Raw genomic sequence first — 203,818 nt, 5'->3', positions numbered from 1 at the left:
CGGGTGGATCATGAGGTCAAGAGATCGAGACCATCCTGGTCAACATGGTGAAACCCCGTCTCTACTAAAAATACAAAAAAATTAGCTAGGCCTGGTGGCGCGTGCCTGTAATCCCAGCTACTCAGGAGGCTGAGGCAGGAGAATTGCCTGAACCCAGGAGGCAGAGGTTGCAGTGAGCCGAGGTTGCGCCATTGCACTCCAGCCTCGGTAACAAGATTGAAACTCCGTCTCAAAAAAAAAAAAAAAAAAAAATACAATAATACAGAACTGATACCATGTGGCTTCTGAGGCTAGATTATAAAAGTCCTTGCATCTTCTGCCTTACTCACTGCAACATTTGCTCTTGGATCCCTGGGCCAACATGTAAGAAAGCAAACCTCTGAGGCTGTCATGCTGGAGGCTGTCATCCCTCTCTACCAAGGCACCAGGCACCAGAGTACAGTTATCTTGGACCTTCCAGATAAGTTGGCAGGTGTGCCAGCTGAATACCACCAAGTAATCTCCAGTGGTGTCAGTAAAACAGAAGAATTGCCTAGCTGAGCCCTGTCTAAATTCCTGATCCATAAAATTGTGAGATATAATAAAATAATTATTGTATTAAGGCAGCAAAAGATAACTGTAACAGCACCTTTACTTGTTTGAGTAGTTGGGAGGGGCATGTGTTCTCTCTTTGCCCCATCCTACTTTTACAATGAGGAGTTCATTGCTGATGAGTGGGTATAGAGTTTTGGATTTGGACTGTAAGAAGAAGCCACAATACGTTTGTAAAGAAGAAGCAAGGTAAATTAAAATTGTCTTTTTTCACCCCAAAGGCACCTGTTTGCATGTTTTAAAAGCAGAGTATGACAAACTGGAGGGGAAAATGAGAGGAAAACTATGAGAAGGGAAGAAAATGTGAGAAATAAATCAGAAAGAAAAAAGGTTTTTGTCCAAAATAAGTAAGGACAGGTAGGGAGAGAGGACATATGACAGGACAAAGGGGCTGCTTTATTTGAGCCTGGAAGGAAGAATGACAGTATAAGCTTCAGGGATATTAATATCAGCTAGATATGGACAGTTAAGAGACTGCCAAGAGGTAGTGTGACTCTAGTGCAATGGTGACTGAGCACCTGGGATGTGATAGGCACGATACTGACTTCTAAGGCCAAAGGAGAAGCTGACATCAAAAACTTCCCACAAGGAGACCCTGAGAGGTCACAGAAGTTCAAGATTCTGAAATGGTTCTAGATTCCAAGGATCAGTCTGGCCTCACCACTTCTGAGAGGCTCTGGGAAGTAGGAGAAAGTTTGCCTCAGGTTGGAGAGAGCAGTAGGGAAGAGGGTGGTATCCCCAAAGGGTCAGATTTCTACTATTCTGGCACAAAGAAGAAGCAGAGAGGTAAAGAATAGGTCAGTGTGAGCAAAGGCAACTGACCCTTTATGACGTAGCAAGAGAATGTCAGCAAGTTCTGAATGTACCAAATTATCCTTTCCTTTTTTAAAAATTTAGAACACATTAACAAATGCACTTGATCAAACTGTGGTCAATCAGAAATTGCTGCACAAAATGTCTTTATATTAAATAAAAATTCATGCAGCGCTTTGCACTGAATAGTGTTTGATACTTTCCCATAATTCTCTCATTAGCTACCATTGGGAAATATCCTGTTATTGTTATACAGATAAATGTGTAAATGACAGAGGAACCAATTTATAAAAGAAGAAATATAAACTTTTAAAATGGGAGAAAGGATACATTTATTATCACGAATAAAGAAATGCATCTATTTCACCTAGTAAATTAATACCTGTCACTACCAAAATTATAATTACTATAACATTTATATATACTATACATTTAAATTTAATATTATAGTATTAATAAATTATGAATGTTATAATTATAAATTATGAATGTTAAAATGTAATAACCATAATATCAATACTATATTAATGATGGCATTATACATTGGCACAATTCTTTTGGAAAACAATTTGGCAGTATACATTGAGCCAAGAGATGGCTCTATTGTTTTTTATTTTTATTTTTTGAGACAGAGTCTAGCTCTGTCACCCAGGCTGGAGTGCACTGGCACAATCTCAGCTCACTGCAACCTCTGCCTCCTGGGTTCAAGAGATTCTTGTACCTCAGCCTCCTGAGTAGCTGGGCCTACAGGCATGTGTCACCATGCCTGGCTAATTTTGGTATTTTTAGTAGAGATGGGGTTTTGCCATGTTGGCCCAAGCTGATCTCGAACTCCTGGCCTCAAGTGAGCCACCTGCCTCTGCCTCCCAAAGTGCTGGGATTACAGGCTTGACCCATCACACCCAGCCAGAATGTTTATATCATTTGATTCAGTAATTCCACTTCTGGATTTCTACCCTAAAATAATTAATTAAAATTTGAAAGAGTCATATGTAGGCTAATGCTTATTATAGCTTAATATTTATAATAGCAAATTAGTGAGAGTACCAACCTCAGCTTGGGATCTAGTTGTGGGATTGTCTGAAGAGCTGTATATGATAGTGGTGCTCAAGTGTCTACCATCAGGAACTGATATACAAGTGAGAAAGGAGAGTGCTCTTAGGAACAGAGAAAGAGTGGACAGAGGACAGGATTGGGTTTTCTTGGTCCAGCCTGGCACAAAGAGATAAAGACTATCAAACTCTGTGTCAAGGAGAAAATATTCTATTTCTGTGCTGATTAAGGTGGTGTAGCATGGTGATTAAGAGACCAAGAGGCCCATGTTCAAAGTCTATCTAAGATACTGACTGACTGTGTGAGCATGGCCAAAGTACTTAACTTCTCTGAACTTCAGATTCTTTGCATATAGGAAGAATATTCCTGCATCACGAGCCTGTTCTTATTAACAAATCACTCTTTATGCTAAGCACCTGATGTACCTAATCCTCATAACAAAATGAAAGATTAATTCATGTCATGCATTTAACAAATATATAGCATTGAATAAGTGCCAGGCATTATAACGTTTTAAGCATTTTACAAAACTTAACACAGTTAGTCCTCATTGCAGCCTTTGGAGGCCTATACTATTGTTATCCCCACTTCACAGATGAGGAAACTCAGAGGCTCAGAGGAGTTAAATAACTTCTCCTAGGTCACAGAACCAGTAAATGCTACACACTCTAACTCTCACCTATAACATGATACCCCAACTGCTTTCCCAATACAATTGTGACAGGATACTTTCCTGTGATTTGAAGACACATAATGGCTCTGTATCCTTATATATTTTTTCAATAAGTCATATTAAAAGGTGAAACATCACATGCAATATATATCCTTTACTCGATTTGCATATATTACTAAGGAACTTAGAAACACAAAAGTAAACATTGCTATACTTTTGGTTTAAAAACCTTTTTTTTCATCTTCAGTAGAACCTGGTAGAAGAGATCGGAAAAGTGACCTATGAGATTTAGAAAAATAAGGTTTATGGGGATTGAAGCCACATGGCAGGGTCAGAGAATGAAAAGGAGAAAATGACTTACAGAACAAGACATTACTCTTCTCAGATACTTGAAGGCACAGCTAGTGGACAGGGGTAGATTTGTTCTGTACATAATTAAGGAAAAGAATTAGCGCCAAAGAATGGAAACTACAGGTGGACTAATTTTAGATACGTGTAAAAAGTGTTGATCCAGAGATAGAATGGGATGCTATTTGGGGTAATGAGCTCTCTATCACTGCAGGTATTTAAATTTCAGGCAGTTTGATGCAGTATTCATTCAGAGCATTAGATTTATTGTCAGAAAGGTATAGATCTGACTCCAGGCAACTTCTTTAATCTTTTAAAGCTTCTGTTTTCTTGTCTGTAAAATGGGGACAGTATTTATAGTTATAGGACATTGTGAAAATACTTTGTAAAAACACATTGTAACATTGTGAAAATCAAAGAATGCTGGTAAAGATCTTAGCATGGTAACTAGAGTGGCACTGGGAAAAATCATAGTAATTGATATTTACAATTACATTTTCAATTGATACAGTTTGGATGACCACTTTGTAGGTTGTTGCAGGGAACCAAAACATTGAACTGAGGGTTTCACTGAAAAACATGAAAGGGCCCTGTACATCCTGAGATCCAAGTCCATGATTCTGTGTCCCACCCTAGGACATAACTAAGGAAAAGAATTAGCGCCAAAGAATGGAAACTACAGGTGGACAAATTTTAGATGTGTGTAAAAAATGTTGAGGTGAGGCAGAACTGGCTCCCACATCCCTAGGAACGATCTGAGGGTGAAATGGGGACGTTCCAGCTAAGAATAAGCCTCAAGGCTCCTGATATGCAATGACTACAGGGCCCCTGTGCAGATGAGGACATGGTTGCTGGGTGAGAGGTCACAGCCTAATGACAAAACCCTCTCCTTCCATCATCCCTCCTCCTTCTAATCTCCCGGACAAATGGAAATTGCAGAGTGGCGCGTCCTGCCTGACAGAAAGGACTCGGTTAAAGGTGAAGAATTGCAGCCCTAGAGTGAATGTGAGGCAGACAGTGGGGGAAGGAGCAAAGACGAACTGAGGTTACATTGGAAGCATTCTTTGTGATGTCTGTGGTTGTCTGACTATTTCCAGCACTATGTGGAAGCCAGGGGACAAGCCAGGAGGCCTTCTCAGCCAGTGCCCTGCCTCTATGAACAAACCCCTGCAGGCCCTCCTGTGGCTGTCCATTGATCCTGAGTGTCTGGGAAAGATAAAGCTCTCACACTAGAAACAAGAAGGATTTCATTTCATCTACAGCACGATGGAACAGGGCAAAATACGGAAAAGAAATCACTACCTTTAACAGTTTTCACTTTGTTGTTTGAGCTATTATACATTAAGTGAAAGGCATTATATGGTGAGCAGGTAATGGGGAACCTCCCGCAGTGAATTCACACATCTGAGCTGCCCAGGGTGCTTCGCCTGAAGCAAAAGCAGAGGGAAAAAACATTTAGGTGTACAAATATATTTGTGTGCCTAAAATTCCATAAAAGCTCACTCTTTTTTTTTTTATTTGGACACAGGGTCTCACTCTGTTGCTCAGGAGAATGGAGTCGCACGATCAGGGCTTGTGTGTTCAAGCGATCCTCCTGCCTCAATCCCCCAGCAGCTGGGATTACAGGCACGCACCACCATGCCCAGGTAATTTTTGTATTTTTAGTAGAGACGGGGTTTTGCCATGTTGCCCAGGCAGGCTGGTCTCGAACTCCTGGCCTCAAGTGATCCACCCACCTTGGCCTCCCAAAGTGCTGGGGTTACAGGCATGAGACAATTGCCTGGCCACAAGCTCACTCTTTTACATTTACTTATGTAGTTAAAGCTATTACTTGTAAACATATATGACCGGTTTTAGAATGTTTGAATCTTACAGACAATAGAATAAAGTTTCCTTTCCATTATTTTTCTACCATTTGTAAAATGACCTTATGATCACTCTCCCAGAGCGTTTTTTTGCCCAACTGAATTTCATAATGAAGTATAATACTTGGAGCTTAGTTCACCTTAGAAGCCATCCTTTGGCATGGTCTCCACCTCAGGTTTCTGAGCCCTTGCCCTTTTGAGGTCCAACCTTTTTGTTTGCAGGGAACCAACCAAACAAAAAGGGTGCATGAGCCACCACGCCCTTTCCTAGATCCCTTGCTAGAAACACTCTTAATCAGCATTTCTTGGTAAGGTATGAAGGGCATCAGCCTTTGGAGTATCTATCCATTGGGCAGAGCTGTTCTAACAGTCTTGGAGCAGTTGTTTACTCAATGAATGTTTAATTTCATACACGTTTATTGAGTACCCACTGCATACCCTGTGCTAAAGTCTGAAAAGACTGACACATCGGTAGATGATGATGATACAACTTGGCAAGTACAATATTAAAGATGTTTCCCGGTGACTGGGGATCGGACAAGAAGAGTTCCTGGCCCTGGCTGTGGGCATTTGGGGGTCTTCCCAAACAAGGTGCGAATGGAACCAAATCTTGAAGAGTGAGTAGGAGTTACCCAGACAAGAGACAGGGGCATGGGAAGTGGGAGTGAGGTCAGGCCAGACAGATGAGACGGCCCAAGACAGGGGGTCAAGGAACACCATGGTTAGTTTGGATAAACAAAAGCTCATTGGTATTTCTGGACCACAAAAGGCAAGATAGGGGAGAGATTAGACTCGAGCCTAAGGAGGCAAGGAAAAATCCCGAGGCTTTGACCCTACTATCTCATAAACAGTGAGGAGATTTTAAATCAGGAAGTGCCAAAGGTAATTTTATGTTTTAGATAGATTCACGTGGCTTTGGGATTGAAGTCTTGAGGGCTTTGAGAAGACTCTGTTGCATGTCTCTCCCCTGGCTTCTGGTGATTTGCTGGCAAGCTTTGGAGTTCCTTGGCTAGTAGAAGCATTACTCCAGTCTCTGTTCATCTTCTTCATCTTTCCATGATGTTCTCCCTGGGTGTCTGTCTGTGACCAAACTCTCGCCCTCCTTTTTTATTAAAGAAAGAAAGAAAGAGAAAGAGAAAAGGGGGAGAGAGAACAGGAGTCTTGCTCGATTGCCTAGGCTGGAATGCAATCTAGAAATAGGTATTAAAAACCTATTTTATGCTGATGATTGTGCTTAACAGCGGAGACAGGAAGGAATAAGGAAAGAAAATAACAAACAACCAGCCAACCAATATTTCGTTTAAATCTGTGAAATGCTGTGCAAGTGCTGAAAAGTGATTTGCTTCTATTTATGTGGTCACTTTCAAAATAGGTGTAATGTGACAGTAAAAAAAAAGTATGTTCTGTGGATCTTGGGTGAAGAATTCTATAAATATTCACTGAGTTTACTTGTTCCAGGTCTGAGTTCAAATCATAAATGTCTCTGTTAATTTTCTATCTCGTTGATCCGTCAAATATTAACAATGTGGTGTCAAAGTCTCCTACTATTAGTGTGGGAGTCCAAGTCTCTATAAGTCATTGAAAACTTGTCTTATATATATGGGTGCCCCTATATTGGGTACATATATATTTATGATCATTGACTCCTATTGTTGCATTGATCTTTTTATCATTATGTAATGTCCTTCTTTGTTTCTTTTATTCTTGATTACTATTGTAGTCTATTTTGTCAGAGACGAAAGTTACAACTCCTGTTTCTTTTGTTTGTTTGTTTGTTTTGTTTTTCTTTCCTCTCCATTTGATTTGTGAGTCTTCTTCCAACCTTTTGTTTTGAGTCTTTGTGTGTCCTTGCTTATGAGATGGATCTGGATACAGAGTGCCGGTATGTTTTCACTTTGTATTCAATTTGCCTGTCTGTGTCTTTGATTGGGGCGTTTAATCCATTTAAATTCAGGATTAATATTGATATTTCTGAGTTTAATATTGTCATTTAATGCTGGCTGGCTATTTTGCCCATTAGTTGGTATAAATACTTCATTATGGAGATACTCTTTATCTTTTGGTAAGTTTTTGGGATGACTGATACTGGTTGTTCCTTTCTGTGTATAGTGCTTCTTTCAGAAGTTCTTGTAAAGCAGGCCTGGTGGTGATGAAATCTCTGAGTGCTTGCTTGTTGGTGAAAAATTTTATCTTTCCTTCATTTATAAAGCTTAGTTTGACTGGATATGAGATTCTGGGTTGAAAATTCTTTTCTATGAGGATATTGAATATTAACCCCCACTCTCTTCTAGTTTGTAGGGTTTCTGCTGAGAGATCTGCTGTTAAGTCTGATAGGCTTCCCTTTATGGGTAACCTGACCTTTCTCTCTAGCTGCCCTTAGAATATTCTCCTTTATTTCAACCCTGGTGAATCTAACAATTATGTGTCTTGCGGTTGCTCTACTTGAGGAATATTTTTGTGGTGTTCTCTGTATTACCTGGAGATGAGTATCGTCCCACTTTACTAGGTTAGGAAAGTTTTCCTGAATAATATCCTAAAGAATATTTTCCAGCTTGGATTCATTCTCTTCATGACATTCAGGTACACCTATCAAATGTAAATTAGGTCTTTTCACATAGTCAAATATTTCTTGGAGACTTTGCTAATTCCTTTTTACTTTTTCTTCTCTAATCTTGTCTTCTCATTTCATTTCATTAAGTTGGTCTTCGATCTCTGTTATCCTTTCTTCTGCTTGATCAATTCGAGTGTTAAAACCTGTGCAGACTTCTCAGAGTTCTCGTATAGTATTCTTCAGTTCCATTAATTCACTTATATTCCTCTCTAAGTTGTCTATTCTTGTTGGGATTTTGTCAAATCTTTTTTCAAAGTTCTTAGTTTCTTTACACTAGGCTAGAACATGTTCTTTTAACTCACAGAAGTTTCTTATTATCCACCTTCTGAAGCCTGATTCTGTTAATGGAATGCACTCGTTCTCCATCAGGCCTTGTTCCCCTGTTGATGAGGAACTGTGATCATCTGTAGAGGGAGAGGCATTCTGATTTTGAGTATTCTCAGCCTTTTTAAGCTGGTTTCTTCCCATCGTTGTAAATTTATCCACCTGTCATCTTTGTAATTACCAACTTTCAAATTAGGTCTCTTAGTGGACGTCCAACTTGTTAATTCCCAGGGCCAAAATCTGAGCAATCCACTGTGCCAGCTAAAACAGCGGCATCAAGATTCTTGGTGCTTTTCTGTCTGGGAGTCTCCCGTCTGGCTTCCCTCCTGAATCCCTTCTTCAATCAGCACCAAATGTTGGCCAAAAGGGGAACCAGTCCCGTTTACTCTGCACCAAGAACTGCTGCACCAGGACACGGGCAAAACCGCAGCACCGGCTGCAAGAGTCACACTGGCGACCCATGGGGCTCCTCCGCTGGGAACCTCCTGGTCCTTGAGCAACAAAAGTTCGTCTGAAAATGTGGCGTCCTCTTGGTGTCTGCGCTTCCACTGGGAGCTACAAGCCTGAGCTGCTAGTGGTCAGCCATCTTGGATCTCTCTCTCCAAATTTCCCATTTTTGTAAGGACACCAGCCATATTGGAATAGGGCCCACCCTAATGATCTCATCTTAATTATACCTGCAACAACCTTGTTCCCAAGTGAGGTCACATTCTAATGTACTGGTGGTTATGACTTCACCATATGAATTTGGGGGTAGTGGTGGGGAGATACAATTTAACCCATAGCAAGTACCAATGACAAGCTGCAGAGGCCTCTTTTGGCAAGACTTGAATCCATCACCCTTGGGTTAAGAATGAATAAGCTGGGTGTGGTGGTGCATGCCTGTTGTCCCAGCTACTCGGGAGGCTGAGGTGGGAGGATCACTTGAGCCCAGGAGTTCTGGACTGCAGTGTGCTATGCTGATCAGGTATTTGCAATATGCTGGACATCAAATGGTGACCTCCTGGGAGCATGGGAGTACCAGGGTGCCTAAGGAGGGGTGAATTGGCTCAGGTCAGACATGGAACAGGTAAAAACTCCCCCACTAATCAGTAGAGGGATCACACCTGTGCATAGTCACTGCATACCAGCCTAGGCAGCATAGCAAGACCCCATCTCTAAAACACAACCACAAAGAATGAATAAATAAAAAAAGAAACATGGTAACAAAGATGACTCCTTTTTTCAGGAGCCAGATGAAATTTTCAGAAAAATTGTGTGGTGTATTAAAAGTGATATAAAGAAGACATGATTTTTGAAAAATGGAGCAGAAAGCCCAAAGAGAAATCATGCTTCAATGAAAATTAAAAGAAGATAAGATGCAGAGAAGTTGAGAAGAAAAGGGATCTGGAAAGATAAGAAAGAAATGCAGGTAAATCAAAATTTCAGTAGCCAAATGGAAATCTGACTTGGGTTTTGGTAGAAGACATAAACAATTTGCAGAGGGCTACTTAGCATTTTGAAATATTACTTTATTCAAAAGAAATACAGTGAGAGTTTTTTCCTCCCTAATTTCCCCCTTTCCCTTTGTTTCATTCACTCAGGTAGCTAGCTTTATGCTCATTGTTTTAGGAGATATGAGATAGAGTAGAAAGGTATATTGTCCCCAAAACTCTTTCTTTTTTTTATGTCCCAAAACCTAAGTTCAGAAAGGGAAAGAGTTTCCAGGTAGGGGTAAAATGGCTTCCAAAAACGTTTAACCCAGAACAGACATGCCCTGTCCTCTTTCTCCTCCCTGCCCTCTTCCTCCTCCCTGCACCAGCCCCCCAGGTCTCCAGGAAAGAAAGGCAGCTACACAGTAGTTTTTCTGGCCCTATATGTGGCATGAAAGCAGCAGAGGCAGGCTGCTTGAATAGCCTCCTCCCACCCTTGGCACTATGTGAGATGCCTGGCCCGACCCCAGGACGCAGAAAACACAGGAACAACTAAGAATACATTTCATGCCAAACCTGCAGAAAGGCGAGTCTCTGAATCAGAAATGAAGTTGCATTCCTGAACTTGCCCATGTCTTAGAGGGACTAATGGAATTTAAATCAGTGATGAGAGAAAAGACCAGAAAACTTCCCAATTGGGGAGAACGTTGGACAAAACTGATTAGAGAGATAATAAATATGAAAAAGAGAATAGTGATCCAATTATAAGATATTGCAAAGCTTAGAACTTGGTAAAAATCACCTGAACGTGCAGGCTAGTTCACGGAGAGATGATGGATTAGAAGTAAGAGCCAAAGAGGCTGGAGGAGGCGCACTGCTGCAGGCTTGGAGCGGCTGTTCCAGCCGGCAGAGGGCTCCCCGGACCTGGGCTGGCTGCCGCAGCGGGGCTTCGGCTTGAAGGGATCCAGGGCAGGCGCGCAGGCTTCGTGGCACCACGCCGAGTCCTTCAGCGTTGGCCCCAGCTCCTGCCAAGCGCCCTGTCCCCGCGCGGTGCAGGACCAGGCGGGCGGCGCTCCCTTCCTGCCTCTATCACCTGCGGGGCAGGTGGGAGAGCAACCACCCCCTTGCGCCCCAGCTCCCGGCCTCGCTAGCTGCCGGCCACGCTGGGGACCCCCACGTGGTCTCTGCTCAGAGAAACCCTCCCCAGGTTGTTCGAGGAGAGGAGACCACTAGGTTAGGCGCCTTACCATCCGTATTAAGTGTGGCAGCGTTGAAATGTGCAGAGACAAGAGAATAAGCGGCAAAAGAACAGAAATAAAGTCATAATTAACCTAGAAATGTCATCTGTGTTCAAAATACCTGCTGGAAAAGTCAGAACAAATAAAGCAATGCAAGATTATATCCCTATGTATTTCATCAGGCCGTCTGAAATTTAACCTCAGGGGTGTGACTACCGTTTCCTGAGAGAACTATTCTTTTCAGCACCAGAGCCGTCAACCCAACCTGGCTCTGGGTGAGAGCTGCCCGGTGTTCTACAGATTATACTTGGGAAAACATAACGGAAATCTTCGTGATAGGGGCGTAAAAAAAAAAAAAAAAAAAAGCCTGTCAGAATATTATGGAATATTTTGCATTTCAATAGCATTCGTCAACATTTACCTTTTGGTAAACGTTTCAAGATTTTGTATATTTCTTCAGTGAATTATTAAATAGCTGTCTATTCAAATTATGACCTTTATTTGTGGCTTTTTACATTGGTAAACTGTTTGGCTTATTACCCAATTTACCTAAAACCCATCAAGTTTCTATATATGCATGATAGATATTTCATTTTCTTTTCTTTTTTTTTTTTGAGACAGAGTTTCGCTCTTGTTACCCAGGCTGGAGTGCAATGGCGCGATCTCGGCTCACCGCAATCTCCGCCTCCTGGGTTCAGGCAATTCTCCTGCCTCAGCCTCCCGAGCAGCTGGGATTACAGGCACGCACCACCGTGCCCAGCTAATTTTTTTGTAATTTTAGTAGAGATGGGGTTTCACCATGTTGACCAAGATGGTCTCGATCTGTTGACCTCGTGATCCACCCGCCTCGGCCTCCCAAAGTGCTGGGATTACAGGCTTGAGCCACCGCGCCCGGCCCAGATATTTCATTTTCTTACAGCAACTTTAATTTGTTTTATGATCTCCTTATTTGTTCTGGGAGATGCAGCTACATATCAAAGCCTGAATTCACAGAAGTTTTATTTTTTGCCCATAACCTTTAAAAAATTATGTAATGATTTTCGTGTGTCTGACTTTAAAAAAAGAAAAAGGGTCAAGGGTTAAACCATAGGGGTATCCAGAGTTATGGTCTTGTTGAAAAGAAATTGTTACCAGGTACAGTTGATTAGAATAGTGCTGGGTGGCTGGGCATGGTGGCTCATTCCTGTAATCCCAGCACTTTGGGAGACTTAGGTGGGCTGATCGCCTGAGGTCAGGAGCTCGAGACCAGCCTGGCCAACATGATGAAACCACACCTCTACTAAAAACACAGTTAGTACGGTGTGGTGGCACACACCTCTAGTCCCAGCTACTCGGGAAGCTGAGACAGGAGAATCGCTTGAACTGGAAATATGGAGGCTACAGTGAGCTGAGATTGTGCCACTGCACTCTAGCCTAAGTGACAGAGTGAGACTCCGTCTCAAAAAAAGAAAAGAAAAGAAAAAAGGATGGCATTGGGAAAGGTCTTGTGCATGCCACCTTTCCATTCCTGCTTAGCCATAAAGAATGGGCCTTGGGCCTGGCATACTTGCCTACCAAGAGCCCACACAGCCTGTGCTGAGCTTATCACCTTGCATGGGAATATCTTTCCCTTTTTGAGACTTAATGTGTACTCCTTTGTTCTGCATAAGCGAATGCATCAGTGACCCTTAGGCATGCCCCCAGCTTTCAGTATTTCCAGCTCCGCTGGGGAGAGGTTAGGGTCCTTCGTCTATCCCAGGAGAGGGGTGCATGTTGCCTACTACCCTACTTCAGCTGCCAGAAGAGACCCACTGGCCAAGGAAGATCATCACACCCTACTGAAGCTGATCTTGCTCTGTCTCTTCTTTAAGTAAGGCTGACTCATTGCTCCATCCAGCACTTGACTGTGTTCTGTTTCCGTTGCCTACTCTGATGTCAGTATGCAAAGGGCAGAAGTGTTTAGAGTCCTTCCCTGGAACTGGTAACCAGAGTATGATGTTTTGCTTCCCTGGGACTGATAACTGGTGCACAGTGCTCTGCTTAACAGATAGTTTTCAATGTGAGTGAGCCTATTCATCTTTTCATTTTGGATTTGATTCATTTTGGATGTGATCAGACTCTAGTTTATTATTTGTATCTTTTTGAAACTGGACACAATATTTACTATTTCAATAATAATCTTTATTTCTGGTAGTGTAGATTGCAGCCTATATTGAGATAAACATCTTTATTGATAGTTTTGTTCTTTTTAGGGTTTACTACTTAAGGTGCCACAAGCTCATTTAATGTTTTTATTTTATTTATTATTATTTTTGAGACAGAGTCTCGCTCTGTCACCCAGGCTGGAATATAGTGGTGCTATTTGGGCTCACTGCAACCTCCACCTCCCAGGTCCAAGAGATTCTCCTGCCTCAGCCTCTAGAGTAGCTGGTATTACAGGTGTGTGCCACTATGTCTGGCTTATTTTTGTATTTGTAGTAAAGATGAGGTTTCACCATGTTGCCCAGGCTGGCCTTGAACTCCCAACCTCAAGTGATTGGGAGGCCTCAGCCTCCCAAAGTGCTGGGATTACAGGCATGAGCCACCGTGCTCGGCCTACAAACTCATGTTAACAGGCAAAGTATCACTGTGAATCCACTTATCAGCTCTAAATGCAGCTTTATTTTATTTAAATTCCATGATCTTGAATAAATGGAAAAACTTAGATAAAAAATAATCTGTTGATAAATTGACATGTTAAAATGAAGTAAGAGAGTTTGTTATATCTAAATAGTTGGAGAGTAACCTTAAATATTTTGTATTCAAAGATTTTGTAAAAATCTAGACTTTCCTGGGAATGATGGTTCAAAGCATATAAAAATGCTTACTTAGATGAATCAGTTAATATTCATGGTACAGTGGCAATTGGAGTTTTTATACTTAAAATTTATGAACTAAATTTGAACTTAAGTTCCCTTTGCAATTTCCATTCTATTAAAAAATACCATTTGAGATTGTGATTTTGTTTGTAAAATAATACAAAGAAAACAAAATAATTCCAAGGGAAGTCTTACACTTGTCCAGGAAAGTTACTCACCAAAATTTGTTTTTAAGATAAACACAGAATAAAATCGAGTACATTTGGCCATATTAAGGTTTACATTAATCAAAAATTTATTGAATGCTCATTGTTTAGACTTACTAATGATTTTGAAATTATAAAAACTTAAACATTTTTGTCAAAAAAATGAAGAAGTTGAAATATGAAAGGACTGGCAGTAAGCATTGAAACCAGGTAAATAAATTTACATGTTATTATCAACATGTTTATAAAACAGCATAAACATGATACTTAAAGGGGAAAACACATGAAATGCAAAAAATATAATATTTGAAAAATAGTCAGTCCCTAAACCCCAATTTTCAGAAAGTGGAAATGGGGAGGGTCTTGGAAAGTCAATCGGTGAATGGATAAACATGATGTTGTACGTCTGTAGAATAATAAAATACTACTCAGCAATGAAAAGGAATGATATACTGACACTTGCAACATGGAGGAACCATGAAGAAACCTCAAATGAAATATGCTAAGTGGAAGAAGCAGACTCAAAAGGCTACACACTGTATGACTCCATTTGTGTAACATTTTGGAAAAGGCAATGCTATAGAGAAGGAGAATAGACCAATGGTTCTCAGGGATGTGGAATGTTTGATAAAGGGGTTGAGTTTTTGGAGGGTGATGAAACTCTACTGTATCATAATCATGGCAATGGTAGTTACAGGACTCTATACATTTGTCAACACTCATAGAACTATACACCAAAAAGACTGTGGTACTATATCTGGACACAAAAGAAATTTAAAATAATTTTTAAAAGCCCCTAAAATCTATTGCCATCAGTCTTAAAACAAAATTAAAGATCTTGATTATATCCTCTAGGACACTGTATAATTTGACTACTGTTTACTCTTAATTTCATATATGAAAAACAACGGCACTTCCAATGTGGGGGGAAATCTCTTTTAAATCTCATTCATAAAAATACATGAATTAAAGTCCTAACTATTAAAGAACAAACTATAATAAAAGTACTAGAAAAACGTACAAGATTATGTTTATTAACTTGGTATAGGGAAAGCATACTTGAATCAGACAAAGTTGTTAAGAGAAATAAAGGACACTATTGATAAATTTTATTGGATCAAAATTTAAAACTTCTGAATGAAAAGTCATGAAAGAGATAGGTAGGTAGGTAGATAGATAGACAAAGTTAAAATAAAAGAGACGGAGAGCAAAAGCAGAAACATTTTTTCTTACATTCTAGCAACACTAGACTGATTTTTATTTCTCCTAAATGTTCTCTCTTGTCTCTGCCTCACTTCTTTTGCTGTTCTCTCTGCTTGGAATGCCCCTCTCTCCTCTGGGTTTGGCCAACTCCTATTCATCCCTGAGACTCAGAGGAGGTGTTTCCTCCTGCATTCTTCCTCCTTAACCATTCCTCCATACCCTGCCCCCAGTGTGGTTGGACACTTTTTCTGTGATTCCAAATTTCCTTCATAAGTCCCTAATATTGCACTTCCCCACTGTTTTGTAATTGTTTATTTTTGCATTTATATCCTCAGATAGATTGGGAGATCTTTGAAGAGGACCAGAATGCCACATCATCATATTTCCTGTGCCTTCCACTTGTCTGACACACATAAGCACAATGCGTATTGCAAATGAACTAATTTCTGTGCATAAGTAAGTTGATTAGCCCCTTAGATCAAGTGTTCCAGGCATGTCCTTAACAATTGGCAGCCACTGTTTCAGAGATTCTTGGTTCCAATCCTCTTTACCTCATAAGTTGCTTTGGAATCCATATTGTGACTTGTACACTTTGTCATATATGGTCTTAATTTTAATCAGCTAAATAATTTAGGTCCTTAAATTTCAACCAGTCCTTTAAATACTGACCAAAACTTTTACCAGCATATAATTTTTCATGGTTTGGGGGTGCTGGCTTGGAAATGAGGCATTGCCATTGTCCATGAGAATAGTGTTTCACAGAAGCTGGAAGAAGGGTGCAAGAAGATGATTGAAATGTTTCATATCTCTGTCGGGCCGGAAAATACTCTCTTTCCTCCACAGTGTTCCTGGGATGAAAATTTAGATCACCCCGGCTGCTATTCTGTGCCCAGAGGCAGGTAAGGTGCCACTAGATTTTGGTCATTCTCTGAGGCTGGATTCTAAAACTTTACATAAAATAAACAGATATACTGACTTGAAATCAAGTCATTATATTTATCTTATATCCAGTGAATCAATCCCCTGTATAGCTTTTAAAAGAGGGACCTCTTCCATCCCTCTGTTTAGTTATGATTAGGGTTGATCTAATTTATGATTGAGTATATAATAATGTCCTCATTTATAACAGGATTTTTGTTAACTGTTTACTTCTTAAGTGTAGAAAATATGTCAAGGTGTTTATTTCATCCTTTAGCATAGTGCTTTATACATGTGAGAGCTCAATATGTGTTTCATTTGTTTAACAAATATTATTCAATACTCGCTATGCTATTGAAGCACTGTTCTAGGCTTTCATGATATGTCAGAATATTTGCTTTCATGGAATTACACTAGGGGTAGGGGAAAGGGTAAAAAAGACAATAAATAAATACATTGGTAACATTTCAGGCAATAAATGAGTCCTATGAAGAAAAATAAAGGAGACATGGAGCAATTGGGGGCTGTTGTTTTTGATGCATTACTCAGGAAGGCCTTGCTAATAAGATGACATTTGAACAGAGACTAGAAGGAAGTGAGGGAACAAGCCATGCTTATAGCTGAGAGAAGTGTAGTCCTTGCATAGGAAGCTACAATCACCAAGGCTCCATGGCAGGAATGTGCTTGAATGTCCACACAACATCAAAGACCACAGGGACAAGGGTGATGTCCTATGATGTCAGAGTAGTAAGTGACCAGTTAGAGCAGCTGCCAGGGCTAGAGCATCTGAGCCATGGTGAAGACTTTGGATTTGATTATTAGTGTGATGGGAAGCTACTGGACATTTGAGTAGAGAAGTGCATGATCTGGCTTACATTTTTCAAAAGAATAACTGTAGGCTGGGCTCAGTGGCTCACGCCTGTAATCCTAGCACTATGGGAGGCCGAGGTGGGCAGATCACTTGAGGTCAGGAGTTCAAGACCAGCCTGGCCAACATGGTGAAACCCTGCCTCTACTAAAAATACAAAAATTAGTTGGGCATGGTGGCAGGTGCCTTTAATACCAGCTACTCTGGAGGCTGAGGCATGAGAATCGCTTGAACCTGGGAGACAGAAGTTGCAGTGAGCTGAGATCGCACTGCTGCACTCCAGCCTGGGTGACAGCAAGGCTCTCTCTCCCTCAAAAAAAAAAAGTATATATATATATATATATAGTGTGTGTGTGTTGTGTATGTATGTAGTATGTGTATATATATATATACATATATATGTATATACATGTACAATAAAAAATAAAAATAACACTATCCTAGCATATAGATTAATTAGGAGGTATTCGTCAAACACAAGTAAGATTCGATGGTGGTTGGGACCAGCGGAGTAGCAGTGAAAGTGGTTAGAATAGATCAGACCTGATAGGATTCTCTGACATATTTGAAATGAAGTAGGAAAAAGAGCAGTCAAGAAGGATTCCAAGGTAATTTGACCTGAACAGAGGGAAGAATGGTGGTAGCATGGGAGGAACAGGTTTAAAGGAGTGCATGACATAAAGAATTCAGCTTTGGATACATTCGATTTACTATGTCTATTAGATGTCCAAGTCATAATTTCAATCAAGCAAGTAGGTGTGTGATTCTGGGATCAGGAGAAAGTCATCAACATACAGATAGTATTTAATTCGTGGGACTGAACTAGATCATCTAGTGAGCACAAATGGAGAAGAAAAGAGGACTAAGACCTAGACCTGGGCCACTTCAACACTGGAAATCAAGATGATGGTGAGGAATCAGTAAAGGAGGCTTGACCAGGAGTGATCAGCAAGGTCAGAGATGGGAAACATAGAACGATGTCTCTGTTGCCAAGTGCGGAAAATATGTCAAGAGATTTGTTTAAAAGAGCTGTTCATAAAGTTTTTGAGTAGTGCCTGTAAATTCAGGAGGTGATCAGAACTGTAGACCTGATCCAAAGAAACTAATTAAGAGAATAAAACAATCAAACAGGTATTCTGTGTGTGTTGCTGCACACCTGGGACCTTTGCCTTCCCAGTGTGTCAGCTCACCTGTGAGGGCCACTCCTCCTGTGGGTGAGGACTGCCCAGCTGAGCTCAGAAGTATACAGTGAAGGGTCCTTCAGCCAGCAAGCACCACCTTCACCCCAGGACAGGCAAATCCCTACAGGTCTTAGCCGTGGCCTACCAATGACATGGGAGGTGGTATGCTACAGTTGGAAGGTCTTGGGCTTTGGAGTCAAAAAAGGCTTAAATTTGAACCTTGGCTTTACTGCCTGCTTGCTCGATGAGATTGGGCAAGTTCCTTACTTTTCCCCTTTCGTCAAATGGGAATAATAAATATTTGCTTACCAGAATTGTTACAAGAATAAGAAATAAATATTGAACATAATGTTCTTGACGTACATTGTGTACGCACTGAAGGGAAGCTATTATTATTGCTATAGACAGACAGTAAGGGCCGTTATCAAATACAAATCTTTCTGCTAGAACTATGGAGGGAAATGAGCAAAGAGGTAGATAAGATCGATAGGAATGATCAGAGAAAACCATGGTAGTGAAAGATCAGGACAAACTAAAGCCCAGGACGACGCAAATACCAAAAAGATTTAGGGGATTATTGGCCCCTTACTCTTCTTAACTTCCTGGAAACCTGTAGAAGGTTTCCCCAGAGGCTTCCTAGCGGTGATCTTACTGCCTCCTGGGACTCCTGACCTTACTAGATGAGGACACTTGCCAGTGGAACTGCCTGACCTTCATAAGTGCTGGCTCTACAAGTCTGTCTCCTCAAGGCAAAGTGCTGTTCAGCTGTTTCTGAATCTCATCAGGGAGGATGGGACGTGAGAGGCCCTGATACTCGGGCTCCAAATGGTGTGGCAACTGTGGCTAAGTTTAAAAAACTCTTTTGGGATTTCTATTTGAACTTGTCAAATAAGCACCACCAATATTGACCTTGAGGGAATGAGGAAAAGTCTGTTTTCATATGGATTGACAGCACCTTTTATTCGGAAGACTGCACTTTCTCCGGTGCTCTTCATTGCTCCCTTTGTACTAAATCAAACGTTTTATGTACATGTCTGTTTCCGAACTCTTCAATATATTCTGTTGGTCTGTTTATTTCCCCTGTGCCAATTCCTCATTGTCTTAATCATTACAGCTTTAGCACAAGGTTTAGTTCTCAGTAGTTCCAGAACTCTGCTTTTTAAGACTGCCTTAGCTACTCTAGCTTATTAACCCGTTAATTTTACAACCAGGTTTATTTCCATTAAAACAAAAAAACCAGAAGTCTCTAGAAGTTTAACTGGAGTTTTGTCTATAGATTCATTTTGAGAAAATGGACATCTTTATAATATTGAGCCTTCCAATCCATGAATGTAATATATTGTCAGGTTCACGCCTATGCCAAATGTCATGTTGAGGTCCGAAGGGAGTGAGTGGATAAGCAGAAAGAACACTCAGGAGGCTGTAGGCAGGTGAAAGATGAATTTATTCAGCAGCAGCTCTCATCAACGCTTTTTCACACTTTCCATCCTGTCTCAGCTGCTTAGTCCAGCAGCTCCCACACGCAGCTGAATGGCTGGCTCTCCTTTGCCTTCAGGGCCAGCAGCTTAACTTTTTCTCTCTCTGGGCATGAGTGAGTGGAGCTGTGTTCTGGCTTCCCTCTGTCCTGCAAAGATGGACAGTTTTGGCTCTCTCTTTCTCTTGGCACCAGTGCCTGTACAGTGTCAGCAAGGCAATTATACCTTTTACAGACAATAGTGGCATAGGGCTGAAGGATGGCCTTCCCAGGTTATGGCTACACGGCTGTGGTAACAGTTGGAGTTATACACCTGTGCCCTAAACACACTGAGTCACTCTGGCCCGGATGTCCACTTCGGCCTATTTCTTGACCAAAGACCACCCATGTTCCTTACATATATTTTCTCATTTGTTTACATTTTCTTTACCTTCCTTCAAAATCATTTTGTAATTATCAGTATAGAGGTTTTCTGTTTTTGGGTTTTTTTTTTTTTTGAGATAAGGTCTCTGTCGCCCAGGTTGGTGTGTAGTGGTGATGATCACAGCTCACTGCAACCTCCACCTGCCAGCCTCAGGTGATCCTCTCAGCCTCCAAAGTAGCTGGGAATACAGGTATACACTACCAAGCTCGGCTAATTTTGCATTTTTTGTAGAGATGCCATGTTTCCCAGGCTGGTCTTGAACTGCTGGGTTCAAGTGACACTCCCAACTTGGCTGGGAGTGTCTTAACACATATTTTGTTGAATTTATTTTGAGATTTATGATGCTTTTGGATGCTACTGTAGGTGCTATGACTTTTAAAGTTTCTTTGCTAGTTTGTTAGTTTCTGGTATAAAGAAAAAAATAAATTTTTATGTATTGACTTTATTCAGCCACCGTCTAAATCCACTTATTAATTCCAATAGTTTTTTGATTATTTGGCTACACCATCATATCATCTACAAAAAATGACAGCTTTGTTTCTTCTTCTTTTCTGATCCTTACGTTGTCATTTGTTTATCTTGAATTCTTGCCCCATCTAGGACCTTTAGTAAATTGGTGCAAACGTAATTGCAGTTTTTGCATTTTTGAAAATTGCCATTTGATATTGGAATAATTTCTTAAATAAAATAAATGTAATTATGTTATATATCATTTTAATGTGCATTTCTCATTTTATGTTTTTTTGCTAATGACTTATTACTTGCTGTTTATTTTAGACTATGGAAATGATGTTATACAAAAAGCTAATTCAAGTGATTTTCTTATTTGAGCTCAAAATGGGTCATAAAGCAGCTGAGACAACTCGTAACATCGACAGTGCATTTGGCCCAGGAACTGCTAACAAACGTACAGTGCAGTGGTGGTTCCAGAAAGTTTTGCAAAGGAGACGAGAGACTTGAAGGTAGGGAGCATACCAGCCAGCCATCAGAAGTTGATAACAACCAACTGAAACATCATCAAAGCTGATCATCTTACAACCACACAAGAAGTTGCTGAAGAATGCAACATTGACCATTCTATGGTTGTTCAGCATTTGAAGCAAATTGAAAAGGTGAAAAAGCTCGATAAGTAGGTGCCTCAATGAGATGCACCAAAATCTGCAACACTTGCAGCCAGCGTTGGTCAACAGAAAGGGCCCAGTTCTTTTCCAGGACAACACCCAACTACACATTGCACAACCAGTGCTTCAAAAGTCGAATGGATGTTCCTATTTCTCCACATCCTCCCAGCATCTGTTGTCTCCAGATTTTTTAATGATCGCCATTCTAACTAGTGTGAGATGGTATCTCAATATAGTTTTGATTTGCGTTTCTCTAATGACCAGTGATCAAGAGCATTTTTTCATATGTTTGTTGGCCTCATGTATGTCTTCTTTTGTTAGGTGTCTGTTCATATCCTTCACCCACTTTTGAATGGGCTTGTTTTTTTCTTGTAAATCTGTTTTAGTTCTTTGTAGATTCTGGATATCAGCCCTTTGTCAGATGGGTAGATTGCAAAATTTTTTCCCATTCTGTTGGTTGCCGATTCACTCTAATGACTATTTCTTTTGCTATGCAGAAGCTGTGGAGTTTGATTAGGAGTGTAAATTAGTTCAACCATTCCTCAAGGACCTAGAAACAGAAATTCCATTTGATCCAGCAATCCCATTACTGGGTATATATCCAAAGGATTATAAATCGTTCTACTATAAGGACACATGCACACGAATGCTCATTGCAGCCCTGTTTACAATAGCAAAGACCTGGAACCAACCCAAATGCCCATCGAAGATAGACTGGACAGGGAAAATGTGGCACATATACACCATGGAATATTATGCAGCCATCAAAAACGATAAGTTTGAGTCCTTCGAAGGGACATGGATGAACCTGGAAACCATCATTCTCAGCAAACTGACACAAGAACAGAAAATCAAACACCGCATGTTCTCACTCATAGGCGGGTGTTGAACAATGAGAACACATGGACACAGCGAGGGGAGCATCACATGCTGGTCTGTTGGGGGGAAATAGGGGAGGGACAGCGGGGGGTGGGGAGTTGGGGAGAGATGGCATGGGGAGAAATGCCAGTTCTAGGTGATGGGGAGGAAGGCAGCAAATCACACTGCCATGTGTGTACCTATGCAACAATCTTGCATGTTCTTCACATGTACCCCCAAACCTAAAATGCAATAAAAAAATAAATAAATGGAAAAAAATGTAAAAAGCAGAAAAAAAAAGTTGAATGAATTGAACTATGAAGTTTTGCCTGATCTGCCATATTCACCTGATCTCTCTCTTCAAGCATCTCAACAACTTTTTGCAGGGAAAATGCTTCCACAACCAGCAGGATGCAGAAAATGCTTTCCAAGACTTTGCCAAATCCTGAAGCATGAATTTTTTGTGCTACAGGAATAAACAAACTTATTTCTCATGGCAAAATGTGGTTCCTATTCTGACTAATAAAGATGTGTTTGAGCCTAGTTATAAGGATTTAAAATTCACAGTCCAGAGCCGCAACTGCTTTTGCACAAACCTAATAATATTAAAGAGAAATGGTAATAGAGGTCAGTCATCCTTGTCTGTCCTGATATTAGGAGAAAGGTGTTTAATATTTCACCAGGTGTTGGAGGTGAGGTTCTACATAAGCCAACTAGGTTAAGCTTTTATTTTAATAAAAATATTTTTTGATCTCAACTTTTCAGTTGAGATCTGTACACTTCCTTAGTTATCTGTATTCCTAGGTATTGTGTGTGTGTGTAGTCTACTGTAAATGGGATTTCATTTTGATTTGACTCTCAATTTGAACATCATTGATGTATAGAAACACAACTGATTTTCGTATATTGATTTTGTATGCTAAAACTTTACTAAAGTCATTTATCAATTTTAGGACCCTTTTGGTAGTATCTTTAGGGTCTCATAGGTGTACAATCATATCATTAGCAAAGAGAAAATTGGCTTCTTCTCTTCCTATTTGAATGTCTTTTCTTTTGTTTTTTGTTTTTTCTTGCCTGATTGCTCTGGCTAGGGCTTCCAGAACTATATTGCGTAGGAGTGGAGATAGTGGGCATCCTTGTCTTGTTCCAGTTCTCGAGGAGAACTTCCAATTTTTGCTTATTCAGTATAGAGTTGGCTGTGTTGGTCATAGATGGCTCTTATTGGGTATGTTCCCTTGAATCCTAGTTTGTTGAGGTTTTTTTTTTTTAAATCCTGAATGGATGTCAGATTTTTATCAAAAGCTTTTCCTACATCTATTAAGATGATCATATGGTTTTTGTTTTAATTCTGTTTATGTGGTGAAAACACATTTATTGATTTGCACATGTCTTGAACTAACCTTGCATCCTAGGAATAAAGCCCACTTGATCGTGGCGAATTAACTTTTTGATGTGTTGCTGGATTTGGTTGAGGATTTTACATCTATGTTCAACAGGGATATTGGTCTGTATTTTTCCTTTTTAGTTGTGTCTTTGGCATATTTTAGTATCAGAGTGATGGTGGCTTTGTAGAATAAGTTGAGGAAGATTCTCTTCTCCTCAATGATTTGGCATAGTATCAGTAGGATCGGTACCAGCTCTTCATTGTATTTCTGGTAGAATTCAGCTGTGAGTTCATCTTGTCCAAGGCTCTTTTTGGTTGCTGGGTTTTTTATTTGATTCAATTTCAGAACTCAATATTGGTCTGTTCAGGGTTTTGATTTCTTTCTGATTCAGTCTTGGGAGTTTGTGTGTTTCCAGGAATTTATTCATTTCCCCTAAATTTTCTAGTTTGTGTGCAGAATGGTGGTCATAATAGTCTCTGCGTATCTTTTGTATTTCTGTGGGATCAGTCATAAGATACCGTTGTCTGTTCATATTTGGATCTTCTCTCTTTTTTGTTTGATTATATAGCTAGTGGTCTATTGATTTTGTTTATCCTTTCAAAGAACCAGCTTTTAGTTTTGTTGATCCTTTGTATAGATTTTGGGGTCTCAATTGTACTCAGTTCTGCTCTGATTTTAGTTATTTCTTTTCTTCTATTAGCTTTGGGGCCAGTTCTTATTAATTTAGTTCCTCTAGATTCAATGTTACATTGTTCATTTGAGATTTTGTAAACTTCTTTATTGCTATAAATTGTCCTTCTAACACTGCTTTTGCTGCATCACAGAGATTTTGATACGTTATGCCACTGTTTCCCTTTATTTCCAAGAATTTTTTGATTTCTACCTTAATTTCATTGTTTACCCAAAAGCCATTCATGAGTAAGTCATTTAATTTCTGTGTAACTGTGTGGTTTTGAGAGATCTTTTTGGTATTGATAGTATTATTATTCCACTATGGTCTGAAAGTATGGTTGGTATGCAACTTTTTTGAATCTGTTGAGACTTGCTTCGGCTGATCACATGGTTGATGTTGCGGTATGTTCTGTGAGCACATGAGAAGAATTTATATTCTGTGACTGATGCTTGGTGTGTTTTGCAGCTGTCTATTAAATCCTGCTGTTCAAATGTCAAATTGAAGTTTAGAATTTCTTTGTTAGTTTTCTGCCTCAATGATCTAACACTATCAGTGGGGTGTTGAAGTCCCTCACTATTATTGTGTGGCTGTCTATGTCTTTTCATAAGTCCAAAAGTACTTGTTTTATGAATCTGGGTGCTCCAATGTTGGGTGCATATATGTTTAGGATAGTTATGTCTTATTGTAGAATTGAACCCTTTATCATTATTTAGTGCCCTTTGCTGTCCTTTTTGATAATTGTTGGTTTAAAGTCTGTTTTATCAATGTAAGAATGGAAACCCTTGCTCTTTTTTGTTTTCCATTTTGTGTCATAGATCTTTCTTCAACCCTTTACTTTGAGCCTATGCATATCATTACATGTGAGATGGGTCTCTTGAAGACACATGGGCCTTGTTTATCTAACTTGCTACTCTGTTAGTGGCATTTGCATTCAAGGTTAATATTGATAAGTGAGGGGTTTCTGTTTTATTTATTTTATTTTTTGAGACGGTCTCACTCTGCTGCCCAGGCTGAAGTGCAATGGCATAATCTTAGCTCACTGCAACCTCTGCCACCCAGGTTCAAGCAAGTCTCCTCCCTCAGCCCCCCAAGTGGCTGGCATTACAGTTGCCCATCACCATGCCCAGCAAATTGTTGTATTTTTAATAGAGACGGGGTTTCACCATGTTGGCCAGGCTGGTCTCAAACTCTTGACCTCAGGTGATCCACCCACTTTAGCCTTCCAAAGTGCTGGGATTACAAGTGTGAGCCACTGTGCCAGTAAGTATGGTTTTAATCCTGTCATCATGTTGTTAGCTTGTTGTTTTGTAGATTTGATTGCGTAGTGGCCTCAGAGGTTCTGTGGTTATGTACTTGAGTGTATTTTTGTGGTAGCAAATATCATTTTTTCATTTCCATGTTTATAACTTTCTTAAGGACCTCTGATAAGGCTAGTTTAGTGTTAACAAATTTCCTTAGAGTTTACTTGTCTGGAAAGGATTTAATTCTCTTTCACTTATTAAGCTCAGTTTGGTGGAGTATGAAATTCTTGGTTGGAATGGCTTTTCTTTGAGAATGCTGAAAATAAGGCCCCCAGTCTCTTTTGGCTTGTAAGGTTTCTGCTGAGAAGTCCTTTTTTAGGTTGATGGGATTCCCATTGTATGTGATCTGATATTTTGCTCTAGCTTCCTTAAAGATTTTTTTTTTTTTTTTAGGGTTGGACTTAGTATCTGTCTGTATGCCTTGGTAATGCTCATTTTGTATATTATCTGGTAGGTATCCTCTGGATTTTTTGTTTTCGGATGTCTACCTCTCTAACAATATTAGGGACATTTTCTTGAATTATTTTCTCAAATATGTTTTCCGGGTTGTTTAATTTTTCTCCTTTTCTCATAGGAAGTCAATAATTTGCAGGTTTCATTGCTTTACATAATCCCATCTTTCTTGGAGACTTGGTTAATTTTTTAACGTTCTTTTTTCTTTATTTTTGTCCAACTAGGCTAGTTTGAAAGGCCAGTCTTCAAGCTCTGAAATTCTTTCTTCTACTTCATGTAGTCTATTGTTAATGATTTCCATTATGTTTTGAAATTCCTTAAATGAGTTTTTCAATTCCAGTAGCTCTGATTAATTTCTTTTTAATATGTTTATCTTTTCTTTCATTTCCTGCATTGCTTTTGAAGTTTGTTTGATTTTCAGCTTCATCTTGGAGCTTGTTGAGCTTCCTTGTAATCCCTACTTTGAATTCTTTATCTGTCATTTCTGAGTTTTCATTTTGGTTAGGGGCCATTGCTGGAGAGGTAGTGATACTTTGGTGGTACCACAACATTCAGATTTTTCATTGTGCCAGAATTCTTAACACTGGTTCCTTTTCATCTGGAGAGGAATGGATTGGGTAGTCTTTTGGCTTTGTTTCTATAGCCCTATGCATTTCTGTAAGCAGATTTTATCTTGGGCTGTGTGGTTTGACCTACAGGCCAGTAGATGGTGCTTGTGGGTAAGAGCCAGCTGCAGCACAAACAAGCAGGTGTGTACCTGTTCTTTGTTTACTGTAACGTGCTCTCTGTTGTTTCAGATGAAGGGCTAGACAGTGGAGTGCCTGGTGCTCCGAGCTTCCTGTTCTGTGGGAGTGGGGAAACACAGCTGGGCAGAGATAGAGGCCCTGATTTTCCCATGAATACCCCAAAGGCAAGTGCAGGCACCAGCCCTGATGAGAGTGGCTGGGAGGAGCTCCTGGTGAAGTGCCTGGAGCCTCTGAGAGGGGGTAAGGGTGGTGCACCCACTCCCCATCCTAGATAGGCAGGAATTTGATTTGTTCCATCACATCCCTGTTCCAGAGCTTCTGATTCATAGTTTATTTAGTTATATTAAAATTTTTTATTTTAATAGTTTTTGGAGAACAGATGATTTTTTATTACATGTAGAGGTTCTTAAGTGGTGATTTTGGAGACTTTGGGGCACTTGTCACCAAAACAGTGTACACTGTACCAGTGTGTAGTCTTTTATGCTTCACCCCCCTCCCACCCTTCTCCTGGAGTCTCCAAAGTTCATTCATTATATCCTTCTTATGCCTTTGCATCCTCATAGTTTAGTTCCCACTTATAAATGAGAACATATGATATTTGATTTTCCATTTTTTTATTTAGTCTACTTAGGATAATGGTCTTCAACTCCATGAAAGTTGATGCAATTGATATTATTTCTTTTTGTGGCTGAGTAGTATTTTATGATGTATATATACCACATTTTCTTTATCCACTCATTGGTTGATGGACATTTAGGTTGGTTCCATATTTTTGCAATTGCAAATTGTCCTGCTATAAATATGCGTGTGCAAGTGTCTTTTTCATATAATGACTTCTTTTCCTTGCTGGATTGAATGGTGGTTCTACTTTTAGTTTTTAAAGGAATCTCCATATTGTTTTCCCTAGTGTTGTACTAGTTTATATACCCATCGTCAGTGTAAAAGTATTCCCTTTTCACCACATCCACACCTAAATCCATTATCGTTTGATTTTCAAATTATGGTGATAATTAAATTAAGGTGATAGCTCATTGTGATTTTAATTTCCATTTCTCTGATAGTGATGTCAAGCATTTTTTTCATATATTTGTTAGCCATTTGTATATCTTCTTTTGGGAATTGTCTGTTCAAGTCCTTTGCCCACTTTTTGATGGGACTATTTGTTTGTTTCTTGCTGATTTGTTTCAGTTCCTTATAGATTCTGGATGTTAGTCTTTTGTCGAATCATTGTTTGTGAATATTTTCTTCCATTCTGTGAGTTGTCTATTTACTCTGCTGATTATTTCTTTTGCTGTGCAGAAGCTTTTTAGTTTAATTATATCCCATTTATTTATTTTTGTTTTTGTTGCATTTGCTTTTGGGTTATTTGTCATGAATTCTTTGCATAAGCCAATGTCTAGAAGAGTTTTTCTGATGTTATCTTCTATAATTTTTATAGTTTCATGTCTTAGATTTAAGTCTTTGATCAATCTCGAGTTGGTTTTTGTGTAAGATGAGAGATAAGAATTCAACTTCATTCTTCTATAAGTGGCTTGTCAATTATCCCAGCACCATTTGTTGAATGGGGGTTCCTTTTCCACTTTAGGTTCTGTATGCTTTATTGAAGAGTTGCCTATAAATATTGAGCTTTATTTCTGGGCTCTCTATTCTGTTCCATTGTCCTTTGTGCCTATCTTTATACCAGTACCATGTTTTTTTTTTTGTTAACTATAGTCTTCTAGTATAGCTTGAAAATGGGTAAGGTGATGTTTTAGATTTATTATTTTTGGTTTAGTATTGCTTTGAATTTCAGGATTTTTTTTCTAGTTTTGTGAAGAATGATGATGACATTTTAATGGTAATTGCATTGAATCTGTAGATTGCTTTTGGTGGACAAATAAACCTGGACTCTCAGCAACGTGGGTGGAAAGGATCCTCATCGACTGCAGCAACCAGGTAACTGTGCCTAGACCAAGGTAAGAACTGTCATGGGAGCAACAAAGTATTTCCTTGGTGATCAGGATATAGTGGAGGTTGAAAGTGTGTGAATGGTAACAAGCACTACTGCTGTGTGGAGGGAGTGAGTCCAGTCTGTGCTTCTGTGGTCACCTCATATGACTTATGGCGGCCCTCCTGTAAAGGAGTCTGGGTCAGGGGCTTATACTGAACCCACCAATGCCAAGAGGGACCTAAATTCCCTCTGGGGAAGTGGCCAGAGAGGATGAAGCAAAAGCCAAAACTTAGTCCATGGAGACTTGATAATCCAAGTGCTAGAGAACTTACAGCTGCCAGAAGAGATAGCAGTTGTTCACGTTCCAGGTCACTAGGAGAATCTTTCCTTCCAGAGCTGAGGGAATAATCTAACTGAGCAAGCAGCACCCATTTTCCACCTAACCCCTTGTCTGCCCCTCTAGCCGCAGTCCCTATCTTCTCCCAAAGAGAGCAAGAATAGTTAAAAGAAATAGGTGGCACCGGGTGCAGTGGCTCACGCCTATAATCCAGCACTTTGGGAGGCCGAGGCTGGTGGATCACAAAGTGAAGAGACTGAGACCATCCTGGTCAACATGGTGAAACCCCGTCTCTACTAAAAATACAAAAATTAGCTGGGCACGGTGGCACAGCCTGTAGTCCCAGCTACTCAGGAGGCCGAGGCAGGAGAACTGCTTAAATCCAGGAGGCGGAGGTTGCGGTGAGCCGAGATGGCGCCATTGCACTCCAGCCTAGGTAACAAGAGCGAAACTCCGTCTCAATAAAAAAAAAAAAAAAAAAAAAAAAAGGAGTCAAAGAAAGCCATAAGGGAAAATGGATAATACCAGACAAGAGAGAAATGCTTTCTAAGCCCCTCATGCGAGAAATATTGTCACAGCTACATCAAGGAACTCACTGGGGCCCCAAGCTATGTGTGATGCAGTCCTTAAGAGTTAATGGATGCATAGGAACTTATACCTTTGCTAGACAAGTTGCAGATAGTAGCACAGTGTGCAGAAAAAACAACAAACAAACCCTAAAGAAAATGGAAATACCACACACCATGGCATCCACCCTCATCAGGGAAAGTAGTAAGGCCTATTGCCCTGTTGAGAGTTCGAACTGCTCCCCAAAAAGACGTAGGTCTATCCTCTTATGAGATGCTTTATGGATTGCCTTATCTACATTCTACTACTGACCTTCCTACATTTGAAACAAAAGATCAGTTTCTTAGAAACTATGTACTAGGTCTATCTTCTACTCTTTCCTCACTCAGGACTCAAGACCTCGTAGCACAAGCTCTACCCCTTTAATTCCCAGTTCATCAACACCAGCCTGAAGAGCATGTCCTTATCAGAAGCTGAAAAGAGGGAAAGCTTGAACCAACTTGGGACGGAACTTACCTAGTGCTCCTCACAACTGAGACAGCGGTCGGGACCACAGAGAGAGGATGGAGCCATCATATTCAAGTCAAAAAGGTATTACCCTCTCCAAAGTCTTGGACTGTTCTTCAGGGACCTACCCCCAACCAAAGTAACCTTAAAGAGAAAAGCTTAATCTGCCTCTTCCTCCTTTTCCTCTTTCCCCCAGCTGCCCCACATCTTATTATTGATGTTATTGAGTCTAGCTCACCTCAAACTATCACTTTTGATGCTTGTCTTTTTACACCCTGTGGAGATCTGTGAGGTCAAAGGCAACTCTCTACTTCAGAAAAGCATCTTTGTCCTTCCTGGCTCTCCTCAGACTGGAAATCCACTAACCAGGATCAGTTAATCTGGGAAGATTTTAATGGATATTCTGTTAATTGGGAACTTGTCCTCCTAAAGCAGAGCATCAGCATCTCTGCTGTAGTTTGTCTAATGTTCTATAGATCACCAAAAACCAAGAACGAACTGCCCCAATGAGTAGTCGTATATTCCTAAAATCATATATTATTTCACTAAAGGGAGTACTCCTCCTAAGTGCCAATATAACCAGTGTAGTCCTGTAAAAATTTCCACTACTATCCCACTTCCCAAAGTTCTTACTCTTCCTTGAACCATTTTTATGGTATAGGAGAAGTCTCAGGGACAGACCCTGTAGGATATTTCAAAATGTGCTTCATAGCTCCTCCACTTCCTTCACTCCCTTCTCCCTCTCCTTTTAAATCATCTCCTAACCAAACCTTTTCTTGCTTCATACCCAGTGATAAAACTAAAGTAGCCATTGTAGAAGTTAAAGATTTAAAGCAAACTCTAACTATTGAAACAAGATATCAAGATTCAAATGCCTGGTTGGAATGGATTAAATAGTCCATTCCCATGTTAAATAAAAGCAATTGTTATGCTTGTGCAACAGGCAGGCCAAAACCCCAAATTGTCCCCTTCCCACTTGGATGGGTCATCTGACCAACGAGGCATGAGCTGTTTGGTAGCTCTCTTCCAGAACCCCACGGCTGGGGGTAATGAGTCATGCAAGACTCTAGTACTGCTGTTTCCTGAAGTCAAAAGCCCTGCGGGTCAGCCCCGGAGGGCCATCTGGCCTGCAGCCCCTGATGGTAACTTCACCTCATGCCTTTTTCCCATAGCAGGGGGAAAAAGTTAACATTCCTTGGAGACGTAACAGGGTGTAGTAAAACCAAGCCTTTTCAAGAGCTTACCAATAAGTCTGCCCTTGTTCAATCCTAAGCAGATGTGTGGTGGTATTGCGGGGGACTGTTGCTGGGTACTCTTCCAAGTAACTGGAGAGGTACTTGCACTCTAATTCAACTGGCTATCGCTTTTACCTGGGCATTTCATTAACTAAGAAAGTTGAAGACAGAATACTGTAAAAAGAGAGTGGCCCTCATGGATCCTTTGATCCTCATGTTTATATAGATGCTGTTGGAGTACTTCGAGGGGTAACAGATGAATTCAAATCCCGCAGGATTTAAGTCTATATTGTTCTGATGGTCCACTGTAAACAAGAATGTAGCTTGGATTAATTATATCTATTATAATCAACAATGCTTTGTTAATTTTTACTAGAGATACAATTAAAGGAATAGCTGAACAGTTAGGCCCCACCAGCCAAATGACTTGGGAAAATAGAATAGCCCTTGACATGATATTATCTGAAAAAGGCAGAGTTTGTGTCATGATTGGAGTCCAGTGTTGTACTTTTATTCCTATAACACTGTCCCCGATGGAACAATAACAAAAGCCTTACAAGGCCTTACCTCCTTATCAAATGAGTTATCTAAAAATTCTGGAATAGATGCCCCCTTTACAAGCCTCAAGGAGAACTGGTTTGGGAAATGGAAAGGAATCATGACCTCAATATTCACTTCCCTTGTAATCTTTATAGGTGTGTTCATTCTTGTAGGATGCTATATCATAACCTGTATTTGTTGTTTAGTGCAAAGACTTATAGAAATGGCTCTCACAAAAACCTCCCTTAGTTCACTCACACCTTATTCAGATAACCTCTTCCTTCTTGATGCCCAAAAACAACAGAGCCTAGATAGGCTAAGGCATTCTGCAGAGAAAAACTATAAAACCAAGAGGGGGAAATTGTCAGAGATGATAAATTTCTCTTCAAAAAACTTTAGTTCCCTGTTCTTTGCTTCTTAAGACCAACTTCCTTGTACTTCCTTGTCTCCTAGCTACCCATTCTGTAAACAACCCTCCTCGCTTTTGCTGCACACAGACAAGTCCAGATATGCCTTCCCACCTGGTAACGGATAGTCCCTCTTCTTTCCCACCTAATAGACCCTATTCAATGTTAAACCTTAACCAATTGAGTTAACTTAGATTGTGAGGTCCAACCCCAGCCAATGGGGAAAGGACACAGAAGTGCTAGGAACTGCATTAGGGATAAAAGAGACGCCCTACACTACTCGGTGTGCACTTACAATTGTGACTCCATTTGCAAGCTGCACCCTTCTGCAGAAGTAAATTGCCTTGCTGAGATAACTTTTTGCCTAAGTGCTGGTTCTTCCTTGCAGCACTGAGCATTTATTTCCAACAGGTTTGTCCTTGTATCTCTTGTTTCCTTGAGGTGTGACATTAGATTGTCTACTTGGGCTCTTTCAGACTTTTTGATGTAGGTGTTTAATGCTGTGAACTTTCATCTTAGCACTGCCTTTACTCTATCCCAGAGATTTTGATAGGTTATGTCACTATTACTGTTCAGTTCAAAGGATTTTTAGATTCCCATCTTGATTTCATTGTTAAGACCATTCAAAAGCAGGTTAATTAATTTCCATATATTTGTATAGGTTGGAAGATTCCTTTTGGAGTTAATTTCCAGTTTCATTCCACTGTGGTCTGAGATGATACTTGATATAACTTTAATTTTCTTAAATTTGTTGATACTTGTATTGTGGCCTACCATGTGGTCTGTCTTGGAGAATGTTTCATGTGCTGATGAAAAGAATGTGTATTCTGCAGTTGTTGGTTAGAATGTCCTGCAAATATCTTTTAAGTTCATTTGTTCTAGGGTAGAGTTTAAGTCCATTGTTTCTTTGTTGACTTTCTGTCTAGATGACTTCTCTGATGCTGTCAGTGGAGTATTGAAGTCCCCCACTATTATTGTGTTGCTGTCTATCTCATGTCTCAGGTCTAGTAGAAATTGTTTTATGAATTTGGGAGCTCCAGTATTAGATGCATATATATTTAGGATTGTGATATTTTTCTCTTGGATGAATCCTTTTATCATTATATAATGTCCTTCTTTGTCTTTTTTTTTACTATTGTTGCTTTAAAGTCTGTTTTGTCTGAATAAGAGAGCCATACTTACTTGCTTTTGATTTCCATTTGCATGGAATGCCTTTTTCCAGTCCTCTGCCTTAAGTTTATGTGGGTCCTCATGTGTTAGATGAGTCTGTTGAAGACAGCAGATACTTGATTGTGGTGATTTTTTATCCATTCTGCTACTCTGTATCTTTTAAGTGGAGTATTAAGGTCATTTACCTTCAACATTAGTATTGAGAGGTGAGATATTATTCTATTCATCATGTTAGTTATCGCCTAAAACACCTTTTTTCACTGTGTTATTGTTTTATAGGCCCCATGAGATTTTTGCTATAAGGAGGTTCTATTTTTGGTGTATTTCAAGGTTTTGTTTAAAGATTTAGAACTTTTTTTTTTAGCATTTCTTGTAGTGCTGATTTGGTAGTGGCAAATTCTGTCAGCAGTTGTTTGTTTGAAAAATATTTTCTCTCTCCTTTATTTATGAAGCTTAGTTTTGCTGGATACAAAATCCTTGACTGACAGTTATTTTGCTTAAGGAGTCTAAAGCTAGTGCCCCAATCCCTCCTGGCTTGTAAAGTTTCTGCTGAAAAAATCAGCTGTTAATTTGATAGGTTTTCCTTTATAGGTTACCTGATACTTTTGTCTCATAGCGCTTAATATTCTTTACTTCATCTTGACTTTAGATAACCTGATGACTGTGCATAGGTGATAATCTTTTTGCAATGAATTTCCCAGGAGTTCTTTGAACTTCTTGTATTTGGATGTATAGATCTCAAGCAAGGCCAGGAAAGTTTTCCTCAATTATTTCCCCAAATAAGTTTTCCAACACCAATAATTGGAACACCAGTTATTCATAGATTTGGCCATTTAACATAATCCCAAATTTCTTGGAGGCTTTGTTTATTTATTTTTAAATCTTTTTTTTTTGTCTTTGTCTGATTGAGTTAATTCAAAAGACTTGTCTTCAAGCTCTGAAGATCTTTATTCTACTTGTTCTAGTTTATTGTTGAAAGTTTCCACTGCATTTCATATTTCCCTAAGTGTGTCTTTCATTTCTAGAAGTTGTGATTGTTTTTCCTTTATGATATTTATTTCTCTAGAAAATTTTTCAGCCATATCTTAAATTGTTTTTTAAATTCCTTTAAGTTGTTTTTCACCTGTCTCTGGTATCTCTTTAAGAAGCTTAACAATCAACCTTCTGAATTCTTTATCTGGGAGTTCAGCAGTTTCTTCTTGGTTTGGATCCATTGCTTGGGAGATAGTGTGATATTCTGAGGGTGTTATAGAACCCCATTTTGTCATATTACCAGAATTACTTTTCTGGTTCCTTTTCATTTGGGTATAGTATTTCTTCAAATTGTTCTTGAATTTATTTTTGACTAGACCACGTTTTTTTTTTAATTTTAGATTTCTCTCTTTTTTTTCCCCACTTAAGGATCAGACTTTAGTATTTATTTTAGACTAATTTGATTTTTGGTGCTTGTAGGAATGAAGACTCCGTATGAGTTCCTTAGTTATAAAGAGTCTCTGTACCTAAGAAACTCATAGAGAGTGTGCTGGCTTTCCTTGATGCTGTTTATAGTAGTTAGGTACTTGGTGTGTGGGCAAGTTCACTGTCTCCTATGGAGTTGGAATGACAGGGATCTCCTGAAGCTTATCTCATTCTCTCATGGTGTACTATTAATTAATTTATTTAATTTTTTCCCCAGAGTTTTATTTACTGAGTTGATGGTTCAGGCTTCAGGGCAATAGGGGAGATATCCCTAGGTAGGCGCTGGTTTTGGCTGAGGCAGGTAAGTAGGTGTAATACCCAATGAGGGGCCGAGGTCCCAACCTTTATGAGGGTGGCTGGGGGAGCTCTCAATTATATGTGCTAAGGTTTTATTAGGGTGAAGCGTGGCTTCCCTGCCAGGTTAGCAGGAAAGCTATTCACCTCACAGCTTCACTCTTATCCTAGTGTTTCAGATATTCAGATTAGACAGGAACATCTTTTCATCTATAGGAATGTTGGTGTTCCAAGTAGAGAAGAATTGTGACTCTGCCTCTTATGCAGGCCTGAATCTAGGAGGTGCTCCTCCTGTGGGTCTATAATCACCCTGAATTATTCCAGGAAGGCTGTCTACAGGTGCCTCCACACTGCATCCTGTGGGGTAAGCCCCAGCTGTGCTTGTGATGAAGTGCTGAGTGGAAAAAAGAACCCCTTCTCCAAGGCCCTTTGCAATCACAAAAGTTGTCTGCCTGTTCTGGTCAAGGTGCAGACTTTCCCTACTGCACCCAGCACCGCAATTGTGTCTTCTGTGAGAAACTACCCACCAGCCAAAAGATCTGCTGTTCAGATTCTTCTGTCCCACAGGGTGATCCCTTGATGTGGTGCTCTCCCTTTTCCCCTAGGGATGGGGTTTCCTGAGAGCTGGACTGGAGTGATTGTTATTGTTATTCTGGGTCCAGCCACCCAGCAGGGCTAACAGGCACCAGGCTAGTGCTAGGGAATGTCTACAAAGAGTCCATTGATGTGACCAGGCTTCAGGTCTCCCAGCACCTGCTCTGGTGGAGGTGGCAGGGGAGTAACATAGACTCTGTGAGGATCCTTGGTTGTAGATATGTTTAGTGTGCTTTCTCGAATGCTGGTTATGCTAGCAGTGAAGCTGTCACTCAGACGGACTCAGGACCCCTGGTTAGCCCAGATGTAGGCAGTGGAATTAGCTGTTGGTTTCTTCTTCTTGGGAGCAGTGTTATTGTCATGAGTTGCTGTAATAGCCTGTGTTGGTTGGCCTCCTGCCAGGAGGTGGCGCTTGAAGGAAAACACCAGCTGCAGTAACAGCAGTGGGATATAAGCTTGCCCTATATTGGCTAAGGGACGTATTCTGATTTCTCAGGCAATGGGGGGCGGGCCATAAAGCTCCCAAGAGTTTATTTCTTTTGTGTTTGGCTACCAGAATGGGTAGAGAAATATCATTAGAAGGGGGAGGGTTAGGCAGGTCTGAGCTCAGACTCTTTTTAGGCAGGGCTTACCATGGCTACTGTAGGGGAAGGAAGGGTGGTTCTCAAGCCAATGGAGTTATGTTCCAGAGAAAAGTATGGCTGCCTCTACTTAGCTAGGGAAGTGGGGGATAGCAGGTAGCGAAAGGCCTCAGCTCCCATGCAGTCTGTGAGGCCGATCTCACTCCTGCAGTGCCCTGCTAAGGGGACTGAGTTTATATCCAGGCAGCCTGCACACAGAACTCAGACTTGTCCCAGGCCATCAGCTTCCCTGCTGAGAAAGCAAGCATGGCTTTCAGGCTTCCTTGCCCCTCCACATCCGTGTACAATGGTGGCAGCTTGCATCTGCAGTGGTTCTTGTTCACGCCCCCAGCAGTCTCCATCCTGGACTCCACTTAAGGAAGTCCATGCCCAGTAGAGATTATCACAAAATTCAGCTGGAAGCTTCTTTCACCCTGTGAACCCTCCCTAGTGCTGCTGGTTGCCTTCCCTAAGGGCCCTTGTGAATCAGAGATGGACTGAGAGTGCCTACAAGTCTCTTTCCACTGCTGTTTCTCCTTTTATATTTTGTGCAGCTCTATAAATCCATTCCAGTAGGTAAGGTTATGTCCTTACCTTACCTACTTTATAAGCTCTATGAATCACATTCCAATAGGTAAGGTTAAATCCTTCTCCCATGATCTGGGTTTTCAGATTCCCTAGTGGGGATGTGTGTTCAGAGGCATGTTTCCCCTGCTCACACTTTGGGAACTCACAGTTTTTCACCTGTGTATTAGTCTTTTCTCATGCTGCTAATAAAGACGTAACTCAACTGGGTAATTTATAAAGGAAAGAGGTTTAATTGACTCACAGCTCACCATGGCTGGGGAGTCCTCAAGAAACTTACAATCATGGCAGAGGGGAAGCAAATACATCCTTCTTCACACAGCGGCATCAAAAAGAAGTGCCCAGCAAAAAGGGGAAAAGCCCCTCATAAAACCATCAGATGCGTGAGAACTCACTATCATGAGAACAACATGAGGATAACTGCCCCCATGATTACATTACCTCCCCCTGGCTCCCTCTCATCACATGCGGGGAGTGTGGGACCTACAATTCAAGATGAGCCAAACTTATCATGCAGCCAACCATATTAACCTGTCTCCCTGAGTTTGCAGCAGTGTGCCATTTCTCTCAAAGATCTCTGAAATTTTTCAGTTTTCCTGGTACATTCCCATGTGGTTCCTGGAACAAAAGTTCACAGTGTAAATCTCCACACACTGTTCTGTCCATCCAAGTGGGAGGTACATGTTAAACCTGCCTCCTATCTGCCATCTTCCGGAGCTGTTCTCCTGACTCCTAGTTTAAATGCACATTGTACTCTATCTCCAGACCACAGTGTGGTTGAAAGCCATGGGAAATGCCTGTTTTGTGACTCTCCAAGGACTTCGTTTCAGACATAAACCCATCACTCAAACTGATACAGATATACAGATAGCTTTAGGGCTCGCCTGTTCTTTTATGTGACAGTACTGCTGCTTCTTGCAAAGCAGGGACTCCACCTTTGGGCCCGTGTGAGTGGGTGTTCATTGTGGTGGTGTTGGGGGGGGCGTGGGTTGGCCTGACCTCAGGCCCTGGAGGAAGTGGTCAAGTGCCAGCAGAGTTGGAATGGGATAGGTAGTTCCTCAGTTCCCAGGCCCCTAGATGACCTGCTGGACAGCATATATGAGTCTTGAAGGGGCTGGATCAGCATTGGGCTAGCTCAGAGTTCAGGTACTGGCTGTGATGGAGATGCATGGGCTGGTCCCTGAATCACCAAACTCCCAGGTGGAACACTTAGGTGGCGGGAGCCTGAGGAAAGATCAAAGGCCTGTGAGGGCTGGGTTCTGAGAAGGGCTTTGGGTCGCAAGTGAAATGTTCAGGTGGGGGCAGGGAAGCTGTGCTGTGGGCTTTTCACCTTTCACTGGGAAGGGCTGGACCCCTGAGCTGTGGCAATGGAGACTGGTGGCTGTTTGGTATGTGACACACTCACACTTCCCTCCCAACCAAGTAATGCTGGCGTTTGCTGCTGGGGCATGCAAAGGTGTCAAGCTTTGTCTGTTACCTGTGGGAGTTTCACCCCAGAGGAACACAGAGCAATGAACAGCCACATCATTCAGGCTGGAGCAAGGCAGCTGCACTGGGAGTCCAGGCCAGCAAGTCATGCCTAGCAAGGAGCAATGGGAATGGGCGTTTCCACGGTCTACAGTCTGGGCACTTCCCAGAGAAGTGTAGGGACCACCCACATCATTCAGACAGGGGCAGGATTGCTGTTCCAGAAGCCCAAGCTGAGCCCTGCCTTTCGAGGTGTAGGAGGGCAGTCTGGCCGCTCCTCGGCACTGTGGATGTGACCTTTACTGGGACTATGGCAGCTGGCACTGGGCTGATCCAAGGCCTGAAGGGCTCCATGTGGGCTGAAGTGGTGCCTCTGCAAAGACTCCAGGCACTTCTCTGTGTCGGTCTGGAGGTCAGGTGGGGGTCAGGGAGGCTCTCCTGTGCCCAGAATTGCAAAGTTCTATGGCAGAAGTGTGGGTCCCCAGGGACTTTCATTATTCACCCTCTCCTCACATTAGGGAGCTTCCCCTGGCTCCACTCTGGCCCTGGGTGGGGGCTGCCTGGCTTTGCTTCTCTCTGATCTCGGTGGGTCTTGTCACTTCCTTGGTGAATTCCACCGTGGTCTCTTAGATGATCTACTTGAAGAGCTAGTATTTACTTGTCACTTTGATTCCTGTCTGTGAGAGTGGGTGAGCGCTATCTCCTTCTAGTCAGCCTTCTTCAGCCTCCCTCAGTCAAGCTTTTAAATGATGATTTCCAAATTTTCTAGATACTTATGGCTGTTGTTTTCTGCTTGTTCTATTAGTAATTGAGAGAAGTTCCCAAAATATCCTCCTATGATTGTGGATTTTTCTTTTACTTCTGACAACTTTTGCTTCACATATGAAATGATTTTTATTAGGTACATATATATTTAAAATTGTTCTAAATTCTGAGGGGTTGATCATCTTTTTATTGTGAAATATGCTTCTTTACCAATGGTAATGCTTTTTGCTTTACTTGAAGTAGAATTTATTGTTACGGCCACACCAACATTTTTTGGATTATTATTTGCATGACTTATTTTTCCTCCATTAATTTATTTCAACATTTCTGGGCCTATCTATTTCAGCTGTATCTACTACAAGCAGCATGTAGTAAGATTTGTTTTTTATGTCATTTGAAAATTTTCATATTTTGGTGTTTAGTCCTTTTACCATCAATGTTATTATGAATAGATTTAGAATCATATTCCTCATTTTATGATTTATTTTCTGTTTGTCTCATCTATTCTTTGCTGCCTTTTTCTTGTTTCTTACCTTCTTTTCAGTTAATCAAGGTTTTATTATTATTATTATTGCTTATCTTTCATTTTCTGTTCGCTTATTACACATTATTTTGCTACTTTTACTACCTTTATTATATATAATGTAATTATATGTTTTATATAATATATATTACTTATATATTTTTAAATCTCATTTTTATGGAGCTTATAGCGTGCATCATTGAGTTATAAGCTTAAGAATAATAATAGTACTTTTAGCACTCTCCAAAATATGCAAGTCCCTTAGAACACTTTAACTTCATTTCCCCTCTCTTATCGTTTGTGCTATTGTGGCTATGCATTTCAACTCTGTGAACTCTGCAAGGCATTACTATAATTATTTTCTATAGTCAATATTTATTTCAATTTGGTCAAATACTTACCTTTTCTGGTATCATACCTCTCAGCATTTTCATGTTTCCATTTGAGATCATTTTTCTTCTGTTTAAAGAGTCACCTTTGGTATTTCCTTTAGCACCTGTCTGTTGGTAATTAAATATCCTGATTTTCTATTTGTCTGAAAAAAATTATAATTTCAATATTTCACCTTCATTTTTGAAAGATAATTTCATTGAGTATAGAACTTTAGTCCTTCAGTTATTTTCTTTTAGAACTTTAAAATGTTTCTTCTGCTTTTTTCTGGCTTCCATCATTACTGAAGAAAGAACTGCCAGTCTCTTTGTTGTTCCTTTGAAAAGTAATTTCCCCATTAATTTTGAGGTTTGTCTGTATCATGAGTTTTAAACAATTTTACAATGTCTAAGTGTAGTTTTCTGTCCTGCTTGGGATACCTAGCACTTCTGCAATCTGTAGCTTAATGTCTTTTGTAAACTTGTAAAATTTGCAGCCATTATCTCTTCAAACATTGCTCTGTCCATTCTCTTTCCTCTTCTCTTCTAGGAATCCAAAAATGTATTTTAGACCTTTCCCCTAAGTCCCATATTTATCTTATACTCTTTTCTATTCCATTTTTTCTCTCTCCATGCTTCTGTCTGAACATTTTCTGTTGATCTATTTTTTCAGTTCATCAATATCCTTTTTGGCTATTTCTAATCTTTTTCTGCTTTATATTTTAGCTATATCTAGTTTTCTATAGAGCTCATCCATTGAGTTTTTAACTTCAGTTATTATTTTTATCTGTAATGAAATTTTCATTCAATTTTTATTCTATTCCTCTCATGAAATTCTTCATCTTATTTATGTTCTTGTTGGAAATAAACTTTTGGTGCCACAAAAGAAATAGCACTCAAATATAAATTTTCTCAGCAAGGCAATTTACTTCTATAGAAGGGTGCATCTTGTGGATGGAGCAATGGCAAGAGCACACCTGAACAAGGTAGGGGAAGGGGTTCTTATCCCTGACGCAGATAGCTTCCATGGCTGTGTCTTTCCCCTGTTGGCTAAGGTTGAACCACACAGTCTAAGCTAATTCCAACTGGCTATCTTTTTTTTTTTTTTTTGAGATGGAGTCTTGCTCTGTCACCCAGACTGCAGTGCAGTGGCTAAATCCCAGCTCACTGTAACCTCTGCCTGCCGGATTCAAGCAATTCTCCTGCCTTAGGCTCCTGAGTAGCTGGAACTACAGGCATGCACCATCATGCCTGGCTAATCTTTTGTATTTTTTGTAGAGACAGGGTTTCACCATGCTGGCCAGGCTGGTCTCAAACACCTGACCTTGTGATCTGCCTGCCTCAGACTCCCAAAATGCCAAGATTACAGGTGTGAGCCACTGTGCCCAGCCCCAATTGACTATTTTAAAGAGAGCAGGAGTATGAGCCAGAGTGGCAGGCTGAGCAGTTTTGGCAGGAAAGAGTTATGTAACAGGTGACTAACGGTGACTTAAGTCAGAGCAGGTGACCAGGGGTGACTCAGGATGGAACAGGTGACCAGGATGAGTCAGGACTCTAAATATGTGGGTTAGAAGGGGGATGTGTGAGGGGGATGTGTGGTTTCAGTGAGAGGAATAGGTGCAGGTAACTAGGGGAACAGATGTGAACTACTGATTAGAACTGGTGGGAAGGTTGTTTTTCTGAAACTAGGGGCAAGGAGCCTAGGAAGTTAAACTTTAAAATGGAGAGCAAAGTACAAGGAAACTGACCATACTGACATACTGATTCTTTGAAGAGAAAATTAGAACTCCCTGTATTTAACATTCTTAAACAAGTTAAATGCATTCTTTTAAAAGCCTGTGTGTATCTGATAGTGCCAATGTCTGAATCATCTGTGGGTTGGATTCTGCTTCTGTTTTTTTTCTCTAGTCCCATCCCATAGTATACTTGATATTTTTAAAATTAAATTTCATACATATACATGAAAAATTATATAGGCTCTGGATGATATTATATTCATCAAGAGAGGATGTAGCTTCTTTTTGCCATGCAGTGAAAATAGGCACAGTTCTCCTTATTTTAGTGATTAAGCATGTCTCTGGGTTTCAGTTTTGATAAAGAATATTTTTTTATTCACATACACTTTTAAGATCTAGATTTTCAGAAGACCCAACTAACAGTTTGGGTCATTTTCTAGGATCTCAACTCCTTGGCAGACTGAAATAAATCAGAATATCTGAAGTTTGTTTCAGCTTCCTAACTTGTTGCTTTTTATGCTGCTTAAGAGTCAGAAAATGCCTTGAAGGGAAAGGGATACCCATACAGAGTTAGATTTCTGTATTTACAGTCTATCCAGGATTTTGCCTTCTTACATCCTTGCTGCCTTTTCCTTCTCAAACTACAACTTTTATTTCTCCAGTTTCAAGAGACTATGAAATCTCTGTTCAGCATCTTCATCTCTTTGAGACTATTTTTTGCTTGGCTTCTGAGCCTCTTTCCTGTGCACTGATGAATAGTTGAGAACTTCCTTAAGAAGAAAAGTTGAGAATGTGGCGATCACCTTTACACATATTCCTTTGTTCTAGGACCTTGGTCCTTGAAGTCCTAGCTTCCTTCGTAGCTTTCTAATGCTAGAGTTTGTTTGTTTTCTTATTTTATCCAACTTTTTCAGTTGTTCTTGCAATACTGTTAGTCTGATAAAAGATAGTTTATCATACCTGGAAGCAGAAGTACTTGATAACATATTTTTTAAGAAGTGTAAAGAGGGATGAGCTGATGCTTGATCTTTAAAGTATTGTAAATTGTTATAATAAAACTATAATAATAAAATAGACTCTTACATTTAAGCATAAATTAGTTTACTTTGATTTAAAAAATCAATTGGTACTGAAATCCCTAAGAATATCAAATGATCTGAAAAATTGAGAGATACATATCCTTTCAATATTTTTGTTTGCATATATGAGACATACTAAATCAAAATCTATGTGAAAGCAATCAGACCATACAGTGCTCTGCAGCCATAAGCTCACATTTGAATGGGATTTGTGCAAATTGAGCAATTTTTACTGCCAATTAAAAACAAACGGTGATATTTTTACTGTAAATAGTGAGAGACAGCAGAGAAGTTTGTATTTCCATTATTAAATTAATTCTGATTTTTGGTGGGGGTGAAGGATTATCTACTTTCTTCCCTCATCTTCTAGAGTGTGCTAGGGAAAAAGTACTCAGGACATAAACATCAAGGGAGGACAGGCTACCTGTGTGCCTCCTATCTGGGCTATATAGAAAAGCACTGTGAAATACTGACAGTCAGACAGGTTTGAAACTAAAGATTGCCAAATCAAAATTCACTTTTATTCCATTAAATTGAATATGGTTTAAGCATTTAGAGTCTCAATTTCTGTCTCTGTAAAATTAGAACATTTGGACTGATAATCTTCAAGATCTTTTTAAACATCAAAATGTTATTAGGTGAATGTGGGCTTTGCCATATGTGGGTCAAAGAACATTATTGTCACCATTGCCACCTGACAGCCATTCAGAATGTAGCACCCTGATCACTTTGTCTATTACTCTATCCACTTGGGCTGAAGCAAGACAGTCTGGAATTTGGGAATTCCTTTGTTGTTGTCCGCTAATATGTCTCAAGTGCCTGAGGTTGCTCATAAGGCTAAAAGAGGAGGGAGTGTACCGGCGAGGGATGCCACATGAAAGATGGGTGATGAGGCCACGCATGGTGGCTCGCGCCTGTAATCCCAGCACTTTGGGAGGCTGAGGTGGTGGTTCATGAGGTCAGGAGTTCAAGATCAGCCTGGCTAAGATGCTGAAACACCGTCTCTACTAAAAATACAAAAATGGCTGGATGTGGTGGCACTCGCCTATAGTCCCAGCTGCTTGGGAGGCTGAGGCAGGAGAATTGCTTGAACTTAAGAGGTGGAGGTTGCAGTGAGCCAAGATTGTGCCACTGCACTTCAGCCAGGGTGACAGAGCAAGACTCTGTCTCAAAGAGGCGGGGGGCGGGGGGGAAGAAAGCAAGATGGGTGATGAGGACAGAGAGCCAGGCTTCTCCTAATATATGAAGGGGTTCATGGTAAGACAATGAATGCACGACCCAAAACCATCTTCTCAACTTAGATTTCGCAGATAGGAGGTAACTCTGGTTTTCAGAAAATAAAAACCCAGTTATTTTAGTGAGAATTTTAGTCTGTATTCTAGCGTCTTTAGGATGTTTCCAGTCTAAGAAAGGATTGATCAAAGTAACACCCATAGGAAATTTTCAAGTATGTCTGTTTGACCAAGAGTGGTAAACACCTGGAACATGTGTGGGTATTTCTCTGTCCAGCTCCAATGGTGGTTCTGGCTCAGTGATCATGGCACCCTTTTTTTTGTGACTCCAGGAAATGTATTAGAATACTTACCAACAAAATACACAAGGCAGGATTGGCTTACACAGTGAAACCTGTCTCTGGCATTAGGCTTGCAATTGGGGTACTTGTCATAAGGTGAATAGTAATGTCATTCAGGGTGTCAGATCATGGCTAGAATCATTGATTAGATGTCTGCTTGTGCATGGCACTGGTATAGACCCAGTCATGTAACTCAGTGTCTTTTCTACCTCTTCTTGATCCTGCTTATTGTAAACCAAAAATGAAATTCCAGGTCCCCCATTCATCTGAATGGATCCCTTCTCTCCCAATGGCATTCCAAAGTTAACCTGAAAAACTAGTTCAGCCCTGATGGGACGGGGGTGTTAGACATGCCTCATTAAACTCTCCTCCCTTTCAGAATTACTGATAGAACAGATTCCTTAAATCTGATAAGAAACATTTACAGTCTTTTCTCTCTGAAGCCTTACTACCTGCATGATAAAACACTGGTCTCCACAGTCCCTTATCTCAACCTGGACATATCTTTCTATTGATTCGAAGTCTGTAGATAATAACCAAATGCCAATCAGAAAATCTTTGAACCTACCTATGACCTGAAAGGCCCCCACAACTCCCCATTTCCAGTTGTTCCACCTTGTCGGACTGAACCAATACACATCTTAACATGTATTGACCGATAGTTTATGTGTTCCTAAATTACATAAAACCAACCTGTAGCCCGACCACCTTGGGTTCATGTTTTCAGGATCTCCTGAGGGCTGTGTCACAGGCTATTGCTCACTTACAATTGGCTCAGAATAAATCTTTTCAAATATTTTACAGAATTTGACTCTTTTTGCTGACATTATGTATAGAGGTAGAGTCCAATGGTTCGTCTGTAAACTGATTTCATACTAATGAATTAGTATTGTAGTCCCTTTTTGAAGAAACATTGCTAGCTCAAGCTGGCCTACCCAAAGCACGTTTGGGTGAGGGAAGAGTACACATGGAGGCTCCATGTGTACTCACTCCCTACCATTCACTGTGCATGGCCTTGTGCATGAAACACCTCAGCTTATAAACCAAGGGTCTGTAAACGAGCCTCCTAACAGGCAGCTCCCAGGCACTCTTCCGCCCAGGATGCCATGCCTAGGTACATGGCTCTGCTCTCATGAGAATGGGGAGAAGACTGGGCAGGCCCTAGGAGGGTCTCAGAGCTGTTTGGGCAAGGATTAATGGGATTCTGGGTAGCAGAGCATGGTCTAGACAAGGTGAGTCGCACAGTCCCCCTGACAACAGTCTCCTTGGTCCTTCCAGAGTAGCATGTAGCAGGGCAGCATAGTCAGAGTGGGTGGGCAAGGAAGGGACCACTAGAGCCTGGGACCCAAGGCAGGACACCAACTGCCCACATCTGAGGACAGTGATCAACCCAAATGGACTCTGACTGGTGGCATTGCAGGCTGTATTATAAATAGACATTGAAAACTGCAGGCAGAGTGAAGAACAGGGAACTCAGGGTAATCTGCCCACAGGCTTAACTTCACTAAACCATTTTACTAATTTTCTTCCTTTCCTCTTCTGGGGAATCAGAGGGCTCACAGAGATCTCCAGGCTTGTTTTTTGACTCACAAGACTTTCAAAATGGCAGCTGCGTTTAGTGAGGAGGGAGGGAAAGAAGATAGAGATGGGAGTCCATTTAGGAAGGGCAGGGATTTGTGTGGGGAGAGAACATTTATGCCCAGGAGAGGGTCTGCGATCCAATTTGCTGACTCTTTTGCCTCTCTTCCCTTTCCACCCCTCTCCAGGCTCTCAAATTACAGACTTTAAACTGGGCATAATATGTCTTCCCATTTCCAAACTGTCCATCTGTAGATGGCGAAAGGAAGCCATAGAAAACATAGGTGGAAGTGGAAGTGAGTGACTGTGTTACCTGCTAATGCCTGGCTCAGGTAACTTGGCCCTGTTGCTCCTCTTGATACCTTGGAGTCAGTCAGAGCCAAAGGTGACAATAAGAAAGAATGTGTAGGCTGGGCACAGTGGCTCATGCCTGTAATCTCAGCATGTTGGGAGGCTGAGGCAGGTGGATCACTTGAGGTCAGGAGTTCAAGACCAGCCTGGCCAAGATGGTGAAACCCCGACTCTACTAAAAATACAAAACTAGCTGGGCATGGTGGGGGGAGCCTGTAAACCCAGCTACTCAGGAGCTGAGGGAAGAGAATTGTTTGAACCTGGGAGGCGGTCACAGTGAGCCAAAATCGCACCACTACACTCCAGCCTGGGAAACTAGAGCAAAACTCCATCTCAAAAAAAAAAAAAAAAAAGATATAGAATGTGTAGCTGGGTGTGGTGGCTCACATCTATAATCCCAGCTACTTAAAAGACTGAGAGTTCAAGACCATCCTGGACAACATAGCATGACCCCATCTCTAAAAATAAAAGAAAATGTAAAGAAAAAAATCAGAATGCGAAAGTCTCTAAGGGGCTTATCTTCCTTTACTCTTGATGTTCTTGAAATCTGGCGTAGCTCTTTTACTTAGTGAGCTCATTGTGTCTTTCTGCCACGTGTACAGTTTTCTCTCTCTTTCTCTCTCTTGCTCTTCCTCTTTGTCTCACCAAATCTGGGAAAGAAAATTACCCCACTTTGTGTGCTGGTGGTGTTTTCCGTGAGCTTCTTAGTGGGATACTGGAAGATTCACCCTGCTTCCATCCCTCTGACAAGGTCCAGGCTGTATTGTTTTAAAAGTAACTCCCTGGTGGTGCATGTCTGTAATCCCAGCTACTCAGGAGGCTGAGGCAGGAGAATCATTTGAACCCAGGAGGCAGAGGTTGTAGTGAGCTGAGATCATGCCATTGCACTCCAGCCTGGGCAACAAGAGTGAAACTCTGTCTCAAAAAAAAAAAAAAGTAACACCTTTGAATCCTTAAATGGTTGTCTCATTTAATTTGGATCATTTTGACCTTTAAGTTTCTTTATTCGGACTTTTAATGTTTTTAAGGGAGCTGTTAAAAGAGAAGCTGAGTTTGCTTCCTTTGCAGAGAATATTAAAAGTGTGCCATGACACTGAGTGCCCTTAGAGAGGGGGAGATCTTTGGAAGGCTTAAGGGCAATCTCACCTAGAAGGTGCTTTTGTACGTAACTGTAGACGGGGGCAGAGAAAAAATTGAGCTCCACCCATTGTGTTTCTCCATGAGCTATGACTGGGAGTGAAGCCACCGGGGAGTCCCCTGTGCCCCAGGCTGCGCTCCGATGGGAGAGTGCCAGAGTCAGGCAGGCCACGCAAGAGGGCTCTGTGACCCATGAGACACTGGCACTGGCAGGAATATGACGTTGGCAGTGTCTTGGGAAAGGATTTTGCCAGCTTAAGGCCATGAACCCAAAAGGAAATTAGATTTTAAGCAGAAATAAAATCCTGTGGAAATATTTAACGTTAGGTAATGTTTGCATTGGGACCTCACCTCTCTTCCACTGAATCTTTTCCTCTTTTCCTCCGTGGCTTCCTGTGTCTGTAATAGGATAAAGTGCATTGTCTCTGTGGAGTGCTGCCTGGAGCAGATGCTTTTGTCAAGCTCTTCTTGATAATATCTTTCAGTTACACTTGAATTCAAAGCTCTGCCCTCTTTTTTGCAGTAAATGTTTCTAGCATGAAGGGAAGAATGTATCCTTTTAGTTTTGACCACAGAAATAAAACTTTAACCAGAACCTGTTGAATGCTGGCTTCAAATTTAGTCACCAGGGTAAAATAGAATAGATAGTAATGAGGATACATAGGATGCATTTGAATGGGTGTGACTAGACAGTCTGGCTTGGGCCTACTCTGTGACAGATACAAGTGGCTGTTAAAAGTCCCATGGAAAAACGCATGTCCCCAACCCTTTGGAAAGCCACTGGCCTTCAGTGAGTGTGGAGTAATTCGCTCTGCTTGATAACCTCCTCTTTCCCTTTCATTTTATTCTCTCGTTGTCATAATGAGTGGCATTTAAGAGCTGGAGACATAAAACACAGAAGTCATATGTAAAAAGTGTAACAGATTTGATTTCATAAACAATGTGCACTATCATAAAATGCAAGACACCATAAGTTAGAAGGCAAATTCAAAAGAAACCTAAAGGAGCAATAAACATTGTTTAAAGTAACCCAAAAATATGTAAAATAATATGTATCGGTTTAAAAAATTCAACCTCTTTACTGTGAAAGGAATTTGAACTAAAATGAAATATCATCTTTTATCCATCATAGTAGCAAAAATAGGAAGAGTGTTAATTTAAACATTGCTCAAGGTTTGTAAGAAGAGAGCACTAGCTGTCGACAGGAATGGAAACAAGTGAATGACTTTGTAAGGCAATTTGTCAGGACCTGTTATGACTTTAAATGGACATATGCTTTGATTCAGCAAGTTTATCTTTTCAACTCTATCCCCCAAATATATTCTCAAATATGTCACAGATCTCTTTACAATGATATTCCTTGCCAAATGTTTATGACAAGAGAAGCCTACATATAAGTAAAAGTCCATCTACTGTGACAGAGGGTGGGGCAGCATAGATGTAATTAAATAAATTATGGAACATTTCCTTTTCACAAAATGCTGTGCTGACACTAACATAAATGGGACAGAACTCCATATACACATATGGAAAAATCTCCAGGACACTTAGGTGAGAAATGAAATCACAGAATAGCTTTTAGTTTGATTCAATTTTTGTGTGTATGTTTTAAAAATGTGTATGTGTATGTACACACACATAGAAATTTATAGAACAAATGAGACTCATTCTGTTAATAATGCTTCCCTCCGAAGAGGGAAGTAGAAGTGCAGATGTTAATAAAGGAAGACTTCCTTTCCACATAACTTCTTTTCATTCAACATAGGAATTCATTTTGCTGTATCTGTCCATTACTTGTATAAAAATAAGTAAACAAAAATAAACACTATTATGTGATATTCATACAGAGGCACTGATATGTCAATGGAGACTTCTCTACTGTAAGATAAAGAGAGTTTAAATTCAGCATAGCAGCAAGGCTAAGCCCAGTGACAAGTCCTTCATCAATTGTACTCTTTTCAAGAAACCTCAGCACATGGATAAACATTGTGCTGGAGAAATGAGTGGTTCTGTAATTTCCCAGATTGTCCGAATCGTTTTCTGGCTTCATGACTTCATCATTGCCTGAGTCAGCATTGTGTACTCAGGGCCCCTAGAGGAAGCCATGGTGGACCAGGTGGTGAGGGTTTCAGGGTTGCAGGGAATGACAGTGCAGCCTGAGGAACTCCAACACCACTATGTCTCTTCACAGCAAACACCTGGACATGGGCAAGCCACCCAAGAAACAGTTTTGCTCTAAAATGATATATTTTGCTCCTTCCCATTTGGAACAAAGATCAACTTCCAACCGGATTCTGAAATAACTATGTCAACCTGTGTATACTATTAAAGCTATTTCATCTTGCTCATTTAAAAAACTGTTTATAATTTCGTATGTTGCTTAAGTCTTTTAGAAAATCAATATATCCAGGTTAACATCAGAGCAGCACGTATTTACAAATTCTCATCTTCCTTATGAGACAAGCTGTGGAAATAACCCAGTCCCTAATCTCAAAAGACTTTGTGCTTTTATATTTTCATAGACTCTTCCAAATATCTTCTGTTTACATGAACATTTAAGAAGGATCCAGCAAGTTCAAGTGTTACTTCCTTATTTATTTCCTTGTTATTAAGTACAGTTCCTTATTTCACCCAATGAGAAGAGACATTGTGTTGTATTACACTGAAAATACTGGACAATTAAATACAAATTATAGAGATGTATTATCCAAATTCTAATGCTAAGTTTTCACTTTCGGGCTTTGAAATTTCATATTGATCACTTCTTGGTTTATACCAAACTAACTTTCACTTTGGAAATTTCAAAAGTAAATACTCTTCTCCATTTCCCACTCTTAGGTCTAAATTTGTAGGAGAAATAGGAAGGAGGGATTGAAATATTGCACCTGGCTCATAGAATTTGACAGCATGACAAAGGATGCTGTAAAATATAAACCAAACGGGGAAAATGAATATTGTAGGGCTGTGGAGGCCCCACAGGGTCGTGGGGTGTCTCTTATGCTGTGTTGAGGTGCAGAATCTAAGAGGTAAAGAGACAGGACACTGAAGAACTGGTGAAGAGCATCTGGACTTGGGGAGCCACACCACCTGTGAGTGGAGATCAACAGCGGCCCCCAAATGCCCAAGAGCATCTGTATTTATTAGGTACAAGCAGGGGGCAGGGTCATGAGTGAGGCCATCATCTATAGGCTTAGTAATAGGGCATACATAATCTCATGAGTTACAAGCGAGGGGACCACCCCATTATGTCACCTGGGCAGAGAGGTGGGCCATGCACAGCAGGGGCTGTGTTGTGCACAGTAGTAGAGGGTCATGTACAGAAAAGGGGTCCACCCCCATTAGGTCACCAAGGCAAGGAGGTGGGCTGTGTGCAGCAGGTGTCGTGCGCAACACTTCTTATCTGGGAGCTGGAGACTTCAAAGGATTTCTAACTGGAGGATGCTGTAAGCTTAATGTAGTGGGAGCTGACAGACTTGTGCTCTTCTCTTAAGATATTTATGGGAGGATTCTTTGAGCTAGCACAGAAGCGAGAAAAGACTGACAGGGTGTACAGCCGCCGTGACTGGTCACACCAGAGGGGTTCCTCTCCCTCAGTTACTTCCAGGATCTCAGGCCTGAGGCCTGCTTTCCACAGGAACTGGATGCAAGGTACTACAACTCCTTTATCAGGAGGAGAGGCACTTGCTCCAAGCCTGCCATACAGCGAATGCCCTTTCAGGCAGGACACCACCACCCGGATCTTTGGTTCTTGTCATGGTCTGGCTGTTTTCTCATGTACTGCTTCTGTTCTGTGACTGCTCTAGGCATTCCTCCTACTACAAGCTACTATATGGTTATATAGAAGTATTATATAAATTAGCAGTAAATGTGTCAGTACAGCTCCGACTGCAATACCTATATGATTCTATAGAAAGATTATATAGAACTAAGTATGCTAGATATATGTAAGCAGTAAGTTGTACTTCAAGCACTAATTCTATAAACTAATATGTGATTGGCCGGGCGCGGTGGCTCACGCCTGTAATCCCAGCACTTTGGGAGGCCGAGGCGGGTGGATCACGAGGTCAAGAGATCGAGACCATCCTGGTCAACATGGTGAAACCCCGTCTCTACTAAAAATACAAAAAATTAGCTGGGCATGGTGGCGCGTGCCTGTAATCCCAGCTACTCGGGAGGCTGAGGCAGGAGAATTGCCTGAACCCAGGAGGCGGAGGTTGCGGTGAGCCAAGATCGCGCCATTGCACTCCAGCCTGGGTGACAAGAGGGAAACTCCGTCTCAAAAAAAAACAAAAAACAAAAAACAAAAAAACTAATATGTGATTATATATGAAGGATTATATAAAGGAAACAGCTGAGCAATAACACTATAAACTAAGATATTCTTCAGGCACTAGTTGTGCCTGGGGTCTGGACAGTTCTCCTTCCTCGGTGTCCATGGGGGGTGTTGCCCTCAGAATATACTGTAATACCTTGAATATTTTTGGTTCCTTACCTGTTAGAATACCAACCAGTGTTGAGAAATAGTATATAAAGCACAGGTAGTGACTGATCATAAACTTTCTTATACGCTTGTCTATTTTCCTGTAGGAAGGTGGGATATTGAGAGGCTTGCAACAAAGGAAAACATGATTACATTAGAGTTTTCAAAAGATCACATAAGCAATAGTTGAAAAGAATAACTAGGGAGTGTGAGAGGAAGGACTAGGGGCAGAAAATAAAATGGTAACAATCCAGCAATCTTTGTTGCAATCCAAAAAGTTTGTTTCAAATGCTTGGTACAGACATGCACATATACATAGGAAAGTGTGCCATGATGAGTTTACAGACTTGACCATTTCTGTCTTGCCTGCCAACAATTGGAAGAGCAATTATATCACACACAGATTGACAAATAGCTGAAGGGCCATTTTGAATGACTGCCTTTCAGTCCATCATTGATGCAGTTAGGTTGATTCCATGTCTTTGCTATTATGAATAGACTGGATAAAGAAAATATGATACATATACATCATGGAATACTATGCAGCCATAAAAAGAATGAGATCATATCTTTGCAGGGACATGGATGGAGCCGGAGGCCATCATCCTTAGCAAAGTAACATGGGACCAGAAAGCCAAATATTGCATGTTCTCACTTACACGTGGGAGCTAACAGATGAGAACACATGGACACATACAGGGGAACAACACACACTGGGGCCTATCAGAGGGTGAAGGTTGGGAGAAAGGAGAGGGTCAGGAAAAATAATTAATGGGTACCAGGCTTAATATCTGGGTGATGAAATAACCTAAACAACAAACCTCAGTGACACAAGTTTACTTATGTAATGAACCTGCACATGTACCACTGAACTTAAAAGTTAAAAAAAAAAAAAAAGGAAAAGAGAAAATGAATGACTACCTTCTGGTTACTGAAAGCAGACTCAGTTAAGGAAATTATTAGAGTTGCCAAGGTCAGGTACTGTAAATATATATGTAAGCTTCCATCAGAACACCAAACTCTGAGTTCTCCCTGTGTCACACTTTGGGCAGTTGGATCATCAGATATTGAGAAAAGGTGTCAAGAAGCAGCAAGATGCTGAGAGCCTACAACAAGCCAAGAAATGTGTTTTTGTTTTTTTTTTAGGAAAAAGCAATCAATCTCCTTTTTGCATGTGAAGGTAATAGGATTGATACTTTTGCATAAGGATAACCTATACAAATACAGTCTGAAGTGCATAAGATAGATCAGATATTAATATATAAACCTAATAAAACCCTCCTGAACTATCACCAGATACAAAACTGGTCTAAGGCAGTATAACTGAGAATAGACCGAGGAGTAGAGATTGAATGGTGCTTATAAAAATAATGGATAGGGGCTGGGTGCAGTGGCTTGAGCCTGTAATCCCTGCACTTTGGGAGGCTGAGGTGAGTGGATCACCTGAGGTCAGGAGTTTGAGGCCAGCTGACCAACATGGTGAAACCCCATCTCTACTGAAAATGCAAAAATTAGCTAGGTGTGGTGGTGTGCACCTATAGTCCCAGCTACTCGGGAGGCTGAGGCAGGAGAATTGCTTGAACCTGGGATGCAGAGGTTGCAGTCAGCTAAGATCATACCACTGCACTCCAGCCTGGGTGACAGAGTGAGACTCCATCTCAGAAAAAAAATAGGCCTCAAAAGCAATTGGGAGGAATCAAGAATGGCATACATTTCTGGCATCGGTTACTAGATGGATATTGCTGTTATTAATTAACTAAGGAATAATAAAGGGAAATTTTATGGGGAGAGAAGAGTCCAGTTTTGAAAGTGCATATGATAAGTTCAGGAAGAGCATTGCTATGCCTCTTTTGTTCATTGCCACTGCTGTTATTAGCACATGGCACAGAGCCTGGAACACCCAAGGCACTTAATACATACGGACTAAGTGAAACAGAGAGAAGCCTGAGCTTAGTATTTGGGAGTCAATAGTAGACAGGGGTTGAAGTTATTGAAGTGGGCGCACTCATTCAGGGCAAGCAATGAGAAAGGAGCACATTGGGAAGATCCTTGTGGTGTCCATCATGTAAGAGGTGGGCAAAGGAAAGCAGCCCAGAAAATCTCATGGTGAATTTATTAGAGAAACAAAGGGTATTGTGAAGATATTGGTGTTACAGACACCCTGAAAAGGAGGACAGAATTTTAACGAGAATGTCACAAATTTAAATGTCACAGAAAGAGGAGTAAGTTAAGAATCAGGATTTGCTGGAATTAGCAATTAGGAAACCATTGTTGCCCTCAGCAAGAGCAGTTTCAGTGCAATGGTAAATCCATGCTGAAGTGCACTAAGTTAGACTGGAAGTGAAGAAACAGAGGTAGCAAGATAAGACCACTCTTTCATGTTTGGCTGTGTGTAACTAGTATGTTACAAAGTTAAAAGATTGAGTAAATATTCTTATAATCTGAGGCTATGGTGAAGATGTTGAAGATAAAAGAGGTTCAAGAGTGCTGAGTTTTTCTCCAGGATGGAGGAAGGAGAAAATAGATTGCAGGTGCAGATACATTTGCGCTTGAGGGGCTCAGAGTTGAGAGTTGCAACTGATAGTTCCAATTATTTCTGTTAACTGAGAATCAATGTTCATCTAAGAGGAAGCAGATGTGGGATTAGGGGGTTTGACAAGACTAGCAAATAATTACAATAGCTATTTGGGGGTTAGGAAGATTGGATCAGGGACATGGAACAATCATGGATTGGTAATTGGCATTCTGGACCTATCTGAAGATAAAAATCACAAAATTGGAGTAGCACAAATCTATATCATACAAATTTTTTTCTCCTCTGGCAGTGTCTGCTACTCAGCAGCCCAGGTGTGAGTGAAGAAGGCAGATGCTTATAGCGATACATGATTTAGGGTTTACAGACTAACCACTGCAGAGGGCAGATGGCAGATGCAGAGGATCCAGGCAAACTGTGTTGAGAGAGCTGAAAAGATAGTGGTGGAAGAGATGTTCACAGGATCATATCTGAAAATGAAAATCATTGTGAGATGTCATGAATTAATAGAAGAGTGGAAGGACTAAAAGTGCCATAGGCAAATGTCCTGGGAATGGCAGAGCTGAAAAGTTATGACTTCATATTTCTAAGATACAGCAGGGGATGGAAAATCACAGGAATCTGGGAAATCAAGATTAAAGTGTTGTCTGGGTTCTCAGTTTAGTTGTAGAAGTTCCTTGAATGGCAGCAAAAACTGGGGCAGAGAGGAAATTTATGAGCCAGATGCCAAAATATTTAGTGAATATCCAAGAAGGCCCGGGAAAGCCCAGAAGGATGGTTGATGTGGCAGAATAGAGGAGGGCAGCAATTCTTTGACATGTCTCTCATTGAGAAGTAGGATCCATCTCCCTTTCCGAGTCTGACCTGGCCCGTGCCTGCTTTGACCATTAGGATATGATGGATGTGCCCCTCTGCTCCTTCTAGGCCTCAGCAGTTAGGGTAGATGAAAAAGTCACCACCAACTCTTACTTGGGTTCCTGCAGTGACCTCCTAAGTGGTCGGCCTGCTTCTATCCTTGTGCTTCTACTTAGTCTCGTTATAGTGGCCAGAATTATTGTTAAAGCCTGGGTCGGGTCATGTCTCCCCTCAGCTCTGAACCCTTCAGTGGTTGCTGTCCCCCTGAGAGTTAAGAGCCATCTCGTCGTTGGTTCCTTGTTACCTCTCTACCATCACTGCCCACCACCTCCCCTCACTCGCTCTGCTCCATCCACAGCTTCCTTGATGTCCCTCAAGCCTACCAGGTGCACTCCCACCTCAGGGCCTTTGCAGTTGCAGTTTCTTCTGTCTGCAACGCTCTTCCTCCAGTCATCTCATCTGCATGGCTCCCTCCCTCCACTTTTACTAAACAGTCATCTTCCCTGTGAGGTCTTCCCTAATCACCCCATCTAAAATTTCACCACCTTCCCATGCCCAGCATTTCAAACCTTGCTTCCCCACTGTATTTTTTAATTGCATATGCCATTAACATAACAGATACGGCACTTGCCTTGCTTAGAGTCTGTCTCCCTTATGAAAACACAATTTTTTTTTTTTTTTGCAAACAGATCTTTTTTTTATTAATATACCTTGAAGCCAGCCCTTAAACTAATATTCTTTACAAAGGCAATATGATTTGCTGTGTTCATGAAGAAATCTGACAACGTATTGGCTTCGTCCAAATGTCTGTGACATATGCTGCCCATCAGACCCAGAGAAGTGCATAAATGCATCTGTTTTCACTCACAGGGATTGTTTTTGGTCATTAGCATTTGCTGCTATACTCTCAGTGTCTAAAAGAATATCTCACATAGTAGGTGGTAAATAGTCATGAAATGACTGGATTCACCAGACCTATTCTAAGACTCAAAAGATGATTTCCAGGCCAGTCCTAGGATGCAGCATGAATCTAGCTGATACTTTCTCCTTCAGGTATTCTAAGAGCTACAGGATTTAGCTTTGCAGAGTTCTTCTGGCCTCTCTGTGAAGGGTAAGGGGAGGAAGTAGTTATGAATCCAGGAACCCCTAATAATCTACAGCTTGGCCCTCTGCTGTCTGCCTCTAGCTGCTGTGCAGACCTGTCTCCTCGGCAGCCGATTATATTAGCAAAGCCCACAGAAAGAGAATCCTAGTCTTAGCCCACCCTACTCACTTGTGTCTAACGATAAATTCCTTTGTCTGACTCCCATGCTTTCCTTTTAAAAAATTAGACTGTCAAGAGCATGTTAAACAAAAGGCACAGGGCCTAAAACATTATGTAAAGAGTCATTTTAGGGCAGAAAATAGTATGAACTGCTTTGTACTCAACACATCAATTGTTATTCTTTTCAGGTTAAAAGTTGAATCTGTAACAAAAGAACCTTTTACAGGACGAATACACAACCAGAGGAGCCCTTAACCTGAGGGAGGTTGAAATAAGCCAGCTGGAAACACCTCCACTTCAGTTTCCCTGTTAGATTCAAGAAGCAGAATCTCTTTGAGTTCAGGCTCCTAGACAAACCTTCAGCTGGAGACCAGACCAATGCTACTCTACCGAGATTGGGGGGTTCCTATTGAGTCTCTGGGGCCAGGAAAGTGAGGAAGTTCCCACTACCCTCCCCAAAGAGGTTTGCCTTAAAGAGAGCAGGCTGCAGGAGCTGCCCTGTGCCCAGCAGCCAGGGTGCTCAGCCTGTCACCTTGGTGGGGTCGAGGCTGCTGTTGGGACATGAGTCTCCTCATTGCCTGTGTCTCTCTTTGTGGTACTACCACATAGCTTATTCTGCTCCTCCCTAGAATCAGCTTCAAAGTGGTGCTGAAGCAGTGATATCCTTAGATCTGTGGTTTCTCTGGCATCATCCCTTCCCTGCATCCATGCTCTGCATGATTTGCCTTGTTCCTTTTCTGTAGCAGTAGCTTTCTCTTTTGCTTGTTCTTATATGAAAGCTCCACTGAGGCCAGGACCCAGTGCTCTGGAGCAGGAAACTCACTGGGATATAGACACTGAGTGCTTCATCTGCACTGGTGTCATTATTAGTATAGGGAGGACGGACACAGCTGGGGATAAAGTGGCCAGAGAAATTGATACTGGCCAGGCGTGGTGGCTCATGTCTGCAATTCCAGCACTTCAGGAGGCCGAGGCAGGTGGATCACTTGAGGAGTTCGAGACCAGCCTGGCCAACATGGTGAAACACCATCTCTACTAAAAATACAAAAGTTAGCTGGGCATAGTGGCAGGCACCTGTAATCCCATCTATTCAGAGACAGAATTGCTTGAACTCAGAAACAGAGGTTGTAGTGAGCTGAGATCATGTCATTGCACTCCAGCCTGGGTGACAAGAGCAAAACTCCAGCTCAAAAAAAAAAAAAAAAAAAAAAAAAAACCAGGGAAGATGGTAAATCACAAGTTGAAATCAAAGAGAATAATTCATGGAGACACAAAAGTACATAACACAACCATGAACAACTAGAAATGTGCCGCCTGTCTTCTGGAAGTTGACTGAGGGTAAAATGATTCTCCCAGGCTGTCCTTCTGACATATCAAATGAGCCGACGAGCCTATTTGTCTTGCAGACTAAGCTGGAAATTTCAACTCAAGGGCTCAGGCTCCTTTATGTGCATCCTTTAGAAGTAAACACAGACTAAAACCTGCCATTATGCAGTATATTGCTGCTGTGATGAAAAGCACTATGATGTGCTTGAAAGAATAAGGACAAGATTGCAAAAATTCTCAGCATTCTAACAGAGACACAGGCTTTCAGAGAGACGAGGTACTCATTTACTGTCTCTTTCTTAATGATATGAAAAATCCTAGGCCCCTTTTCTTTATCCAGAGTTACACATTTAAGCACACTATTTCCTGCTCAATGCTGTCTTTGATTTTGGCAAAGTACAGGTGGGCAAGAGTGTTAGGTTTTGCAGTTATTACTTGAGGAATATTTAAGACATCAAAGACAAAAACACATGGAATCATGTGTAACAATCTTAGAGTCCAATAAATGACTAGTTACTTGATTAAACCAAACGGCATTATAGTGTGCTAATAAGGATTAAACAGGAATTTTCACTCATTACTTTACACAGAATGAGTCTTATTTTGTTAACATTTTAGGTTCGGAGTACATAGGAAGGTTTGTTATATAGGTAAACTATTGTCATGGGGGTTTGTTGTACAGATTTTGTCACTTGGGTACTAAAGTTGTAAACAATAGCTATTTTTTTATGCTCCTCTCCCTCCACCCACCCTCCACCCTCAAGAAGGCCCCAGTGTGTGTTGTTCCCTTCTCTGTGCCCATGTGTTCTTATCATCTAGCTCCCACTTACAAGTGAGAACATGTGGTATTTGGTTTTCTGTTCCTGCATTAGTTTGCTAAGGATGATGACCTCTAGCTCCATCCATGTTTTCGCAAAAGACATGATCTTGTTATGGCTGCATAGTATTCCATGGTGTATATATATCACATTTTCTTCATTCAGTTAGTCATTGATGGGCATTTAGATGGATTCTATGTCTTTGCTCTTGTGAACACTGGTGCAACAAACCTTCATGTGCATGTGTCTTTACAACAGAATGATTTCTATTCCTCTGTGTATATTCCCAGTAATGGCATTACTGGGTCGAATGGTAGTTCTGTTTTTAGCTCTTTCAGGAATTGCCACACTGCTTTCTATGATGGTTGGACTAATTCACACTCCCACCAACAATGTATTTGTGTTCTATTTTCTCTGCAACCTTATCAACATCTGTTATTTTTTGACTTTTTAATGATAGCCATTCTGACTGGTGTGAGCTGGCATCTCATTGTGGTTTTGAAGACAGACATGCAACCAACAAGCATATTTTAAAAAGCTCAATATATAATTCTATCAAGACAGTTGAAGGTGAGCAAAGAAAAAAAAAGCTCAATATCATTGATCATTAGGGATAAGTATTTTAAGTTAGATAATAGATAACAATTCTATTCCTTATTTTAAATATAGTCATTGATATATTGCAAATTGTATTTGTCTCTATATGTTTGCCTATAAAATTTATTTACTTAATCAAAATGGTTGCCTAATACAGTTTCCCCTGCAAAAGTTGTCAAAAGAATAATGTTATTGCCTTAGGCAGGAACTCAAGCACAAAGATAAAAATCCATATCGGAGTATTTGATGTATTTTATTTGTTCACATTTAGCCTATTTGAGGTTAGCACTACTTCATTTGACAGTTTAAAAATCATCCTGTAAACAGAATAAAAAACAGCAGCAATAGCGAAAACAAGGAGACAATGTATAATAAAATAAAGGAATGTCTTGAAAGGAATATTTGGAAGAAGCAAAGGAAATGAGACCATGATTATGAATTCAACATTCAGAAGAAAAAAAGTGTCCAACATCTGTAAAAAGCAAAATCATAACAGTATAAAAAAGCAAGAATTCAAAGTGCAGGTGCGCTAGTTTTCATTGCCACATCCATCCAGGAAATAGAGCATACTATTCTTTTATATAAAGTGACAAGTTCTGTTTTTTCAAAACATTCAGTTACATTATCTTGCAGATTTTTTTTCAGTTTACATTATCTCTACATTGATTTAATGGAAAGATGGTCATATGCAATATGCGGTATAAATTTCTTCAATCTATGGAGAATATGGAAATGGTAAAGTGTTTTAGTTTTTGCTTTATTTGTAGTAACAAGAAGCTAAACATCCAGTATCAGAAGCATCAGTACTTTTACTCTTTCAAAAACAAAAGCAAAGCAAAAACAAAAATCTATCATAAGCCCTCTGTCTTTGCTGCCACTTTCAGATTCTCTGTGACAAAAGACTGTTACTTTTTACTGAATTCTAATGAGTTGACATAAATAATCAGAACAATTTCTTAAATGCAAAATTTGTCTGGTATCTGTCTAAACTGATCAAATACAAGTGTTATTCTGGCATCATGTAAAAATCACTTACACTTTCATAACTGTTTAGAACCCCCAATGTTTTCCCTTTGAAAAGGAACATCTGTGGAATATGATTTTGAATAAAGGACTTTTATGAAATATATTTCAAATCTTAAAAATATTTTTAATACTTCCTAAAGTGGTGTAGGATTTACCGCTGCTGACAATGACTTCCACTTAAGATCAGTCTTGCATTTGTGGCTTTTCATTTTCCTTATAGCTCTAATTTTATTTAAAAAGCCTGAATACACAAATGACTGCTGCCTTACTTAGCATTAAACGGTACTATTTTTTAAACCATGTATACAGATCAACAGCAAGATTAGTAAGTTATAATACACACATATCACTGACAGATTCTTCTTTTTGTTTTTTAGAATTCACTAAATAAACTGTATTCTGGTAAATCCCCTCCCCGCAACAAGAGTGTACTGTACCTACATTGAGGTGTTTAAATATTTCTCCAACAGTTTTCATTGTATTACATTATGAAAACACTAGGCTTCAAGTCAGGTACTAATAAATATTTAATTTAAAAGGAAGAAAAAAAAAACCCAACACAGAAGAACATAAAAAAGCCCCTCCCCTCCCTCTCCTCCCGCTCCCCCGGGAAGGCGCACATGTCAGCCCGACATGGCCGAGATTTCGTAGTCACTGGCCGAGGTGAGGGGCTTGCCCATCATCCGGATGTTTTTTGCACTGGTAATCCTGGCCATCATGCACACGGGCTTGTCAAAGTACTTGACCAGGGCAGGCTCAGTTAAGAGGGAGGCCAGGAACTGCTCGAAGGTGATGGCCCAGTCCCGGTCCAGGCTGGTGCTCCGGGGCAGTGCCGCCGTGCCCTGGCCGCTGCGCACCAGGACGGTGTCCTCGCCGATGTCCTCGCAGTGCAGCTTGTCCTCCTCATGGGAGCCGGCACTCAGCACCGAGTATGAGGACATGGAGCTGTCGTCCTTTGTGTCATCGTCAGAGATCAGCATGGAGGAGCAGGCCCCGTTGTCCCGGGGCGAAGAGTCCTCCAGCTTGATGTCCTCCATCTGCCCTCCAAGAGAGTGTTCCTCGCTGTCGGCGGGCAGGCTGGCCGGCAGGGGCTCGACAGACTCCACCACGTAAGGCTGGCCCGGCCCTTTCTTGGGGAAGATCACACCTGGGATGGCCTGGTGGCAGGATGGTCCGCTGCCTCCGCTTCCGCCCTCCTTTGCAGGCTGGGGGACGAACAGCTTGCCGACCTCCCCAATCTCCAGCAGGAGGCTGGTCACCGCCGCGGTGGCATGGTATAGCTCCTGCTCATTGGGGTCTTCGCTGAACATGTTATACATTGTCTTACACAGTTCAATGAACTGCCCCTGAAGAGCGATTTGGAAAAACACAAAGAATGTGAAATCTTGAGGAAGCAGAGAGGCAGGACTGAAATGGACTGAAAAGCCATTTAAATGAGAATGCCTAAAAATCCCTAGGCTAGATGGATATGTTTAAAGTCTCTTATTGATGTTTCCATTTAAAATTTTTCTTTTGGAGACAGGGTCTCACTTTGTCTGCCAGGCTGGAGTGCAATGGTGCACTCACAGTTCACTGCAGCCTCAACCTCCTGGGCTCAGGTGATCCTCCCACCTCAGCCCCTCAGGTAGCTGGGACTACAGGGACACGCCACCATGCTCTGCTAATTTTTGTATTTTTTTTTGTAGGGAGGGTTTCGCTATGTTACCCAGGCCTAGTCTTGAACTCCTGGGCTAAGCGATCCTCTTGCCTTGGCCTCCCAAAGTGCTGGAATTATAGGCATGAGCCACCATGACCAGCTTATTTTCCCATTTTTAAAATTTGAAATATTTAAACATCTATATGAAAGTTGGAATGAAAAAGTAAACATCCATGTACAGATCACCTAGAATCAAGAAGGACTATGTCAAACATTTGTCTCAGTAACTATTTTCTTGTTCTCTTTTTCCTTTTTGAAACATCTTAAGGACATATGAGATGCATCTCTTTTCACATGTACACACTTCAGCATGTACTTCAATTTTTCCAAGGTTAGCTCCAATCCCTCCTCCCACAACACACCTCCCATCTCCCTGGACAAAAGTAATGCTTTCAGTCTCCACCCAGATGACTTCTGTTCTTTGATTATGAAACTTAGCATTTTCATCCTAGGTTATAATTATTTATATATTTTTTTCTTCCTTGTCTCACCAGCTTTTTAAGGAAAATGTGTCAAGACATCTTTGTAGCTAAGTACAGTGATGTGAAAACAGCATGTGTTAGTCTTTCAAGTATCTGAGGGTATTTTTAATGATTGGAATAAGATGCATAAATTCTCAAAACTGAATTATGTTGTGGTTCACATTTTCTCTGGGGATGTCATTTTCTCACAATGGAGCATATTTTTGATGCATAAAAACATGCACTAAATAGGTCCAAACAGATACTAATTAACTGTCCCAAAGTTATCATTATTTTTGAGGGGGATTGATTCTACATTTATTGATGACTTTTAAGTCATAGAAAAAAGAGCATCCAGGTTTGAAGTGAGAATGATTTGAACTTTAAGCACTTACCTGATTTAATTTGGGTAAATCCTTTGCATTCTTTGACTTAGATTTATTTTCTGGAGTCCAGAGTCTCAAATAATTACGATTTTCTTGGGAATTTGCTCTTTTCCCTACAACCCAAATGTTAAGAAGTTAAGCACTTACAGACCAAAACACAAGTGTGCAACCAGCAAGAAGGTAAACATATAGAAGAGACCATCCATACCTTTGTCTGGCTTTAGGCTCACCGTAACGAAGCCATCATCTGCACCCTGTTTGCTTCTGCTATCCAATCCAACAACTACCGAGAAATATTAAAAAGTAGAATGTGATATAATATGACCGTGGAGTTAGCATTTGTAGCGGAAAAGAGAAGACTATCTAAATAGGGTTGCCTAATTTAGCAAACAAATGATAAAAACTCCCAAAACAAAATAAAGCATTCAGTTAAATTTTAATTTCAGATAATTTTTTTTGGGGGGGGGATAAGTATAACCCTGACATTACAGGGAACATACTTACACTAAGAAAATTATCTTTTATCTGAGATTCAAATTTTATTGCATGTCCCATTATTTTATCTGACAACATTATCTCTAGATAAAGGACCTCCACAGAATTCTTTCTCACAGTCTGGGTTCAGTGTACAATTAAAAATTAATGGAGGGCCAAGTGCTGTGGCTCATGCCTGTAATCCCAGAACTTTGGGAGGATGAGGTGGGCAGATCAGACTTGAGGTCAGGAGTTCAAGACCATCCCGGCCAACATGGTGAAATCCTGTCTCTACCAAAAATACAAAAATTAGCTGGCCTGGGCAACTATAGAAAAACTCTGTCTCCAAAAAAAAAAAAAAAAAAATTAATGGGATGATGCCACATAGTCTTCAGTACTTAAAAAATGGTAGTACCCCAATGAACATTGATTTCTCACCTCTCTTTTCTACATTATCATTTAACTTTGCATATATGAGACTGATTTTTTTTAAATATTTTTTTTGCTAAAATATTATATGCTATAAAACTGCTTCAGATTTATAATTTGGTACTTCAAAAATATAACTTTTAAGGAAACTACTTAAAACTGTTCTGTATTCTTAAAACAAGACATTACAGAGCACATAGGGGCTTCAAAACAGGGAGATGTACGATGCTCTCAGCTTCCCATGCAGTTTGTCGGCTGTTAGAGTGCGTTCCAGTACTTCTTCAACCGCCCAAAGCTGGCTGGTCAGCCAGAGATATGGCCTTTACTGTATTATGTGTCAAATTAATCTCAGCAGCTTTTAAGACACAGTGAGGAAGGTGTACTATATATTGTTAGGAAATTTGTCTCCTCTTAATGTTGAAAATGATTTAGAAAACAAGTGGATATTTAAATATATTTAACATACTGTAAGTCCATGCAGTGGAGACTGTATAGCCATTTAAAAGCCACGTTTTCAAAGACATTTTAGTGACCAAGTAATATTCTCACTGGATTTTAAGTAAAAAAAAAAAAAAAAGCAGGATACAAAACTGTGCAGGTAGTTTGAATCCCAGTTTTACATATATCTATGGTGTGTGTGTGTATCTGTATAATTTGAATAAAAAAACTGAAATGAAATATTTCAACGTTAATTATTAGTTATCTTTTTATGGTAAGATTCTAAGACAGCTTTGGCTTAGTTAATATATTTTTCCTAAATCTTAAAAATTTCCACACAAAGCAATAGTCCCTTTGGCCTTGGGAAACCTTCTTCAAAAAGCATCTTTCAATGATATTACATGCTATTGGCATGTGACCCTTCCTTTCAATGATATCACATGCTATTGGCTTGTGACCCTTCCTGAAGCATTTCTAAAACAAGAGAATCTCTTTCTGAGATGAGTGTCTGCCAAGAAATGTGTGGTGAGCATTTTGTAGCCAGAATGTGACTGCTAATGATATTAGGTTGGTGTAAAAGTAATTGTGGTTTTTGCCATTACTTTCAATATATAATATTAAGAATATGTAGGATCACTACAGCACTAAACAAAAAGTCTTATACATTATATTATTAGGTCCTGACTATACTCTATATGATCTTTCTCCACACAAGCAAACTGAGGCTCACACAGGAATCTGCCTGCACTCACCTAGATAACAACATACATAGCTAGTGTTCTGTCCAAAGCTCCTACCCTCAACTTGTATTGCCAGTCGTAAGACTGAGCCTGGCTTACTCTCTCTACAAATATCACTTAGGTGCTTTCTGTAGAAAAAGCAGGTTTATGGTGTGCCTATTTGGAGATGGCAGATCTATAGTCTGCTAATTTGGGGACGGCAAAACTTGAGGCAAAAGAACCCAGGAGAAACCTGCATTTACTTTTGGACTTAGGTGAGTTAATAAAGTTGACTTAGTGATTTCTCTCCCCTCTTTTTAACTTGGCATATATGAGGCAAGATTTTAGTGATGAATTAGAAGTGACTTATTGCAGTAGCAAGCTAAGAGACAATGCTAGATTCATGTAAGACAAACCAGTTTGTGACTTAATATATAAAGTTGGAGACATATATGAGTTAAATCCTATCTCCGTAGATCTATCATCCACAGAGAGCAGGGGTCGGCATACTTCTTCCATAAAGGACCAAACAGTGACTATTTTGGGCTTTGTAGGCTAGACTGTCTCTGTTTTAGCCACTCAATTCTTCAGCATGGAAACAGCCATAGGCAATACATATATAAACAAGTTTGGCTGTCTTCCAACGAACCTATTTATAGGCATTGAAGTTTCAATTTCATATACTTTTCATGTGGCAAAAATATTATTTTACTTTTGACTTTTAAAAACCATTTAAAAATGTAAAAAAACATTCTCAGTTCACAGGCTGTAAAAAATAGGTGGTGGGCTAGATTTGGTCTGCAGGCCATAGTTTGCCAACTTCCGTTACAGAGCAAACACAGATATAAAGAATGCTTTCTGCTAGAAACGCTAGTTCCAATTCTGGATGGTTGCCTAATAGGATAATATTCTTAACGAGGCTAACCCTAGCAGAGGGAAGGCAGCATAGTATATAGCTCTACAGGACATGAGTTTCCTAATCTACTGGGAAACAATGTACATGGTTCCTTCAGTGGGCTGAGGTACCTGCTGACCAAAAATTGTCTAATCTTAAAAGTTGGAAAAGAAATTAACCAATTAGGAAACCATATTCACATACTTCTTTGATTGACTAGCTTTGGAGGCAAGTCTTTTTCCATTAATGGAGTGCTCCGTAGAAAACAAATATAATATCTTTGATGAGGAAAGTCACTTACCATGTGTACATTCTGGGGTGATATCTTCAAAGAAGTACTGAGTTGCTTCAAAAGCAGAATCTGGCTCATCTTGGTCAGAGGATGGCTCTAGGGAAGGGAGGAAACATAATTCTCACATTGGTAAGGCCATAGCCCAGTCAAAGTATGCTTAATTATTAAATAAAATGACATAAGGCAGGATGAGAAGCTAAAGTTACAAAGTTGGGGTGGGGCGGTAAGTGGCTGCTGTCTCTAAACCTTAGTGGAAGGGGTCACTCCCTTTCTAACTCCATCTTCCCTTTTAACAACCCCACACCAAAGTGTTCCTTTATATTTTCTGTTGCATGGAGAATTTTCCAAGTTGTATGAAATAATCCTTTGTGAACAAAATTTTAGGAAATTGTATGCTGCAAAGAGAATTCCCAAATCTAGTTTTATCCTGCCTCTATTGTTAGAGCCAATCTCATCTCATTTTTAAAAGTATTTGCTAGATAGATTCCAGCCAGTACCAACTTGTTTAAAATTGAACTCAAAACCTCACCATTTTCCCCACTTGATCCTTCAATGTTCCTACATTCCTTCTCTCTCTCTCTCTCTCTCTCTCTCTTACAATCCGTGTACCCCAGATTACAAGTGCCATTTATTCTTTCTCTTTCAGAAGGCTGACTGCTCTTTTCTGTTACAACTCATCTTCACACAGGTGAATGACCATAGAATCAAGTGCATCCTGATTCAAGAACTTACACAAATTATCTTGGTTCAGTCAGTTCTTAGTGACTCATGAATGACTGTGTATATCAAAAAGAAGACATCAGGTTACACCTATAAAAGAGACTTCAGGCCAGCTCATGGTTACAGACACATGTGCTGTTCCATGGAGCTCACTTACCAGGCAAGACGTGCATTTTGTACAGGAGTTTGAGCTTCTCTGTGAGGTCCCCATGGCATGCAGCACCTAGAAGTCATATAAGTGCCAATGTGAAATGCATCATGTGTGCCAGTCATCTCCAGGCCTAGTATTCCCCTAAAAAGTTCATTTCTTATAACTTCCTACCAAGACATTGTGTGCTGAAAGGTCTGGCCAGGATCTATTTGGTTTAAGAGCTCAGGAACCAGGATGGCTAGTTTCAAATTCTCTGAATGTACTATGTATGTGCTCTTGGGAGAGTTAAACTCTACCTTGGTTTTCCCTCTGTAAGGTGAGATGGTACTAGAAGATTCTACCAGTGACCTTGGTGTCAGGACTCCATAAAATGTCAGAACTAAAGGTGTTAAAACACAAAAAGTACCTAGAATAGTGCCTGGCACCTAACAAACTAGCCTTATTAATGAGAAAGGTCATGTGACTGGGCCACACCATGTTAAATAACTATTAGAGTTTAGAAATAATTTCAAGATGTGTTTGATAACACTTCAAATTAGTCATTTTAGAAATTTTTTAGTTGTTTTTGAGCTCCTAAGTATTTCCTTATTTTCATTTATCCTAACCTTTCTGTCATTATATCATCATAGTTTCAGTCAAAAAAATCCTATGCTGTTTTCCCCTCAAAGTCCATATTTATTGCTAGAACCAGAAAATCCTTTGTAAATACATATTCTCAGAGCACGTAAAGATAACTGAGATTTGGAAAAAGGAAAATAGGAATCATAGAATCTGGGTTGGAAAGGACCTTAGAGGTTATCTTGTCTGACCTTCCGCTTAATGTAGGATCTCCTCTCACACACCCCTGTGAGACAGGACTCCAGCATCTGCTGAAACATTCTCAAAGATGGGGAAACTCAATACAACCAGAGGCATTCCATTCCAAGCGGTGTTCTCTAAATGCTCAAAGTTCTTCTATAATTTTTACTTTGGTCTAATGACCTTTAACGGGTAGTCTCAACTTTATGAAGTCTGTGAACCCCTCAAAATGCAAAATATTATGTATGTGCATGTTACTTTGCAGAAAGAAAATGTCCATAGTCTTCATCAGATCTCAGAGTCCATGACTCAAAAATGGTTTAAACAACTCCTCTTTCTCTTACCCCACTCTGTAAAGCCAAACAGAATGGGGGTCTCTCCTCTTTCATGCAACAATCCTTCAGCGTTTAAGAACAGCTATCCTATCTTCCTCAAGATTATCTTACTGGGGCAACTTTATCTTCCCAGATGAGATCTCTCCAATATTTTCAATTTTCTCATATGATGTGATTTGTATATCTTTCCCTATTATTATCCACATCCACCTTATGTGTTAATTTCTCAATCAATATTCCTCTGGAATGAGTTCCAGAAGCCTCTTGGCCACTCCAGGGAATAGGGGAATTGTTCCTGACTCTTCCATTAGTATAGCCTAAGCATGGATTCAACTGTTCACATTCACAGTGGAGTTTATTAGTGATCGTATGGTTAACTAAACCTCCGGAAGTTTGCATGATTAATCAAACTAATCGTGAAAATGATGAGACCATCATTTATTAACCATGCACTCTGTGTTAAGCCCTGTGCCAATTACTTCACATGTATAATCTCATTTATATCTCATCATAATTCTATAAAATGGGCACAATTATGATTCCCATTTTATGGACAAGAAAAATTGGGCTTATTGAGGTTAAGTAATTTGTTCAGGGTCATAAACAAGTGACAGGTCCAGGATTTGAATCTGGATTTGTCTGACTCTCAATTCCTTGCTGGAAACCACTATTACAGTACATGCAGACATCCTAGCTAGTTCTTTAACAATTATTTCTTTAAATGTAGAACATATATTTATCCTTATCATTTTTTTGCCAATCATTTTGTAACAGTGAAACAGCAAAAGAACATAACTAACCAAATTTTGTTTAAGGAACCTTTACCTGCATGTAGGCTAGGATAATTTTAGAGCACTAAGATAATATACAAAAACAGCAATCATGTAGTTTTAAAATTTAACTCTGGAATAAAAGGAGAAGTGTGCAAAAAACTATGTTTTGCTAAAGATTCGTAGTAGCATTACAACCTGACCAAGATAAAGTAGTTCCCAACCTCCTCAGACTCCGGCTGGTGCCCAGATGTCTGCATTGTCTGTCACCTCTTGATGCCAACTGCTTCTCATCCCCCTGCCTTTAACACAAAAAGAGCCTAAAATCTGTACTGACTCAAGATGGTAGTTTAGGATGCTAGTCTGCCATTTTCTTGATGTGCTAGCTCTCAAAATAAATCTGCTTTTCTTCCCACCCAGGAAACTCTTGTCTCTTGAGTTTGTTTTTCAAAAGGTGAGCAGCCAAACCTGAGTTCAGTTACAATTTCTGTCTATCATAATTTTTAAAAACCTACTTTTGCCACCTAACATATAGGCAGTCTCTTCCACCTTCATGTGGTCCCACCTATTCAATAAGTAACTGTTCTCTGCCTTCGTGGCTCAAGGTGTCTGCTGAGTCCAGTAGAGGAGAATGAGTAGTAATCATAGTGACAATCATAACAGACATTTTTTGAGCCACTCTTCTAGGAAATTTACTTGAATTGTTTCATTTAGTTTTGATGGTAACTATCGTACAAATAAGGATGCAACAACAAAGAGTCCAAATACTGGGCCCAAGGGTACTAGTGAATACTCTCTCAGTTGAAATGAACTTATTACCCATCACTTTTGGGTGTAGTGTTCAGCCAGTTATACAATCACCAATTTCCATTGATAATAAATATTTATCCAATGACTGGCTTTATCATGGCTCATTATGCTATGTTTACAGACTCTTAAGTTTCAGCCACACTGTTGGAAAAAGAGGCACAGCTAATTTATGGCTTCTGATGGTAACCCCTCATTTCTAATTCCACAATTACTCTATCCAGTAATTTCTAGCGGGATCTCTCTGGGTATTGATATTAAAATTAATGACACGTTTTTCAGAATTTTAGTTTTGTGTCTTTTTGAGGTGGAGTCTCACTCTGTCATCCAGGCTGGAGTGCCATGGCGTGATGTTGACTCACAGAAACCTCTCCCTCCTGGGTTCAAGCGATTCTCGTGCCTCAGCCTCCAGGGTAGCTGGGATTACAGGCACCTGCCACCATGCCTGGCTAATTTTTTTATTTTTAGTAGTGACAGGGTTTCACCATGTTGGCCAGAATGGTCCTGAACTCCTGACCTCAAGTGATCTGCTCACCTTGGCCTCCCAAAGTGCTCGGATTACAGGCATGAACCATGGAGGCTGGTCCATTTTTTAAGTTTCTTTAAACACAGAATTTCTCATTTCTGCTTGACTTGCCCATCTCCATAACTATAACTGACAACAGCTCTGCAATCACAGCTGAGAGTTTTCCCAGTAAGCTGGGGTATAGTTTACTTTGCTCAGGAACTCAACTGCATTCTGAAGTCTAAATACTCTTTCCCAATGTTTTCTCTATGCTGGACTTCAAGCCCCTTTTTCCCTTCTCAAAGATTTGAAGAATCTCTTTACTGGAGTTGACTGAATTTAAGTAAATCAAAATTTTTTGTTTATTTCTGTCACTTTCTACATGTAGAACCTGTCTTTTTTTTTCCTCCGCTTTATTTTTGCCCAAAGGCATTTTAAAAAAAATCTCCTTTTTAATGGATACCTATATGACAATCAGTAATTACCTTGGAAGTAAAAAAGGTTAGCATAGGGTCAAAGAGGTCTGCCTTTTGTTATCCTCAGTATAGAGTAGTGAGAAAAGGATAAGTTTTCAGGACAGATAACCCTGGTTTGAATCCTGGGTCCGGCATGTATTAGCTATGCCTCTCAGTTCAGTAACAGATACTTACTGGTTTGCTAAAAACTAATGTTCCAGCAAGTCACTTTAACTTCTCCAAGCTTCTATTTCTTTAGCTAAACATGGGGATAACAGTAGCAAGCAGGTAGGTAATAAAGTATAATGGTAACAGCACAAATTATGCCTCTTGGGTACTTGGAATCAAACACAGAGTTTGTAGTTGCATGCCCTTAGACAAATTAAATGCACATAAAATGTGCACAGAAAAAGCATTAGGGCAGTGCCAGGCATGGAGTAAATGCTGAATAAATGTCAGTTATCACTATCATTATTACATCTAAGAGCTTTTGTTTAGATTAAGTAATATAGTAAAAGTTCTAAAGTATCACAACAGTATCTGCTCTCTAAATAAATGTGAACTCTCCCATGTTCCCTCTTCTAAGCATATAGATGACTGCTTTATACAATTTTCGTTTTAACCTCAGGACCCTACCTACATCCCTTTCCTTTTTAAAAAACCATCAGCTTCCTCTGACCTTTATGCCTTTTGGATATAACCCTAACAGATTAAGGATGTTCTTTGGAAATGTTGGCTCTATGCCTGACATTTTCTCTTTCCTTGGGTAATTCTTTTTAAAGTATATGGCCCAAGGTCATAGAGTAGCACAATTCAAATTTTAAACAAATTGTTCTTACCTCATTCTGGCATAATGCCTGCTATACTTTCTATCTCACGTCAGGTGGGCCAAGCTCCACCATCATGCAGCTTTTGTGCCCAGTTATAAAAGGAACAAGAGTCCAAAAGGCAGTCATATGTAGGGCAGTGAGCAAGTCAGACAGGGAACTGATGGGCAGCTGCCCTCATGTTGTGATGAGGTGTGGGGTGAGGCTTGGCCTGTTCCTGCTGGAAGGTCCCTCCTCCCAGGAAAAGGGAGAGAAAAAACTTCCACTGAGGCTGCAGGCTGCTATGGTGCTCCTTTATTAAGAACATTAAATAATGTTTTATGAAACTCTGAAATTACACATAATAAAATTTATTTTATTATGAAATATATGTTTTATGCAATTATATATAACAAAATATATTCAATAAAATATTCTATATAATTTTTTTTGGTCAAAGAAAAGCAATCCACCAGCCCAAACATTTGTCTCTTGTAAAACTATCTCAGTCTATGGTTTCAGTGTTTATGTTGGCATTTCACTGTCTTGTGACTTCTCTACTAATGTATTTTTAACTAGTGCTGAGGACTGTCTGATGTAGAAGGCAATGATTTACCCATATACTATGTTCATGAAAAACTCATTTTATAGTCAGTTTGCAAACCTCCACATGTGCTTCTGCGGCCCTGAGGGCAGCATAGGGAACCCTGGGGCACAGCTCCGTCATCCCATCCCAACGCATGCAACAGTACCACATCCTTACTTAGCCCAGAGACGAACTCCCGGAAGTTAATCAAAGAGTCTCCATTTTCATCTAATAACTGGAACAAGCGGGAGGCCAGAATGTCAGAGTGAGTTCCACACGCCCAAGGAAAGAGAAGAGCAAACATCCCCTTGAACTGCTCGAAGTCAATGCGATACTGTTCAAGGTACGGCAAGCTGGGGTCGTGTCGGTCCAGCGCGTTGCTGCTCCCACCCCAGTAGCAGCTGGTAAGGTGTTCTGCCTGAGAAAGAAAGAACGGATGATCACTGGGGAGTCTCTCCTGCAGCAAATGCCAGAAATAAAAGGCCTGTCCTCCAGTTTGGAAAGGGCTCAGGTCAGTCTATCAATCTGTGTGGATCCCCTGGGGCCGGGCTATGATCTCAGGGCCCCCTCAGTCTTCCAGTTCTACACAGGCCTCCATTTGACCAGCCCTTCAACGCCTCCACACCAACCATTTCTGCAGTTTACATTTGGAAGTTCGGCTTCAATTACTGGGGTAGGTGAAGAAAAAAGGGGAAGTCTCCTCCCACCACATTCTCTTCCCCCTTACCTATACACTCACGTACATTCTAGAACTAACTCCCATAAAGAGAAAGAAATTTTTTAGCTTAAATACATAGTATGCTACTTGAAAAAGACAGGAATTTAGTTAACATGAACACCTTGTTTTTTAGGTGACAATGGTAAAGTCCAGACTTTATGCGGCTCACATGAGGTCAACCAACCAATTAGTTAAAGCAGAATCATGATGAGATTTTGGGTTTCTTAACTCCCATACATACATGATTATGTATCATACATAATCCCTGCTTCCCTGCTCAACAAAAATAACATAAATAAGATCAGAGTCACACAGCATTCAACCTACAAGTGTGTGGTCATCCAATCTCACACATCCCCAAAAGCTCTAGAAAAATTATTAGCATAGGAGCCACTACAGTGAGCAGAATAGAGATCTGGACCCAACAAAGGGCTTCCTGTTCCTGGCCTTGGAAAAAATGCAGCCTCTTTGCTCATGAGGTAATAATGATTCTGGTAGAAATATCCATCCCTTTTAGGAAGACCACAAAAATAAAGCATGTGCTAGAAAGTTCTGAAAGAATGCCCTCACCCCCCCCCCCCACAGCCATTGTAGTTAACCCTGGGTGGCAGGTGGGGAAGAAAGGAGGAGCTTTTCACAATTGTTTATTGGGAATTGTACTGAAAAAGCTAAAAAGAGGAGTGGGAGTAGGGAAGAGGGGAGGAAGGAGAGGTGGAGAACAGAACCCATCAGGTTTTTTGCAAAACAATCTTGAGAGAATAAAGGAAACTGTGTCGAAGTTCCTCAGGGTTTGGGGCTGCATTCCTGGCTGTGGGGTGGAGGCAGGGTGTGTTAGAGGGAGGGGGGCAGATGCTGAGCTCGGAGTGGCCCGCTGGGTTGAGCTGTACTCTGAAAGAACATGAGTGGAGCCAGCAGCCCTCTGTGGGCAGCATGGTGTTGGTGATATACTCTGGGAAGGAGCCCCTTTATCTGAGCTACGTCAGTTGACAAAGGTTACCCAAAGCATATCCTGTTAACTAAGCACCCCATGTAGCTCTGAACCTGGCCTGAACATCAGTGCAGGCACTTGCATGGCGCTCACAACCAACAGGAGAAAACAAGCCCTTCAGGTCATCTCCCTTGTTCCTTGCTGAGAGCCCATAGGCCATCATCTGGGGACTTTGGGCACAGAGACTGAATCAGAAGGGCTAATTTGGAAAGAGTTTAAGAGAAACTAGGGCAAAGGGCCCTGAACCACATTTTCCAGGAAATATGCCTCAGGGTGCATTCTGTAACCTTTTCTCCTCAAGTTCTACCCAAAAGCCTGTGCAGTGAGCTCCTTGGGAGGAGGACTGTATCAGGCCTTTGTATCTCCAGAAAATACCCAAAAATGGGCTTTAAACAAATTTTTTTAAGAGACAGGGTCGCATTCTGTTGCCCAGGCTGGAATGCAGTGGCGTGATCCTGGCTCACTGCAGTCTCAACCTCCTGGGCTCAAGTGATCCTCCTACGTCAGCCTCTGGGCTACAGACATGCGTCACCGTGCCTGTCTAATAAAAAAAAAAAATTTTTTTAGTGATGGGTCTTGCTATGTTGCCCAGGCTAGTCTCAAACTCCTGGGCTCTAGTACTTTTCCCTCCCACCTCAGCCTCTCAAGTACCTGGGATTACAGGCATGAGCGACTACACCTGGCTCTAGAAACTGGCTTTTTAAAGTACTAAAAAGTCTGGCAGGGTGACTGACACATAGGGATGACTCAATAAATGTTTGAGAAAATGAATGAAAGCCAACTGAAGTGTTAAAATGATTCCACACAGTGTCCATAACTGAAGTTTTATCTTGGATTCTTTAGTAGAAGAGACTCTTATCCCATCCCTGACACCAACTGAGTCTCAACTCTCTTCTGGGTCCTCAATAGAGCTGGTGAACTAGTGTTGTCAACACACCCTTAGGGCAGAGTTTTGAGTATAAGAAAAGTTTGCTTTCTTCAGCATATTCTCAGGGTTCAAATGACACATCTGGTATCTGAAGATATACAGAACAGAGTACAGCAGTGCCCAGGTTAAGATGTGGCTTCAATGACTTCCAGATCTGGGACTTCTGTACAGACAGCCCTGGTCTTCCTCCTCCTGCTTTTCCCCCAGTTGGCCTCCCCTGTCCACTGTCACAGCCCTTTCTCTTACTTGTTCATGCTCTCGCTGACTCCAGCTGCTACTTCCACTTCTGTTTAGCTCCCCTGAGAATCCTGGCCCTGCGCCCATGCCCTGTGAAGATTTCTTCTGGTCCTGAGCATCCCTTAAAAACCTGATCTCAGTTACATCATTGTTTTCTTCTTCCTTAAGTATCTCCAACTTACATTACAGGAGCAATTAGCTACAGGTGCTTAACATGTATGAATAAAATATTCATGAGCTGGCACACCACAGAGACTGCACCCTCAAGTGCCGGATGCAGGGGCACTGCTGTGTCCTGTTAATAATGCTGATGCTGCACCAAGTGCACCACCAACCAGCCTGGATACCCAGAGTGCTTCCATATTTCTGGGCCTCGGCTTCCTCATCAGAAGAAGGCAAGGACTTTGTTATATTGAGAACTAATCACTAATTTATCTCTGAATTCAACATACACGTTTGGAAGACCTACGAGGGCAGAGACTCCAGTATTAGTACTATACTAGTGTATTTTACCAGGCACTAGTGACACAAGCATAAATAAAATGGTGGTGCCCTCCAGGGGCCAACAGGTAGGGGGCAACATCAGCAAGAGCAGTCCTAAGCAACCACGTTTTCTGACTGTAAGAACTAGAATACCAGTGTTCAGCTCTGGTTTTTATGTTCGTTTCTTTCTATTTTCTCCTGTACTATCTTTGCAATTCTCAAAGCAGCCAAATTTAGTTCTGACAGTAATTAGAAATTGTGATGAAATTGGCACCTGCATAAAAGGCATCTTTTAAACATTTTTTCCTGTTGATTACCACTTTTTTTGTTTTTTTTGAGACAGAGTCTCACCAGGCTGGAGTACAATGGCATGATCTCAGCTTACTGCAACCTCTGCCTCCTGGGTTCAAGTGATTCTCCTGGCTCAGCCTCCCGAGTAGCTGGGATTACAGGCACATGCCGCCACACTCAGCTAATTTTTTGTATCTTTAGTAGAGATAGGGTTTCACCATGTTGGCCAGGCTTGTCTCAAACACCTGACCTCGTGATCCACCTGCCTCACCCTCCCAAACTGCTGGCATTCTGTAATCCCAGCACTTTGGGAGGCTGAGGTGGCGGTCAGGAGTTCAAGACCAGCCTGGCCAACATAGTGATCATCATCACTACTTAAAAAAAAAAGAAGACAAATACAAAAACTAGCTGGATGTGGTGGTGCGTGTCTGTAATCCTGGCTGTACCTGGGCAACAGAGTGAGAGCAAGACTGTGTCTCAAGGAAAAAAAAAAATCAAGATTGGTAGGTGCTGAATTAAAAAAAATCACAGAAATTTAACCAATTATGCCTTTCCTTCGGTATTTAAAGAGCTTTATGTTAACCACATAAGGGTGTTTTTACAGCTTAACATAGGAAATAACAATTTGCAAGAATTCAGGCAGAACTTAAACCTGCTCACCATTGTTTGAATAAGTATTATTAAGCAGTAACCTATTTTCTTAGGTTCAAGGAAACGACTAGAATATTACATAGAGTGCAAGGGAACTAAAATGTCAATTAAATTGGTTCTAAGAGTGTTTCTTTTCATATTAAGTACTCCAGTTTTGTACTTTCAGTTCTATCTTCCTATTTATGTTATCCCTTATCAGAAAAATCCAGAACTGAATTAAAGTGAACTTCTTTACGCCTTTGAATGGACATGAATTATTTTGAAACCCACCTTGAAAAGAGCATAAAGTTCTTCCAGCTCATCCATGGTAAAGGAAGTTTCTGTCACAATGGTTCGTACCTATAAAAATATTAAGCACAATGAATTTCACAAACTCAAAAAATGTCATGCTGGGAAAATCCCTGATTTTCCCCTTTCAAATTGTTTTCCATCTGTCAGGCAGGAATTCACAGCCAGCAGGAGCGTGAGGAACGAAGAGGACGGCGAAGGCTGCCTGCTGCCTCTCAAAGGACTTACCACGTTGCGTTTCGTAGTATCCTCCAGTGTCTGGATCACTTTCAGTCTCTGTTTGAATCTCATCTGTTCAATCAAATCTGCCCGGATAGTTCCGAATTTCTGGAAAGGAGCAATATTGGTGTCTCTGAAAACACCTGTTACGGTACACAATGTCCTGTTTGCAGAATGCCTGCAACACACTCTTGACACATGAAAGAAATGACTTGTCACATGACAGGCATCTTATACTACACCTTTAGTTGCTGTTTTAAAGCCATCGAGCAACCAGAAAGAAATATCTGGAAATTCTCAGGCATCTTATTAGTTGAATTAAATTTCAGAGTCAAATGTACCTTCCTCAAGTCATCAAGTTTGTCAAGAAGAAGGGCTAAATAAGGCTACCTGTATATGAACAAACACTTCAAAGAAAGAATCTCAACTAGCAGAACGGTCTAAGGCTAATAATTAGACTAGGAGATTGGAAGAAACCTCCAACCCTGTGTGAGGCTTTCTGCTCCTGACCACTAGGTTCAAGAGCATCTGTCCATCTGGCCCAGAAATGCATGCTGTGTGTCTCCTGATGGTGGACACTGGGAGCTAGCCATCTCTTCAAGCTCCCTAGTACTCCCTAAATGTTTGTTGTCAAACGCCAAACCAGTCTGTCCATCTGAAGGCAGAGAAAGAATTTGTAAGGTTTTATATCTCTTAGTGATGCAAAAGAAAGACAAAGAAACCCTGCTTAAAGTATGAAGCTCAGCCCATGGAAGCAGTGACTGCAACAGTTAAACATATTTGGAAATCCAAAAAGGTATCTGAGACAGGTCTCAATCAGCTTAGAGGTTTATTTTGCCAAGGTTGAGGACATGCCTGGAAAAGAGAGATGCAAGTCACAGTAGAATATGTGGCTTGTACTTTTTCCAGGGAGGATCTTTAAGACTTCAGTATTTCAAGGGGGAAAAGGGGGAAAAAAAGGAGGGTATGGTCACATTCTTGGGAGGCTTTGATCACTGCTCACTGAATACACATGTTGTATGTGAAAAGATGGGGTAGATGAAACAGTCAACTGTGTATTTGTCTGGCACTCAGTAAATCTGCACTTTACATAAGATAAAGTAAACATCAGCAGAGGAAGATGTTAGACTTTAGAGGGGGGGGTGTTGGGGGAAGTAGGTGGGGGTGATTTCTAGTCTTCTATTGTCTATATGAGACAATAGAAGACTAGAAATCACCCCCACCTACTCTGTGAAGAGCTGTGAATTTACATTGTCAGGGTGAGGGAGGCCCCCTTGGGAGACATGAGGCCTTCTATCTTATAGCTATCTGACCAGGAACAAAAGGAAAGGTAGCTTTTTTGCATGACTCAGTTTCCAAGCATAACTTTTCCCTTTGGCAAAGTGAGTTTGGGGTCCTGAGATTTTGCTTTTCTTTTGCATATTTAAAGGATAAAGACAAAGTTGACAAACAGCATCAAGTGTTGGCAAAGATATGGTGCAATCAAAACTCTTACATACTGCTGGCTGGAGTATCAGTTGGTAAGACCATTCTGTCTGGCAGTATCTATTGACTAAGCCTTCTTATGGTTCTCATGTTTCACTACTAAGTATATGCCCCAAAGAAAGGCATATATGTGTGTGTGTGTGTACATATATGCCATATATATATATATATATATATATATAAACTGAAAGACATGTGTTAGAATATTAATAGTGACACTGTTAACCAAAAGCCAGTAACCACTCAAATGCCCATTCATAGATTGGATAAATGGCAGTCTAGTCACACAATTGACTATTACGCAGCAATGAAAATAATAATATGTTTAAATCTTACAATCGTAATACTAAGCAAAAACCAGAACTACAAGAGCATATTCTGTAAGATTCCATTTATATTTAGATGAAGTTGAAAAGAAATTAAACAATCTATGCTTTTAAAATCTGGAGATTTATTAAGCATAATTGGATGGGAAGTGACACAGGGGCATTCCATGCTGCTAACTTTTGATCTCGGAAAATGGTTACATGAGTGCCTAGAAACAGAGGCTTTAAAAAGACTGCCTTTATACATTCATGCCACACAAAGACCTTTAGACCTCTTTATCAACACTACTCCCCTGGAATTTGCAAGCATTTTTATCACCTGCACTTTTTTTGTTGTTGTTAAACATGAACTCGGTATGTCTAATAAAGCTTAGTGTTATCAAAGTCGCAGTACAAACATCAAGTCACATGCCCACACGATGGAATTCCATTTACAAAAAATGTTCCTCGGGAAGCCTCCACATCTACCAGGCCATGCTCAAAGTGAGTCCAATTAGATCTCTGGGTGGGCAGAAAAGGTGAGTGCGGGCGTGCGGGGAAACTTGGGGTAGCGGGAGGAGGGCAGGGAGGAGGGAAAGTAGAGAAAAATGCAGACTCAGAAGCAGTCCATATAACAGTTCAAAAAGAACTAGCCGGTGATATTATTACAATGATACAGTGCAAATCAAAGCAAAGTAGAAATAATTCGGCTGATACAGCAGACTATGCTGCCAAGAACCCAGATGGTGGCCCTCCTGCGGCCGTCAGCACACAGCCTCCTCACCCACCATCTCTCCAGAGCGTTCACTTGCTTTCCTCTCGCTCACTTACATGCACTCTCTCGCTAGGAAACACAGAAGGTATTTTGTGTTTGGAGCTAGTAACCCTGGTCAAATGAGTCCTCTGAAACATCTCTGAAGGAGGAACGTGCCTCGGCCTCTCAAAGCAGCAAACAAAATGGCTGCTTCCTGCTGGTGGCTGGCTTGGGTTTCAGAGTGGGGAGGCAGGGGGCATCAGGCCCCTCTTGGTCAGCTTGGCACTGCCAGCTGCCTTGCTGTTCTTTGCCACCATGCCACACAGGAGAGAATGCGTCAGTCTGGAGCTGGAGGTGCCTTGTGCAGGCCACTCATCCTTCAGGGATTCTTCCTCTTCCTCCGAGTCCGTATTGTAAGAGTAGCTGCTCACTTTCAAGGTGAATGGGGAATGGGCTCACCTCTGGCCTTGAACCTCACCTCCATCTTCCTGGCTTTGGTGACCCTTGTGTGTTTACCTTCTCTGAAGGATTTCAGAGACAGGCAGAAGCCTGTGGCCAGCGCCTTCCTGTCTTGCCCAGCAAGCTGTCATAAGGAGTCAAGTACCTGCCGCAGCCCCCACCAGTTTTCGATTTTTCCCCCAGCACTTCCGAAAACCTGAAGGGTAACTTCAACTTGTCCTGCTTGGTGAGGGAGAGGGCCTTGTTGAGCTTGCTTGCTAACTGCTTCTGGTCGCTGGCCATCTTCTTCTTAATCTTTAGCTGACTTAGGAAGTCAGACGAGGCCTCGTGTTCATCCCAAGTCTGGTTCCTCCCACTGGCTTTCTCCATTCCTAGGAGGGCATTGTGTTCTCCATTCCTCGGGCTCCTTGTGTCTCTTCCTTATCCCTGCTCCCAGCTCACAGGCATCTGATGTGAGCAGAGACTTGCTACTCAGCTTTCCACTACTGCTGCAGCTCTTCCGTCTCTTGCAGGAGGGCAACAGGGCTGTCAGGGCATGGGTCCATTTCCATGGCCTCCCAGGGCCTCTGTGTGCCAAGCTTCTATGGGGCTCCTCGCACGTGCTGGAGTTTCGGTGCTGCTCCTCCTTGTACTGGTGCTGGGCCTCAGCCAGCTGCATCCGGAAGTCCAGCTCCAGGGCGTCCCTTTCCTCCAGGTAGGACTTCATGGCTTACCTCTGCTCCTCCTTCTTGCACTTCCAGCTGTACTTCCTGCTGCGTTTCAGCTCCGGTGGGAGCCACGCGTTCTTGAGCAGGTCTGCCACAGGCCCATCCAGCGCCTCCCTCAGCATGTCGCTGCCAGCTGCCAGCAGGCTCTCCAGTGAGGGCCGTGCCACCAGGGCCCGCTCCACACCTCCCACTTCCTGGTTCCTCCACTCCAGCTCCTGCTTTGCGATCTCGCTCAGCAAGGTATGCTGTGAAGGAAGCTCTGCCCTAAAACCAGGCTCTCAGCTGCTTCCAGCTTCTCTAAGGCCTGGGCTCCAGCATAGCTGCGGAGGGCAAAGGCCTGGCCTGGGGAACCTCTGCAGCCACTGCCAGGGAGTTCATGCCAGCCAGTGAGTCCTCCAGGCTGGGCAGGAACTGGTCCCAGCTTGTCTCTTCCAGGGAGCAGGTGCTGCCGGGCACAGGTATGGCTCCTGGGGCTCCAAGCTCTGGCATTGTCCCTTCCTGGCAGGCACGTCACAGTCTGACACTTCTAGGCTGGGCTGGGGCTTGCTTGGAGCACTTCGTCGGGCACTGCCTCCACTACGGGCACCACCACAGGCACCCCCACCAGCTCCTCTTTGGCTTTCACGAGTGTCTCAGGTGTCAGCTGCACCCCCAGGTCCAGAGCAGCCGTGCAGAGTTCTGTCTGACCTGGGAAACCTACCCGTATTTCAGGCCCCTCTGCAACCGCCCGCAGGGCTCCACAGCATGCCATGGCAGTCGCGACTCCAGAGGTGGCAGCTCTGTGGGGCCCTCGTCCATGTCTTCCACCTCCGCCTTCACCTCCCCCTCAGCCAGCTGCTCTTCCTCCGGGCCCTCCCACAGCGGCTTTGGGATCTTGCAGGGGGTCAAGTGGATGGACTTATCTTCGGTTGAGGGTGCCAGATGCTTGGGCCCATTGGCCAGGAGCGGCACGTCAGGGGCCAGGCTGTCTGCGCCAGTAGCCACTGTGGGCTCCAGCAGGAAAGGGCGGGGCCTCCCATAGTGCAGTGACAGGGCTTGGAACTGGCACCTGGGAGGGATATCTGAGAACAAGGGCCTGGAAGTGGCTGGAGGGCTTCCTTCTCCAAGTCTTTCTTCTTGACCACATTCTCAGGGCCCTCCTCCTTGAGGATGATACCTGGGGTGGGTGGTGGGGAGGTGGGTGGTAGGGCGAGAACTGGGGTGGTGGGGTAGATGTAGGTAAGAGGCTTGGACACGGTCTCTAGCTTCTGGATGACCTTGGCCTTCATGGCAGCCATGGGGTAGGCACAGGGCTACCGCAGCAGGCTCATGGTGGACCAGGCCCAGGGGGCTTCTGAGGCAGCAGCCCGGGGCTGACGGTGGCCAGGCCAGCCTTGCCCACGGCCTTCAGGCCCCACTTGCTCCCATGCTCCATCTCCACCTGGTGGTCCTGTGCCTTCAGCCGCTCCTGCACCAGCTGGGTGCTCCTCTGCAGTTCCAGGGTTGGGGCCATCTGCTGCTGCGGTACAGGAACTCCTGTTGTCGTAGGAAGCGCTACTGTGAGAAGAGCTGCAGCTACTGGGTGCGGTGCAGAGGGCTGTGGCCCCGGCAAATACAGGGTGGGCCAGAGGGGCAGCATGGTGGCCTGCTCCATCAGCTCTGCAAACTGAGGCATGTGATCACTGGGAATGACCACCAGCTGGTGCGACTGGGGATCCCTGACAAACTGGGAGGCCAACGGCAGGGAGCCCTCTAGGCCAGGTGGGAATGCAGGGGCCATGCTCTGGTGCACAGATGGGGGGCCAAGCCGTAGGGGTGTCCGGCGAGCCACATGGACGTGCTGGCCCAGTGGGCCAACTAGGGGTGCGTGGCCAGATGGGCCAGATGGGAGCAAGCCCACCAGCACCAAGCCTCCAGTCATCTTGAGGTTGGGATTCAGGCTGTTAGCAGCGCAGCTGGTAGGGTGCAGACAGGCCAGGTCAGCCAGCGCCTTACTATCTCAGCAGCTGCTCCTGATCCTAGTCCAGCCGCACCCCCAGAAGCCATTCCTCCTGCTGTCTGGCCAGATCATCAACACAGTCCTCATCTGCTCCTCTGTGTCTTTGACATTACTTAGCAACAGAGAGAGCTCCTGGTCTGCCAGCCCAGGGCCCAGCTGGCTACTGTTGCCACTGTCCTTCTGCTGGACCATGGCCACTGTAATGCCCACAAGTGGGTGTCGCACTTCTGTCTCACCCTGGGTACCCGAGCCCTCGTGCCCGAAAGCCTTGGTGCTCTTGGACCTCTTGGGGTCCTGCTTCAGCTGCCTGCTGCTGCTGGCTGATATCACCTCCACTTTTAACTACTACTAAGCCACTATCCTCTTGCAAGAGCCTCTAAATACATCTCTATGCTTCTTCCACACAAGGCACCATTATCTTTTCCCAGTAGTAAGAGTGGTTCTTCTAAAATCAGAGTCAGACAACACTCTTCCTTTGTTTAAAATTTCAGTGGTTTTTCATCCTCTTTTAGGATAAAATTCCAAGGCCTCTAAGCCTTTCCACCTTTCACAATGCCCTCTCTGACCAGCCACCACCAACCTCTTCTTAATCCTCATCAGTTCTAGTGGCCCCTTCTTGTTCCCCAAGTGTGTCATGTAGGCTCCCTGAGCACCAGCTGCTGGCTGCCCACTCTGTGCTTCTCTCAGACAGCATTGTGTTCCATCCTCCATAGCATCTGTGTCTCTGCTAATTGTCATCTCATCAGAACAATAAACCCGCAAAGAAACAGTATGTCCCCACCCTTCACCGTGCTGTGTTCCTTCTTACTTGCACTGAGCACCGCCTTGCATCTGTTTTTTTTTTGCTTAGTAAATCTATCACCACTTACTCTATGGCAGAGACTGTGTGACTAGGACATGAGCCAAGGGCAGTGCTGATTCACATGTAAGTGCTTGACAAATATTTGCTGAACTCAGGGGGTCCTCATGATCATCACAGGAAGTAAGTGCTCTTCCTATCCCCATTTCAGCTCAAGGAAATGGGGATAGGAAGCTCAAGGAAAAAAGCTCAAGGAAATCGAAGTTTACAAAAATCACTAACTTGCCCAAGCCTACAGAGCTGGTAAGTGGCAAAGCCAAGTTTCAACCCAGGTCATCTGATTCGAGAATTCATGCTCTTGGCTCCATCCTGGGGGACTCCTTAGGACCTTATCTCTCTGACTTGCTGCTCATCACAGTGGACGCTCAATAACTGGCTAGGGATGCCAGATTCAACGAATAAAAATACAGGAAATACAGGGAGCCCAGTTAAATTTGAATTTCAGAAAAACAATGAATAGTTTTTTACTATAAGTATGTCCCAATCAATATTAAGTAATCCTGTATTTTTTTCTGACAGCGCTATAAATGGCACCTCTCTATAGACCAGGCCATGTCGAGGACTCTAAACTATCACATTTCCTAAAAGTTCTTTACTTTCTCTCTGTTTTGAAAGGACTAAGCCAGGGAATGAAGTTTTGACCCAGATATCTATTCCTTTCAGATAATCAGAGCAAAAGAGTACGCTGACATCTCTGAATCTAACCAGCCCGTCTTCCACCAGCACTGTGGTAAGTGGGTCTCAACCTTAAAAAGCAGGAATTATGAAAGAAACTTCGTATCTCCAAATTAGTTTCTTCCATAGGCCTTGCAAAGGTGGAATCAGATTCTTCTCAACAATGAAGATGCAATATTTATTTGCAATGAAAAGCTGGAATTCAAGAGTTAGGAGCTGCCATTAATGATGAAAAGCAATCATATTTAATTCACTGTGGGGTTATAACTTTGGCTAGAAAAGAAAAACTCTCAAGGAAGGTAAGTCTTTTGATCCAAACAGAAAAGCAGTGAGCTTCCATTGCAAATTGCATACCTAATGATGAAGAACTGGATTTATTATTTCAAACTGGCCATAGTATGCCTGTGATCAATAAAAAACACTAGCTGTGAAACAGACAGAGACGGTTTTATTGTACCTACAACTGTTGGGGACATTAACATGCCATTTCATTTGCACCTCACAATAACTTTAATGAGTCCAGACTGCTAACTCTGTTTTACATCTGGGCAAACCAAGGCTTGGAGAGGCTAATTAAGTCCCCCAGAGCTCCACAGTGGCTGAGCTGCAAGTAGTCTGAGACTCAGATAAATAGTTCTGTAACTCCACCAACTACCATTCTATCATAGGCAGTAAGTTCTTCCTTGTCTCTGGGTAGGAAAGAATATAAATGTTGGAGCTAGACAAAATTTGATTCAAATTCTTGTTCTAATTAGCTATGTGATTGGGCAACACAGCTGAGTCTTCTGACCCTGCTTCTTCCTCTGTAAATGAGACCTAAAGCTGTCCCTGTAAAACTGTGTTGGAGATAAATATACATTAATATAAAGTATTGATAACAGTAACTAATATTAAGCATTGGCTTGGTGATCTTTCGCAGGTTGCTAAGCAAAAGAGCTATTTCCTCCCAAGCCTGACATTCCAAGAGCCCAGTGTATCTCATATCTAATTAATATCAACTGGAAATGGATTCTGCTACTTGTGAGGCAGAGTCCCTTCCTCAGCCAGGCCTCTGCGACTTGCCAGAGACAGAATGCAATGACCCTTCCCTCTGGAGCAAATGGTCCCAATCTAAAAGGAACCATGGACTCCAAGTTCCTGCTTGGCTATTTCTGGAGGATTTGTAAAGGAATATGAGCAACTATAATGACATAGGGGTATTTCCCCCATCTCCACTTTGGGAGGGGCTCTGCTAGAAGGAAATGACAAAAACAGGACAAACAAAACTTGGTTCAGTAAATGCTGCAGCTCACGCTTCCCATTACCCAAAACAAAGACACAGGTGTGGATACAATATCTTCTCCCAGCACCGCATATTCCAGTTCCTTGAGAAGCGCTAGTTCACTAATGTAACAATAATACTTGCTCCAGCAAACAGACTTTGTGCTGGACGTGAGGGAGCCTACAATTATTTTAATTTTCTAAAATTTCCCTTCCTTAAACACTAAACAAAATTATCCATCTTTGTTTATATCTCTTCTCCAACTTAACTATTTAAAAAATTTTGTTTTGACGTAATCCAACTCAATTCTTATCTGAATGTTTCTGTGGCCTGTTTCTAATTTTTCAGTTTAATTTCTAACATCTTTATGGGAAGAAATGCTTTTTTTTTTTTTGGAGACAGGGTCTTACTCTATTGTCCAAGTGGGAGTGCAGTGGCATCACGGTTCACTGCAGCCTCAACTTCCTAGGCTCACATGATCCTCCCACCTCAGCCTCCCTACTAGCTGAGACTATAGGCATGTGCCAACATTCCTGGATAACTGTATTTTTTTGTAGAGGGGGAATCTCCCTATGTTGCCCAGGCATGTCTCAAATTCCAGGACTCAAGTGGTCTGCCCACTTTGGCCTCCCAAAGTGCTGAGATTATAGATGTGAGCCACGGCACCTGGCCAGAAAGGCAATTTTCAAACCAGACAGTACTTCTTTTTGTTGCTTTGCCCCTGTGGTTACTGATACCAACCAATGAATTGGTATGTGCCCCTTCATTTCATACCACCTTTCCCCATTCTGCAGGCAGATGTTCCCTTTCTCTCCCCCAGACTTAGAGCAAGTAGCTCAGATAAAGGAATGAGATGGAGAGGAGTCTGTCTCAAGTGTATGTTCTGTAGCCCCTCCCACCCTACCATCATTCCTGAGCAAAACAAGAGTTCCCCTAACCACGCTGGGCAGTGTTTCTGTGATTTGCTTTATCTTTCAAGGCTTACCCTGTGTTAGTAGGAAGACAAGGATGGATGAAGAACAGATACAGATTTTTAAAACAGACCAACCACAAGGTCAAGCTCAATCAAGTTCAATCAGCCCTTCCTTTCTAAATTCTACAAAGAGAACTTGAAATCTTTAAATGCTACCCAGCAAAACAAAACAACAACAAAGCTCAATTTAAGTCCCAGGGCCATGGAATGATATGAATGAGTCTGCCCACCACAGGGAAATTTACCGAAATAAAAAGAAGGCATTGTTAGTATGCAAAGTCTATGGTTTATTTCTATTTTAAAATAAAACTGGGTCATCAAATTATGCTCAAAATACCTCTTTTGTGTTTCTGAGTTTGTGGGGTTATTTTCTCAGTATGCAGAATGGGGTTCACTACTGTTAGCAGAAGGCTGAGCACCAGTGACACCTGAGAGACACTCCTGGATCAGAAACAACTCCAAATACTTAGGGTAGTAAAGGAGGCTCTGCCTTGGATGACTGGGTGAGAGAGAAGAGAAACCAATGGAATGTGAGGCTTTAGGGTATAGAAAAGCATAACACTGCAGGAGGCAGAGCCCAAGAGACAAGAGACGGATTCTCAAACACAGGGCCTGGGAAGGAGCAGCCCCCAACACTCCACCTTGACTTCTATGATGGTGGCATCTGACTGCACCTGTGAACTTGTATGTTAGTGGGGAGTAGATGTTCAGAAAGGCAGAAGAGGAGGATGAGGGGGGAAGAGGAGGCAGGAGGTGACAAGAAGAAACAAGGATATGAACTTAGGTGAAGACTCTGGTGGAGTTCCACATTTGTTGATTGGACGGCCCTCTCTGGGGTACTCTGATCTCTAAAGAGCCTCAATCCATGACTCTATTCTCATCAGGGAACATCCTCATAATTCTGCCAGAAGTGGGCCCATGCTCTGCATTTGAATACAGTATTTATATTTTACTTAAAAATATATCATTTAATATTTTATGCTCCTCTAGGTGCCATGTCTTTTGAGATCTTTTGTCTACAGAAATGGCTAGTGGAGCAGTTGTCACATAAATAGGGAAATTACAGAAACCATTTAATTTCAGTATCCCATGTGAACTATTAGCTGTAGTGTGAACATGCTGTTGATTAAATTACAAAAAAATAGCTCTAAGCACAGTGCCCATATCACTATATTTTTACCTAGAATTTATTTTGAAAGTTGCTCTCAAGCAGAAATCATGAACAGGCAGCCAGGAGGCTAGGAAGTCCACAATCAATATTGTTTGACCCATGGAATATTATAAAAGATAGGAACATTCATCACTCCTGTAATCCCAGCACTTTGGGAGGCCGAGGTAGGCAGATCACAAGGTCAGGAGTTTGAGACCAACCTGGCCAATATGGTGAAACCCAGTCTCTACTAAAAATACAAAAACTAGCCGGGGATGGTGGCACACATCTGTAGTCTCAGCTACTTGGGAGGCTGAGGCAGAAAAATTGCTTGAACCCAGGAAGAGGAGGTTGTAGTGAACCGAGGTTGCATCACTATGCTCCAGCCTGGGAGACAGAGCAAGACTCTGTCCAAAAAAAAAAAAAAAAAAAAACACCAAAAAAAAAACCGGAACATTCAAATAAAATAAAGATGATTTCCAACTTCTCTTGAAGAATTAAAAATTCTGGCAGCAATGGTTCCTTGCCTCAGGTGGTAAACAGACTGTCTACTCTAGAGGTCACAGCTATCTAGTTCCCTAAGCCCACCCTTTCCTACCACCTTCACTCCCTGCCCCATTGTTAAGTGCCTTGCTGAGTGACACCACAGTCATGTGAATTTGTAACTCTTCTCGATAGTATTTTCTTTTACTTTCTTTTTTTAAGATGGAGTTTTGCTCTTGTTGCCCAGGCTGGAGTACAGTGATGCGATCTCAGCTCACTGCAATCTCTGCCTCCCAGGTTCAAGTGATTCTCCTGCCTCTGCCTCCCGAGTAGCAAGGGTTACAGACACCTACCACCGTGCCTGGCTAATTTTTTTGTATTTTTAGTAGAGACGTGGTTTTGCCATGTTGGCCAGGCTGGCATTGAACTCCTGACCTCAAGTGATCCACCTGCTTGGCCTCCCAAAGTACTAGGATTACAGGGGTAAACCACCATGCCTGGCCTCTAGAGTATTATCTTTACATATATGCCATTAAGTAAAGTTCGGCCTCTATAAAGGAGACACGCTTTTGACAGCTGGGCATTGTAGAAAGGGCACAGTTTCATTGCCACATGTAGTAAATGGGACACATAGCAAGTCCCAGGTTTCACAGAAATTTTGTAAAAACTCATGGCCCTCATCGTCTTCATCAGCAATATAGGAAAAATAATTCCTACCTCTTTGGAATGGTGTAAGAATTTTAAGCACATATGGGTAAAGCAATTAGTATGGTAGCTTTTATTATTCCTAGTATTGTTGACAAGAGGAAGATAAAGAGGAGGGAAAAAACACACTTGAAAATCAGCAAAACCTGGCCAGGCACTGTGGCTCACACCTGTAAACCCAGCACTTTGGGAGGCCAAGGTGGGCAGATCACTTGAGCTCATGAAGATGAGCCTGGCCAACATGGTGAAACCCCATCTCCACAAAAAAGACAAAAATTAGCCAGGTGTGGTGGTGCACACCTGCAGCTACTCTGGAGGGTGAGGTGGGAGGATGGCTTGAGCCTGGGAGGTAGAAGTTGGAGTGAGCTGAGATGGTGCCACTATGCTCCAGCCTAGGTGATAGGGCACGTCCTTGTCTCAACAACAACAGATCAGCAAAACTTGTTAACGTTATAACCGAGGTTCCATTAACAACTGGTGAGAACTAACTTACGGGTCCGCATTTTCTTTTGAGGTATAAACAAACTTTTAAAAATTAAACTTAAAATTCAAAGCTATAGATAAGCAAAAAAATGCCATGCCTAAAATTCATTTTATCTGTTAGAGACACATAATGAAGAATTTATCTGTTAGAGATACATTCTTTTACAGGTAAAATAATATACTGTCTGGAGTTTAAGTTACTCCAGTGGGAAAAAAAAGGTGGAGAGGAGTAATAAAATAAAACAAAGATCAGAAAAATGCTGGTGACGGTTGGGACTGGATGATGGGTTAAAGGAAATGTATTACGTCATCCTTTTGACTTGTACTGTGCTTGAAAATATCTATATGTTAAAAAAGAGAATTAAAGCAATTCATGCCAAGTGCTGATAATGTATCCCCAGGGCTGAGCAAGATACCTGCCATAAGAAAGGTGTTTATAAAACCTTAAAGATTTTCTTGGCTGGGTGCAGTGGCTCACACCTGTAATCTTAGCACTTTGGTAGGCCCAGGTAGATGGATCACTTGAGGTGAGGAGTTCGGGACCAACCTAGCCAGCTTCGTGAAACCCCATCTCTACTAAAAACACCAAAAATTAGCCAGGTGTGGTGGTGAATGCCTGTAGTTTCAGCTACCTGGGAGGTTGAGGCATGAGAATCGCTTGAACCCAGGAGGTGGAGCTTGCAGTGAGCCAAGATCAAGACACTGCACTCCAGCCTGGGGAACAGAGGAAGACCCTGTTTCAAACTAAAAAAAAAAAAGATTTTCTTAATACAGGAAAAGACAAATGCTGTTACTTGCGTCTCTTGGGTCTTTCCCATATACAACCATACTATCTTTTTTGCTTGTCTATTCCTTCAGCTCTCCCCCTCCTCCAATTTGTTGCACAGGAAGCAGAGATAATGTACTTCAAGAAGAATGCTCTTCAGTCTCCAGTGGCTGTTGGATGCCTTCCAAGTCAATTATTCGTTTCAAGACTCCTACTAACCAGCTCCACTGGACCAGCTGATTTCATGACCATCAGTACATCCATAATTCTATCTTTCTTCGAATCCAGATAAACTCCCTTTGTTCTGGCTGTAATGCATAGGAGCTCTCACTTGGATACTGGCTGCCACTTTCTAGCTGTACAGCTTGGCAACTAGCTCAACCTCTCTTAACTTACATTTTCCTCTTAAAGTGCATTGACATTTACATGGCAGGGCTGCCTACAAGGCACCCAGCACCTTGCCCCACACATGGCAGGCTCTCGATGAATACCAGCTACTACAGTAATCATTAATAAGCCAGGGACACATTACTCTAAGATTTCAGAAATGCCTGTCTATCTTGATAAATTGTGCCTTCTGTTTTATTAGCTACATCCTTGCCCTGCTTAACACTTTCAGACTAAACACATTGGGCTGGGCCATCTCAAACATGAAGTGGCTCTGTGACAGCTGTGTACCCACTGGAAGGCCTATTCACATCCTCTTGTGCCTTCCAGAAGGGGCATCTCAGGCTATCAATCAAACTTGAAGGTTGAGACTTTTGTCTTCTACTTCTATATAACTCTGCCCAAAGTGCAGGCTTCACACAAGGGTCTACATAGAAGAAAACTGGAGTCTCATACTACCTACACAATTCCTTTCCACAGAGGCTTAGGGGAACTTATAATGAGTGAGATTTTCCCTGTGAAGTATTTATAAAGTGAAGTTACCAATATCAAACTGATTTCTGGCAACCTAGGGAGCCCTTAACCAAATCTCAAAAGATGAATGTGTTTTCAGGATTTCCTTCCTATGTTTCAATTGTCATGGCTAATTCTCCTGAAGAACAGAAAGAAATGCACTGTGTACCTTAAAACACTCAGGTGTCATGCCTGAGCCCAAACCAGATTCTTATCCACAACAGTGATTAGCCCCATTGTGCATCCAGTGCAGTGAATCCCAACCCTCACCAGACATTTGGATTCACCTGGGAAACTTTTTAAAAAGTATGTACTCTTTGGGCCTCATGCCTGAGATTCAGATTTAATTGGTCTGGGATGGAGCCTGGGAACTTACGATTTTAAAAGCTCAGCTTAAAAAAAAATTAAGTGATTTAATGCACAGGCAGGATTCAAAACCACCAATATGATAGTTAGGAGGGGAAAAAAACAATCAGCAAGAGTTTGTGGTGTTCTCTTTAAGTTGATCTACAAGGCATCAGAGAGCCATTGGAAACATGAGCAGAATAGTGACACTTAAGCAGAGAAGAGAAAACAAAACCCAGTTATCATGTGCTGAAAGACCTGGTAATATAGGCACTGATATCGATTAAAAGGATTGTCTTTCCAGGCAGAGGAAGGGAACTGAGGCTGTGTCCTGTGACAGGATGTTTGGCAGCCTGAGGGCCACCTTAGGGATCAGCTCAAGAGGAGGTAAATGGAAACGAGCCCTTGGTCTTGTCTCAATCTCTTTGCTTTCCCTTTGAAAATGGGCAAATTGCTGACTTCAGCATGAAGCTAGCTTATCTGCTGTTGAGAATAAAGCTGAGATGACACATACTAAGCTTTAATACCTTAGTCCAGAATTATTTTAACAATAAAGGTCTGAGGATTCCTTTAGAAAAGCAACCCACAGATATATAAGCTCTTGCTTACATCATACAATACTACAAAATTCCTGGGGCAATAATTTTTTTTAATGCATGTGGAAGTAGTTTTGGAGACAGTAGGTAAAACATTCATTTTTTTTATCTCTAATAGTGAAAACATAAATTGAGACATCCTTTATGGAAATTAGACAGTTTGTGCCAATAGCTTGATCATTCCTTTTTTAATCTAATGTATTTAACCTAAACTTTTTATGTAAAGTATTTTTTAGGATTCTAAGACAATAATCAGAGATGTGATATTTGTGTACAAGTTTATCTTAGATTGCTACATAATACTGAAAATTTGGAAGAAATTCAAGTAAATGTCTAACAAAAGGGAACTAGCTAAATAAATTTGTTACCTCATTAAAGCAGAAAAGAAATAATTTAGTAAAATCATGCCTTCAAATAATATTTAATATATTAGGAAATGCTCATGGTATACATAAAAAGTGACAAAGCAGTATTTAGAAGGACCTTTTTAAGTGTATGTTGTAAATACACAAACATACTTAAGGGAAATGTAAAATCCTTATAGGATACAGTTTATTTTTTCCTTCCTATTTCTCGACAATTTCTAAAACAAACATGCATTGCTTTTATGATTCTAAAACAAAGTATTCTGCTTTTAATATAAATGAAGGTTCAATGACATTAAAAAAAATAACTACCAGTCTTTCTCTTATTATAGTTAAGGACACACATTTATGAAAAGGTTTCTATATCCATAGCAATTTTTTTAAAAGCACTAAATTTTTTACTCTAAGATAGACTTTCTGATTTCACTCCATTCCTATTTCTCTCTTATCCACTTTGTTGCTAGCTGGAATACTGACAATCACCAATCACAATCCAAAAACATCTGTAGAGAGCATAGTATGCTCAGCAGAATATTAACGCTTTTTTTTTTTTTTTTTTTGAGACGGAGTCTCGATCTGTGGCCAGGCTGGAGTACAATGGTGCAATCTCGGCTCACTGCAACCTCCGCCTCCTGGGTTCAAGCAATTCTCCTGCCTCAGCCTCCCGAGCAGCTGGGACTACAGGCGCACGCCACCACGCCCAGCTAATTTTTTGTATTTTTAGTAGAGACAGGGTTTCACCATGTTGGCCAGGATGGGCTCGATATCTTGACCTCGTGATCCACTGCCTCTGCCTCCCAAAGTGCTGGGATTACAGGTGTGAACCACCGCACCTGGCCCATGCTTTCTCTTTGTTAGTGATCATTTCTATAAAAGTTTAGAGAGCCAAGGATCAGGGAGCAAAAAAAAACCATTAAGTATTATGGGTACTTGGGACCCCACAAACCACCAGTTGCTAAGGGGGCAAGTGGTACTGTGGTTCCTTTACCCCAAGAAGCATATTAGTTCTGTTGTGAGATCAAGCAGCAGATCAGGCTGATTCCAGGGACATCATGGACAAGAAAACATCCTTCCCCATCCAGGCCAAGCAATTTTAGAGAAATCCTAGGACTCTGGTCTACTCTGGGCTAGACAGGCTCTTCTAAGTGTCTGAGACTATCTACTTCAAAGAAGTCCTAACTACTTAGCATGGGAACAGAAAGCAAATTGATTTGTGAAGTTCAGCCTCCCCATGCCTCTTCTCAACAACCCCTCCTTAATCTACAAAGAGTTGATTCTGAGTTGCTACTAGATCAGATTTGAGGATGGGCATGGCAAAGAACGAGAGAGCTAGAGCTTGTTTTGCTATGTGCTACGATGGTATTAGACCCATCAGACATCCAGGCACCATTCGTTTCTATCTCTGGAGACCAAAGCTGTCAGCTGGAACATAACTGCTTACTTCTGGCCAGTAGTTCTCACAACGTAGAAGGAAGCAGAGCAGATAAGCCTGTGGTCTAAATGTTTTTATTCCCTCTAAAACTCATGTTAAAAATTTATCCCCAATGCAACGGTGTTGGAAAGTGGAGGTATTTAGTGTGGAGTGCTAATTAGGGAAAAGGAGTTAGGCTGGCGGGACCCAGGGAAGCAAGATAAACATATAAATAACCAAAAGAGATAAGCTATAAGTCTGCTGTTCTTCATGGTCCAGGACACTTAGCTCTCCTGTGCAAATAACTCATAATCTTCCTGTGCCCAGCTATCATCAGACCCTTGGCTGACAGAAAAATGCAAGTTAGCTAGTACAACCTCAGTGTTATCAATACTGTGTAATGTCCTTTCCAGCACACAGCACAAGAACCAGCCTATAAAATCCCAGCAAGCCGTTGTCTCTTTGCAGTTAACTCCTCTCTTGCTGACTTTCCCATTGTATCCTTGCAATGTAATTTCATGCTTTCCTTAATAAATTTGCTTTTCTTTACCTGCAACTGTCTTGGTAAATTCTTACCACCCACATGATACCAACCTCAATTAGCTGCCAATCACCTGCAACATTTAGATCATGAAGACTCTGCCTTCACAAATGGATTAATTCCACTATAAAAAGGTCTTATGAGCGTGGGTTCTCTCTCTTCTGCCAGTGAAGATGTGGTATTCCTTCCCTCCAGAGGACACAGCATGCAAGGTACCATCTTGGAAGCAGACAGACCAGGCCCTAACCTGCCAATGCCTTGATTTGGGGCGTCCCAAAATCTAGAACTGAGAAATAAATATCTGTTCTTTACCCAGTCTGTGGTATTCTGTTATAGCAGCACAAAACAGACAGCAATGGAAGTGTGGAACACATGGTGAAGTCCCGCTCAGCTAGGAAACAAGACCTACCTCGTAGGAAGTTCTGATGAGTCTGAAGATGTCTACCTCGGGGTAAGGTTCCACATCATCGCTGAGCAAGGAGTGGAGGTGAGGAATGGGAGGCAATGTGCTGTCTTTATTGGTCACACTGTCTAAATACCTGGAATAAAAAAGAATCAGTAGTCACAGGGAGAATCAACTGGAATTCTCCCATCATAATTCTCTAATGGTTTTCTGCAAGTTCTGTATTTTAAAACAAAGGACTAGAGTTTCTTTAAAGACAGAAAAAAAATTGTTAATATCCAAAGAAAAAGCATATGAAAATAAATTCTCAGCCAGAGGAAGAAGCGGGCATTATGATTACTATCAAATCAGTTAAGACTCACGAAACGAAGGAGAAAGGCTTAGTACAATACCTTCCCAAAACAGTCATGGCCTCCCCGTCATCCTTGCAGTTCAACAGTTTGTCCACATTTGCATCCAGCACAGCTAGGGCCAACTGGAATATCACTTTAATTCCTTCATAGAAGAAACAGTCAACAACCACAACTGCACTCTCAAAAGGCATCACACTGAGAAATAGCGTGAGGAACCAAGACAAGGAGATGGTGGAAATCACACCCAGGTCTTGCATGCAGTCGTACAGCTGTGGGACGTAGTCTCGTGCTAGCTCCTCAAAGACACCTTGGTCCACCAGCGCACCTGTTGCCATGATGTACACAAAAAGGTACAGCTTAGCCAACTACACAGTCTAAAGAATTCATTCAAACTTGACTAATAGTCCAGTTCACAATGACCGTGAGCACAGAACTCTGTTCTGCTCACTGTTCTGCTGTGACTGTTACTAGACCAAGGTGTCAACACAGCTCAGTAACCAGATTAGTTCTGGCTGTATCTTCTCTTTCTGGGCTCTTCCTGTCCAGTTTTCCCTTCCAAAAAAAGAACAGTCACATGACAATTACAAAGTGCGTTGAGAAAGTCAGTTTATAAAGTTTTCATGACATACAATTGGTTATTTTGTTGGCAACATAATGTTTTGTTTGGCACGAAATGTACATCCAAGCATCAGTTAACAATGGAGGCATAAAAAAAATCACACTTCTGGATGCATGGTGCCCACATATTAATCATTTTTTAAAACAATTACTTTTTTTAAAACTTAAAAGCATTCCTGTTGTACACATTCATGACCAACTTAAGGACATTTTTTATTTTCAATAATTTCAGTATTTTCAATAATCAAATTTATGTGCAAATGTTTAGAAATATAGAAAGAGCACAAGTGCGAAGCATAAACAATACACTGTATGACCCTAGCAACGAAAAGCTTGAAAGCTTGTCCTGCTAAAATGAATCACTGATATTTGAGAGAATTACAAGGAGTAACAGCAATAATTTTTTTAAATGCTCAAAACAGGTGTTTGCTTTGCAATAAAACCAGTCCTGAAAAATACCTTAAAAACCTGGCTTTCAATAAACCTCTATATTCTATTTTTTCACCGCAGATAGCCTTTTATTGGGAACACCTCTGCATTTCATAGGTTCCCATCCTCAAGAATTTTTTTTTTTTTGGTCAAATCTCTTTGTGTTGATAGCGTGTATACCTACTGTAGGTCTCACATGTCAGAGTGACACACATCAAATATTTTCTAAAATAATTTCTGGAACAGTGATATATGTGTAGTCCTTAAACTCCATGGGACTCCTTTGTATGCAACCTATATTGATTCAACCTCTTTCATTTCCATGTTGAAAAACTGGAGTAGTCTGAAACTCTTTTGGCTAATGGTGACTGGAAATAGTGTTCCGGCTGGTACCTCTCTAAAAACATCTTGATGAGACATAGGTTGAAATGTTAGCCACATCTCCACCTACCAACAACTCTGGTGTTGTAGTAATCTGGGAGCATGCGCTCACACAAAGCCACAAGCAGCCAGAAAGCCTCCTCCTCTTTAGCATAAAGAAGCAGCACTGAAGTGACAATATTCATGGCCTAAAAAAGTGAAAGAGGATGTCATCAAATACAGTTTAATATATAAGCAATTCTGTTAACATATTAAAATTACTCAGTCACTCTCATATGGACTGGCAAATGTTTTTGTCAAAGGCCAGATAAATATGTTTAGGCTTTGCAGGCTACACATAGACTCTGTCACATAGTCTTCTGAGTTTTTGTTTTGTTTATGATGCTTTAAAAATGTAAAAACTCTTAAGTCCTTGAACCAGTAAGTGTGCAGGGTCTTCCTTAGCAGCAATATTCACCAGACAGAGCCCTGAATGCCTACTGGCAAACCCTTCCAAAAATTTGCCCAAAGGCTATTTCACAAAGCTTTTGACCCGCTAAAATCTCTCAGTGTTCTTAATCCTTAATTCAGTGAGGTAAACACTTCCTTTGTAACTTTCCATAAAGGTTTCTATAATCAGGTACACATGGCTCCAGGCCCTCCTCAGAGAACAACAAAGCTTTCAGACTTAGAGTCCTCACCCAACATTTCCATTTGGAGAGAGATATGGCCATGATAACTGAGAGGGATATAAATTCTAAAGTAACTACTTTATTAAAAGATATTATCAAATACCTCATAACCACTCTAGGTTCAACTACTTTAATAGTCTCCTTAATTAAAAAGAGGGAGATCAAAAGATAAATATGAACTTTATTAGAGGCCAAGTACCTCCTGTACTTCTTTTGATCTCCTAGAAACCAGTAACTGTTCCTCAGGCTTCTACAATGTAATTTCAAAAAAGGTATTTTGGTCTAACAGGCTCTTTCTTGTAAGTCGTACTCATTATGTTCCCAAGTGACATCATTTTCAAATTCCACTTGAGAATTAACCTGCTGATCCTAGTATATGATGATGGTCTCTACCGGTTCCTTAGTCATTCAGAGGAGATAGGTTTTTTAGGGGTCTACTTTGTAACAGGCTCTGGATGAAGTATTGGAGGATGGGGGATACAGTGGTGACATCTTGCAGGCCCTAAATGCTGGTGTTAGATAAAACAAAGATAAAAAGGTTAACTAGTCTATGTGGGGGGTTATTTAAATTGAAAGTTATAAAAAGGCAAAATAATGCAGTACAGTGAGACTAATGTGTGTGTGAATGCGCATGACATGTTGTGTGTTGAAGCAGGAGTTCAGCCTCTTGTAGCTTTTGCTGGATGGTCATGGAAGGCCTCTATGATGATGTGGCCTTTGATTCTAAGGTCACATTATCTTGGAGGTTCCCAGATTGTGGCATCGAGAGATGACTTTTGTTGGTATGCAGGCAACTTTTCTTAATACTAAGTTAAGCACTTATTTTAATGTATATTAAGACATAACCCTAGCATATAAAAGGACGTTATTACTTAAGAGGATACAAAGTAGGAACACTGTGGCAATCCACAGTGACAGGCCCAGTGCTCAGGGATGCTACTTGTTACTCTAGGATGGGATGAGGCTTGGAGCGGAGAGTGATAAGAGGATCATCACCAGGTCACCTAGTCGGACAGTGGTGAATCCAGAAAGGGCTCCTCTGCTCAGTGCACTGGTTTTCAACCCATGCTGATTCTACCTCTCAGATATTTGGCAAAATCTAGAGACATTTTTGGGTTGTTACAACTGGAATTTCTACAGGAATCTAGTGGGTAGTGGACAGGGATGTTACTAAACGTCCTACAAAGCACAGAACGGCCCCCACAACAAAGAACCAGTCCAGAGTGTCAACAGTGCCAAGGTGGAGAGGCATGGTGAAGTGATAGTTCCGTTACCAATAAACCCTTCCTTCCCACTATTTGCTGGCAAATAAATAGAATTTTTATTTTATTTTTTAGCATAAACCACCTTTACCATTTACCTGGCAATACCCTATGTTGGGATTTCGAAAAGCATAAGCTGTTAAGACTCTCCTTAGCGCAGCAATGCCCATTTCATTCTGAAAAGCAGGGTGTTCTGGAAGGGAGCGGTGTAAATCCCTCTCAATCTCTTCCGTGGCGAGATTATACTTCCCCATGGACTTCTCCACTAGGTCTTCATAATACCCAGGATGTGTGGCCTTTTCGTTGATGGCACCTGGGTTATATCCAACAGAAAAAATATCAAAAATGTGGGAGCTTTGCCCTTTGGTTTGCAATCACAGCTTGCACTTGACCACTTTCCTACCTCTCAAAGGAAACTTGCAAGAGAAGATGAAATCACAGACGTGGTATGTTGTAATCGTGGCTAGACTGGTGAATTCGCCTGTGGCCTCCTTCCCTCTTTCAGCTCCATAGCAGGCTGGCTACTTAAAAACTTCCTAAGGCAGAGGTTCCCAAGCTACAAAAGCAGGCTCGAAGGAACTCCCAGAGACATGTGGGGCTGCTTAGGAGCACAGGTGGGGAGGTAATCACAACAAGCCAGGCTGAGGCCTCACCCTCTCACTGCTCCCTTCAACCACAGCAGCTTTGCTTTTATTTCATTGTGGTTTTCATTGAAAAGAAGGTTCTGCCTCTTAAAATAAGCCTGAAAACTGCCTGCTAACATGTTAGCTCTGAAGGGTGTAAACAGCCATATTGAAGAGAAGGTGTAGGTATGAGATACTTGGTGGAATTTTTTAAATTGCAGACAATGGTAAGAGTATCCCTAGCAGTGGTGAGTCATTAATGATGGAAGTTCCTCAGGTGGTGGGTATGGGGATGGAGAGTCATATTGAGAATCACCCATTTGAGATACTTACATTTCAGGATTCTTCAAGACAGAAAAACGCTATATGCAAGTATCTACCTCTCATTCTAATTTTTAATTATATTGCTGTTGGGAGACTGAATATTCACATACCGAAGAATGAACCTTTTTTTTTTAATACCATGTACCAAAATTAATGCAAAATGGATTAAAGTCTTAACACAGATCCTGAAAACATAAAACTAGTGGAAGAAAAATATAGAAAGAAAATGCTTCTTGACACTGGTATGGCAATTATTTTTTGGATATGATACCAATAGCACAGGCAGCAAAAGCAAAGAACAGACAAGCGGGATGGCATCAAACTAAAAAGCTCTGCACAGCAAAGGAAGCCACTCACAGGCAGCTTCATGGAAGAAATCTGCAAACCGTATGTCTGATAAGGGGTCAATATACAAAATATATAAAGAACTCACAGAACTCAATAGCCAAAACCAAACATCCTAATTTTAAAATGGGCAAAGGAAATTAATAGATAATTCTCAAAAGAAGGCATACAAATCACCAACAGGTATATTTAAAGGTGCTCAACATCACTAATCATCAGGGAAATGCAAATCAAAACTACAATGAAATACCACCTCATACCTGTCAGAATGGCTATTATCAAAAAGACAAAAGATAACAAGTGTCAGCAAGGATGTGGAGAAATGGGAACCCTTGTATACTATTAGTGGGAATGGAAATTGCTACAGCCATTATAGAAAACAGTACTGAGATTCCCTAAAAAACTACAAATAGAGCTACCTTATGATCCAGTAATCCCATTCTAAATATATATCTAAAAGAAGAGAAATCGGTATCCTGAAGAAATATCTGCATTCCCATATTTATTGAAGCATTTTTCACAATAGCCAAGATATAGAAACAATCTAAATGCCCATTAAGAGATGAATGGATAAAGAAAATGGAACATATATACAAAATGGAATCTATATTTAGCCTGTAAGAGGAGAAGTCCTGTCATTTTTGATAACATGGTTGAACCAGGAGGACATTAAGCTAAGTGAAATAAGCCAGGCACAGAAAGACAAATAAATGTCCTCAGTTATATGTGGAATCTAATATAGCCAAACTTATAGAAACAGAGAGTAGAATGGTGATTGCCAGGAGCTAGGAAAGGAGGAAACTGGAGAGATGTTGGTCAAAGGGTATAGAGCTTCAGTTATATGAGATAAAAATGTTCTGAAGATCTAATATAATACTGTATTATGTACCTGAAATTTGCTAAGAGGATAGATCTGAAGTGCTCTCTCACCGAACTCTCCCCACCAAAAAAAGAAAAAAAAACATGGTAACTATGTGAGGTAATAGATATATTAATTAGCTCAATTAATCATTTCACAATGTATATTAAATCAAATTATACACCGTAAATACACATAATTTTTACTTGTCAATTACACCTCAACAATGCAGGAAAAAATTAATGACTTCATGAAGGCTGCAGGATACAAGATCAATATACAAATATCGATTGTGAATCTAACAGGCTAGCAATGAACAATCAGAAATTGAAAGTAAGAAAATAATTCCCTTTAATATAGCATCAAAAATAATATTTAGAAATAAATACAACAAAACAAATATAGGACTTGCACACTGCAAACAACAAAATATTGCTGAAAGAAATTGACAAAGACCTAAATAAAAGAAAAGACATCCTGTGTTTACATGTTGGAAGACTTAATGTTGTTAAGATAGAAAAACTCCCAAATTGATCTACAGATTCAACACGATGACTATCAAAATCCCAGCTGTCCTTTTTGCAAAAATTGGCTAGCTGGTCCTAAAATTCATATGGAAATTTAAGAGGCTCGAAAAAGAACAAGAAAATTCTCAATTTTAAAACTTACTGCAAAGCTACAGTAAGCAAGACAATGCAGTACTGGCATAAAGATAGAAATAAAAATGAATGGAGTAGATTTAAGAGTCCAGAGATAAATCCTAACATTTAAGGTCTATTAATTTTTAACAAGGGTGCTAAGACAATTCAATGGGGGAAAGAATAGTATTTCCAACAAATGGTGCTGGGACAACTGGATATCCATATGGAAAAGAATGAATTAGACCAACACCTCTGTCTCACACCACATAAAAAATTAACTTAGAATGAATCAATGACCTAAATAGAAGAGCTAAAACCATAAACTCTTAAAAGAAAGCATAGGTGTAAATCTTCATGAGAGCAGAGTGACAAAGAAAAAAACAGACAAACTCATTTCATTAAAATTAAAAAGTTTGTGCTTCAAAGGATCCCATCAAGACAGTGAAAAGACAATGCACAGAATGGGAGCATTTTAAAAAATTCTGATAATGAACTTGTATCTCAATTATGTTTAAAAACTTTTACAACTCAGTAATTAAAAGATAACCCAATTAAAAGCAGGCAAAGGATCTGAATGCGTATTTCTACAAAGAAAATATACAAGTGGTCAGTAAGTGCATGAAAAAATGCTCAACATCATTATCCTTCAGGAGAATACAAATCAAAATTATGTTCAACCTTTAAAAGGTTAAACAGAGTTACCATATGAACCAGAAATTCCATTTCATTCATAAATTCAAGAGAAATAAAAGTACATGTCCATATAAAAACTGGTATTTAAAAAATTAACTTTCTAACTTCTAAATTTAAAATTTTTATTTTATGTTTTGAGAATGAGTCTTGCTCAGTAACCCAAGCTGGGGTGCAGAGGTCTGATCATGGTTCACTGTAGCCTCAACCTCCCAGGCTCAAGTGATCCTCCCATCTCAGCCTTCTGAGTAGCTGGGACTATATGTGTGTGCCACCACATCCAGCTAGTTTAAAAAAAAAGAAAATTGTAGAGAGGGGGTCTCACTATGTTGCTGGGTTGGTCTCACACTCCTGGGCTCAAGTGGTCCTCCCATCTTGGCCTCCCAAAGTGCTGGGATTACAGGCGTGAGCCACTGTGCCCAGCCCACAAAGAAACATGTAAATGAACATTCATAGCAGCATTATTCATAGGAACCAAAAAGAAGAAAGAACCTAAACGTTTATCAACTGAAAAACAAATAAACAGAGTGTAGCATATCCATAGAATGATATAATATCTGGCTGTATAAGGGAATGAAATGGTGATATATGCTATGACATGGTTGAACCTTGAACACATTATGTTGTTATGTGAAAGAAGTCAATCACAAAAAACTACATATTGTCTGATTCCATTTATACTAAATGTCTAGCAACAGAAAGTAGTTTGGTACTTGCCTAGGGCTGGGAGCGGGCTGGAGGGGAATGGAACTACCAGTCTGCATTTCCGAATAGTTTGTATCTGTTTTCCAAATGGATAAAAGGCACAAGGTATTTGGGGGGATGACGACAAATGTTCTTTAATTGTGATCATTGCACAATTCTGTGAATGTACTGAAAAGAAAACCACTGAATTGTACACTTTACCTGGTGAGTTGTGAATTATATCTCAATAAAGATATCATAAAAATATATAAATGATATATTTATATTGACAAGGTAAACATTCACATTTCATAATTCAGAAATTGGAGCCCCAAGATCCCTGCACTAACCCAGTCCTTGTCTCTGTTGGTCACTGAGAGAGCTGGCCTCACCACCCACACTTGCCCTGCGAAAGTCAACCCCCTGACAGCGATGTAATGCTGGCTTTTGCCCTGTTGTTGTGGGAGATGTGTTGTGATTTCTTGTCATCTGACCTGCATTTCACTTCCGTTGGTATAGAGTTCAGGTCATGATGCTGTCGCCATAAGGGTCACAGAAAATAGGTGAGACAGAAGTTGGGTTCCGGCCATTCCTGGATGTAGAAATATGGGCTCACATTCCTGGATGTGAACCCCATTCCTGGATGTGGAAATATGGGCTCAGTTATCACTCCAACAGAGGACTGTGTGGAGACCACCCTCTGGTCTCACATGGCCCATCTGCCATTAAGGGAAACAGTGGGTCTAACTCTCAACATTATCTCTGAGATAGGGCTGTGCACTGTTGTATACACTAGTTTCCCAGCACTCGTCTTGAGTTTCATTTTCATCTAAAATGCAGCTATAAATAATTTGAACAAGGAGGATGAAAATAGAACTTTGTTTACTCTGTCAGTGATCTGAATCTGGTTGTCAAGGTGACTAGTTCACCAAATACAGGGAAGACAAGAGAAGACTGGATGGTGATGATCTTCTTGGGTTTGATTTGTAATTAGAGAGGAGTTGACTAAAATTTTGGTTTCTAAATGAGGAGCTATGGCTGGTCTACTTAGTGAAAATGAGGGCAGGCACTGTGGCATGACTGTCATCCCAGCATTTTTGGGGGCTGAGGTAGGAGGATTTCTTGATCCTAGAAGTTTGGGACCAGCCTGGGCAACATAGAAAGGTCCCTATTTCTACAAAAAGAAAAAAATAAAAGAAATGAAGGAAGGAAAAAAGAAAAATAAGACATGTATTAGATAAATATAGGACAGACATGAAACAAAAAAAATTATTTTTCAGGATTATATGCCCCTATTTCTGAGACATTTGTATATCTTATTATGGGCATTTACATCTACTTTTACAATGAGCTATAGGTTTTTTTAAAGGTTTTCCTGTGAGTCTGATAATTATTAATTTTTATATCATTTTTTAAGAATAAAATTGTTTTTTCTTTTTTTGATGGAGTCTCGGTCTGTCACCAGGCTGGAGTGCAGTGGTGCAATCTTGGCTCACTGCAACCTTGACCGCCTAGGTTCAAGCAATTCTCCTGCCTCAGCCTCCTGAGTAGCTGGGACTACAGATGTGCGACAACACACCCAACTAATTTTTGTATTTTTAGTAGAGATGGGGTTTCACCATATCGGCCAGGATGGTCTCAATCTCCTGACCCCATGATCCATCTGCCTCGGCCTCCCAAAGTGCTAAGATTATAGGCGTGAGCCACTGTGCCCAATCTAAAAGCTTCTTTTTTTTTTTTTTAAGATTAAGTCTCACTCTGTCACCAGGTTGGAGGGTAGTGGTACAATCTTGGCTCAGTGCAACCTCCACCTCGTGGATTCAAGCTATTCTCCTGCCTCGGCCTCCTGAGTAGCTGGGACTACAGGCACATGCCACCACACCCAGCTAATTAAAAATATATATATTTTAGTTAAGACGGGGTTGCACCATGTTGGCCAGGATGGTCTCGATCTCTTGGCCTTATGATCCGCCCACCTGGGCCTCCCAAAGTGCTGGGATTACAGGCGTGAACCACCACACCCAGCCCTCTGAAAGCTTTTAATAATAGCATTTGTGTCAGACCATCTTAGGTTCAAATAAAAATATACACATGAGCCTACTTAGAATGATTGTATTTCAAGATTTCAGGCTTCAAACCAGATAGAGCAACTGATTTACATATGAAAATAAAGTTGGTGAAACCCAAGGAGTGCTCTGATGTCTGAGATATTAAAGATCCCAGGGATACACTCAGTGCTTTCGGATGAGAGGAAGCAGTGAGGGCTTAGCCTGAAGGATCTCTGGTTTCTTTACCAGGGTTCAAAGGTCTAATGTGACAGACCGATTGACAGGCATAAGAGTCAGGTCTATGGACCAGTAAAGACAGATGGCTCTTCACCACTGGTCCATGGACATGTCCTCCCTACAAGGTATGATCTGAGGAGGCTTTTATTTCCAGTACAGACTCTGGCCTCACCTTTATGGCTCCACTGATGACCAAAGACTTCAGGAGGTGGCAAAAATAAAAGACACTGGCCTTCTTATTCCTTTCTTTCCTCCCACTTCCCTACTTGATGACTGCTCTAAGGATGTGCCATACTTAAACATTCTCAATGAAGCTGATGGAGCTGGGAAAGGAAAAAAGAACTCCCCAGGTCACAAAGTATTCTGCTCTTTTACTTCAGGTTATCCTTACTGAAGAACCCCTGAGACATGACTGAAGACACAGGGAGGCCCTGGTGTAGAGTCCCACAGACTCTGACTGACACCAGTGCTCCCAGCCCAGGGTCACCTTACCTGATAGCAGCAGCCAGAGCTCCCCACGCATGCTCTCAGGGATGCCCTTCAACACCAGCTCCCGCGTTTTCTCTGTGCGGTACATGCAGATCCCTTGCCCGTACTCAGCAAAGTGAATCTTCCAGGCTTGCTCTTTCAGAAATTCTTTGGCCTGAAAGGGATAATGAAACATTACTACATCCAAAGTACTCTGAGGATGGTGAAGAGAAGAGTGATAAAGGTCAGAACATGTTCCTTGCTGAATGGAGTGACAAGTTCCAGAAGAACTCATGAGGAAAAGGAACTCAGCTTATCTGGAGTTCTCCAATTTTACACATCTATCATGGCCTGCAGCTCTGCCAAGAAGCTTTTGGGCCCAGAGTCAGAATCCTACTTACCTGAGACTGTATTTATGGTTTTATGTTTATACCCCCAAGTGAGAGTAAGTTAATGAAGTCACATGTACCCTCTATAACTCATCTCCTTCCATGAAGCCACTATTATTTAGACAAAAATCAGTTGAACTTATAGAAAAATCTCCATTTACAGCTAAGAACAGTGGCTCACTCCTGTAATCCTAGCACTCTGGGAAGCTGAATCACCTGAGGTCAGGAGTTTGAGACCAGCCTGACCAACATGAAGAAACCCTGTCTCTACTACAAATACAAAATTAGCCAGGTGTGGTGGTGCGTGCCTGTAATCCCAGGTACTCAGGAGACTAAGGTAGGAGAATTGCTTGAATCTGGGAGGCGGAGGTTGTGGTGAGCCAAGATCATGCCATTGCATTCCAGCCTGGGCAACAAAAGCAAAACTGTGTCTCAGAAAAAAGAAAAGAAAGGAAAAGAAAAATCTCCATTTACATAAGCATGTGTCAATTTATAGTAAAAATAAACATTTTTAATGGCATTGTTCAAATCTACAGTGTTTCAGGGAAAAGTGAAAGGCACCCACCAATTTTGGGTTGAACTCCTCGGGAGAACGCCGCCGATACATGGTCATCAGGGTTTGCGTGGCTGTGGGGACGCTGTTGCCATTTAGGTTAAACTGGCGCTCTCCATCAGCCTCAGAGCTCGTGCTTCTCTGGGGGCTGCAGGAGACAAGGCTGCTGGGTCGAGAATACACCTGTCAATGCAGAGAGGAACAAGAAATTGGGAGGACGTGGGCAATAAGAACCTACTTCTTCAGTGTCTTCTGTATGGTTATCAAAAGCTACATCATTTTTTCCCACGATGTTTCTTGCTATGTGAAGAAACAGGAGAAAAGCAGCAAGCCATTATTTTGGCAGGGATTAGACAGGTGGCTGGGTCCCAGGCCACAGCACTTAAATGCTCACAAGTTTCTGAATCTTCATGTTTTAGATGCATATTTGCAGCAAAATGCTTGGCCATTTGTCTCTCTGATTTGCATGTAGGCAAAGCATGTCATGGTTGAATCAGCAGCTATGGCTGCCTCAATGCCCCACTGAGTTTCTGGTGCCTCAGAAATGCCCACATAAGCTTGGAGCAGGTGAATGGGGACAGGGATGTTATGTGTGAGCTTACCACCTTCAAAACATGTTTCATATGCCAGTAACTTCTTCTAACTATTCAGCTAGTCTAGTTACCTACCTTTTCAGGGCTCCAGTTTACCTGAATGTTGGTCCAGGAAAGAAGTCCACAGGGACCCAATATGTGTTCTGTCATAATAAAATCATCATAATGATGTCGTATGTCAGGTTGGAGACTTTATTTAATGACCTCCCTACCACTCTCAACAATGTCACTATACGGACCTGAGTCACTTGCTATGTAACTAGAAGAGATTCCTTAAAAATCTGTTCAACTATAAAATAGAAGTGTTATTCCAGGTGATATATAAGATTCCTTCTAAATCTATGACCCCAAATACAAAGTCTTGGAGATTTAAATGAGATATTGTTCTGGGCATCAGATGCAAAGCTTAAAGATTAAACAAAATGGGCAAGGAAATGAACACACTTGGGCACAGGAACAGGATAAACCAGAAACACTTTCAGGTGTCTTCCACAGACCTCGTCATCTGAACTGTTGTAGCTTCCTGCAAACTCCTTGTCAGAATATATTTTGGAAGTCGTCTGTTGCAGAAAATCTGAGATCCTCTGCACTAGAAAGTCTCTATCCTTCAAGTTGGCAAATAGGAAGGTCATCCTGTTTCGGGTGCTGATGGATAAGGGACTGGGGAGCACACTGGAGCTGTCTGCCTTTTCCACAATTGTCACCTGAAAATAAATGGGAAACAAAGAAGATTATTTTCTAAGAATTACCCAACAGCAGCAGCCTATGAGCAGCACTAGAGAAAGAATGTGGCACTTCCGTTATTCTGTAGATGCCACCTACATTTTCTTAAGGCAAAACTGAGACTCTTACTCTGTACCAGTAAAGTAAAACAGCTCAAAACAATCAAACTGGAGCTTATACTAGAAACCGGAATCACCTTGCTGGTTTTTCTAAATCAGTGGTTCAAAATTAGGACTGTTTTTTCCTCTCAGGAGACATCTGGCAACATCTGAAGGCATTCTGGGGTCTCACAAGTGGAGGGATGCTATTGGCATCTGCTAGTAGAGTCCAGGGATGCTGCTAAACATTCTACGGTACACAGGACAGCCCCGTCATCCCATCCACGCCAACGTAAGCCTGTCCCAAAATGTCAATAGCTCCAAGGTTGAGAAACCTTGCTATGAAGGAATTATTTGATTTTCATTAAAATTTCATGGAGCCATAAGAGAGAGGGCTCCTACCTGTTTCATCAGCCATAAGAGACAGAAAACCACCCATGATACTGGTTCCTTATACCAAGCTTAATGTTGGGATGGTTTTCAAAATGCCACGAATGCTTCAAATATTTCATTTATACTCTAGGGCTTTTCAGCCTTCATCTTCTACCCCTGCAAAGTTTTAAAGGGTCTATTCCAAACAGACATGATGTAAACAGCTTAACTGAAACCCTATCTGAACTACCAGACTGTATGTGTGTGCACGTATGTGTGTGTGCTGAAGCCTACCACATTGGGGAAATGAAAGGAAAGGAAGACATCTGTTTTAGTTCTAAAATGAAGACATATACGAGTGATTTATAATAGGATTTTCATCAACTGGAAACTAAGATAAATGCATTAAAACTTTTGAGTGCATTAGAAAACAAATCTCAAGGCAAGCACTAGAAAAATGGCTTATTTGCAGCAGCTCTGACAATATCCTTAAAGCTCTTCCCTCTTCATTTCTACATGCAAGCAGTCTAGATAGGTTAAACTTTAATCTGCTCATTAGCATTTTTATGTGAAATATATTTCCTCCAAAGTAGAACTTTAGAAACGTTTTCGCTATTGAAGACTAAGTAACCTATTGAAGTGCCTAAAAACTCTTGCATGTCTCAAAAAATCAGTCTGCCTGGGGTCTATAAAGGGAAAAACTGTAGCACCTGACTTCTGTTTTCAGAATATATGTATTAGAGTATATACATAATTCCTTTAATATATATTAAATATATAAATATATGACATATATAAATGAATTATATTAAACATATATTATAGAATATTAAATATATATTTATAGGTATTAAAGGAAACTTCTAAGACACCTGAAGTTGCACATAAGGATTTTCTTTCTAATGCAATAAATGCTAAAGGAGAAAAATACCTCTTTTTCATGAAAAGAATTTTCCCATAACACTTAAGGCATGTATTAAAGAATACTTGTTTTTTTAAAATCCACAAAAGCCCCATTTCTCAGATCACATTTGGACTGGAGCTTTTGGTCATGAGGTGTCTGGGAGAAATGGGAACTGGCAAGGTTAAATTATGTGTCTAAAATGCAGATAGCTATGTGGATCTTGATAAAGTCAAAATGAAAAATTCCTTTATCTAGCTGGATCTTGTATATAGAAAGAAGAAAGCTCCCAGGTAAAACACATAAATGCTCACAAGGCTTAGAAAATGTCTCTCACTGATAAACGAGTTCTAGCAGGACTCTATCACATAAGCTCCCGCCACCAGGAAAAGAAAACAGTTACATTAGGGTCTTCTACAAAATAATGAGACATATATTCATCACCAACTCGAGTTGTAAAAGAGACTGCAACTTAATCAAGTCTTGGTGTTTAACATGAAACCCTGGAAAGTAATTTATGAATAAAAAAAAGGGCGGCACATGGCTCATCCTGTAACCCCAGCACTTTGGGAGTCCAAAGTGGTCAGATCACTTGAGCTCAGGAGTTCAAGACTGGCCTGGCCAACATGATGAAACCCCGTCTCTACTAAGAATACAAAAATTAGCCGTGTGTGGTGGCAGACGCCCATTATTCCAGCTACTTGGGTGGTTGAGGCAGGAGAATCACTTGATCCCAGGAGGTAGAAGAGGAGGCTATAGTGAACCAAGATTGAACCACTGCACTTTAGCTTGGATGACCGTGTGAGACCCTGTATCTAAAAAACAAAATAAAACTTTGTTCTCTTGCTGGCTCTGTAATTTTCTTCACAATATATAGCAACATGATCCTGGATAAATGCTTAACATCTATTGACTGGGTCTACCTTAAGTCAATATGTAGAATGTATGCTAAAACCTCCAGTCAATATTTCAGCTTATTTATAAAAAAATTAAATGAAACAATTCTTGGTCTACACAATCCTAAAAGTGGGCATTCCATATAGGATGTAATATTCCCAGGGAGGTCAAGCAGCCTGACTTGGTTCTGAAAAGTACCCAGCTCACGTGGAGGGCACTCTCCACTCAGACCCCACACGAATGGTGGAGGCAGCCCCGTTGCTTTTCTGACACTGTCATTACATAAAGGTAATAAAAATTACATTAACTCTTTTGCTTTTTCCATTAGTTGGGGTGGGGCTCTACCATTAATACGTCTCAGAGTCATCAGCTCAAAGAAAAGGCAACTGCTGTCTCACTGAATGCTTCTTTAAAGCTGCATCTTCCAACCACAAGCTTGATTTCTAAATGCTACCTCTGCAGGTTGCCTCTCTTCTGATTTACCCTGAAAAATACAGTCATATTTACTATTATCTCGGCTCTACTAGAGAAAACTAGTAAGCAAAGAGAGGCTGAGAATATTAATCATCATTCTCTCAATTCCTCCAAGATCTCAACAGTGATCTCTAAATCACACTAAAATGTAAGCAGAGCTAGCTGGCCGCAACAGCCGGAAGGTGGTAACCAGAAGGACCAGCAGGACGGCAGATGCCTTGACAGCAGCTTCCAGACCCTCTCTGCTCCTCATTTCCCTCTGGATAAACTGAGAGTGATGATTCATTCATATTCATAAATAGCATATTCATGGTATTCTTAATCCCAGAATTGGTTTCCCTAGCTGCTACAGGTAATGCTGCTTTACTACATTTGGGTAGCACTTGATGAAGAAAATTACATTAAGAATTAGGCAAAGAAAATTATATTTATTAACATCCTATAGCAAAAACTACTAAGAAGGTAAAAATTTAGTGGAAAAACTTATAAAATGCATTTCAGAGTCAAATGTAAACTGTTACATTATTCCTGTCAGAATTTACCCAAAACATATCCTGACCTCGAAATGTGTTACAACTCCAGTGAGCCAATCCTATGACAAGGAGAGCTAGGTTTGTCAGTAGCCTAACATTTTTCACTCTATTGATGCACCAGTTCGACTTCTGCTTGCAATTTACAACTTAAGGAAAATTATACATATGTTTGGGAGAAAACTAGGAGCAACAAAAAGGTCCAACCATAGGTAACTGAATGAATAAACTATGTGTATACACTTTATGGAATAAGCTGCATGTATTAAAAATTTAATTATGAGCTGGATGTGATAGTGTATGACTGTAATCCCAGCTACTAATGGAGCTAAGCGGGGAGGCTCATTTGAGCGTAGGAGTTCAGGTCTAGCCTGGGCAATAGAGCAAGACCCCTACCTCTTAAACAAAAATTACATTGTAGAAGAATATGTGTATGTGTGTGTGTGTGTATGTGTGTGTGTGTGTGTATGTGTGTGTGTGCATGTATTTAAATTTCTTTTTTAGAAATAAGGTCTTGCTCTGTCACCCAGGCTGGAGTGTAGAAGTTCAATCACAGCTCACTGTGATCTCAAAGTTTTGGTCTCAAGTGATCCTACCACTTCAGCCTCTCAAGTAGCTAAGATGACAGGCACACATCATCATGTCCAGCTAATTTTTATTTAATTTTTAATTTTTTTGTAGAGATGCGGTCTTGCTATGTTGCCTAGGCTGGTCTTTGAACTCCTGGCCTCAAGCAATCCTCCTGCCTCAGCTTCTCAAAGTTCTGGGATTACAGGTGTGAACCACCACAATAAATAGAAGAATATTTAATGATTTGAAGGACAGTTTAAGATATATTCAACTTTAAAGGAAATAAGTAAAACTAAAAATTTGCTATGAAGTGTTCTACATCTAAATTATATAAATGACATATACAGAGCAATGCAGAGAAAAAAAAAACTAGAAAGCTGTACAACAGAATGTTAATATTCTTCTGAATAGTGGAACTGGGGGGACTTTTTTCTTTTTATTTGTCTATACTTTTACAAATTCTGTGATAAAGATATATTACTCTTTTTTTTCCTCATTTAATTAAACATTTATTCAATGAAAGGATGTATAGATATATTACTCTTAAAAGAAGAAAATAAGAAGAAACTGTGTTTAAGTAATTTAAAAAAGAAAAAAGTAAGGGAGACAGAAACTTGAATCCTTTGCTAAAGGGATGTTAGCAAGGGGACAATCCGGATCAAATGTCCAAAGCTTCTGGCCACCTTAGCTTCCAGAATGGACCAGGTAGGTTAGAAGTTGTCAGGTTCAAAACTGCAGGGCTGCTGGCCCATGCATTGCCCTTTCTCTGACATCCTAACCTGGGGTCTTTGCTGACTCCCAACTTCACAACAAAGCTTCCAGACAAGTACCAGAGTAAGCTATCATCCTGGAGTTAGGATGGAACCCACCTCCACCCCAGAATAATAATAATGTTTCTTAGACTTTACTGTGCATAAGAATTGGCCTGTAAATTTATTAAAACAGAGATCTAAAACTTGGAGAGATACAGATTCAGAAGCTTTGGGATGTGCTCAAGAATCTGCCATTGTGACCAGCAGCATGATGGTTCTAATGCAGGAAATCAGCAGAGCAGAGCCAAACAAACACGTGGCTTTCTGACTCAACCTAGACTGCCTCCTTTAGAACAGGATGACCCCAGACTGTGAGCCAGGTACAATAACCATGTTTCCTAGTTTCTGTATTTGATGCTTTGACATCTTGGGGCCTTGCTGACCCTGGAGGAACTATTCTACCCAGGGCTAGCCAATTTCTAGAAAATCCTTTCAAAGCAAATCAACCAATATGAGCCCACACCCCAACCACTTCACTGAATGCTCATACTCCAGGATAATCTTTCCCTGCCCTTTTTAACCTAGGGACAATTAGGGACTACCCTATGCCCCAGAGCCCACTGAAATTGTTCAAACTATCCAAGCCTAAGTCTGTTTACTTAGTATATCCCATTTCTTCCCTTGAAATCACATAAAGGATTTTGTCCACATTTTCTTTCCCTCCTGCCTCCTCTGACCATGGTGCCTCCACATATGGTCCAGCACATAGTGTGGCATGCCCTTGCATCGCAGAGTCTGCGCATAAAACAAGCCATTTCAATAGCACTCATCCCCTGATTGCTGGCCTCATCACGCCTGAATTGTAATAAAACCTCCATTTAGGCCACATGCAGTGGCTCATGTCTATAATCTCAGCACTTTGGGAGGCCAGCATGGATGGATTACCTGAGGCCAGGAGTTTAAGACCAGCCTGGCCATCATGGTGAAATCCTATCTCTACTAAAAATACAAAAATTAGGTGGTGGGCACCTGTAATTCCAGATACTCAGGAGGCTGAGGCAGGAGAATTTCTTAAACGTGGGAGGCAGAGGTTACAGTGAGCTGAGATCATGCCACTGTACTCCAGCCTGGGTGACATAGTGAGACTGTCTCTAAAAAAAAAATAAATAAATAAAATAAAAATAAAACCTGCATTTAAAAACCCACACTGCTTCTGGAAGAAGAGATCTCATAGGTCCCAGAGTCACAGCAGTGACAACAAACGAAAGAGTATAGGTGCCACCAAAGACACATGAACCTTCATCTGTGTTCAAAAGCCAACCAACTGTTGGTAAAAAAAAAAAAAAAAATTATTCCTGGTTCACCCAGAAAAGTATTACAAATGAAACTTAAAATATCAATTTTTATCAGACACTTACCTCACGGAGTGGAATAATGAGGCTACATAAGTTCTCCTCCTTGCTGGTAAAACAGATGTAATTTGTGGACACAAACATCTGCCCCAAAATGTGCATTTTGTTAAATGGAGTCCAGAGGGTACAGTCTGTGTGGCCATCTAATTTTTCATCTTTGGGCAGCCGAAAAAGTGCACGGTATCGCTCACTCTTTGCCCTGGCATCAAGGTCACTGGAAAGCGATAATTATAATTTACATAAGAAAATGTTTCTATACCTTCTAAATTATGCAGCAATGGAAGTTGCCCCAGCCCACTTTTCCCCTCAATCTTGCTAGACTCGTCGCTGCCTTCTCAGCTTTCTTTATGCTGGAGTTAATGCCAACCTAATGATCCAAAGGCGTAATAAAATTATCTTACTATATTTCAATCCCTTGCATAGTCACTTACAGAAAATGTCTGTAAATATTAAAGAATCTTAGGAAAAATAGGCCTAAACAGGAAATTCCTCCTCTTTCTATAGAAATACAATACACTCTCAAGAGGTCATTGCATTCACTCTTATCCAAAGCCACTTTGGGGGCCTTATCTTTTAAGACCTACTGAGAACACTAACCAGCCACATGAATCCACTGAGCATCACCGTCCACCCTAAATCGACCACAAAACTGCATGAAAAGACATAGGAACAACTCACCTTTGGCAACTATGGCTTCCGACCTTAGCTGGGCTTCTATTAACTATTATCTTTTCTCTAATGAGTTATTTGTTCTTGCTCATCATGTCAGTTGTTTAAACCTCTCCCCTCAAGCTTCTACCTGACCTCAGCCTCTTGATGGCCTAGTTTCTGATGTCATAGACAAAGAAGGGCCATGATGCAGAAGCTCCCTCCAATTCCTTCCCTTCTGTCTCCAAAATCAACTCCATCCTTACCCGCTTACTTCCTCTCGATTCCAAAGGAAGAGGTATTGTATCAGGACACATTAAGCATCCTTTCCATGCTCCTCTACAAAACGTCACTTTTTAAATTATCCATTTTTCTTACAGCTTTACCTTTATGTCCCTTACTGTCCCCACAACTACCCCTCACCAAAATACTCTTTCCATCTGCCTCCTTGATTTGATACTATGTTCAAATCTTTTTCATTCTAAAAAAAAAAGCAGCAATCCCCCTCATTTGCCACAGAATTTCTTGAAAAAGAAGTCTGTATTTGACTAATTCCCTTTCCCTGTCTTTTGTTATTTGATCCACTGCAGTAGCAGCATCTATCTTACACTGCTCTTTTGAAACATGTCTCAAATCACCAAAGACATCTTAATTACAAAGACCTCTTGTCAGATTTCAACTACCAAATGTACATCAATGATTTCCAATTTCGTGTATCTCACTGGACTGGTCTCCAATTAGATGAGCCACAAGCACCTCAGTTCAACATAATCAAAACTGTGCTATCATATCCCTTGGACATGCTCTTCCTTCTCTCATTCCCCGTGTTGGTGAAGGGTAATTCCAGGCACACAGGGCATCAACTTTCCATCACCCTCTCTCTAGCTCTGCTCTCACATTCAGACTTCGAGGCTTCTCTGTAGCCTCTCCTCATCCCATGCTCTGCCACCTCCTAGCCATGCAATGAAGTTACTTCTCCCTGTGTTTTTCCTTGTGCTTCCCCCATCTTCATCTTCTCTCTGCCTGAAATATCCAGATGTGAATATGTACCTGCACAGGTAACTTCTACCACCTCTTCAGAGCCCAGCTCAAAGCAGCCTCCACTGAGAGGCATTTCTTACCTACTCACTCCCTGACCTGGGCTAAGGCTACCACTCCTGATGTGTGCACCCACAGCACTCTGTTCATAGGACCAGAAGAGCCTTGTGCTGGAGCAGATCACGTCTGTCTCACTTTCTTAACTGGTAGCGCCTCAGCAAGTCTTTTTTAGATTTGTATCTATACACAGAAAAGTGTTCAGAACCCTTGAAGTTGGTCAGAAAAGGCTACACTGAATAAATGGATGGATGAGTTTCTCATTTCTAAAGTCTAGAAGACTCAAGGTCTATTACCCACCGTTTTAGAGCAGACACTTTTTTAGGCGATTTCTTTTTGAGTTTGGGCAGGGATCTGTCTTGTTCAAATCCCTCGTTGTCTAAGAGTTGCCTCATGGCTATGTTGGCGAGCTGCTCCATTAATTTGAAGGTCTCATTGATGTTGAGGAATACAGAGAAGAAATGCTCACTAGACCGTGTGCTCACTTTAATCACATCAGGCAGAAGCAGGGTGGCATTCTTCTCCAGCTGAGTGATGTCTACCCACCGGATGACCAGTTTCGCTGAGCACAAGGAACAATGCTGGGTCAACATCTGATTCCTGAAAATCCTTTCAAGATACTGCAGGCTCACAACCCCACTCTCCCATCCTGCTGAACTCCTTTGAGTTTATAAACCATATTTGTTTTGCTTGTTTGCTTTAAGAGATAAATCTGGGCCATCTGAATTCTGAGGTCAAAATTATTATAGATTTAATGCATGTCTATTTAATTATACCTTTAGAGAGTCTTTATTACTCAGTGACTATTTTGAACTGAAAAATAATTAAATTGACTTAAGTAGTAAAAATAAAAATTACTGTTGACTTAGTTATAACTACAGATTTATTTCTGATATTCTGATGTGGTTTATGAGTTCAAGGTAAACCTCAGTAGACTTCCCAAGTTTCCTACTGAAATTTTAGATGACTTACCTTCCCTTCCCATAAGAAAAGAATAAAAGCAAAGGTGGTTAATGCTGAGGTACATCCAGCCCTGACGGGGGACCTTCCCCTTCCAGTAGCTACAAGAGTAGTAGTTGACGAGTTTCTCTTCCTCTGGCATCCCAAACAGCCTATGGAATTTCACAATGGCTTCTTTAAACTTCTCCGTGTCATCATCTTCCTTCACATCATTGATTTTGTTGTATTCTGCAATGATGCCCTAATAAAGGATAAAACACAAAGCACACAACTGGTATTAATACAACTAGAGCTGTACATATTGCCAAAGAAAAGATGTCTAAGGCTAGAATTTTTTTAAAAAAATTGATCAATGCTCCTCAATGGCAAGCCCGAAATTCTAGGCCAATTAACAAGTAGTATTTGTGTACTAAAATATTTTCAGATAACAATATAGATTTTATTTTTATTGGTGCTAATTTTATTTTAAAGTTTACTAGGAATGAAGCCCATAGTTTTACTTTACAAATGAGGAAGTACAAAGATTTTGCTAGTCCTAGTGTTTTTACTAAACTTATCATGGTAGAGTTGTCTCAAAAGCCAACTTCCACCTTTCTGCAAGATCAATAAAAATTTACCATGAATGAGCAAGAGAGGAAAGATCCAACACATGTCACTGTGTTGGCCACACACTCAGCCACACTGACACTCGGCCACGCTGACACCGACACTTGGCTACACGCTCACTGTCTCAGGGCCACGAATAACACTGGGGAGCCTACGGAAGAGGAACAAGTAGTCTTTGGAGCAGAAAAGGGGTGGATATGGGAGCAAAAATTGACACACGATTTTTGGACAGTTAGACAGGAAATGAAACTTTGCATAGCAAGTAACCAGCCTAATCTACCGTTCAATCATTATAACTTGAGAAGCCATTTCATTGTTACCCAGTTCCTCTGTAATTCCCAGAAAATTGGCTTCTACATATATCTCTTGATGAAAAATGCTCCCTTGAATTCCACCTTTGACTTTGTAATTCTCAAATCTCTCCTGCCTCATCTTCATTTTCTCTGATCTCAAGGTAGCACTGAAAATGCATGACCTTCAGAGCATGAAAGTCTTGGGTTCAGGTTCCCACCGCATCCCTGTGTGTCTGTGTAGCCTTTGTCAACTTCTCAGATTCTCATTGGCATGACTGAGAAGGGATACAACATTCTGCTCTGTATCCCAAGGACAGAAAATTGCAACTGCCTCCTCATACCTGGAATTCCTGCTTTTGGGCTCTTAAAGCTTCTAGTGCATTCTTGATGCTCCCTAAATATTTATCTTCCTAAAGTGAATTTGACCACAAAATTCTTACCAAAATCCTGAGTGGTTTCCCACCACTACCAATATAAAGTCCAAATACCTAGATCATATATACTTTAATTTTTTAATTTTAATTTGTATTGCAGACTGGCTGCTCCTTGTGAAGCAGGGTAACCCACAGGCAGTGTGCCCAGAGTAGCCCAGACCCATGCACATTTTTGGATCCAACCAATGCTGCAATGTTTTCTCACTATACTACATCTGACCCAAATGTTCCATTAGTAACTGTGCTCCAGCCAGCCTGAGGCACCCTTGGGGCCTGAACGTGTCATTTCTGTGTTTTCCCACCTTCTTGCTTTAGTCCTCCCATTCCACATGCCTAAAATCTAGAATTAGACTGTTCTGTTTCATGATTCCTACCAAGTCCCAAAGTCTGGTTTAATTCCCACCTCCTTGTGAGCCTTTTCTCAACTACGATTCTTTCCCCCCACATTAAGTAATGTTGATTCTCTCTGCATTATGTATTGAAATCATTTCCTGAATTTTATTTCCACTGCAGACCTTTCACCCTGTTGCCAGTAGTTGTGATGCTGCTGAGTGGATGGCAGGAGAAAGGGCTTCAGTATTCCATAATCTCTGTCACTGTCTAATTCTAGTTAAAAGTAAGCATGTAAACAATAACCATGACAGCAAGTGGTGGGCTTACTATGCAAACACAGCCCCAAGACAAGTCTTCATCCTATTCTTCTAACAGAAAACCACCCCACGGTCCAGGAATTACTATGTAATAGTTTCCCAATCAGCATCCTGGCAACATCCTCCATATTGCAATTTCTTTTATATGGCCACTTTCTGAAACAGATCTGACTGTAGCATTCCCACTTTAAAATCTTCCACAGGCTGTCAGTGAAAGGGAAAAGAATCTGCACTAAATCTTATCCTATAAAATTTGTTCTCAATTTTCCCAAGTCAATCGTTCCAGCTCTAGCGTAAGTACCATGTTCCCTATGAAACCAGCCCAATTCTAAATGAGTTCTAAGCATTCTCACATCTAGGTTGTCTTAATTTACATGTTGGTGGGAAATAGTGTGTTTATATGTTCTGCTACCACTAAATATGAATTCCAAAGACAAAGAGTGTCTCAAACATTTGAATCACCAATATCCAGCACTTACAAGATGTTCAACAATATTATTAAATGAATACATGTTGTTTTTCAAAATAAAAGGTATCTTAAGGGGCCATGTCTCAGTCTTTATTGTAAAATCCAGAGTTGCAGATTTCTAAATCTAAAATTGTTTCGGAGTTAGCAACGCTTGAAAAATTAGGTACCAAGTTGCTGACTTCTGTTCCTCTGTCATAATGGAGGGCATTATGGATAGCAATAGAAGTAGCAATGTGCTTCCCTGGAAACATATCTAAAAGAATATTTTCCTCTAATTACTATTGATATGACTCCACCGAGAGAACAAAGACATTAAGCTCAATGAAGGCCAGAAGGGAGCTCAATTTTGGACCCAGGATATTCTAAAGACAAGCAGGTGTTGGTGGTGTTGCTTTAAGAACTTTATCCCAGCACAGTAAAGGAAGAAAAAAATTTTAAAAATTAAGGAAAAAAATTCAAAAAAGAACTTCAGACAACTGAAGGCAGCAGGAGGACATGGGACCTGTGGGTGGGAAGGAAAAGTCAATTTAGAAAAGGAGAGGGAAGGAAAATGCCTTTCGCAGTTGGCAAATGCACCTATAACCTATGTGACATTTCAAAGTTGTCAATGCCTTTACAGGAGGATCAAAAAATGTATATGAATGAAAGATTAAATACATGAGTGAGTACATAAAAGTAACTGAACGAGAACTCACTAATAGCGGCAGCTGGGCCCCCAGGCAATCCCCAAAGGCCAAGAACTGAGAGTAAGCCTGGAGGCCCTCAATTGGGCTAGCATGCTGTTCTCCTGGGCTAGCACTACTGCAGTTGTGCTCTTATCTAAAGTCAAAATGAGGAGGAATGTGAGGATGAGTGACATATAATAAACCAAATGAAAGCTACACATTATGAGCAGAACTATGCTACCTAAAGATCTATTAGATACCACATTTCCAGAATGCTCATTGAAATTTTAAAATGAAAATGATTTTATCTATCTATCTATTTATTTATTTATTTATTTATTTTTGAGATGGAGTTTTGCTCTTGTTACCCAGGCTGGAGTGCAATGGCACGATCTTGGCTCACCACAACCTCCGCCTCCTGGGTTCAGACAATTCTCCTGCCTCAGCCTCCTGAGTAGCTGGGATTACAGGCACGCACCACCATGCCCAGCTAAAAATGCTTTTAAATATGAGAGGATTTATGAGGCTATACAGCCAAGACCATCACTCAGAAACACCCTAGGGTCTAATATACTAGTATCAATAGACAAGGCCTTGCCAACTTATTTCAACAGTAAAGCTAGTCGTTTCCATAAGGCTACAATCCTAACTTTCCCAACTCTAAGAAAATAGGTAATCTAGAATGTAGAACCTTTTCTTAGTTGGCTATACTTTTTTAGCCAGGTAGACTAGATTATGGAACAAGGGGACAGAATCGCTTCTTCCCAGGTTCTACAGGTTTGACATAATATAAAATAGGTCACTCCAGTTCTAGGCAACAGCTCCTCATGACTTTGGAAAATCATATTATATCAGATGTTCAATATACATTTAAATATGCAAAAAAACATTGACTGGTAATTTCCAAAAAGAAGAAATTTAACTTAGCAAACATGAAAAAATATTCAACCTCATAGTAGCCAAAGACAAAACCAAAACATTAAGACTTTAACTTCTACCTACTGTACTATATTTGATAAACAATTTAAACAACCAAAATGCTGAAAGCGAGCAATGGTGTAATCACACAAAGATTCTTATATACTGACAATATTTACTAAGGCCTATTAAAAATACTTAAACTACTTAACTCATTCATCCACATTTTGTAATCTATCCCAAAGGGGGAAAAGCACAGGCTGTGGATAAAGTTATACTGTTTGAACAAAAGTATTAATGGGATTTTTATTTGTGCCTGCCACCCACTAGTCTAGAAACTAAGATGACTTCTAGAAAGACAGAAATGGTAAAGTTAATTACAGAATAACTAAAAAGTATGTAATAATATTATAGATACTGGTCAAGAAAAAAAGCAGAGAACAAAATTATATGTACATGAGACTACTATTATGACAATATGCATATCAGAAATGTGGAGGCTGGCCATGATGGCTCAGGCCTGTACTTCAGCATTTTGGGAAGCTGAGGTGGGTGGATTGCTTGAGCCCAGGAGTTCAAGACCAGCCTGGGCAATGTAGTGGGACTCGGTCTCTAATAAAAAAAATTATAACAATTAAGAAAAAGGAAGTCTAGTAAGAAATACACAAAATTCTACATATGGTGCTTGGATTACGGTTGCATCTGTAGTTAACTATTACATTTATAATTTATAAAAGTTAATTAGGTCTCAAAACAAGTTTGTTGGTTCCCTTGATTATTAAACAATATGTGAAAGCTTAAATCATTCATTTGCACATGAATGACATTCTTTCACACATAACTGCATTAATAGCAAATCCCTCCTTCTAATTGGTTTCAGGGGAATTAAATCTGACATTTTTGGTATAATATAAACAGTGAGGAAAATGGCTGTTTGACATAATTGGTCTTTGTTTGTTTTACTTATTTATTTCTCCTGTTTATTGTCACTTCTAAGCTTTAGTTTCTTCCTACAGTTCTTTTTTTCTTTTTATGAGACAGAGTCTCATTCTGTTGCCCAGGCTGGAGTATAGTGATGCAATCATGGCTCACTGCAGCCTTGACCTCCTGGTCCAGGTCATCCTCCTACCTCAGCCTCCTGAACAGCTGGGACTATAGGCTTACGCCACCACACCCTGCTAATTTTTTGTATTCTTTGTAGTGACAGAGTTTCACATATTGGTCAGGCTGGTCTTGAACTCCTGACCTCAAGTGAACCACCCGCCTTGGTCTTCCAAGGTACTGGGATAACTGGCACGAGCCATCGCACCTGGGCCCTATAGCTCTTTATTTGTGCCAATTTCATAAAGATGTTAGCACGTGAGAGAAGACTGTGCAAGGAAATTGAGAACCTCAAATGGCTCCTGGATGTGTTTCTTCTCCACCAACTGGCTGAACCTTTCATCCAGCCCTCCCACATGATCAAATTACAAACCCTTAGCCCCTTTCCAGTCACATTATTTCCAGAAATTCAGATACATGACTCAGAAGTGAAATGACGATGCTATGAAATCTGGCTTTATCAATAACACAGCTTGCCATTATGCAAAACTTTCTTGTATATCTGGAAACTGCCATCACCTCCTTGGAGATGATTCTGGTAGGGTTCATCTTCAAACTGGTCCTTGCCAATGTCTCCCCAGGTTCCATTTTAATCTTTCCCACTACTTTTCTGATCTATTTACTAAGGATGCAGATGACCCTTAAATCACAAATCACGAAGCCATGATAAAACATTCACTTTGAGAGGTAACGGGTGGGAGTGGAGGAAGAGGTTGATATAATTATATGCACTTTTGGACTGCTCAGTCCTCATCAATTTTCTACAGTGCAGCTAAAATTCAGCTCTCTCTTTCAAAAATATCAGATTCTAAGAAGCAATGAGATTCTATTTGTAGTTTTTTTTTTTTAGACGGAGTTTTGCTCGTTACCCAGGCTGGAGTGCAATGGCGCAATCCCAGCTCACCGAAACCTCTGCCTTCTGGGTTCAGGCAATTCTCCTGCCTCAGCCTCCTGAGGAGCTGCAATTACAGGCACTCACCACCATGCCCAGCTAATTTTTTGTATTTTTAGTAGAGACGGGGTTTCACCATGTTGACCAGGATGATCTCGATCTGCTGACCTCGTGATCCACCCGCCTCGGCCTCCCAAAGTGTTGGGATTACAGGCTTGAGCCACTGCACCCAGCCTATTTGTAGTTTTTAAAACTTCTTTTCATGCTATAAAATTATGTGTTCACGTAAAGGTTAATGAAATGGAAAAAATAAAATTGAGCATTCTTTGGAATTTTAATGAGAAGCACGCTGTGAGACCACTTAGAATTCCTCCTTAACCTGGATGTGAAAGGTTTAACAATTACTAAAAAATCCAGATGCTATAATTCAAAGTATTGGTAATTTTGACTAAATAAAAATTTAAAACTTGGCATGGAAATAATTATCATGAACAAGTCAGAAGACAAAGGACAAGCTGCAGGAAAGTGCCTACATCACAAATCAATAAACAGCCAACAGCTTTTATATATAAAGAACTTTTAAGAACTATAGAGAAGACCAGGAGTCTTATAGAAAAATAGGCAAAAATCATGGGCAGTTTACAGATGTAAAAAATAGCCCTCAAACACATGAAAACATGTTCAACTTCTCATAGATGAGACAAGTACAAACTAAAACCACCCTCCCTGTCAGATTGGTATAAACCCAAAAGCTTGATGATTTATATCACTGGAGAAGCTGTGGGGAAGGAAGTACTCCAACATATGCCTGTGGAAAAGTAAAATGATGCAACTCCTGTGGAGGGGAATTTGGCAACATTAACAAAACAACATGTGTCCAGCAATATTGTTTCTAGTATCTGGCAATATCGCTTTTATGAGTTTACCCTAAAGATACAATCCCCACAATACAAAATACACAGGTATGAAAATATTTATGTAGCATTATTTATAGCTCTGAAATACTGGAAACTACTTAAATGTCCCCCCATAGGCAAGTGGCCTGAATTAGCTATGTTATATACACACATAATGAGCTAAAAGAAACATGGGATCCTGGACTGGATCGTGTAATGAAAATAACATGGAATTCAAAAACTGATAAAGTCTGCAGTTTAGTTAGCATTATTGTACTACTTAATATTATATTTAGCTAATATTACTATATCAATGTTAAGTTCTTGGTTTGGATAAATATACTATGGTATGTAAGAGGTTAACATTAAAGGAAGCCCAGGGTAGGGTGTATAGGGATTCTCTGCACTTTCTTTGCGGTTCTTCTATAAATCTAACAAGTATTACAAAATTAAACAAGGAACTATTAAATTTTTTTAAAATGTATAAGAATTATATGAACTGATATGAGGCATTACCTGGGAGGTATTAAATAAAAAATGCAAAATGCAGAGCAGCATATATATGTGAAACCTTATGTGTAAGGATTAAAGGGAAATAAAAATTCATATATCTGCTTACAAAAAGAAACACAGGAAAGATAAACCAATGATAAATAATGATCAAGTTGATTATGAGAAATTAAGGGAACAAGGTAGCAGGGATGCAGGAAGGAGTAACACTTTTGGACACATATCAACAGTTTCTGTATTCAAAAAAGAAAAAGAAACTAACAATGTTAGGAAGGAGAAAGAACCTAATAGCAAATTGAAACAAATGGGATGAGGAGGGTAAAAGATGAGCCCAGAACGTCTCGTTATACCGCAAATAAGGAAGTGAATTTTTAAAAAAGGAGACTGGCTGGGCACGGTGGCTCAAGCCTGTAAGCCCAGCACTTTGGGAGGTTGAGGCAAGCGGATCACCTGCAGTCAGGAGTTCAAGACCAGACTGGCCAACATGGTGAAACCCTGTCTTTACTAAAAAATACAAAGAAATAGTTGGGCGTGGTGGTGGGCACCAGTAATCTCCGCTACTTGGGAGGCTTAAATCACTTGAATCCAGGAGGCAGAGTTGCAGTGAGCTGAGATCATCCCATTTGTACTCCAGCCTGGGCAACAAGAGTGAAACTCGATCTCAACAAACAAACGAACAAACAAACAAATAAATAGATTAAGACTGTGACAAGAACAAAGGAGGCAATTTGTGGGGGTTCCCTCTAAATCTGGGATAGTGTGAGTACCAAAACAATTAAGTCTAGTAATAAAACACAAACAACTAGAAAATATAGGAATCCAGGAGTCCATATCAACAATCAATAAATAATAAATGGGGTGAAGGCTCTTGCTTATAGTGGAACAATAGTTGACGAATGGTAAATGTCAGAGAGGTCTGAAACTGGATGAGAATTATTTTATAAAAATTACCATCTTGTAAACTATCAAGTAAAGATTGGTTCAGATGAAAAATCATCAATAGATCGATCCTAAATCAAGCGGGAAATTTTGACAAGGAGTAATATATTTGTGTGGCCTGAAAATGTTTTTTTTACAGAAAACTGTTTATTATTTGCAAAGGTAAAATTAGTAACTCTACAGTTACTAATTGGATATAACAACTTGACTGAGTTTATAATGCCAATGAGGGGCAAATGAGTGTTGTGGGCCTCAAGAAATAATACCGTGAGAAGGACACAGGCTCACCTATACAGTATTCCATCCAGGAATGCAACATCTGAATCAATTCACAATATCTGACAAGACACAAAATGAAAACATTCTAGTAAAAAATCAGAATTGTATACTTTAAAAATTTCAGTGTCATAAAAGACAAGGAAAGACTCTGGAAATGTTCCAGACTGGAGGAGACTAAAGATGAAACCTAAATGCAATGTCTTCCTAGATTACACCCCGTACTGGAGTGGGGTGGGGAAGGCTGCAAAGGGCATAAGTGGGCCAGCTAATGAAATTAGAATGTGTATCAAATATTTTAGTACTAATGTGAAACTTACATATAATGTTAAATACTGCAGCTGATAAATATAGTGTTGTTATTTAATAGAGTTTCTTACATGTTCTCATTCACATGTGGGAGCTAAAAAATTTGATCTCAGAGATACAGTAGAATGGTAGATTCCAGAGGCTAGGAAAAGTTGTGAGAGTGGGAGGGGGAAATGAAAAGAGGTGGGTGAATGGTTCAGACTTACAATTAGACAGAAGAAATAAGTTATAATGTTCCATAGCCCACTAAGTGACTATAGATAGCAACAATATATCATCTATTTCAAAGCAGCTAGAAGAGAGAACTTGAAATGTTAGCAACACAGAGAAATAAATATTCCAGATGATGTATACCCCAAATACCTTGACTTGATCATTCCACATTCTATGAAGTAAGAAACATGCACATGTAACCCACAAATATGTAAAATATCATGTATTTATAAAAGAAAAAAAGAATATTTTTCTAAGAATATTTCCTATTCTTAGAAAATACACCCTGAAGTATTCAGGAGAAAATTCCTTTCAAATAGAGAGGAGGGAAACCCACACATGAGAAAGTAAATGGGGTAAAAGGTTAACAGGTGAGTTTGGGTAAAGGGATACAAGTATGTTTTATTCCATTTGTATTTTTACAACATTTCTGTAAATTTGAAATTATTTCCTATTAAAAAGGTATTTTTTCTTTTATCCCATTACCTGTATTTTTCCTCTCACAAATGTGGTGATATCATTCTCATTTTCAAAGATGGAAAGTGTCTGCAAGAGATTTTGCTCAAGCCATTCCCAGTGTTCAGTGATTTCTTTCCTGGAACCACCTGTACAAATGAAAATAACAATAGTACATGTCAGATTTCATGCCAAAGATATTTTTAAAACCAGGCTCACTTTGTCAATATATTCTATACCATCAAAGGAGACCATCGGTCCAAGAGCTCTGCCTTTAAATGCTTTCTCTCCTCCAGAGGACAGACACACACACACACACAAGACATTTAAGGATGTGGAAATGCAAGAGTTAAGTGCTGTGTTATAATCAAGTTTAATGAGGTGAGTGCAGAGGCTTTGAGGACACTGTTTCAGACCAGAAGGCAGCAACATTTCTCAAATTCACTTTTCCGGACTAGAGTTTAGCACATCCCTCCCCTTTCCTCCCTTCTAGAATTTGCACTTTACAGAGTAACATAGATCTTACGATACTAGGTTACAGTTGTTAAGTTGAAACAATATGAGAGCTTTGGTATGCCACTGGAGATCTGATGTAATCACCTCCTATAATGGGTAAAAAATTACTCTCACTCACTTCAATTATGAATGAGATGAGAAAATGGACTATCGCTAGGGAATAGCAGCCTGGCTCTCATTAGCACGGTTGCCTTGAAATGTAATGGGATGAGGTCATCCTTGCAGCCTCAACCAAGTCACCACATTTTGGTCAATAATAAGCAGCATTTCAGATACCTCTTCTGGCCACCTCCAAACTTAAAGAATCAGAGTAGTGATTATATACGCTATGAAAATAACAATAGTACAAAATAACTACTTTGTAGCATATATAATCACTACTCTGTTTCTGCTCACAGCTGCAGGGTATAATAGGTATGCCATCAGGGTATGGGTATAAAGATACTGGACTAAATTCCCCTTAATAATTGCTAATTTTCTTATAGAAAAACAGTTTTTTATAAATTGTCCATATGTCATATATATGTGTGTGTGCCACATATATATCTCTATATAAAATTGTATGCACTGTTCATTCCAGAACTAGTTTGTGATTCCACTGATTCATCCTTCACGATTCTCATTCGATTTCCAAGTTATATTTTAACTGATTTCTTAAAAGTGTGTTTTCTCTGTTCTTTTTTTTTTTTTTTTGAGACGGAGTTTCTCTCTTGTTACCCGGGCTGGAGTGCAATGGCGCAATCTCGGCTCACCACAACCTCCGCCTCCTGGGTTCAGGCAATTCTCCTGCCTCAGCCTCTTGAGTAGCTGGGATTACAGGCACGTGCCACCAAGCCCAGCTAATTTTTGTATTTTTAGTAGAGACAGGGTTTCACCTTGTTGACCAGGATGGTCTCAATCTCTTGACCTTGTGATCCACCCGCCTCGGCCTCCCAAAGTGCTGGGGTTACAGGTGTGAACCACCGCGACCGGCCAAAAGTGTGTTTTCTCTGTTCTTTGTCATCAGTGAGATCTCAGAATCTCACTCTGCTGACAAAGAAAGGAAGACAGGAGACACAATGTATCTGCAATTACACTCAGAACTGTAGAAGCAGAACTAAAATCTCCGAGAGAATGAGAAATGTGTGTGTGTATGTGGGTGAGAGAGAGAGAGAGAGAGAGAATGAGAAATTTCAGATACACTGAGTAAAGGTAAAACAAAACCCACATTTAACTTTCTTGTACTTTAAGACTAAACATCAAAATTGCCTGCAAGGGATGCTTATGAGAAGGATAAAAGGCAGACGTCAGCTAGGTGCAGTGGCTCATGCCTGTAATCCTGGCACTTTGGGAGGCCAACTCGGGAGAATCACTAGAGCCCAGGAGTTCAAGACCAGCCTGAGTAACATGTGGAGACCTGGTCTCTACAAATATAATAAAAAATTTAGTCAGACATAGTGGCGTATGCCTGTAGTCCAGCTACTTGGGAGGTGGAGGTGAGAGGTCCACATGAGCCTAGGAGATTGAGGTTGCAGTGAACCATGATCACACCACTGCACTCCAGCTTTGACAATGACAGAGTGAGACCCTGTCTGCAAACAAACAAACAAACAAACAAACAAACAAACAAACAAACCAGATACCTTAGTGGGGAACAGTCCAATGAAAACACTGAAGAATACATTGCTCTTCTTCCTGGGTATTTTCCACACTTGCTCTTTCGGGGCTATAGGCAACTATGTGTGAAAATAATGTAACTGTTCTACAATGTCATGGTAAGACCTCGAAACAGGACACCCGGGTACCCCTGTTTCTCTGTCACCAGTCAGCTGGGTGACTTTAGACAGGTGCTTAATCTGTCTAAAATTCTGTAAAATTTAGATAAATTAAAAACATGAAACTGGCTGGGCACAGTAGCACACTCCTCTAATCCCTGCGCTTTGGGAGACAGAGGTAGGGGATCACTTGAGGACAGGAGTTTGAGACCAGCTTGGGCAACATGGTGAGATCTTCATCTGTACACAAAATTTAAAAATTAGCTAGGAGTTGTGGCACACACCCATAGTCCTAGCAACTCTGGACGCTGAGGTTGGAGGATAGCTTGAACCCAAGAGTTTGAGGCTGCAGCCATGATGGCACCACTGCACTTCATTCAGCCTGGGCAACAGAATGAGACCCTGTGTGTGTGTTTGTGTGTGTGTATTTGGGAGAGGGGTTGGTGGAGAGGGGAGAGAGAAAAAGAGAGAGAGAGAGAGTCCAACAAAACAACAACAAAAACCTTTACCCATCTCAGAGAAATACTGTGAAAATCACAAGGGGTAATGCCTGTAGATACACTGTGGACAGTAAAAATACTGTTCAAATGCAAAGTACAATGCCTATTTGAAATATTTAGGGAATGAGTCATTATGGAGTTTGAGAGCTTTAAAATACTTCAAACTTAAAAATGTTAAATACTAATTGGAAAATTTTTTCAGACATACAGAGCCCTTCCTTTTCTGTAACCAGGTCACCACCATCACTAGCTGTGACATGCAGCAGACACAGAGCCCTGTGCAGAATAAATGCCAGCCATGAATCCTCCACCCGGCTGTTCCATCTGTGCTTGTGGCACTGTCAGATGAACTGCACCTTATGACAGAAGTACTCCTGGGAACCACAGGACTGCTGAGTTCTGCAGACCCAGGAATCATAATTCACCTCTGTTTTGCCTCTCATCTGTCCCTGCCTACGATGACCACAGATGTGTCTTGTAGAGTCTAACCAGGATAATCTGGCTCTTAACTGGTATCTCACCATGCTCTGCCCTTTACCAAGTTATCACACCAGGTACTTTGCTTTTAGAATTCCATGTAATCCAACACTATTCCTTGGTTGTCATGGATAGAAAAGCCCATCAGCCACAAGACCTATAAGCTTTGCACATGCTGCTTTCAAAACCTTCCCTTCTCCTTCCCTCTGTTCTCCCTCCTTTCCTCCCTCCCTCCTGTCTTCTCCCCTCCCTCCTCTCTTCTCCTCCCTTCGCCTCCTCCCCACACACTCTCTCTTTTTTTTTTTTTTGAGACGAGGTCACCCTCTGTCGCCCAGGCTGGAGTACATTGGCATAATCTTGGCTCACTGAATCCTCAACCTCCTGGGCTCAGGAGATCACCTCAGCCTCCCAAGTCGCTGGGACTACTGATGCATCCCACCATACTAGGTAATTTTTTTTGTATTTTCAGTAGAGACAAGGTTTTGCCATGTTTCCCAGGCTGGTGTGAAACTCCTGGCCTCAAGCAATCCACCAGCCTTGGCCTCCAGAAGTGCTGGGATTACAGGCATGAGCCACCAACTGGCCCAGCCTGTGTGCTTTATGCATAAAGAAAGCATAAAGGTTTCTTTGTGCACACATTTCTATGTGTACATCCCACCATGCATACACCCATAGCAGAAATGGTATATGCCCATGTGAATGCACTCATTCAATAAACATCTACTTGTACCTCCAACCTTCATTGACATATGAAGGTCCACATGGCTAATGTGTCTTTCCCCATCCCATTTCAAATGGTCATCTGAGTAATCTTGCATTGAGGTTCAGGTTTACTATCATTATTTCCCCACCTGTTGCCTCCTCTGCTGTCCCAGGACCTGCTGTCCCATGCTGCCCACTGTCCATCATTTCCATAATCCCTACCATCGACTTCCATGGTTTTCACCACTGGCTCTTTTCTCTACTGCTCACTATGAGGAAGGTAATGCCCACATGCCCATCTTCCTTTACCAGCACTAGCCCCAAACCTATTGCTTCTGCTTGTGCTGTTTTTTGTTCTGTCCTCCATCTCCTGTTCTTCCTCCCATACTTGTCAGTGTCACACGAAAAGGCTGGCCTTTCGGAGTCATCACCAGCCACCCACTGCTCCCACATATAGGAGAGGTAAGTCTCAGGATCTTCAAGACTTTTGGCATGCTCAGTGCTTTGGGGCTGCTTCAGTACTGCCAAAAGAGGTTTTGGAGGTTTCTTCTGGCTACATCCAAGCCTAAGACACAGAGTTTCAGAAGACTGGATTCCATGACTGTAGCAGGGACTCTAAAAGTAAAGGTCCTGGTGTGATGGCCTGGTAAAGGGCAGAGCATGGTGAGAGCACCACTCAAGAGTCAGAAGAACTTTGTGTATTATTCTATGAACTCATTATTATCATATGCTATTTTAGGAGAGAAAAAAGACAAACACCATCAGCAAACAGTAGCTTTAGGAACCAAACTGTGGATTCCTATCTGTACCCAACAGATACTTTCTGGAGAGAATAATGTAAAAGTTTCTTTTAAAATTTATATTTACTGTACAAATGCATCGTATTCTCTGAACACTTTACTAAATGCACAAAGAAACAGTGAGGACAGGTGTTCCAGCTCCAGGTTCTGGTCACTAAAAGTATGAGGATACCTAGAGCCAAGACTGGATTCGCCACCACCATCCGAAGATGCCAATCTGGTAGAAAATACTTCTGGAAGCAGGTGGCCACTTCTGTCCATTTTTCACCCCAGAAAAACAGGGCCCAAGTTACCTCTCAGAGATAACAGAGCAAATGCCGCTTTTTTTTCTGGACTACTCCTTAGAAACCAGTGAGACTCCAAAGGAAACATGTTTGAATCACCCATGTTCCTTATAAATGGCTCTTCCATTTCTCAAGTAAGTACAAGTGCTGCAATAATTCAAGTCTTAGAACTTGTTGTTTAAAGTGAGATAATAGGAAGCTCTTTTGTCATGACTGACAAGGAACTGATCTATTTACCCATCAGCTAGAACAAACTGTGTTAGGACACTCAAAAGAGAAATGAAGGGCGTGGCTGTCGATTTTTTGGAAAGGCCCCATTTCCAGAGATGCAGCAGGAAAAACAAGCTGACCTGACTGTGTAATCAGCTGGAATAACAAAAAGCCCTCACATTGGGTATGAGAATCCTTCAGGAAATGCAAGTCAAAGCATTCTGCTGTGGCTAAGAACTAGATCAACACTTGATAGGCTTAAGTTTATTTGACATTGATTTCTAAAAAATAAGAATCTTTACCATTTAGAGCAGTTTTTTTAGGGTAATGGCCAGAGGCCCTAAATATATACCTGGGCAAGTTTTTTAATGCTATCTGCGATGATGTAAAATAAGAAATTATCCTAGTCTAATTATTCATCTAGTTTGAAATCTAAAAGTCTTGAAGTCTACTTGAAACAAATAGAATCATTTTGGGGGGTCCACCTTATATCACATCTGGCCTCTGAGGATTAAGAACAAAGGTTTGGGCCGGGCTCGGTGGCTCATGCCTATAATCCCAGCACTTTGGGAGGCCAAGGCGGGTGGATCACGAGGTCAAGAGATGGAGACCATCCTGGTCAACATGGTGAAACCCCGTCTCTACTAAAAATACAAAAAATTAGCTGGGCATGGTGGCACATGCCTGTAATCCCAGCTACTCCGGAAGCCGAGGCAGGAGAATTGCCAGAACCCAGGAGGCGGAGGTTGTGGTGAGCCGAGATCGCACCATTGCACTGCAGCCTGGGTAACAAGAGCGAAACTCTGTCTGAATTAAAAAAAAAAAAAAAAAAGAAAAGAACAAAGGTTTAAGCTCCATTGGTAGATATTTGGCAGATATTTCTTTTGTGATACATGATTCCTAATACATTTTTTTTTCTTTTTACCTCCTAGGAATAATAATATATTCTGTTTCTGGGACTGCAGAACTTAAGAAAAACCTGTATTGCAGAATAACTAAAATGTAAATTCTCATTGATCATAAGTGTATGTACGCACATGTGTAAGTACATTTGTATGTGCATACATAAATAAAAACCAATCATCACATAGCAGAAAACAAAACAAAACAAAAACCCAATAAGCCTCCAAGGGATTAAAAAAGCAACTGACCTAGTATTTTCAGATTCAGAGCAGGCTATGTGGATCACTGAGCTCACATGAATAGCACTTGAAGCTAATTAAATAAAGAGAACCAAGTGAAGAAATCATCTGTATTATGGCCTTATCCAATATAATCTTAGTCACAAAGATGATAATTTTGAAGTTTCCACACCAAATGAAGGCAAGAGTACTACTCTGCATGCTGGAGTAATCATTTAATCTGTCCCTGTATTTACCAAGCCACCCTTGTACTTTCTACACCCAGAAAAATTACAAACTTATAGTCAGAGAGGGCAAAAGACAAAACTCAAAAATAACATGGTGATTTAAAACATTTTTAGAAACAGAAATACACTTTTTCAAAATCCATATCTAACTCAAGTTATAATCAGGTTAAATAAGATGATAATAATAATGCCCTCTATTATTTGTGCTCACCAAGAGTAGGCATCATGTCAAACAGGCCAGGCACAGTGACTCACACCTGTAATCCCAGCACTTTGAGAAGCCAAGGCAGGAGAATCACTTGAGCCTAACAGTTCGAGACCAGCCTGGGCAACATGATGAAAACCTATCTTTACAAAAATTGGCAGGGTGTGATGGTGTGTGCCTGTAGTCCTAGCTACTCAGGAGGCTGAGGGAGGGGGTCACCTGAGACTGAGGAGATCAAGGCTGCAGTGCGCTGTGATCGTGCCACAGCATTTAAGCCAGGGTGACCAGAGTGAGACCCTGTTTCAAAACAAACAACAACAACAAACAGTCAAACATTTCCAGATTTTTCTGGCTCTAAAGCCTACACTCTTTTTAAAAAAAAAATAATTTTTCATTTATTTATTTATTTTAGCAGAGACAGTCTCACTGTGTTGCCCAGTCTGGTCTTGAACACCTGGGGTCAAGTGATCTTCCCAAAAGTGCTGGGATTACAGGCATGAGCCACCGTCCACATCCAAAGCCCACACTCTTAATTGCTACACTTTGCTGCCTTCTAACATTTTTTACAAGTGAGTATGAATAAAGGTTAAATTACCTGAAATAATTAGAAAGCTGGTTATCAGTGAGGCAATATTACTTAATGCCTCAGACCATGTCAAAAAAGTACACCTGGTTTCAAACTTCTACAATGCCACATACTAACTCTGGGGCAATGGGTCAGTTACTTTAACCTCTTTGTGCTTCAGAGTTCTTGTAACATGTAGGGAACAACACTTAACACATTGGTTTGTGCTAGAGATTAAGTCGGATAACATATGTGAAGTCCTTAGCATAGGCCTAGAACTCAGAAATCACCAAACAGTTACTTTTGGAATTATCATAAGCAGCTGAACACAAATACCTCATCTTGAAATGGGATTCAGAAAATATTTCTAACTTCTGATGTCAAGTAAAGAAACTAGCTGCTTACCTATTGCTTGACTAACATACATTTAGCACAAAAACCTCTGAGGCCCTGGCACCATTATGTTTGATTGCAAGGGATACATATTATATGCCTAGACCTCCTTGTGTAACTATTATAAGACTCTGACATAACTGCTTATAATCTCTTATGGGTCATAATAATATGCTCAAAAAGCTTTATAATCACTTTAAGAAAAGAGAGCCCCAGATAACTCACACAGCCTTGGCAGTAAGAATCAGTAGTTAACATCCTTATTTTACTGGATAGTGGGAACATAAATGTCTGTTTCTGGAGGGCAGTCAGGTTAGAGATAGTAATTATATGCATATCTTTTTTTTTTTTACTTTTTAATTTTTGGCATTTTAATTATCTGCATATTTTTTGACTCAACATATCTATTTCCATAAATTTATACTAAGGTGATAATTAAGAGAATGTGCAAAGATTTTATTAGGAGAATATTCACTAAGATGGTTCAAAATGCAGTAACATATCGGGAAAAGCCCCTAGATTTCCAATAATAATATACAGAGAGTAGCTAATTTGTTACATTCGCATAAAGTATCAATTTATTAAAATTGATGGGCCAGGTACAGTGGCTCACGCCTGTAATCCTAGCACTTCGGGAGGCTGAGGTGGATGGATCATTGAGGTCAGGTGGTTTCAAACCACTCTGGACAACATGATAAAACCTCATCTCTACTAAAAATATAAAAATTAGCCAGGAATGGTGGCATGCACCTGTAGTCCCAGCTATTCGGGTGGGTGAGGCAGGAGAATCACTTGAAGCTGGGAGACAGAGGTTGCAGTGGGCTGAGATTGTGCCATTGCACTCAATCCCAGGCAACAGAGTAAGACCCTGTCTCAAAAAAAAAAAAAAGAAAATTGATGGTTCATGGTATAGAAATACAGTTTATTGATATCAAAAGTATTTTCAATGTATTATTTTCCATTTTTATTTGCATTCAAATGTAGATATGATAAATAAATATATATACTGTAAATCTATAGTATATACATAGTATATATTATATACCTATATATTTATATATATAGGTACATATATAGGTATATAAAGTATATTGGAGATTTTTTTAAAGTCTATGAAGTGATGATTTGTGAGGTGATATTTTGTTTTTTCTTTTTTGTTTTATGTATCTATATTTTCTAATTTTTGCAATAAACATGTATTGCTTGAAGAAAAAAGGAGGAAGTTTTGTTTGTTTGCTTTCTTAACCCACTGTATTCTTAAGGATATGAGTATAGTCCTTACGTTAACACAGACCAAGAAAGAATTATAAAAATGCCTATCAACTTTCACATTACATCTTCCTCATGTGAAAGGCAATTAAATTACCCAACATTTTCCTTATCAACAGTAGAGAATAAGAGCAGAACCAATTAGTAATCTTTAATTAAACACTGGGTCTTACCAGCCGCTAACTAAAAGAATGCTTACTCATAAAAGCCAGCATGGGGCCACTTAAGTCCTGGGATAGGAGTGGGGAGGCCTGAGAATTGGTCTGGCGCCACATAACTAACTATAACCAGGAATGTGAACTGGACAATTCACCTTCCCTCTGCATCCTACTACAATAAGAGGGGCAGGCAAGACAATGGCTGATGTATCTTTTATTTCTGAAACACAATGACCATCTAGGCCCAGATGACATTCTGGAATGGTAAAGAAAAGGGAAACTAAATTAATACACATCCAAATCAAGGCACTGTTCAGCGCTGTTATCAGTGAGCTGTCTGCCAAACATATCCCCTCCACGCTTTCCTTTACTAGCCCTTTTTGAAGGTCAGATGCATCCAGAGGGAACTGCCAGCAGCTCCTTCTGTATCTGTGTTTCTAATTCTCCTGAGCTGTCTCAGAACTCCTTTCTTTAGATCACATCCTTGGAATTACTTGTATTCCTATGTGTCCATATTCCCATGGAGACCACATAACCAACCCTTCTTACCACTGGAAGCTTCTAGTCCTTATAATAAGGAGAAAGCCATATCCAAAACAAGAGCTGTTGAGGGCATATCTGCACCTATTTAGTTCTCTAATGTGAGTCCCAGGTGCAAAACAGTCAATTCACTGATAAACCATGAGACACAGAATTGTCATAGTAATGGTATAACAGCTCAACAAAACTGGCTAGATAAAAGGTAGAATTTACTGTGCAAACCACTAAGTAAAATGCCCTCTCTGTAGGCTAGAATTGCTGACATAATGGCATATCAGTCAAAAAGAACAAAAACGCATTTTGGGTACTAGTGAAATGAAATGGTCATTGTTTAGGAAAGTTTTTTGGCTTCCTTTCCCAATTAAAGTTCTCCATGTCAAGGAAATGTAAACGATCAACTTCTTCAGACCAGTCTGAATAGACTAACAGAAGATTTTAAAAAGGCACATGAAAATAATGTCTCATCAAATACCTCTTGCTACCTCTACCTCAGGGCCAGATGATTATTATAGTGCCAGTAAGATGGTCCAAATGTGGCTCAAGACTAAGGCAAATCATACAGCTGGGATTTACCAGTAACACTAACTACTGGTCTATGTGGTCTATGTTGACATTGGTGGCAGATGCTCCCTTTAATTCAATTTATGCTTATTAAAGATTTACAAGACACATGACAAGATCAAGGTTTATACAAAAAGGTTTTATGATCCCATGGATTTACAAGGCAGTGCATTGGACTCACTCAATTATCTTCAGAAGTTACTTTTATAGCAATATTTCATAAAATCCTAGTAAATTAAAAGCTTTTAATATATTTTCCTACCCCATACTGGCTTTGTAGTTTATGAAAAGTAACATTAAATTTACAAAAAATAGGGTATAGATATATTTTTTAAAACTTCTTAAGAAAGTGGCTTCTGCTCTTAAAATCTTATCATGAAAGGACAGTAATTTGGATTTTAAATGGAAATTGATAAGAAAGAATTAATAAGTAGTCATGTGTGGTGGCTAACCCCTGTAATCCCAGCACTTTGGGAAGCTGAGGAAGGCAGATGGCTTCCGCCCAGAAGTTTCAGATCAACCTGGGCAACATAGCAAGACCCTGTCTCTTAAAAAAAAATGATTATCCTGGCATGGTGGTGTGTGCCTGTAGGCTGTTACTTGGAAGGCTGAGGTGGGAGGATCACGTGAGCCTGGGAGGCAAAGGTTGCAGTGAGCTGAGATCATGCCGCTGCACTCCATCCTGGTCAACAGAGTAAAACCCTGTCTCAAAACAAAACAAAACAAAACAAAATGTAACAAAACACAACAACAACAACAAAAAAACAATTAATGGCCAAATGTGACTTTCACAAGAGTTGTTAATTCCTTTTGTGTAGCCTGCCATAAGGAAATTCTGAAGCTATCTCTATGGGTAATCAATATATACAAAAACTAAAACCATTATGGGTTTATTACAATGAAATCATGCAGCTATGACAGGTATTACTTACTGGGAAAAGAAAATTACATGTCTCCTTAGACAATAAATGATGCCACCAGCATTTACAGCCCAGTGTTCCTTAGCCTTGGCTCAGCAAATAATTCAGGAATAACTCAGCTTTGCAACACCCAATTCTATACCATAGGAGTATTCATAGGAAGATCCGTTTCACAGCAATAGCACCGCAAAGCCCCAGAATCAGACTGAAGAATAGTAACATCAAGCAATGACATTATAAATGTCAATGACAACAAAGGTGATGGCTCAGGGGCAGAAGAAAAGTCACAGGAGACACAAACCAGTTCCTTACATCATCAGAAGTTGAGGTGGGAAGTCCAGGTGCCTGGAGGGCTGTAAGAGATCTGAGGGCTCTGAAGACCTCCTGCCTGCAAAGGATCTCACAGGCAGCTGGGCACCATGGAGGGATTGCTGGAAAGTGAGCGAGAAGGAGGCAGCGGCATCCTTTCCACACTCTCATTGGGTAGAGGGGTTTGATGGCTCTCCCTGACTTTTAACTTCTTTCTTTCTAGTTCTTTATTTGCTGGCTATGAAAGACTATTCTAGATTGTTTACTAACTAAAGGTGATGCTTTCCCAATCAACTACTGCAGGCCAGATAGTACTTTCCCTTCTATGGGCTGCCTCTGTGGTGAGAAACCGTACAGAGAAGACTGGAGCAGTGTCTTCTAGGAACCTGGGTTACACTGGTAAGTCTGTCCAGGTCAGAGTTCCAGCTTCCTCTTTGTTGAAATTCACTTGGGGTGGTGGGCAAAATATTACAGAAAATACTTAGGGAAAGTTACAGACTATAGTCTCAAACCTTGCAGAAGGCCAAAAGGTTTCATTGGGGCCAGCCAGTCCAATGGCGTAGGAAAGAGATAGAGATGATCAAAGGCCTTACCCTGCATCCCTTTGTCTCTACTGTGTTTAGTCTTGTAAACTTTGTGCTGTATAGCCCTCTCCAGGAAAGATCAAAGGGGAATTACCTGTTAATAGTGTTTACTCTGGGCCCAAACATAAACCTTTTATCTTTTGTATAACCACTCTTTTAACCATGTTAGTTATCCACAAGTGTGTTAACTGAGAACCTCTGTTGTAAAATCGAGGGAATAAATGTGTGGATGAACAGAGTCTAGGTTGATTGGTTGCATTTTACTCTCTGAAAGTATTCAATGGCCATCCCTCACCCACTTGTATGACTGTAATGGTGTGAGAGTGCATTCATTCATCCACCGTTGAGTCAGGGTCTGCAGGCCAGACATCTCACCTCTTCCTTAATCCTTTATCACCCTTTGCTTCTACATGGGTTTTCCCACTGCCCTAAACCCTGAAGCCATGCCTTCATTCATGGGATATGTAAACAGTGGTTATAGTCAACTGTCTCTCATTGGACTGTTTGCATCTTAGAGTACATTTAAAAAGACATAATTACAATGTTAGAATTTCAGGTCCTACTAAATCCTTGAGGGAGAATTACCCAGGCACCGGAGATTACCAGCAGCCTGAAATCATACCTAGATAACCTCCTGTATTTCTGCAGGAGGCCAGCCTATATTCCTCTGCTTAGCTGGGTACCCAGAAATCAAATGGAACTGTAAGACACTGGTTCACAGTGGGCTATAATTGACTGTTTACTTGTATCCTCACTAGACTGTATGTTTCTCAACAGCAGAGACCAAATATAATTGTCTTTATATTTTTAGATCCCAGCACAGCACTTCCTACCAAGTAAAGATCAAGTTTAAAAATGAAGTCAACTGAAAAAGCTGGAACAATTTGAGTGAAGAATTATAACCCAGAAGATGAAATAAATAGGCATGAGTCTATAGTGACATAAATAATTAAATAAATGAGGGAGAAGAGATAAATTGTGCAAAAGAATACCCAATAAATTATGTAGATATTCTACCCCAAAGGAGAGAGAGAAAAATCCCTGCTCCTTAAGTATGGTCTGCACATAGTGATTTCCTTCCAAAGAGAATAGTTTGGAAAGGGAAGAACAGAGTAACTTACAGTAGAGAAACCTGAAAAACACTGTATCAGGCAGGTGATCAAGGATGCCCACCGTCACAAATCATGTTGATAAAATGTACACTTGGCATTGTGAAACGAAATGGGACTTTATCTCTGTGATCTTTCTCACAAAAATCTACTACCCCGTCTAATCATGAGAAAAATATCAAAAAAATTCCAACTGAGAAGCATGCTAAAATATACTGGATCAGTGTCTTTTAAAACTGTTAAGATCATCCAAGACCAGGAAAATCTGAGAAACTTCCACAACCAGGAGGAGCCTAACGGGATAGGACTGACTAACTATAATGTTATACCAGATGGGATACTGAAACAGAAAAAGAAAATCAGGGAAATCTAAACAAACAATGGACTTTACTTACCAATAATGTATCAATACTGATTCACTAACTATAACAAACATACCATACTAAGATGTTAATAATAGCAGAAACTCTGCAATGGGAGGTGACATATATGAGAATTCTCTGAACAATCTGCTCAACTTTCCTGTGAATCAAGTAGAGGCAAAATAATAATAATAGTTTAAAAAAGCATTTCCATAGTACCCTTGCTTTTCTTGTGGTTATTTTAAAAGCCACATGCAAACAAAAACTTGGCCATTTAAAGCCAGTCACAGTGGCTCATGTTTGCAATCCCTGCACTTTGGGAGGCCAAAGCAGGAGACTCACCTGAGCCCAGGAGTTCATGACCAGGCTGGGCAACACAAGGAAACACCATCTCCAGAAAATCCCAGCACTTTAGGAGGCTGAGGTGGGCAGATCACCTAAAGTCAGGAGTTCAAGACCATCCTGACCAACATGGTGAAACACTGTCTCTACTAAAAATACAAAAATTGGCCAGGCGTGGTGGTGCATGCCTATAATCCTAGCTACTTGGGAGGCTGAGGCAGGAGAATCACTTGAACCCAGGAGGTGGAGGTTGCAGTGAGCTGAGATCACGCCACTGCACTCCACCCTGGGAAACAGAGCAAGACTCCATTTCAGAAAAAAACAAAACAAAACACAAAACTTGGCCATTTGGGACTAGAAATTCTTGTAGAGATCCAATAAAAGCAGATTAAAAAAAATTTTTAAGACTAGTCAAATGCAGTAGTGAGAAGTAGGGAAACAGTAGAAAAGGAGTTCTACCTGCAATGACTGTGATCAATGGAGATAGTTCATGACCTTCGGACCAGCCAAAGCAAGACTGTTCACTACTATTTTCAGCACAGCACAGCACTACTGATTACCATCAGGAGAAATAAACAATCCCTACTCACTATGAAGTGTCCTGTGCTAGGATATACCAAACAGTACTTAGTATACCCAAGTATTCCACACATCCCTCTTCATTTCCCAGCGTCCTCTGCAGTGAGATTGGGCCCATGTGACTGGTCTTGGCCAACTAAGTGTGAGTGGAATGGAAGGTGGAGTGTGCCACTTCCGGGCCAAGGAAGTTAAACACCAATGTGCTCCACCCTTGCACTCTTCCTTTGGATGCTGACCTCAGAGCCCTTGTGTTCCAGAGTTTTACTACACATGGAGGAGGCCATGTGATCCCAACATGACTCTACCAGAGTGAGAAAGAAATTTTCATTGTGTTAAGCCAATGAGACTTTGGGTTCATGTGCTGAAATGGCTAATGTTAATTACCCTAAAATACCAGTAATTGCATTCAGCAAGTACACACTCCTTTCCTTCTGATAAAAAGTTGTTAACCCAGAATGCGGTTACTTACCACAGGCAATGGTCCAGTAGACTAGGGAGTCTGGAGTCTGGTACAGGATCCGGTAAGGAGCCACCCGGGCACTGGAGTCCAACACAACATCAAGGGTACCCACCAGCAGGCCTGAGGGTGGAAAATGGGGAGAAACAGGTAAGAACTGTCTCAGTATTTTTCCAAATTCCCAGAGGCAGCATGAACACAGCCCTTCTGTGAGATCTCCGAACAGTCCCATCTCCCATTGCACCACATCTTGACAAAATTTCATTTTGGGATGATGCTGGCCCTACACAAGTTGTGCAACTTGACAAGGTCATCAGAACCAGTCATATCTATCTGATTCAGTCTGCCTGGCTGCCCTACATGTTATTTTAACCTGTCCCACTTTCCATTTATGTTTAAAAAATTAGTACAATTCAGCTCAGCAAACACTAATTAAATTCCTACTGTGTGCAGGACAAACTCTGTGGGCACAAAACTGAGTAAGACAGCATCCCCAGGGCATTTATCATCAAGTAGAAAAGAATGTCGGGCAGTGCTTTGGCACTGTGTTTCAGAGTGAGCTCGGGCCGGAAAACAGAGGGATCTTCCCATTTCAACAGCAGAGGCCTCTGCCATTTGTGACATCAGTCACGATACCCAGGGCAAACCGGAGCCTGGTCTATGCTAAGAAGTGATGCAGGAATAAGGCTGAGCAACAGGGCCTGCATTTTTAGCACAAAGTTTAGTTCTTTGGTAGCACAGAGTTTAGTTCTTTGAGTCAAGAACCCTAGTGATCCACTTATCCAGGGTTGACCAGGCCCTCGTGAAGAGTTGTTCACATCATCCAAGTCTAGACAAGCCTGACCGTTCAGCAAATGAGTTTAGCAATTTATTTGTAAGAAATACATATGCCCAGTACACCAATGCTTACCTAAGAACAGGCTGTACCTTCTCTTTCTAGGAGGAAAATTGACACACAAAAAAAAGGAAATTAAGAGCAGAAGTCAGCTTAGTGAGCAAAGGTGGAGCAAAGTCTGCCCATATGACCTGGCTAAGGCACTCCAGCCGTGCAGAGGACCCACAGCCCTGTTTCTCACTCAGCAACCCCTTTTCAATGTTCCCAGACAACTTGTCAGGTATGATGGTGACAATACAAGGATTCTGACAGCTTCAAACTGGAAGCCTGTAATCAGTGCAAATTTCTCTTTTAACCACACTGAAGTGATGAGACACCAAACACTTTCTACAGTATTCTGAAATAACAGGTAGTACACACATTCTCCAGGGTATAATATCCTAGATCCCTTAATTGGAAGGATGACTCCAAAAGATTCCCATAATGAATATGCCCATAATTACTCTAGAGCTACATGGAACCCAGTATAGAGCAGGGCTTGTACTCAGAAGGACCTATTGGGAGCTCAGACCAGTTGACAATCTCAGGCCAAGACACTTTATTTCCCAAGTCTCATTTTTCTCAGTTGCCAATTGGAGACACTATTACTACCACAGGATTGTTTTTGAAGACTGACGGTAACAGGACTTAGGGGTAATAGGCTGTTTGGAATGAGGGATTAGGCCACCTGAAAAGAACTGCTAATATACTCTTTCATTTAATTTCACTTTTATTTAGATTGCATGTTTATAGAGGATGACTTTGGGATGGAACTAACGGTAGTTGAAGTTGGGAGATGGAGGCTGAAGGCCCCCAGCCTCCCTTGCTCTGCAACTGTTGAAACTACTGAAAGTGTCAAAGTTCAGTGCCATATCGCAGGCTTTTCCTGTTCTGCTGAATCGGAGCCACAGATTCTGAAAATATTACCACCAGTACCTCTTGTTGTGTTATTTTATAATAACGTCTTGAGGCTTGGTTTTGGCCATACCAAATAAGACCTTGATATGCATAATGCCACTGAAATTCACTTCCCTCTGCTCTGGCATCCTGGTGTCATGGAAGGAGCTGTGTCGTAGTCAAGTCATGTTCAGAAGGGCTCAATTCTGGCTCGGACTCTGTTCTAAGCAGTTCTGTGGAGTGGGACAGGCCATTTAACTTCTCATTGCTTTGATTTCCTCAGTTGTAAAGTGGTCATAGTAGCCCTTGCCTTCCTGAACTAGGGTTATTAATCAAGAAGCCTAAGTAAGGTAAACCATGCAGAAGTCCTACAGGTGTCCTTGGTCTTTGTCCAACAGCAAACAATCCATTTAGATTCACTCCAAACCATGGTGACCATTAGCTGACCTGAACATAGCAGGAAAAAAAAAAAAAAATTTTTTTTTTGCTAAAGTAGAAGTTAACTCATTAGCTTTGGTCTGTATGAATATGTTAAAAATAAGCTGGGCACAGTGGCTCATATCTGTATGAACTTTGGGAGGCTGAGGTGAGCGGATTACCTGAGATCAGGAGTTCAAGCCCAGCCTGGCCAACGTGGTGAAATCCCATCACTACTAAAATACAAAAATTAGCCAGGCATGATGGCGGGTGCCTGTAATCCCAGCTACTCAGGAGGCTGAGACAGGAGAATCACTTGCATCCAGAAGATGGTGGTTGCAGTAAGCCAAGATTGTGCCACTGCACTCCAGCCTGGGAGGCTAAGCAAGACTCCATCTCAAGAAATAATAAATAAATAAAGACTGCAAAGTCTTTTAAGAGGTTAGTTTTCAAAACAATATCACACACATATGCATTTTTGTTTGCTTTACTGCGACTTGGATTTACTACGGAGACCTCTAATTTCTTAAACGCCTTTTCAGTTATCTACAGAGGAAAAACAGAAAATAGTGAAATAGTGCTAGCTGAGAACACTAAATTTCCTTCTATGTTAACTAGACACAGAAATGCATCACTCATAATTGAGTGTAATATCTTTTACATCTTGAGTCAATATAAGAAATAAAATGCTGAAATTGCAAGTGTCATATATGTTGGTTCTAAGGCATACGGACTTTACTCTGGGTTTAGAAGTTTGCAATCAAGAATCAGTCTGTCAGCTGGGCGCGGTGGCTCAAACCTGTAATCCAGCACTTTGGGAGGCTGGGGCAGGCAGATCATTTGTGGCCACAAGTTCAAGACCAGCCTGGCCAACATGATGAAACCCCTTCTCTATTAAAAATACAAAAAAAAAAAAAAAAAGGTGGCACAGCAGTGGTGCACACCTGTAATCCCAGCTTCTTGGGAGGCTGAGGCAGAATTGCTTGAACCTGGAAGGTGGAGGTTGCAGTGAGCCGATATCATGCCACTATACTCCAGCCTGGGCAACAGAGCAAGACTATCTTAAATAAATAAATAAATAAATAAATAAATAAATAAATAAATATCAGCCTATGTGGTTTAATAAGCCTCTGAGTGTCATCATAGACCAAGACTCTTCCAAGGGCAAGCATAATTCACTGGGCAGGGCAGAGCACAGGACAGGGTCAGCCTTGGTTCTGGAATGCTTCAATCCTGGCTCTGCCGCTTCCTCCTAGAGCCTCAGTTTCATCATCCTTAATGGTTCACTGAACTTTTGTCCTCTGTAACACAAAAGAGGGAAGACCTCTGAAAAGGTACAACCCAATCCACCTATTTTAATCACCACAATGTTCCCAATTAAAATCCAACTCCAACATAAACTATTCTAATCAATAAAACTTCTGGTGTCAATCAGAGATAAAGAAAACCAAGTTTCTTAAAGTAGGGCCCCCTGAAGTGAGGGTTTCTGATTAGATGCTAGTTCACTAACCCTACCTATGCAGTCACAACTGGCTCTGACAACTTCCACTAAGACTTGGATGAAAACCAACAGATACACATGTACTTAGCATAAGTACATGCTGAAATATTTTCAAGTAAATTATAGAAAGTATAATATCTGGATATTCACATGAGGTGCATTTAAATGAGAGAATTTCTGTGAAAATTCCCTGAACATTGAAGGCACTGGATATCCAAACAGAAAATAATATTGTAAATTGAGGTATGCAGTTAGCCTGTCAAATCAAGAAATATACTCTTTGCGCTTTAACCCAGAAGTGCTGAGTCCTTTCATGTCTTGATAACACTGATCACTCAAAATGTTGTGCTTGTCTGCTTCCTCTTGCCTTTCCCCACCTCAAACAGCAAACTCCCAGTCTTTTAATGCCACCTCTTTCCTACTTGACTCTTCCTCCCAGTTCTGCCTCCACAATGCCTATTACATTCGTTTAACATTACTTGCACATTCTGCATTGTCTCATTTTTCCTCTTCTTTCCAGACTGGGAGTTCCTTGAGGGCAGGGTCTAATTGATTATTTTGGACCCACAGGACCTGTACTTTGGAGCCCAGTAAGCACTAAACACATGTCTGATGATGAATGGACAAGTTATGTATTTATGAAAAAAACAAAAAAACCTAAAAAATAAATTATCACCATGCTATCTAAACTGTATTGGTATATGAAGTTAAGACCCTGGGAAAGAGGAAATACTTCTCCTTTGTCCTCTATCGATGTAGAATACTAGGAGATGGGAAATCTGGTCTAGAGAACCCTCCCCCTTCCCCGCCAAAAAAGCAACAATTAGGATTTTCTTAGAAGTCTTATTACTCATACCTTTGAAATGGCTGTCAAAATACTGAACCTTTTCATTTCCCACACAAAGTGCTGTTTTAGCAGCTGTTCTAGTCAGCTATTTCTGGTGTTAAACAATCTTTGATTGCCTGAGATAATGAAATCAAATTACAGCCCTCAAAATAACTCATCTCTGCCTCTACCTATTACATTAGTATAGGGGCATCTTACAATGTAAAAGTGCTGTTTTCAAGGAGATTCAGAAAACACCTGTTAAAATTGTTCCATATTCACTTCCCACTTGGTTGTGGGCACTGGAGGATGTGTGATGCACCGTCACTACTCCACAACTGCAGCCTGGCTGGGAGCTGGTATAGGTGGCAGGTCCACAGTGCTGCAGAGAAACCCCTGTCACTCTGCAGGTAGGGCTGTGTCAGAAGCGTGCTGCCATGCAGAAATGTGCTCATGGAAATGATCAATCCATCTACTGATGATCATGGCTAACTTAAAGTTAAACTGGAGAGGATCCTAAATATCACTTGCCCTCCCCTACTCCTTCAGCCCTGAAGCCAGCCCAAAATGAAATAGAGATCCATGCAGTCCACAGCAGACAGGGGAGTGGGCTCAGCCTTGGCTCACATACCAGCAAGTGCCTTAATCTCTCTGTGGCCCTGCTTCCTGATAAAGAAATAATATTATCTACCCTAGGAGTGCCTCATATGTGCTAAGCACTATTATCTAATGAAACATTCAAAACAATAGAAAACTGTAGAAAATTACAAAACACATACACCACTACTCTGACTTTTTTCATTTTGCCTTACCTGCTTCAGATCTATTTTCTTTTAACAGAAAGAAAAGGTAACAGACACAGTGAGGTTCCATTTGCACCCCCTTCATCCTATTTCCCTCTCTCCATTAACCATTCTTAAATTGTTTTGTATTCTTCCTATCCAGGTCCTTATACTTTTACTGGCTCATGTTCGTTCATATAAAAAATTTAAAACTGATGAGTATTTAACAATTTTCCTATAAGTTACACAGCAGCTTATTTTTAAAATCAATAATATGTTTGTAAAATTTATCTAGAATATACTTGTAAATCTGATTCATTCATTTTAAAATACTATGCAATATTCCACTATATAAGTATATTACAACTTACCTGTTTTCCTAGTAAAGAATATTTGGATTTATCCCTATTTTTTGCCCTACTATGCAACTATAATCATATTGTTTGCACGAATCCTTAAGCATGTGAGCACATTTCTTTAGGATGAAATTGTCAGGTCCTAGGGTAAGTTCATTTAAAAACCTTATTAGATATTACAAAATTGCTCTCTAAAGTGCTCAGGAAAGTGTGAGCATACCTGTTTCTCCATAACATTTCCAGTACTTACTATTAACAGTTTTTTATTTTCACCAATCTCTACAGTGAGAAATGGTACCTATTTGTTATTTAATTTGAATTCCTCTGATTATTAATTTGAGTACCTTTTCCTGTTTATTGGCCATCCCAACTTCCTTTTTTGTGAGTTATTTGCCTTTCCTATTGTGGTGACATTTGCTAAAAGTTCCAGTAAGACATCCAGAGTTTCCTATCTAGAAGCTTCCATTTATATACATACTGGATTTCCATTCATTTCAGCAAATACTCACTGACCTCCCTAAAGCCAGAGATGTAGTATCCTTGAATTTCCTTCTTTATGTAACCTCTATACACTTGCAAGACTTCTGGCTCAGTACTTGCTCTCCTGAGTATCACTTCCATGCCTGGCTTACTATTTGGGAAGACGGAAGGTTTTCATAGGCCACCTGCTGCCACCTGTTCTTCTGGCTGCTGCTTCTTAGATGTAAGTGACATATTCTCATTCTCTGGAAGTCTTAACACTTACTACATAGTACTGGGCAGAAAGTAATTAAATGAAAACATTCAGAAGGAGCTGCTGACTTACCTACAAACTCTCTGGTCTTACCATAACTTTTACACTTCTTTAATGAGCCTTATTTGTTTGCTTGTCACTTTTTAAACCCTCCAAGGCTTTGCACACACGTTTTTCTCATCCTGGCAAACTACTATTTCCCTCAATATCCAGGTCAAGGTCACCTGATGCACCTGTCCCTGTTTTCTCCGACATGCTCCCAACCAACGCTCTCAACTCTCAAGCCCCTAAATCTCCTGGCAATTAACTGTTCACTTTTCTGGGTTCTGCCAACCATCCTGACTTATATTACACCAAGGTAATTACTATGCTGTTTCTGACTTCAAAAATAGGAAAGTACAGTTTCCTCCCACCAGACCCTGGGCAACTTGAGGACAAGCACTGCCTTATTTATATTGGAAGTCCCAAAGCCTACAATAATATTCAGCACATTGTGCTGAATGTTTATAATGTGGACCACAAAATTCTCAATTTGATGGACATTGGGAGAAACCAAGAATTATTTCAAGAACTAATTAATCTTTGTACCAGTTTCCAATGTCATAAGGCCTGGCAAATCTGCCTTAAATAATTAAAATTGTCCAAGAATCTTACAAAGGAGACCAGGACTTGAGAAGAAGGCTAAAATTCCAATTTCAAAGACTGTGAGGTAATAATGCAAACCAAACTCATATCTGAAACTGCTTACCTTGGGAAATCAATATCTCTAATTTCAGAAGTAATTCATCACTTTTTAATCAGTTTTGAAACTTATCCAGAATTAAGTTGGACCAAAAGCAGAGATATTTAGGAAAAAGACAAATCTCTATTCTCCTACTTTGGAAATGAATTCAGAAATTAGCAATTGTTGTCAAAAAGAAAAAAAAAAAAAGAAACACAAACAAAACAAAACAAGAAAATCCAAAGACTTAACCAACTGAAACCCTTGTGCCCAACACACAGATTGGTAAATCCGGTCTGCACACCATAATGGCCAGGGGACCAGGGGAAGGGGTAGGGAAATGGTTCTGTGCATAGGTGTGAAGAATGCTGAAATGGCCAGGTGAGGGCCAGCTCCATAACTATGAATGTACCAGAGTTCCTAGTGGCACTATAACCAATGTGAAGGTACACGTGGGCTAATTTTGGCCAGCCACATTATGTATGAAAGGGGTGGTGGCTGTTCTCTAGGTAGGGAGGTGGGAAATGTGGGAGGTTTGTCAGGGAAGGTGGCTGGGATAGTAGATGGGTGCAATGTATTGTTCTCTGTTCCATAACCTCAAAGAGTATTATAGTTATTCTCAGGCACAGGTATTACTGGCAATAGAGGAAAGAGATTAGAAGGGCATGGATAGACATGTAACCAATCCCAATACTTGGATGCTACCTTCAGTGTTGAATAGTCTGGGAGCAATTTTATTTTTATAAGTATCATACATTCTTCCACTCTCCAGCATCTCTAGATAAAAATGGTTCTCAACAAGCCTACTATGGAATGTTGTTGGTTTAAACAGGCCAGCCGCAACTCCTTCCTCTCTATTTCAATAGCTGCTTCTCATAACCCCATTCTATCTGCCCCTGTATCATATCATGGCTGCCTTCAAAGACGACACTGTTACCTGAGGGGAAGGAACCAGTCTTTTCTCCCTCCCTCCCCCCTGCCTCCCTTCCTTCCTTCCTTCCTTCCTTCCTTCCTTCCTCCCTCCCTCCCTCCCCCCCTCCCTCCCTCTCTCTCTCTCTCACACACACACACACACACATACACACACACACACACACACACACTCTCCAACTCATCACTGTTCTTCAAAAGATGAACTAAGAAGTCTAAGAAATACATTGTTGACTCTTAATTAGGAGAGTGCTTCTTAAACATTTGTAGTTAAGAATCAGTTTTGCCACTGGGGGATGGGGCTGGAAAAAAAAGAATCAGTTTTAAAAAAGAATCCATTTTCTTTTAGTTTTTAATCTGTTACAGACTGACACTTTTGTTAAAATATGATGCATCTGAAATACTCAAAAAATGAATGACATGAAAAATACAAGCTTTCAATTTTTTTATTAAATTTAACAGACAAATTGTTCTAGGTTCCTAAATGTTTAATCTCAATATCCATTCTTAGCTGGAGGCAGCCTGGTAACAGTTTAAAATTTGGTGCTTTAAGTCAGCGGTCCCCAACCTTTTGGCACCAGGGACTGGTTTAATTGAAGACAATTTTCCCAGCAATGAGAGGTGGGGATGGTGTTGTCGGGGATGGTTTGGGAATGAAACTGTTCCACCTCAGATCATCAGGCATTAGACTGTAAGGGGCATACAACCTAGATCCCTTGCATGTGGAATTAGCAATAGGGTTCTCATGGCTGTGAGAATCTAATGCCACAGCTGATCTGACAGGAGGCAGAGGTCAGGCAATACTGCTTCCTCACCAGCCGCTCATCTCCTGCTGTGCAGTCCAGTCTGCAGGCTGGCAGTTGAGAACGCCTGCTTTAAATAGTATTAAATTAGGGGAGGGGAAGCTCTAGGGCAGTCATTTTCTTGAGACTGCGTTTCTCAAATCATTTATATAGCTTTAGAGAGCACATGCAATTCTATAACTTTTATTTGGGAAAAAATGACTGTTTTCACAATGCAAACTAAAATAAAACTCAACAAAATCATTTCTCAATGGAAGGCAAGGATACATACATGAATGAAGGAGGCATGAGGGTTTTGTTGTATATTTATCCCACGGGACACTGGTTAAAAAGTGCTGGGAATATGAACTAGTGTATTAGGTGATCCCCGACAGACCCCTGCCTCATTTCTTACAAAGAGGGGAGTGAGCTAAAGGGGGAAGAATGACAAAGCTAAGAGAGGAGGAATACCCACTCTGTAGAATTTTGAACAGCAATTTCAGATCACAGGGTCTCTGATACACATGCTTATGTAAGTACTCACAGAGCAAATGCTCAACAAGAGAGAAGCCATGACTTTTAGATTTTCCACCTCAAAAGATAAAACACAGGCTGGGTTATAACTAAATACACAGAGCAGAAAACTGAAATCTGAAGAGCATTTTGTCTATGTCCAACTAGTGTGTGCTGCTCCAATCTCCCAAGAACCCTCAAAGGCCATGTCTTCCAGGAGCTGTTTCATTTTCCCTGCAGGCCCATCTCTTAAAGTCACAAGCACCTGCTCCTGCATAAAGCGAGAACAGCTTGAAATGGATTTTTCCTTCTCTTTGGGGCGGGGTCTGAGGAAATAATGATTCAGATACTTTCTTAATGCAATACCTTACTCTACACCCTAATCCGGACCAATTACATAATTTGTGGGGCCTAGTGCAAAAAGAATATTCAGGTCCCCCAGTTAAAAAATTCTTCAGAATTTCAAGACAGCAGCAGTAGAATATTAAGCCAAGCTCAATGCTTTTCTAAGTGCAGGTCCCTGTGTACAAGTCACACATCTAGGAAGCCAGTCTTGACCCCAGCAGTGTGTTGGCACGTTCTTTCCCCACAAACAAGCTTGCTGCTCTCAGACTTTTGTGCAGGATTCAAGTCTGCTCTGATATAGACCAAGGAGGACAATGGGACTGAACATATTAAAAAATCACCCCAAGCCTTGCATGATCTAATTCCTCAAAGAAACCCCTCAACCCAGTACTAAGAAAGTGGATGATATTTTCTTAGAGTTACAGCTGCTTCCATATGTGCAACGGGAAGGTATATTGATTCTAATCTTGCCTGTCGAGGTGAGTCTGAAAACCTAAAACTCAAAGGTCAAGTCCAGCCAAGGTCACCCTTGAGAGGTAGGAAGGAGGGACCTTTTTGGTGCTGGTGGGGAGTTAATTGCTATGAAGCCCACTTCTGTTTCTAAGAGATTAGCTATATCAATCCCCTCCTGGATACCTGGAAGCGACGCCCCTCAGATCCTTTCTCTCAGGAAGGCCACATTTGCAGAAGCCATTCACTGTCCTAAGATGTCAATCCTTCTTGTAGTTCATATATTCTCTTACATAGTATATCTGCAAATAATCGATAGCATCTATAAGCTAACGAACAACTTGACAATAAAACAATAGTACGAAATGGAAATAATTCTGAATTTAAAACTACATTTAGGTAATGACCTAGAATGTCTAAATAAATTATAGTACATTGATGTAATATTAGGACATGTAAAATTATGTCTTCAAATAATTATTTAATGACATGGTGAAATGCACCTAGTATATGAAAAATAGCACAAAACTGTTCTGTATGATCTCAATTTGTTAAAAAAATAACCTATATTGCAAATTATAATGTATTAATTTTAAATACAAAAATAAATATGAACATTAACATCAGTAGGTGAGATAACAATTCTGCTTTTTTATGCTCTTCTGTGTTTTCAAAAATTTCTCATTGTGATTCAACACATTTATGAGAAAACAAAAAAATTATAATTACCTCCAACCTTATATTTTGGGCTTTCTTTACTCAAAGACAGCTCATGCCATCAAGTAAATAGACCATTCCCGTGGTTATACTAAAGCTGCTCCTTCACAACAGATAACCACAGGTTACAAATCTTGTTGCTAGGATACAACATGCTAGCTAAGAGTCAATATCTAAATGAGAAGCTCTCTCGAAAATACACTTCCTTGGAGAGAGACCTGGTTTTTACATTTTAGAAATCCTTTTTTGAAGTTCATTTTTCCCCTCTGGTATATGAAGTTCATCAATGCTACAAACTGTTACATATTCATACACACTGAACCACATTCCTTACTCCAGTTGCAGGCACTCGATGTTTAATAACTAGCTTAAGTCAGGAAGTTTATAGTGTCAAAATGAATCAAATTGATTTCACCATTTTTATCACCAAGTATTCTGAGTATGCTTTTTTTTTTCTAAACGTAGATGGGGTCTTGCTGTGTTGCCCATGCTGGAATGCAGCAGTATGATTGTTTCTGGACCAAACTAAGGGTCGGGCTGCTGTTTCTCTCAGCCTAATAATGAGATGCAGATGAACTGGGGAGGAAGAGTCTTTATTTCTGCAACCGGTTATAGGGAGAAGGCCTGGAAATTATCACCAGACCAACTCGAAATTACAGTTTTCCAGAGCTTATATACCTTCTAAGCGATATGTCTACATGTAAGTGTACATTCATCTAAGGATATAAGGGATTAACTTCTTTTAATCTATAAGGTTTGAGTCTTGAAGACCTTCCTCTGGAGTCTCAGTAAATTTACTTAATCAAATGGGCCCAGGTGCTGGGGTGATTACCCTTATCTTGTCTCCTGCTAAATCAGAGGTTTGGGGAGTTCCTCAGACCCCTAGTAAACTTGTTTGTGGAGGCCTGGGGAGTTTCTTCAGACCTACAACAAAACTTGTTTAATCCAAAACAGGTCCTGTTAATAATTTCTTTATTATCTTGTCACGCTTCAAGGCCCAGGACAGGCCTGAGCAAAACTCCTGGGGGACTTTTCTTATATCCCAGCCTTTGTATGAGGGCACTGGCTCTTTCAGCTTTTAATATTTAACTTCACTACTCAGTCAGTACTGAGAGAGTTGTCATGGAGGCCTGGGTTAGTGAGACCTGACCTGCGACATGAGCACAGCTCACTGCAGCCTCAAAGTTCTAGGCTCAAGGGACACTCCCGTCTCAGCTGCCTGAGTAACTGAGACAACAGGCACACCTCACCTGGTTAATTTTTAAGTGTTTTTGTAGAAATGGGGGTCTCACTATGTTGCCCAGGCTGGTCTATAACTCCTGGGCTCCAGGGATCTTCCTACTCTGGCCTCCCAAAGCGCTGGGATTACAGTTATTAAATCTGTAGGTACCCTTGCCAGGCGCTGTGGCTCAAGCCTGTAATTCCAGCTTTTAGGGAGGCAGAGGCAGGAGAATAGCTTGAGCCCAGGAGTTCGAGATCTGCCTGGGCAATATAGCGAGACCCGCTCTCTAAAAGAAAAAAAAAAAATCTTTAAGTAACTATGCATGGTGTCGCCTTTGGCTATATATAGATAAGACAAAGAAAAATGCTATCCATGCTTACATTAATAAAGGAAATACCAGGAAAGATGCATATTAAACTGTTAATAATGGTTACCTCTTGGGAATGAGATTGATATGGCAGAAATCAGAAACTTTTTCTTATTATTTTAACTATATTTTTAGGCCAGGCACAGTGGACTATAATCCTAGCATTTTGGGAGGCAAAGGCAGGAAGACTGCTTGAGCCTAGGAGTCTGAGACAGCCTGAGCAATAATCAAGACCTTGTCTCTACAAAAAAATACTAAAAATTAAGCAAGGTATAGTGGTGCATGCCTGTAGTCCCAGCTACTTGGGAGGCTGAGGCAGGATGATCACTTGAGCCCAGGAGGTCAAGGCTGCAGTGAGTTAGGACCACACCCTGAACTTCAGCCTGGGAGACAGGGTGAGACCCTTTTTCTAGGAAAAAAAAAAAAAGAACCATATTTTTAAAAGTAATTTTTATACTATTTGAAGGATACACTATAAAACATGGTATTTTTATAATCATTTACAATGTGCATGTATTATAATCGAATAATGAACTATTAGGTTGGTACAAAAGTAAATGCAGTTTTTAACACTATAGGAACAACGAAACATTAACGATCCTACTCTAAGAGTAACCAGTCAGCTCCTGCTGCTTTCTGCAAAGGTCACTGGCTAAAATCAGAATCTGTAACCCTTGGCATAATGCCTGGGGGGGCCAAAGAGGTGAATGTAGCACCATACAGAATAAAGCTGCTTTGTATGGCTTTTCACCAGGGACTCAGATTAGGGCAAACGCACAGGCTAAAACGTGGTCTAGGAAGAATAGATGAGCCTGGCCAATCACATACCCTCCAAAGCATTTGAATTGAGAAATATTAAAAGACAAGAAGCTACAGAAGTGATTTCTGAAAGGATTCAATGAAAAAGGAAATGTAACAAGCAAGCCAGATTATACAGAAGCAGTAACAGCAAGGCAAAGACAAGACAGAAAAGAGGTTAAGAAAGCCAGTCATCAGCAAGAGAAGGGGGCAAAAGTGTGGGAAGTGGATACATAGATCCCATGGACACGTGGAGCTGAATGCTGAGAGGAGCGAGCCACTTCCCTTGTTGACAAAAGAGAGTCAAGCTCTGTAAAACATTTAAAGAGGTTTATTCTGAGCCAAACATGAGTGTTCAAGGCCTGAGGCAGTCTCAAGTGATTCTGAGAATGTGTGCCCATGGTGGCCAGGTTACAGCTTGGTTTTATATATTTTACAGGGACATAAGACATAAATCAATACATGTAAGGTATACATCGGTTTGGTCTGGACAGGTGGAACCACTCAGAGAGGGGGCTTCTGAGTCTTAGGTGGATTCAAGGATTTTCTTAATGGCAATTGATTGAAAGAGTTAAGTTACTATCTAAAGATTTAATCATTATAAGCGGTTGGGTTAAGGTAAGGGGTTATAACAGAGGCCAAAATCTTATTATTTAGATGATGTCTCATAGGTGGCCACTCAGAGGCAACAGAGAGCAAATGTCTTCTCTTCAGACCTTTACAAGGTGCTAGGCTCTGAGCTAATCTCTTCAGGATCAGAAAAAGACCTGAAAATGGAAGATTTTCTACAAAATGTATATTCCCCCCATAAGAGATAGCTTTCTATGACCATTTTAAAAACATGCCAAACAAATACATTTTGGAGTAAAATGGTGTTTTCAGAGCCTGCTCTCTGTCATGTGATGCTATACTAGACTCAGGCTGGAATTTGGCATCTTACTGCAACAAATAGACTGTTTTGGAGCAGGCACAGTGGCTCATGCCTGTAATCTCAACATTTTGGAAGGCTGAAGTAGGAAGACTGTCTGAGCCCAGGAGACCAGCTAGGGCAACACAGTGAGATCCTGTCTCTAAAAAGATTTAAAAATTAGCCAGCTGTGATAATGTGCACCTATAGCCCCAGCTGCTAGGGAGGCTAAGGTGGGAGGATTTTTTTGAGCCCAGAAGAGATGGAGACTGCAGTGAGCAGCAGCCCCACCACTGCACTCCAGCCTGGGTGACAGAGTGAGATCCCGTCTCAGAAAAAAAAAAAAAAAAAAAAGTCTGTTTTGTCAGTTTTAAGATCTCTTTTATAATTAATACTGGTCAGTTGTGCCTGAATTCCAAAGGAAGCAGAGTTTAATGAGGCATGTCCAACCCCCTTTCTCATCACAGCCTGAACTAGTTTTTCAGATTTATGCTGGAATCCCCATGGCTGACAGGAAGGGTCCAGTCAGTCAGTTGGGGAGCTCAGAATTTTATTTTCAGTTTATACCCTCCAGTTATCTTGCTTCTGGTCTTTCAGGCTGGTTGAAGTTTGCATACATCTGGTAACAATGCCCAGCAACTTGAATTCACAGTAACTTTTCTTATAACCCAAAGTGCCCAACTAAAACCCTAACTAGACCCCTAGGCTCTATTTCGGTAAATGTTCCCCTCTACACTATCACAAGTTATATAACAAGGTTCAAAAGCATTAACAGCAATACTATGTTTTCTAGTCTTGCATCCAAACGTTCGAACACAGATAAAAATAGTGGCTACAGACTGTAAGTAAAACAATCATGCTATTTGCAAGGGAGAGATACAGGAGCCGCCTGGCTTGATTCCTGGGAGTTTTGTGGAATCTCATCACTTTGAGGGCATGCAACTCCACCTGCATTCCACTTCTATCTTAGCCTTAATCCACCTGGATAAGACTGAGGGACTTCAGGGAGAAATTTCATTTTGTGATGGATAATGTGAGAGCAGTCTTCAGCTAAAGTCTAGATAAAGCCTTAAAGAGAAAATTGAGCTTGTAGGACCAGAAAATTTAAAAAAAAAAAGAAAAAAGAAAAAAAAACACCCTGGCAACAAGGGAGAGAAATAAAACAAAGAAGCTCACCAAAGATGGTTTGACTGCAAAATCATGTGTACTGTAACCAGTAACACCCTTCTTTTTTCAAGATGTCTACTGTAATACAATGTATTTTTAATAAATATAAATAACCTGTAAATATAGATAAATCCCTTACAGAATAAATTAGGCTCAACTGAAATTTCCTAAGAAGTAGTTTAGGCATGACCTGAAGATACCTTGCAACCTATTTTGAAGAATATTGATAATAGGTTGGACACAGTGGCTCACGCCCATAATCCCTACACTTTGAGAAACTAAGGAAGGAAGACTGCTTGAATCCCGGAGTTGGAGACCAGCATGGGCAACATACTGAGACCCCCATCTCTACAAAAACTTTTTTTTAAAAAATCAGCTGAGTGTAGTGAAGCTTGCTGATAGTCCCAGCTACCTGGGAGGCTGAGGTGGGAGAATCCCTCGAGCCAGGAGGTGGAAGCTACAGATAGCCATGACCGTGCCCCTGCACTCCAACCCGGATGGCAAAGTAAAACCCTATCACATAAAAGAAAAGTATCAATAATGGAAGGGAAGAAATCATCAATGGCAATAACAAAAGTAGTGTACTAGAGTGTTGAAGCCCTTCTTTGCAAAGTAATTACAAAGTCATTTCCAGGGAACTGTATTCTCTTTTCATGCTATAAACCTGTCACAACAGACAGGGAGATAGGATACCAACAATATCACATCCTCGGTTAGAAACTGATGAGCAAAAACACAAGGTGGGAGAAATTATTTTTATATTATTAATTAATTAATGGGGAAATTTAAAGTAATGAAGAACTTATGTTTCTTTTACCCTTAAGTATATTGTAAAAGATATACTGCACAGTGCAGTCATGAAAGACAGACTAGAAAGCCATAGTATTCTCTATGCAACTCCTTAATCTCTCAAGCAAAAATCTCTCTCTCTCTCTCTCTCTCTCACACACACACACACACACACACACACACACACACACTACAATCCACTACGCTGATTTAAAGCATACTTATTTAAACTGAGTTTAGAGTAATGGGGACAAAAAAACAAAACAAAACAAAACACCTCCAGGTTTGGTCTCAACTATCTTTGCATTTAATAAAAATAATGCAATGAAAGAATTGAGTTACATAAAAATAAATATTTTAAAACTTTTTAAAAAGACAGTCACCTGCAAGAATTTATTTTATGCCAGTGTTTCTCAATGAATATCCTTTTTGAATAAACAAAGGTTTCACTTTCTTCCTCACATTCTGTTACATCGCCCTAAATAAAAGTCATAATCCTGTAGAAGATCAGCATATGTTCCCTGAACCAGGAGACGCAGACAGAAGATTTTGCCCAACTTTCCAGTCTTATTTTGGGGTGGGGATTGCGGGGGGTGGGGGGTGATCAGAAAAGAGAGGGAAAGGGAAAAATCCCAAGTTGTTGTTTATAAAATTTTCCAGTTATAAAAATAACAATATTTAAGATGCTTCTTCAAACCATGCAGGCCTTCCTGTTCAATAGCTACGACATAAATGATTCAATAATGGCAACGATTCTTCGTTGATGGCTAATTCACCATCCATAATCCTTTTAGACATGACTCAGCTTTCCTGTTGGGACAATATTTCATTTATGACTATCGAATTAATTTCTCTACAGCATGTCAGCTATCACCATTTAGTGGGTAGAATAAACCTTCACTTTCAGCTGAAAATGGGCCAGGGCAGCACTAGGTATCTCGTCTCAGAACTTGCTGGCTTCAAAAGTTCTTTGCTAGTCAAAGACCAGGGCCTCTGTGAAATCTAGAACACAGATCAGGGAAACAGATTCTTTCTACAGCTCAGTTGTAGCGTGAAGATTATGTGATTGGGAGAAGTATGTGTTTCATAGTCTCAGGGTTCCCACTGGGCACAGCACAGTGCAGTCATGAAAGACAGACTAGAAAGCCATAGTATTCCAGGAGCCCCCCAACTTATTTCTCTAAGTCTACAGGCCGCAGCTTCCCAGTGGTACCCCAGGAAATGACAGCAAGCTAGCAATATACCTATTCTGGCTCTTAGAATACTTTTTGTACCCTGCAAACACTATCATTTCCTAAGTATGCTATGATATGAAAATAGGTAGAAAGCTCTGCATTAGACTAAACAAAGCATTCAAAGCCTTTAGAGAACAGTGCTTTACACTACAATATTTCTACACATTTCATTTCAATGCATACTGACGGGATTCAATTGAGTTAAAAGTATATAGTTTCCCCATAGTTTGCTTTTAAAAAGTTATACAAAATATGCTTTACTTTATTTAAATGCAATATACCTAGTTTTTTTCTGTTCCTTTTTTAAGAAGAAAGAATCTATCCGGCTATGCACATTGGGAGGTGATTCACAGAACATCTGCCTGATCTTTATGCTAGTTCTTGAACATTTTTATTAAAACAGAACAATCCCTTCTTTGTAAATGTGTGAGGATCTCTGGTCTTCATTCCTCTCTCCTCTGAATGAACTCTGAGGAAAACTGAGTCAAGGCTACCCTAAATACTCCTCCATGTAATAATTACCCCACATAAACCCAGGGCCTTTTACCTCCTTAGCTCTTCCCAGACAGTCCAATGAATAAGCAACAACAATGACTAAACACTTTCAAAATGAACAAGCCACATGATTAGGAAATTACCATCATGCCTATTTTCAAATAATTTCCAGAAGATCACCAGGGTAACTGCAAGAAAAACTAAGGTCATTTAACTTAAATCAGGAAGAGCACCCAGCAGTCTACGGAAAAACATGTAGATGTTTGTTCTGGTCTATTGCTACGACAGCAATAAGAATGTTCCTAACATTCCTACCTAGTGTTGTGTAAAGTGATCAGAGACAGTGGAGTCAGGCTGGGCGTTGTGGCTCACACCTGTAATTCCAGTGGGAGGCAAAGGTGGGTGGATCACTTGAGGTCACAAGACCAGCCTGGTCCACACGCAAAACCCCATCTCTACTAAAATACAAAAGTTATCGGGTGTGGTGGCAGGTGCCTGTAATTCCAGCTGCTCCGGAGGCTGAGGCAGGAGAATCACTTGAACCTAGGAGGCGAAGGTGACAGTGAACTGAGATCACACCACTGCACTCCAACCTGAGCGACAGAGCAAGACCATCTCAAAAAAAAGAAAAAAAAAAGTGGATTCAAGTTTTCATTTCCCCACTCACAAGCTGTGTGAGTGCAGACAAGTCACTTAGCTTCTCCGAGTCAGTTTCCTGCCACTACATCAGGGATATTTCATCTTCCCTGCTAGTCTCCCAGGGCTGTTGAGAAACAGATGACATACTGTTTATGTGAGTGCTTCTGCAGAGCCTCTTGCTCATGTAGTCTAGGATATTTCTTTAAATAATGCTTAATTTTGGAACAAGGAAGGAGCTTCAAGACATAAACTTGCATCTTTTACTACAGAGAAGAAGAGTGAGCACTTGATGGAAGGAGTTGCTAAAGTTATGTTCTGAATCGCAGGAAATAGTCACCATGATTATTAGAGTCTACAAGAGGTGAAGGAAAAATATGGCCTTAGTCCCGGAGGCATGTGATTTCATCCTTAGCATCATGAAGTAGACACTGAGCACTGAGCACCTGTGGAGAGGATGCCTTGCTGGGCACTGGAAATATAATCTATCACTGATGTCTTTGAGAATAGAATCTGGCTAGGAAGAAAGGGCACATACAAATAGCAATCATGAAAATGGTAACTTGCTCAGTCTTTTCAAGGGTACACAGCTCGAGGGTCATACAGAAGACGTTAAAGAGTACTTACCCAAGGCTAGCATACTCATGCAGAAGATGGTTTTGAACTGCCTCCTGGAGTTGGGTTTGGTAGAAAGCAGCTTTACAAAACCACAGGCTTTATATTAAGAACCTGGGTGGAATCCCAGTTCCACTGCTTCCTAGGGTCATGACCTTGGGGCAACCTATATAATTGATAAAAACCACAATTTCTTCACCCACTTAATGAAGATAATAATAGCATCTTCCTGAGAGGTTGTAATGAGGATTAAAGAAGATACTGCACATAAACCAGTTTTGCACAGTGCCTGGCAACTTGGTAGGTGTTCAATAAATAGCACCAATTGCGGTTGCTAAAGTGTGGCAAGGCAGCCTCCCAAGGTGGGAAGGCACATGGGATGTGTGGGGAGCAGTAAGTCCATCAGCTCAATAGCAAGAGAGTGCTTGGAAGGTTTGGGGCAGACATCACATTGTGGTGGGCAGCCCCATGCTAAACTGCTTAAACTTTATCAATAAAACAAAGTTCCGGGGCTCAGGAGTCACATGTGTTGTTGTATAAAAACCACTCCAACAACAGTGGGTGGTACTTAGGGAAGAGACAACAGGAGCAGGAAGACCAGTTAGGAAACTTCTTATGAGCATGAAGAGATTTATTAAGTCCCTACTTTTAGGCTAGGAGCTTTCCTACTACAGAATTATCTCTTTAATCTGCACAAAAACCCAGCTAATTATTATCTCCATTTCACAGATGAGGAGATGGAAGCTCAGAGACATTAAGTGAGCAAAGCCGAAATCTGTTCAACTGCCCAAGCCAGTCCACTCTGCTGCTTCCCACACACAGGAGATTCGGGTTGTGGCCTGTTGGGGGAGTGAGGACACCAGCGTATTACCAGGGTGGTAATACTGGCCACCCCAGAGAAGCAGGCAAGTTCTCTGCTGTTATTATTTCTGTTAGGGAAAAGGCTCCTTAATCAACCCTCTTCCCGGAGGAGTAACCTTTGAAGAGTTGGTTTCTAAGGTGACCCATAAGCTTCTACCCTCGGTGACAAGTTCCCAACTCAGCAGGTATAATATTTTCTGTTTGTTCTCTGGAAGGGAACAGCATGCCCCTTGTAGGTGAGACCACACGGGTGCCACTGTGGCCCAATTGGCAAATGCAACTCCTTTCTTTCTTGGCTCCTGGAAAGTGCTCTTTCAGTAAGGTCAGAGCCCTCACTCAGCTCAGCCAGCCTTTGAAGGAAGTACCCAGACTTGCACTGCACCTAACTGGTAGCAGGTAAGTGGACCTAGAAGGTTGGGGAAGACTAGAGATCCTGGGGGCCCCTCTCTGAGGGTACATGGGGATCTGGGAAACACAGTCCCTATCTGTACTAGAAATTTTGTTTATATTCTGGTTGGCTTTGTTACAAAAAGGCAAAAGTGAAACTAAAATGTACTATATATGCCATGCATACACATATTTATTTCAATTAACCCTTGAAACAACAACCAAATATCACCAATAATAGCTAACAGTGGGCTGGGCACGGTGGCTCACGCCTGTAATCCCAGCACTTCAGGAGGCCGAGGCAGGCAGATCACAAGGTCAAGAGATAGAGATCATCCTGGCCAACATGGTGAAACCCAGTCTCTACTAAAAAAACCACAAAATTTAGCTGGGCGTGGTGGCGTGCACCTATAGTCCCAGCTACTTGGGAGGCTGAGGCAGAATTGCTTGAACCCAGGAGGTGGAGGTTGCAGTGAGTCGAGATCGCGCCACTGCACTCCAGTCTGGCGCCTGGCGACAAAACAAGACACTGTCTCAATAAATAAATAAATAAATAGCTAGCTAACAGTGACAACGTTACTCCAGGTATGCTCCTAATCACTTTATATGCATTTTCTAATGTAATCCTCACAACATCCTAAGACATACATGCAATTATTATCCCTATTTGATGGCTGAGGACACTGGGGTATGCAGCTACCAGGTTGCAGCTACTAAGTGGCAGCTCCACTCACTGGGCCAGGGCAGCAGGACTCCAGAGCCTGTAGCCGTGTCAACGCATCAGCTTCTGGGATAAGTTCCTCAAGGGAGTTGAGGATGCTCAGAGGGAAGTCGGACAAATACAAAGAGGAATCATTGGACTTTCTCTAGCTTTCAGAAAATTCAGCCTTGTTTCAATCCCCACGTACTTCAGATTCCATAGCATCCTTCCCATTTTCATGATTTTTAGTGACAATCTGCAACAATTTCAGTTTTCTCCTTAATCTCCACTTGTGTAACTTTTGGAATGTCAATAGATTCCAAACCCCCATCTTCCTACTGGTTTTATTAGTAACAGGATTATTTTGACCCAGTGTCTAGACTTGTTCTCCAGTGACTGAATGCCTGTCTTGATAACTTGCCCAACACCCCATATCTCCTGAGCACATAGTACCTTCTACCTGCTAACATCTCCTCATCTCTGCCTATAGACCTTAACCAACTGCCTTCTGCTGAGCCCTCACCAGACTCCATGCTTAGACTCAGTGGATCTACATGCCTAGCCCATTCTCCCAGGTCAGACCTGTCCTATCACCAGGCCAGGATTTCTTCCTCCCCTGTCCTGGGACTCCTAGAGGAATCTATTTTTTAATCAATGGTAGTAACTGAAGTGCAATTCATAGTAGCAGGGAGCCTGTGGAGGGCAAGAAAATGTTTACTCAGACCAAGCTTCAACCATAATAGCTTCAAATGGCATGAAAACAAGGAAAGGAACATGCCTGAGAAATTCCACTGATCACTTTTAAATTCCACTCATTCATTTTCCATCAATGAAATGCGGAGTGGGGGAGAGCTCAGAAATAAAGAGAAGCAGCAATGTAAACTGCATCCAAGTGTGGTTGTTGAAATCCTCCCCCATAACCTTTCTATCTGGTTCTACAGGTAAATCAATGTCTTGATAAAGCCAACACCATATTTTTATTCAGCCTGAAATTGGGTCAGAGGTCTGAATATACCCCAAACAGCAAATTCATTTGTCATTCAATCATTTGTTCATCTGGCAGACATTTGCTAAGTGACTTACCATGTGTCTGGCACTGGGCTGGGTCCTGGCAATGCCATGTTGATCTTACGGAACCTTGGGTTGAGTGGGGAGTAGCTAGCCTGGCAAATCACATGATGATAGAGAACACTAAAATTCTGACCTAATAATTCTTAAAAGTGATACCATTGTAAACTGTCTTTTTACTCTTCAACTATTACTAAAACATTTTCTGCTTGAGGCTGGTGTTATTTATTGCTTTTTTTTTTTTCATTTTACTTGGAAAAGACTCTCATCACTACTTTGTCTGAAATATCACTCTCACCCCCTCCTGGATGTGCCTCTGATTCTCCCCGTCCTTTCCTTCTCAGAACATAGTCACCAGAAGTTCTCCCCCATTCACTCAGTTATAGCTTATTATTCTTTGGGGTTATCTCTCATCTCTCACTCCCTCTTCTTCTTTTCCGTCCCTTCCCTACTCTTTCTTTCAACCTCTTTGTGAGGGGATAAACTTTTAACCTTTTCTTAGGCTATCAAATGACACTGTATAATGGAAATCATGGTACCCACTCATTAGAGTTCTTCCAAATAAGAAAGGGCTTACTGTGTCTGAGTGATTATGGCATCTTGAATTACAAACTCTAATAGCGCTTCACTTAGTAATTACTCTTACATGCTATGCACTCTCGGCTTCTCTTCTCAGGACCCTGGTAACCTGCATGAATACAAAGGATGTCCATGTTCAACAACTTATGATCGTTATGGTAACCTGCGTTACCAAACTGCCAGTGTCCTTGAAGGGTTTAATAAGAGAAGGTGTCAGCCACACACCTGGCTTCCCATTTTTATTTCCCAGAATTTTTTTTTCTTGAGACACGGTCTCACTCTGTTGCCCAGGCTGGAGTACAATGGCATCATCGTGGCTCACTGAAACCTCTGCCTCCTGGGTTCAAGTGATTCTGTCTCAGCCTCCTAAGTAGCTGAGACCACAGGTGTGTGCCACCACAGATGGGTAATTTTGGTATTTTTAGTAGAGACACAGTTTCACCATAGTGGCCAGGCTGGCCTCAAACTCCTGACCTCAAGTGATCTGCCCACCTCAGCCTGCCAAAGTGCTGGAATTACAGGCGTGAGTCACCACGCCCAGCCTTCTTCCAAGTCTGTAACATAGATTCATTCCTTCAAATCAGGACAGGCTTTTAGAATTACTGAAATGAGAAAAATTTTAATATATAAGCCCCACAAACTGTTGTGTGTTTTTAAATTCATTTTTATTTACCGATTTTATTTTTAGAAACAAGGTCTTGCTCTGTTGCCCAGGCTGGAGTGTGTGGTCATAGCTCAAACTCCTGGGTTCAAATGTTCCTCCCATCTTGGCCTCCTGAGTAGTTAGGACTATAGGTGTGAGCCACGCCCAGCTAACTTGTTACTTTTTATTTTATAGAGACAAGGTCTGTCTATTTTGCCTAGGCTGGTCTCAAACTCCTTGCTTCAAGTGATCCTCCCAACTGAGCCTCTGAAAGCGCTGGAATTACAGGTGTGAGCCAGCCAAAAATGTCAAGTTTAAAGATCGAAGTGCCACATCTCAACTATTGAGGTGGCACTGCTTTCTGAATACATTTGAGAAACATAACAAATGATGGCATGTTTGTGAACAGGCCTGATTAATACAATGCCATGGCACAGTGTCAAGGACCAGCTGGTCATTTCTACTCTATCTCTTCTCACCATCCACTCAAAAATACTAAGAAAAAGAAATGGGATACAAGCTACACAAGGAGTTGGTCTGTTAATAGTTCAATAGGCAACTGGAAATAGCTTTGTCCAGCACCAGCTCTCTGAAGCTATGCTACAGACAAGAAGGGTATAGAATGAGCCACAAATCTCCAGCCTCACATAGCTATGATCTGGCCATTTCTCAATGGTACACAGCGGCCATTTTCTCAATGGCAACCTAACCAGCACTGATGTGCACAACTTTTTGAAAGTTTTCTTCAAGATGCTCTTTGAATTTTAGAGTGGTGAAGGCTTTCTAACAGTGACCCTCAGTCCAGAAGCCATGAAAAACCTGATACATTCTTCTACATAAAAATTCAAACTTCCACATGTCAAAAACACCATTAAGTTAAAAGAGAAGTTGAAAGCCCGGTGTGGTGGCTCACACCTGTAATCCCAGCACTTTGGGAGGCTAAGGTGGGCAGATCACAAGGTCAAGAGATCGAGACCGTCCTTGCCAATATGGTGAAACCCCGTCTCTACTAAAAATACAAAAATTAGCTGTGCATGGTGGTGTGCATCTGTAGTCCCAGCCACTTGGGAGGCTGAGGCAGGAGAATCACTTGAACCCAGGAGGCAGAGGTTACAGTGAGCTGAGATCTTGCCACTGCACTGTAGCCTGGTGACAGAGAGAAATTGGGCGGCGGGGGAAGACTTCCAACTCAGCTCAGCTCAGATCACAAAGGGCTCATGTACCTAACATACAACATTCCTAAATTGGTCAGTAAGAAAAGGAACAACTACCAAAAACAAACTGGGCAAAGAGCAAGTACCATTTATAGAAAAAAAAAAATCTATAAATGGCTCGTAAACATGAAAAATGTTTAACATTACTTAAAAGAAAATGCAAATTAGATGTACACTGAAATATCATTTTCACTTGTCAGAATGGCAAAAATCCATAATATGATAACACATTCTGTTTAGCAAGACTGGGAAAACAGACATTCCTCACACATGGCTTGCAAGCGTGCAACTTGGTAAAACCCCTAGGGAGGGCAATTTGGCAAAACCTATCAAAACTGCAAATGCATATACCCAATTGCCCTACAATCTCACTTACTGAAATTTATTCCACAACTATATTTCACAATTAGCTAAATAACGTATGTACAAGGCTATTTATTGCATCAGTTTTATAGTATACATCTGAAAATAGAATAAACATCCATTAACAGGGAGTAGTTAAATAAAACGATGGCACTGCCACAGACTGGAATATGCAACCATAGAAAACAAATAGCAAAAGAATCATGACATGCTATGTTTTGCTAGAGAAAGATACCCACTGTGTGGCAGATGAACCTGACAGCAATAACTTAAGCATACCCTGAGAATGACCCTGTATGGCCTGTGTACCTGAATGTGTGTCCAGAGTTCCAAGCTAAAGAATCCAAGAGTAGCCGACCTGGAGATTCACTCCTTATCTATGAGGAACATCTGAACCCCACTCAGGTCCAGTGGAACCAGAGCCATACAGGGGATGGAGGCCCTTTGTTTTGATTTAAATGAAGATGACCAGGTGGAGGCTGTTAGGGGGAGGGTGCTAAGTGAAAATGTGATATAAAATCCACGCTTTTTACAAGTGGTGGCAGCTCTCCTGTCCAGCCCACCGCTGGACCTCTCTGGAAGTAAGTTCCCTGTAGTAAAACCCCATGTCTCATTTGCTGGATGCAGATCTCTTCTCTGGCCTTTGGAACCTGGTGCTGTCCCTCCTGGAGTTGTAGGGGTGGGGCATGGCAATTGTTCACTGAAAAAAGCATGGTATGGAAAAACCTTTTTGTACAAAGGATTCAGGGACGTGTGGGATAAAGTTACATATTTTAATTTGCTTGTACATGCAAAAAGAATCTGGAGAGCATGAAAATAATAAATACAGTGGTGACCTAAAGCAGGTGATAATGGGGTAATTGAGTAATAGGGCTGAGAAATTTTCCACTGTATGCTCTATATCTTTGGATTTTTGAACCATACAAATGTATTATTACTCAAAACATTAAAAAATTGGCTGGACACAGTGGCTCATGCCTGTAATCTAAGTACTTTGGGAGGTCAAGGCAGGTCTCCTGATCACTTCAGGTCCTGATCACCTCGAGGTCAGGAGTTCGAGACCAGCCTGGCCAATATGGCAAAACCCCATCTCTACTAAAAATACAAAAATTAGCCAGGCATGCTGATGCATGCCTGTAATCCCAACTACTTGGGAAGCTGAGGCAGGAGAATCAATCAAACCCTGGAGGTGGAGGCTGCAGTGAGCTGAGATTGCACCACTGCACTCCAACCTGGGTGACAGAGTAAGACTCAATCTGATTTAAAAAAAAATTTTTTTTTAATTTTAGAAAGTGTGTTTGTGCCTGTCTCAAATGTATTCCTTGCTGAGAACATTAATAAATTATTAACCTCAAGAATTAGGGGATGCTTGAGGGAGAACTGCTCAGGGTCAACATGCACAATCATTTCTTCTCTTACATCTTTTCCCAAATGGGAATTACGGACCTTGAAGGTATAGACATTCTCACAACACCCCTTCCCCCAGTACCACCTTTTCTTAAAATGGTGTTACTTAAATACACACAAACATAAAGCCAAGTATAAACTTATGTTCAAAGCTCATTTATAATACAAAACCAAACTATATTTAAAAAGTAAATACAGTAAAATGATAAAACCAATGAAAGTCTGAAATAACCACATTTCCTTATTGTGCATGATGAGATTGTTTTGTTAAAACTAAATCATGACGTGATCAGAAATGCTGTACAGAGTAATATGGCCCAAGTTCTCCTGAATTCAGCACACTACATTATCTTTTGTTACGCAAAGCAGTTACTTTACCACAACTTTTCTCTATTCTTTGCTTAGTGTGCTGCAAAATCATTTGCCCTTCTTTTGCCCAAATGCATCTGTTACATATTCAAGCTGCCTGTCATTTACTCAATGTCTCATAACAACTGAGAAGCAGTGAACTCAGTCATAAATCCAAGCGCCAACTCAAACACTAAAGTTGGGTGTCAGTGGTGAGTCATAAGGTAGTCATTCTGATGACCCCAAGTAAACTTGTATCAGTTATCTTGTTAGCGTTCTTAATGTAATAAAAATGAAAATATCAAATTAAGAAATTATAGAGAGAACTTAGACTGAGTTGTATACAGATCCCCAGCAGTTTACAGAGCCTAGTGTGCAAAAACAGCTGTAATGAGTTACTATCCAATTATCTGTAATTGGTTTGAAAGGCAGTGACTGCCCCTATTCACTGCCCCAGTGGAAAACTCTGCCATGGATCTGATTCTCAAGCCTCTGATGGGTCAGACTCTTGACTACCTGGCTCTCTCCTGGCTCCTGATCTACTTTCACCTTTGATTCTCTCTTTGCATCACTGCCCACAGCAGTGGAGCAGGCCAGGCACCATTCCTGTGTCCACGTTCAGGCTCTCAAAGCCCAGCCTGGGGCAGAGTCCCAAACCACCTTTTGGCCTAGGATAGAAGCATGGACATTTTGTGATGCTATAATCCCCATTTAGCAGGAACAACTATTTTCCATAAAGGGCACATATACTACAGTGTGCATTTCAAAGCCTCTCATTAAGTCTTATCAAAAACCAACCAACTAATTTCAACATTAAAAATCGATGCTTCTGATTTAGAATGTGGTATTCAGCAGATTATTGCTGAATACAGTCTCTTAAACATGGAAATTTGTCATATATTTCTACATCCTTGGTGCCTACATGTGATAAGCACGTAATATCTGTTCCATGAGTGTGCAAGTAAATAAATGAATGAATGAGTGATGAATTAGCTAGAATGTAAAACGAAAGGGGGGAGGAGATGGCAAAGCACCCATCAAAATACTACATGCTGGTAAACTCCACCTGAGCAGTCAGTTGGCCTCTCTTTGCTATCTCTAATTTCTCTAATTGCACAGGAGTATTACCTTTTGCTAAATTCTTTCTCCAAATAAAATTTTCTTTAAGATTCATAGTCTACCAGAAAAATATACTAGAGTTTCCATGCACATTTATTTTACTTTTAACTCAAGCTCCTACAGCAGGAAGGACACATTTATTTTTAAAGTATTTGCAGATATAGTATAATAGGGAGTCATTCTGATATTTGGCCTGTTGCCAAGGCTAAAGCTAAAACAAGCAGGTTCTACTGGCCTAAAAAGTTAATAAAGAAGGGAAGATGGTAAACACTGTTCCACCAAATGCAATGCACACAGTCATTATAAAGGTCACTGGCTACATACTGCAGACACATTCTTTTGATACCATATTCTGCGCCAGTCAGAAATGTTGGCTATAATCCAATGAAAGGGGAAAAGAGAGAATTCTCTCTCTTTCAAAGTCAAGTGTTTCTGGGTTATATTTTTTAAAAATTTAACTTTAAATGGTAACGGAAGTAACAGTTTTAACAAATCTTTCAATTAATTTAATTTAGTCATCTTAGAAAAGTAGAAATCTACTTTTTTTTTTTTTTTTTTGAGACAGTCTCACTCAGGCTGGAGTGCAGTGGTGCAATCTCGGCTCACTGCAACTTCTGCCTCCCTGGTTCAAGTGATTCTTGTGCCTCAGCCTCCGGAGTAGCTGGGAAACTGGGATTACAGGTGCAGGCCACCATGTCTAGCTGATTTTTTTTTTGGGGGGGATGGAGTCTCGCTCTGACACCCAGGCTGGGGTGCAGTGGCTTGATCTCAGCTCACAGCAGCCTCTGCCTCCCAGTTCAAGCAATTCCCTTGCCTCAGCCTCCCAAGTAGCGGGGACTACAGGCATGTGACGCCACACCTGGCTAATTTTTGTATTTTTAGTAGAGATGGGGTTTCACCATGTTGGCCAGGTTGGTCTTGAACTCCTTGCCTCAAGTGATCCACCCACCTTGGCCTCCCAAAGTGCTAGGATTACAGACATGAGCCACCACCAGGCAGAAATCTGCTTCTCTGGATAAAAACAGAGGTACAGGGAAGGTAAATAAATTCTCAGTATCATCCTGGGGCCCAAGCTAGAGCCTCTTGGCAATGCTTTAACATCTTTTCTTTATCCTTCTTACTCTTTCCCCTTTTTGGGTTTTCCCTCTGTCACACAGTCCTCATTTGCCATAGCCATTAATTGGTTACCCTCTCTGAAGGTTGACATTTCAAGTTTTCTGTAACTGAAACCACCTCACTAGATCTAAGAATGTGAAGCTCTTTGTAAAAGCAAAATTACACAGAAGTAATGTGAAAACTAGATAATTTACCTTTCATAAGATATAAGAGATATGCATAGTTTGAACAAATACCCAGTTTCAATGAGATTTAACTAATGCTAGGAGATTCTAATGATACGAAAATGAGATTGCACTCAAACACATTCTCCAACTGCAGCTTATCCATCACAACAGCAAAGGGACCCATGGAGGCACCAGGGAAATGATAATTTCAGTTCTGTGTAAGAGGCTGCACTTCCCTTCCTGTTGGTTTTCAAAATAGAATAAGAAATAATGAGATGACACGGTTTTCTCCCTTGCCACATTCCTTTGTAAAAATCCCCTTTTGGGAGGCCGAAGTGGGCAGATCGTGAGGTCAAGAGATTGAGACCATCCTGGCCAATATGATGAAACCCTATCTCTACTAAAACTACAAAAATTAGCTGGGTGTGGTGGCAAGCACCTCTCCTACTTGGGAGGCTGAGGCAGGAGAATCCCTTGAACCCAGGAGGCAGAGGTTGCAGTGAGCCAAGATCCTGCCACTGTACTCCAGCTTGGCAACAGAGTGAGACTCTGTCAAAAAAAAAAAAAAAAAAAAAAAGACTCCTTGGGTGTTTATTTCGTTGAATCTGAGCAAGCACTATTTTTTGTTTTTTTCCCCCCAGGGGGTACCCTGCACTGAGTAAGCACAGTTTTGAATGGATTATCACCACCCACTTGTCCAGATATTTTGTTATGGCTCCTACAGGGCCAAAATTCTCCATCTTAGCAAGAGCCAGGGATTATGTCTTCCCCTACATAGACTCCTGGTAAATCAGGCAGAAAAAAGTCTTCATCCACTTTATGTGTCTCTTTGTATAACTTCATAAAGCTTCAAGCCTTGAGTCCCACTCCGATTCCAAGCACTAAAAAGCTTTTCTGAGAGTTCAGTCCCAGATATGATGAGTAAGCCTGCATGGGACCATCACGAGAAGCAGCTTTCCCTCACAGGCCACTCCAACATTAATATCTATCCTATAGCCTGGTGTGTGTCAGCTGGCCACTCTGAGACCAAGGGCACCTGGTCAGGAGAAAGCTCTCCACCTTACATTGTTGAAACCAGGGGATGTCAGATGTTGTCTAAGACTTTCAGATACCCTGACAAATAATGGATCTGATGGCACTAACTGAGATAGCAAGAAATAGGACATGGGCCAGCACAGTGGCTCATAGCTGTAATCACAGCACTTTGGGAGGTCAAGGTATTCGAGACCAGGCTGGCCAACATGGCAAAACCCCATTTCTACTAAAAATACAAAAAGAAGCTGGGCGTTGTGGTGGGCACCTATAATCCCAGCTACTCAGGAGACTGAAGCAGGGTGAATTGCTTGAACCTGAGAGGCAGGGTTGCAATGAGCCTAGATCTCACCACTGCACTCCAACCCGGGAAACAGAGCGAGACTCCGTCTCAAGAGAACATAAGCAAAACAACAACAACAACAACAACAAAAATAGGGCATGACTTTGCTTGCACATGGAAGCCTCTGATGCACAACAACGGTATGGAGAGGAGGCCCATAGGCAGCAAATGTGAAGCATGAGTACTTGCACTCTAAAATGGAGAACACTGCAGATATACCTTCTTACTACTGTGACTACTACAGTCCACCCTGAATATGCTTTGAGCTGCTATTCTAAAAAACCAATCAGAGTAATTGCTTGTCATCAATGAACTCGAGTTAAATGATACTGGTCCTTTACCCAAAGACAGCCACATTCTTACTCAGACCATGGGCCCATTCAAATTTGCTTCTGGGGTTCTAGAAATGCAAGGGGGATAGGGAGGTAGGCTGCAAAGTGTTTAAGCAGGTGGACTCAAGGAAGACTGCCTGGGTTTACATACCACCAACTCAAGCACTTACTGCTGAGTAGCTTTGCACTGAATGCCATCCTCTGCAGCACAGCGATGATGGTAAGTTCTACTTATTGGCTGCTGTGTTGGTCAAGGAGAGAGCATGTGTAAGGCACTCAGCACAGTGCCAGGCTCTCAGTAAACACTCAATTAATATTACATATTATTAGGATCACTAATTATTATGTGGAGTCTCACTGCCCAAACCCAGAAATTGCCTCCTGACTACCAATTAAAGAAGGAAAAAGGGCTGAATAAGGTGGTTCACACATATAACCCCGGCTACTTGGGAAACTGAACTGGGAGGACTTGAGGCCAGGAGTTAAAGACCAGCCTGGCTAACATAGTGAAACCTTGTCTCCATAAAAAATGAAGATTTCTAGAACCACCAAAATGATTGATTCACAAAAGGGTAAATGGTTTCCAAGCTGTTGCATGTCTTACAGAATCAACACCTGGTCTAAAATCTTACACAACGGCACCCCAGTTTTAAAACACAACCCCTGCCCCCGCTGAAACATCTACAAAGTACTTCAGTGCACTCATTACAAATCTGATCTTTACAAAAAATCCTGAGGAGCAAATACAGTTTTTCTTATGCTACACCTCTATGAAAAAACATGCTGGTGGAGTTTGGTCTCAAAGCCAAGTCTTCTTATTCTAAACCCTCTCTTCTTTCTACCACACCGTAACAGGAAATGTGCCTTAACTGGTATACTGGTGTTCCATCTGAGCAATTTGCACATTGCATAAAGGTACCTGGGTGGGAAGAATGGGTGGTGTTGACTAGCCCCAGCTCTGCCTGGAAGCCTGTGCCTTTCTGGCAATACAGCTCAGAAAGGACACCTTTTTCTAAATGCATAATGCCCATGTAGGCCCTACTCAGGTAACAGCTCTGAAGTCAGGCTCTTAACCTAAGTTTATGCTCTCTAGCCTGCTGTCCTTAGAAACAATACCAGTTGAAAATGCAGATTCAAAGGAGTATGCAGTGGTTTTGAGTTATTAAACGGGAATGAGACTTAGAGGTATGGGGGATATTATACCTTAATCTGCTCCAGCTGACCGCCAGGACATCAAATCTCCACGGACAGTTGCTTGTCCTTGTCAGAGACCTATCACAGGTCTTGTTTGGAAAGAAAACCAAACAAGATGGGTATCTTTGTGCAGTTGCAAAATAATTAAATCTGCAAATACATCCTGCCTTAATACCAGACACTACTGTAAGATGTCTCAAATATAATTACAAGAAGACTTTTGGGAAATCAGAACACCTTTCCCATTTAGGACATTGTTACTGTTTACTTGCCTATGTTCTCCAAGTCCTAAATAAAACACTGCTGAGTTCTTTCTTCATCTCATTAAGTACTTATTTAATTAGCTGAAATGAAATCTGGTGTTGGTCGGGTAACATCAGCCACACCATTACAAGTTAAAACCAGTTTCAACATAGAACTCAAGTCTTCCACAGCTGTCTGTACCAAGGAACACCACACCCTACCAAGCCCTGGAATTGCTTTACTGTTAATAGGAAACCAGGGGAGGTGGTTTTGGTGGAAAGTGTGATTATTTGAATCAGTAACACTTTGGGGCAAATTTCAAAGATGGTTAATATCAGGAAATGAAAATTCCTACTGATACAGTCCAACAGATAGCATATATCTGTAGAGTATAATATACATCCTGGTGACACTGTACAATACAATCACCAATATAAAAATAGCTTCTGACTACTGATTTCACTACAGCATGGATTCTCCAATTTCCCCAGTCCTTATCACTCCCAAGTGTCTCCCTGACGTTGGAGCTGAGTCTCAGTTTCCATTTATCACCTTGTACTCTTAAAATTAAAACTACAAGGATTGTTCATAGAAATGTATCTCTATGGCCGAGCATGGTGGCTCGGGCCCGTAATCCCAGCACTTTGGGAGGCTGAGGCTGAGGTCGGGAGTTTGAGACCAGCCTGACCAACATGGAAAAATCCTGTCTCTATTAAAAATACAAAAAATTAGCTGGGCATGGTGGCGCATGCATGTAATTCCAGCTAGTTGGGAGGCTGAGGCAAGAGAATCGCTTCAACCTGGAAGGCAGAGGTTGTGATGAGCCGAGATCATGCCACTGCACTCTGACCTGGACAACAAGAGCAAAACTCTGTCTCAAAGAAAAAAAGAAATGTTTCTCTATAACCATAACTGTATCTCCATCCATGGTGGAAAAACAAAAAATAAGGAGAGAACTACATAATTAAAAATATTTAGGAAAAGGTATCTACCTGTACAATAAAGAATATTCCTAATTGTTTAAAGTTTTGCAAATTTGACCTTTACAATACAGACAATATGCCTCTTTCCTTACTTCCCTTTGGAAATAATTATGTGATTTTTTTTTTTTTTTAATGCCAGGAGTTATTTAATGTCCAGGTACTAGTCCCTTCATTTAGCTGGTGTCAGGACCAGACTTGTCCAAGAAAAGAAAAAGTTTTTCCAGAGAAATCTGTTTGAGAGATGTTTTCTACACCCTTCAGGGTTTTCCTGGGACTAAAAGTTTGATTCTCCTTAATGCCTAGACCTCCGTTTTCTCTGTTAATTTCCACAAACACCCCTACAACTTTATACATTACATTCTTATTACATGTGTTCACCTACTCATTTCCATGAAGCCACAATCTTTCTGAGTACACCTGGGCAGTCTGGACAAACAGTCTCCAGATATGCGTTGAGTAGGCCTTCTGCCTGCTTCTACTTTGATTGTCCTTGAATAAAATCTTCACAGGGTATAAGAATCTAAAGGTTCATGAAAACTCAAGGTACCTGGAACTGCTTACGCTTTCTGTTTAACTCTGTATGTGATATAAAAATAATGCACTATACCATTTCCAAAGAAATAAGCTATAGTCATTTCATTTCACCTAGATTTTAAAAAAACAAACAGGCTGACAACTTCCATTCCAAGTAGTTACTGTAACTAACATTTTTCTTTTACTTTCTTCTTCTTCCTTTCCTTCCTTCTTCGCTCTCCCTCCCACTTCCTTTCTTTCTTCCTTCTAATGAACCTCCTCTGCTCCTTGTGGACAAAGCTGTTTTATGTATACTATCCTTACATGGGTAAATGCTGTCACCAAGCTGATGGCCACTTTGTAGATTTTTGATACTGCCATTGTTGATCCTGATTTTGAGTAGATGGAGGATACTTTGTTTTTTGATTGTTTTGAGACAAAGTCTCGCTCTATTGCCCAGGCTGGGGTGCTCACTGCAACCTCCACCTCCGAGGACTCAAGGAATCCTCACATCTCAGCCTACCGAGTAGCTGGAACCACTGGCACGTGCCACCACACTCAGCAAATTTTTCATATTTTTTTGTAGAGATGGGGTTTCACCATGTATCCCAGGCTGGTCTTGAACTCCTGGACTTGAGCTATTCACCCATCTTGGCCTCCTAAAGTGCTGGGATTACAGGCATGAGCCACCACACCAACCAGATGGTAGATACTTTGATAAGAGAAAACTACATTGAGGAACACAGAATCCTAATACCATATTAGGCCATATGTAATGCAGGCCAGGTGCAGTAGCTCACTCCTGTAATCCCAATGCTTTGGGAAGACTGTTTGAGGCCAGCAGTTCAGGACCAGTCTAGGCAACCCAGTGAGAACCCCATCTCTACAAAAAAAATATTTTAATTATCAGGATGTGGTGGGGTGTACTTGTAGTCCCAGCTACTCTGGAGGCAGAGGTGGGAGGAGTGCTTGAGCCAAGGAATTTGACACTGCAAAAAGCTATGATCACGCCAAATGCACTCCAGCCCAGGAGACACATTAAGAGCCTGTCTCTAAAATACAAATAAGTATAAATAAAAATTTGAAAAAACCTAACTAACGCTTTTTGCTTTCAGTATCTCATTTGACCCTCACGATAAACATGTGAGGTGGTGGGAGGGACCATTCCCATTTTTAGATAAAAAGCAGTCTCAAAGAAGTGAAGAACTACAGCCACATTTAGCAGACGCCACTCCTGGGTTTGCTTCCATTCCAGAAAGGCCTTTAAGATAGCAAACTACAAAAATGTTTAAGCTCTTTCATTGCAAATATAATTTATAATGAAAGACTAAATATAGAATTTCCTTTCATCAAACTCTTTCAACATGCCTAAATGATTTCAAACAGGAACAGATATTCCCTTTGACATTTATATTCTGTTTGAAGGACATTTCCAAGGCCCTTTGAAAGATGATTAACCCTAAAGAAACTGCCTACATTTACTAAGCTTTTTGAAAATGCTATCGCCCATTCTGTATAGCCATTTTGGGTCCTCTAAGACCAAGATCTGGCTGGTGAATAAGAGTGGGGAAAAAAAAGGTATTTAGCTAAGGACTTTATAAAATCCTGTGTTCATCTAAACTTTAATGAAATGGATTATAGGCACAACAGAGATAAAAATCTGCAAGTGACTTTTAAAAACACGTATGTCAGCTGGGCATTTTAGCTCAACCTGTAATCCAAATACTTTGGGATGTTGAGACAGGAGGATCACTTGAGCCCAGGAGTTGGAGACTAGCCTGGGCAACATAGTGAGACCCATCTCTACTAAAAAAAAAAAAATCACAAAAAAATTATCCAGGCATTGTGGTATGTGTCTGTAGTCCCAGCTATCTGGGGACTGAGGCAAGAGGCTCACTTGAGGCCAGTAGTGAGCTATAACTGCACCACTGCACTCCAGCCCAGGTGACAAAGCAAGACCCTGTCTTAAAAAAACAAGTAAATAAAAGTGCACATGTCAAAGTTTAGTATGGTTATTACACAGTGAGCAGCAAGATCTACTGCAGCCTACAATAACATCCAATTGTACACAGTCCCTGTGACAAAATGAAATCACTACGAAAACAAGAGATAAGAGTTGTCTTTTGCTAGTCAACCAAAGCATTTGCTGGCACAGAAAGGGGAGATGGATCACAACTTGTTATACATACTTCTATCAAGGCCACAACCTCAGCTACTTACTTACATTGTAAAAAAGTTGTTCAGAGCTTTTCTGGGCAAACCCACCCTGAAACTGGAATGATACTGACAAGATTAGCAGGCTTCTGAAAAAGAATGACCCACAAATTTATGAATCGTTTACAAAAAGAAAGATATCCGATATCAGCCTAGAATACGCCATGAAGTTGGGTTGACAGAAGAAGGAAAAATTGGGTTTTATTAGGGAGACAGTGAGGGGGAAGGAGACAGTAGGTTCAGAGGAACAGGTGAGAGCAGATAAATCAAGTCAAAGGGCGTTTGGGCACAATGGTTTATGCCTGTAATCCCACTTTGGGAGGCCGAGATGGGTGGATCACTTGAGGTCAGGAGTTTGAAACCAGCCAGGCCAACATGGTGAAACCCCATCTCTACTAAAAATAGAAAAGTTAGCTGGGCATGGTGGTGCATGCCTATAATCCCAGATACTTGAGAGGTAGAGATGGGACAATCACTTGAACCCAGGAAGCAGAGGTTGCAATAAGCCAAGATCATGCCACTGCACTCTCTCCTGGGCAACAAAGTGAGACTGTGTCTCAAATAAATAATATGTACATACATACAAACAAAGTCAAAGGGTAAATGGCACCCCTTCCTAAAGATCAATGGTGTGCTATAGCTGGAAACTTAGCAACGCCATTTTATAAAAGACAAAGCTGTTTTTTAAAAATAAGTTGTAACAGCTACCCCATTCTCCTCACAATAACTACTGGCCTTAGCTTCTGTAAATAAAACTGCTAGTTTGCTCTGCAAAGTGCTCACTATGTAAAGCAGCTTACCTTTTCTTATCAGTAACTGCCAGAATTGCTGGCCTTTGCTTACCAGTAATGACCAGAAAAAGAGCCCAAGCTAATTCCATCCTGGCCCCTGCAAGTTGTAATAAGTAACTAAAATCTGTGGATCCCACCTCTGCCTAGATGATGTGGAAACTAATGCTTATCTTGACTTCTGTAAACCACTTAGGTAAGAATCGAAGTGACAAGTCCCCTAGCCCTTGGAATGTTCAGAGACCCGCTCCCTCCTCTCTGCCCAGGAGGTGATTTATGGAATCCCCTGGCCCTCAGATGTCTGAATCCCTTCACCCCCACCCCCGGAGGTGGTTTACAGGTATAAAAGGGTCTTGTCACCCTCTTTTCAGGGCCACGGGTTGGAGAGACGTGAGTTCTCCATGGTCGCCAGCAAAAAAGACCCTGCAATTTGGCACACTTTTGTCTTATGTTAATTTTATAATATTGCATTTTTCTTTTTTGAGACCAAGTTTCACTCTTGTTACCCAGGCTGGAGTGCAATGGCATGATCTCGGCTCATCACAACCTCCGCCTCTTGGGTTCAGCCAATTTTCCTGTCTCAGCCGCCTGAGTAGCTGGGATTACAGGCATGTGCCACCAGGCCCAGCTAATTTTTTGTATTTTTAGTATAGACAAGTTTTCACCATGTTGACCAGGATGGTCTCGATCTCTTGACCTCGTAATCCACCTGCCTCGGCCTCCCAAAGTGCTGGGATTACAGGCTTGAGCAATCTCGCATTTCAATACTTCATGGTTACATTCAAGCAGAGCCATATTTGAGAAACTAGAGGTAATCCCACTGCAAAATAGAGAACAGAAAGAAAGAGGGGTTTGCAGTTCTTATGATGAAGATAGCCTCCTGACAGTTAAGTGGAGCAGAGTATGATCTGTAGGGGTTAGACATGCTATTCAATCAGAACCGTACAATGACTAGGCTGATAGCTGAACTGCAAAGTGCGGAAAGGAAATACCAATGCACTGTGCTGTATCTGGACCCGGCTCTTCTCTCTGTTCCCCTGAGAAGAAGCAGAATTAGCACTGGAGTCACTTGTCAGAACTGCATGCTCTACATCAGCGGTCTCCAATCTTTTTGGCACCAGGGAGCAGTTCCATAGAAGACAATTGTTCCATGGCCAGGAGTGTTAGGGCAGCAGGGGCAGGGATGGTTTCAGAATGAAGCTGTTCCACCTCAGATCATCAGGCATTAGATTCTCATAAGGAGCCCACAACCTAGATCCCTTGCATGTGCAGTGCACCAGAGGGCTTGCACTCCTAGTGAAGAAGGAGACCCTTAATCCTCTTCAGCTTCTACAGCCATTTCCCCTTCAGCCTTCTACATTGCATCTCAAAAGAAGTTAGAAGTCAGCCAGAGGAGGGTTGGTGCTACCAGGCAGGTTAAGGATAAGACCTCTGCTGCTAACCACAATCCCATCTATAGATCATGGATATGGTATGGAGGAATCTTTCCGGAAGGCATTATTTTTACTTAAGCACGATCAGACCCCCACCTAAGCCACGTACCCCACACCTACTTCATGGATCAAGACCCTTTCACGAGTAATTTGTATAGTTGTAAGCTCAAGATCCTTTCACATGTAATTTCTAGAGCTGTAAGCCTTTAAAAGGGCAAGGATTTTCTTCATTGGGAGCTTGGTTGTTAGGCATCTATGACACCACAGCTCCCAGCCAAATAAATCACCACTTCCTTCCCAGTTTGGAGTTTGAGAGGTTTGTGACCCTCCTGCTTCACTATGAGAATCTAATGCCACCGCTAATCCGATGGGAGGCAGAGCTCAGGTAGTAATGCTTGCCTGCCACTGACCTCCTGCTGTGGGCCCAGTTCCTAACAGGCCTTGGGGTTAGTACTGGTTTGTGGCTTGGGGACTGGGGACCCCTGCTCTACATTACAGAGAAACTTAGAGATGGGCCTCTGAGCAAAAGATCTGCAGGAAGAGGGGCAGGCACGGCAACATCAGATCCTAGATTAAGGAAAGACCCTCCATTTTCTTATACCATGCCCTGTTCCGTCTCTCCCTCCCTTCTCTTTCTCTGTCTCTGCCTGAATCTCTCTCTCCCTGCCCCCTCCCCTCTTACACACACACATTTTCTCTCTCTCTCTCTCTCTCTCTCTCTCTCTCTCTCTCACACACACACACACACACACACACACACACCCATAGGGTCTTCCCCACAATAAGAAACTAAGAGATATGGTTGAAGGGCTCCACATCTGGGTACCACAATAGGAGTTAGAGAGAAGCACTAACATGTTCATCATTATAGTCACAGACAGTGATACATTCCTATTATTTAAACAATATAGCAAACTGAACATTTTCAACTGGCTGAAAGGCTAAAGGAATTTCCTGGCAATGATTCAAGATGTCTTACAATGTATAGTAATCTGCTGCAAGCACAATACTAAATCTCTGAAAATCGCTTTGGTGGAAAATTTGGAGTTGAGGAATGTAAAACATTAGGATAGTGGCTCTTAATTCTCTGATTCACAATCTACTTTAAGAAGCTGAGAAAAAGTGGTGGAGCCTCAGTTCCAGAAAAATATACCTTCACGGTTAATTCCATCAACCTTGCATATAATTTCAGGTTGTGGGCCAGGCGCGGTGGCTCAAGCCTGTAATCCCAGCACTTTGGGAGGCCGAGGCAGGTGGATCACGAGGTCAAGAGATCGAGACCATCCTGGTCAACTTGGTGAAACCCCATCTCTACTAAAAATACAGAAAATTAGCTGGGCATGGTGGCGCATGCCTGTAATCCCAGCTACTCGGGAGGCTGAGGCAGGAGAATTGCCTGAACCCAGGAGGCAGAGGTTGTGGTGAGCTGAGATTGCACCATTGCACTCCAGCCTGGGTAACAAGAGTGAAACTCCGTCTCAAATAATAATAATAATTATTATTATTATTATTATTTCAGGTTGTTCAAGGACCTCCTGAAACTGCTACTAGTTTTAAATATCACTAAAAGAAAAAAAATAGATTCAGGAGCCAAGGTTTAATGATCCTATGAAAACTTTAATAGTTTTATGGCCACAAGGAAAAATAAACAGATATTAAAGAAAATCTTTATGACATTTAACACAAATTACATTAATGAAAATCAATACGGTAGGCCAAATGTGATTTCTCCTCTCTTGTTCTCTAAAAACTATGAAAGGAAAACAAAATCTTAGAACCTCAAACTATGCAGAAATGGAGAAGTTAGGCTTGGGAATTGAGTCATGGAAAAACTGCCTTCCTTTTGTTCCCAAAGAGAGGGCTGTAATTTCACAAGCTTACTTTATCTTATGTAAAATATGTAGATTTGCTAAGCATGAGAGGAATGCATAATTGACTTTCTCCATTTTTCTTTTCACATGTAAAATGTAGATTCACAAATGTAGATTCACTGAGTACTAATCAGAACCTCATAAGAATGTAACCACTTGCCTCACTGTCTACCCTGCTTTCCCTTTTTACTGCCCTTTTCTTCCCCTTCTTCTTGCTCTTTCCCCTTTAAATACTGAAATCCCCCAAATCCCCTTTGGCAAAAGCACAGGACACAGATCCTACTGTGGTCTGTGTTTCTTTTTCCCTGGTACATCCTTAACCTTGGCAAAATAAACATCTAAATTGAGATCTGCCTTAGTCACTTTTTGGTTTACAAAACTTTTTGAGAGTGACCACCCTGCACAATAAACATGAAATATGTCTTCTTTGTTGAACATTCATACTCTGTTGACCATTCATACAAACAAGTCTTTCCCTTGTCTAATCTTCCAGTCAAATGCTCAATATCCTCTTAATTTTACATTGGAATAGCTCTATATTGTGGTCCCAAAGACAGGTGGACTTAGAATCCCTGAAATGGAGAAAGACTGGAAAACCTCTGAGAAAATCCACAGTTTTCACACTTCCCCCTGGCATGCAGTTATATAACTATAATCCATGACAACAAATAACCAATGACATCAGAACACAGGAGAGCGTACAGCCTCACTCTGCTAGCTCCCTCATTTCCATACTCAAGATGAATTTTGTTTGTTTGATTTTTAAGATGGAGTTTCGCTCTTGTTGCCCATGCTGGAGTGCAGTGGCATGACGTCGGCTCCCCGCAACCTCCACCTTTCAAGTTCAAGCGATTCTCCTGCTTCAGCCTCCTGAGTGGCTGGAAATACAGGCATGCACCATCATGCCTGGCTAATTTTGTATTTTTTAGTATAGATGGGGTTTCTCCATGTTGGTCAGGCTAGTCTCAAACTTATGACTTCAGGTGATCTGCCCACATTGGCCTCCCAAAATGCTGAGATTATGGGCGTGAGCCACCGCCCCCAGTTCAAGACTGAATTTTTAAGACTGTAACTCACTTTGCCCCAGTTTCCTTTAGCTTTCTAAAGGATGCATTGTAAGATCATCTTCCTCTCTCCTTTTATAAAAATAATCTCCCTTTTTAATCCTTTTCTCTTTCTAAACTCAGTCAAAAATGAGTACAAATCCAAACTCTGCCTAGCTATCAAGGTTTCCTCAGGTAAATACTTCTCTGAGAACTCAGTTTCCTGATAAAGGGGAATAATATCTAACCTACAAGGTTGTTATGACCTTTAGAGAATGAATGTAAAAGTTCTCAGCAGGATGCCTGAATCACAGATTTTCAACAAATTTTAGCTCTTCTGTCTATACACTGTCTATTCTAATTATAAAATGAATTTTTAAAATTCATTTGTACATACTACCAAAATGTAGAATTTTCCTTAAGAGGCATTAAAGCTGGGCACAGCAGTATATGCCTATAGGCCCAGCTACTAGGGAGGCTGAGGTAGGAGGATCACTTAGACCCAGGAGTTCAAGACTCGCCTGAGCAGTAACAAGACCCTATCAATATTTGAAAAAAAAAAAAAAAATTTAACAGAAGCATTAAAAGCAAGTAATCTAGAAGAAATAGAATTAGCTAAACAAAGAGTTCTCTTTTGTTTAGTGTAAAGAGAGCAAATCCTTAATGTTCTGCTTGATCTTCACTCTAGCAAGTATCTGCCTAGCAAGCCTTAGAATAATAGAACTGAAAAGGTACGAGTGGAGGTGCAGTCATGGGTGTGCATTTCTGACATCACCTCACAGATTTTCACCTACCTTTGTGCTCCTTGGACCCAGATATGAAGTAGAAAAGTTGATTTTGTAAAGGGAAATAAAAAATCTCAAGGACCCTGAACTTCGGTCCAGAGGCCGAGTCACACAACAGCCCTCTTCCAAATGAATAGCTGTTTTATATACTCACTATATATCTGCCAGGTTCCCATGGAAAGGTAGAAGGCCTCAGCCATGCTGAAGGACTACCCTAAAAGATCTTTAGTAAGTCAATTATTTGCTGGACTTTCAAAAACAAGGACAGACAATTTTAATTTGAGGTCAACAATCTAAGTCTAGCTCCTAAAACTAAAGTCTTTTCCACACCAATAATATCCAATTACAATCTTATCTTTCTGGGTGCAGGAGAAAGACAAGGCTCCTTTCTTCCACCTACCCAATAGTTACATTACTGGGAGACATTAGTGTCTAGTGAATCTACATTTTACATAAAATAAAATAAAAATGTAGATTCACTGGACGCTAATGTCTCCCAGTAATGTAACCATTGCCTTACATCATACCTTCCCCTCGTCCTACATGCCTTCCCCGGCTTTAAGGAAATGTATAAGTATTAAACTTCTGGAAAACCTCTTTGGAAACATAGCCACAGTTGTGTCTGTGCTAGTGTTTTTCCCAGACATGCCCTGAAGCTGGCTTAATAAACATAGATGAGTGAGACTTACACCTCAGTCACTCATTTTGGTTGCAAATTTCATCCAAATGAAAGTTTCTAACTTAGATCTCCAGTGGAGAGTTAAAGGAAAACCTCAGTGGATTTCTTGAGTGGATCCCACAGCTAGGAAACCTAGCAATCCAATGTTCCCTGAAAGAATATGTAAATAATCTTAAAACCAAAAATAAAATTCTAAGCCTGCACCCAACTGAATGGACTTCTCTCTCCTCTCAGCCAAGGGAATTCAAAAGTAAACCTGAAAAACTAGTTCAGGCCATGGTGGGAAGAGTGGGGTGGTGGGGGTGTGAAACAAACCTCATTTTAATCTCCCTTGGGAATTCCGGAAAAGTTGATGGGCACTGACATTAACGTTAAAGCAGAGATCTTAAGACTGACAAAACAGATTCTTTGTAGCAAGAAGATACCAAATTTCAACGTGATTCTGGTATAGCATTACATGACAACTAACAGGCCCTAAAAAAAGAAACTGAAGTATTTTACCCCAAAATATAGTTGACATATTTAAAGTGGCCCTGCAAAGCTATCTCCTATTGGGGAAATCTACATTTTGTAGAAAATCCCCTTCCCTTTCCAGGTATTTTCCGGATCTAAGAGAGATTTAACTAATAATCTAGCACCTTTTAAGATCTGATCAGAGACATTTACCAGGCCAGGTATTGTGCCTCACACCTGTAATTCCAGCACTGTGGGAGGCTCAGGAATTCTAGACCCACCTGGCCAACATGGCAAAACCTCATCTGTACAAAAAAAATACAAAAATTAGCCAGGTGTAGCGGCATGTGCCTGTAGTCCCAACTACTTGGGAGGCTGAGATGGGAGTATGGCTTGAGTCCAGGAGCCCGAGGTTGCAGTGAGCCAAGATCATGCCACTGCACTCTAACCTGGGCAACAGAGCCAGACACTATCTGAAAAAACAAAAACAAACCAACAAAACAGACATTTACCATCTTTCTCTCCAAAGCCTGCTATCTGGAGGCTTCATCTACATAATAAAAACCATGATCTCCACAACCCCTTAACTCAGAAACTCCTTTTATTGATTCCAAGTCTTTAGACAATAACTTAATTCTCTCAACCAACTGCCAATCGGAAAATCTGTGAATCCACCTATGACCTGGAAGCCCCCTCCTTTTTGAGTTGTCCTATCTTTCCAGACCAAACCAGTGCAAACCTTACATGTATTGGTTCATATCTGCCTGTAACTTGTGCCCCTAAAATGTACAAAATCAAACTGTAAACCAACAACCCAAGGCACATGTTCTCAGGACTTCCAGAGGCTGTGTCATGGGCCACAGGTCATCACAACTGGCTCCATAAATCTCCTTAAATATTTTACAGAGTTTGGATTTTTCATTAACAAACCTAACAGCAAAACTGGACATGCCATTTGAAACCATCTAGAAGCCAGTGGCAATTGCGGAACACTGCTTCGTCCACTGAGCTCTTTAGAATACACATCTGACAAAAAAAGAAAATGAAGAACGGAAGGTGGGTTACTGACTTCTTCGTACTTCTCTAGTTTCATTAGTAGAGGATATTTTCAAATTACAAATTCCTATTAACTATTCATACATGCACTCCCTACATACCCCCACACAAAGAGAAAAGGTGACCCCTTCCTCCTCTCTCTCCCACTCCAGTCTTCTCCCTGGTGATTCCAGTTTGCCACACTCAGAGAACCATTTGTGCAAGAAGGAGAGAGAAAAGAAAAGAAAAGAAGAAGAAAGAAGGTACAGGGGCAAAGGGGAGAGGAGGAGGAGGAGGAAGAGAGAGAGAGAGAAAGACACTACCTTTTACTGGTAGAGCTTTCAAAATGTACATACAGTATCAGAAAGGGAGGAAAGGAGGGAGAGAAGGAGGGAAGGAAGAGGAAGGAAGAAAGGAAGGAAGGGAGGGAGGGTAGGAGAGTGGGAGGGAGGGAGGGACGGACAGATAGAAGGAGTTATGTAGAAACAATTTAAGTTCGCTGATCAAAAATTATCTTCTCTGAGAAGCCTGAGTATTTGATTCAATGCTGTCAAGCTGCCTGAATATCAGACAGATATCCATTTGCTTTAACGGCATCCTTTAGAAAATGCAATGTCTCTAAACTGCAGAACTCTTCCATTACTCACACATTGCTGTGAATTAGAGCCAGTTGCCTCCTAATACCTACATGAGATCATCACCAAGGGAGGACAATGATGGGACAATCATCTATGAATGGTTCTTTATATTTTCTGTATTTTACATACTTATCTCATAGACTCTTCATAATGGTGCTAAAAGGTTATTAAGCCACATATTAAATAAGGAAATTAAGCTCAGAAAGGAAGAGAAACTTTGCAAATCACATGTCCAACAGGTGGAGCTGTGATTTGAATCCAGTTGTCTGCTTACTAAGTGAAGGACTCAAGAGTAGAAGTCAGTGAGGGAGGCAGAGAACACAAAGACGCCGTGCAAAGGGCAACCCTCAAGGTTTTTGTCTGTGGCATTCCCTGCACACTGCTGTGCCATGAAGCAGGCATGGGCTTCCACCTCCAAGACTCAGAACTCAAGGTGGTACCTACCATAGCTGTTAACACTCCAAGCTGCCTAGGTCCAAATTACAAATCCTCATCTGTACATAACTCCAAAACAGTTTTTGTGGTCAGGCCTGGGAACCATACCACAATTCACAATCTGACCCTTTCACAAAGTGGGTCCTCTCTGCATGACAACGGCAAAGTAGAAAGGATATGCAGTGTCCCTAGAGCAGCAAGTCTGCCTCAACCTTTCAAATTACTCAAATTTCTGGAAGGAAGCTTGGAGTAGATATTCTCTTGCCTAGTTTTTGTGGCCAGTTTACAAACACCCAGAAGATGTCAAATGTCATCTCAAACCCTGCACAAATTATATGCATTCATTCCCACTGTTTCTTTGCAGAATAAGGCAATCTCAAGACAAATGGGTATGGACGATGGAATTCTGTGAACAAAATTATCTTAAAGTTGATAATAATGGAGTAGAGGTGGGGTGGGTGGATTCATGAAACAAACAAGCAAAATCTGCTTTTGTCTAGTCATGCTTCCTGTCAGCAGCATTTTCCTATTAATAATATGTAAATATTATGAGCCAGCTCCACACACAGCTAGACTAATCCCCACCCCAACACATAGAAGTCACCAATATAAACCAGAAGTAAAATTCTAACCCCCCAGCTGACTGAGTAGATCCCTCCTCTCAGCCAAGGGGATTTCAAAGAAACTAAAAAACTAGTTCAGGCCATGATGGGAAAGGGGGTTTTCAGACATGCTTCATTATACCCTTCTCCTGTTCAAATTCGGGCACAACTGACCAGCATTAACATTAAAACAGAGATGATGTTTTTCTTCTAATCCTAACAAGATTAGCTAGGTGTCTAGCATCATTTAAAGGTCTGAATAGAAAACATTTGCCATCTATTCCCACTAAGGGCATCCACCAGTGAGACTTTAGCTACATAAGAACCTTGAGGCCCTGGCATGTGGCTCACTTGTAATCCCAGCACTTTGGGAGACCAAGGCGGGTGGTTCACCTGAGGTCAGGGGTTTGAGACCAGCCTGGCCAACATGGTGAAACCCCGTCTCTACTAAAAATAGAAAATTGGCTGGGTATGGTGGCACACCTGTAGTCCCAGCTACTTGGGAGGCTGAGACAGGAGAATCACTTGAACCTAGGAGGTGGAGATTGCAGTAGGCCAAAATCTTGCCACTGCACTCCAGCCTGGGCCAGAGCAAGACTTGGTTTAAAAAAAAAAAAAAATTCGGTCTTCACAACCCCTTATTTTAACCCAGTCACTCTTTTATATTCACAACTCCTATCTTAACCCAGTCATTCCTTTCTAAGGATTCCAAGTCTATAGATATTAACTTTTTTTTTTTTTGAGGTAAGAGTCTCGCTCTATCGCCAGGCCAGAGTGCAGTGGCGCTATCCCGGCTCACTGCAACTTCCGTTTTCCGGTTTCAAGCAATTCTCCTGCCTCAGCCTTTTGAGTAGCTGGGACTATAGGCACGCACCACCACGCCCAGCTAATTTTTTGTACTTTTAGTAGAGACGGGGTTTCACTATGGCCAGGATGGTCTCAATCTCTTGACCTCGTGATCCGCCCACATCGGCCTCCCAAAGTGCTGGGATTACAGGCGAGAGCCACCTCGCCTGGCAATAATAACTCTTTAAACCAATTGCCCATCAGAAAATCTTGGAATCTACCTGTTACCTGGACGCCCCTCTTTTGTACCTCTTCAAGTAGTCCTGCCTGCCCAGACCAAACCAATGTACATCTTACATATATTGATTGATGTCTTATGTACCCCTAAAAAGTATAAATCCAAGCTGTAACCCAGCCACCAGGGACACATGTTCTCAGGACCTCTTGAGAATGTGCCTTAGACCATAGTCACTCATTTGACTCAGAATAAACTTCTTTAAATATATAACAGAATTTAATTATTTTCATTGACACCAATTATAACATTAAGTTCCACTAGGAGCTAACAAATTTTAACTGCTTTTATGCACAGTTAACCTTTAACAACATGGGTTTGAACTGACTAGGTCTACTCACACAGGGATTTTCTTCTGCCTCTGTCACCTCCAAGACAGCAACACCAACCCCTCCAACTCCTCTTCCTCAGCCTACCCAACCAATGTAAAGACGCTGAGGACAAAAACCTTTATGATGATCCACGTCCATTTCATGAAAAGTAAATATACTCCCTTTTCCTAAGGATTTTCTTAATAACATTTGCTTTTCTAGCTTACTTTATAAGTATATAATATACATAACATAAAAAAATATGTGTAATCAACTGTTAATGTTATCAGTAAGATTTCTGGTCAACAGTAGGCTATTAGTAAAGTTTTTGGGGAGTCAAAAATTATACAGATTTTTGACTAAATGGGGGATTGGCACCCCTGAGTTGTTCAAGGGTCAACTGTATAAATAAATACACAAGCACTACTAGTTGCAACTTTACTAATACAGTACTTACAAGCTAGCATATTTACCTTAAAAACAAGTACCTGCTAACCAGTCAGAGCTTCTCGGATGTCACTTTGTTATTTCTCATACATTTCTGGGAGTTGTTTATAAAATGGAAACTCTCCCTAATTGTGGAGGTCTCTACTGAATGCAATATGTCAAATTCCTGAACAGTACAGTGCTCCAGCTCAGATGGAAATTTGATATGGATTTAGTCTGCACTCTTATCATCTCCATGCCTATGTTCCTAAATCTCTCGAATTTGTTCACCCATGTTTCATCTCAAGGTTAATAATAGGTCAGCAAAAAAAAAAAAAAAAAAAAAAAAAAGTGGCTTTTTCCTTCTTTTATGTCTTTGCAAAGTTTAGTGCCCTAAACATAGTTGGTACACAAACGCATTTCTGACAGAACAGCTTACTGAGGAAATCACACATTTGATTTTGTGTAAGGAGAAACTGTCTCAGTCTCTTGAAGAGAGCCTTTAACTTGAAGCGCCTGTGTTGTAATTCACCTGAGATCTATTAAGCTCCTAAAGTTGAATGCAAATGTTTGGAATGCTTTCATTTTTCTCAAGGTAGCTTTTATTAGCTTTTCAAATGGGGATGGTTATAAGAGGAAAATAAAGTTAACATACACCATTATAATTAATCTATTAGCCCATTTTCATGCTACTGATAAAGACATACCAGATACCCGAGACTGGGCAATTTACAAAAGACTGAGGTTTAATTGACTCACAGTTCCACATGACTGGGGAGGCCTCACAATCATGGTGGAAGATGAAGGAAGAGCAAAGGGATATCTTACATGGTGCCCAGCAAAGAGAGAAATGAGAGCCAAGCGAAGGGGTTTCCCCTTATGATGCCATCAGATCTCGTGAGATTCATTCACTACCATGAGAACAGTATGGGGGAAACTGCCCTCATTATTCAATTATTTCCACTGGCTGTCTTCCACAACACGTGGGAATCATGAGATATCAGTCTTGTAAAAAATACTAAATAGGCCAGATGCAGTGGCTCATGCCTATAATCCTAGCACTTTGGGAAGCCAAGGGAGGAGGAGCCGAAGCTCACGATTTTGAGACCAGCCTGAGCAATATAGTGAGACCCCATTTCTATAAAATAAAAATAAATAAATAAATGCATATAAAGAAGAAGAATAAATAGACTGAACGATGTGGCTCGTGCCTGTAATCCCAGCACTTTGGGAGGCCTAAGTGGGTGGATCATCTGAGGTCAGAAGATTGAGACCAACCTGGCCAACATGGTGAAACCCCTCCTCTACTAAAAAAATACAAAAAAAAAAAAAAAATTAGCTGGGTGTGGTGGCATGCACCTGTGGGCCCAGCTACTCAGGAGACTGAGGCAGAAGAATTGCTTGAACCCAGGAGGTGGAGGTTGCAGTGAGCCAACATTGCGCCACTGCACTCCAGTCTGGATGACAGAGAGAGGCTCTGGGTCGAAATAATAATAATAAATAAATACAAAATTAAATAGGCTCGCACTTAGTAGCTGTGGAACCTAGGGTAAATCACTCAATCTCTTTAAAGCCTTAGTTTCCTTTTCTACATACTGAGGATAATAATGGCACCTACTTTATAATGTCAGATAAGATAATCTATACCAATGTCAACTAATCAGGACAACTATACAATCTGGACAAAATATATTTTAAAATATCAAAAAATTAAAAAGCAACAAATTACCATACCTGAAGAAAACAGAGGCCCAAGGGGAAGAGTTCTATATTTTAGAGTAATGATTATTTTGGGAGGTATATGCCTCTTCCATAAGGGGCTGCTGAGTAGCTTAGAGTCTGGATGTGCTTTTAACAGAATCCTGGACCGGGTGGACCTGGATAGGAGTCAGTATCATCAAAGAGGTAGGGCAGCTAAAGATGCCACCCTCTCTTTGGGTTGGGATAGAGGGCTATGACCTAATCATAACTGTGAATCCTGAGTAGGCAAATCCACCCAAGTCAGAGCTCAGCTTGAAAATATATCAGTACCAAAAATTAGGGATTTTAGTTTGCAACTGGCAGAAAAAATTTTTCCCATAGAGAATAACATTATCTTCTCTTTCAGATTAGTTCCACAAAGTAGAAGTACAATGTCCAGTTTATAATCAAAAGTAGCCAGACATAAAAAATAACGTAAGAGCATGAATGAAAACTAGGAGAAAAAACAGACAATAAAACAGGCTTCTAAGAGCTCAAGATATTTAAGTTAATTGAGACCTTACAAGAACTACACTTGCTCAAAAAAGACAAAAAATAAGATTGAGAATTGTAATAACTGAAAATTATACAATGAACCAAATGGAAATTTTTTATTTAAAAAATAATTAAAAGTGGTTGGGCCAAACAGATTAAATATAGTTAAACAGTTATTAACTTGGAACAGAGATCAGAAAAAACTAACAAAAATGAAGTAAAAATTAAAAGGTAACAGACATAGAAGATACAATGAGAATGCCTAACATACATTAATTGGAGTGCCAGTAAGAAAGATGAGGGAATGCAGGAAAAGCAATATTTGAAGAGATAGTGGATGAGAAGTTTACAAAACCAAGGAAAGACATATTAAAGAACACCTACTATCCCTAAGCAGGATTTTTAAAAATCCACAAATTATCTAGATCATAGTAAAACTGCAGAAGACCAAAGTCAAAGAGAACCCCAAAAGCAGTTAGAGAAAAAAGACGTACTACACACAAAAGAACAACAATTCAGAGTGACAGTTTACCTCAAAAGAAATGGTGTCTTAACCATGCTTAAAACATACTGAGTGCCAACCATTCAAACCAAAAATATCCTTCAAGAATAAAAGCATAATGAAGACATTTGCAGACATAGAAAAACATAAAAACTGTCACAAGCAGATCCTCGCTAAAGGAAAGAGGAAAGGATGTTTTTTTTCCGGCAGTAGAAAACGGATTCCAGAAAAATGGTCAGAGAGGGAAGAAGAAAGTAAAATAAAAATGGTAAACATGTGGAGATCCAACTGAATACAGACTTTAAAAATAGTAATAACTCCATGTCCTTGGGTTGAAAATATGTTAGGAATTAAAACACACTATTAAAACAAAAATGGTATGTAAATTGGGGGTGGAGAGTTAAAGTATTCCAGGTCTTTATGTTATATGAGAAAAGAGTTAATATGTCAATTTAAAAAATAAAAAGTAATGGCCAGGTGCAGTGACTCACACCTGAATCCCAGCAATTCTGGAGGCTAAGGTGGGAGAATCACTTGAAGCCAGGAGTTTGAGACCAGCCTGGGCAACATAGTGAGATCCTGGCTTTCCTTTAAAAAAGTAAAAGGTAAAAAAAAAGTACTGGTTAACAATATAATTTGATGAGTCAAAAATGCATATGTAATCTCCAGAATAACTACTAAAAGAATAATAAAATGAATATAAAACTTCTAGCTAATAGAAGCTCAAAAAGCTTTTTCCTAACTTAAATCAATTCCTGTATTCCACCAAAAGGCAAGGAAGGCACATAAAAAGAACACAAAGTAGCTAGAAAAAGTAGAAAGCACTTTACTAAAAGAGAAGATTTAAATCGAATTCCCATGGACATTGACTAAATAATACAATAAAGAGTCAAAATTTTTCAAAATTGATTAAGAAAAAAGTCAGCTGCCAGGGTATAGGGGCTCATATTTGTAATTCCAGCACTTTGAGAGGCCAAGGTAGGATAATTGGTTTAGGCCAGGAGTTCGAGACCAGCCTGGCCAATATAGTGAGACCCCCATCTCTATTTATAAAAAATTAAATTATTAAACATTATAAAAATGGAAATAAACTATCTGCTATTTATAAAAGACATATCTAAACATAAGGATACAGAAGAGTTGAAAACAAAAGTATGAAAAAGAGATACCATAAAAACACTAGCCAAATAAACATAACCACAAGAATGAGACAAAAGCAATTCTGGAAATACATGTGAAGATTTCATAATGATAAAATGCTCAATTCACCGGGAATATATTACAATTATAATGTTGTATTATTAGGATTGCTTTATGAATGCAAGTTCAGCTAAACACTTTAAAATCAGTTACTATAAGTTACCACACTAACAGGATAAAAAAGAAAAAACACATGATTACATTGATAAAAATGAAAAAGCATTTTTAAAAAATTCAGCATCCAAATATAATAAAAAAAATTCTTGGCAAACTAGGAATAAGAACTTCTTAAAATAAAATAAAGTAAAAACAGGCAAGGAGAACCAAAAAAAAAGAAAGAAAGAAAGAAAATTTTTACAAAAATCACCATACCTTGCTTGTAAAAATGCTGACAAAAAAGAAAAAAAAAATAAAATCACCATACTTAACAATGTACAAATGTTGAAAGTCTTTCTTTCAAGATCTGGGAAGGGATGAGAGTATGTACAATTGCCACATTGTTTGTAATTGTACATGAGATCCTAGCCTGTCAAGAAAGGCAAAGACAATTTTTAAAAGCATAAGGATTAAAAAAGTATAAATAAACTGTCAATATTACCAGATAATGTGGTCATGTATGCAGAAAATTTAAAAAAAGAATTTACAGATAAATTATTAGAATTCCTTTCTTAAGTTATACATTTTGTATACAAGGTGAATATAAAAAATAACTATATTTCCATATCCCAGTAAAAAAGAAACAGAAAATGAAATTTTAAAAAGACATAATACAACAGATTGAACAAAATATAAAATACCTAGGAATAAATCTAATAAAGGAAGTGTAAAACCTCTACACAGAAAACTATAAAACACTGAGAAAAAAGTTTAAAGATCTAAATAAATAAAGGAATATACCATGTTCAGGGACCAGAAGACTTGATACTATAAAGGTAACAATTTTGCTCAGATTTCTTTACAGACTCAATGTAATGTCAATCAAAATCTCAATAGTTTTAATACCTTTGTTGCTGCTGCTGTTTTGTTTTGCTGAGACTTTACAAGCTGATTCTAAAATACAGATAGTTCCTAACTTACAATGGTTCGACTTACAATTTTTTTTTAACTTCATAATGATGCAAAAGCTATACAAATTCAGTTTGCTCCTTGACTTACAATAAGGTCACATCAGGACAAACTCACTGTAAATTGAAAATACTTTAAGTTTAAAAAGTACATCAATATTTTCAACTTATTGAAATGTAACTCCATTGTTAAGTAGAGGAGCAACTACACTGTGCTCAAATAGTCAAGAAATCAGTAGACAGCAAAGAGCAAGATAATAGAAGTTAATCTACTGCATATAAATGCTTATCATAAAAGTACAGTACACAATATACCCATGTAACAAACATGTACCTGTAATCCCTGAATCTAAAAGAAAATTAAAATAAAATAAAACTACTGTGTCATGTTGGTACAAGAATATACTAATAAACAAAAGAAATAGACTAGAAAACCAAAACAGACCCACACACATATGGCCCTTGATTTATGACAAACATAGCTCTACAGAATGGTGAAGACAGAATAGCCTTCCCAATAAATCATGCTGGGGCAAATATCCACAAAAAAATGTAAAATATAATACCTGACCCCTACTTCACTGAATATCCAAAAATTAATTCCCAGTGATTTGTATATGTTAAGGTGGGGGTTAAAACTGTTACATTTCTAGAAGATAATATAGAAGAATGTCTTTATAACTGCAGAGCAGGAAAAGACTTATTGAACTAAACACAATAAAATATGAACCATAAAGGAAATGGTATCTAAAAGGAAATGTTATCAAAAATGACTTAAGGAATTTTAAAAATTAAGAATCTCTGTTCATCCTTTACAGAGTAAATAGGTAAGGAACAAATGAAGATTTTGCCACACACATAAAAAATGGGCTCATACCCAAAATATATTTTTTAAATTTCTACAAGTCAGTAAAGAAAAAGACAAACAATCCAGTTGAAGAATGGACAGGAGACTTGAACAATCACCTCTCAAAATATTTCTAAAAAACATATGGAAAGATGTTCAACTTCATCAGTCAGGAAAAAGCAAATTAACCCTGAAATGTAATATTACTACAAAACCACCACAATGGCTAAAATTACAAAGACTGACAGTGTTGACAAGGATATGTGATGGAACAAGGGAACTTACATATGCTACTGGTGGGAGTATATTGGTACAACTACTTTGGAAAATAGTTTGGAATCATCTACTGAAGTTGAAAATACATTATGAGTTAGCAGTTCCTCTCCTGTTTGTAGAACAAACAGAAACGTATACTTGCAGGCACCAAGAAACATGATCCAAAATGACCATAGCCACATTATCCATAATGCCCCCAAATGGAGCATCCAATGGTCCACTAACAGTATAACTGATAACCAGTAGATGAATAAATTGGTATACTCATATCATAGTTTTCTGCACAGAACAGAAAAATGAATGAATTATGGCCATCAAGCAACAAAATGAATATCACATACACAAGGCTGAGCAAAAGAATCCAGACACAAATGAATATATATTCTATAATTCCATTTCATTTCTTGTTAAAAAAAAAAAGGCAAAACCAAAATATAGTGTTTGGGAATACGTTCTTTAGAAAAACTATAAAGAAAATCATGGAAATGTTCACACACACACACACACACACACACACACACAACATGAAGCTATCTTTATCTTTGGAGGAGGTGACAATGATTGGCTGAGAATCACAAGGGGCTTTTGGCACATTGGTGATGTTCTATATTTTTTTATCCTGGTGTTCAATTCTTTTTATCCTGGTGTTGGTTGCCAAGTGCTCACTTTGTACTAGTTCACTGCACTCTGTATTTGATTTCTGTAATTTTATGTATATGTATGAAATCTCAAAGGGGATTAAATAAATCAATCAAATACATTCACAGTAGAGTACTTCATTGCATCCATGCCTATACATATTGCTTGGAATCAGGAACAGAATATCTTAATTTTTAAAAAATGTTAAGTGTTCTCAACTTTGACCCATTGTTTTTTTATAGCGTTCTGTGCTTCTCTTTCCAAGCTCCCTAATGACCACACTTGGAGGGCACTCCTGGCCAATTCACAGTGAGCAAGTTTCCCTACTCACCTGTCATCTATTTGCTGAGTATACATAGGTGCATTGATCCAGATAATGCATATTATGTAAAGGTCCTGAAATCTTTCAGAAAATCTCCAACAACTGATATCTAACACTTAGCCTTCCCTCCTCTTCTCAAAGCCAGATCTTTTTCTTTGTTCACTTCTAAGCTCAAGGTCACTTCCTCAAGGAATCTTTCCTTTGCCTCCACCTCCAAGACCCCCTCACTTAACTGGGACTAACCGACATCATGTTCCTTTCCTTATGATATTTGTTCTGGTCATTCTCAGTTTGCCCCCATCCATCCCTGGGAGGCTGATCATCACCGGACTCTATTTACAGCTGGCTTCTTTTTCTTTTCCTTTTCTAGAGATAAGGTCTCACTATGTTGCCCAGTCTGGATTCTAATGACTGAGCTCAAACAAGTCTACAGCTTCAACCTCCCTAGCAGCTGGGACTGGCATACACCACCATTCCCAGTTCCTTAGCTGGCTTCTATTGGGTTCCAGGGATGGGAGGCAGTGGCAGAAGCTAGAAGGGTGGGGGAAGAGAGAAGTTGGGGAATGTACTCTCCACTTGCTTTCTGCTATAGTCTGTGTTTTTATAAGTGCCTGCTTCTCTCCAGGCCCAAGCTCCTCTTCACTGGCTCCAGGTCTCATGGATTCCAGTAATATCATTCCTGCCTCTGGTTTGCCTTACACCAGTTCTAATAACCATGCCTCCATTTTTCTAAGTCGTTTTTTCACTCATCTCTCTTCATTTGGACTTCATTTAGATCCTGTTTTCTGCCGGGACTCTGTAGAGTGGCAATTTTACTTTGATTTATGTGATTATTTCATTAATATCTGTCTTTTACTAGACTTGAGCTTCATGACATTAGCACTTCTAGAAGTTGCCAACAAATATCTGTTAAATGATTTAGTGAGTTAGTGAATGCATGAATGTACTCACATTAGAATCAAAATACACTACACATTGTATAACATTTCTAAAATGTTCCTGCTACATTTGACATGGCGCCAATGTATTAGACCAAACATTTTACCTCTGTTGGTTGAAAATAGCCTTTGTTGTCATAAATATTTTTACTCATAGCGATGATTTTAATTATTCCATTAATAAGTGCAATCACCATGATTTCTTAATTTACAAGATGTAATTTTACATATGTGAAATAAGTCATTGATGACAAGATGAGATTTCAAGTGAACCAGAAGTCAATTATAGCTCTAAGAACCAGTAGGAACACAATACAAATGCTAAGCAGAAATAGAAGACTCTGAATCCCTAAATTTTTCACATGCTGTTATTGCAAATGACCCAGGTAAATGAATACTTAATGCTTACAAGATGTAAGAGGGTTAACTGCAGAAGGATATGTTCTTTTTTACTATAACAAATTTTCTACTCTATGTTGTCAACCTAGGCTTAAAGGACAATGTGTGCCAGGCGCGGTGGCTCACGCCTGTAATCTCAGCACTTTGGGAGGCCAAGGCGGCCAGATCATTTAAGGTCAGGAGTTCAAGACCAGCCTGGCCAACATGGTGAAACCCCATCTCTACTAAAAATACAAAAAAATTAGCTGGGCATGGTGGTGCATGCCTGTAGTCCCAGCTACGGGGGAGGCTAAGGCAGGAGAATGGCTTGAACCCCAGGAAGAGGAGGTTACAGTGAGCTGAGATGGAGCCACTGTGCTCCAGCCTAGCTGACAGAATGAGACTCTGTCTCAAAAAAAAGAAAGAAAGAAAAAAGGACAATGTGGGCTGATTCCAATATTAGATATGTAAATTACATATTAACATTTAGAGTTAGATAATTTTACAAAGTGAACTGGAAAATCTTGATTTCAGTTCACTAGTCAGTATTTCCAGAATAGGGTCAGGAGCTCTTCAGATTTATGGCAGAAGCAAGAGCCTTCAAACACACCAGTATACACTGTATCACATGACACTTTAATTTTAATCTTAATAAAATTAGTTTATAAATATAGTCATAAGTAAACACATATATTAAGAATTTTTATTTCATAGCACAGTATTTGAAATCAACAATTTATCTAGTGTGCAAACTCCAGGTGATATATGAAATTGATATATGCTCAACTCTGAAGAGGTCAAAGTTCATCTCTTTTTTGCAGTCTCCTTCCTAGTGAAATCTCTACTATTTCTTCTGGTAACTTTTTCACTGTAAAAAGTATTCCAGTTCTGTTCATTTTAAATAACACGGAGAGGGAAAAGGTCCAATTTCTCTAGTATGGTAGGCGTTCAAGATTATTTCTACTATGGCACTACTTTGGATATGGGTCTGACTGATCTTGTCATCCTGAACGATATGACATGGCTTGAACAACAATCACAATAATACCTTGAAGGGAGGGGGGGTTAGGGAAGAAGTGATTGAGCAAAAACAGTTCAAATGCAGTTATATAGCCAATTATTTCTACAACTAGAACCAGACAGCTTGCTTTGCTTTATGTCTAATTAGGTGAAACAAAAGAATTCCTGTTTCCTTATTCATTCTCTTCGTCATAACTAATATAGGAAATGACCACATCGGTTCCTTACTGATCACTTCTCTGGAAACAAAAGAGCATTTTATACCTGATCCTGCTGTTGCCAGTAAAGAAAGTGGATTAAAAATTAACCTTCTTCCATCCCTCTTCTCCATCTGGAAAACAATATTTTTAAGGGGGGCAGGGGAAGGGAATGCTGCATTCAATTTATAGGGGATAATACTCCAGCCGCCCCAGACTCACTCTTTTCCATTCTCCTCAACATCATCCACTTAAGGAGCGCTCAGTACGCTAAGGGCCCAAAAGCCTGACAGAGTCAAAACAGAAGCATCTCTGTCCAGCCTGAACATCACGACTCTCGAAGCCTGGCACACAACGAGGCAGGGCGGGTCGCCCAGCCCCAAGGGACCGGGCGGCGTCTCCGGAGCCTGAAGCCCAGGGCCGCGGGCGGCGCCGCAGCGCTCCCGGCTCCCTTCCTGCAGGGGTCGGCCGGGGTTCTTACCCGCCAGTCCGCCGCCGCCGCCTCCATCACCGGCGTGCCCCTTCCTCCGCTGCAGGATGAAGTATGGGTTGGCTCTCTCCGTGATCCACAGCGCGTTGGCCAGCAACACCTCCTCGGGGTTCACCCACATGGTCTTGGCCGCAGCGGGCGGGCGCACAATGGGCCCGCGGGTCGCGTCCCGCACCCACCACCGCAACAGGCGCGCACTCCCGGACACACGGCGCGCCCGCCCTCCCGTCCGCTAGGTGCGGCGGCAGCAGCAGGCGACTTCAGGGGGCGGCCCGCGGCGCCCGGGCCACAACAAAGCGCCAGCAGGCGGCCGGGGAGGACGGCGAGGGCGCGGGCGCGGCGCGCAGCATCCTCCCAGCGGCCGCAGACGCCCGGGCCTGGCGCTCCGCAGCCCGGCTCCGGCCGACAGCGGCGGGAGGAGCGGGAGGAGGAGGAAGAGGAGGAGGAAGGGAGCGGGAGGAGGAGGAAGTGGTGTAGCTCAGTCCCGGGATCCGGCTCCGCGGCAGGCAGGGTTGCGGAAGACCGGAGCGGATTCGGCCCGGCGGTCAGGGCCGAGCTGGGCTGGGGACCCGAGCTCCAAGGTCCCTCCCGTCTCTACCTGCTCGAGCTCCCGAAGTCACCGCGACTTAAGGTGCCGTGCCGGGGCTGCTGGCGCCACTAGCGAAGCCCAGCTCGCCGCTGGAAGGACGCTCCGGACACTGCGAATGAATGACGACAACGCGGCTCACTTGGAGCGGGTCCGGGTTTCCACGGTTCCTCCGCGGGCTCTGCGCGCCGAGCTGGGCAGCTGCGGCTGGCTTCGGGGGAACCTTCGGGGGAGCCTTCTGGGAACCATGTGCCAAGCGCTGGGCCCGCCGCCCATCCCAACAGGGAGGACGCCGCCAGCCTGCGTGGGTGTGTGTGTGTGTGTGTGTGTGCTGTTTGTGTTTAAGGTTGACGCTCTATGGGATAGCGCCACCCCTTTTCCCAGGAAACGTGTTTCAACGTTCCGGACCTGGAGCTGGGTTAGAGACCTGGGTTGGAAACCAAGGCAGCCAATGATCTTCGATGTTTTTGTTTCCTGCATCCCGAGGGCAAGTCATGCGCCAAACTTGTCACCGCTTGTGACCCCTCCCCCTCTCCATTCCATTGTAATTAAAGTGGCCCAGCTAAGTGCATTACATCACTTCTTTCCTTGACCTGTAGGGCATGAGCAATAGCGAAGTTGGAAGCAGCCCAAAAGCTTAGGCCAACTAATTCACACCACAGCTGTTCCTATATGGCACTTGGGGCTTCGAAAACTGGGCATGGCAGAATTTTAAAATTTATCCACCCTTGGTAGATGGATTTTTTTTAATCGGTGAAACCAGAAACACACAAACCAGGCCAGCTTTATCCCTAGACAGTTTCCGTTTCCCCAGATACTTAAGAGCTTCCTGTGGTGATCACAGCCTATCTGCCTACATAGCTGATGACCTTTTTAAATTTTTTTTCCGCCTAGGAGATCTGGAGGATAGTTCAGCGCGCGCGCACACACACACAGCTCCTCTTTCCGAATGATGGAGATTTAGCAGACTCTGCTTTGTCGTGGATACTGGGCGATCCTAGGGACTTTTCTCTTTCCAGATGAGCAAAGATTCAAATGAGACTTTCTTGTGTGGGCTTCAAAATTGTGACTTTTGTAGCTCCGACCTGAATTGTTGAATTTCTTCAAATAGTCGAATGAGCAAATCACCAGACATTCTAATGAGACTGGCATTGCACCTGGTCGCTTCCTACCCCTTGAACTCTCAAGGAATGAAGTTTCCCTTGATGTTAACACACAGACTGATCTGCCTCTTCCAGCTATCAGTGGAAACTTCATATATTTAACACAGATTCAAAAAGGTCATTTGGCACTTATGGTCACAGTGTAGTGCCTTCAGTCACAAAATCTGCAAATAAAAAGCAAGCAATAAGCTTACAAGTCATACATATGTAAAAATTATATTAATATGTCATGTAACTTTTATATTTTTGAAGCGTTTCCATAGATATTCTTTTACTTGATGTAATTGGTATTTTTAAAAACTCTTAGTGCTTTAATACCATGTAGGGGTTCGGAAAATGATATCACAAAGCATAGTGCTTTGGCATGCTAGGTACTTTGAACTAAAGGAGATGGGAAGGCCTTGGAAGCAGTTTCTCTCTGACCTTCTTCTGCCCTCCTGGTTCCCACGTCTCTTTCTCCCCCAAAGTGAGTCACAGAAACTAAAACCCTTCTCCCCAAAATAAGCTACAAAACCTAGAAATATTACCTTTCTTCACTTTTCTGTGTAGGGGCAAGCATAAAGAACAAATAAATAAAGAAATTATCGATTCTACCTTGTCTGATAGTAGGTCCCCTTTCCAAAGGCGTCCTGCCCTAAACCCAGGAGGAGGGAAAGCTACACAGAGAGGCCAAGAAGAATCTGAATATCCAGGATGGATCTCTGTTCTCAGTCTATTACAATTGGATGGTACCCTTTTGTCTAACCACATCTACATGGCTGCCCACTCTTGGTTGAACCTAAGCACAAAATGGACAGGCTGAGTGCACGGGCTCAGGCCTGTAATCCCAGCACTTTGGGAAGCTGAGGTAGGCAGATTACCTGAGGTCAGAAGTTCAAGACCAGCCTGGCCAAAATGGTGAAACCCCATCCTCATTAAAAATACAAAAATTAGCCAAGTGTGGTGGTGCACACCTGTAGTCCCAGCTACTCAGGAGGCTGAGGCAGGAGAATCGCTTGAACCTGGGAGGTGACAGAGTGAGATTCTATCTCAAATAAATAAATAAATAAATAAACAGGCTGAGCATGGTGGCTTATGCCAGTAACCTCAGCATTTTGGTAATCCGAGGCAAGAGGACCACTTGAGACCAGTCTGGGTAACACAGTGAGACCCCATCTCTTTAAAAAAAAAAGTTTCAGAGCTTCTGAAAGAAGCATTATACATAGAAAGGAACAACCAGTATTAGCCTTTCTAAAAATATACCAAAAAGTAAATAGCATCAACATAAAGAAGAATTTACATCAACAAATGGATAAAATAGCCAGTTAACATCAAATGGCAGTAACCCTAAATTTAAGTCGACTAAATCCCCCAATCAAAAGATACAACCAGAACCTAACGATATGCTACATCCAGACCCATTTCACACCCAAAGATACACAAAGACTTAAAACAAAGGGGTGGAGAAAGATTTACCAACCAAATGGAGAGCAAAAATAAATAAATAAATAAAAAGCAGGAGTTGCAATTCTCGCATCTGATAAAATAGATTTCAAAGCAACAAAGATATAGTGATAAAAGGATCAGTGCAACAATAAGAGCTAACGATCCTAACACCCAGATACATAAGACTCATAAAGAGATTTAGACTCAACGAGACAGAAAATTAATAAGGATATCCAGGACTTGAACTCACATCCGGAACAAGTAAACTCAATAAATATTTATAGAGCTCTCCATTTTAAATATACAAAATATACATTCTCCACCTTAAATACACAAAATACTGATCAGCCATTATTAATACCCATTTTTAGAATAAAGCTACATTCCCATTTTCTCTCCCTCTTTTTCTCCCTCTTTCTTCCTCTCCTTCACTCCTTTTTTTCTTTCTTTCTTAAAAAAAAAGTTAAGCAATAGTTGATGTAGGAAAAGCTCCTAGCAGAGGTGTGTGGCAAGGTTATTCTATCTGTGATGCATTTTCTCTTTCTTTTAAAGTGGGGCTAAGCATAGTAACCCACCTATAACCTGTAAGTAAAAAAAAAAAAAAAAAATCTGTGGCAATAAAATACCAAATTATAAAGAAGACCTAAAGCCATGCAAGCCAGGGTTAAGTCAAACTACAAATCATAAAATCTTTTTTATTTTTGACCTCTGAATTTTTTTATTGGCCTGCTGCTCCCTAAAGGGTCCCATGCTTTGGCCGGCTTCATGTCCCAGAACTTTAATGTTGAAAAAAAAAAAAAGTTTTCCCTGTGTCTTTATCTTCATTTATGAAGGTTCCCATGTCACCTAAAACTTTGATTAAACAAATGTGTTATGCTTTTCTCTTGTTAACTTGTCTTTTGTTATAGACGTGCTGGCTGTGACTCTTATAGCAAGGAAAGATATCACACCTTTCCCCTTACAACAATCTTTTGTTTTGAGACAAAGTCTCCTCTGTCACCCAGACGGGAGTACAATGGCACAATCTCAGTTCACTGCAACCTCCACCTCCCAGGTTCAAGTGATTCTTCCACCTTAGCCTCCTTCGTAGCTGGGACTACAGGTGCGAGTCATCACACCCAGCTAATTATTTGTATTTTTAGTAGAGATGGGGTTTCACCATGTTGGCCAGGCTGGTCTTGAACTCCTGACTTCAAGTGATCCACCCACCGTGGGGCCTCTCAAAGTGCCAGGAGCCACTACGCCTGGCCTACAACAATCTTCTAGAGTACCCTTAGCATGCTGCTTAAAGTTGTGGTTTCACACCACAACCTATATCCTAGCCCCAAAATGTAAGTTTACTTTGGCCTTTTTTATATACTGGTATCAAAATGCTATTTAGTTATTCAATTTATGCATCATTTATTCATTATATGATTATTGAATGCCTACTATACTCTAGGTCTTGGAACAAAAGCTAAACTAGGCCGGGAGCAGTGGCTCACTCCTATAATCCTAACACTTTGGGAGGTCGAGGCAGATGGATTGCCCAAGCTCAGGAGTTCAAGACCAGCCTGGACAACACAATGAAACCCTATCTCTACTAAAATACAAAAAATTAGCCTGGCATGGCAGTGTGCCCCTGTAGTCCCCGCTACTCAGGAGGCTGAAGCAGGAGAATTGCTAGATCCCGGGAGGCGGAGGTTGCAGTGAGCCGAGATGGCACCACTGCACTCCAGCCTGGGCAACAAAGTGAGACTCCATATCTAAAAAAAAAGTGAACAAAACATACAAAGTTCCTGGTTTTGTAAAGATTAAAATGTAAAATTAATAATAAAAACCAAAGCAAGTTTATAAGAATTTGCTTTAAGGACAAGATTGGACACCAAGAGGAAAGAAAAAACATTTTAAAATCCTTAGCCATTTTCTAGTTTCTTGGAAGTTTTTGAGCTTATTCTCTCCAGGAAATCAGGACTGCCATTGTTATCATGAATTGTGATAATCTGTAGCAGAAGGACATTGCAAAAAAACTGGAGAAACTATAAGGAGTTTATGGGGGCTTTTCAGTCCCATACTGCTACCTACTCAATAAAGTGTGACTTTGAAAAAATAAAAGAAAGGCAATCAAATATACCTAGACAAGAAATGACACAAGGAGAACCTAATTAATCTAACTAGTTCCTCTGTGAAATAGATGACTATTTTTAGCTTTCAATTTATTCTCACTGGTTTCAAACCCAAGGATAGTCTCAGACCACCTGAAGGGGAAAAGCATTCAACAGATGCTTATAAGGTAGTGGTAGATGTCTTTGTCTTTCTGTCCCTCAGATCTCCCACTCTCACCTCCCCTAATGGAAAGAATCAACCCTGATAGGGTTCCTTTTTTTAAAAAAAAGACTGAGTCTCACTCCATTGCCCAGACTGGAGTGTAGTGGTACAATCTCAGCTTACTGCAATC

The 203,818-nt window shown here is 40.9% G+C and overlaps 1 protein-coding gene, 1 long non-coding RNA gene and 1 pseudogene across 2 annotated transcripts; 1 reads left to right on the top strand and 2 right to left on the bottom strand.

Moving 5' to 3' along the window:
- Positions 1-59,504: 59,504 nt before the first annotated feature.
- TBC1D9 (TBC1 domain family member 9) lies at positions 59,505-198,617 on the bottom strand. Its single transcript, XM_002745332.7, has 21 exons — positions 198,199-198,617; positions 140,631-140,741; positions 125,684-125,802; positions 116,039-116,267; positions 115,367-115,628; positions 113,330-113,537; positions 107,092-107,298; positions 106,014-106,184; positions 105,084-105,234; positions 98,239-98,453; positions 96,278-96,395; positions 94,819-95,104; positions 94,433-94,562; positions 76,832-76,930; positions 76,586-76,654; positions 72,197-72,437; positions 66,964-67,029; positions 66,096-66,182; positions 63,048-63,122; positions 62,849-62,952; positions 59,505-61,642 (listed from the first exon to the last, which is right to left on the bottom strand). Exons 1-21 carry the CDS (start codon positions 198,326-198,328, stop codon positions 60,920-60,922), a joined length of 3,801 nt encoding a protein of 1,266 aa, XP_002745378.3. The 5' UTR covers positions 198,329-198,617; the 3' UTR covers positions 59,505-60,919.
- On the bottom strand, positions 79,476-90,117 carry LOC144581886 (trinucleotide repeat-containing gene 18 protein pseudogene; annotated as a pseudogene).
- Positions 198,618-198,687: 70 nt separating the features above from the next.
- On the top strand, positions 198,688-200,547 carry LOC118152017 (uncharacterized). Its single transcript, XR_013532883.1, has 2 exons — positions 198,688-199,101; positions 199,688-200,547. It is a non-coding gene; the product is annotated as an uncharacterized LOC118152017 (long non-coding RNA).
- Positions 200,548-203,818: the final 3,271 nt, after the last annotated feature.

Source organism: Callithrix jacchus, chromosome 3 (genome assembly GCF_049354715.1).
Source record: "Callithrix jacchus isolate 240 chromosome 3, calJac240_pri, whole genome shotgun sequence".
Classification (NCBI taxonomy): Eukaryota; Metazoa; Chordata; class Mammalia; order Primates; family Cebidae; genus Callithrix; species Callithrix jacchus.
This window is presented reverse-complemented; position numbering and strand designations above follow the sequence as displayed.

Excerpts from the sequence above, each read along its gene's own strand:
- TBC1D9 (XM_002745332.7), bottom strand. The coding sequence starts at position 198,328 with ATGTGGGTGAACCCCGAGGAGGTGTTGCTGGCCAACGCGCTGTGGATC. Across the intron at positions 125,803-140,630 it reads CTACTGGACCATTGCCTGTG|GTGGTTCCAGGAAAGAAATC; the intron begins GTAAGTAACCGC and ends TCATTTGTACAG. Across the intron at positions 106,185-107,091 it reads ACAACAGTTCAGATGACGAG|GTGTATTCTCGACCCAGCAG; the intron begins GTCTGTGGAAGA and ends CTGCATTGACAG.